This window comes from Phyllostomus hastatus, unplaced genomic scaffold, assembly GCF_019186645.2.
Source record: "Phyllostomus hastatus isolate PE091 unplaced genomic scaffold, TTU_PhHast_1.1 phas_scaffold_55, whole genome shotgun sequence".
Classification (NCBI taxonomy): Eukaryota; Metazoa; Chordata; class Mammalia; order Chiroptera; family Phyllostomidae; genus Phyllostomus; species Phyllostomus hastatus.
Window position 1 is genome coordinate 1,295,964 of NW_025334035.1, and position 281,119 is coordinate 1,577,082.

Below are 281,119 nucleotides of genomic sequence, written 5' to 3' on the forward strand. Positions count from 1 at the left end.
CTGAAAGCGCTCGGCCTGAGCAGGACTGCAGCTTTGCCTCCTCTGCGATAGCGGAAGAGCGCCGGGACGCGCTGAGTAGAGGGCTCGCGCGCGAGGAGAGGTCCCGTTGCCCAGAGACACACGGACGCTTCGGGGAGGCCAGGGAGACGCGGAAAAGGGAGGCCTGTTGTGGGGAGGGGAGGGACACGGTCATCACCTCTGCTAGAGACCCCTCCGAGGGGTGGGTGCGAAGGACAGAAGTAATAGGTGAAAAGGAGAGAGAGACTGGGAAGATTTAGATCTGAGAGACCCCAGGGCACGCGGAGACTTTCACCTGGGACCCCTGCAGCGCGCAGGAAGGATAGGTGAGGACTGACAAGGGGGTGCCACACGCCAAAGCTGGAAGAATGAATGACCGATCACATGCCGCTGGGCAGCCCAGGGGCGCGCCTCTGTCCAGGGCAGCACTGGAAAGACTTGGAGAGTGCCCGGGCCCTGGCCACTTCTGGATGGCGGGTCCGAAGCGCTGCAGTCCGCAGGAGCCTCCAGCCGCCGCGGGGTGGCAGAGTTGGGGGCAGGCGGGCCCCACCGACCCTGCGGGGTAGCCCCGCCCCCCGGCCTTGCGGAGGCCCCACCGTGGGGGGCGGAGTTGCCTCCCTCCGCTTCCCCCGGGACTGTGGCCCCTTCTTAAGCCCGCGGAGCCTCTGGCTGCCCCTCACAAGCCTCTCCCGTCCATCTCCCTTCAGCACGATGGCTTCGGCACTGAGCTATGTCTTCAAGTTCAAGTCCTTCGTGATCTTGTTCCTCACCCCAATACTGCTGCTGCCACTCATCATTCTGATACCCGCCAAGGTCAGTTGCATCTCCTGGCAGTCCCGCGGACTCCAAGCACCCGGTCCCAGCAACGGGTTCTGAACCCGGGGGCACTGAGGTGGAGCGCATGGATTTCTGGGTGGGCACAGTTCCCCACCCTCCACGGGGGCTCGCGAACTCGGGAGGTACTGGTGCCAGATGGGAGGTGTCCTGTAAAGAATTCCAAGGGGCACGGAAATGCCGGGGAACACCAACCTAGGGGTTCATAGATCCCAGGACACAAGAACAGTCCCAACAAGCACAGAAACCTAGACGTTAGCACAGATCTTGGCCCCATAGCCCATCCATAGGCTCAGTTGGGAGCAGAATCTCCCCAGAGTGCATAACCTTATTCCTTCCCCACCCCCAACCCCCATTCCAACGGTGCTGATAGGGAGCCTGGGAGCTTGGCCTTCCTTCTCTCTCCTCTTCCCTTAATGAATGGGGTCTTCCCAGCTCCAGGTGGCTTCCCAGGTCAGTCAGGGACCTAAGTGGACCCTGAATATTGTCTTCGCCACTCTCTGGCCCTCTTTGAGCCTCAGTTTCCCTATTTATGATCCACATTTCTTTCCAACTCTGAACCCCTGGAGGTCACAGCTGAGTGAAAATCCTTGTCCTGGCTGAAAGGAAGGTCAGGGTTGTTCCGCTTTGCTCACTGCCTGCTGTGGCTGTGGCAGGAGGCGGACATGTTCCCAGAGCTCACGCCTTGGGTGGCACGACCCAGGGTTGCAGGGAAGCTGCATCCCATGCCCTGGCCTCCTAGCGCTCCTGGGAAGGAGGCAGAGAATGAATGGCCTTGGCCACAGGGTGAGGGTGGTGCTGGGAGCCCTGGCCCAGGCTGCGCTGGGCTGTGCGAAGCCTGTTTGGCAGAGGCCCGAGCCCTTTGAAGCCTTTTGTGGCTGCTGGCTGCTCCTTCCTCATTCCCTCTTTCAGCCCTTTCACTCTCAGCCCAGACAGGAAACCCCCAGCTGCCTGTCCCTCCCAGGCAGGTTTGGGAAACAGAGGAGTTCTTTAGGGGATACTCTGGGGGCAGTGCTGGACGACTGGGGGTGAAGTGGGGTATCTATCAGGAAGCCAACTCTACAAGAGAACCGACTTCCTCCATTCACCCTTCTTTGTGATTTTAGAGAAGCCTCTCTGTTTTCTGGGCCTTGGTATTTTCATCCTTACAGTGGGGCCAGGTGGCTTGGTTTTGACACTTCATGGCTTTGGGTGCCCAAAGGGATTCTGCCAGTTCCTAGGATGGGGGAGGAGGAGGTTGAGAACAACCCATGAGTGGGCTGAGCACCGGCTGGGGTGGGCCAGGACACCAGATCCAACTGGGATGGCCCTTCAGTTGCCACACCAACTGTGAGGGGCCACATTTCCTCTGTAGAAAGAGATTTGGGCTGTTACCATCCGTGGGAGGAAAGCAGGCAGGAGAGCTGTGATTTTGGTTCTGCTGGCAGGGAGTGATGTTCCCTGGAATACTTATACAGCTTGGCTGAGTGTGACTGAGACCCCTCTCCTACTCTGCTACTCACACACACGCCACACTTCCCTGAGCTGGGACCTTCCCCAACTCGGAGTGTGCCCGATTGTCATGAATTGGCTTTGGGAGTGAGGATCAGTGCGGGAAGAGGAGACATCTGTGAAAGTCCTTCCCAAGGCTGCCTCCACATGCTGTTCCTCCTGGAGGGACAGGTGGCTGGGAGTCTGGGCTTCTGCCCTGGTGTTTTCTCCCCTTGTGCCTCTATTTAGTCACCACCAAAGAGCTCCCTGCCCCTACCCACCATGGCCGCCCCATTGTGCAAGGGTACGTGGGGCCGCCCCAAGGTACTGGAATGGAACAGAGTGGCTGGGAGGCCAGTGAGAACTTGGCCAAGTGGGGAGGTGACTCTGAAGGCACGCTGCCCTCCAGCCCGAGCCCAGCCTCTCTGCTGAGACCTTCCTTCTTTCCTTGCTCTCCTCCACCTTGCCTCCTGCCTGGCCTCCTCTCTGCTCCACTCTTTCTGCCCTCTCTCTGGGTCCCTTTAAAAAAAATGTAAAAAATAGCTTTTTAATAAAATCAATTATATGTTTATTATAAGCATTGATTTTATTAAAATTGCAAAAAACCTTATTTTTTAAAGCCTGTAAGATGTAAAATAAAAATGAAAAATACCCTCAAAACTCATAACTTACTAATATTTTGATAACCATCGCAGCCTTATTTGTTAATAATTATACATGGTTTTATTTATTTGTGCTCTTACTGTGTATTTATTGAGCCCCATTATGTGCTAGGCACTGTGCTGGGTGCTGACTTTTCAATCCACCTCTCACTTTGATCTCAGCTTTAAGTGCTCTTCCAGCCGCATTCCAGCTTCAGGGACCTGCTCTGAGCTCACCCACAGGGAGCTGAGCTCTTCTCTGCAGGGAGAGTCCCTCTCCTTCTGCGTGGGGGCCACCCCCTGCTCTGTCTGGTCTGGCATGGCCCTTCCCAGCTGCCCTCTCCACTGACGCTGGGGGAGCGTTCTAGACCAGGAGATGGCCCTGCCTCTGGGGTGGCACATCTCTTGGGCCTCTTGATAGTGGGGTGGAGGTGGGGAGCCAGTTAGCTCCATGTGTTTTTTGTTGGTTATATTTGGTGCCTCCAGGAACTATGCTGTGGAAATTGGTTAAAGGTGCTGATAAGTTTAGATAATAAAAATCCACTGAGCAATCCCTGTGTTTCCTACGTTAAAAATGACTACTCTTAACTCCTCAGTGTCCAGGTGAGGACGTGAAATGGGCAGGGAGAGGGGCTGGGGTTGGGAGCCAGATGAGTCTTTCATCAATGATGTTGTTGAGTGACTGCTGAGAGCCAGACAAGGGCAGAGAGGGGACAGTGATCAGGTCTGCCTGGGGTCTCCCTGGGCTGCTACCCACACTGCTGTCCTGCCTTGCGTTCAGTGGCTTCCATCAGCATTGCTACCTGCAGCCTCCCGAGCAGGGGCATCTGGCAGAGCCTGGGGACACTTTTATTGTCACAACTGGTGAGAGTATTACTGGCATCTAGTGGGGTGGAGGCCAAGGACACTGCCAAACATCCTACAATGCACAGGACACCCCGCCCCTCAACAAAGAACCATCCAGCCAAAAATGTCCATAGTGGAAAGGCTGAGAAACCCTGCATTAGACAGGAGGGAAGTGTCCTGAGGTTCTCACGGGATGCTGAAGAAAGATTTATTTTTTTATGACTGACAACACAATCCAGACAAAGAATTTCTGAGTCTCCATGCATTGCCTCATGCCTTGGCTGCGTGCTCTTTGGGGTGATGATAAACAGTGATGGTGTACAGGTCCCTTTCCAGCAGTGTTGTTGTAGCTTGTGCTGTGCCCGTCCCTTCCTCTAACACTCGTTTGCTGAGCATCTCCTGGGTGTGAGGCCTGTGCTGGTGCTGAGGACAGAGTGAATCCACCAGCGCTGGTTCTGCCCTCGGGGTGCTCACTGTTCCTTGGTGGTGGGGAGGGCAGACAGTTGAGGAAACGAACAATGGCAAGCCCATGGGTGAACTGCTGGGGCTGGAGGAGGAGACAGAGAGACTGGGGCACAGACCCAGACTGTTGGGAGGGGGTGGGGAAGACGTGCCTAAGGAGACACACTAAGGCAAGTGAACACTCACTCTGCCACGGGGCTGGGGTGTGTGAGAGAAGGGGGCTCAGGAACCTCTGGTACTCGGGGTGCGAGTGGGCAGGGAGACGGTGCTGGAAGGGTCTGCAGCACCTGTTCCATCGCTGAGGGCCTCCTAAGTCATGCTAAGGCTTTTGGGTTTTGTCTTGAAGGCAAGAGAAGGCCTTTAAAAGGGATGATATGATCAGATTTGCAGAAGAGAAAGAGGGCACCCCAGTGTGGAGTGATACGAGTAGAAAGGTCCTATAGAAGAGAGTTGCAGCCACCCAGGCAGGAGGAAATGTGGCCTGAAGAAAGGCAGTGACCGAGGGGTCAAGGCGCGAGGAGAAAGAGGCCAGAGAATAACGGACTGAAAGCTGCAGGTCTTGATGGCTGATACAGCCGGCTGGGTTGGGACGGGGTGGGGAGGGGGTGCAGAGTCTGGGTGGGTAACGAAGGTTGTCATAAAGGTGCTGATGACACACGGAATGACTGAGGGAGGCGGATGTTGCCCCCCACGTCTCACCAGGAGGGGGTGAGACCAAGGGTGGCAGCAGCATGCTGAGGCCTCAGGGCTGTCTCTTCAGTTTGTCAGGTGTGCCTACGTCATCATCCTCATGGCCATTTACTGGTGCACAGAAGTCATCCCTCTGGCAGTAACCGCCCTCATGCCTGTCCTGCTTTTCCCACTCTTCAAGATTCTGGACTCCAAGCAGGTGAGCAGACCCAGGGAATCCTGGTGGCCTTCTGCTTCTTCCACTGGCTCCTTCTCGAAGCTGCTCTCTGAGCTGCCCAGGCCCTGGGGGACCAGAGGAGCCCACTGTGGATTCTTTTTGGCATGGAGGCTACCACTTGACCCTTCAACCCACTCCCAACTGTCCCTGGAGTCAGCATCTGGTCTGCCCGCCTGTCTCTGGGGACGTGGGTGGCCCTGGGCCTAAGCAATATGTGGCCAGGAGGCAACCCTGATGGGGACTCCATGCCACCACCTTCCAGGTGTGTATGCAGTACATGAAGGACACTAATATGCTGTTCCTGGGTGGCCTCGTCATGGCTGTGGCTGTGGAGCGCTGGAACCTGCACAAGAGGATCGCCCTACGCACTCTCCTCTGGGTGGGGACCAAGCCCGCACAGTAATTACGCCTTCTCTTCCTTGCCACAGGCTCCCTGTGGGCCCCAGGGCTGGGGAGAAGCTGCAGCACTGGCCAGATCACCCACAGGCAGGGCTGCCCATGGGCTTACCTGGGCCGGGCAGGCAGGTGGACTTCTGGATGGGGCACATGACAAATGTGACAATTTTAGCTGGGGACACCAGATGCATGGGCAATGGTTGGGGGCCTGTGGTGAGCAGCAGTGGGTGAGGGTTCTCTGCATCCAGAGGATACTGGCCAACAAGGGTCCCTGCATGTTCAGAGGACTTTCTGGAGGAGGGGCTGTGGGGTTCCAAGGTGGGTGGAGGCTGGATCAAGCCATGCCTGATAGGGGAATTTGTGGGGAAAGCAGGCCAGGGGTGGCTCAACCACCCCTCTCAGGAGGAAGCAGAAAGGTCATCCTTCCATAGCTGGCACATCTCTTCCCTCTGTAAAGAAGCTTCTTTCCTTATCTTCCCTCATGTCACTTAGAATCTCAAGCTTCTCTGCCTCTCCAAGATCTTCCCCCACCAATCGCAGGCAATTTCTAACCCTCCCATGGAGTTGATGTAATCAGAATCACCTGGCTACACTGAGCATCGACAAGGACTTAGGCAAGATGCTGGGAGCTCATTTATCCCCTCATTTAACTCTCACCACAGCCCTGAGAGTTGGGTGTCATTCCTACCACCCACGTTCTCTAGAGGAGGAAGTTGAGACAGAGAGGGGATAAATGATTGGCTGTCTGACGAGGCTTTTCCCACTGGCCACCGCCAAGTAGAGAGCTCAGGATGCACCTTTCTTTTGAAGCAATGTGTTCCCTGAATGAAGCTGTGGCTCAGCCCAGCCCTGAGAAGGCAGTGGATGGTTAGTTCACAGCCAATCCCTCCTGAGATGTCCACGTGTCAGGGACTGTGCTGGGCCCTAAGCACACAGAGCCTGGTCCATCCTCCAGGAGATGATGCCTAGCTCCCTGGGCCCCTCAGGTTGCCGTGCGCAGGGAGCTCTGTGACTCCGATCTCTGTTGTTACCCTTCATGGCATTGATCTCCTCCAGTGATTGGTTTACAGGGTCAAATCAAAAGCCATTGCATTTTCTAGCAATGCAAGGCCTCAATGGTCACAGAGTTCTTGCTTTCAGGATCCTTTGAGTGGCCAGCTTTTCTCCATCAGTAGGTGGACCTCATTCTGAGAGTGCCGAAGAGCTTTTGTTCCCAGATCTGAGAATTTTGCATGGGCTTCTGTGCTCCTTCCTGTCACCTGGCTTCCCCTCTGAGCTGTCCATGGCACTGCCTGCCAGGGGGGTGACCTTTATGTTGAGGCCCACTTGGTGCCTTGAAGCATCATGTTGAAGTCTCATTCATGAAAACTCTGAGCCTCCTTCCAGCCTAGATCCCAGCCTTTGTTCTTGTGGGTCCGTAAAATCCACCTGCATGGACTCCAGCTTGGACCTCCGTGCAGTGCAGCACCTAGATCCCTGCTTCAGGTGAATGAGTGGTCTTAGGGAGAAGCCTGGCTACCGAGGGACATGGAGGCCAGGAGCAGTTTTGTTCCATTTAGCCATCCCTCCCTGAGCCTCTTCTGTTTCTGGCCCTGTGCCAGAGTACATGGATGCCATGGAGAAGAATCAGACCCTTCCCCTGCTCACCATCCAAGGACAGAGCAGGCAGGGAAACAGGCCCTCTGAATCCTGCCAGTGAGGAGTGTTGGAGGGGGCTGGGGGAGGGTGTTCACCCCACCTGGTGTGTACTGGGAGTGAGGCTGCAGAGGAGCGACATTATCTAACAGGTTTGGAAGGACCATGAGGAATGTTCTAGGCAGGCAGAGGTGGGACAGAGGTGGAAGACAGGTGGTGTAAATGAAGGGAACATGCCTTCTGAATACTGTTTGTTTGATCTGGTCCATTGCTGAATGGAGATGTGTGTGTGTGCAGAGAGAGGCGATCGAGGGTCAGACATTATGGAGGTCCCACTGTCCCAGGATCACCCCGCCCCCGCCAATGGCCAAAGGCTAACTCTGTGCAGACCTCCTGAACTTAGGAGAGGGGAAGCAGAGTCTGGGGTGGGTGGGAATCTTCTAGATAGAAGTGGGGTGTTGGGGCTACTTGCACATAGGGCTGTTCCGGCACGCCCTTAGGATGTGCTAGGGCCAACTGTTCCCACTGGGTTGGCACCATCTGGTTGCTTGTGCTGGCTCAGCTGGACAGGAGCTCCTTAGAACCACAACTGGGTCTGAGAAAGGCCTCCTGGCACCCCTGCAGCCAGCAGAGTAGGAATCAGTAGTGTTTGCGGGAGAGAGGGAGGAAAGAAGGAAGAGAGAGACAGAGGGAAGGACTTAAGCTCCAGCCCTCCCCCAGACAACCCTGTTTTAAATTGGCCTCAGCACCCTGGCCTGGATGCCTGGCATCTTGGCAGGAGGGCCCAACCCCTGTTGCTCCCTAAAGGCTTGGGGCCGTGGGGGTGGGAATTCTCTGTCTTCCCTCCTTGCTGCTCCTCTGCAGGCTGATGCTGGGCTTCATGGTCATCACAGCCTTTCTCTCCATGTGGATCAGCAACACGGCCACCACAGCCATGATGGTGCCCATCGTGGAGGCCGTGCTGCAGCAGATGGAAGCCACAGGCGCCACTGCCGAGGCCAACCTGGGCTCCCTGGAGCTGGTGGACAAGGGCAAGACCTGCGAGCTGCCAGGTGAGCCCTGGGCTGGGTTGCTGCTGGGGTCCACTTCTAAACAGGCCTCCAGGGAAATACTTAGAAAGTGCTGTTTTCATAAGTTTTAGGAATGTAATTAGCACATGAAAGTTAAGTCCTTTAATACTGTTCATAGCAAGTTCCAACCCCCGGTTCCCACCCATCACAGAAATCAATAGGTATTCATTTGATTCCCTGTTTGGGCATCTTTTGAGCACCTGCAGGGTGCCCATCACCCTTTGCTCCTTCTACTCATCCTCAGAGAGGCCTGCCCTGAACAGGTCAGACCTCCCGTCCGCTCTCTGCTCCCACAGGCATTGGGGTGGTTGTCCAATGTTGCTTCCCCGCTAGGTGTGGAGCTCGGGGAAGTCAGATGGTGCCTGTTTCATTGTCTGCATTGTCTGTACCCCATCCCCAGGGCCCAGCACAGAACTCAGGGCCCATTCTTCTGATGGCCTGATCGCCAGGTCCTGGGGCTGCTGAGATGAAGCAGATGCACCCATACTTTGGGCTGAAGGAGCCCAATGGGGTGGGGTAGTGAGGCCCCTTGCCCAGTTCCTCTGACTTGTGGGAAGCCACCGGGTGCCATAAGCCAGACACCAGAGGAGCCCAGACAAAGGAGAGGCCTTACTGGGAGGAAAGGACAGCCAAGGTGGATTTGGACACCCCCCTTAAAGGGAGGGACCAACTGGAGCAACAGCAAGGAGGCAAAGAAGGGTGTGTGCCTGAAGTTGCTGAATTTGCACTGGGCAAAGAGGAGCCTGGGGGAAGCAGTGGGAAGTGACTGCGGGAGGCAGAGAGGGAGGCTGAGGAAAACCTGAGGAGGGAGCCAGCCGAGTCAGCCTGTCCCCATCCTCAGGTCAGTGGCAGAGTGAGGAGCGGGGCTGAGCAGGCGGTCCCCGGGCCTGGCTCTGCTTACAGAGGCGTGTCACTGCAGGGAGCCAAGCGCGGTCTGAAGGCCCTGTGATGGGGCCACAGGAGAACCGTGGCAAGAAGAGCATATGCAAGGCCATGAACCTGTGTGTGTGCTACGCGGCCAGCATCGGAGGCACTGCCACCCTGACTGGGACAGGACCCAACGTGGTGCTCCTGGGCCAGATGCATGAGTGAGTCACTGGCTATGCCTCCTGAGGACAATGATGTGGGCCCCAGGGTCGGACCTACTCATGTTCCTCCTTCCCAGTGGGGCCCTGGAGCTGGGCCCAGCTGGGGTGGGAGGGTGTGTCCTCACCAGCCTCTGTTGCACCTGCTCGGGACTCCTCGAGGTGGGAGCTGGTGACAGTCCCCAGACCTGGTTGCTTTCTGTCCTGGGCGATTCCCACTTTTCTTCCTGGGGCTCAGCATTTTCACTCACACAAGTCATATGACTGAACTCTGAGCTGAAGTTGTGGAGGGTGACAACATAGTCCTAGATGCCGGGTCCTGCTTTAAAACTGGCAGAAAACAGGTGCCCACCCCCCCAGATGTTCTCCTCGAAACTGGTCTGCTGGCCTGGCTTGTGAATAGTAATGGTCCCGTGATAGCGGGACTCTCGAGATGGCATACAGGGTCAGAGGTCAGGTCACTCACTGCTTCACCAGCTCATTCGCTGTAGTTCCTCTAATTGCTCTTGAAGTGACCATGTCCTTGTGAGTTCCCAGGTGGACCACAGGGGTGGTCTGGAACTTTCCTTGGCCACAGATAGGCATAGGCCATGAGGCCTCTGTTCCTGGCCTTGTGCTGGGTAGGGCTGGAATCACAGAAGTGAGAAACCTGGGCCCTGTCTGTGGGTTACTCGTGGCCTGCTGAGGGTAGCGGATGACTGGACAGTTCTGGGTGGGTCGTGTAAATGCCCTCGTGGAGGAAGGTACAAACTGCAGTGAGCCGGGGGAAGGAGCAGGAGTGCGATGGTGCTGTCCTATGCAGACAAGGGCCCTGGACGGGAGCTAGGAGGTGGGAAGGATAGGCCTGGAGCCTGGCCGAGCAGATGCTTGCGAGCCAACAAGCGGACTATTCTGATCCTGTGAGCGTTTTCTGTAATGATAGCTTTCAGTTCTCCCTGGAGAGATTCTGGCTGAGTGCAGCAAGTGCTGTGTCTACTTTGACACCCTTGGGCTAAAGTGAGCAACGCCTGGGGGGAGGAGGGGAGCCTAGAGTGAAAGCGACCATTTTCCAGCTCCTGGAACTGTCATCTGCCCCCACCCTGGGAAGCTTTTGAGATTTGTTTTTCTAGGGGAGGGCGGGAGCCCACCTTGCAGAAGCCTACAGGGTGAGGGTTCTGGGCTGTCTGTGGACTGCCTGATGCTATTGGCCAAGTTATACATGTACAAAGGCATATTTTTCTGGAGCGAAGGGACATATCCTTCACGAGATTCTCAGCAGGGTGCAGACCCCCAGGAGGGTCAGTTGGTTATTCCTCAGGCTCGTACTGTGCCAGGCTGGGTCCTGAGGCCCAAGCCTGACCGGGGTAACACTGGGTGGGGGACTCAGATGGCTGGGCCTCAGGTGGATGAGACCTCCTTTCCAGACCATCTCTCAGGGCACCTCTCCAGCCGCTGCCCGCACTGTACCCACAGGGACTAGCCTGCTTGTTCTCTGGCTCAGCATCAGGTAGAGCTGTGGCCTGGTATTTCTCCCTTCAGGTTGTTTCCTGGCAGCAAAGACACTGTGAACTTTGCCTCTTGGTTTGGATTTGCCTTCCCCAACATGCTGATCATGCTGGTGCTCACCTGGTTGTGGCTTCAGTATTTCTATATGGGATTCAAGTAAGTTTGAGCTGCTTCGGGATGGAGTCTCATCTGTCATGCCCCTGCAGAGGAGCCAGTAGGCGGGTCCACAGAGTTCTTCCTGTCTGGCTCTTTTCTCCAGCCCCACCATCTGCCAGTCTGCCCTCCCATTTTGGCCATTTCAGGCTGCTCACCATGCCTTTGCACAGGCTGTTCCCTCTTCCTGGAATGCCATTCTCTGTCTTCCTCCCTTTCAAGCTCCTCAGCCTTCAAGGCCAGTTCAAATTCTGCTTCCTTAGGGACACCTTTTCTGACCCTCTCACCCCCTGCCACTCCATCATAGAAGACTCCTGTGCTTGCTCCTCTGGGCTCCCCTGAGCACCACATGGCCCTGTCCCTCAGTACCTGTAGTCACGTTCCAGTGCTGCCCTTGACCCCTAGCTTGAGCTCCTCTGAGGCCTGTGGTAAGTGCTCTCTGTCCCTGGCACCCTGCCCAGCTCCCATCCCAGGGAGAAAGCCCAGCGAGCCATCAACATGAGTCAAAGCAATAAAAAGAAGGGTATCTTGTCCCTGTGAGCAAATCAATACCGCTGGCTAACTTCCACTTGGCTGCACGTGTCCATGCGGTGAGGTCACAGCATACCACCTGATAATGTCCAAACAGTTGAAACCCAAACTTTTACTGAACGCTTACACGTTCCCAGCGGCATGCGGAAAGTTCTGCCAAGTTCACCTTCCTCTTCCCAGCACACAGCAAGTTCACCAAGAGTCATCCTTGTCAGCAGCCAGACTTTGGACAGAAACCATAATGTGTGGCCGACAAATACTTTGTAAATGCTCTTGTGACTTTAAGAGACACAGATTTATCTGTGGAGCAAAGGTGACCCTCTCGCATTGGTATGGAAGGTACTCAGCTGTGAGCCAGGCGCTCTGTGCCTTAAACCGCAGGCAGCCACAGCCAGAAATGGGCCTGTGTGGCCCGAGGGAGGGGCTCTAAGAGCTGAGAGGCCAAAGTGCCCCCCAAAACCTGTGAGTTAACTGGGGAAAGAAGGGCAGTTTTGTAAGTTTTCTCCTAAAGGAAAAAACTTTTGAAAATCGCCATTAAAAATATATCTGCACATAGCGTGGTCACAGCATCAGCACAATAGCTGCAGAGGCCCCCCACCCACCCACTGCCCCCACATGCCGGCCTCAGGAGGGCGAAGCTGCTCCGTGCGCACTTGGGGCGCAGCCTGGTTCTGAATGAAGCCCTTTGCCCTGCTTTTCACACCTGCTGCAGGACCCAAGTCCTCACACCTGTTCAGTGGGCCACAGGAGACCTGCCCCACACCTGTTGCAGGCTGCACGTGGCGATAGTAATAATGTCAACCAATACCTGTTAAGAGCTTTTTAAATTCCAGGCACAATTTTAATTACTCTTACATATGCTAACTAATCTTCACATCAACGTGTGAGGTGCATACTCTTATTATCCCCAGTTTACAGATAAGGCACCTGAGGCACAGAGAGGATAAATGGCCTACACCGGGGTGTGTGACTTGGAAGTCATGGGGCTGAGATTTGAACCCAGGCAGTTTGGTCCTGGAGCCTGGTCCCACTACCCTTCATCCTTGTCTCAGTCAGCTCAGCTGGCATCACCAAATGCCACAGACTGGGTGGCTTCCACCTCAGACATTTATTTCTCACAGTTCTGGAGGCTGCAAGTTCAAGATGAAGGTGCCGGCCGATCTGGTTCCTGGTGAGAACCCTCTTCCTGGCTTGCAGAAGGCCACGTTCTCAGCTGTGTCCTCACAGAGAGAGTGCTCTGGTGCCTTCCTCAGAAGAGGAAGGCACTACATGATCTTGTCTAAACCTAATACCATCAGATACGAATTTAGGGGGCACAATTGAGTCCCTCACAGTCCCCTCTTGGGGAGGCGGAAGGTTGCAGCCCTTGGCTGCCTTGAGGCCTAGGTGCAGCCTGGTGTCGGGTACCAGTTTCAGCCTCCCCTCAGCTTGGGGTGGGGGAGGGGCCCGGAGCCCTAAGGGCTACCAAGCTCCCCAGCAGAGCAAGCCAAGGGAGCTGGCCTGGCCCCACAACCACAAGGACACTGCCGGCCTCTAGAGGTGGACACTGGGCTCTTGGGAGCTCACCTGTGCTGCGTGCGGGGCACTTCACCCAGCCTGAGGTGGCCTCCGCTGGTGCTTCTTGACTGGCAGGGAGCCTGGAGCTTCTGCAGTCCACCTGTGGCTGGGTTGGGGGCTGCCCCCGATACCCACCTTCCCGGCATGTGGCTCCAGCTCAGGGGCCTCACCACCCAGGCTTGGAGTGTGGTGGGTAGGGGTGGGGGTGGCTCACAGGAAGCCTCGTTTGGGCAGCTCTTTATACTCAGCTTGAATGATGGGACAGTAGGGCACATCCTCCAGCCCGGCCGTATGCTGCCATGCACCAGGACCTGCCTCCGGGCCTCCGGGACCACCTCACCAGAGGCAGGGCAACACCTGTCTTGGCTGTGGGAAGCATCGCTGCTGTGCCTTCACGTGACTCTCATCTGGATGGTCATGCAGAGCAAGGTTGGGGCATCGCCGTTGGCCTAATCCAGAAAAATTAATTTTTTTGATTTATGAGTGACCTCCTTGGCCATTGACAACCAAGTGGACCACGGAACCCCTGCCCCAAGACAGCCCAGGACCGCTGCGGCACTACTGCTGGCCCAGCCCCAGCTTTCCTGCCCGGGCTGACCCCAGTCAGGGAATGAGGGCTTTTCTGGACCCCTGCCATGGCAGAGGCACTCAGGGACTCAGGGGTCCCTTCACTCTCTCCTCAGCTCTATACCAGTTCATCCTCAGTGTTCTGAAGACCATTCTACTATAGAAGGACACTTTGTACCCATCCTGCCCCGTGGGCTCTGCAGGCAGCCTGGGTCCACTTGTCTGTACCTTGTGCCAGCCCAGTGGTCAGAGGACAGGACAGGATTGACCCAGAGATGAGGGTGAAACTGATTAGCCTAAGAGGCTCCTGAAGGCTTGGCAGCACCATGGCGTGGGGCTGGGAGCCGGGGAGCAGCACTGGACAAGTGCAGATGCCGTGCAGCCCCCAGGGCCTACAGTCATGCAATGTCAGCACAAGTCACCAGCAGCCAGGAGTGCCAGAGTCAGCCCTCATCCTGGAAACCTGAAGCCTCTGGCCAAGTCCTACAGTCCCGAGAATGACAGTTGGCAGCAGATCGGTTCTTGGTCAAAACAGACTTCCACACCAGGAGGGTGAGAGGCTACCGTCCACACCAGCAGTCTGCTGTGCTGGATGGCGTAAGGGTGTCCTGGCAGGTGACTCTCTGGATGTCCAGACTTGCCCCCTTGCCAGTGCAGAGATTGTGGCAGGCTGTGCAGACATGAGACCCCATCACTGCCTCTTGCTTTCCCAACTCTTGAGCACCCATATCCCAGCCGTCTTGTGTCCTGTGCTTCAGGCTGTGTCCCCTCGCCAGCATGGCCCTTGCAGGCAGCTCACGTCCAGCCTTGGCTTCAGAAATTGGCATCTTGGTCCCGAATCCAGGACCTTCTGCCCTCCTATGAAGGCTGTCCTAGGGCCTCGGGAGGGACGTCCATAGGGAGGGCTCTCCAGGGACATCCTTTTGGCTGGGCCCACCACCTTCAGGCTGACAGGCTGGAAAGTGTGCATGGATCCTTCAGAGAATTCCTCAAGGCCTGGATTCTGGGTCCCAGGGGCCCTGTTAACCCCTCCCCATGGCTGAGGTACCCTCCATACCTCTTCCAAGAACCCTCCTCCTCCTTGCCTCCTGCCAGCACCTCCCTAAAGGAGGTCCTGCAGTGCATCCTGGGCAGGTCATATTGGACAATGGGCACTGGGCCCTAAGGAACCCATCCAAGACCGGGGCTCAGGCTGGCTTCCTTCCTGCCATGGTCATGCCTGCTGCTAGCCCCAGGCTCCTGGATCCCGAGTCCTGCACTTCCAGCTCCTCGGAAGACAAGCACCCACCCCGGTCCTGCCTGGCCTAGTCTCCTTGTTCTTTGTGTCTTTTGAGCTACCCTGCTGATGGGGCCTGGCATCCTGGAATCACTGGATGTGGCTCCAGGCCACTGTGGGAGGAGGAAGACTTGGGGGGCATATGAGGGAGCCCTGGCTCCACCTTGAACTGGCTCCCGAACTTCTCGTGGCCCTTCCCCAGAGGACACATGAAAGGAACAGCTGGTCTCCAGATGACTGAGCACCTGCCAGGTCCCCCAGCCAGTGGCAGCCTCAGTTCTGCTTATTTCCACCTGCGATACTTCTGCCTGCCTCCACCACCTGTTCTTCTCAGCCTCCCACCCTGTTAACCACCCCCTCTTTTCCTGCCTCCATTGCCCCTATGGCCTGGTCCATATGGGCTGCCCATCTGTGCCTTCTCAGGCCTCTCTGCCAGGGTCGCTGCCAACGCTCAGGCTTCCTTACGACCAGCCCCCGAGCCAACCAATCTGCCCCACCGTCCTCTTGTCTTTGCATCCTCTAGTTTTAAGTCCTGGGGCTGTGGACTGGAGAGAAGGAATAAGGAAAAGGCTGCCCACGAGGTGCTGAGTGAGGAGTACAGGAACCTGGGGCCCATCTCCTTCGCCGAGGTCAATGTCCTGTTCTGCTTCTTCCTGCTGATCGGCCTGTGGTTCTCCCGGGACCCCGGCTTCATGCCTGGCTGGCTATCAGTTGCCTGGACGGAGGGCGAGACAAAGTAAGTTGTTGGCTCTGAAGCACCCTCCAGGGCACCCCTTTGTTCTGTAGATGAGTTCTGAAGCACTCTGTTGGTGTCTGGACTCATGTTTTCTCACCAGTCTTCGGACAAGCCCACAGATATGTCCCTGTGGCCCCTCCTTCCCCAACAGGCTGAGCAGAAAGTACTTGGCCAGGCCAGGGCTGTGGTGGAGAGAGATCTGTGGGGCTCCGGTGGAGCTCTGGAGCTCTGGCTTCTGAATCTCTACTCTGTCACCTTTATTTTCTCATCTTTCTTCAGAGCTGAGCAAGTCCATCTGAAGACAAGGATCCAGAATCTTCTTTAGGCAGAAATTTGGCAAAAGGGGGTATATGTAGTTTCTTTCCTGCTTAAGACGATAGGGAGTCAGCTGGAAGAAAGGCCGAGAAACATGCATGTCCTAGAAGAGGCAGGAGATGCAGGTTGGGACAGAGCTGCCTACTGCTGCTCCCTCCACTTTGAAGGTCTGTTCGTGGCCACCTGGTGAACCCAGAATTCTAGAAAATCTGACTGCGAAGAGGTCACAAGTCTCCCCCAGGAAGCAAATAAGTGTGAGAGGGAAGAGAGCTGCCTGAGGGTCACCCAGTGCTGGTGGCAGAGCCAGGCCAGGAGTGGGAGAGTCTTGGTTTCCAGCCAGGATTCACTTCTCCTGACCTTGGCCTCCGGGATTCCAGTTTTCATACCCAGCTAAGCCTGTTTCTCCATGCAGGGATGTTTAGATGCGGTCTAGGTTTCTTGCGTGACTTCCACTGCGGCTGAGTTGGCTCATCCTGTGTGCTCTTGTCCCCCCAGGTACGCCTCCGACACCACGGTGGCCATCTTGGTGGCCATGTTGCTCTTCATTCTGCCTTCGCAGAAGCCTAAGTTCAACTTCTGCAGTCAGACTGAGGAGGGTAAGTCTCCTGTCCCAGCCTCCCATTCATCACGGTTGGTGTCCTGGGCTTAGGAAGGAGAAAAGCCTACTCTATCAAAGAGGACTGGCAAGATTACAAAGTCTGGACAGAGGGTGTTTCTCAAGCCTTCCCTGGGTAGTGTTTAGTGTAAAATTTTTCTTTTGCTTTTTCAACATTTGAAATCATATTACTATTACAACAAGAACAGAAAATATGTCTTGAATTTTTCTTTTTAAAATATTTTATTTATTTTTAGAGAGAAGGGAAAGGAGGGAGAAAGTGAGGGAGGGAAACATCAATGTGTGGTTGCCTATCACATGCCCCCTACTGGGGACCGGCCCACAACCCAGGCATGTGCCCTGACTGGGAATCAAACCAGTGACCCTTTGGTTTGCAGGCAGGTGCTCAATCCACTGAGCCACACCAGCCAGGGCCAAATTTTTCACAATGCTATCAGTATTTTAGGGTTTCTCTCTCTCCCAGTCTTTATTAACAGGCACATGTATTATATGACTATAAATAAAACACACAATTTAAATCCAGTTGCTTCATTGTTTCTGTTTTCATATTTTTGCTTGAGGTTACTCTGTAAACATTTCCTGCTATTGCCATAGTCTTCAAATTTATCTTCTCTAATAACGGCATTATATTGCTTGGAGGGGATGTAACCATTCTCTTGTTATGGAACATTCTAGCTGTCTTGAATTTTTCATTATTATAAAGTAATGTGTTCATGTATCTAGCTTTTCTCTGAGGATGTTTCTCCTTCAGGAATCATTTCTAGGAGTGATGATGCTGGGGGATATATATCTTAGTGGCTCTTAAATGCATTGCTGCGTTGCTTCTCAAAAGGACTATACCAACTTGTAGTGCTGCCAGGAGTGTGCAGTAGCTTTGCCATACTCTCACCAGCAATGGGTATAGTAATTATTGTAAATTTTAGCTAATGTATAAATGTAAGATGGTACTCATTGTCCTTATAGACTTTTGTTCCTCTTGATTAGATTTTTGTTTTCACTTCATAAGTTTGCTCTGGGCTCTGTATGTGTGTGTTTATTGTTTCTTTGCAGAAAGGAAAGCTCAGTTTTATCCCCCTGCACTGCTGGATTGGAAGGTGACCCAGGAGAAAGTTCCCTGGGGCATCGTGCTGCTGCTGGGGGGCGGATTTGCTCTGGCTAAAGGATGTGAGGTAACTTCTCCAGCTGTGTGCAGCCCAGGGCACCCGCCTTCCCCCACTCTGCCCCCCTGGGTTGGTGCTGCATGGTGCCCTCCACTAACTGCACATTTCTTGAGGACAAGGACTCTCTTGTGATCTAGGAGCCCTGCACCATGAATGGTGCCTGGAGTAGAGAAAGTGCTCTTTGAGTGATTGCAGAAATGAGTGAATTTAAGTGACCCTGGGTTACCCCAGAGAGGCAGAGGATGCTGTGAGGTCTCCTTTGGGATTTGGTAATAAGGGTCTTTACTCTGATTCACTCTAGGGAAATCTGCAATTTTTCATGGAGATTTCCACCATTACCTTTGGTTTTTCTCCTTGTCGAACTCTTTGTTGATGTGGTTGCCATTTAAAAATTTTTCTCTAATAAGTGTGTAGAAGGAGAAAGAGCTTTTGGGAGAAAAACACCCCCAAAGTATAACTTTCTTACCTCTCCCCCTGCCCTGATAGGGAAGAAATGAGCCAGAGGGAGGGGTGAGCCAGCTTGATGCTGCTTGCTGTCCTCCATGCATCCGCCCATGTGTCCGTCCATCCACGAAGAGAATGTAATAGATACACTGAATCTGTCTTGTTATTTTCTTATCCTGTTTTCTGCAGCATCTAGAACAGAGCCTGGTGCATGATTGGTGCATAAATAGTTTTGGGTGAACAAATCCATCCATCTAGTCACTTCTCTACCCAGTCATCCAGCCATCTATCATTCATTCACTCACCAGACACTTCTCTTATGTCCTCGTTAACCCAGACATGGGAATTACAGAAGAGATTGAAATATGGTCCTTGTTCGTGAGCACTTCACGGACTAGAGAGGGGGACATATCTGGAAGAGCATTCCAGGAAGGAGTGGCATGTCAGTAAAGGAATAAGTATGTGGTACCTAGCTGAGGAACAGGTGAGGCTGCTGAGCCTAGCAGGGGCCACTCCACAAGGGTCTTGAATCCAAGGTAGGGAGTGTGGACTTGATTCTGCAGGCAGTGGGCAGCCACTGGAGGGCTGAGGCCAGAGAGTGACTTGGACAGACCTGCCCTTGGGGAAAATCACCCTGACATCTGGGTGGAGGCCTGGGCAGGGCCTGCGATGAGGGAGGCCCAGCAGACACTCTGCAGCTTTCATCGAACTCAGCCTCAGAGTGCTGGACGCCAGGACCACACTCTCCTCCTTCCGTCCCCAAGTAACCAGTCTCTCCTGGTTTCCTTCCAGCTCTAACTATTCTTTCTCATTCTCCTTTGCTGAATTTTCTTCTGGTGTCCCCTAAATGCGAGTGTTCCTCCAGGCTCTGTCCTTGGCATCTTCCCTGTTCACTTGCATGCTCTCCCCTGGACGATCTCTTCTCAGCCCAAAGCACCAAATCCAGATCCCCAGGTTCTGGCTCAAATTTCTCTCTTCAGTTACAAGAACTGTGGGGAACTGAGAGGAGACAATGGACATGAGAAGCTTCGGGTGACTTGGTGACTGATTGGGTGGAAGGAATGAGGGGGACAGAGGTTCCCCAGGGCGACTCCTGGTCTTCTAGGTTGGACAGCAGGTGGACAGTGAGTCCATTCCCTGAGCTGCGAAGCCCAGGGGGGAACAGTAGACTCTGGGCTAGAGAGGAGGAATGCAGGTAGGGACATGTTGAGTCTGACTTGCTCATGAGACATCTGGGTGGAAACTTGTGGAAGGAGTATAGATGTAAGTCTGGACAGCAAACCAGCTGGGCTAGAAACACAGATCCTGGAGACAGCAGAATGAGGATGGAGAGTGAAATTGTGGGCATGGATGAGGTCACCCCTGGAATGTATGCAGAGAGAGTAAGAGGTAGAGGATGGGCTGAGCTCCCTGGGGAAGGGTGAGGGTCCCTTCTGGCCTATAGGAACTGTAAGCCAGCTGCCCTTTGGTGCCTGCCCTCCGGGTGTTTCCCAGGTCTCAGGGCTGTCCGAGTGGATGGGGAAGCAGATGGAGCCCTTGCACGCCGTGCCCCCAGCAGCCATCACCTTGATCTTGTCCTCGGTCATTGCTGTATGCACTGAGTGCACAAGCAACGTGGCCACCACCACCCTGTTCCTGCCCATCTTTGCCTCCATGGTAAGTAACCGTGCTGGGTTTTGAGGGCCCTTAACCATTATTTCATAGGAAGCTGCCAACCCAGAACTATGTCCTAAGTCCCTAGAGAGGCAGGGAAATCAGGGCCCAGAGCCTGACCAGGCTTTCCAGACCACATCTGGCCCTGGCTCTGATAGGACTGGTGAGCCCTTGATGAGCCTGGGCCTGCCCTCGGTGCTCTGCTGGTTCTTTTTTGTATTCCCACTGCTGGCAAAGTGCTAAGAATAAACCAGGTGCTCAACAGTTATTTGTCAATGTAACTGACTATTTCTCAAGATGGGGATGCAGGGCTCGTGCCCAGGGGGAGTGGACCAGTGCTGTGAGGGAAGGCCTGAGGGTCTCTGAGAATGTAGTGCAGGTGTGAGAATACAGAGCTGGGAACACAGAGGTCTCGGGGAAGGTTGGGCTTGGGAGTGGCTGGGGGGAGGGGCTGTCCTGGGAAGATGGAGAGCCCAGGTAAAGGAAATGGGGAGTGTGACTGAAGATTCCCAGAAGCCTTGTGTGGTGCACCCGGGGGTCAGGCATCAGTGTGCTATGGGAGAGCATGTTCTTGAGCTGGCACTTAAAGCAGAGCTTATAGGAAAATTGGCTGTGATCTTTTTGTGCATTTTCTTCTGTCACTCAACACATGGCACTGCCAACCTCCAGGTGGCACAGGAAGAGGCCTGGGCGTGGGGTCAGAAGACCTGAGTTCAAGTCTTGGAATCCTTGAACTTGTCCCTTAAGTTCTTCCCTCCTACACTTGACGGTCAAGTAAGGCGAGGGCTATGAAGATCCCCCGTAGACTGCAGAACGAGCCTGGGAGACACGGTGGCTGCCCTTCTGGGGTTGGGAGACACATTTACAAAAACCTGAACACGGGATTGCAGTTGGTGAATTTCTGTTTGGCCTCCAAGGTGTCCATGTGTATAAAAAGCAAACCCAAGCAGTTTTCTCCTTTCAATCCAAGTGAAGATGACAGTGTTAGGAATAGCAAGGTGGCTGCCCCAGCTCTCCCTCCCATAAGCAGGCTGCCCAGATGTACACCAAGGAGCATCTTTCGATGCTGGGCATGGGGTGGTGAGGCCTTCCCTCCTCTGGCAAAGGTTTGGCTTTGTCACCTCCAACCCCAGCCGTGAGCCCCGTAGGCCCCAAGCCAGGCAAACTGAGCTCTGAACCCAAGGGGGTGGCCAGGCCTTTCCAAACAAGGTTTTCTAGAACCAGAAGTCCCAGGAAGATTTCTCACAGTGACCTCCAAGCCCACTCACACTCCTGCCTCAGGACCCAGCTCTGGCAAAGGAAAAGGCAGTAATACCCCAGCCTCACCACAGAGTCACATACACCATGTGTACCCAAGGCCAGGACAAATGGAGGCACCAGGAAATAGACTGGGCCTCTGACTGGGACCTCTCAGGTTCTCCCGGGGGCAGTGTGACTTGGTGCAGCCTGTCTGCCCATAGGAACCCTAACCTGAAACCTGCTCCCATGCCCCAACTCAGCCGTTTGTGGTTGTGAGTGTTTTAGGGAGTCACTGGAGATACTGACAAGCACGCACAGTTGACTCAAACACCACAGGGGTCAGGGGCACAGCCTCCCTGTGCAGTCAAAATTCCATGTGTAACCTGTGGCCCCCACAGAACTTAAGTGTGGTACCTCAGTATCCACAGGGGCTGGTTCTGGGACCTCCCTCAGGTGTCCCAATTGGCGGATGTCAAGTTCCTTACATAAAGTGGCATAGAGCAGTGTGTGCAGCTGACTCTGCACATGGCAGGCTCCTGTCCGAGCTGCAGCTGGCTGGCTCTGCAGCTGGGAACCTGGGCGTACAGAGGGCTGAGTGTACGTTTGCTGAGAAGAGCCCACGTGTAAGCAGACCCGTACTGTCCAGCCCCGTGTTGTTCAAGGGTCGACTGTGTTACAAAGGTGCACTTTGTAGAATCATTTATTATAAAATATTTCCATGATAGTAGGGGACTGATGAAATAAGTTATATATTCATAAGTGTAATATTATCAAATGAAATATAAAATGCAATATTGCAATTTTTAAAAAATCAGAGTTTTGAAGGACATTTAGTAAAATGGGAGCATGTATAATTTTTTAAGTTGAAAATGTAATACATATACATGACTTACGAATGTCAAATAATACCAAAGAGTATAGGCCCTAACTCTCTAGCTTCCTCCTAGAGACAACTTCTGTTATCAGTTTCTTAGGTATCTTTCTGGATGTATTGCACGCACACTCTCTCTTGCAAACAAATGGTATCAACAAATGGTCTATGGTCTTGTCCTGCACCTTAAATTTTAAAAAATCTAACTATAGATCTTAGAGATCTTTCCATGTTAGCACATAAAACCTATTTAGTTCTTTACAGCTTCAAACTACCCATTGTCTGTACGTACATGTTTTATTTGGCCACCCTGCCGTGGATGGCTGTTGAGTCTGTTTCCCACGTGCTCTGCTGTTGTAATACCGTAATGAACATCCTTGCATATGTGTCTGCTCTCATGTGCACGTCAGTCTGCACACCAGGTTATTAATTTTGGTAGATATTGGCAGATATTATGAATGTATTATGATATCATTCACTCATTCAACAGATATTTAACGAGTGTCTGTCTGTGAGGAACTATTACATGTGGCTGAATTTTAAGCTGTAGAGTAAAAAAGATTGATACTGAATTCTGTACTCAAACTGATCCCAAGTGTGTACAAAAACACACATGTACACAGATGTATCTGTTGGCGAGAAGCTGTGCTCCCCCCTGCCCTCTGGGCTGTCTCAGTGTGCAGCAGGACAGACAGACATGTGCATGTGTGGGCTGCAGGAACACTTCAAGGCTCAGTGTGGTCTAAGTGGCCGGCAGGGTCTTTGGCACATAGTAGGTGGCCAAGAAATATATGTTGAATGAATTGAGGGGGTTCAGAAAGGGCTCCGGGGGGGAGGGCTCAGAGCTCAGCCTTTGGAGTCCAGCAGAGTTATCGCCCAGAGGCGTGGCAAAGGGCAGAGGACCCAGGGCACAGAGATGCAGAGGTGGGAATGTGCACTGCACTGGGGAGATGCTTTCCAGAGTGCTGGCCCCAGGAGCTTTTGTTTCCCATGTCTGTGACACTATAGTGCTGTGTTTCCCCCCAGTCACGCATCATTGGCCTCAACCCGCTGTACGTCATGCTCCCCTGCACCCTGAGTTCGTCCTTTGCCTTCATGCTGCCCGTGGCCACGCCGCCTAATGCCATCGTGTTTGCCTACGGACACCTCAATGTTTCTGACATGGTAATGCAGCCGCTTTTGTTTACTCCTATCAGCTCCGATGCTTTTATTGCCAGGGATGCCCTGTTTGTAAATGACCCGTGATGTCACATGATTTGGGAATAGCACCAAAAGTCTCAGTCTCCCCTCATTATTTGCACTTATATGCAGCTTGTCTTCTTTTTTGAAATTATCTTACATTTCATACTGTTCTGAATCCCAAAGCTGAGAGGTGGGTTATAGAATCTCCCACCCGGAGGGGCCTGAGCAGTCACCAGGGAGCCCTCGCTGAACACTCAGAATAGCTGAAGGTGGGCCCCACACAGCCATGGGGCACTTCACACACTAGCAGAAGCTGTGAGGACAGTCAAGAGGGACATGACTGAGATGGGGGGCGGGGGCAGATGGACACTAATGACAGCCAGAGAGGTTGACAGAGGTGTCTGCAGACATGAAGTATGGGCAGGGAGCGAGAGACCACGGCCTGGGAGCAGAGGACACTCGGAAACAAGTGCAGCCAGAGGAGGGACTCTTCGCTTCTGCTTTGGCTTTATCGCCCCTGACAGGAGAAGGCGGGCAGCTCTGAGAGGAGGCAGGCCAGAAAGGGAGGTCCCTACCCCAACACAGTTGGGGGTGAGTTGTCACAGAGCCTCTGCTGGGTGTCTTCGACTCTGTAGAGCATTTTTGAAAGGAAGGGGTAGTCCAGAAGCCGTGGACTACAACCTCAGCTCCAGCCCCCAGTAAAAAGTCTACATGGGCTTGAAAGCAGTGGTTAGCGAGCCTAAAGAAAGAGCTGGCATCAGAGGGAGCCACGGGGGGCTCTTGGGGAGCCAACAGGTGCCAGTGCGATGGTGAAGGGCTGGGGGCAGCACGGGACCTGGAGTCAGACCTGGCCTCCTCCAGTAATTCCCTGAGTGGCCTGGGGTGTGGCCTCATATCACTTCCCTGAGGCCCAGTTTTGCAAATGTCCAGATAGGCAGAGAACCCGAAATCATGCCTGTTTCCTGGGGATGCTCTGAGCACCGATAATACTTGCTAGGTGTGAAACTGCTTTGTCTGAGGGTGGGGTGGACACAGAGCATGGCCCAGGGACGGGAGCCCAGCACACCAGCCCTTGTCCCCTTCTCCAAGCACTGGCTCCCAGCCTCCCTTTCCCCTCGGTTCTGACGCCCTGCATGACCCTGGGGTGCTGACTCTGGTCCTGTTTTTTCCAGGTGAAAACAGGACTAATGATGAACATAATTGGAGTCTTCTCTGTATTTCTGGCGGTGAACACTTGGGGACGGGTCATATTTGACCTGGATCATTTCCCTGACTGGGCTAATGTGACACATATCAAGACTTAGGAAGAGCCACGAGACCATAACACAGGCCCTGCCATCCTGAGGACTCCCGAACCTTCCAGCATGCCTTCCAGCTGAACTTTGGGTTTCACACCCCAAAGACCCTGTGATGCCCACACCCCACAGGGTCATAGCCAGGGTGGGGTGGCTGGAGGGCAGGTTCAGACGTGAAGGGAGCCTCCCAAGAGGCAGCCGGCACCCGTCTTTCCTGGGGGCCTGCTGTCATCTCTGGGACAGGCAGGCTGCACAGGGACTAGGACGCCGGCTCCTGCCCCAGCTCAGCCTCGTGCTGGCCTCACGCTGGGCTCTGATGTCCACTTGCTTGGTCCCAGGATCCTCTAAATGGGAATCAGATCCCAGCTTGGGAAGTGAAAACACTACCTTCCAGAGTCCATGCCTCTTGCTGCTGACTTTGGGCTGCCTCAGGTCACTCCTGTCACTTGGAAGGGACAACCCAGCCCAGGGACAGAATGTCTGGTCCTGGGAAGCTTCCTGCTGCTGGAGTGAGAGTGGGAAGCAGAGCCTCCTGGAACCACAAGTGTAGTGCCACCAGCAAAGGACGAGGAATTTGAGTTGACTTCCAGACGACGTCACCCACGGTACGCCATTGGCGAACCAGCTCCCCTCCGTTCCTCACTCCATCTTACCTGACAAATGGACCCCTTCCCCACCTTCCCACTGCACCGCCTTCAACTCCTGCACCTCTTGCTTTCTGGGCCCACATTCACTGGGCTGGGGCCCTCCTGCACCCCCTTTTCTTCCAGGCAGGTCAGCTTGGCTCTTCTGGGAGATGCTCTTCCTGCCACCCACACAGCTGGGATCACACTCCAAGTATGGGCAATGATGGCACTTTTGGGGTCACAGTCAGTGTCTAGGTCCTCCCTCGCATGCAGGCCCAGAGTGGATGCAGCTGTTAATTGCCAAGAGCAGGTTCCCTTCAGAGTTGGTCTGTCCTGCCAGGGTCTGAGCACCCCCGGGGGGAGCCTTGACTTTGCTGACTGGCCTTTGCGGCCATGCCTGGTGGTGACAGAGCATCATGGAGAATGAGCACTACTTGGTAGTCCCTGAGCAGATGGCCCCTGCCCATGAGTGGATCTACCGGAGGTTGCTGGAGCAAAGACCCCGAATGGCTGTGGGAACCCTCAGAACCCCTGTGATGGAATGTGAGTGACACCCACCCTCTTTCCCAGTAACCCCATTTTCTTTCCTCCTGCCACTGCTCTGGAAGGGAGGCAGGGGCAGACACACGAGGTCCAACAATGGCCCTTTTCAGGGCAGGAGAAAGTATGGGAACCCAAGGAAACCCCCTCAGGGACCGAGTGTGTACCTGGTTCCTTGGGTGGGAAAGTTCTTGACCACCCCATCTGCCCCCCAGGGGAAGGTGCGCTGTGCTGTCTCTGGTGCTTTGCTGTGTGTGGACGGTGGGGCAGGCAGATGCATGGACAGCCGCTGCCCACCTCCTGTATGCCAGGCCTCCCTGTGGCTGGTGCATCCACCACTTTGCTTGTTTGACATTCGCAGCAGCCCTGTGGCACAGGCAGGTATTATTATCTGTGTTTGTCTTCCAAGAATGCTGGGCTCAGAGAAACAAGCAAGCCATGTGTCCCATCACACATCGAGGTAGTGGCACTTGGATCTTCAGCCTCCATGTCCACTGCTCCTTCCTCTAGTCATTGAGGGTCTTGGCCTTACAAGGCCTGCAGGGAAAAGTGGGCAGCCAAGAGCAAGTCCACCCCAAGGCCCTGCCTGCTCAGGGAAGATCATGGAACAAGAGCCCTTTCTGCCACCACCTCTTGAGACAGGCTCAGGACAGTGTTGGGACAGACAGGGCTGAGCATTGCCTGAAGAAGCAAAGCATTTGGAGAGAGAAGCATGGAAGTGGCTACCTGCTCCCGCACTGGGCTGAAACTGATCCACCGCCTAGTATTGCTCTCTGTGCCACTGCTGTGGGCTTATCTGCCAGCCAGTCTGTGGGCTCCTGGAGGACTTACCCTGCCCACTGGGTCCAGTGCCAGCACCGTGACAGACTCCGAGCAGGCCACCATAAGTGTGATTGGTAAATAAACAAGTGATCAGAGTGGTCAGTGAGATGCATGCCTTATGGTAGTGGGCAAGGTCCGTGAAGGCCATCCAAGGTGGGCACTGAAAGATGAGTAGGACTGGCCAGGCTGATGAGGGGGGGTGTGGTGAGGTGGGTGGAGGACTCTACCAGATTCCACCTGCCTGAGGGTTGACAAGAAAGCTGGGTGGGGGCCTGAGGAAGCTGATCAAAGGTTATTTCTATTCAGCGTCTCTTGAAGTTGGCTGGAGTTGCTAACAGTTTTGGCCAGTGCCAATCAGGATTGCTTTGGGCTACGAGCAAGAGAAAAAAACCCCAGCTGATAGTAGCTTATACCCTAAGGACGCTTAATGTCTGCTTAACAAGAAGTCTGGAGGTAGAGAGGTGCTGATAATGGTCCAGCAGCTCGCCTGGGCCACTGAGGACTTGGGCTCCACCATCCTAAGGGCATCCTGCCTTTCTTAACTCCACGCCTGACCCTTGTGCTACAAACACATCTGTATTGAAGGCGGGAAGAAAGAGATGTGGGGTGAGGGCCTGACAGTGCCTGTTTCATCTTTCCTTTTTCTTAGGAAAGCAAAAACTTTCTCAGAAGCCCTTACTGACTTCCCTTTATGTCTTATTAGCCAGTACGAGGTCATATGGTCATCCTTAGGCCAATCATTGACAGTGGATACTTGGAATATCATGAGACCAATTAGAACCCATCTCTTGGGCTTGGGGAGCTGGCCTATGCTTCCTGTAATGGTGAAGTTTCCATCCACCACAAAATCTGGGTTCTGGCAGGAAAAAAGTGGGGAGATCTTGGGTAGGTGATGAGCAGGATCTGGCGTTATGACCCTTTCAGAGGGCTGCCCTCACTGCAGCCTGCTTGAGTGGCTGCCATGGAATTCAGTAGAAACATATTCCTAGGTGGTAAGAATGGTAAGAGAGTACGTAGTGGTCTGGTCAAGGGCTTCGGCTCTGCTTATAGTTCCCAAAGGCCAGGACTCCAGGAGACCCACTGGACGGGGAGGCTAGAGTGCAAGTCCTGACTGAGCTCAGCCCTGACACCTGACACAAGTCAGTCCACTCTCTGGGCCTCAGTTTCTCCCAGGGAGAGGCCGGACTAGAGGATCTGCAAGGGCCTGTCTCCCCCTACCCCATCTGATCCTTCATCTGCTCAGGCCAAATGCAGTCCTGCCCCTAGTCCCCACACTGCCTCAGACCCCACACTTGCACACAGCTGGCTCCCTGTGCCCATCTGGGTCTTAACCATTTGCTGAAAGCCCTTTCAGACCTTCTCCTCATCCATATTTTGCCTCTTACATTTCGTGAAGGGGTTCTACCCAAGACCCTTCAGTTCTCTCTAAGGCATCTGGATCAGACTTTTGGACTTCTCTCAACCGTTTTGCCAGGAGTTTACAAGGATTCTATGCATTCCAAAGGTCAGGACCCTGGGTTCCTTACCCTCTGATACCACAGTTGGGCTCCCTTCCTGTCCCTCAGAGCAGAGAACTCCCTTTGGGAAAGAGCTGGGCCGCCTCCTCTGGCAGGACCACTGAGCAGGGCATCTTCTGGGACGAGTGAAGTTCTCTCTCCTCCCTCGAACACTAACAAGGAGAATGGACAGTGAGGCCTTTGATCTGGGTGCCGAGCAGGGAATCGTGACAGTAGCACAGAATGCAGCTCTCAGAATCAGTACAGACATTCTTGGGTAAGGTCCTCGATGGCATATTCTTGTTTGTGGAAAAAAGACCAAAAGCTGATTGATTAAAAACTATACCTATTCTTAGCTCAGTCAGTCCTATTCTTAGCTCAGGACTCTCCTCCAGGACTCTCTCCCCCTAGTCCCATAGCCTCTTACAAACTTTGTCTCCCAACCCACCAAAGAAGCTTCTTTTCATATTAAAAAAAATGCATCAAGATGAATCTTAAATAGGGTGCGTTTTTACATTCCTTAACAGAAAGCTATCACTTCAGGCTGAAAGCCAGGCCATCCGATAGTCAGTTTATTCCCTCCAGTGTCCTGAGCCAGGGCTTCCATTCCCACTTCCCCGCCCAAGGAATGTCTTCCAGCGCTTCCTGGATCTGCTTGTCCGCACGCCCACCCCAGCCTTGGAGACACAGCTGTCCGCCGCCAGCCGCAGGCAGTCCCAGGGCAGCATCCACGTACCTGCTTCCAGCCACCAAGGGTAGAGCGATACTAAAATTCAGGCTCAATTTAGAAACTTCAACTCAGTTTTATATTTAAAAACATATGAACACAGAAGAAATTTCAACAGTACGAAAAGTGCTAAGACATGCCCCGCCCAATGCAGAGACCTCCATCCCTCTCCAGAAATACACTGTGAGCAGCGAGCAGCTCCTCACACGTTCCCCTGGAGATGAAGCGTACGCACGAGCTTACGTCATAGATGCAGGTCCTCTGTGTGCCATCTGGGCGCACACCAGCACGTTTTCCTCCCTTGTTGCCACCCCCCAACTCCGTTGCCCTCCCCGCAACCCTGGTAAATTTATTTAGAGATCATTCCATTTCAGGACATATTAAGTTTGACTAGGCTGTTTTCTTTTTAATTCAATAATTTTTGATTCTACATTGAGGCAAAATTAAATTCAGTGAATCGCACCGATCTAAGTGTTCAGTTGGGTGACGCAGACACGTTGTGCCAGCAACACCCACTTCCGTCTCCTTGCACACGGAAGTTCTCCTGCTCCTTCCGGTAATCCGTGCCCTCCCAGGACCAGCGCCGCTCTGCCTTGTTTCGAGGTGTTTGCTTTTCCTGTAAATGATGTGAAAAGGGAACCCTATTATACATACTCTTTTGTGTCTGATTTATTTTTTTAGCATTGTGCTTTTGGAATTCATTCTTATTGTGTGTACCCATTCATTCCTTTTGTATTGTTTCCAAGGAGTGTTCCATTGTACGAATATGCCGCAATTTGTTTATTCTCCTTTGATGGACGTTTGGGTTGTTCCACTTTGGGGCTATTATGAATAAAGCTGTTATTAAATCCTCTGAATAAATCTCTTTGTGGTCATGTGTTTTCATTGCTCTTGGATGTGTGCCTATGAGTGAGCCTCCATCTTTTTAAGAGCTGATAGGGTTCCCTTGCACAATCAGCATATACTGCATGATAGACAAGTTCCCTACTAGTGGGCATTTGGGCCATTTCCAGTTTTTTGCTAACACTGTAATAAACAGGTCTGTACTTGCATCTTTGTGTATCTACGGGAGGAGAATACTTGCCTGGAATGAAGTGCTGGATCAAGGAGTACATGTATTTAAGTATGTGACACACTGCCAAATTGCTTTCCAAAGAGGCAGTGCCAATGTATATTCTCGAGAACTATGCATGAGGCCTCACTCTAATACACCCTTGGCAACTGCACAAACTTCTCAGTCTTTGCTAATCTGCTTGTTGAAAAATGCTCTCTCATGGTTTTCATTTTTATTACTTTAAATTGCAAGCAACATTGAATGTTTTTCACATATTTATAAGCCATTTGTGTATTTTTTGTCAATTCCCTGTTTCTCTTCTCATTTTTTGAGTGTTTTAAAAAGCCTCTTCTTATTTATTTGCAAGAACTCTTTATATATTGAGGGATCAGTCATTTGTCTAATTAGGACTTTATCATGCATGTTAAGATCTGGTGAAGCTACTGTTTATTCCTTTTAATTTACTCCCCCTAGCTATCCTCACATATTTTTCCATAAGCATTTCTGAATCAGCTTCTCTAGTTCCAAGAAAAACCTGCTTGGCATTTACCCCTCTGGCTCTCTCTCCTGCTACTGTTTCTTTCTCTCTCCAGGGTTTCTTGACCTCAGCTCTACTGGCATTTGGACCAAATCATTCTTTTGTGTAGGGAGCAGTTCTGTGCACTGTGGGATACTAAACAGCATCTTGGCTTGTGTTCACCAGATGCCAATAGCAACCGTGCACCTCCCAGCCCTGGCTGTGACAATGAAAAATGTTTGCAGGCATTGCCAAGTGTCTCAGACAGACTCACTCTGAGCTCGCTACACTGTCCTCCTTCATGTTCCTAGAGCAGCGATTTTCAGCCGCTGTGCCATGGCATACCAGTGTGCCACAAGAATCATTAAAACACTCAATGCCTGACTATTTAGTCTGGGGCACGGACCTCTTTTCCCTTAGGTTGTCAAATGAAAAAATGATAAGAACCAACATAAAATCATACCTAATTTTTCATCAGATCGGCAAAAATACATTTTTTTGGTGTGATGCAGAATTTTAGTAATCAGTTTATGTGTGCCATGAGGTGGAAAGGTTGGAAGTCATGGTCCTAGAGCATGCAAAGAACATTCCTGCTCCCTCCCCTCCCTTGAACCTCTGCTCAAATGTTACTTTTCAGCCTATTTTAGACTATAATCCCCCCACCTGTCCTACACTTTGTACTGTTCCTGATTTTTCTTTGTTGTACCTTTCATCTTCTACTATACTATGTAACTTACTCCTTTAGTTCTTCTTTATTTTGTCCAGCAGGGATTTTTATCTGATTTGTTCTCTCTTGTTTCCCTTGTGCCTAGAATACACCTGGTACACAGTAGGTGCTCAATAAATATTGAGTGAATGACTGAATCAGAACAGATTTGTGGATTGCCTTAGGTGTGAGATGACAATACTGAATCATCCTACACAATAAAATGATGTTTTTCTACATAGTGAGGCTTTCTTTTATATCCTCCTGTACAGTCTTAAAAGTTTCTTACAAATAAGAAATTCTAAATGTTTTATAGTAAACATTTGCCCAGCCTGTTTTTCACTTTTCCTCTTGATGGACTTGGGAAGTGAAAATGCCTGACTTATGTGGGTGGGCGAGGCTGCCTGCAGGGGACCAGGCCCCAGCCACTGCCCTTGCAGGGGGACCCAGGGGCCTGCAGTGATGCCAGAGGCCCCTTGCTCCTCATCGCCCAGCCCAGAGCTCTTCTTCACAATCTCCTGGGAGGACCTCTGCCTTGGTTGGCAGTGCTTCCGAGGCATCCAGCCCCATCCTTCTCCCTGAGAGGGCTCTGGCCCAGAGAGATGGATGGGACATTGCTCCAGACAGTCCCTCTGTGTGGGGCCTCTGCAGAGACCCAAGGGCTCATCTCTGAGCTCTCCTGCAGGGCAGGTGACACAAGCAAAGGGTGACCTTACCTTTCCTGGCCAGTGCCCTAGTCAGGTGGGAGGGGCCTGAGATAGGGGGCAGTCTGTTCAGTGGAGTAGGTATTAGAGGAGACACCTTTCCTTGGCCAGCTCTGAGAGGGCAGAGAATGAGGGGTCTTCCTTCCCTGGCTCTGTCTCCCCAGACCTTTGCACAGGGGCCCCTGCTCCTGGCCTGGCACTGCGCTCTGGGCCAGGCCTGAACTAGGGGAGAAGTGGGGAGAACCAGGCACAGGCCATTCCTGTGAAATGGGCGCCACGACCCTTTGGAGGTTCTGAGAGCTGTGAGCTGGCCCTGCACCGGGCACTTTGTGAAGGGGCTGCTCTCATTTGGTCAGCTGTGCATGCCACTCCTGGGTCTCCTTTCCGGCGGTACCTATGAGGATGACTGTCAGAGCCATGTGAGCCCCAGGTCCACCCCAAGGTCACCCTGACTGTGCTCGAGGAAACCTCCAGGAGGGTCTGAAACTGCGGTTCAGTGCCACCCAGGGCAGGAATAAGACCTTTAGAAGCATTAAGCTCCAAAAAGATTATGGGGCTCCCTCCTCTTGGATAACATAAAACAAGAGGTGCTCATGAGGTGCAAGCAGAGGCCCCGACTATTGGTGTACAAAGTGCTGTGTAGTGTCCTGCCAACCCTCTGCCCCGGACCTCCATTGGGGCTCCCAAGGCCCTGCTCAGAGCTGAGTTGGGAGGCCAGCAGGCAGGTCTGGGCTGTTGGGGAGGCTTGGCCTGGGCCCTGTGGCTTGCAGGGAGGCTGGGAGGCAGGCCTCTGGGGGACTGCAGCAGTGTCCTGTGGTGTGCCACTTCACATTTATAGTTACAGTGCTTCTCAGTTTACTGTCCCTGTGGCGGGAGGCCTGGCTCTCTGGAAACCGCAGCTGCGGCTGGTGGGGGGCCTGCCTGAGGCTGTGCAAGGCCGGGGCCCCACCTCATCTTGGGTTGTCCTGGTCCCTTCCCAGAGCAAGGTTTCAGGCCGGATGGAGCTGGCAGATATGGAGGCCCCCCCCACCCCCCAGTACCTATGTCCTAGTTGGCCTCTGTGAGGAGCAAGGGCCTTGCTAGAGAGCCAGGTGCTCCTTCAGGCCCAGGGGTCTCTGGGACAAGGGAGCGGAGTGCGGCTCTCTGCTGTGCATTCCTTACCCTGTGGGGTTTCCCACACAGTCCCACCACCAAAGTGGCTGGCCCTGGCCTTCCCTGCCTCATGGTGTGACCCTCACGGTGATGGGAGTAACAAGATGGTGCACGCAAAACAGATTAGCACAGCAGATGTGTCTGTTTAGCCAGGGAGGGTCTGAGGTGGGGGGAGTTTAGGGAGGTAGGTGAGCTAAATGCTGGCAGCCTTGGTGGAACCAGAACCAGAACTGTGAGCTGCTCTCTTCATTGTGCCAAGTGGACCCCGAGATTCAACTCACCTAGGCAGCAGGGTCCTGCTGGTTTTTCAGAGAACTGGATGGAGCAGGGTCTGGCTCCTGTGCACCCAGTGTGGATCTGCCCTGCTCTGGCTCAGCCAGGGGGTGGCCCAGTCACAGACTGACTCCCTGCTCTCCCCAACCGGGGCCCATGGGCCCTGGCTCTGGCCTGCTCTTTAGAAACTCTGGGATTAGAACAGCAGGTCTGGGAGGGAGGGAGGGAGTCTGGGGCATGAGACAGGCCTCTGGGGCGTCTGGAAGCTCACACCCTGCAATCGAGGGAAACCCCGGAGAGCAAACAGGGGAGGGGATGGGGCAGGTAGGGCCATGATTACTGGGTGGGGTGTAAGGGGACCCATGGGACAGCTGGGCCCACCTTGGGGAGGTGAGGCAGGAGGGCAGATACCTAAAAACAGAGCTGATTTTCACATAAATAGAATACCTATTGGGTGTGTTTCCTTTTTAAAGTTAGGAGTTATTTCAGTTCCCTTCCTCAGCAAAACCCTTGGCATGCCAGTTTGTGGCGGTTTTAGCCTGGTGAACCGGTCACGGTGCCCTTATTCTGGGTCTCCGAAGCAAAGAGCAACTCAGTTCTACATTTCCTCCCCGATGCTGGGTGCCTGGTCTGTGCCAGGGAATGGGGCCACAGGGAAGAAGCAGGTCCTGTCCCTGCCCTGGGGGGTGTGAAGGGTCCTCCCACACATTGTATAGGAGGGGCCAGGGTCAACTCAGTCTGTGCCAGTCAGCAAAGGCTTCCCGGGATCTAGACTAAGCAGTTTCGGAGAATGCATGTGAGTTTTCCAGACTCTTTTTTCTTGCAACAAACAGCAAGCAACTATTGTGTGCTGGGTGTTAAAGTAGTAACAGACAGGACACAGGCCCTGCTCTGAGAAGTCTAGGAGGAGAGCATGTGAGTGGTGACAGCAACGCCTTAAATGTTAGAAGTGTGTGTAAGATGCATCAGAGGCCAGAAGAGGGGACCATCCACTCTCTGAGGGGACATAAGAACCAGGGTCTGCACAGGGCACTGTCTGGCTTGTCCCAGCACTCGGCTGAGGCGGGGGGCCATGTGCAGCAGGAGAGTAGTGCTAAGAATATATACTGGGATTGGGCTTTCTTAAGCCCAAGTGCTTGCTTAATGCATTGCCCAGGGCCATGGAACCACCAAGCAGCAACCGGGAGTGGAATTGGTGGTTTCAGGCTGGTTATCTGTGTGCTTTGGGGACTTTGGACAACAGGGCTGCAGCTCCACTCCATATACGAGCTGGGTGGCCTTGAGCCCCACACTTCACCTCCTGGAGCTCCATTCACTCATGCCTAAAGCGGGGGTCATGGAAACAGCAGTCACACCTACTTGGCAGTGGTGATGGGAGTGAAAAAGGTGGTGCACGCACAGGGCCTACTGCAGATGATCGATAAACAGGAGCTGTTCTGTCTCCTCCACAGGCTACCGGGAGGCAGGACTGGTGGTGGGAGGGCCGAGTGGAGGAAGGGGCAGTGGTGTTCTGGTCTGTGAGCAGGGACCCAACCCAACTCTTGCTCTGTCAGGGCTGTCTTCATGGGGCTGAGAGGCGGTGTTCTTTGGTGGGGCCCAAGATAGGGAGAGGTGCAGTCCCCTGGGAGGGGTGCCTACAGTGGCCCAGGCCTGCATGCTCCTTTGCCTTGCTCTTTTTTGAACTAGGCCCCTTGGGGCAATGTCAGCCCATCTGTGAACACTGTGCCCAACATCCAGGGCTTGGTTCATTGGACCCCCAGACCCTGGCTGGCTGGGGAGAGCAGCATTCATGCATCTTCTAGAGCGCAGAGGCTCTGAGATCGGCTGACCGAGGGAGGCTGGCCTGCTCTGAAGATGGTGCTTCTCTCAGCTCTCTGGACCCCCGGCTCAGGAGGGCGAAGCTGCAGCATCCTAGTTACTTACAAGCCTCAGTGGTCTTCTCAAAAGCCTGGTGCTGACTTGCCTGGCCTTTATGCAGGCTGCTCCAGGAGGGCCCAACAAGACGGGCCTTGTGAAAGGCCCGTTACCTGCCAGCGCTCGGCATCCAAAATAGAATCTGGAGCAGCAAAGCCTTTAATTCCATGTGTCCCAACAGCAGGTCGGTGTGGGGATAACTATGATCTGACTGGTCTTGAGCTATAATTATGGAGTCAGAATAAAAAATTACAGGCATTGTGTGGGCTTGTTTTAAATATAACGTAATCCATACCGTCCTCTCTCTTATTTGCTAGATTTGAGGTGGAGTCCTTGGCGGTTGGCACAGGTTTTGCCTGACGTGTAGCAGATAAAAATGGCCTTTGCACAGTGACACAGCAGGAGGCCTCCCTAGCCCCCCTCGTGTTCCTGGCTGCCCGTGGCCCGCGGCCCACATGCGTCCGGGCAGCCTCTGAGTTGTTCACATCATCTGCAGGTTGAGTCCCCGCAGCGGCCTGTCTCCGCCTCCCCCTGCCAGTCCCCCAGAAACATCCCTGTAAAATAGTCTTGATGCTTAAGAGCCCATTAATGGTGCCCCTCTGTTTACAGGGTAAATCCAGACTCCGAGTTCCTTCATCTCTTGGCCCCAAACCACCGTTCAACATCTGTCTGGGAACAGCAGTGAGAGAACAGAGGTGAAGGGCAAGGGCTCTGGGGTCCAACCACGAGCAGTCGCCCAGGGCTCCCCTTCTTAGTGGACAAGCATGAGATGGGGCAGGTTCCCCCTCCCTATACGTTGGCCCCTCCCCCACGACCGTGGGCTGTTGTGAGGGTGGCATGAGGTGACACTCCTAGAGTGCCCCAGCTATGTCCCCTTTCCTCGCCATGTGTCAGTTCACCTATTGAAAGGATCAAGAGTCTCACTGTCTCTCAAGTCAGTAAATGTTTTTAAAATGGTATTTCTTGGTGTAGTTGTGTAGTAAGGTGGGCATGCATTAGTGCACCCTTCTGGAAAGCAAAATAGAAATACATATGCAAAGTCCTAAAACATGTTTACACCCTAGGATTAGGAATCTAACCCAAGGGGAAATCAAACCGTGGACAAAGGTTTATATTTAAAAGTTGTTTACTTCAATGTGTTTTTATGCTCTTGAAAAACTTAAAAATAAAATGCCCAACATTTAGGTAACAGTAAATATTTATGGTGTGTCCACTCAAAAACACTCCTATGCAGTCACTAGAAGTGTTTATGAAGAACATTTTATTATGTTGACAATGCTTATAATTTAATTTTAAGTGAATAAAACAGATACAAATTATATATACTATATGATCTCAATGATTATATTTTCTCCTTAATTGATTTCTGTATTTTCCCAATATTTTAGAATAGGTGTGCACTACTTTTTAGTAATTTTTAAAAGAGCTGAGTGTTAAAAATGGTATAAATAAGACAAGAGCATAGAACTCGATGTCTGAGTTTCTCTCTGGCTTTTAACAACTGAGGGGCCCAAGAGGTGACAGCAGAGACTCCTGCCCCAGCAACGAGCCACAGCAGGTGCAGCACGTGGAAGCAGAGACTGCCACCTACAGGGCACCCCCAGTGCATCTGCAAAGACTTCCCTTGAGGAGAGCTGCCTTCACAAGTGCCTAAGAACCGTCAATGCTGTTGGAAGTGGGGCAGTGTGCCAGCCCTGTGCTGTCCCTGCCACACCATGGAGTGCTGGCAGCTGCCCATCCACCTGGGTTGACTGGATTTTCTGCCTGAGAGGTGAGCTCTTCCTGCCACCTCAGGCAGGGGGCAGGAAGAGAGGCTGAGCTGCTGTCATCACTGTGGGTCCCTCTGCTGTCCACGTGTCTGGACTTTGGGGACCTCTGCATCCCCAACTGCCAGGACACGCAGGTCCACGTGGCAGGTCCACTTGTTCTGAGGGCGGAGAGCCTGAACGCTTCACTGGAGAGGTCACTGAGGGACAGCAAGGTCACTCCCAGCCATTTCTTGGGAAATCGGCCCAGATGAGGTTACCTGGAGAAATAAAAAGAAGTTCTTGAAGGGTCCCTGGTGGAAAGAAGGGCCCACATGAGTTCAGTGTGGGAGAGAGGCCTTAGAGGCCCGTGGCTAGGGTGTCCAGGTCCAGCCAGCCCATGTCAGGGCCTGTCCAGGACTCCCATGAACCAGCAATGTGCCTGCCCAGTGAGAAACCAGAGGAAGTCGGGAATCAGAAGCGGAAAGACCACAATAGATGACATACTGAACAAGGCAGGGAGGTGGAAAGGGAGGCAGACTGAGACCCAGGTCTGCCCGGCAGGGAGGCCACTGCCAAGGGCACGCTCCTAGGAGGAGATCAACACCGAGGACACGTTCCTCTTGGCTGTCATCAGGGAAACGCACATTAGAGCAGCCGGAGGTGCCCGTGCACCTGCTGAATTAGCACACATCCGAAAAGTGATAACATCTACCACGGCTGAGGTTGTGGGAGCACCAGCTTAAACACACTGCCTGGGGCCCTGTCAATTAGCACAGCCTTCTTGGGGAGAATTTGGGCAACACAGCTCCAATGCTATTAAAACATCCATCTCTTTTTACACAGTAATTCCCTTCCTGGGAACGTGCTGCAGGGAAAAATGGCAAGTCTGTAGGTAAAACATCATGTGTGCGGTGCTATCCCTGTGTCCAAAGTGCTAAGGTGTGGTGCTGTGAATATTTTAAAATAGGAAATATGAAGACTCAACAATAACATTTATGAGTACTGATGATACACGTAAATAAGCAGAAAATAAAACTATCTGTATGAAAATTAATAATTACATACATCAGCTGCTGGGAGGCCAGGCAGCCCCACTCATGCAGGTCCTTGGTTCCCAGCTGGCCACACAGACACTGCTGTCCTCCCCAGGGACCTGCCCTGCTGCTGCCGTCTGAAGCTCTCTGACCAAGAAGCCTAATCCACAGACCTCAGACTGGTGGGGAGACAGCCTCAGCGAGCCTGCCCACCTCGGCAGCTCACGCTGGTGGCCTGGGGAGTATGGGTGATGCCCGCTGGGTCACTTCAATGTCACACCTCAAGGAGCTACACCAGAACAGATATGGGTGGTGGGGAGTTAGGGCCTCACTTAAGGAAAGGGATAAAGTGATTTTCCAGGCTTTGAAATATCTTGGTATTTGCAAGCAAAGAAATCTGCTTAAGCCAGCTGGAGTCTGGACTTCCAGCTGGAGCATCATGGGAGGAAAGCAACTTAGAACAGACTGGAGGCAAAGGCAGGCAGAACTGCAGGGTCACCCCTCGTGGCCTGCCCCCACAGGAGGCACAGATTGGATCCTGAACTTGAATCATCCCGTTCTCCATCTTTCCCTCGCTCCTAGCGGCCATCAGAGAGGCCGGCAGCAAGTGAGAACCCAGTAAGTTGTGAGCGATGAGAAGAACGGGAAAGGACCACACAGTCTATGAACGAGCATGTGTCACCAAACAATCTGCCTTTATTCAAAGCCTGTCTGGTTTTCTAAACGTGCCCTTAATGTGCCTCAGAGAAACCGTGTCCCTTGTGCCTGCCCTGCTTGCTGCCGGGGGACGCCCTGCCTTACGGGGCTGAGAACGTTCAGTGACCATGCCTGTGTCCAGACAGACCTGACCTTGTTCGTTCAGCCCTGCACCATTACTGAGCACAAAGAGGCTTTATCATAGCCCCTGCCTTGATGTGCTTTCAGTCTCGTGGGCGAGACAGGAGTAAACAAGGAGGAATAACTCAAAGAGCAATCACACGGGTGCTGTGAAGAGAGGTCTCAGCAGTAGGGAGTGAGAACACCCAGGAAGTGGGCTCAAGATGGGGTGCAGGACCCGGCAAGGCTCCTTGGGGAGGTAGAAATGGAATGGAGCCTTGAAGACAGGAAGGATTTTACCTGGCAGAAGAACATCGGAGGGCGGGGCATGTGCACGAGTCCACCCCAGCCTCCCCCAGCTCCCACCCCCTCGAACCTGCCACTCACGGCGGCTCAGCACCGCTGGCCTGCCCAGGCGGATGGAGACAGTGCTGGTGCAGCCTCGGCGTGAGCTCTAACTGCTGAGGGTCTGAGGCTCCCCTTCACCATTCCCTCACTCCTTAGTGTGCTCGTATCAGAAACACTCATCACAGACCTGCTCCGGCCTAGGTACTGTCATAGGTTTGGGGGGCAAACCAGTCAAGTACTGTGCCCTTCCACTGGGGAAAACAGACAACAAACAAGGGACTGGAGAGATATAAAATAAGGGTTAGGGGATAAGAGTGATGAACGATGGGGGAGAAGGAAGAGGTATTTAATCCTTAAAATCAGTACCTGGTTTACCGTATTTTGATGTGTATAACGTGCACTTTTTTGCCCAAATTTTTGAGGGAAAAATAAGGATGCACATTACACATGTCTCTAATGATTACATAACCCCATGTATAATGTGCACAAAAACACAGCAAAATTACAACACGCGTTACACACAGCAAAATACGGTAATATCGTATTGATGTGAAGAGGCAAACCATTACAGAACATCTGGGGAAGAGCATTTTAGTCAGCATACATGGAAAGTGCAAAGGCCATAAGGCAGAAACAAACTTGGCCTATTAAGGATTAACACGAAGGCCAGCAAGGTGGAAAAGAACAGGGGAGGGGCAGGGCGGGGATGTGGTAGGAGAGGAGATCTGAGAGGTGGTGGGAAGCTCGGGAAAATTATAGCAGGTCTTACATCACAGCCAGGCTCCTGCCTTGAATGTCAGGGCTGGACCCAGGCCCCACACACTCCTCGTGCCACACCCTCATCCAGAAGTGCCCGTGGGTTAGACAAGCACAATGGACAAGCCACCGCTGGTATGCCATCCTCCCAGACCACCGATCCTGCCGCTTCTTTGGCTTTGCCCATGCCCACTGCTACGCTCTCCTCCTCCTGCTCCTCTGGGCAGCAGGGTTGGAGTACTGGCATAACCTGAAACCAGGTCATGGAAAGTGTGCGTTCCCGAGTGAGCCCAAGCAGGATGTGGCTGGAGCACTGACTGCCTAGAGGGCTCTGGTGGCAGGTGATGCCAGAGAATTGAAAGCCAACCTACCTGTAATGTAGGAGGCACAGAAGCACTGCAAATGCTCGAGGAAGCGGGGAGGAAAGAGTGAAATGTTTGAGGAACAGAACTATAGTAGCATTTTGGAGACAGGTTGGAAGAGAGGAAAGGAGACCAGGCAGAGAGAGAGTGCGACTCTGAACCAGGGCAATGCCTATGGGCTTGTTTCGAGAGACAGAGCAGACAGACCCACTCGACTGATGCGTACGGGGGGGTGGGTGGCAATTGTGAGAAAGAAGTCTAAGGTAACGGTGGTTTCTATCAGGCAACTGGGCAGACAGCACTACTCACTGAGGAAAAGCGGGCAGAGGTGTGTAGGAACATGGCCAGGGTCATGGTGGGGAGCAGAGGGCAGGAGGCAGATGGGCCGGTTCTGGATACTTGGAGTGGAAAGTGAATCTAGGCCATTGAGGAATGTCAGCATTCAGGTAGCAGCTGGCACTGTGAGTGCTGGGGCAGGTGTGCAAAGTGAAGAGGAGGCTGGGAAAGAATTCTGGGGGCCACTGACACTGGAGGGCTTGGGGTGGGGGGGAGGACATGGGGAAAGGAGACTGGGCACAGAGTACAGGCTCACGGAAACCAACGAGGAAAAGATTTCGAGGAGGGGATGGTCACCAGTTTCAAATGCTGCAGAAGGGTCAGAGAGGATGGGGACTGTGAAGGGGCTGCTGGATTTAACACCAGGAGTAGCAGGAAGAGACCCCGGGGAAGGACAGATTTGGTGCAGCTAGGCTGCAGGGGTCGGAAAAGACTATCAGGAAGGGGAAGTTTAAGCAGCAAGTGCAGACAGCTCTTTGAGGAAGCCTGAGAGAGAATAAAATAAGATGAACCGTGGCTCAGGACTGGAGTGGGGTGGGATGGGGAAGAGGGTGTCTGGTTTGGGAATAGGGGAGACGTGACATCTTTTGTTCACTTGGGCAAGGGAGCAGGAGAGGGAGAGGTGTCTCATGGACTTCCCACTTCTTTCTCTCCCCACCCCAAACCTCAGGCTTCCTGGGACCCCGGTGCCCAGGGGTCTCGGGAAGAGATGTCCTGCCTGACAGGCATCTCTTCCCAAGTGGCTGTCTGGCCTCCCTCTGTCCTTGCTCAAGGGCACAGAGCTCACTGCTGTGTGGCAGGCAGGCAGGCAGCCCCATCCACCAGGGGACCAGCTCAGCTGCTGGAAAAGCTTTTCATGGAGATCTGACACAGATGTGACATTGTCTTGGGACTTTAAAGGGGCTGAGCTTTCTGGGTTTGTCTATAGATCTTATAATAAATGTTTAAAATGCTTCCTTCTGTTGAGCCCAAATGCATTTCCTTGTAGCTTTTTACCCTTTGATTCCTGCTCTGCTCTCGAGGCCTCTGACAAAGGCAGCCCTTTAGGCAGCAGAAGGAAGTGGTACCCACCTTGTCTTCCTGTCCTGGGCCTGAACATCCCCTGCTCTTCTGACGGCCCCCAGGAGTTCTTGGGAACACACTGGAGCCACACTGCCCTTTGAAACAGATACATCACTAGAGGAATAGATATCTGTTTCACTAGCAGAAGCTAGTGGTTAAGAGCCAGCCTGGGTTTGAATCCTGGCTCTGCTTCTTTCTAGCTGCTAAGTCTCTTCCTGGGTAAGTCACTTAGCTTCTCTCTACCCCAAGGTCCTGTCTAGGAGGTAGCAGCTGCTATCTGAGGTAGCAAGGTCCTGCCCTCCCTCAGCAAGCTGTGAGGCTCGCATGAGTTAGAACACACAGAGTGCTTCGAACAGTGTCAAGGGGAAAGTCGGTGCTCAGTGTGTGTTTACTGCTCTCAGATATCGAAGCTCCTTTTGGAAGGGAATATAAAACACAAGAATCCTCCCTGAGTCAACGTGGGCATGATTTTCTGAGATGAACCTGGCTCAGGCCCAATGCTGAATCACAGGACCTTCGCCTGAGAAAAACAAGACCCCTGAAGCCTCCCCAGGGCATTTGGACAGTTCAGAGACCAGAATCCAGTCCGGGGACAAAGCATGGAAAGCGGCCGCAGCAAAGCCATCCAGAGAGTGCCTCTCAGGACCTGGCACCCCTGCAGGCAGATGGGCTGGTTCTGTTAACAACTGTCACCTCAGGCCTCTGTCCTGCTTGGCGCCGGGCCTAGGTTTCTGCTCCTCCAAGTCTCGGCCTCTGCTGCTGTGTGAGGGCTGCCTGACCTCTGCTGTCCGCTGTCTGTCATGGCACAAACTCAGAGACGGCCACAGGCCGGGGGCACTAGAAAGGGAAGAGACCTCAGAGGTACACCTTTGTCCAACTTTGTAAACAGCAATTCCCAACATTAATGTATTTCACATGTGACTGTACACGAAGGTTTTGCAAGGCAAGTCTTCCCGTCAGTGTGTATGAGCACTCTGGTGTGTCCTGTGTTTTTCTGTTTCATTTCAGGAATAAGAAACGTGCTAACTGCAATCCACTGCAATTCACTCCACCAAACTAGTGCTGCGCTCTCCCCAGCTTCAGTCAGTGTGCACCACGCCACTGCCAAACTTTTGGCCACTTTAAAGGCTCACTGTGATTTTTTTTTTACCTTTAAATCAACTCACTGAAACATTTTTAAATACCCATCATAGCTTAAGCAAAATATTAGTGAAATTACAAGCTGAAGGGCTAGCTGCATTGCTTTCCCAATAAACACTGAATAAACACTAAGCCATCAAAATAAAATACGCTTCCATACCCCCTAAAACCGTCTTGCACACTAGCAGTGTCTGCATTTCTGACTTCGGGAATCGCAGGTCTGGAGATTAGTTCAAACATCTCCTGTTATAGTGGGGGCAGTGAGGCTCAGAGAGTTGAATTCACTTATCTGAGGTCTAATCAGTCAGTCAATGGGAAGAAATGTGTTATCTGGTCACAGGAGAGAAAAAAGGACATTTATCTCTAGGCTGCCCCTGGCCGAAGGCGGTGCTGGGTCTCCAGTCTGACGGTCCTACCGCTTTTGGAGGGAAGCCCCAGCCCAGCTCTCACCAGAGCCAGGCTGTCAGTTCACAGTGAGCCTGGCGGAGCCACCATAAGACCTTCGGAGGGCTGAGACACCCTCATTTTTTGAGGTCCTGATCCATGTCATATAAATATGACAATTTGTCCACACTGGTGCTTACTAATTTCAATTTGTTTTTTAAAAAATGTTTGTGTTTTGAAGCAGATGAATTTGCTAAGCTTCGACCGCTTTTATAAACCTTACATAGTTCGAAGGCCCTTGGGTTACAGCCTGCAGTGCGCTACGGACGAATGACGTGAACCCGGTAAAGGAACCTGATCTATGAAGGCGAGCTGAAGGGCGATTGCACACGCACACCCTCCCCCTGGTCTCTGGTGGGGAATGTGTTCGGGCCCCAGACAACTACAGGCATGACCTTCCAGCGTGGAATGCTGCTGCTCTGCAGACTGCTGGGGGCGGGGCCATGTCAGGTCCACTGCAGGCCGTGTGGCTGACAAGGTCCTCTCACTCTGGGCCTCTGTTTTCTCATTAAGTAAAATGAAGGTATATATTAGAATAGATTGATGATTTTCAAAGATTTTATTTTAGCATCAGGGCCCTTTTGCAAATGAAATCTCGTTATTAGGCCCAAAGCAGACCTGCTCTGCAATGGACAAAGCTCTGACCAGCCCCGAGAACCTAACTGATGTGCAGGTAAGGACGTGAAGACACTCAGGAGAAGGTCCCCTAGGCATCTGCCAAGAGAGAGTGGTCTCCTGCCGACAAGGGTGGGTCCTGAGGTCCCTGATATTCTCCAGACCGTGACCAGACCTGAGCTGTAAGGAATAGCACAGTAATTTTCAAACCTCTGTGGTAGCTGCACACAGTCAAAAACAAAGTTCACGTCAAGACAGAGTACACAGGTACTGAAATGTAAGTGCTCACGAACCAGACCTTTGTACTGTAAAGGAAAATACTGTCCAATACTTGGGCTGGTCAGAGATGCTTTGGGAATGTAATCCACCAACCTCTTCTTGGGAATCAAATATATTTCTGATAAAATGCTTCAGCAATTTTCTGATGAATTTTAGTGGGAATAAGACCTCTGAGAAACCACTTACATATGCATTCAGCTAATGTCAACTCTGGGAGGGACCCAATGGCCTTTAGCTATCTTTTAATAAACCTAGTAATTGTGAACAGAACTCTTTTCTGGTACCCAGTCTGACAATGGCTATATAACCATTCTCTTTTCCTACATGATGTCCTTACCAATAGATACTTGTTGAATTGTCCAGGGAGAAGCCATTTTCCTTGTTGTGAGACTGTAATGAAAACTCTGACATGGAGTTGTAAATTGCCTGAAGCTTTTTCCCTTCCTCCTCCCATTCACTACCTTAATGGTGTGATGCACTCTGACATTTTCTGTTCTATTTTATTTAAAAAAAATGCTAAGTGTGACCCACTAAATTAATTTCATCAGTTTTTCATGGTTTTGACTGGAAGCTTAAAAACCACTGGGTGGGGCAGCAGCCTATTAAGACAGAAGGACATTGCTGCCGTTATGAAATGAAACCAGAGGAGGAAACCAGGTAAGGCGAAGGCCACAGAGCACTTACTTTTCCTGAGTACCTGGTACATACCAGGAGTTCAGTAACTGTCTTCTGAAACTTAAAAAACAATAATATTTTAAAAAGGGAGCAAGCCACAAACTAAATATGTTTGCAATGCAAGTGAGAATTTGTGTTCAGAACATTTAAAGGACTCAAACATCAAGAAAAAGACAAGAAAGAAGAAAAAAGTGCAAAGGGTATGAATCGGCAATTTCTGAAAAGCATACAGAGAGCGGCTCTGCTTCACAGGAAAGACAGGAAAAGGAGCAGAATGGAATTACTAACACTGAGAAACTGAGAGGAGGAGCCCCCTTGGAGATGGAACGCAGACCTCTGAGAAGGGCACCAGCCAGCCGGTCCTGGTGTTTAGGAGTGGGGCGCAGCGAAGAAGCTGGTTCTTTGAGGAATGCACATACCCCTTACAAATAAGAACTCCCCTCAGAATAGGGAGCGTCTGAACGCTAAGAAAATAACAGTATTCCTATATAAAAACCAGACCAGATGGGAGATTCTGGATTCAGGACATGTTGGACTTTTCAACCTGATTTCCTTTTATTAGTCTAGAAAAACCTTAGGCAAGGGTGAGGTGTTGCTGGTGGGATACTCACATAAACCACGAGGCAAGAAGCCCACAGAGCGCAGACAGGAAGGAGTCCCATCCCCTCCTCCAGCTGGGAGGGCTCCCTCCTGGGCCCCTTCTTGGCAGATTGCCACAGGGATCCAGGTGGCAATGAGGAAATGTGTCTTGTGGAGCCACGGCCTCTGCCACAAAGTGGAGTATATGAGACATGGGACAAAAGCATAACTGCCATGGCCTGCCACACTGGCTAATTAAATTCCACAGCAAAAGAAGAACAAAGTTGTTTCTAACACAATGCAACTATTCTACACAGAAAGGTGCTATTACTCTCTTGCCAAGAAAGGGGCACAACATCCCAAGAGTCACTGTGTGCTTCTCTGAGAGAGAGTCACACTACCCACTTCTGAGCTGTGACATAATTCATCTCCATATTCTGTTATCTAAAGACTAAATTGTAAAGTTAACATCCAATGAAACATATTAACTAATATGTTAGTTATTAGGCAGCTTCCTGCCAGGGTAGAGTAACAGAGACCAAATTTACCCTCCTGGCTGAGCTAACTAAAGTAACAGACAAAGGTGAGCCCTACAGTTACCCCTGCTTACTGGAGGGAGCTTTGAGGTTACAGTGTAGGAAGGGGGAACTCGGGCAGAGCCCAGAATCTTCCTGAGTTCAGGTGACAGTGCTAGGGGTCCAGTGAGTACCAGGCAGCTGGAACTGGCAGGGCAGCGTACGAAACTGAGAAGGCTGTGCAGAGAGAGAGAGCTGGAGGTGAGCAGAGGTTGCCTTGAGTATTCAGCAGAGTGCTGATTGTCACCTGAATGTGAGGGCAGGAAAAGAAAAACCTGAAAGGAGGAAGAACAATTTCCAAAGCTCACATAATGCTGAATGCTGGGTCTATTCCCACCAGTCAAGGTACAAGAAACATGAAGAAGACTACGCAAAGGTTCATCATAATCCAATTGCTTAAAACTAATGATAAGCAGACATAGTAAAAGGAATCATACAGAAGCCTTTGTACATAGGGACAAAGATTAGGATAGAGCAAGATCTCTTATTGGAAGTAATGTAAGTCAGTAAGCAATGAAATGAACAGTTTTAAAGTATGGGAAGTAAAACAATATAAAAATTCTTTACCAGAAAAAAAATATATCAGAAATGATGGCAAAATCAAGACTTCATTGAACATAAAAAAAATTGAAAGAATTCATCACCAGCAAACCTGCACAAGAAAAAATGATTAGAAAGTCTTTTAAAGCCCTGGCTGGTGTAGCTCAGTAGATTGAGTGTGGGCTGCGAACCAAAGCATCACAGGTTCGATTCCCAGCCAGGGCACATGCCTGGGTTGCAGGCCACGGCCCCCAGCAACCGCACATTGATGTTTCTCTCTCTCTCTTTCTCCCTCCCTTCCCTCTCTAAAAAAAAAAAAAGTAAATAAACCTGAAAAAAAAACTTAAAAACAAAACAGAGGATTTTCTAGATTCTTTAAAAAAAAAAAAAAGAAAGGAAGTCTTTTAAGCCCTGCTGGTGTGGCTCAGTGGATTGAGTGCCGACCTGTGAACCAAAGGGTCGCTGGTTCAATTCCCAGTCAGGGCACATGCCTGAGTTATGGGGCAAGGTCCCCAGCAGTGGGCGTGTGAGAGGCAACCACACATTGATGTTTCTCTCCTTCTCTTTATCCTTTTCCGTTCTAAAAATAAATAAATAAAACCTTAAAAATAAAATAAAATAAAGAAAGTCTTTTAAGCAGAAGGAAAATGCTACCAGATAAAAATCTGGATTTATACAAAGAGATGAAGAGTACAAAATTGCTAACTATGTGAATACATATATATGTATCTCATATATATGTGAATACATAGAAAGGGCTTTTTAAAAGTTATTTAAATTTCTTTAAAAACTAATCAACTATTTAGAGCAAATATGCTAACAGTGTACTGAGGGGTTTATAACATATGAATAAGTGATTGAATAATTATGTTGATACATCATACAACATGTAAGTATCAATTATATGACAACAGCAGCAGAAAGGCCAGGAAAAACGGGATTGTGCTCTTGTAAGGTTTTTATACTTTATGTCAAGTAGTATCACATCAAGTGAAGGTAGAACAGGGTAAGTTAAAAATGTATACTATAAACTTTAGTGAAACTACTAAAAAACACAGAAAGAGTAAAGAAGCCAACAAAGATGAAATAAATAATTAAAAATATTAAGTTAATACAAAAGAAAAAAGGAAAAAAGGGAACACTGACCAGAGGGAACAAACAGAAAACAAACAGCTGGATGGCAGGTGTGAGCTCAGCCATATCAGTAAGTACGGAAAATATAAACTGTCTAGACATTCCCATATTAGCAGAAACTATTAGGTTGGATTTAAAAAACACCAAGATCCAACTATAAAAAGCAACACATCTGTTTTACATAGAAAGATACAAATAAGTTGAACATAAAAGGGTAGGAAAAGGAATACCATCCTAACAATAGTAAAAAAGCTGAAGAAGCTGTATTAATATCAAATAGAACAGATCTCAGAGCAAAGAATATTACTGGGGATAAGGAAACTCATTTCATGATAAAGAGGCCAATTTATCAAGCAGACATGATGATGCTACATGTTTATGCACCTAATAGCAGAGCTTCAAAACAGCAATGAGATGTTTGGAGCCTCACAGGAGTTCCATACAAATGTTCCTTCTTTCATTTTTTCTTTTTAGTATTATCTATTATGCTCACTGAAATTTAAACTTGAGGACACCACACCTACCTTCATGTGGTTATCAGAAGGAATAGTCCTGGGAGGAAGCAAATAGTGGTGGCAAGTTGCTTTGGCTTCTACGGACTTCAGTTTTTCCATCTGTACCATGGTCATCTGTTTTGAAAAACAAAACAAAACAAAACAGTTTTTAAACAGTGAATTTTTTCTCCAGGCCAATGGCATGTGGAACCCATGTAAGCATGTAGAGCCACAGAGGCTGGGTCAGTGTGCAGGGCTTGGGCACTTGTACCAGCTACGCTGGACCAGAGCAGCAGCAAGGACAGAGGACCAGGAATCCTGGGAAGTCTCAATGAAAACTTGAGCCAAACACCTCGCTGGTTGAGCTCTTAATTCTTCCCTTGGCTTGTGTGAGAATACTCTTCCCTACGGAAAGAGTATTCTATTAGAGACATTCTTTTACTTTAAGTATTTTCAACAACTGATGACAAATATATGAGATTTTGTAACCTACCCTCAGCTTACATGTAAATGAATGGATTGCGAGGAGAAGGGCAACAAGTGAAGGCCGGTCACAGCTATTTCCTAGCTCAACAAATCAAACGGGTAGTAGATGGAGCCATGAGAGGCCTTCCTGGCTGGCAATGGAGGGGACAACATCGCTCTCTGCTCTTTCTCGCGTGCGAGTGCTCAGCATCATAGACCACGTCACAGGTGCAACAGCACTGTGCTCCCTGGAAGCCTCCCAGAGCAGACGATGTAGGAGAGAGGTGCTGACACATGATGTGGGCAGTGTGCATTTACAATATGCAGCAGCTACATTAAACGTTATGATAGCTATAAGCTTCTTTAATACACAGGGTCATTTTAAAGCTGTGGAATCTGATGTGTAAAACAGTACGTATGGCAAATATCCTGTCAACATCCTTTTTTTCATGTCTGCCTTTTTGACACTTTCCTGCCCTGTGTATGCCCCTTTGGATTTCAGCTTTGAAATGTGGATAAATGAATTAGGAGGAAGAAACCTCGGTAAAACCCTTCTTATGAAACAAAATTAACAAAAAGAAAGAAGGGACCACAATTCTGTATCCTCCCAAGAGAATCAGTTATCTCAAAAACAAGTGCCTGGTTTTTTCACAGTAACCTTCCAACCAGTTTTGTGGGTACCACCAAGATGGGGACCAAAGCAGTTAATATGGAAAAGTCTAGAAGGATAAACTCTGAGTTGCTGACACTATTTGCAGAGGATGAGAATGGAAAGGAATGATGACAAATTATTAATTTTTCTTTACACACCTTTGAATTACTTCACTTGTTACATTAAGCACATATCCCTTTTGTAATAGACACTAATAAAGAACACTGATAAGAAGAGCAACTACCTTATTCACTTAAAAAACAATGATTAAGAGAGTGTTTGTATACAATGCATATGGTGTCATGTTAAAAGCAATTAGTAAGCTCACCAAAGATTAAGATTCCAAAGTTTATCAGTTTACAGCAGAAGTTGTTATGAGGCAGAGGCATGAGGGTAACCTCTGGGGTTTATGGCACTCCTCTGGCTCGGGCCCCTAGTCTACTGGGCAGCCCGGTGCCCTCCCCTGCAATTAAATGACATAACGTGGGCACTGACTTAGAACAGCATCTGGGAACAACAAGGGATGCCACTCACAAAAAGGTCCCACAGATTCAAGGTCATCTACATCCTGTGCAATGGGACCAACTTTCCTCCTGGGGTAAATATCACGTAAGTTATTGAAAACAGAGCTGTAAGGTCCCCTCAAAGAGCAGCATATCCCTCAACTCTGAAAGCCCCTGCCCTGACATTGGACCCTGGTCACTGCCTCTAAGCCTCTCCCACAGCATAATCCTATGATTAGTGGGGTGCTTCCTCCAATGGATCATGCTTTAGCTTTCTAAGCTGCTAGAATCTTCAGGGTTTTTCACCCTTGGTACTGTTGGCATCTCGGGCCCAGTGATTCTTTGTTGTCAGCGGCTGCTGGGTTGGGGATAACCTGTGCATGGTAGGGTGTTTAGTGACACACACCATACACCAAACTGCTCAAGCCAAGCTTCACCCACTAGATGCCAGCAGCATCCAACCCCCGCAGTTGTGACAAAAACGCCAGGTGCCCCGGGGGGGCAAACTTTCTCCCAGTTTAGAACCACTGTTACGGATCAGTTCAGCTGTTCCTCAACCATCCCATAAGACCCTGGGGCCGGGGCTACTCGTTAATATCCACATACCCCACCTGCCACAAAACCCCAAACTTGAACTTTTGAACTTTAAGACCTTCCCAGGAGCCATGTAATGTTACCTGTGGAAGTCAAGTTTTCTGAAACACTTGTCTAACATTTTAATGCAAATTCTCACTTACTGGTGGCTGCCAACAAACTATAGGCAAGAAAAAACTAGGTAGGTCAAGTCGGGCCCTGAGGGGATGAGAGGGAGGGAAAGGGTGTTCAGCCAGTTGGTGCTCTCTGAAGAGCAAGATCTCACATTCATTTTGTGCAGCATAAAATGAGTGAGATAGACTGGCAGGTGATACTCACTTACTCATATGGCTTTAAATATGACTTTAAAATGACCCCGTATTTTATATTCCCAATTCTCAACCTCTCCGTTTCGGTATTGTTCAAGAATCTCAAACTCAGCATGGCCAAAACTGAACTGATTTGTCCTCCTAAACCTCATCTTTCGCTAGTATTTCTCAAAAATGGCCATACCACCATACACCAAGTTTCTCAAGCCAAGTTCAAAGTCATCCTTGATTCTTTTATTCCTCTCCATATCCACCAGGCCTGTCAGCTCTGCCACAGCCAGCACTAACCTGCCTTCTCTCTAGCTCCACTTCTGCCACCCTAGTATGAGCCACTACCATTTCTTACTGGACCATGGCATTAGCTCCCTAACTAGTTCTTGTTTCCCCTCGTGTCCCCCACATCAGGTTTTCTCAATACCACACCACTGACATTTTGGGATAGGAAATTCTTTGGTGTGTGTGGTGGGGAGGGCTGTCTCAGGGACTGTACAATGTTCAGCAGCATCCGTTGTCTCCAACTACCAGATGCCAGCAGTAAAACTACCCCCCCCGCCAAATTCTGACAAATGAAAATGTCTCTAGACATTTCCAGGGGACAGAACCACCCACAGCGGAGAACCACTGCCTAACAACCTACACATAGAAGCCATATATTTTATGCTAAAAATATAAATTGCATCATTTCACTCCCCTGCTGAAAACCCTCCAATATGTCCCTATGGACCTTAGAATAAAACCCAAGCTCCTTGCCCGTGGCTTATAAGACCTCTGTGATTGGGCTCTTGCCTACCTCTCTAACATCCTCTCTTCCATACGATGGCTCTCCCTCATTCGAGTCCAGCCACACGGGTCTTCTCTCTGCTTCTTACACATTCCAAGTGTGCTCCCATCCACTCTTTGCACTTACTGTTCCCTCTGCCTGGAATGCACTCTTTCCAGATCTTTGCATGGCTCACTGTTCATGCACACACACATCTCAGCTCAAACGACGCTCATGCAGCAAGGCCCTCCCTGACCACCCCTTACCCTCATTCTCTATCATATTACCTTCATGGTGCTAACCACAATAGAAAACTGTCTTTTCATTTGTTGTCTGCCTCTTCACCAGAGTGTAAACTCCTCAAGAGCGGGGCCCTGTCTTCCTTGTTCACTGCTGTAGCCCAAGTGCTAGAATCCCATCTGGAATAGAGTGGTGCTCAAAAATTCCTCCCCTCCACCTCCTCAAATATCAGGTCAGGTTTCCCTTCTAAGATCCCCTCTTGATTGTTGGTGGTGCTGACTTTCATTTTAAACTACAATGACCTATGTTAAAAAGTGTGTGGCTGGGGGTACCATGTACAGAACTTAGTATAAAGAAAATAACTGCTTATTTTGAAACATAAACAAAGGCTAATTAATTAATTAATTAATGAAAATCTGTTCCTTGCCCCTCAGATTTTTAGCAGGCATATAATCATACCACTGGTCATCCTTTCAGTTTGCTACCTGCCCCTAAGCAGTGAAGGGATTATGAATCTCAAACTCACCTGGCTCAGAGGTTCAAACAGCCTATTTGTCCATCAACTCAAATTATACAGTATCATGGACCTGAAGACCTTTTGTGCTTGTGCTGGCGTCAAGTTCAAATAGTTGCCTGGGTCGAAGGCAGGATGATCCAGGGTGCAGCATGGTCAATAAGTGTTGGCTGAGTCCCCAAACCATTGCTTGGTTGTTTCTTACATTGATTTACCATGAAATCAAAGATGATTGGTCCACCTGGCAGCTGGGTGGCTGCAAACTGGAGGCAATGTCATCCTGGCTGGGGGCCATGGCCCTTTTGTAGCCTCTGGAAAGCATTTCATTGAGCCATTTTTACATTCTGGCCGGTTGCCGGCTTGTCCCTCCGGGGAGGGCTCTCTACGCGGTGCAGAGACGTCTCCACCCGCAGGGTTGACGCCTTGACGTGGCGGGAGGACGTTTCTGTGCGCTGCGAGGAGGTTTCCACGTGCTGGGAGGACACCTCTAGGACGCGAGGGAGCCGCTTCCCAGAGGGGGAATGGGAGAGCCCCTCACTATGGCGCTGGGAGGTCTCCACCTGCCGGGAAGTAGTGCGCACCAACCGGGAGGAGGTCTCCACTCGGTGAGACGAGGTCTCCACGTGGACTGTCGACGTCTCCTTGTAGCGAACGGTCTCCACTCGAGGCGAAGGGGGCTTCCCCCGAAGGGGTGAAGCCATTCTACGGATGTAACGGGGTCAAAGAGGCCTTAGGAGGCCCCACAGCCCAACAGCCCCCGATAGTCTAGCCTCCGGGTTACATCACAGGGGAAGGAATGATGTCACAAATGGCGTGTTATGTCACCGCAGGCACAAGGGTGGACAAACGTGCCCGGACACGATGACGTCCAGGCACCAAGGCCCCATGGGGACTTTTTTTCTCCCTTGCAAATACCGGATCTGTCACCCAGCTCCGTGGGCTCTGCACCACGCCCTCGCTTTTTGAAAGCCAGGGAGGGCGGAGAAAGGGGGCAGCCCAGGCTGGCCAGGGATGGGCGGAGCCTCCCGCCTCCACGCCCGGCTGTGCCCGCCCTCGCATCCCACACTGCCTCGCGACAGGAAGGCGGAGCCCCGGCTTCCGGAACTTTGTCTACCCCTCCCGGTAGTTACAGTGTAGGGGCTGGTGGCGTCTTGGCTTTTTCGCTGGTGATGGCCGCCTCTGTCGCTATGGAGACAGGTCAGTGGCGCTCGGAGCCGCGAGTCTTGGCAGACAGACTGGTTCGCGGGCCCAGACACCTCCTCCCGCTCCCCGGCCAGAACTTACAGCAGACCTAACTCCGCGCGGTTAGAGTTTGGACCGGGAGGCGCGAGGGCTCTTGTAGCGTCTGGAAAGGTGGAGGTAGTTTGGCCTTTTCAGAGTCTGATTTGGCCGCAGATCTTTTTTCCTCCCTTGCTAGTCAGACACTGACGCCGTGGGTTTCCTGGTGTGGGCGAAATTAACTGAGAGGAGTTCGACTTGTTTTGTGCGTCTCACATGAACTTGAATAAGTTTGAAATGCCGTCGACATACTTGTGTATTTTCTTGCCACTGACACTTCGTACAGGCACACGCTCCCAGATCCTGCAGATCCCTCTCTTTTCCAACTTGACTTCTTTTTTCTCATTGATTTAGCTCAGCATTTGCTTAATCACGTTAACATTTCAAGTCATTATTGAAACGGGGAGGCATAGTTATTGCCACTTACCCTAGTCATCACTTTCAAAATTCCTACGTGGTGTTTCTTAAGTGATAAATGTCCTGCCGCCTGCGTGTTCCCTCTTTTACTTTGATGACTTCTCATTAATTTGAGAGAAAATTTTAACTTAATCATTTTAATCAGGGCTTTGCTTTTCTTACCCTTGTGAGGAAGGTTTATCTCCTTTCACATCTAGTTTAGAAAAACCATCACCTGCCGTTTATGTAGAAATGTATCTCAGCATTAGGTTTTTTTACTACTGTTTTCTTTTTACAAATCAATAATATATAAGTGACCTTTATTTTGGATGGTTTTTGCTATCTTCTTTCCTAGATGATGCTGGAAATCGACTTCGGTTTCAATTGGAGTTGGAATTTGTGCAGTGTTTAGCTAACCCAAATTACCTTAATTGTAAGTTGTTGAGCATTTTATTGAATTAATGATTTCTGACAGACGAGTTGCAATTCATAATAGTGTCTGCTTTTATACTTTCTCAATTGAGCAGAATTACTGCTACACACACATATATATATTTATACTGTTATATATATATATTTGAGCAAACTAGGACATGTTTTTTGAAAATGTGTGTTGGTGGTGGGGATGTTATATAAGTAAATTCTTTATGGTAGGAGTCACAAATCAGTAGTTAAAGGATTGGCTTGCTCTACAGATTTTTTTTTTTTATGCCTTTCAGTTCTTGCCCAAAGAGGTTACTTCAAAGACAAAGCTTTTGTTAATTATCTTAAGTACTTGCTTTACTGGAAAGAACCAGAATATGCCAAGTATCTAAAGTAAGTTTAATTTTTATAGTCCTAAATATGTGTATATTTTATTTTACTTCAAAAGATTGATATTTAACAGATTTCTTAGTTTCACATTGAAAAAAGTATATTTTGAATCTTTCCACTTTTAGCTGCCACCACTTTACAAGACACACTCCACTCCAACTTGGATTATTGCAATAATCTCACTGGTTATCTCTGCTTCCACTCTTACCTGTGCCCCTTCCCCTCCCAGCCAAACAAAGCAAAACAGTTGTTTACACAGAAATGAAGCTGATCTCTTAAAAATGTAAATCACACCATGTTACTTTATTGCTTAGAACCTTTCAATGGCCTTCCATTGCATGAAGAATAAAATTCAGTCTCATTTCTTGAGCAAAAATTAATATGATCTGGCTCTACCTGATCTTTATCTGTACCATTCACCCTATTTCACTGATTTTCTGACTCCAGGGAACCCACAACGTACAAATGCAGGGCCATAGCCATAGGCTAAAAATTTAACAGAGAAAGGGGTATTTTAAGGAAGGTTTTCTGGAGGAGGTAACTTTTCCTGAGTCTTAACAGCTACTGTCTGTTTTAGGCCCTCCTATGTGTCAAGTACTGTACTAATTAAAAAACATACCTAGATCTATAGCTATAGATGTAAAATTTAAGTTGTGTAGAAGATGCTGTCATTTTAAGAGTTACTAAATTACAAGAAGCATATTATAATCACAAACCTTTTTACTTTTTAATTGTAAAAAAATAAACTTTGAATTCATACCTCTGCTTTCTCTTAACTAGGTTGTCGAAAAGCAATACAGAAACTTTTTGTATTTTTTTTCTGAACACAAGATTGAGAGGAAAATGTTTCTTGTCCTTTATCCAGGTTACTTTTCTGATCTGTGTCTAACAGTGATTCATTCACAAAGCTGCCTGCAGGACCCTTTATACCATTACTGGCTCTTTATAAACAACCATGTATTTATTTAATAGTCCAGAGAAAATAATTTTTTATTAGATTGAAACATGTAAGTACATAGACTTAGAGGCTCAGTAATGGACACTTAGTCTCAGACACCATGAAGTTCAGTTTCACCACAATGTTACTGAGATGGACATCTACACTGTGGCCAGAGGTTTCCATTGAGCAAATATTGCTCCATTCAAGGACAGCCAGTGCCAACAACTAGATGCTACAAAGTTCTTTGTATTGTGATATTATATACCTCTATGTAACTTCCGTCCATGTTTCCAGTTTTGTCCCTGAATTAATCCAGAACCAGCCTATACTTTACTGAGGCAAGGGCCCTTCAATATTTAAGTTCAAGAGAGGTTGCAAATTAACCCCTGTGGGCATATTGTTCATTCTGCACATGGTTTTTGTTATTTTAATAGTTGCCAACATTTAAAGATGGGAAAGTTTCATATAATCAGAGTTCTGGCTGCTCTTTGAAATCTGGGAGATCTGGTAGCTCCAGGCCTTCATTCTCCCAAATCAACAGTTGAGTAGAGCTGAGGAGCAGCTGCCTCTTCTAGACACTTTCTACCTTTGACCTGCAACTATGTTTATTTTACATTTATTTTTCTCGACTACCTTCAGCCATTTCTCATGTGTCCGTCCTCCTTTGGATATTTTGCAATTGTGCCTTATCTTATTCAGCCAAGAACTAAACACAGGTCTTCAGCTGTAAGGGTACAGTGGACCAAATAACACTTTATTTCTTCATATGGACGTTGTACTTTTATTAGTTTCACCTTAAGTTTACACTAGCTTGGGAGGATTGGGGTGGGGGAAGATTCACATTGTTGACTTCCTGGGAGCTTTATGTCAACTAAAATTCTTTAGTTCTTATTTTCATTAATGCTACGGAGTTCTTCACGTATGTCTTATTTACTTTTTAAAAATATAAATGCATAACTTTTCTTTTGTACCTCTTCTATTTCATCTTGTTGGTTAATGCTATAATTTCTTATTGTGTCATTTAATATATTCTGAGCATTGTCTTCTCCAGCTTGGATAAATGATCACTTTGTGTCTAAATTCCAGTTATTTACTTGTAAATGCTATTTGAAATCATTCTCTTGGTTGTCATATTATTTTACAGATGAAGAAACTAAACCTTAGAGAGGTTAAGTACCTTGTTCAAGGCCACCTAGTTGGTGAATTGCAGAGCTAGTATATGGACCTAGGTCTTTTAAACTACCAATGCCTAGGTGATAAATAAATAGCTAGGGTAGGTGAGAGGGCATTCTAGGCTCAGCTATCAGCAATTACAAGCAACTGTGTGTCTCTGGAGTGTAGACAGCAAACCTGTATTACCTTGGAAGGACAACATAGTATTGGGCCTTGCTACTCAGTGTGGTCCTCAGACCAGCAGTGTTCCCATCACTTTGGACTTGTTAGAAGTGCAGAGCTTCAGCCCCACCCCAGACCTGCTAAATCAGTCTGCATTTCCTGAAGTGATTCATGTGCATATTAAAATTTGAGAAGCCCTGCTGTACTGTTTTCCAAACTTCAGTCATTTGTACCACTTGTACAGTTTTGGCTCTGTGTACTCCCTATATGACTTAATGTTTTTTTAAATTTACTCATTTAAATTTTATGTCTTTTCTCTTTGAAATAATTTCACTTACAAAACAGCTTGGGAAAATTAAGAGAATACCTACATATTCTTCACCCATATATTCTCAATTCTAAATGTTAACATCTTATATGAAACTACAGTACAATGATCAAAATCAGAACATTAACATTAATATACTATCCAGCCTGCTGACTTCTGAGTTTGTAGGCTGTCTTACTAATATCCTGTGTCTGGTGGAGTACCCAAGTCTAGGCTCATCTGCTGCATTTTGTCATCGTGTCTTCTTAGTCGTCTTCTCCCCCGTGATTGTGACACCGAAATGACATTCTGTCCTTCTAGGTGTATCAGGAGTCACAGGAAGTTGATTTACCCATTTACTAGTGCTGTTAATTTTGATCACTCAGTTGAGGTGATGGCTGCCAGTTTTCTCCATATCATTACTATTTTTTCTTTTATATTTAATATCTTGTGAGGAGACACTTTGAAACTGTGTAATCTTGTTTCATACCATACTTTTACCCACTAATTTTAGTATCTATTGAAGATACTTGCATTAAATAATTTTTACTGTGGTGATTTTCTAATTCCGAAATTCTTTCCACATTAGTTGTTAGTTATTCTGTTGTAAGGAATATTCCCTTGTCCCTCTTACGTATTCATTTAAAAAGGTTACATCAGTATGGAGTCTTGGAACCCTGTTTTTGTTTTGTGGATTGTAATTACATATTTTCTTGCTCTGGTGATTCCAGATACAGCCTTTAGGAGCCCCTTCACATTTTCTCCTGAGTACTTTTGACATTTCCCTATAATTTTTTTAGCACTTTTCTTCGGTACTACATAATATTCCAGGCCCATCTCATATTTTTCCCCGCGTGAGCCATTTCTCCAAGGAACCCTGGAAAATGTTATATAAAACCCACGAATTGGACACCAAGTGTGCCTGTCAATACCAGTGTTACTGCTCCTAGGCCCTCCCAGCACACAAACTAAGAACATGTATCTATGTTTATTTTTATATGACTATATATAAAAAGTCAGGAGTTCACACTATTTTCAATTCTAACTCAATGATGGTTTTCATTCTTGCCTCTCCCCCTTTTCTATCTATCTCTTCATTGATAGCCAGCAAGTTGGCTCATTATCCACAGTAAATTAACTTAAGTCTTTGCTCAGTCTTAGAGTATGCGTAATTTCAGAACTCCATATCCCCATGGAATACTGGAGTATGTTTGTGCACAGTACTTTTTGAAATCGACTCACTTTTAAAATAAAAGTTGTCTTTTTATCATTATTGATAGAAAACTGAGTTACCAGTTAAGTACCTAATTGCTAAAATTAAAAGTGAGCGTGATTTGACCCCAAACATTGACTCTGCTTATCAGGTGTTGTGTGGTCTTGGGCAAGTAATCTTTCTGGACTTAAGTTTTCTCACTTTTGAAAATTTTGCTTAACGCCGACTTTAGACTGTAGCTTCTTTGCCTAAGCAGGAAAAAAACTCTATGCTACTAAAGTGTACTAAGTTAATGTTACCAATGGTGGTTGCTGATTGTGGGCTACAAGATCATTTTTGAGTAACTGAGTTAGAGCTTGACGTTATTGACTTCAATTATGCTGATCATTAATTTATAAACTTAAACCCAGGTACCCTCAATGTTTACACATGTTAGAACTACTCCAATATGAACACTTCCGCAAGGAGCTGGTGAATGCTCAGTGCGCGAAATTTATTGATGAGCAGCAAATTCTGCACTGGCAGCACTATTCCCGGAAGCGGATGCGCCTTCAGCAAGCTCTGGCAGAGCAGCAACAGCAAAATAACACATCAGGAAAATGAAAAGCTGGATCCAGACCAGACTCCTAAGACTGTATATATTGCTTTTGTACAATGAAGACAAAGACTCATCCTACCTACTTTTATTGTGTTAGCACCTAGTACCTTTAGTGTGCTATTTAATCCATCTGACTTTTTATTAATAGATTTGTTAAACCAAACTGTGCTTTGATTTCCCTCTGAATTTGTAAGTTTTTATTAGTATTTAACACAATCAGCTGGGTAAGAACAGAAACATTAGATGCTTTAGACCAATTTAAGGAGGCAGTAGGGATGGAGCAAGGGGAGAGCCATCAAACATCCCGAACTCAGCCTAGCTCTGTTCCTGATGTAGTGCTGCCTGGGGCGAGTCCATCTCCTGGAACCATACTGTTCCTCAGATCAGATACCCTACCCTTTCTATCTACGGAATGAGGAATAGAGTCAATCACCTGTTTACATCACAGGACAAGAATGGCATAGTTTTTTTTAAATTCTGTGGGACAGGAGGACATGCCTGTATTAGTACTTGCTTTGCAAGAGATCATTTTCGAATAATCATTGGTATCTCACTGACCTAGAGATGGCAGGGAGATTGATAGTCAACCAATTGGACTCTTAACCTTAGACTAGAACTAAGATGAACCTCAAATGCTTGTGCTCAATTTGGTAATACTAACATTTATCTGGCAGATACCACAAACTAGGCATTATGTAAAGTGCTTAGCTGCATTTCATTTTATTTTCAGAACAATCTTTGTTCAAAAGGAGACTGAGGTTTAGATGGGTTAAGTAATTTGCCTATGGTTACATAGCTAGTAGGGGGCATTCAGTGTGACCCACTCACAGTTTGGAGTCCTTCCTACAGCTAGGTTGTATAGGCTCTGCCGTCTCTGCCACCCGCCTCATCCCAAGTAGTGAAGCACATTCAGACAGCCGTAAAACAGATCTGCCTGCATGAAGTGGGGGCTGGATTAGATGTGCTATGTTTTCCTTCAGTGGTTAAGTCTAAATTCTAAAACCAAAGAAGATATTTTAAGAATAACAGTTCTCTGTAAATGCATGGAATTTAAGGTAAAAGACCCTAACTCATTTAGAGATTTGAAAGCTGTCTACTCACTATTAGGGGCTTTCATATATTTCTATTACCTGCAATAATACATTCTTTTGTGCTATTACTACCACTCCTGAAGATTTATTTTACTTCGGATCTTAAAGATACCCATGCATTACAAACTGAGGGTTCATGAGCATTTTATACCACTCTGTTGTTTGGTGCACCAGTTTTTATGTCATCATTATTTATTTATGGCTAACATGAATTCAAAGCAAGCATGCAAATCAGGACATCAGAAGACACAATTGTCATCATCAAATGTTAGTCTTCAGAGAACAACATCTCCACGAGGTTGGCCTGAAGACATTCCGATTCTACCAGCTTTTGAGGCTGCAAGAGAATAACAGTCAAATTGTAACCCACAGTTACAAAAATGCTAGGAAAGGATCGAGTTGTTCAGTCTTGAATGACATAAATCTTGGAACAGAGAAAGTGTGCCATTCAGAAACTATCGACTGGTGGTAACAAGTTTTATAAAATAGTTAAGATACTTGCTTTAAGATGAATCATTAAAATAATTGGGTCTAAACTTGACTAAAACCAGAGACAGGTAGCTCAGTGCCATCCCCTCCCGCCGCAGCTTTTATTCAGAATCCCAGGGCCATGGCCAGAGGTGCCCTTTTCAACTAATTATGGATTGAATGGAAAACCACTGTTGATGCCAATATTTAAAAAATCATATGTAGACCAGCTTTCTTGAGCACTGTTTATAGAATTGTAAAATAACAGCTTTTGAAAAGCATGAAAAAGCCCTGACAGGTGTGGCTCAATTGGTTGGGTGTCATCTTGCAAGGCGAAAAGCAGCCCATTCAGTTCCCCATCCCAGGCGTATGCCTAAATTGTGGGTTCAGTCCCCAGTCACGATGCCTCCCTCCCTTCCTGTATCTCTAAATAAGTAAATAAAAATAATAAAAGCATGAAAAATATGTAACATTTAGATATTTACGTTATTAATAGTTTACTGGGACTGGCCACAGGGAATGGACTGAACAATGTGGTGTTTGGGATGAAATGTCCAGACCTTTCCTCATGGGAAACCAGAACAGGTTAAAAGAGTTGACAGGGTGAAGTGTAGCCCCAACACAGTTGAAGAAAGATACTCACTGTTCCATATTTAAGTAGTGTAGGCACTGCAGTTACTTTCAGTTTTTTTCTGAAGTCATTATTTGGATCTTTCCAACTTTTTGGAAAAAAAAAGTGATCATGAAAAACATTAACCTGTTTTCTTACATTTTGTTTAATACTTAATATATCCTTACGTTTAATTCTTTAGTAATCATTGTTTTCGTTGTAAACATTTAAAAAAACCCTGAGGACTGTGACCTATTCCCCTGTGTAAAAGTTTTCATTTAAAGTGTAACTAAGCTATAAAATAAATGTAAAGACAATTAAGTTCCAAACTAACACCAGGCCAAATTCATTTCATTATCCTTATCTCTAATATTCATACAAGCGGGTGAACATTCAAGTTTCTAATTTGTATTTAATAATCTTGTAATTGTTTCACTTATCCCACTGTATCTCAGACACAGAATCCAAGTCCCGAGGCCCTTTCGCCTGTTTGCAAGAGTCCAATGTATGCCTGAGAAATAGACTGTATATTACCACTTACTAAGGTTTTTCTCCTACTTGGCAATAGATGAACACACATCCTTCACAAATATGCTTCAGCCCCTCTCGTACGACTGGTTCAGCTTTAAAAAAAAAAGTTGATATAAAGTAATCACATCAACTCCACAATCAGGCACTGAAAATGTCCCTCTCCCCTCCCCTCAGTGTTGGCTAAGGACTCAGACTTTAACCTGCAGTTAACTGAGGAGGTGTTCTAGATCAGGTGTCCTCTGGTTTGAGAGGCACTTTTAAGATAACTCAGTCCCAGTCCTGATTTGCCCGTCACGCCTCAGCTCCCAGAAAGAAAAGCAGAAACGCTGACCTACCCAAAACAGATCAACTCACCTCTCCAGTAAGACACTAATCTCGCTGGGGAAGCGAAAAGCTTGAAAGAACTAGATTTCAATACTACATGGGTCGAATGGTATCAAGAGCACTCTTGGGGCGGGGATGGACTTAACTGGAGAGAAGGGAACAGGGAGGAAAAGGAAGCAAGACGACAACTCAGCCCAGCGAGTCTTGAGACTCCCTTCGCCTCTTTTCAATGTTGCCTAGGCCTTCTTGCCACTTCCTTAAGGCAGCAGCCCCGAATCCCCGCCTCACCCTGCACGCAGTCGGGGCACCAGCTTTTCCCTTCGGCGTCCTTAGAACCGGTAAAGTAGGCGAAAATGGTCTTGCCTTTGTGCTGCTCCACAGCCCGGCTGAAATCCTCGAAGCCGGACACACTCACCTCCTCGTAAGGCGCCATCGGGAGAGCACACCAGGAACCACAGTGGGAATCCTTGGGCCGCACCGCTTAGAGGCGGGGCTCCACGTGGGGCGGGGCGAACCTGTTTCCGGGCGGGCTGGGAGTACCGCGGTGCCTAAGCAGCCACAAGGCTTAGGGGGCTACGGGGACCTCTGAGGGCCAAAACGCATCCGTGCCGCCTTTCTGCTCTCGCTTCTCCGATCTTTCGGTTCTGGCTCCATCCCGAAACCTAGGCTGCTGCCCTAATCTGGTTTTAGCCCCCAGCTCCTTGTACAGTGGCTGTAAACCCTACCGCCTTGCAGCCATTGGGCCTTTAGGTGGCTCGGGAGCCCTAACGGCTCCCAAGCAGCCCTGCGCCTGTTGCTATGGCGACCAGGCGAGCGGCCGGAAACGAGGCCTAATTGAGCTCCCCCCTCCTGCTTCCCAGTAGCCGCGCCTCGCCACCCCAGGCCGGTTGGGCTCTGGCGGAGTTGGGGGGATTCTGGGAAGCTGCGTTAGGAGTCATGGACCTGGGGGAGAGGAGACCTTGACCCGGGGCAGATCCTGCTGCTCGGCGCCCCTAATTACCTATTCTCCTGCCTAGGCTTTAGGGTGGGGCCGGGACTGGGGAAAGGGGGTGCGGGACGGGGCTGGGGTGGGTGGGGGGCAGGGAGGAAGTAAGGCTGCGAGGTTGGAGTTGTTTGTGTGTGTGTGTGTGTGTGCGCGCGCGGGCGCACGTGTGGAGAAGCCTTGGGAGCAAGGTGCCCTGGGTCTGCGTTCGGACAGACGAGAATAGCCCTCGAGCTATGAGCTGGCCGACTGGCCGTGGGCTCTTGCCCAGGCTGCGCAGGGGCGAGCGAGCCGCAGAGATGCCACGCCGCTGCATGCGGCTCAGCAGTTCTGGGCGCGGACTTCGCAGGCCAAGGGGGAAGGGATGGGTTGCAAGGACGTCCCGCGGCCGAAGAGTAAGGCGCCGAGTGAGGTCCTTGGTGTGGGAGATGCGCCGTGTCATTGCAGAGAGGCTGCAGCAGTGTCGGCAGCCACGGGGGAGAAGACAAGCGGCCGAGGTGGCCGCGGGGGCCAACGAGGCTTCGAGGACTCCTGGCACTGCAGACTCGATTGAGGCTGCAGGGGACCCTGGGGCTGTGTGGGTGAACGGAGCTGTGGGGGAACCCCAGGTGGTGGGGCCTGCGGGGTCTGTGTGGGTGACGGACACTGTGGAGGAGGAGCTGGGAGTTCATAGGAGTCCCCGGGGCTGTGAGAGGAAAGGTCGTCCTGGATCTATGGGGCATGAGAGCATTTTGGAGCTGTGGCTGAAGGTGCAGGCTATGAGGGCCGCTTCAGGATGTGGGGAAGGAAGCAGAGTCGAGCTCCATCCTGTACCTCTGGGAGAGGGGCCAGTTGAGAGGGGTGTACCTGGCCGAGCTTCGTGGGTAGAGACCAGCCGGGGTGGTCTTACAGGACCGTGGGTGGAAGGACAGGTCAGGACAGCCCCCCAGGCCTCAGGACTATCTACAGGCCTAGGAGCAGGTTGTGAGAGACTCTCAGGCTTGTGTGGGCCTGGACAGGCTTTGAGGGACCCACCTGTGGGTATGCCTGGGGCTGTAGAGATGAGTTCTGGGTTGGTCCCACCCCTGCTGGGGGGAGGACAAGCTGTGGGGGTACCTGGGACAGTGGAGGAGACAGGCTATGGCCTTGCCCCAGGCCCTTGGGGGAAAGGACCGACTATGGGGGTGCCTGGGCCCATGGGGTGGCCTGAAGCTGTGGAGGTACCCAGAGCTGTAGAGGCAGAGGTAGGCTGTAGGGGTGCTCCAGGTATGTGGGAGAGAGGGCAATCAGTGCAGGTGTCGGGGGCTCTGGTACAAGAGACAGTCTGTGGGGCCACCCCAGGCTTATGGGGAAGGGAACAGGCTGTGGGGGTACCCAGCACTGTAGAGGAAGAAGCTACCTCCATGGGTGCTCCAGGCGTATGGCGGAGGAGACCTCTGGAGGAGGTAGGCCCTGGGGGCATCCCTGACCTGTGGGGTACCAGAGAGCCTGTAGGGGTACCTTGTGCTATTGAAGAGGAAACTAGATGTGGTGGTGACCCAGGGTTCAGGGATAGGGGACAGGCTGTGTGGGCAGAGACAGGCTCTGCAGGTGACTCAGGATCATGGGAAGCTGACCAGACGGCAGAGGTATCTGGTTCTGATGGGCAGCAGGCAGGTCCTCTGGGTGCTCCAGGCCTGTGGAGTGTGGGACAGGTTATGGGAGAACCTAGAGCTTTGGGGAAGGAGGTGGGCTGTGCGAATGTCCCAGGTCTGTGGGGGACAGACCAGGCTGTGGGTGTGTCCCAGGCTGGGGTGGTGCCAGGAGCCATCGGAGAGCAGACATGTTATGGAGGTATCCCAGGCCTGTGGGACAGGCAGCAGGCTCTGGGGGTGCCCCTGGCTGACTCAGTGCCGGGGGTGGTTGGGCAGGAGCCATGCTGTGAGCATGTCTTGAATCTGTGGGAAAGGAGGCAGGCTGTAGGGGAGCAAGAGGCTCTGGTGCCTACGGCTTTAGGGGTACCTGGTTGTGTGGATCAAGAGACTGGCTATAGGGATGTTGCATGTCCGTGCAGGAGGATAGAACAAAGGAGGGAACAGGCTGTGGGCTTCTCTGAGACAATAGGGATGTCCGAGGCATCAGGCATGCCCAAGCACAGGTGTGCCTCAGCAGGGGTGCCCACAGCCACAGGCATACCTGCATCTGGAAGGGTGCCTGCTGCTGTGTGGGTGTCTGGCCCTATGTGCCCAGAAGTCAGCTCTAGAGATGGCTTGAACCTGTGGGAAAGAGTTCACTCTACTAGAATACCCATGGCTTCAGGGGTAGCTGTGGCTTCTGAGGAACTGCTTCCTGTGAGAGAGAACGCTGGTTCTGTGGCTTTCCCAGGATTATGGGGAGGGAGGCAGGTTATTGGGGTTCCTGAGACTGATAGGGTTTCTGTGGCCCCAGAGGTACCTGGCCTTGTTGGGGAGGAGACTGGCTCTGGGGGTGTCCCAAGATCTTGGGGAAGGAGACAGAGTGCCAGGGTTCCTGTGGCTGCTGTTGAGGTGCCCAGGGCTCCTGGGGTGCCTTGTCCTCTAGGGATGGAGACTGGTCCTGGGGGTTTCTCACATTTGCCAGGAAGGAGACAGATTGCAGGAATACCCATGACTGCAGGAGTGTCCACAGCTGGTGGGGTGCCTAGGCCCGTGCAGGAGGAGCCTGGTTCTGGAGGTGTCTCAGGCTCGTGCGGGGAGAGAGAGACAGTGCAAGGACCTGCAGATGCCAAGGGCCCCACAGGGATGGTGATGCCCGCCACTGCCCGGATGCCTGGGCCCATGGGGGAAAAGGTGGGCCCTGGGAGCATCTCAGACGTTTCTAGAGGGAGACAGACTGCAGGGGTGTCCGTGGCTGTGGGGCTGTGCACAGACCCAGGGGTGCCTGGGCCTGTAGGAGAGACACTCTCTGGGGGTCTCTTGGGCTTATCAGGAAGAAGACAGGCTTCGGAGAAGCCTGTGGCTGCTAGAGTTTCCATGGCTGTGGGAGTGCCTGCAGCTACTGGGGTCCCTGGGCCGACGGTGGGTGACACTAGCTCTGAGGATGTCTCAGGTGTGTGGGGAAGGAGACTGGCAACTGAGAGGCCCACTGCTGCCAGGGCTCCCGGACCTGGGGATGGGGAGACTGGCTCTGAAGGTGTGTCAGGTCTGTGGAGACAGAGACCCAATGGTCAGGACCCTGGGGCTGTGAGGGCACCCCCGTCTTTGGGTGTGCTTGCAGCTGTAGGAGTTCCTGTGGTGGGGCGCATTCCTGCTGCCGTGTGGGTCACTGGGTCTGCAGGAGAAGAAAGGAATGCTGCTGTCGCAGGCCTCACAGTGTCAAGGAGACAATCTGCAGAGGGACCTGGGGCTTCAGGGGAGGAGACAGGAGGTAGGAGTGTCCTGGGGCTGGTGGGGAGGGGCCCAGCAGCGGGAGTGTCTTACACCCACGGGCAAGGGACCAAGTTATGTAGCTGCCCAGGGTCTGTGGGGTCAGAAACAGGCTGTGAGAAAGTGCAAGGAGCATCAGACACAAGAAGGGCTATGGGGGTGAGCGAAGCTGTGGATGTGTCCCCAGTTTCAAGGGAGGAAACAGGCACTGGCCGTTTCAGGAACCACCTACAGCAGAGAGGGAGGAGACAGGCTGGACGAGTGTCTCGAATCAGAGTGAGAGGGGACAGTTTGCGAGAAAATTGTGTGGGGGAGGATAGACTGAGGGGGGCATTCCGGTAGTATGTGTAGGGAACAAATTGGGGGATCCTGGGACTCTGGGAGGGAACAGTTTGGGGGGAGATTTGTTTTGGGTTGTGGGTGAAGGCACAGGCTCTAGGGGTGTCTCAGGGTTGGGGAGAGAGATACTTTGTGGAGGAGACCCCTGGTATGTGGGGTCACACTGGGTGGTTTCCTGGAGCAGCTGGAAAGGCACAGGTTGTAAAGGCAGAGGTGTCCCAGGACTTTGTACAGGGGAACAGTTTGGGGGTGGGTGTCCCCGGACTCTGTGTGTGTGTGTGTGTGTGTGTGTGTGTGTGGCACATCACTTGAGCTCTCCTGGAACTGTGGGGATCACGTTGTGATTTTCCTGGTAGAGAATGGATTATTAGGCCTCTGGCACCCTGGGGGAAGGTGTTGAGCATATAAAAGTTGCGGTTGACCTGGCCCCAGTTCTGCAGACGCCCCTGAACTGTGGTGTTAGCAAGCCACTTGGGATTGCCTTGCTCATGTGCCTCCTCCCGTCTTCGTTTTGATCATGACTCTACAGCCTTAGAAATAAGGAATCTTGGACAGCTGCCTTTATATTCCTTCAGATGTGTCTGTCTTTAAGCAAATCCAGCCTACAAATGTTGGGTTTATTTAGAAACTTAAATTAGGAATTTTTTAAAAACCTGATTTTCCCGATTGATTTTCTGTGGGATTCCTGGAGAGAACAAATTCCCCCCAGTACACCTAACACTAGTCAGTTTATGGGAAATCAACTTAATTCAGCAAATGTTGAGTTAAATTGTCTACTATGCTCAAAGCACTGTGTTGTGGGAACTATCAGAGAAGAGCAAGACAAGGCCCTTACCCTCAAGGAACCTTGTCTAGCTGGGAAGATGAGACATATGCCTGTGAAATAGGTAAATAACAACCTGAGACAAATGTGTGATAAGCACGTGATTAGTGTAGGGATAATAAAGTGTCCAGAAGGAGGCCTGCAGAACAGGGAGAGACTGATAATGAGTGTAGCCCGTAACAGCTTACAGAACACTCATATCTTGTATCTCCACTGTGTGTGCACAGGGTGAGGGGGAGGTGGGGGAAATTGGAGGTTTGGAGAAGTCATTCAGTTAATGGCAGATCCTGGCCTAAATTTAGGTATTCTGATGCTGCAGGTTTATTTAGAATCCTTCAGTTCTGTCCTGAGCTACCGAGTAGGGTGAAGCCTAACTACTTTCTGACTAATGGTTAGGATTTATTAATGTGGAATGTGTGTCCATAAAATGCCCTGCCGGGAAGTGTTTGTTGACCACAGCAGAGCTCTGTTTTTAGAATAATGTCTTCCTAGAGACCCCTGAGATTTGAAATTTGGAATGAAAAGGGCTCAAGAGATTGTCAGCAAAGTAGTGTCCCCTTGTTCTCTTGGAAAGTAGAATTTCAAAAGTGTACTTGCTTTTGTAAATGGAAGGAACAATCGTATACCTATCTTTAAGCATGCGCTCTTTAGTGTGAGGTTGCTATGGACTACTTCTAGAATATTGTATGAGTATGGTATTGTCTTTTACTTATTCTTTTCCTTTGTTTGAAGACTCTTGGTCTGAAAGTAACTGTCTTTCATTTCAGACAATGTTTTCGGGAAGAACTGGTGGCTGATAACTGAGCCTTCATTGTTGTTCTGCACTCTCTGACATGATGGGACCGGCTTCAGTCTGTGTTCATCTGGCATCTGGTGTCCAGCTGGATGGGCGGAGTGATTCCTGGACACTTCAGGCCCAGGTAGGTTTTTATTCCTTCATATTTTCGTTATGAAACATTTCAAACATAAAAGTTGAAAGAAGAGGATAAGAACACTTTTTTAATTTTCTATTTCAACAGTTGTAACAATTTGTCCTGTTTTTCTGTCCACCCTTCTCTCAAGTTATTTCAAACCATTCAAAATGAGTTGCAGCTATCATGACACTTCTGAATATTTGAGAATACTGTTCCTAAAAATAAAGTCTTCTGCTTAGCTGTAATGCCATTCACTAAGAAATGGACAAAAGGTTTTCCTAATATTATCTAGTAATCAGTCTATTGTATTGAACTTCACCCAGTTGTACCCAAAGTGCCTTCTTTGTATTATGAAAACCTCCAAACATACAGCAAAGTCAGATTTCATAGTGAACACCTAGATATCATTGCTGTTTCACTGTATTTGTTTAATTGCATATCTGTCCTTCAGTCCATCTCTCTAGAATCCATTCATCAGTCCGTCATACTTTTTTGACATATACCAAAGTAAATTTCGGACACAAGTACCCTAACTACTTCAGCATGCATATCATATACTAGAATTTACCATTTCTTTTGATGTAAATTTTACACCTGAAATGAATACATTGAAATATATTTGTTGAGTATTGAGATTTTATTTATTTATTTTTAGAGGGAAGGGAAACATATTTTTTCACTGTTCCAGTCCTAGAATTGGCCATTTATTCAAAGAGCATTTGTCACTTTAATGGAGAATGGAATCTAGAAATCAGTATCTGGACACTGGATGTGCTCATTGATTCTCGGGTGTCATTGTTCCTAGGCCCTGTCAGGGGACGTGACTGGGGAGTAGATGGATATACTCGTGTGGCCGTACATGCGTATGTTCATATGTACACTCCCATCTGTATCCCTCTCACTCCTTCCCTTTCTCGCTCTCTCTCTCTCTCTGTCTGTATTTTTCCCCTTTCGGTGTATATGTCTGCTTGCCTATCTATATTAAAACCTATGACTTCACACAGATATCTCCAATTCCAGTGCAGCACTCTCCATATTTGTAATTCCGTTATTCAACAATGTGAAACCTTACTCCAGTTATTCACAATCTATCTACTTATTTGCTCAATCCTAGAATGTACAAAAATATTTCAGAATTTTAATCCATGCCCCTGCAAAAAGAGAAGCCTACAAATTAAAAATTTCATTATTTTTAGAGTACTTTGTATTTTTAGTTTTAGGTCATATGGTCCAAATGCTATGTTCAAAAGTTCATTGGGTTAATTTTTTTTTTAAACCTCACTTTTTAGTGTGGTTATGTTATTCATTGGAAATTCATTTTGTTTCATTGGTTGGTATTCATTTTTAGGGCTTTCCTTCATCCTTATTAATTTTACTTACTCCCTTCCTTCTCTCCCTTCTTTCCTGTCTCTCTAGTATCTGTGAAACCTCAACAAGGTTCCAAATATACTTGTACAAAAAATTATATTTGGGGAGTTGTTATTGCATCTTCATTCCTCTATCCTTTCTGTTACGGGACAAGGAGTCTGGCCCTGAGCCAGTAGTATGTGGGTTCTTGACTTTGTGTAGGAAAGATTTCACAGCATGAGTCCAGGTGACTATGAGACTGCATTGATTAACGCTGGGGACTGTGAGACAAGGAAGGGCTCAGCATGGAAGAAGCAACAGGAGAGACCAGGTTCAGCTGCCTTAACTCACTGGGAAGTCAGAGAAAGGGGGGCATTGGGGACAGGTTCAAGGGGTTAGCCTGGCTTGAGCCACCACTGCCTATTGCTTATCTGATTTCAAGTCTTTTGGGACCCTTAGAGTTTAGGGGATGCGTGTCTGTTGGGGAAGAAGAGAGGGGAGAAGGGAGGAAGGGAATGGAGCCAGCTGCTCCCCAGAGGGAAAATGTTCATACACCTGGGTCCTTTGTATTGAGGGTTGTATCTTTCTTGCAGTCAGGAATTGGAGGGGAGTTTTCAGGGGAGGCTTTCAGCAGAATATTCATCAGTTTTCTAGGTGTGCCCCTTTGGGGTCATGGTCTCCTCTGCTCCATCAAAACAGAACAGGGCAGGGGATCTTTATTCACTGCAGCTGGTCCTGCCATCACTCACCTGATTTTGCTGCTTTTCTGGGTCTGGAGCTAAAATACAGCTGTGGCCTAGATGCTATCCCTAGGGAGGTGACCTTCTGCATCTGGCTCTCAGTTGCTCTGCCAGTTTGTACAGCTGTCTGTCTCAGTCTCCCTACTTGTCCTGGCCTATTGGCCTGACTCATTTCCACCCAATTCCTGCCCATACCCTATAGATACCTAATCTTAATAGTGTCTGATTTTTCTTTCATGTGCTTCTTTTTGTCCAAATGATCAGACATGTATATATTTTCTCATATTTTCCCCCTTTTTTGAAGATATTACAGGTACTCTTTGGCACTTTGCTCTTTTCCCTGAACAGTGTATCTGAGAAGTCCCTCCACATCAGTTCACAGAGATCTTCCTCATTCATTTTTACATTTTTATAGTACTCCTTTGGGTGGATATAGCATAACTTATTCAGCTGTTCTCCTACATAGCATTTAGGTTGATTCCAGTACTTTGCAATCACAAACAATACAGTGGTGAGTAACCCTTTGCATCTAGATGTATTGGGGGTGTATCTTCAGGGTAAATGGCTATAAGTCAGGCTTCTGGATCAGAAAGTAAGCACAGGTAATTTTGTTAGATTTTGCCAAATCCCACCCCTGAGGATTGTACCAATTTGTGTTTCCCACCCACAGTCTGTGAGAGCGTCTGTGTTTTCACGGCCGCACCCACAGCATGCATTGTCATTCCTTTCACGTTTCTGCTAATCTGTTGCTGTTCCAGTATTTTCTTAGTTTGTATGTTTATGAGATCGACCAGTTTTTTATGTTTAAGGGCCATTTTTATATATAATTTTGGTAAGTTGTCTGTTCAAGTGTTTTTCTCATTTTCAGTTGAGTTTAGGTATTTTCTTAATATTTAAGATTTCTTTATAAAGATTTATATATAGGGAGCCCTCTGTACTTACAAATATTAGTTCTTCTTTGAATTTTTATGGCCTTTTTAAATAATAAAAACAGGTAGAAGTTGTTCTTAAAGTTTTTATTTTAGTGTAATGAAATTTTGTCACTCTCTCCTTTATTGCATATGGATTTTGAGTTAGAAAGTCTTTCCCTACACCCAGGTCAACGAGGAATTCACCCATAATTTTTTCCTAGTACTTACATTAAATCCCCCAGGCACTTTAGGTTGTTTTCACTTTGGGGGAAAGACTTTGTCCATATTAAGGCTGTAAGTTTCAAGTACTGTTTATCATTATGTGTGTACCTTCCATACTGTTTTTCTTCCTTTTAATTTCTGGTGAGGTTTATAACTGCTCGGCTTTTTTCAAAATACTGACTTGAATGTTATAACTGTGGGTTTATGTTAAACTGACTCCTCACACACGTGAGTGCATGAGCACGCTTCACCGTGGAAGCCTGGGAGGCCGGCCCCTGGACAGAGGCCTTGCAGCACGGGCTTCACGGAGTGTGTTGTTGACATGCCCAGAGCTGTGGAGTTGTTTGCTGCCTCTGGCCTGGTAACCCCAGAATAGATCATTTGTCCTAAGGAAGTAGTCAGAAAAGATGAAAAAAATTAAATGTATGGAAAAGATGCAATAATCTAAATGTTTAATAATAAAGTTATAATTAGGTTAATTGGATTTTGGAAATGCGACCATGAAGAATAATGAAAACTGTGAGAATATGGAAACATGACTATGTTAACTGAAAAACAAAATCAAGTTTGTATACGTTATGATTAAAACTGACAAAAACTTAAGCCTGCATAAGAAGGTGTAAGTGGCCTGTTCAGAGCAGCATGGACTTAGGTGCAGAATAAGAGGTGTGGCCCAGCCACCAGAGGAAAACCTCAGGAAGGCCTGAAGAGATGGGGTCGAATGGCTTGAGTCCGATGTGGCTCTGTGCTGTGTCTGGCAGCAGTTTTGGGGAACGCTCATAATGGATTGTGTTGGATTATTTAGAAACAGGACAGACGTCGTTAACTGGAGAGTTGAGCTTGCTGGTTGCTGCTTGAAGCATTTTGGGTTGAAGTTTAGGGGAGGGTCCTGGTGTACTGTTAGTAAACTGAAGGGTAGGCTTGGTGGGGAGTTAGGGGGTGTTAGAGTGGCTGATTCTATCAGTACAAAATAAAAATACCTTTTAGCACTAATAATTGTATGGGTAAATTTTTAGAAACTTGACTACACACATATACCAACTATACAAAATGCTATTTCTCTAATGAGTGCTTACTTTTATTTATTTAACTTTTTAAAGAACCAGCTGCAGTTCAATAAGAATGTTCCTACACATTCAAGCAACTTGGCAATCCGGTATTCTCCTCCACATGCCATTAAAATCGAGAAACTGAAGCACTTGCACAGCGAGTCCGACTGTTGTAAAGACTTGGATTTTAGACACGGTCCTGACCAAAGCAGTTCTGTTTCCTTTTCTGTCATATCAGAAGAGAGACTTAGCCATGCTGTCCACCTCGCCAAAAGAGATATGAAACGAAGACAATTTGAAGAACATGTAAGACATCATCTCAGAAGTCAGCCCCAAGTTTCTCAGAAACACGGATACACCAAGCATAAAATGTCTGACCTTGGTGTGGACAGGAAGGAATTGAAGAATCAAGAGGTTTTTCATTGCAGCCACCAGCCGCCCAAAGCAGATGTTTCCAGCTCAGGTGCCAGGGTATACATCTACACATCTCATCCAGGACAGTCGGATCTGACCGTGCCAAATTCACCACCCACCCATGATCCAGGACTTCAGCCACGTGCCAGGGTAGGTGACCACAAAAGCCTGTGTGAACACAGAAGCCTGCTAGAAGTTCAGCGACTCCAGAAAATATTGAACAATTGTATCCATAAAATTGAAGAAGTAACTAAAGAAGGTGAGAAAAACTGGTGAGAGTGGGGTAGCTCAGATGCATTTCTTCCTTTGGGACCCCCGCCCTATCAGGTTCCACTCCCTCTTCTGTCCCTAGAGCAAGCACTCGTGACCAGACAGGTGGACTTTGAGTTTGCCCAGTGTCTTTTTCTGAAGAGTTTTCCCCGCCCCACAGCTCCTTTCCTGAAGCTGCACTTGATGATCGGCTGACCAAGGGCCCAGCCCAGAAGGGCCTGGGGCACTTGCTGTCTGAACCTTAGGTCTTCTGGCACCAGGGTGAAAATCATCCTGTAAAGTGGTGCTTCTGTACCCAGAAATTCTTCAGAAAAATTATTTTTAATTTGTTTGAAAAAGAGCATAGCGTATGTGCATTGTAAATTAAACCAGGTTTAATGTAGACAAGTGTTTAGATGAGTACACAGCAGTGACAAGGAAAGTGGCGGATGTATATGGAAAATATCTGACCATAGGGTAGAAAGGAAGTTGTATGGTCACCACATTACTGTTTTCTACAGTTCTTCAGTATTCTCCAGACCCTTGTGTTTCCCTGGGGAACAGAGTGTTGATTCCACGTGGAGACATTACAGTTACCATAGCCAATGAGGAGGAGAATCGGGCCCAGGTCAGACTTCAGGGTGTAGGGAGTTGAGCATCACATATTGTGTTAGGATACTACATAAGTCTATGATGATCTCTGGCATTTAAAAATTAATTTATATATGCATATGTATAGATATGCATATTATATCAGGAATTTAAGGTACCTTAGAAAAATACCTGTGGTTGAACAACATAGAACAAAACACATTAATGAGGATATTGTAGCACATGAAAAAAATGAGGAAAGGAAAAACAAGATATATTCAGGATGGGTTACAAATTGGTTTCTGAGCTTCCTAGCATCCAGCTAAAGAGAAAAGTGTGACCAGTTGCAGAATTTACAAAGTCTAAAATAGAAAAAGCAGTTGTGTGAGGAAAAGAATTATTGCACATATGAAGACCAGAAAAAAATGTCTTCTGTGGGTCTTCATAAAGAGTGTGTTGTGTAATATGATGAAGAATTAAAACCATTCCTATATCACGCTAACAGGAGTGTTAAGATTTGTTTCTTGTAGCGTTGCTCAGTGTCAGCCTGTGGCAGGTCCCCGTGGCATACTGGGGTAGGAGCCACGCTGCTGGGGGAGAGAAGCCAAGAGGCCCACTGCTCTGCTGATGTGGCTTAATACAGGGGACCTTCGGAGCAGAGCTTTTCAAACTCTGTGGGGAAGGACTGGGTTGAAGGGGCTTTGTTTTTTGTTTTTTGTTTTTTTGTTTTTTAGTTAAAAATGTCAATTACAAATCAAAACTTTCTAAATTAGAATAAAAATGTCGTGACAATGGCGCATTACTATAAAAATGTGTAAGTGCACACTTCTGGTTTCTGCACTTACCTTGTCATGGACTGGTAGTAGTTTTCAACAGCCCCTGTCTGTAGTCCACCCTTTCAGGTGGGCCCTAAAATGCCCGGTTGTGCTTCCCAAGTGCTGCTCTGCACACTAGTTGCATCAGAATCACCTGCAAAGGGGGTAAATGGTGATGAAGGAGACTTGACTTGGACTGATGAACACACAGTACAGTATACAGATGATGTATTATAGAACTGTATACCTGAAACCTGTAAAACTTCATTAACCAATGTCACCCCAATAAATTCAGTAAAAAAGACCAAAAAAGGAATCATCTAGAAGATGAGCAGTTAAAAACCCCGCCCGAGCCAGTTGCCCTGACAGCAAGTACGTGAGTCCAGAGTCTTTCCACGCAGTGCAGGCCAACAAGAGACAGAAGCAGTTTGGCTTGTAGGCTTCTCTGAGGCTGCATCTGTGCCCACACCTCCTTGATTTCAAATTTTGATTTCTTCAAAAAGATTTTCATTAGTTGACTTTGTAATGAGTAAATATTAAATATTTGAATTTATAAAATGTACTTTATTAGTGGAGTTTTGCTTAAGGATATGTGTTGCATAAATGTACTTGAAAGCCACCAACTGGACAGAATGGACAGGTTGCACACTCCTCAGGCAGTGTTCCAGAGACGATTTCTTTGAACTTACCTTTTGAAAATGTGGAACACCATTATATATGGGGAACACCATTGTATATTATATATAATCCTTCCTGACAAGTATATGAAGGCTTTGGACATTCATACACTCTTCATGTGTTGGGGAAAGGATTTCTCTTCCGGATTCCAGGAAAGAAAGTGTAAAAGAAATCTTGTTAAAAAGTAGGCCAGTAAAGGGTTTCTGAAAAACGATAGAAAGCATTACAGATTTTGGCCCAGTGTAAAGAATTTTAAAATAGTAGGAGGAGCTTCCCATGGAGTAGGCAGTGCAGTGTAGTTGGGATCAGGAGATCCCGCACCGAGGGGAGCCTGACCTGGTGCGTCCTCGTGGCCCTGCTGATTCAGCATATCACCCTTCCTTCTGATCTCATGGTCAGTGAGAAATGGCATTTGTTGTTGTGACTGCCCCGTTTTTCTTTGTAAAGTAGAGCCCTTCAACTTACATTATCTTTTGAGCAGTTGTATTTTTGTGAGTTTTTATATTTGGTTTATAACTCACTTGGGGGGAATATTTTCAGAGAGAATGGAAGAAGCCTTGGACCCCGACGAAGAGCGGCGGATCCGGGTCAGGAGGCAGGAGCAAGCCGTCCGTTCTGCCCGCACGCTCTACGGCCTCCAGCAGCAGGTGCAGGCGCAGGGAGCGGTGGGGCCCTTGGCCTTGTGTGTGACCTAAGAGATGTGTTTTCCTTTTGCCTCAGAAATGTTAGCACCATGGTTTACTCTGTGAACTCTCATTATGTTTGTGAAGCTAAATTTCCTGAACATGCGGACAAATAATTTCTTTCTCTTTCTGGCATCTGCCTTTATGTGTGTGTATTGTCTATGTAGCCAAGCTCCTTAAATAGTGGTTTTTGACTTTTTAGTGTCAGAGACTCTTGAGAATCTGCTAAAAGCCATGGGTCCTTTCCCCATTTAAAAAATTGCTTATACAGCACATTTTCCCAGACAAAGTCAAGGGGATTAGTTACCCTAAAACCCTTTGTCTGCACTTATGAATCTTCATCTTAGCCAGAAAGGGACCATTTTAGTTTCCCATCTGTCTCATGTTTACAAGGTGCTAGAAACAGTAGTAGTAAATAATTTGATCATCTTTATTGAATAGTAAAAAGTAAAGACTATGTTAAGTGTCTTTTAGGACACATTTAGTGGCTGAAAAAGGAGCATTTACATTGTTCATGGGTAACTTTTAAAAAAATATTTGTTTTACCTTTAAGGGTTTACTCATTAATAGGTTTTTAATTCATTTCTGGTCTTATTTATTGAACCCAAAACTGGACCTTTTTATTTTAAAGAATATGTCTGAGATTTTGTTCCTTATTTGGGGGGTGGGTTCTATTTCAGTCCTTACTCTATATTGTTGCCATAGAGATTGTTTTAAAACACAAATTTTCCATGACAGACCTCTGCTTAAAAGACTTCAGTGGCCCTCTGTAACACAGGGTGGAAGCTAAATCTTTTAGCATGGCACTGAGACTTTCTGACCTGGCCCTCCTAGCTTTCGAGGGTCCCCTCCCCCTTCTCTCCTTCGTGCTCAGTTCCTGTCACCCTGGGGACCATGGGACGGAAGGTGGACCCTGTGCTCTAGTCACTGTCTTGAACTGGAAATCAGTAACTGTTTTGGGGGCGCAGGAATGAAGAGCCTTGTCTTATTTTCAAGTGACTTGAATTAAGAATAGTTAAATTTGGATAAGACAAGCTGTGTCCTCTTCTACAAAAAAGATCAGTGGAAAGGTACGAAGTTTTCATGTTTTTCCCTTTATAAAACAGGTTAAAGAAATCCAGGAAGAATTGGATAAATTGAGTCCACATAAAACTAAGCACACTAAGAAGGTATGATGCAATTAAATTCTGATTAATACTTATCATTTATAAGTTAGATTTCCAATGTGTTAGCATCAGGTATGTATAAGTTAGATTTCCAGTTTGTTAGCATCAGGTGTGTTCTCTGCACCAATACTATTTTCAGGGCTTGTAGAAACCTATTAGCGAGGGCATGAACACCTTAAATATTCTGAACTTGGGGTTGTCTTCCAAATTCTCGAAATAGATATTTGCTGCTGCTGTAAGAAACTGAGAATTGGAAGGAAAAGACTTTGTCACTAGAAAGTCTTTAAACTTCATAATTCCCTAAACTATGAAAAAGTTTTCACAATGGAAATAGCTCAGTATAGACAGAAGATAAACTGTACGTATTCTTAAGGATGGGGTTAATGTCAAGACGTTCTGAATATTGAAGTAACTTCTCACATTTCATTTATTGCCAGTCATGGGCAATGTCCAGGCTGGCAGCTGCCCATCGAGGAGCCATTCGGGCCTTACAGACATTTGTCACTCTGTTCACTGACCGAGGGGAGCACCCCGTTCCTGCTCAGTATAGGGAACTGGGCAGTCTCATTCGCCAGTTGTCACTCTGTTCTGCCAAGTTGGATGCTGACTCATCTGTTGCTGATGTGGTTATAAATATCCTGCATCAAATTGAGGTATGAAATTGACTCTAATTTTTGTCAAAAGTGTGTTGTTTCTAAGCAAGGAGGTAATGTTTACTGCCACCAAGTGTCACTGAGATTCATGGAGAATACAAGACAGAACGTCTACACCTTGTAAATTAAAGCTTTACTGAGGGCAGAAAAAAGACTTCATTTTTATTTTATTGTTTTTATGATCTAGTCTATAATACTGTATTTTTACTTCTTGGAGAATGGTGGCTTGAGTCTAGAATATATATTACCTCTTAACCAGGTCCATTAATTAAAAAAGAATTTTCCATTTCCTGACTGTGCCAGTTAATAAAGGATTTTCTACCATAGAAAAAGAAAACAGTAACGCATTCTTAGATTAGTGCTTTAATTAGAATATCAGTGTATAATCTAGAGAGACTTTTGGAAAGGAGACATTTTAAGATCTAGGGAAGCAGAGCCTTAAGTCTTGTGATATGGGTAGAGACTTCTGGAAATCACGACTGGAATGTACTAGTCAGGAATAAATAGTGTTCTTTGTTTTTATTGGTGACAAAGACGGCAAGGACAATATGGTCTTAAATCTTGATATTTCTATGAGGTTCGCAGAGTGCTACCACAGAATTTGGCATTTTATCTACTGCAGTGCTGTGACTTGCAGTAGATTTATTACTACAATTTTACAGATAAAATTTTTAAAAAGCAAAGGTCAGAGACATGACACAGTTACTTCTCTTGAGAGCTGGGAATCAAATATCCCATCTTCCGCTCCCACGCCACTGTTACTTCCACTGCACTGCACGTTTTCATCCACAAGTAAGACGACCCCTCTGTTAGTGTGAGTTGGAAAGCCGTGGCTGTAGAGGAAGGTGCTGTAGTGGGGACAGTCGCTGGCTAATGACATACTAGTTTTACCATCAACTAGCCCTGGTGTTCTGTAAGGCCCCTTCTACCTGCACAGTTCCATTAGGCAGGAGACATGTTTGTGAGTGCATTGGTTACGCCATGGGTGTAGACTCTCCATCGGGAATGTTGGTGCCAAATGCAGACCCTCAGACAGCATGTCAAGTCGGGTGGTGCTTTTTAAACTTATCCATAGGAAACATTTATTGGTCAAAATGATTTCCTTTAGAGGATGTATCTTTATGATCCTAAAAAGCATCTCAAGAGATTATCTAATCCCTTTCCCAAGTGTTGAGCAAAAGTGAGTACTTTAACATGATGTTTCTTAAACAGAATGTTTCTCTCTCCTAAACTGAAAGTATTCAGTCGTGCAAGCAGTTCATTCTGTCTTGTTGATTACTGCACCATCCATGGCTTATTTTTTCTTACTGTCCTCTGCACAGAATCTCCCTGGCCATGTTCAGTGGTCCTCAGTTTGTACTGACCGCATGGAGCCTGGGCCCTCACTGCCTGGCAGTGAGTGGGTGGTACATTATTGGAGGACATGCCTCTTTTAGAAGAGAAGGGACACAGATCTCCTTCCATTGTGGTGGAGGAGTGACGAAAGCCACTGGAGACAGTGTTTCCTTTTGTTTATGAAAGTGTACATTAAATATAATCTATTTACTCTCAAAATTATTTGAATTTATGAGGTTTTTATTGAGAATTAAAATGCCTTTAAAGCATATAGGATTATATTCTAAAAACTAGGGTTAGGTTCTCAAATGGTAACCCTTAATTTTAGGATTTGAGTACTTTCAAATACTCATATACTTTATCTTTTTGCTGTTGGGTTTAGTAAGCTTAACATTTAAAAAAACATGCAGAATTTGATGTCTTAAATAATAAGGTTTTAAAATTAAGTTAAACAACATTTTTTAGTCTTTAGAGACAGCCCTTTAATGACATATTTCTCCAGAGTCCTTATTTTGTGATTAAAAGTCAGACTTTTTTAAATCACTGAGAGATAAACTAAGAGAATAATGGTTTTATGGCAGGCTTTGGAATCCCTACTGGAAAATAAACTGTCACCCAAAAAGATGAAGAAAAGTGTCACTGAAATTAGGAGCAGATTTCCAGTTGGTAGCCAGCGGTCCTTAGAGAGGTGGCAAAGTACATTTCCAAAGAGCGAGAGGAGACCCTTTGTGACAAAGAAGATATTTCCACAGGAAATGAGACAGCTTTCAGTGGCAAAGAAGGCTCTTGCTGGTATGTGTCTTAAAATGTTCATTGCAAGGTATTTTATTCTTTGGAATTGTCTGGACTGTGACAGTTGCTACACTGAGGGGCAAATTAGGATTGAAAACATAGTCCACAATAGGTGTACTTGAACTAAGACAAGTGAATTGCAACCAAGATGCTTCTTTAGGCTGCAGGCTGGAGTATTCTTCCTTAGAGGAGGGTGGAAGAGTGAAATTCCCTTTTCCACATCATAGTATTTGGGCTACCCACAGTAAATTTCTGCATATCTGGAAGTTAGAGCCCTACTTTTAATTTTCATTTTAATGATAGGGAAAGAGGCAGACAGATGCATATATACATGCGCATTAGATATATATGTATCTTTTTACATAGGTGGTGAATTCTTGTTATTCCAACAAATGGAATTGCTAGCTTATGTGGTGTGCACATTTAGACTGCCAGCTTGCCTTTGAAAATGGGCATACAATTATGTTTGGGCTAGCAGTGATTGTCAATATACATTTCCCCATATCCTTGCCAAGTACTTTATGTAATGAAATTAAAAATTTTTTTCAGTCTCTCAGGGGAAAAATGGTATCTTACTATTTTATATTGCGTCTCCCTGGTTCATAGCATGTTCCTTAGTCACGTTTATTTCCTCTTCTGTGATTTGTCTGTCCTTTGCCATCTACGGGCTGGGTTCTGTGGCTTTTGTTTATGGACATATAGAAGTTTGTTATATATTCTGGGTCTTCCTCTTTTTGTGGTATACATATATTACAGATATTTTCTCTTAGTCACTTGCTTTGTGAAATTTGTTTATGATGTCTTTACTGACACAGAAAGTCTTAATTTTGTAGTCAAAATCAACATTTTTTTCTTACATATTTTAATATTTCATGAGGCAACTCTTTCCTCTTTGTTCTTCTTTTTCAAAATTTTGCTGATGGTGCCCTGGCTGGCATAGCTCAGTGGATTGAGCGCGGGCTGCGAACCAAAGTGTTGCAGGTTCGATTCCCAGTCAGGGTACATGCCTGGGTTGCAGGCCATGACCCCCAGCAACCGTACATTGATGTTTCTCTCTCTCTCTCCCCCCCCTTCCCTCTCTAAAAATAAATAAAATCTTTAAAAAAATTTGTGCTGATAGTGATTGATTGCTTGTTTTCAGAGAAATTTAAAATGAGCTTGTCATGTTCCGTGAAACATGATGTCCAGATTTGACTGGTATCACCCTGAGTTCATAGATTACATTGGAGAGTAGTGACGTCGTTACAGTATGAAGGCGGCCCCTCAGTTTCTTCATGTCCTTTTTCCATCCCTTCAGTTGAATTTTATGATTTTCTGCATATAAGAATTCCTGAGACGGGAATGCTTAGGAAGCTTAAATTCCTTGTTAGGTTTATTTCCAGTTATTATTGTTACGGTGAATGGGATCTTTTTACTACATTTTGAAATTGGTTATTGCTACTTACAGGAAAGCTGTCAGATTTGTATGTTGCTCTTATATCTGGCACCTGGCTGAAATCTTTAATTTGCTGTGATAAGATATATATTTGAACATTTCTGAAATTGGTATACATTCTTATTGATGCTATCTTATAATTAATTGGCAATACTTTAAAATTTGTTATTGATGCATACAATAATGATGTCTTACACTATAGATTTGAAACAATATGAGATTTTGTTCTTTTGCATTTTCCCAGAAAGATGAGATCACCTGCAAGTAAGTTTTGCCTTTCTCTTTGTAGTTTTATACCTTTTCTGTTTCCTCTTTCTGCTTTTTGAGTAGTTTTCATTCAGAATAATACTGAATAATAGTTACAGTGGTGGACATCATTTCTCTCCCAGATTTAATGGGACTGCTTCTCCTGTTTTTTACTTTGTACGCTACATTTAATTTAATTTTAGCATACACCTGTTTATGTTCTGTTGAATATTATTGCTTATTTACTATAATCCTCAACACACAGATTTTAAAGACCAAAATTGCATACACTGTACTTGCACAATTGATTAACATTTATGCTGTCTTGGAGATTAAGGGATAAAAGTCATTTTAGCACTTTAATGAACATGATTGTTCTCTGTATTTTTTTCTTAAGATTCTATTTCGGTGCTTTTTAAATTTCATTTTTCTTTTTTTTTTAAGATTTTATTTATTTATTTTTAGAGAGGGAAGGGAAAGAGATAGAGAGAGAGAGAGAGAAACATCAGTGTGCGGTTGCTGGGGGTCATGGCCTGCAATCCAGGCATGTACCCTGACTGGGAATCGAACCTGCGACACTGGTACTCAGCCTGCGCTCAATTCACTGAGCTATGCCAGCCAGGGCCTTAAATTTCATTTTTCAATTACAGTTAATATTCAGTATTATTTTGTATTAGTTTTAGGTGTACAACATAGTGGTTTGATAGTTGTACACTTTTCAGAGGGTTCCCCTGATATCACAGTACCTACCTGGCACCATTAATGATGAATAGTTATCACAATATTGGCTATATTCCCTACGCTGTACTTCACATTCACATAACTGTTTTGTGTCATTTTGCACCCAGGCCCCCAACCCCCTCTCCTCTGGCAACCATCAGTCTGTTCTCTGTATCTATGAGTTTATTTCACTTTAGTTTGTCCCTTTATTTTGTTCTTTGGATTCCACTTGTACATTAAATCATATGCTATTTGTCTTTCTCTCATCCATTCTGTTGCAAATGGCATAACATTTTATTCTTTTTTATAGCTGAGTAATATTCCATCGTATATATGTACCACCCCTTTTCATCCACTCCTCTGTTGATGGGCATTTGGATTGCTTTCATTTCTTGGTTATTGTAAGTAACGTTGCAGTGAACATTGGGGTGCATATATTCTTCTGAATTGTGTTTTGGGTGTCTTCAGATAATATACCCAGAAATGGAATCTCTGGGTCATAAGGCAGCTTCATTTTTAATTTTTTGAGGAATCTCCACACTGTTTTCTATAGTGGCTACTCCAATCTGCATTCCCACCAACAGTGCACTAGGGTTCCTTTTTCTCCACATCCTCCCTGATACTTGTTTGTTGATTCATTGATGATAGCTATTCTGACAGGTGTGAGGTGGTATCTTGTGGGTTTAATTTGCATTTCTCACCTGATTGGTGACATTGAACATCTTTTCATATGTCTATGGACCATCTGTATGTTCTCTTTGAAGTGTCTGTTTAGGTCCTCTATTTTTAATTGGATTGTTTGTTTGTTTTTGATGTTGAGTTGTATGAGTTCTTTATAAATTTTGGATATAACTCCTCATAGGGGATGTCATTGGTGAATGTCTTCATCCATTCAGTAGATTGTTTTTTAAACTATTTTGTTGATGGTTTCCCTTGCTGTGCAAAAACTTTTTAGTTTGCTATAGTTCTGTTTCTTTATTTTTTCTTTTGTTGCCCTTGCTTGAGGAGATACTATCAGAATATTGCCAAAAGAAATGTCAGAGATTTTACAGCCTATGTTTTCTTCTAGGAGTTTTATGGTTTTGAGTCTTATATTTAAGTATTTAATTCATTTTGAGTTTATTCTTGTATATGGTGTAGAAAGTTGGTCTGATTTCATTTTTTTGCATGTATCTCTCCAATTTTTCCAACACCATTTATTGAATAAACTGTCTTGCCTTCTTTATCAAATATCAATTGACTATATAGTATGGGTTTATTTCTGGGCTCTCTCTGTTCTGTCCCATTGATCTGCACATCTGTTTTTGTGCCAGTACCATGCTGTTTTGATTGCCATGGTCTTATAGTATAGTTTGATATCAAGTAGCCTGACACATCCAACTTTGTTCTTTTTTTCTCAAGATAGCTGTGGCTATTTGGGGTCTTTTGTGGTTCCATATAAATTTTTGGATTATTTGTTTTAATTATGTGAAAAACACCATTGGTATTTTAATAGGAATGGTGTTGGAACTATAGATTGCTTTGGGTAGTGTGCACATTTTAATGACGTTAATTCTGTCATCCAAGTACTGACCAGGCCTGACCCTGCTTAGCTTCCGAGCTCATATGAGATGGGGTGTGTTGAGGGTGGTGCAGCCGCAGACCAACGATGTCAGTTCTTCCTATCTGTGAGCATGGTATATACTTCCATTTATCTGTATCTTCTTCATTTCCTTTCTTTAGCGTCTTCTGACCAATTTTTTGAATACAGGTCTTTTACCTCCTTGGTTAAATTTATTCTTAGGAATTTTTTTTATGCACTTGTAAACAGGATTGTTTTCTTAGCCTCCCTTTCTGATAGTTCATTATTGGTATACAAAATGCAACTGATTTCTGAATATTTATTTTGGATTCTGCTACTTTAACTGAATTCATTTATCATTTCTAGGTGTTTTTTTTTGTGTGTGAATCCTTAGGGTTCTCTATATACAGTATCATGTCATTCACAAATAATGACAGTTTTACTTCTTCCTTTCCAACTTAGATTCCTTTTATTTCTTCTTGTCTGATTGCTGAGACTAGGACTTCAGTACTATGTTAAATAAGAGTAGTGAAAGTGGACATCCCTGTCTTGTTCCTGATCTTAAGGGAAACGCTCTTAATTTTTCCTGGTTGAGTATGATGTTAACTCTGTGTGTGTCATATATGGCCTTTATTATGTTGAGGTATGTTCACACTGTTCCCACTCTGCTGAGAGTTTTTATCGTAAATGGTGCTGGATTTTTCAAATGTTTTTCTGCCTCTATTGATATTATTATACTATTATTATCCTTCATTTTGTTTTTGTGATGTATCTCGTTGCTTGATCTGCAGATAGTATACCAACCTTTCATTTCAGGAATAAATTCCACTTGATCATGGTGTATGATCTTTTTAATGTGTTGCTGAATTTGGTTTGCTAATATTTTGTTGATTTTTGTGTCTATGTATATCAGGGATTTTGGCCGATAATTTTATTTCTCCATAGTGCAAAATGAGCTTGGGAGTCTTTTCTCGTTATGAATTTCTTGGAGTTGTTTGAGCAGGGTAGATGTTAGTCTTTCTTTCAGTGTGTGGCAGAATTTACCTATGAAGCCATCTGGTCCAGGACTTTTGTTTGTTGGGAGTTTCTTGATTCCTGCTTCAATATCATTGGTTGTAATTTGTCTGTTCATATCTTCTGTTCCTTCTTGATTCAGTTTTGGAAGATTTTGTGTTTCTAGGAATTTATCCATTTCTTCCAGATTATCTGACTTGTTGGCATATAGTTGTTCATAATATTTTCTTACAATCCTTTGTATTTTTGTGGTGCCAGTTGTTACTTCTCTTTCATTTCTGATTTTATTTATTTGGGTCCTCTCTCTCATTTTCTTGATGAGACTAGTTAAAGGTTTATTGATCTTTTTTTGTCTTTTCAGAGAATTAGCTCTTGACTTAATTGATCTGTAGTATTTTTTAGACTCTATTTTGTTTATTTTTGCTTTGATAGTTATTCCTTTGATACTTCTTCTTATGTTGGGCTTTGATTGTTACTCTTTTTCTAGTTGCTTTAAGTGTAAGGTTAGATTGTTTTGTCTTGTTTTAGGTTTTTCTCGTTTCCTGAGGTAGACCTGCACTGCTGTGAATTTCCCTTTTGGGACTGCTTTCTCTGTGCCCCATAGATTTTGGGTTGTTGTGTTCTCATTTTCATTTGTCTCAAGGTATCTTTGAATCTTCCTTGATCTCATTGTTAACCTGTTCATTGTTTAGTAACATGTTATTTAGTTTCAATGTCTTTGTGTGTTTTTAACGTTTTTTTTTTTTCTTACAATTGGTTTGTGGTCTGATACCATTGTGGTCAGAGAAGGTGCTTGATATGATTTCAGTCTTCTTAAATTTATTGAGATGTGGTTTGTGTCCTAACATATCTATCCTGGAAAATCTTCCAAGTGCTCTTGAAAAGAATGTATATTCTGCTGCTTTGGGGTGAAATGCTGTGAAAATATCAATTAAATCCATCTGGTTGAGTGAATCCTTTAAGGCTGCTGTTTCCTTGTTGATTTTCTGTCTGGAAGATTTATCCACTGATGTCCATGTGGTGTTAAAATCCCTTACTGTGATGGTACTACTGTCAGTCTCTCCCTTTATGTCCATCAGTATGTACTTTATATATTTAGGCGCTCATGTGTTGGGTGCATAAATGTTTACAAGGGCTGCATCCTCTTGTTGGATGGATCCCCTTATAGTTATGTAATGTCCTTCTTTGTCTCTTATGCTATCCTTTGTTGTAAAGTCTAGTTTGTCTGATAATAAGTATTGCTTCTCCAGCTTTTTTTGTTTGTTTCTATTTGCATGAAGTATCTTTTTCCACCCCCTTTACTTTCAGTCTGTGTGTGCCTTTTGTTCTCAGGTGGGTCTCTTGTAGACAGCATATATATAGGACTTGTTTTCTTATACATTCAGCTACCCTATGTCTTCTGAATGGAACATTTATTCCATTTACATTTAAAGTATTTATTGATAGGTATGTATTTATTGCCATTTTATTCTTTGTAATTGTGTTCCTATTCTTACAGAAGTTCCTTTCCTTTAACATTTCTCGTAATACTGGTTTGTTGTTAATGAACTCCTTAAAGCTTTTTCTTATCTGGGAAACTCTTTTTTCTCCTTCAATTATAAATGATTCCCCTGCTGAGTAGAGTCATCTTGGGTATAGTTCCTTATTTTTCATCACTTTGAATATTTTGTGCTAATCCTTTCTGGCAGGAAATAGATACGTTGAGAAATCAGCTGACAGTCTTATAGGAGTTCCCTTGTGGGTAACAAACTTTCTCTGTCTGTTGCTTTTAAGATTCTTTGACTTTAACATTTGGTATTTTAATTATGATGTGTCTTGGTGTGGGTGGGCCTCTTTGGGTTCATTTTGTTTGGGACACTCTGTGCTTTCTGAACTTGTATGTCTGTTCCCTACACCAGTCATTATTTCTTCAGATGGGTTCTCAGTCTCTCCCTCTCTCTCTCCCTCTCTCCCTCCCCCCCATTATAGTAACCCTATAATGTTGATGTTGTTACATTTGATATTGTCTTAGAGGTCCCATAGACTCTCCCCATTTATTAAAATTCTTTTTTCTTTTTGCTGCTCTGATTGGGTATTTTCTGCTACCTTGTCTTCCAAATTGTTGATTTGATCCTCTGCTTTACCTAGCCTGCTATTGATTCCTTCCAGTGTTTTATTCATTTCAGATACTGTATTCTTCATTTCTGACTGGTTCTTTTTTATGCTTACTGTTTTATGCTTTCTGTGTCCTTTTTTATGCTCGCTGTTTCTTTGTTGAGGTTCTCACTGAGTTCATGCATTCTTCCCCTCAGTTCCCTGAGCATCCTTGTAACCATTTTGTACTCTGTATCTGGTAGATTGCTTGCCTCCATTTCATTTAGTTTTTCGTTTTCAGGGGATTTTTCTTTCTCTTCTGTTTGGGGCATGTTTCTTTGTCTCCCCATTTTGGCTGCCTTTCTGTATTTGTTTCTGTATATTAGGTAGATCTACTATGTCTCCCAGTCTTGATATGGTGGTGTTATGGAGTAGGTGTCCTGTGGGGCTCAGTGGTGTAGCACAGTCTCCCTGATCACCTGAGCTGGGTGGTCCAGGAATGCCCCTTTCATGGGCTATGTGAACATTCCTATTATAGTTAAGTCTTGATTGCTGTTGGGTTGTCTGTGGGTGGGGCTGACCCTCAGGCTGGCTGACTGTGAGGATTGATGTCAAAGACAGTGTACAAGCTGCTGTTCGGGGGCTGACTCCCCCAGCAGGGTCTGGTGCCTGCCAAAATCTCCCTTTGAGTGTGGCACCTGTGGAGCTAATTGGGTCATAATCTGATCTGGTCTGAAGCCTGCCACCCGGCATGTTGGTTGGGGCCTCTTGGGAGGGACTCTGCTGCAGGTCAGTGTTGGATGCTCTCTGTGACCAGCCCTGGGCAACCTGTTTAGAGCCACAATGTGACCCACAGTTGTGGCTGCCTCTACTGGGCCTGGGTGCATTTGGGAGGGGCCAAGCTGTGCACTGTGGCCAGCTTCCCTCAGCACCAAGCCAGCAGGCAGGTCAGCAAAAGGCCCAAGGCAACCCAAGAGCTTCCTCTGACTGCCTGTTAGGCTGAGTCGCTGAAAGAGCCTCTAGTGGTAGGTGGTTGCACGAGGTAGGTTTTCAGTTAGTCACTAGGTTGGGGTGAGTGGTGTTCACCAGGTTGATACAGAGTCAAATGCAGTGCCATTGCTGGGTCTGAGGCCTTTAGCAAGAGTAAGCTGATGACCACCTGGGGCCTATGGGCCTTTGTGGTGGAGTCCCAGGGAGTCGTCAGGGTGAGGTCAGCAGAGTTCACGAAGCTAAAACAGATCAAGATGTGGCCGCGTGGAGGGAGGGTTACGCACAGGAAAGGGGTGCTGGTCATGTGTGTGAGGGAAAAGGGGCCCTCACCCTAGAGCCACACAACTCAGTCTCTCTCTTTGTGTCTCTTCTACCCCCGGGTCTGCTTGGACCTCCTTAAGAGCCCCTCAAGAAAGTCCACACCCTTGGCCAGGCTGTCTGCCCGAAGCCAGTTGTCTCCTCCAGAAGGCTTGAGCTCAGTAGGTGGGGCCACAGGTAGGGTGGGGCTAGTGCATTCCCCCACCATAGGCTGAAGCTGTATGGAAGGGAGTGCTCAACTCAGGAAAGATGGCATCTGTGGGCAGCGTGGAGAGGGACTCTGCCCTGGGACTTTGGAAGCTAGCCCTTCAACTCTCTCACTGAAGCCACACAACTCAGTATGCCTTTGTACAACCTTAGCTCCTTCTAATCTGCCCTCCCTTCACCAGAGCCCAGGGTGAGTGGCCACGAATGCAATTGTCTGCTGGCCCTTTAAGAGGGTGCCTGAGTTTCTTGCAGATTCCTGTCTCTCCCTGGCTGATGGAATCCCCACTGATTTTCACAGGCAGATGTTAATGTGGGCTCCTCTTCCCAACTGGTGCTCTGGGCTCTGGAGCCCAGTGTGGGGTTAAGACCCCTCACCCCTCATGAGACTTTAGCAGCTGAGATACTGGTCCAGATCCTCAACTGCTGCATACACGTGGGTGCCAGGCCAGCCTTTTTACGGCCTTACCCTTCCTGCCAGGCTCAGTGTGGCTTCTTCCGTAAATCCTTGGTTATAGGACTTTCTGTTCAGCTAGTCTTCAGTTGGTTATTCAGGCTGATTGTTCTCTAAGTTAGTTGTAATTCTGTTTGGTCCTGGGGGAGGTGAGTGTAGGTTCCACCTGCGCTGCTGCCATCTTGGGTGCTCTTGGAATTCTTCATACATGAGCTTACCTTCAGGTTTTGGCCGATCTGCATGTGAAGTTAAGGGAATTTTCTTCTCTTCCTATTTTGCTAAGAGATTTTTCTTTTTTTTTTTTTCTTAAACTGATAGGTATATATGTTCATAGTGTTTTAAAATAGTTTAAAAATATTAATACTTGATTCTTTAATCTGCTATCTAGATCAAAGTATGGACAAATCCAGTAAACTAGTTTTCATTTTTTTATTTAAAGCAGAATACACACACAGAAGAATATACACAATGTAAATTCACAACTACATTAATTATTGGAAAACAAATGTCAGTAATCACTATAGGAGTCAAAAACCAAAACATTACGAGCACTGAGAAATTCCCCAGTGCCCTCCTCTTCTAGTCTCTATCCTCTGCCTCCTTCCCCAAATTAACTTTTATTCTGATTTTTAATGCCGTGCTTTGGTTTTGCCTGACTTAGAACTTTATAAAAATAGAATTATATAATAGGTATTCCCGAGGGACTGGCTTCTTTCACCGAACACTTTGTGAGATTCATCCAACCAGTTTGTGTAGCTCTAATTTGTTTATGATCATTGCTCTATTCCATTATATGACTATATCACCATTTTGAAATGTATTCTGTTGTTTTAATTATTGAGTTTTTCCAGGTTTGGATGGTTATAAAGAAAGGTACTGTGACTGTGCTCACATGTCTCAGTGTGTGTGGGCATGTGTTTCTCTTGGGTGTGTTCTCAGGAGTGTGAATTTTACATTATAGGTTATATATTTATTCAACTCTAGTAGATAAACATTTTTTAAAGTAGTTTTATCCTTGTATATTCCAACCGACTGTGTATGAGAACAGTTCTACACACCCTTGTCTGCACTTGTTTTTAATGAGTTTTTTTTTTAAATTTTAGTTGCCTGGTTGATGTGTAAGGCTATCATTGTGGTTTTAATTCACATTTTCTGGACGAGTAATGGTGTGACTTCTTTATCATATATTTATAGGCCATGTATGTGTCTTCTGTGAGATTCAAGTTCAAGTCTCTTGCCCACAGCTGCCTCCCTGTCGTCCTCTTTCACTTTCTGCTTTTTTCTTCCTTCCCTCCTCTCTCTCCTTTCTTGTTTGTTGATTTATAGGAGTGCTTTGTAGGAGTATTTGAATATGGAGCCTTTCTCAGTTATCTGTATTGTAAATATACTCATAGAAATAAGATGTGTTTTGTCTTTAAATGTTGCAGTGGTGACTTTTGATGAACAGGATTCTTAATTTCACTGTAGTCTAATGTTAGACTCTTTTCCTGTATTTTTGTATCTGTATCTTTATTTTGTATCCTGTTTAAGAAGTTTTTCCCCATGCCAAAGTTAAGACACTTTCTATGTTAATTCCTAGAAAAAAGTTTCATTTTCTTCTTGTTGGATACCCAGTTGAGCTAGCATTATTGTTGAAAGGATTGGTTTCCCCCTGCAGCGGCACATAGTGCCACTTTGGTCATAAAGTAACTGTCGACATGTGTATGGGCCCGTTTCTCAGCCCCTGTTCTCTTCCACTGGTCTCACATTGGTTCTTCCGCTAGTGTACTGCTACCTTAATTATTCTAGGTCTTGATAGCCAGTAGAATAGCTTTGCCTCCTGCTCTTCTTTAGAATGTCTTGGCTTATCTTGACCTTTGGTATTTCCTTATCAACCTTATTTTTTTAATGTTTATCAATTTTAGAGAGAGGATGGTGGAGAGAGAGGGACACTGATGTGAGACAGAATATCCATTTATGCCAAACTAGGGATCGAACCCACAACCTAACTATGTGCCCTGACTGGGAATCAAACCCCTAACCTTTTGATTATGGGATGATGCTCCAACCAACTGAACCACAAAATTTTAGAGTCCGAATTTGAAAATTTCCACCAACCCACCCTCCCCCATTCCCCTGGAAACAGCAATAAAGACCAACCAACCTATGGGATTTTGATGAGGAATTGGTATCTTCATAATATTGAATTTCCCAACCCACAAGCAGGATACATCTCTACATTTATTTAGGTTGCCTTTAAATACTCTCAGTAATTTATTGTGTGGTTTTGTTCATCTTTTATTAGATTTCTTCCCTGATATTGCTGTTTTCAATTCTCCTGTGAATGATACCTTTTTAAAATTGTAATGTGTAATATGTATTGCTGATATACAGACACATAATTGATTATCTGTGTTGCTCTTGTATCCAGCACCCTGCTAAGGCTAATTTACTTCTAGTAATTTAGATGTAGATTATTTGTGTTTTGCTCTGTATATACTCATATTATCTATGAATAACTGTTGGTTTATTTCCTCCTTTTCCATCTTTATTTCTTTTTCTTCTTTAGTTTTCTGGTTTTATTTACTGATCTGTAGATGACTGATATAAAGGTATGTTAAAGTCTCTTGTCACATGAGACTTCCTTAATTTCTTATTGTATTTTTATTCATTTTTGTTTTATGTACTTTGAAATTGTTCAGTTAGATGCATAAGACTTCCTGGCTGTTGAAATCTTTTTGGTTGATTTCATATGTTGTCACTATTAAACATTTCTCTTTGTCCTTTGTAATGTCATTCACTTTGGGTTCTGTTTTGTTTGGTGTTAATATTGTTTCGTGTGCCTGACTTGCCTGGCATTTACGTGGAATAACATTTTCCATTCCTTTATGTTCCGTCTTCCTTTGATGTTTTATTTTAGGAAAGTTCCTTGTAAATAGTTTATTGTTGGTGTTTTTAACTCTGTTGTATATTTCTATGTTTAACCTACTTATATTTACTGAGACTAATTCTATATTTGAACTTTCTTCTGCCTTATTTTATGTTTTTCATTTGCTAGCGTTTTCTTTTTTCCTTTGTTGTAATTTATTGTATTAATAAAGTTTTTCTTGTTTCATTTTGTTTTTTTCTACTGATTTGAAAGTTATATATTAGTTTGGTTTTCATTTGACTTATTTCTCAATCTGCCACTAATTCCGTGGAATCTTGGTAGCTTAATACACCATCTCTAACATGAATGTAACACAAACTAATTTACTGGATTACTATTAGATATTTGTTCACTATAATGTGATATTCTCTTCATTGGTAGGCAGTTGGAGCTAATACAGCATCTGCCTTTGCCGGCTTTTCCCCTCAGGACAAGTATCGTGTCTGTTTGCCATCATGTCCTTTATGGTCAGCCCAGTGTCCGACACACAGGCCCTTCAGCAGGAGACTCAGTGAAGAAGCGTAATTGAGTAAGAAGCGCTTCTGAGCAGCAAACCACAGTAGCTTGAGTTTGGGTGTTGTGGGCTCACTTGTGGTACTCTGGAGGAAATGTAGAGAACTTTCCAGACCTGCACACAGAAATGTGTTTCCCGAATGAGTTAAAAGATTAGAGGTGCCCATAACTGATTAGTGAAAAAGTAGGACCAGCTTCAGAAAGAGAAGTTGGAAAACCTGCTGATCCAAAACTCACCATAGGAGCAGATGTGGGGAAGCTGGGAGACTGACAACCATGGGAAAATGTCGACAAAAAAGACCTCTCTTCTAGTCCCAGGTCTGTCACTTTGTGACCCTGGGTTGATGACTTCATCTCTTGGAACCTCACTTTTCTCACCTGTAAAATGGGGATAATAGTCCTTATCCTATGTGACTTAATTGTTCTAAGTAACAAATTACATCATTACTAAATGCTATAAAAATTTAAGGTATTGTTTTTAGTTCATAATAATAATCTCAAGAAAAGGTTAGATTTTGTTAGGCATATTCTAAAAGGAAGCAATGTTTGGTAGCCATTTAAAAAATGAGAGTTTGTTGGTTTTTAAAATGATTAAGCTAAGTGGTCATAAAGAAGTAAGCAAGTTTCAGTTACCTGGAGAATGGATTTGTATGGAACAGTTCCACACTCCCTGATCGGGCAGAACGAATGCTCCTAGCCCTGGACCGCAAACTTTGTGACCTTGAATAAAAACACTTAGCTGTTACTTCACCTGAAAAAGGTGGTGATCGTCGTCCTGCCTGCCCTGTGTGTCACGGCGAGGCTCACTGTGAGTTATGTTGTCAGTGAAAAAGTGTTGTGCAGCCCTGGCTGGTGTAGCTCAGTGGATTGAGTGCAGGCTGTGAGCCAAAGGGGTCACCGGTTTGATTCCCAGCCAGGGCACATGCCTGGGTTGCAGGCCAGGTCCTCTGTGAGGGCCACATGAGAGGCAACCACACACTGATGTTTCTTTCCCTCCCTTTCTCCTTCCCTTTCTGTCTTGCTAAAAATAAATAAATAAATAAATAAATAAATAAATAAATAAATAAATAAATAAATAAATAGAATCTTTTAAAAAAAAGTGTTGTGCAGATGTAAGAGAGAACGGTAACCGTTGCTATCATCCATAATACAAATTGAGGTGTGGTTAAAGTTAGCCACTTCACAAATTTAATACATTTGCTCATGGGGAGGGTGTGGTAGCCCTCTTATTTTTATTTTGTGTTTTCTTCTTGCCCTTGTGATCTGGATTTCAGAAGGTTACATTTTCTGCTTGTTTTAGATGTCACTAAATTTCCTTCATTCTGACTTCCTAGTAATATCCTCTCTTCCTCACCCCTCACCCTTAGAAAGTCATAGGGAACTACTTGGGCGGAAAACCCTCTTCTGCCCTTTTCATCTGGGGTATACTGGTATGTGAGTCTGATTAAATCCTGTGATGCAGATAATTGTTGCCTGGTGCATTTCTTTAGTGGCTTCTGAGATGTTATTGCAATGGCTGATTGCATTAGTGTAACTTACCAGATACAAGGATGATGCTCCCGCCCCACTACCAGCCCCACTACCAACCCCATCCTTCCTCAAATTCAGCTGTCCCAGGAACTGTTACTGTATTTATTTACATGTTGATTTATGCAGATCGTAATTGAAAAGGCCTCTGGACTGAGGGGTCTGAGTTCCTTTGCTGTGTGTAAACTTGAAGGTTAATTATAAATTATAGGCCAAGGATTTAATCGCAGCATCCTTTCCTTCCAGTTTTTATTTCCTGGCTGTGTAACTTCCATGGCTTTAAAAACTATCAGATTAAAGAAGTGACACAGTTGCTGGGGCAGGGATCTGGCTCTTGACCTACTTGTGTTAATTCGAATATAGTTTTCCCTTTATTATGAACTATTTAAAACGTACAGGAAAAGAGTGGAAATAGTAAATACCTGTGTATCCATTACCCAAATTTTAACAGATTTGAACCATTTTGCTTTATTTGCTTCTGAATTTTTTTAGAAAGTAAATATGGCAGGTACAGTTGTTTCTTTTATATTCTTCTCCTCATTCTGTAGCCCTCCCTCCCTCACCAGAGGTTAGTCGCGTTATTGTTATTATAATATGGACCTGTTCTGTTTGTATACTTGTTTTGCTATATATCTCTCCATAAGCAGTACATAGTTTCGTATGTTATACATTTCATGGGAATGGAGTTCTATAGTAAGCATCACTCTGCAGTTTGCTTTTCCCCACCTGTGTGTGAATGACTCGTTCATGTTGATAGGTGAATTCTGTTTCATTAATATAGCTGTTGCATGGGTTTCCCTTGTATGAATAAGCCGTAGTTTATTTTCAGCTCCTATTGACGGGTACATGGGTTGTTTCCAGTTTTTTGCTTTTCTAAACAGTGGTGAAGTGTATGTCCTTGCTCATGTCTTTGTGCACACACGTGTGAGTTCCTCCAGGCTGAGTTTGTGCGGAGAAGTGACACTGCTGGGTTGCAGAGCAGGCGATCTTCCGCTTCACTGGAGCGATCAAGTCACTCCCCCAGCAGCCCGGCCGGTTCGCTCCTGCACTAGCAGCTTGTTGAGGGCACTTGTTTTCTTCATCCTTGTTCATGTTTGGTGTTTCATGGTAAAACTTTCCCTACAATCTGGTGAGTGTGAAATGGCATCTCATTGTTTTAATTGGGGTTTCTCTGATTACTGGTGATCATCTTTTCATATTTCTGTTGACATTCAGCTTTTTTCTCTAAATTGCTAGTTTCTGTCCTTTGTCTATTTCTCTGTTGGGTTGTTTATTTTCCTTTCAGATTCGTGGATGTTCTTTATATTAATCCTGTGTTAATATTTGTATTGCAGATCTCTACTTCCAGACTCTGGCTTGTCTGTTGACTTTATGGTGGTTTTTTTTTTTTTTTTGTCAAAAAGAAAGTTGCAGCTTAGTATAATTAAATTTAAATATATTAATATTAGATTTGAGTTTAGGAAAGCCTTTTCTGATATTGTAATCATATTCTTCCTGTATTTTCTTCTAAAAGCTTTAAAGTTTTCCTTAACATTTAGGTCTTCGCTCCATTTAGAATTTAAGTGTTCTTCCCTGGCTGGTGTAGCTCAGTGGATTGAGTGCAGGCTGCAAACCAAAGTGTCGCAGGTTCGATTCCCAGTCAGGGCACATGCCTGGGTTGCAGGCCAAGGCCCCCAGCAACTGCACATTGATGTTTTTCTCTCTCTCTCTTTCTCCCTCCCTTCCCTCTCTAAAAAATAAATGAATAAAAATCTTAAAAAAAAGAAGAATTTAAGTGTTCTTCAGTGTGAGGCAAGGATCCTGTCTCATTTTGTTACTTGTGGGTATGAATAGTCTCAGCACCATGGAACTCAGTTCAGACTCACTGACTTTTATGCTGCCTTTGTCACGCCCACTTTGCTTTGTTGGTTTCCTCCCGTTCCTGCTTCCCTCCCACACTGCCTTGGTTGTTACAGCTTTATCGTGAACACTGTGTCTCTGATGGAATAGGACTCCCACTCCCGCCCCACTCCACACTTTGTTATTACTCTTCACAGTTTTTCGGGTTCTCATGGGATTTTACTCTTCATGAGAATATTGGGGTCAGCCTGTTAAGATCCACACAAAAAAATCTGTTGGGATTTTAATTGAATTTACAGTGAAAATTATAGATTACTTTAGGGAGAATTGACATCTTTACAGTATTCTTTTCATTTATAAAAATAATTTCCTTATACATTCTTCCATGTCCTTTAAAAATACCTTTGAATTTTTTCTGTAAAAGTCTTATATATCTTTCGTTAGATTTATTCCTAAGTGCCTTATACTTTTTGTTGCCACTGTTAATAGGTTTTTTTCTGTTATCTTTTCTCTAGTTATTTTGATGTGTGGGAGTGATACTGATTTTTTGTATGTTTTTCTTTTTTAATCCAGAAACCTTGCTGAACTCTCTTCTTAATTGTAATTGCTTGTCTGTAGAGTCTCTTGATTTTCTATATAAAAAGCATTATATCATCTTCAAAAAGAGGCAGTTTGATTTCCTTTCCCATTGCAGTTTGAATGTTATGTACAGAGTTCAGACTCTATTCTGTATCAAATTAGGAGCCATCACAGGTTTTGAGAAATGACATTTAAATATTTACATTTTATAAAAAATAATTTTGGTAGCCAGGTATAGGCGTGATTGAAGATGAAGAAGGGGTCAGCTGGGAGATGCTATTATTACAGTCACAAGGGTTTACAAGCCTGACCTTGGGTGGTCACAGAGGGAAGGAAGGGCAGAGAAGAGTACAAGAGAGATTTTACAATTGGGGTCAAAGGGACCAGGTGGAGGAGTAAATGTGGGAGGGGAGATTTGGGGAGCCAGCCATGACACTTGGGTTCCTTCTGGTAGAAGTGCAGTAGGAGTGATAGGATGAGGAGTAACTCTGGCTTCAAAACACCTCAGTTTTTAACAGGGCTGGGATAGGTATTTGGAGCTTATCTGTCTGTAATCACTCTTTCCCACTTGATTCGAAGAACATTTTTCTCAGTTTGTCCTCTTGAAATCTTCCATATAGATAAGTTCCAGTCTGATAAAGAGCTTCCAGTGACCCAGAGGCTGGAGAATGAGCTTGATGTGGTCGATGCAGATATCCTTCCAGGAGAAGCTCCATCTATTCCAGACCAAAATGCAAGCTTCAAAGATGAGGCATTAGCCCTGGCAAAAACCAAAGCAGTGTGGCAAAAGCCTGTGACGGAAAATGCACCCCTTAGGAAGAAAGACGGTCTGCCACCGGCAAGACTACAGCAAGTATGACGTCACTGCTCTCGTCCGGCCCCTCCATGTTAACCTGGCCTTGCCCGACCTCGCAGGCTGCTAAGAGGTGGAGTCAGGATTTGGGTTCTCAGACATCTGAGTGCCAGAGCACTGGATCCCACCTGTCTAAATTGCTGACTTAGCTTAGCTTCAGGTTGTTTCTATTTTTCAACAAAAATAGCAATTTTTAATATTGTTTCTAGGACAGGGCATTCTCATCCTGGTTTGCTAAAATCCTAACTTATTTGATACCATGATCCTAATCAGGCAGGCCACTTTAAAATTCAGGGTTTTTTTTTCTGTTTCTGGTTTGAAAATATGAAATTTGAGGGGATTAAAATTTGGTAATAAATAATAACTACTCAATAATAAAGGTATCCTAGGGCGAGTACTTTCTAATATGGCTTTGGAGGTCAGCTTACTTGGAACTATATTATATTTTAAGCTTTTGTTTAAAATTTAACTTAAGGCCCTACCCAGGGAGAACTGGTGAGAAGACTGCCTCCTAGTCTAAATACCCTCGATGCGGGGTACTGCCATTTAATGGTGCTATCCTGAGGCTTCCGTCGCAAACCTGTGTGTTAGCAGGTGGCCCCAGAAACAGGAGTCAGCAGGTACCACCAGTTACCAATAGAGCATGGATTTGGGGTGCATCTTTGTTCCTTGCCAAACCGACTCTCGGGGATCCCTGGGAAGTCAGAACTGAGCCTGTAAGGTTCAGCTTGGTGCTCTTCTTCAGAGATAGCCTCACCTTCCACAGCATTTTGGTACAGCCCCAATCATTTGTTTAGATGGCATATGCCTTTCCACCCTCATCATCATACGCTTCCTATATCGGCCCATTTAATCTGGAAACTTGTGAATAACTTCTCTCCCATTTTACATGAAAAAGCTGAGGATCAGAGAAGTTAAATATTTTAACCAGGAATATTTTAAAGATTAGCCCTGCCTGGCGTAGCTCAGTGAATTGAGCACGGGCTGCGAACCAAAGCATCACAGGTTCGATTCTCAATCAGGGCACACACCTGGGTTGCAGGCCACGGCCCCCAGCAACCGCACATGATGTTTCTCTCTCTTTCTCCCTCCCTTCCCTCTCTAAAAATAAAGACATAAAATCTTTAAAAAAAGAATATTTTAAAGATTAATCTCCCTTTTTTGTTTGTTTAATTAGGAAAACATATAAACATTTATTTTATATATAATATATACAGCATAGCAAAGCGAAGGATTCCAGTTTTACAGCTCCCTCCCCTTCATTACCGGCGTTATTTTAGTGCCACTTACACCCTCCCCCAGGTGCCACCTCAGTGTCTCTGGTTGAGTTTGTGCATGAACGGGGTAGGGGCATTTGAAGCTTCCTAGACAGAGTTTCTGTGATACCCATGTGGCTTTGTAATTCGTATTTATCTCTTACAGGGACTTCACAAAGCTGGCAAAAGTAGATCAGCCCAATCTCACAGCAAAAGCAGGTTGCAACAGACAACAGTTTCATCCAGATTAAAAATAAACCAACAGCCTGTGAAAGACAGTAGAGCTCCCTGGATACCTCCAAACCCAACGTCCCCCCCAGCGTCTCCTAAATGGTATGTCAAAATTCAAGGGACCTTTTGGGTATGTCATTTTACCTTTCCTGTATAGGTCAAAGGCGACCTGTTGTTTAGAGCAAACAAAGCAGCAGCCTTAGTTCCCACTAAGAAGAAAAGCTTATTAGGGTGAGTAATACGTAAGAAATTTTTATCTAAAAGTCTGTTGTTGGTTCCTTTTTCCTACCTGCATATGGGTGATGGAACCTCCACGGGCCACCCAGCACTTTGTGGACGTGTGTCCTTGTGTGGAGGGCCGGCCGCAGGCCCTCCTCACTTGACTCTCCACCCAGTAGATTTTAGTTATTTAAGGCCGGGAGCTGCGCCTTCCCTACATCTGGGTGTCGATGCCGAGCACAGTGTCTGACACTTAGTAAACCCTAGTAGGCACTCAGTAAATCTTTGCTGAATAAGTGAATATATTAAACTAATTCTAATTTGATTTAATTATGAATTATACAACCAAACAAATCTCAGACACTGTTCTGACTGCAGGGGACAGTTAGGGTAAGCTGACATTGTTGCTGTGTCACCCTCGTTCATAGCACCTGGAGAACGAGGAGCCACCATTCCGCAGAACGAGAGAGAATGTATTGACCTCCAGGGGCATTGGGGTCCAGTTGGGAGGAAATAGTCTTCGGGGAATTGAATGGGAAGGACCAGAAGGTCAGTAAATGGAAGGCAGCAAAAAGCAGTAGTGTGGGGAGCAGACGAGGGAGAAGTTAAGGGACTCTCGGCGCCTGCCTTTGGGAGGCTGGCAGGTACAGGGTAAGAAGCCGGTAGAATGGATTCCCCTTATGACTTTGGATGATTCTGAATAAATGGTTTTGCTTTACCCATCAACTCATAATTTAAAGTCGAAGAAACAATGTCTAGAGAATGTAATGCTTGCTCATGTAGCAGAGCTGGGACTGATGACAGGTCTTCCGCTCTCATAATGGGCTTTTCCATTTTTATTTCCTCTGAATTCTCTATTTTTATACATGCTAGTGTAGAGGCGTGGATTCAGTTGGTAAGCACCAATTAGCTGAAGTTTATATTGCAACCAGATATGCAGCGGACTGTCTGCTAGAGTGTGTGTGTGGTGGGTGAGGCTTCCAGGTTCAAGGTGCTGTGTTAGGCCTGATAAAGGTACGGAGTTGCTTTGTAACGTGGAATGTAATTAGTGACCCAAATCTGTATATTATAACAGGGTTTTGTTGAAGTTTATCCATTATTCTGTAATCGACTTTTGTTTTCCCATTTGAATTAGTGATTGCTTCTATGAAACAAAAGAAGAACTTCTCTCCTTTAACACTAAGCCCAAATCCTGGAGGGATCTCCCTCTTCTTTACATTCAGCTTCCACTTTAGGGCCCCGTGGGCTGGAGATGAACACTGGTTTAGTGCTTTCATCATCCCTGAGCTGGCACCTTTCAGTGAGTCATTGGGTGTAGAGCGAATGATTACAGAGATGTACTTTTCCATCTCTTGCAGTGCTGCATGGCTAAAGGTGAAATCTAGCCCCAAAGATGCCACAAAAGAGCAGCCTGTCCAGCAGGAAAGTACTCAAGAGGAAAGTAAAGTGACAGGTGCTATTGGGCACGAAGCAACTAGGTTTGTGCTGGGTTTTCATATCTTTGAAAATGTGAGGGCCCCTTTCGCATAGATTCTGAATTGAACGTTCTTTTCTTTCCTGTGTATAGAGTTAGTTATTTAAAATGTAAATTATTAACATTTTCTGTCAAACTATGCAGCTTAGACAGTGGTCCTCTTTTCTATTCCTTCTTATTTTATTCATTCAAAAATTATATGTGTGTGTGTCAAGTGCTTTACATATATTCACTCTCTTAATCATTATAACCCTGTGAAGTAGATACTGTTGTTATCGCCCCCATATTTCAAAGGAAGCACCTGGAGCAAAAGATGTTAAGTAATTGACCCATGAGCACACTATTAGTCAGTGACCAAAGCTGGGATTTGAACCCAGGCAGTCTGCCCCTGGTGGTATGTTATTCTGGTTGCTAAGCAGCAGGTATTTTAAGATCTAAGATTGAAGTTGGAGGAAAAAAGATTAGCAGAGGTACATTTTAGAGTCATCTTTGAGGCAGTGTTTGAATTAGTCATGCAGGTAGGTGAGGTTTATAAGGGAGTGAGTATGAAACAGAATTTAGTTGTGGGTCAAGGGCTGAGCTTTGAGTTAGCTCCCTAGAGTAGGGAGCAAGAATAGGAGTGGAACTAACAGAAGAGCATTAGACAAGAAGAAAAAGCAGAACAACATAATATTATGAGTAAGCTTTAACAAGAGAGGGCTCGAGCAAGGACTTCACACTTATTGAATGAGTTTTTAAGCTTGTTTATGCCGTGGGCTTCTTTGGCAGTTTGGTGGTACCTTTGGATTTTGTCTAACAATATTTGTAAATGCATACATAAAATACACAATTATCACAATATTTTTTAAAAAGTGTAAGTGTGCCAGTTGTGTACCAGTCACTTGTTTTGTATATGGTACAGTTGTGAGCGCTCTGGAGACTTAAAAATGGTCAAAACAGATCCCAGCTTATCCACGGCCAGTAGGAAGGACCTGCTGTGAGCTGTAGCTGCAGACAGAGCGTGACGTGGACCCTAGAGACTAAAGGGTTAAGAACAGAGATTTTAGACAGGGGACAGGATACTTCTTGCTGCAAAAACATAGGCTTCATGGAGAGAGATGAAAAATAAACTAGGACCTAACGAACAGACCTAAAGTACAGGCCTTAAGTAGGGGGTGAAAAGGTGAGAACATCCCCTGAGAGGACAGCAGTGAAAACAGGTCTAAACTTTGCATTTATTAGGCTGAAGGTGTTCTTGAAATTATGGGAAAGTAAAAATGAACATGGGCCATTAAACAATTTGATGATGTTTACATATCCTGAACTGAGAGAACCAAAGCCCGTCGGTACGCAGTGAAGGTGTTCAGGGTTAGCTTTCCCTTTCTCTCTGTATCTGACCTCACTGTGCCTGTAAGGCTGTCCTGAGGGTCCATATCTTTGTCTAAACTTGTAGCTACTGCAGCAGCTTTATTTTGTGGTCAAACAAGAAACCCTAAGTCTAGTGATGGCTAGTTTTCCAAAGAATACTCATTGGGCCATTTTTTGTTACTCTGCTCACCAGCTAGGAGAGCTTTAGCACAGAAGGGTCTTTTCACTGGGAACATTGCTTGGGGAGCCTTGTGGGGCCAGGGAGATGGAGTCGCCTCCTGAGTCCTCGTGGAGCCAGGCCTGGCACTCTGGAGGGCCCTGGTGCCTGCCTGTTTCTGGGGTGTGCACGTCTTGCAGGTCCAGGCGGAACTGGTCTAACTCTTTTTGCCCTGTCTGCTAGACTTGCTTGGCTTGATGCAGAAACTTCTAAAAGATTGAAGGAACTTGAAGAATTAAAAGCTGAGGAAGTGGACAAAGCGCAAAAACAGAGGTAAATAGGTATTTGTGAGGTAGAGAAAGATAAAGCAAGCCTGTTCTCCATCATCTAGCTATTTTAACAACTAGTTGAATTTGTTTAAAGGTGTGGTCACACTTTTTATGTTTATTGGCTATCTGCCTGCTTAAAAGATTTTGAAATCATGTAAGAAGCCTCCGTTAGAGCCCAGGTAGGAGACCAGGTCTCCCATCTGGCTGCTTTGAGACCTGGCTGCTTGGAGGAGAGTTGCAGTGACTGTTTTGTACCATCCTCTAGACTCTCTGGGCTTAATGCTGAAAGGGTTATTGAACTTGAGCTTTAGTGTCATCTGGGTGGATCTTTTGCTAAGGACCGTCATGCTGGTCTTTGGGTTGCTCCTTTTGAGGGGTAGGAGGAGGTCAGGCTGTTCAGACAAGAGTCTTCTGACTTTCCAGCTGGAGGGTAAGGATCTAGATGCCAGCATCCTAAGAGCTGAGTCGGGGAGGAGGGTTGTGAGTCTTAGCCCTTGGCAGTCAGCATGCATACATGACCCCTCTTTTTGGTGGGGTACCTATAGCCTCAGCTATGTTTGGCATCCCTTAGTCAAGAGACCCTTCCAGAGATTGAGTAGCCAGACTTCTCACAGAGTTAGAGAGAGTCTCACTTCTCAAGCATCCTTTGATGATGCTTGTCTTTCCCCTCCCAGCTCACCTTCAGGCCTAAGCGTACCTGGTACTCCCAGCCTTGTGCCGGTGTAAGTCAGGGGTGTGAGTGGTGTGGATTTTCAGTTTTCCCCATCACTGACTAAGGATCTAGCTTTCTCAGGTCAGCCTGGTTGTTACTGCCTTTGGCTTTCTGCTCTCCGGCACCACTTTTTCCTTGTCTTTGTGGGTTTGTGTTTAACCCTGTACTTTGGAGTTTGGGGAGGGAACACAGTTAGTTTTATTTGTCTTCTACCCTCTTTAGTTATTTAAAGGTGGTCGTTACTCTTTTAAAATGTACCGAGAGCCTGACGTACTTCTCCAGGTGTTTTGATCCAGGACCAGCAGTGTTGCATCTACCTGGGAGCTTGTTGGAAATGCAGAATCTCAAGCCTCAGTCAGACCAGCCGAAGCAGATCTGCATTTTAACATGATCCCTGGAGGGGGGCTCATATGGCATGAAAATTGGGGAAGCATTATGGCTTTATAATCATTTGTTTTTTTCCTTCACCTGCGGGGGGGTGTTGAATAAATATTCGAAATAGGATATTTTCTTGCTTTTGATTTTAACTTTCTGTTTTATTTCTAAATAGTGTTTCTGCCACCCAGTTAGCAGACAAGGTAGAGAAGGAAGTCCTGGAGCGTCTGAAGCCTCTGCTGGTCAAGGCCCAGGTGATCTAGTTCGTCTCATTTACTTGCCTTTCGGAAGTTCTAGATTAAACAGTTGCCACTGCGGAGATCCCACTGACCCTCTCTGCAGGGCCGAGTGTCTGGCAGCTGGGCCCTCGGTGCTGAACTGTGCTGCATGGTGTGGGTGCACCGCTGTGAGGGCCCCTGGTGGACACCCACAGACCACCACACACTGTTGAGGTGGGCTAGGGACAAAGGCAAGAGGAAGAGAGAAAAGCCCCACTTTGTAGAGAGGTGAGACTTCAGTTTGGGGGATGAGTTCAGATCACACTTCCCACTCTTAATCAAATAGACCTACCGGTGGTGGTGTGTGTAATTAACTGCCCCACTTGAATCCTGTGCTCTTTCACTTCGGGGTTTGGAATGATTGGCTCTGTTTTTCCAAAGGAGAGGGATGTTAGCACGACTTCTGTGCATAAACTGGGACTTTCTTGCAGAGGAGATTAAATACAGCATCATCAGCAGGTTGTGCCATCCTCTAAGCAGGAAGCTGAAGGTTATGGCCAGACCCTGTGGATGCATCTATAAATAGGAACAGCCTGTTTGTGTGGATAGACGAGGCCATGGAAGAGTATTATCCTCTTAAAGGGACAAATGGCATTCCGGGTCCCTGAAAAGGCCATGAGTTTCTGTAGCTGTTGTTGAAGAAATGTTGAATTATTTTTAGAGTCTGTGGAAATCTCAGGAATATAGAACTGAGAGGGCTCCTCCAGACCAAATTGTCCAACCTCCTTATTGTGGAACAGAGAAGTGGAGTAATTGCATAAAAACACACAGCTACTCCGACAATGTTTACAAAGTTGAAGGAGGAAAGGGGGCAGAAGGCCAAGATGAACACATGGCATTTATTTTCATGAAGACAGAGTGCTTTTAATCACTGCAGAAAGCCTAATGTAGCTAAAGCTGATGAATGGTTCCTCACAAAAGTTATTCTGTTACAGAATTCATTTGTATTAATACGGGTTATAATTTGTATAATTCATGAACGCACTTGTCTGTTTTAATAGAGAGTCAATTCTTCTCTGGAAGCGGATACTCATTTGAAGGATTGGCCGTCAGTAAGCCCAGCGACAGCCCAGCCTGCAGAGCAGGTATGTGTGGTGTTATTGTGCAGCAGTGTTGCCGGTTGTAAGGAAAATGATGCACACATTACTTTGCAAACACTAGATTATCCTACTCAGAAAGTGCAAGTTCTTTTTCACATTTGGCACGTTAATTCTTGCAGTGTGTATTTAGCATTGTGAGTTAGATCTGCCTTGCAAACAGCTCACAGAAATCTCTAGGGCCACAGGTTTTTGTTAGCGGCTCCTTTCCCCTCCTCCTGATGACAGTGTGTGGATGCACTGTGCAACCCTGAATGTTGGTGGCCTTCAGCAGAAGGATGGCTGTCCTCATTTCCTTTCATTCAGCCTAGTTTTGCTCGTTACTGGCCTAATTTCCTTTATACTTAGGGCCTAATAGTTACTGTTAGGCCAGCGTGTTTAGAGTGCCCAATAATGACCAGTATTGGCCTATCAGAGACAAAAGGTAGCCCAAGAAAAAATGATAACATTTGAGGGGGAAAAAACAATGTATTTTGTGGTTGTCCAGCCTCTGGAGGACTTGTGGGAATAGAGTTCCTACCTGCCCAGGGCTGTGAGTGGAAGGTGCTGATTGCGTCCACCGAGTCTTTGTGGAAGGCGGAAAGAAGTTACTGCTTTATGTGCTCAGAGCCCATGGGAAGGTTCCAGAGTTAGAGGGAAGTTGGAATGAAGCTCTGCCCAGCCTAGTGACCTTAAGAGCAGGAAGAAGGGAATAGATTTTGAGAATATATCTCCAGTATAATTATTAATCAGTATTTTAGCTGCAGCATATTTTCATAATCTTTGTGATTATAAGTTTATTGTACCAAAATTTTGTGAAAGAATCTCATGTGAGGTGAGGCTTCTAAAACTGGAAACGGAAAGCCTGCATTTAGCTCTTACGACTCGGGTATGCTGTGGCTTAGGGTTTTGTGCAGCACAGCCACCAAGTGGTACTTTTCTCTCCCAGCAAAATAACGAGGCTAACATCTAATCTAAGAAGGCAACTCCATATGGCATTTAATAAGAAAGAAAATGAAGTGATTATAAGTGCTGCCTGTGAGGTGAGCATGGCAACAAACTCATAACTATCAACAACTGAACCTAAAAAACAAAGAAACAAAAAAACAAACTAAGCAAACAACTAGAACAGGAACAGAATCACAGAACTGGAGATCGCATGGAGGGTTATCAGCAGGGAGGGAGAGGATGGGAATAGGGGAAAAGGTACAGGGAATGAGAAGCATAATTGGTAGGTACAAAATAGACGGGGAGGCTAAGAATAGTATGGGAAATGGAGAAGCCAAAGAACTTACGTGGTAGGACCTGTGGTCCTGAACTAAGGCGAAGTGGTGGGGGGGTGGGAGGGTGGGTAATACTGGTGCGGGGGATGCAGGGCGGAGTGGGGGAAGGGGGAGGAAAAAAATGGGACAACTATAGTAGCATAATCAAAAAAATATATTTTAAAAAAGAATAACCAGCCCTCTATGTAAGGATTACACTGTAGGCATTAAATGGTCTTTAATACAATTTACTGAAAAAGAAAAGTAACTCTATCAGCATTTATCACTCCGGGCTGCTGGTGGGCATTGGGACTGTTGCAGGCAGTTTCCGAGGCGGCACCATCAAGAGCTGGTGTTTATAAATGACTGAGCAAAGACAAACCAAAAAAGCTCTTTCCAGTTGGCATGATGAAGTAAAATTTATTTTGCTGTATGAACTTTAAAAAAGACTGTGGGACCTTGGACACAAATTTTCAGAAGTCTTATTTCTGAAATGGAGAGGATATCTGCTGCATTTCATAAGTAACATACAACTTTCAGTAGATTTACTCATAGACAAGATGATCTCTGACACCAAAACGAAGCTCCTGGAAGGGCACCAGTATAGCATATTCATCTGTTGCTGCTGCCATTGCCATTAACTGAACTTGCACACGAACTATATATTTTCCCCAAATGTACAAGCTTTTTTAAACTTTAAAGTTGTATGTGCACATGGCTACAAATCAAACAATTCAAAGTTAAACCTCCCCGCAAAGGGGTGCCATGTGCTGGTTCAGTGCCCAGCTAGCTGCTTTCTTATTTTGGTGACCTTTCCGTATCCGCACGCTAGACCTTGTCTTTTTTGACAGCCAATAAAGATATGAAGAAACAACCAATCTTAACCAAAGTTAAAGAAATAAAAATTAGTTGAATAACCAATACAGAAAAATTTAGAAACAGCTATACCTATAATATTGGTCTAGGTAATTGACATACATATATTTTTATGTGTAAAATGGAATGTCAAGAATACCATGTGCCATTTCTTCTGTGAACTGTTAAAAGTTTTTTAAAATTGGCTGTGGCAGTGGCCGTCTTCACTGAGTGTCTTACTTGTGTCCGCCACTGTGCTGTGTCCCAGCACACAAGTGCTGGTACATCCCTTACAAGTCTGATATATGAGATTATTGTTTCCATGTTGCAGATGAGAGGGTTGAGGCCCAGAGAGGTTCAGTAAACTTGCCCACCATTGCAGATGTATCAGTGAGTAGACCCAGGATTTAATCCCAGGAAAGTCTCATTCCAAAGCCTGGTGGTAACATGTCCCCAGCAGACATTCTTTGCAAAGCCTCTTTCAGAGCGGATTATAGACACACAAGATAGACTCATGTGTCAGGGTCATATATAGACATATATTAGAATAAAAATATACAACTCATGTAAAAATGCTTTGCAAATCATAAAGTGCTTTGTGAATGTCAAGAATATAAGCTCAAGAAAGGCTGGTCAAGCTTTCCCACTTGTAGGTAGAAAGTCTCAAGCAAAGAAAAGAACCATGAACTTTGGTGATGTCATGAGCCAAAAGAGAATAGATACATCCTCTGGCATATGTGATGTGTAAGACACTGGATATTCTTCCGAGTACGGCACAAGGAAGATTCTTGCTTTACCAGCTGGCAAAACAGGTAATGGTAATTTACACAGACAATACTAGTGTCACTTGGTTTAACACCACTGTTTAAATGGCTGTGGTAAAAAGTGTGCTGATGTTCCTGATTCTGGTATTTACTGACATAAGGAGAGGGCTAATGTAGCATAGAAACTGTACCAGTTGGCTCACATGCAGTTGGCTCGTGATCAGCACTTCTCTGTAAGTCCCTCTGTTGTTTTTGTGTGACCTCTTTATCCCCCTCCCTCGTTTCGCAGGCTAGTTCTGTTGACGGTGCACCCAACAACAGTTGTCAGCTGGATGGCGTGCTGGAAGATACCACTCCTGAGCTCTGTGCTAGGGCTCGTCCTAAGATCTTGGAGCCTGACTCCTTAGCCACCTTGGACGACAGCACGTACCTGGAGACCATGATGCTCCGAATGGAGGAAATGGAAGTAAGTTCTAGGGCTGCAGGCTCTCATGCCCACTGGGGGCTGTCCCCTGCTAAGTGTGGGTCCTCCTCACATTTCTGTAGCTTAGGACTTCAGGATCATACCACTGGTTTTATGAGGGGGAACCCCCCCCCAAACTGGAATTATCCTCTGGCTCCCTTATAGTAAGTCTTGCCCCTGTAGGTGAGTGTTCTGGGGACCCGTCTGTATCAGCGTACCAGCTGGCATTCTTGTGAGGGGCTGCCTTCAGCTTCCGTGAATTTTTTTTGAAGACTCTCTGAATGTGTTTGCTCATTTCATGATGAGTGATTTAGGAGTGCACCTGCCCACACTGTGCTGATTGTCCAGCAGTGTTTGACCAAAAATGGCATGACTACCATGCCCACCCTCCTATTCACCCAAACCTTGAGCAACGTGTTTGTTTTCCCCCGGATGAAAAAAGTCCTCCAAGGGAAACGTGCCAATGTGGAAGAGGTGAAACAAAAACTGACAGAAGCAGTAAAAGCTATCAAAATAGATGAGTTTAAAAGCTGTTCTGAGCAGTGGAAAAAGTGTCTCGATAGGTGCATAGCATCAAATGGAGAGTGCTTTAAAGGTGACTGAAGTTTGAACATGTAAGAATAAGTACACAGTTTTTAATGAAGAAATTCCGGGGGGTGGGGGTTGAGGTCCCCCTTGTAAATCCTAGCTTAACTGCCAACCAAGTGTAAGGTCTCGATAAGGTCTCTTACCCTCTCCAATAGGTAGGGTATCATTGTGCCTGTAGCAGCTGACTGCCTGGCACAAGCTCAGGAAGTGATCATTGTCAGTTTCTCCTGATGTCATTGATATGTGATTCAAAAAAACGCCAGGACCCTGGGCTTCTCCATCCCTGAGCGTGTACATGCTGTTCATTTGCCTCTTCCACCTGCTAGTGCGTGATCCTGACACCACAGATAAGTTTACCTTCACCTCCACGGTACTCCTTTAGAGTGCTTTTGTCAGAACTTTCAATCTCAGACATTACCCAACACAACTGGAGCATTGTTCAGAGTAGGAAATTGAGACACAGTGAGGAAGTAAGTGATGTGGCTAAGGTCTCAAAAAGACTCCCCCCAGAGCTAGGATGCGCTCTTGTTCTAAGATCCTGCTGTTTTCTTCAGAACTGCACTGTGGTGAAATCTCATTTTAGCTTTGCTGCTAAATAGAAACATTACGGGAAAGATGATTTTTTTGTTGTTGCTTTTTGAAAATTTAAAGATGTGTAGTTTATCATAGACTTGCAACCAGTTTCCTAGTCTTGGGGGAAACTGTCTAGACCGAAAGTGTCCAATATGGTAGTTTGTAGCTAAATGTGGCTATTTAAATGTAAATTAATTAATATTAAACACACTACTCATGTTTTTAAGTGGCCAAAGTGGTCAGTCGTTTGTGGTTACTATATTGGACATATTTCCACCATCACAGCAAACTCTGGTCTAGATTAGATTAATTAGATTAATTGCTTCATTTTATTTTAGACCTCACTTCATAAACTAACCACTTCCTGGTCTGGCAGATGCTCATTTCTGGCAATGTGTCAATATCAAATATATCTGCTGAACTGTGACATTCTCATCAGCTCTGGTTTGTAATGAAACTAACTTATTCACTTTTTTTTTTTTAAGAAATACCAGGAGACAGTTCGCCAAAGATATAATAAAATTGTATATACTGATCCTCATCTGTGGATGCAGGAAGGAAAAAATGGTGAGTGTTCCCCTTACTTTTTCCCCCAACATTATATCCTGAAAATTTTCAAACATACAGAAAAGTTGGGCGAATTCTACAGTGAACACTCATATGTCCATCTTGTAGATGCAGTGAATGTGTTGCCTTATTGGCTTTCTCCATCCTCTCTCCACCCATTAGCTGGTCCCATTTTGCATGCGTTTCAGAGTGAGTTGCGGACATCAGTGCATGTCACCCTGAACGTTGCAACATATGCGTCAGCAACAAGAGTTTATTATTTGTGGCTCTTTTCCTTTCAAGGTAAAATTTACATATAATAAAATTAACTGTGTCATTTCATGGGTTTTGATAAATGGATAATTGCACTTTTTTCCCCCACTGTAGTTTTGCCTGTTCTAGAATCTTATATAAATCGAATCATACTTGTGTATATTCTTTGTCTAAGACTTCTTCCATTCAGCATGATGGTTTATAGATTTATCTATGTTACTTGTTTCCTATTGCTAAGTTTGTAACCAGTTAAAGCACAGATTCAGTGATTTACAACACAGATTTACTCTCTTACACGTCTGGAGGTCAGAAGTCAGAATCGAGACTTAAAGGGCTAAAATCAAGGTGTCGGCGTCGCCTGAGTCTGCCTGCATTCCTTGGCTCATGGCCGCACTGCTCCAGGCCTGCTCCTGTTGTCACACCTCCTTCTCTCCTGTGGGAAAATCTCCCCAGGACTGCCTGTTAGAAGGACACTTTGGTTACATTTAGGGTGGACCCTGATAATCTAGAATACTCTCCCTATCTCAAGATTCTTAATTTAAAGTTCTTCTTGCCATGGAGGAGAATATTCACAGGTTCCAGTGATTGGAATGCGGACACCTTGCAAAGCCATTATTCCACCTACCACACTTACATCAGTAGTACATTCCTTTTCATTGCCGAGTAGTATTCCCTTCGATGCATGTGCCACATCTAGTTTGTCCATTTGCTTGTGGATCTACATGTGGTTGTTTCTAGTTTTGAGTTATTAGAACTAAATCTACTATGAATATATTCATGTATAGTCTGTATGGACATACACTTTTATTTTTCTTGGATAAACACCTAAGAGTAAACTTGCCAGGTTGTGGGATGGCTATGTGCCAAACCTTTCCCCAAAGTGGCTGTACCATTTTACACTCCCATCCACAGTGAGTTTCTGTTGCTGGATGTCCTCACTAACCCTTGATGTTGTCAGCCTTTAATTACAGCCATGCTGGTGGGCGTGTAGTGATATCTCATTGTGGCCTGCATTTCATTTCTGTGATCAGTAGTGAGGTTTAGAAAATTTTCAAGTGATTATTAGCCATTTATGTATCTTCCCTTGTGAAGTATTCAGATCTTTTGTACATTTTTCTAATGAGTTACCTATCTGCCTACTCATTTATTTATTTATTATAATCCACTTGTAGAGTGGGATATTTATTATAAACTTGCTCAGTAAAAGAATAAGAGTCCAACAACTTGTCAATAGAAGATGACAAAACACACGAGAAGCTTAACCATTCAGACATATACTGGACCCTGAGCCCCCCTAACACCAAAGAAATATGCAGTATTTTGAAACACACAGGAGACAATTTTTTTAAAACTGGCCATAAACTAGGTTGATCATTTAGCATTTAACTGAGTTATAAAAAAATCTATCCTAACATGCCTTGTTAATCCAGCTGGGTGTTTGCTTCATTAATAAGTTTAAAAGTACAGACTGTTGCAGCTGTGGACACCCACAAATATGCCAATGGGGAATGAACAGTCTCACATTTTGAGGGTTGTGTTACTGGGACCGGGACCTTCATGCCAATGATCCTGAAGTCACTGATGTAAACTCAGGGAGTGTTGTCCAGTTTGTGGAGAGCGACAGGGAGCGAGAGTAGAGGGAGCCTGACCACTGTTCAGGGTCCACACCAGAAGTTCTGTCCTCCTGGCCAGGGCTCTCCACTGTCCCACCCTCAGTGAGGAGAGGAACTGGGAAATGCGTCTAAGCAGATTAAATGGTGCTATCTGGAAAAGTGAGCCTGTGGCACCTGAAGAAAGAAGCCTAAAAGCATGGGTGTGGCTGGGCAGTGGGCAGGAGCCAGACACTGAGGCCAAAATGAAAGTCAGAACACGAACCCCCGTTGGCGTCATGAAGACCACACACTTGGACCACAGAGCAGTCAAATCCTGACCAGGAACGACAGCAGGAAAAAAAATGACAAAAATGGCGTTATAGAGAGAGTACATTAACCCACATCTAAGTTACATGTGGTTTCAGAAGGGCTCTGTGTTGGCAAGACCACGTGTGTGTAAGAGAATCGTGACGAAGCTACTGCCTCCCTGTATCAGAATCCATGTGGCAGAGCTGAAGGGGCACGCAGAGGGACATTTGTCATTTTGCAGGGTTTTATTAGAATGGAAAAACTGGAAAGTAATAAATTTGGGTTCCAGCTGAAGGATGGGGCAGGACTGGCCCAGTCATGGCATCTGCCGTGGTGTTTCCTAGTATGCACTCATTTGAGCCCCTTGAGTCGTGAGCTGGAACTGAAGCCTTCTCACATCTGTTAGTGTCTCAGGTGTGGTCTCCTGTGTAACCTAAGATGCAAGTGTTTAGCCCTGGCTGGTGTGGCTCAGTGGATTGAGCACCGGCCTGCGAACCAAAAGGTCGCCAGTTTGATTCCCAGTCGGGGCACATGCCTGGGTTGTGGGCCCAGATCCCCAGTCAGCAGCCACACAGTGATGTTCCTCTCTTTCTTTCTCCCTTCCTTCTCCTCTGTCTAAAATAAATAAATAAATAAAATCCTTTAAAAGGGGAGAAAAAGGATACGAGTATTTAAAGAGGTCTTCCCCACGGTCCTTACTCCAGGGTTTCTCTGCGGTGTTGGTTCTTAGAGGGACTCTTGTTTGAGACAACACTGAAGGCTTTCCATTGTCCTTAGATTCATAAGATTTCTCTCTCGTGTAAGAATAAATGTCCACTAGAGATGAACGAAGGTTACAAGCTTTCCACTGGCCTTATCTTCACAGGCCTTCTTTCTGGTGTGAATTTTCCCATTTCTGTGTGAGGTAAGAGTTCAAGGAAGACTTCCCTGTACGTCGAATCGGCCTATTGAGCTCACCCTGCCAACATGGCCTTTTCATGCATTCGGTGTTTTGAGAAAAAGGAAGCTTTCTCCACATTCCTTTCATTCTGAGGGCCTTTCTCACCTGTGCTGCTTTAGATGGCTTTTAAGTCCTGGATTATTAGGGCAGCCTCTTCTGCATTCCTGTCACTTACAGGGCCTCTCTGCAGTGTGGGTCCTTGTGTGTACGGCATGTTTTGAGGGCTTACAGAGGGCTTTCCCACACTCCTTACATTTATGGACTTCTCTGCAATGTGCCATAGTAAATCTTTATTAAGGTGAAGGAATATTGAAAGACTTTCCCGGTTTGTTGCACTCAGAGGGTTTCTTCTCTCCGCTGTGGGTTCTCATGTGTTTCATAAGGATTGAATGAGCACAGGACTTCCTGCAGTCCTCACGCTTCCTTACGGTTCCCTCCGCAGCCCCAGTGCTCCTGTGTGGCTCTTCAGAATGTGTGGGTTGTGGGAATTCTTCATGCATTCTGGGTGCACATTTTTTGTCCCCAGGCTTTTTAAGTACTTCGTCTTTTTAAGTAACCGCTTTATTAAGGTATAATTCACATACCATAAAATTCCCCCTTGTACACTGTACTGTGGTATGCGAATTTTTAGTGTATTTATGGAGTTGTGCAGACATCACTGCCATCTACTTCCAGAACATTTTCATCACCTGAACAGAAGCCCTGCCTCCACTTGGCAGTCCGCACACACGGTTTCCCCTCACCTAATTATCTTTATCAAATGTGTTTCATTACGGCAGACACTTAATTTTTATGAAGTCGAACTTCGAATTTTTCTCCGGTCATTTTCGCTTTCTTTGATCTAAGAAACCTTTGCCTACTCCCAATTTGAAATGAGTCTCTTGTTTTCTCCTAGGGACTTTTATGGTTTTTGCTTTTATGTGTAGGTCTGTGATTCATCTTGAATAAAAGTTTGCCTATGGTTTGAAGTAGAGGTTACAGCTCATTTTTTCCCCCTTAATGGATATCTGTTTGGTCTCATACCATTTGTGGGAAAGACTTTCACTTTTCTCTTCCACTTGTAAAAATTCATACATACGCATTTTGGCTGCAGTTGCTAGGCTACAATCACAATTTTGGCTGGGAAGTGTTACTCAAATTCTGTTTGACTCAGGCTTATCGGTAATTCCCTTCCTCAGTGAAAGGAGGTGAGTGAAGTGCGGTTAAACATTACCTCTGAAGAAATCTCAGTACGAGGAGTACTAAGGCATGTAAAGGAAATGTAGGTATAGGTGATTTACAGCAGTGGCCTGTGTCACGGATACTTCTTTTAAAATCCTGTGTCGGGTATTGTCTCAGAAAAAGTGTTCTCTGTGTCCAATTTTCCCAGAAGATTGAGCCTTCTAAACACAATACTGATCCATTCCTTTCTTGTTCTCTGTGACTTTCAAACACTGTATTCTTCACTCATAGTGTTCACTCTTTCCCCCAACCTTGATCCCAGTCCATTTTCATCTTTAAAACACTAGCCAGAACCCTTCTCCAGGGCCTGGCTCGTGTGACCCTGTGTGTTCTGTGCCTGCAGTGCTCTTCTTGGCTTTCCTGTCCTGGAACTTGGCTCCCTTCCTCGCCCGCGAACTCCCCTAGACTTCTGGCATATCCTGTATGTGAGGAGCTTGGCCACAGATTCTTTGAGGCCAGAGAGTTTGTCATATCCACTTGCATTTCCCACTGCACCTAGCATGGGCTGGCGTGGGTGAATCAGGGGGCATTTTAGCATCATTTTGTATGGAAGCAGAGCAAAGGGGCGTGCTGAAAGGCAGCTCGCTCCACTGATGGTTTGGCCACTGCTCACAATGTTAGGGTGCATCACACAAAAGATAGTCTCACCTAGGACTCAGTGTTCTCTTTTTTCAAGGGCAAGTTGAATGATTAGTCACCATCTGTGACAGTGCAGAAAGTCTAAGTATACATTGAAAAAAAAAAAGCCCTTTAGAGCACTAGGTACTAAAATGAATTTTTGGACACTTCAGTTCCAGAGTCATGAAATCCTAGTAAGAATCCTATGTTTCTAGTTGTTCAGATGGTATGTTCAATTGCCTCACAAAACCCCATTTAAAGTGATTTTTGAATTGTGCAGGTTCTAATCTGTATATCCTCTCTTTCTGTGAACAGTTGAAAATTGATTGTACTCAGCAATATTTTTACAGAAACTGACTTAGGTTGTATTTCTAACAGTAAGAAATCACAAGCATATAAATGAGTAGAGAAAGTTATTTGATTTAAAGATTCTCCTTGCCTAAGAGAAGGACAAGTCTTCCCACACTTGAAGTGCACTTAAAATTATAAATAACCTGGAACTCAAAAGACCTGTCAAGCCTGCAAGATACAGTTAATAAGTTAATGTTTTGACTATCGTCATGCAGATTCTCCAGCAATGCCCGTCGACAAATTAAATCAGCTAATTAAGTGTTCAGGTGTAAGTGGTTTTTTTCTTTCTCCCTAATCAAACCATTTAAAGGTTAAAAAACAGACTCAGCTGCTTATGATTCCTTGAATGGGTGGCTGGATCCTAATGGAGCCTGCACAGCCTGGGGCTTCACACACGCTTCCTCAGAGCTAGTGCAGGCTTAAAAGGAGTTCATTTCTTAAAAGTGACACATCATTGGCTTGTGTCTTTGTAACTTTTAAATTCACCTTCTCAAGAAAAACCGAAACTTTTTTCATTGCACCGCTGACTAAACCCATCGTGCTTAAGAGGTGTGCCTGCGACTTCCTCACTGGTTGTGGGCCACGGGACAGCTCTGGTAGGTGCGTTGGCTTCTCTTTGTGGACGGTCACGTTGTGCTCCTCCCTTTCTAGACCAGACATTCCCGGCAGTCAGTGCAAGTCCCCTTTCTCCTCATCCAATCAGGATCACAAAGACGGCAGCCGGCAGAGACTCAGACGTGAACATCGTGTTAGAAAGGCCCTGGAATGGCAAGTAAGGAGCCACAAGACTCTGATTTCACTGTAGTTGTTGCCTTTGATGCTGTTGAGTTTCATATTCTTTCAATTGGCACAAGACAGAGAAATTCTTTTGAGCAAGATCTTGCCAAACGCCAGGATGGCTCAGTAAAGCAGCATGTTTATAAGGTGGGTAGGGAGTGTATAGCATCTTAAGGAGCCTGGTTTTTATTGTTGGAAGCATCACATGGGCACTTGTGGTTATACTGATAACTACTGCAAGATTTGCATTCAGAATTCTTTCGTCTGTGAGCTCCACGGAGCTCCTGCCCTGTGGAGGGTCAGTCCAGCAAGATGGGGAAACGAGTGCTGATGGCCTGAGTTTTGTAAGCCTTCGGTTAGCAAGCCGTTGGGTGAATGGACCAAGTACCTTGCTTACAGGTGATTTTGAATGTTGTCATTTTTGTTGCTCTTAGTTCCCTGGATGAAAGTGTGGGAACAGAGAAGCTGGAGAAAAGAGAGCCTCCCCTTGTCGCCGTTCCAGAAGATTCCGAACCGAGAAAGGGTCAAGCTGCACTCTTTGTCCCAGCTGGTATGCGGCGCCGCATCGGGGACTACTGCAGCCGGTACGAGCGGTACCTCCGGATGGTCTCTCACGAGGCTGTGGGCTCCTTCAATCCGTGGCTGATTGCCGAAAGGTCAGTGAAATGTCCTGTGCCTCTGAGTAGGAACAAGCGCCAAGTGTTCCCAGAGGGCGGCCTGGCCAAGGCCTCGCGCCGTGCTGTCAGGCCTTGGAGTTCCGGTGGTTGCTCTCGGCCTGTGGCCAGGTTTCTCTGCTGACAGCCTTTCTTCAGCCAGAAGAGACTGTAAAACAGCCTGGGTGCTGGCACCCAGAGGGACGTCCGGCACCCCCTCCTCAGCAGAGACACGCTGTGCAAGTCAGGGAGGATGTCCTGTTGCTTGTAGTGAGGGCTGCGTCCGTCAGAGGACACCGGATTGTGTGGGGTCAGATGAAGTTGTGACTGTGACAGCTCCACAGCCAGGACAGACTTGCACACAGGAGTGGGCCTGTGGACTTGGCCAGGCTTTGTTCAGCCCCGCTCCTGCCGAGGGTCCCCTCCCCTGGGCAAGGCTGTTTGTGCGGTCCCGAAACACAGTCTTGCTGCTACTAACTTTTGGAAGAATGGGCAACCTTTTTATGTAAGTAGTTCATTGAAGCATGTGTGTAGCCCCAACTGGTGCAGCTCAGTTGGTTGGGGGAAGGGGATCCCCACAAAGCAAAAAGTCGCCAGTTTGATTCCCAGTCAGGACACATGCCTGGGTCGCAGGTTCAGTTTCTGCCTGGTTGGGTAAGAGAGGCAATGGATCAATGCCTCTCTCCCTCCATTCCCCTCTCTCTTTAAAAAAAAAAGGGAAGGTATAAATTCGTTTTATATTGGGCCCAAGTTTAAATTCCTCGTGGGCATCACTTTATTATAAACATGCAACTACTTTTTTCATCATTGAGCCATATTGTATACTGTGATTCCATTTTTCTCTCAACCAAGTTTTAAACATATCCCAGGAGTTAATGATTACCTCTTTTTATTTGCTTATTCTTTCATAGTTACTAATTTTGCCCACACACTAGCCAGCATCTCAGTGCAGTTTTGCCTCTGTCTCTCACCCCCAACCCCCACTCCTCTCCGTGAGACCCTCTTTCCCCCCCGCACCTGCCTGGCTGGGCAGCTTGCCGCATCTGCCTCAGCTCTCACTCTGGGACCCCCTTCTTCCCCGCCCTGGGTCTTAGATGGCTTCCCTCCCATGTCAGAGTCTTTGTTTTCTGCTGTCCTCACCTTCCTCTTTCTTGATTCACTCTGATTTTGATGGAGCATATCCTGTTTTGTGTATTGGAGGAAATTTTTTGAGATTTACGTATTGCAAAGTATCTTTATTCTGTCTTCATATTTGATGGATGATTTGGCTGAGTTTAAAATTACGGGTTTATTTTTTACAAAGAATATACACCTCCCTTCATTTGTGGGGGTGAAGAAGCAGTTGTCACTTAGCTGCCAGGAGCAGGGGTGGAGACCTATCCATCTCGCTGCTCGTTCTGCAGATGTTCAGCCTGTGCCCTCGTTTTCTACCCAGACCTCACCCCACCTTCGGGATGCTCAGGCGCTCTTGCGTCCCAAATTTTGTGAGACACATCAGCTTGCTTTCCTCGGCTTCTCCCTTGACAGACTCCTAGGTTCCAGCTTCCTTTGGACCTCTCTGTGCTGCTGAAGCAGCTATGATTCTTCTGTGTGCACTTTACTTTCTGAAAATCCTGGACATTTCTCATCTACCATTGTCTTATTTTTCTCCTTGTAGATTCATGTACTTGTTGGTCTGTTTCCTTTAATTTTAGTGGAGTTCTGGGTGGGATTGGAGATAACCACTTATATTTAATCCCTCAGGCTTAACCTGAAGTCCTAAAACTTCTCTTTGGAAGTGGAGTAGCCTTCAAAGAGATGCACCTTTCCTTTGTGGGGGAGGAGCGTAGGGGAGCGAGGCTTGCTTCTGTGTGTGAACACGCGGTCCTGCAGGACGCCGCTCGCTGTCCCCGCACCTGTCTGGGTGGTCAGGCCAACTGGGACATGTCAGGAGGGATAGAGTGTTCGTTCCTTGTGTGTTGTCACCACTCCGTAAGTGGTACACTGTGTTCGTAGTTGTTTTGTTGATGGAGGGAAAGCTCTCTCTGCGTATGAAGAATAATAGGTTGAAGTGTAGAGGGCAGAGCTGTTAAAATATGCCTGGACTGTTACAGATGTTCTCTGCTCTGCTTTGGCCCTCGCCTGGCAGTGCATCTGAATTCTCTAGCTATTTTGGATGTCTCTCATTCTCGTTTCTGATTGGAGTGTTACAGACGAGAGCTGTGTTGATCACATCTTGAAAAATCCTGAAACAGTTGATTTCACTTCATAGCATTTTGTGTGAGGGAGAACTTAGATGCTTTTTTTCTATAATGCCTCCATTTCTCTTTACATCTTAAGAAAAGCACTGTTTCAGTGAGTGAGGGGAGAAAATGCTATAAACTGGATGTAAATAAAAGAGTGGTTGTGAAAAGAAAAACTTAAGGTGATGCTTTCGATAAAAGCAAAATTAAGGACTCCTGGTTTGAAAAACAAATCAAGAGACTTCTGGTTGAAAAAGACAAATTGAACATATATATTTATCTTTATCTCCTTTGTCTTTCCCCAACTGTATGTCACTAAAAGAATAAATAAAAGGCATGAACCTATAAATGACAGCAAACAAGAAATAATAATAAAATTTTGGAAGCCATTAAACAGGTAGGCAAATAAATAGCAAACGACTTTGCAGACCAGAGAGACAAGTGCCTGATGCGGGGAAACCAAGAGCCACGCTGATTTATGCAGAACCTTGTAAAACTGAGGGATGAGAAGCAGCAACCGCCTGTAAGGCACAGGTACAGTGAAGTCGGAACACGGGGCTCGGCCGACACTCTCCTCCTGGAGCAGAGCAGATAGGGCAGGCGACCAGGCGTTTGGTGAAAGCCCTGGGAGACGCGGAGCCTCTTACACAGGTGAAAAGATCTCAGAGGAAGCCCAGACAATGCAGGAAGAGAATAAAACATTAAAAACAAGTTAAAATTAATATTCTCAGAGAACTATGTGAATTTATTACATCAGGAAGCAATAACGGGATATTGTAAAAATGAACTTTCAAAGAATAAAACAAGAGTTCTTAGAAATTAAAATATGGCTGAAATAAATTTACTAGAAGAGTTTAGAGAAAAAGAGATCTCAGGAAGTAGAATTTAAAAAAAAAACAAGCAAGGATAGGTAATACTGAAGAAAAGATTTTAAAAATTAGAGGATTATTCTAAGAGATCCAGTGTCTTAGCTCAGGCTGCCGTAACAAACACCCTAGGCTGGGCGGCTTAAAGGACACCCGCTCCCTGCAGTTCGAAGGCTGGGAGATCAGGGGCCTGTGTCGTGTTCTGCAGACAGATGTTTTTGTGCTCTCACGTGTCAGAGAGAGAGAGAGAGAGACGCTTTCTCGGTCTCTTTTCTAAGGGCACTGATCCCATTCATGCCCTCTTCACCTCCTGAAGGTGCTGCTCCCAGACACCATCGGCTTTGGAACTGGGCTTTAGGCCTACAGTTTCGGTTTATACTGTCTGACATCTAAATAATAGGAGTTCCAGAGTGTGAGAACAGGGAAAATGGAGGGATGGGGAATAGGCAGTTACCAAAGAAACACTAAGAAATTTTTCCAGAAGATTGTTGGTCTCTAGATTGGAAGAGTTCATCACTGTCCACTGCAAGTCAGTGAGGGAATAAATACATGAATAAGCAGACAGAACAGAGCTCACCATGGCGCATCACTTTGAAAAGGGACTTCAGACATTCCTGTGCAAGGAAAACATGTGAAGAGCCCCAGAGAGTTACAACGGGGCATGTGCCAGTCAGAAAGGAGAACGGCAAATTGTTTTCAGTAGCAACACCGCTCAGCGGTATTAGAGCATATTGCCAAAATTTAACCTAGAATTCTGTGCCCAGCTAAATTATTAATCGAATATGAGAGTAAAATGAAGACATCTTTAGGTGTGCAAAGTGTCCAAAAACCGAGTTCCCATGCACTTCCTCAGCCAGCTGCAGGAGGATGCGCTGGCAGTGAGGGAGGTGCAGCTCAGAAGGGGCGGGGGGCGGGGGGGGCCCCAGCGCGGCACTGCAGGGGAAGGGCCAGAGCTGTTTCCAAGAGAAGAGCTTTCCTGTGAGCACAGAGCGCAGCTAGTCCAGATTGGAGTAGGAGGACAGAGAGAGCGCTCCAGGAGGGACGGTTTCCAGGGAGGGGAGGCAGGGTGAGGAAGGTTAAAAGGAAGGATAAAAGCAGATACGTCGCTTAATGAATGTTTTTGACTGTATTAGGAGTGCTTTGGCATTTCATAGTGTGATGATTTCATAATATAGAAGAATTAGTGATGGATATGGAAAACAAAGCAAATGCAAAAACAAGGTAATCACTTGATGACGCACATAGTAATTGGGACCACTGTTCCCACTGAGGGTAACTCTTAATAGAAAAGCTAGATCAAAAATAAAACACACGCTGGAAGGCGTCAGGCAGTTAACTAGGTAAGGAAGAATAACTGGGGCAGGATCCTGGAGAAGACAGCCCCAGGGAGGTTAGCCCCTCGCTGGGCACTGGAGTGTCAGTTCTGTGGTGTTTTCAAATTAGAGGACAGAGGTGGGAGCTCAGGCTTGCCGGGGCCGGGGATTGCCCTGGTGAGCTTGCATCACTTTTGACTGGGGCCCTGCAGGAAGGGTGGCCTGGATGCCAGCAGGCCCCCTCAGGGACTCCACTCAGCTCCAGGTTCTCCTAGCCCTCAGACTGGATTGAGGCAATCCTAGATTACTCCCCCCAGCCCCAGGCAGAAGCTAGCATACATTTTGTCTGAGGGATAGAACGTCGTCTTAGGACTTAACTTATTTTTAGAATTTGTAAATACAGTGTCTGGTATGCAGCACACAATAACCAGGCAGAGAGAGAGAGGACAATAGCGAGCACAGACCCACAGCGGCCCCAGATGCTGGGCCTGTCAGTCACAGACATTGGAATAACAAGGGCGTCAAGCCGTAGATCCAGGAAGCTCTAAAATTAGGCCCAAGCAAGAAAAATAAAAATGAATCTATATATAGACATAGTGTAGTAATGTTGAAAAATCAAAGATAAAGAGGAAAAGATTTTAAAAATCAGCTGGAGGAAGAAAAGAAGAGAAACAGTAGAAGGTGGAAGATCTAGCATATCTTTTAATGTTCTGAAAGAAAGAAGCTCGAATCCGGACTTCTAAGCCCAGTGAAATACATTCCAAGAAGGAAGATGAGAGGCTCCAAACAAAACTGAGAAAATTTATTTTCAGTAGACCTTTATGATAGGGAATATTAAAAGGATATTTTTTAGCCAGAGCAAACACAGTCACAGATGAAGGTCAAGAAATATTGGAAGGTGTGAATTTTTAAAAGGTCAGTATGTAGGTAAATGAATATTGACTGTGTAAGACGATAAACTGATGTCTTCTGGGTGTGTGTGTACATTTAAAATAGACAATAACAGTAGCCTATAAGCCAGGGAGATGATAGAGTTAGTAGTGTTCTAAGGTTTTTGCATTTTCTGGGAAAGTGGCAAGAATGCCAAATAATGTTAGACTTTAAGTCAGGGATTCTCAGTACAATCTAGGGTGGCCCGCTTAGAGAATAGTGAGAGTATCATATCCAAGTTAATGGTGAGAAAAGAATGTAATGAAAAATTACAAATCCAAAGAGGGCAAGAGAGAAGAGAGAACAAAGAGACGAATAGGAAATATTTAGTGATTTAGTAGCAGAAGCTCAAATACATCAGAATTACATTAAACAAAAGAGAACTAAACATGCCAAATAAAAGACAGAAGATTGCCAGGAGACCCCGACCACCGACCGACCACCGATCGACCGCTGGGACGAGAATGGGGGAAGGGCAGGAGAGGAGGGTGTGGGCTGGGCAATCGCAAAATCGCACTAAGGGAAGCGGGGACAGATGCAGAGTACTCTAAGTAACTTTTGGACGTGGTATTTTGACTCTGTGCCCTCCAGCTAAAGATGAAAAAGTCTTTAAACTCATACTGGATTCTAGGGAGTAGGTTTCTTTTACACAGTGGCATGGGAACGATGCTAAAACTACGTTGTCTACACTGTAGGATTGGTCAAGTAAGGAGATTGTGGATAACGACAGCCAGGTTTCTGGGGAAGGCTGGAATGAGTCATCTGTTGAGTCGGGGTGGAGGCATTAGGACTTTATAGTTGTGGGCAGCTGGAGACATGTCACGTGGAACGTGTGCAGCATGGGTCTGTCTGCGTCCCCCCGACAGTGGCACCAGGGGCGTGAGCACGCTGAGCACCCAGGTCTTTGTTTCTAAGTTCTGTTTTCCCTGAAGAAGTACCAGGGCTCCCCGGAGCAATGGCTGGTTCCGAGACCAGGGCTGGGAACATGTGAGATGAGCCAGAAGCAGCATGTGGTGGTGCCCAGAAGGATGCGTTCGGGGAAGGATGGGGACGTGTCCGGGGTCCTGTGGGCCAGCTGGAAGGGGCTCCTCCTGGTCAGTCTGGGGCGTTTCGAGTGTCAAAATAAGTAATAATAGTAATGAATTACAAACTATTGAATGCAGAAAGAATCCACCAGGCCAGGCCTGTATGAGTGGATGAGTGAGTGGATGAGTGAGTGAATGAGTACACAAACGGTGAAGGGAAGGGGCTTTGTCCTGGCAGAGTGCCACCTGTGAGATGGGGAAGGAGTGGGGGGTGGCGTTAGAGTGTCAGTGTTGACGAGGATGGTGGTGTGGGGATTGCCAGGGGCAGGGTTGGGGGGCGCAGAGGGGGAAAAGCAAGGGCAACTGTAACAGCATAAACAATACTGTACAATTAAAAAATCCACCCACGTTGGCAACCCTGTGATAATGGACTCAGGTAAGTTTGGTGAGAAATCAGATGTTGGCACAGTCATACGGCGCCTCCCCACAGCATTCGTACTAAGGACGAGGGGAAACAGTAACTTCACACTGGAGAAACGTGGCCGGCGTCGCTGTGGGCACGGGACAGAAGTGAACCCTCCCCAGGAATAAGATAAATAGAAGCGCCCAGGAGACACAACATCCCTTCTGTGGCATCTGTTCCCCCCAAGTGTAACCTCAGTCTGACCACAAGGAAACATCAGGCAAACCCCAGTCGGGGGACCTGCTGCAGAAAAGGCCTTTATTCTTTAAAAAGTCAGGTCCTTCAGAACAAAAGCTGAAGTATGGTTTCAGATCAAAGGACGCTAAAGGGACCTGACGACCCCATTCCACACGGGACCCTGGGCTGAATCCTGGACTAGCAAAGTTTTCTTAAAGGGACGTCATTTGGGCAGTGGGCAAGCCGTGAACAACGTCTGTAGATAAGATTAGATAATAGTATTGCATCAGTGTTAATGCGGTGGTTTTTATAATTAGGGTTTGTAAGAGGACCTCCTTGTTTTTAGGAAGTGTAAACTGAAGCACTTGAGGGATATCAAGTCTTCAACTTAGTGTCACACAGTGTGGAAAAAAGTTTTGCATGCAAGAGTGTGTGCATGTGTGTAAAGAAAGAACACAAATTTGGGGTCTCCTGACCCCTGTCCCACAGGGAGGGCACGCACCCATCTCTGTCGGGCAGTCAGGCAGTGTCAGTGGTGGCTCTGGGTGGGCCTGGGGTGCAGCTAGCAGCTAGTTAGTTTCTGGTCACCGCTGGTCTCAGCCGTCTCCTGTGGGGGTCCATCCGGGAAGCACTGCCGCCCATCCCTCTGTCCCTGTAGCCGGACCTTGGGATCTAAGTGACACCTTCTAAACATCCAGGAAAGCAAGGCCCCTCACCTGATTGTCCTTCAGAGGTGCCTTGGCTATTCTTGGCCTTTTGAATTTCCTGTGTTGAAATCTTAGAACTAACTTGGTGAGCTCCCCAGGCCCCCACATTCGGCTCTGTGCCTTCAGCTGTGTGGTTTTCTTGCAGTTTTTCAGAAGAGCTGCTAGATGAAGCTCTGGGGTCCGTGACTGCTGAACTTCAGGATGTGTGTGAAGATTACGCAGAAGCTGTGTTCACCTCAGAATTCTTGGAGGCTGCTGCATAAAGGCTCCCGACACAGGGGCCCTCGTGTCACACTGGAGAAGTGACGGCACCACCTTGGTTTTGGGCCACAGCAAATCTTTATCCTCAGCTGTGGACCCAGGCCCAGAGTTGCTGCCCGCGGACGGGAAGGATGTGCCAGTGAGTTCATCCTCGCTGCCCCTTCCCACTGTTACTGCAGTGGTTCGGTCAGTGGTTTGCGTTGGGATGTGGTCTGTTTATTAGTGCCCAGGAGACATGAATTGATTATGACAATATAATATTTTCTGGATGTATACTTTTCCTATTGACTGATGTATTACATTCACCCATTGGCTCAGTGTGGTAATGAGAATGTTTCGAAAAGTAACTGATAGGTATATTTCACACATGGACTTATGGGTGGCATCCATGCCAGCAAAAGTGCAGTTGCTGTCTGGTCCCATCACCTGGCTCAGGTTTCCGTCTGTGGCCATTTCTCACAGGACACCTGTGCCCACTGGGTCATGGGTGGGGGCGAGCCCAGGGCTAGGTCAGAGGCCAGACCTCTGCTCTGCGGCAGCTCACTAGGGAGAGAGCCGCCAGTTACCCGTGCACAACAGCAAACACGTTCCTCCGATGTTAGCTGCGCAGGTCATTTTCACACTTCAGTTCCCTGAGTCTCTTGTTCCCAGACGGCACACTCTGATATACGAACTTTCTCTGAATTCAGAGTGGGCTGGCCTTCCCTTGTGCCCGGTCGAAGGTGCAGTGCTCACTCCCATCCTTGGTGAAGGCAGGCATTCCTACATCCCCAGAGCGCCCAGGGGCCTTGTGCGGCGGAGAGAACAGGCGTGGTTGGTGCGAGGACCTCTGGGTCTCCAGAGAAAGGAAGAGACTGCAGAGCCATAACAGCTTGGTCCTCGAACACCTTCTCAGTTACATTTTACCAAGAGAAAAAGCCTCTGTTTTCTAAAACTCTGAGTCCAGAAAAAGGAATGTGTAAAAAAAAAATAAGGCCACTGCTCGGGAAAAGGTTCCCTCCATTCTTTTTGCCCGAGGCGCGGAGCGAGGACTGTGAAGAGGGCGAGGTGGGTCTGCACTGCACGTGTGCAGCGCTGTCTTCGGGGTTTTCTCTGAAGCACTCGGGTTCCAGGTGATAGTGTGAGCTGCTTGATCCCACTTGTTTGTACAGAATTGATTTTTGTTTAATGTTAATGTTTTCTTGATTAATCTTACAAGTAACCTCAGAATTAAAAAGGCTTCAAGGGAAATGAAAGGTTTTTAATTTGAGGAATTACATGTGTACATTTGAATTGATAGCTTAAAGTTATTTGTGTGGCAGTTTTTACTGTGCTGATTTTTTAAATAAACTCAATTATTTTAAAGTACGTGGGTGTCTATTTTGAAATAATTTACATCTTTTTTCCACAGGCAAAGTGAAAGGTGATACATAAAAACCACTGAGAATGCATTTACATCTGATAGGAGCCCCCCAGAAAGGAAGAAATGATCACAAAAGCTAACACTTTGCGAGCACACGCCATGGGCCAGGGGCTGCTCTGAGGGCTTCCTGTGTGTTATTTAACCTCCTGTCAGGGAGCAGGTGCCATTATTGTTCTCGTTTTGCAGATGAATAAAACGAAGCACCAGAGAGGAAATAATGTGGCCCAACAAGCCTGCTGCCAGTGATGCCGTGGCCACGGAGTCACTTGTTCTGCAAGATAGTTGTTGCAGTTTCAAGAGTTCCCATGAGTGCGTTCTCCCGCCCTTGTCCCCACGCAGCTCGCCTGGACGCTATTGGCGGGGGCAGTCCCTTCCCAAACACTCACGTCCACTGGAGGGTCAAGTCCAGACTCCTTCACTCTGTTTCAGGATCTCTCCCGTCTCTCCCGTCTCTCCCGCCCCTCCCAGCGGATGGCCTCCCCATCTCTGACGCAGTGTGGCCTAGGCCGACGCCTGCCTCCACGTTGGGGTCTACTTTGTAGCCCCAGAGATGCAGGAAGTCGAACCCCTCAAATACAGACACCGCCGGGTGTGCCTGGCACTGGCCCCGGCCTCTGGAACACCAGCTCTCCGCGAGCAGAGGCTGTGTGTGCGGGTCGTTCCCCAGCCCCCCTCTGTCGTCTCGTGACCTGGTCTGTCATGTTTTCGGAAACGGGCGTGCACGAGTGTGGCTGCCCCTATTTACAGAGATGTTGAAGTCAATGTTTTTCTCACTCCCCACCCTGACCTGTCCAGCCTCACAGCCCAGTCCTGTGGGGTTTAACGTGTTCGTGTGTTCGCCTCTGGTCTGTTGAGCTCCTCGAGGGCAGGGTCTCTGCCTGCCTAACATGCAGCTGGTGCCCAGTACATCCTTTCGAGTTAGAGACAAAACAAGGCACGCTTTTTCTTGGGGTGGGTTTAGGATGGGCCCGTCACAGCTCTGCGTGACCTGGAAAAATCTGTTCCTGCCTTCTGTGGCCCGATGTGGGACGCCACCCATGAGGACCCGCAGACCCCGTCTCGGAGGTGCTGGTGAGGTGGGACTCACGCCCAGCACCTCAGGACCTTGCCTCCCTCCTAAACAAAAGGGTGCGCCTGGGGCCCTGGGCTGCTCCTGGCCCTGAGTGCCTTGGTCAGCGCACTGCAGCGTGGGCGCAGGGACCATCGAGGCTTGGGGCGGCCCGGGACTTGAGAGAGAAGAGGACAGAAGTGAATGGGACTGCAGTGTGGTCCGTTCCCTCTCTGCCTGTCGGTGCATCAGGCAGGGAGGCAGGCATTGGGCTCAGAGGAGAGATGGTGATGGGAGCCTCTCCCTCAGCTCCCCTCCTTGCTCGCAGCTCCTGCAGCCCTGAAGGTAAGGGAGGTGAGTGCCTGGAGGGCCAGGGGCTGCTGCACCGGGCGAGGCTGGGTCTGCAAGGCAGGCGTGTGGCCTGGGTGAAGTCCCTGGGCTGGCAGGAAAGGAAGGGGTTCCACACACAGCCAGAAAGTTTCCAGTTGTCTCTGTAGCACAGTGTAAGCTTCTTCAGCTCAGGCGTGTTTCTGAGAGAAAGTCTTATTTTAGCAGCTTGAGAGAGTGATGCGAGTTCCCTGCAAACCTGTAAACCATGGGTGCCTGCGCCACATTGCCACGCTGACACTGTCACCTTTGGAAGGGCTGGCTGCTGAGAGAGCTCGTGGTTCTCCAGGCTCTTGAGAAACAGCAGAAAGACAGTGAGTGGTCTGTCTGCCTTCTTACCAAACACCAGCCTTCCTGTTTGGCTCTGCTGGTTCAGAAGCAGAGCCCTGGGATCTGTTTCAACACGGGCGTGTTTACTCTGTGGCTGAGCCCAATAGCGTGGGCTGGGTTGGAGGGCTTCCTACCACTCTTCAGTAGGGCCCCAGGAAGTCCCAGAGTGGGACCCCTGGGCCCACCCACCGTCAAGCCCAGGTGGACTCAGTCACTGGGCATCGTGTGGGTCCCACTCTGACCCAGGGCCATACCCAATTATTCCAGGCTGTCAGTGGTCCTTCCGCTCTCACCATGGCTGCAATCCAGGTCCCTCTCCTGCCGGCCTGCCCAGGGTCCTGCAGCACTGGGCCCTGCTCGCTCATACCAGTCTTCACAGGGCCTGAGGCCTGGCTGCTCACCCGTGGTTGCATGGGGCCCCAGAACTGCACCCACCCTCCTCTGCGAACCCCTTCATCTGCTGCTCTTCCTGGTGGTAACCCTCACCCATTTTTCTTGAACCAAGCCTGTGACCTCTCCCCAGTTTTTCTGGCTGGCTTTCCACTTATGACCTGGCTTTGCTGTGGCCTGCAGCTGAGTCCGTTCAACCATTCTTGCCACCCTGTCTGCCCCCGGGCCAGCACCCAGAGGGTGTGTCCTATGGGTGGGCTCCGCCCCTTCCTGCTGCCTTGAAATTAATAAGCACCTTTGCTTCCACCCTTCCCCGAGGCCTGGGCCCCCCCGAGTGTGCCACGCCTCACACACACACACTCCTCTGTGCAGCCAGGAGAAGCCATTCCTCTCTCCTTGCTCCCACTGTCTCTTCCTGACCACTGTGGACCCCTGGGTCTCTCCCCCAGCCCATTCCCCAAACCTTAAAATCCTTTGTAGAAAACCTTAAAAAGTCTAGTAGTTTCTGGAACTGTTACCCCAAAAGCTGCTTGCTTAATCCCCCCCATCTCAGCGCCTAACCACAAGCTTCAGCCCTTCGCTGTCCTTGCAACCCCCACCCCTGCCCTCTTCTCTCCCTCTCTTGTCTAGCTTTCCTCCCTCACTGCCTGCCTCCTGGGGCCTAGTCAGCATCACTGCTCCGCCCGGCTCCCTACAGTCTCCCGCCCGGGGGCTGCAGAGCCCTGCAGAAGGTGGCTGTGCCTGTGCCGAGAAGCCAGTGCCCCTTGCTGCCACCCACTGGGGGCCCTCAGGGCCGGAGTCTGACTCTTCCCAGGCTTGGCAACCCTTTTGGGAATGACAGAAGTCCAGGGAGCCTTCTGGCTCTGAAGTGCTGTGATCAAGAGCAGCTGGAGCATCGAGGTCCCGGGTGTGTGAGCTCTGCCATCTACCCCACAGCCCCAGGGTTCCCTAAGCCTGGGCTGTGTCTGAGTTGGGAAGCCCCAGCCAGCAGACCCTGGTCCTCAGAGGTGCACAGGAGGACAGGTCTGGAGCTGGGAGTGAAGCTGACCACTGGCACCAGTGCAGCCGCTGTCATCTGCAGCCCCTAGAGACCTTCTGGGAGAGGGTCCAACCACCAGGGCCAGGCCTGGGAGGAGGGTGGTTCCCATAACCCCAGCTGTTCAACACACCGTTTTTGGAGAGTTACCTTGAGAGTGAAAGAGGCTAGGTAATGACACCACCCCACACGTCATCAGCACGTCACAATTCAGAAATGCCTTTCAATGTATTCTCTTTTAGGTCCCCTTAACCACCCTGCTTTGGGTACTAGTGGTGACTTGGGCTAATAAAGAACGTGAGCCACGAGTTAAAATCCTACGTGACCTCCATGCCTCAGTTTCCTAACCTGTGACAGGAGTAATACCAGAAGTGCCCACGCAGGGTTACTGTGAGGGCTAAGGGAAATAATCCACTCGAACACCTAGACTACACCTGGCACATAGTATGTGCTCAATAAACGCCAACTAGGAGGTTTGTCACTGAGAACCTCGTCAGAAGGAACCTCGTGGCTCATTCTCACAGCCTTAGTTCCCAAGTGCTAGTTTCCTGTCTTCTTGCTGTGTTCTCTCCTACCCATAATCCCATCTCTCCTTGCCTTGCCCTTCAAACCAAGCACTTGGCAACCCGTTTCCTAGCCATGCCATTTGGCTGCCCTGCCAACAAAACACACCGGGCTGTCTACTGCATCCAGCCTTCCCGGTCCTCCTTGGATGAATGCAGGGGGGCAGTGCTCCTGCGAACTTGCTCTGGGGTCGCCAGGACTTTCTGAACTGGACCACATCCTATGGGGTAGGCAGGCAAAGTATTAACAGCCCCATTTTACAGGTGAAGAAATTGAGGCCTACAGAAATTAAGAGATTTGTTCTGGGTCATGGACACAGTGATGGAATCAGTCTCCATCTTTTGACTTCAAGCCTAGCATCCTTTCTGTTCCGTGACACAGTTTTGTCTCCTAGATGGCCTAGAAAACCTTAGCAGGTGTCAAGTGTGAGTCCAATCTGCATTTTTAAATATTTGCTGTGGTCCTGCTCTATGCCAAGCACTGTGCTTTGCTCTGGGGCATACAAAGACGAGTAAGATGCATTTTCTACCTTTCTAGCAGAGCCCAGCACAGCGGCCCAGTGGCCCAGAGCCGAGCCGCCGCCGCGGTTCCCGAGCACTGCCCTCATCTGCCGCCCATATCCCCTGCTCTCCGGCCAGGGCCGGGCCCAGCCCAGAACCCAGCCCACAGAAGCACGTAATTGTCATCCACTGCTTGAGCCCTGACTGAGTGCTTTACTCACGTGATCTCACCTGATTCATATACTAACACCGAGATAGAGATCATTAGCCCATTGTAAAGATGAAACTGAAGTCAAGTGCGATGGGATCACCCCCATTTAGAAAGTGGTTGTCACCATGTCCGACGACATATTTTGCCCTTCCCAGTGTACCGCAGCGGCTGCCCTGGGCCTGGCATCCACCCTGCTGTGGCCCGGCTCTTCCTCCCAGAGCCTGCCGGGGGAGCTGGGCTCACCTGTGTCCTCGCTTCCTGGGCCAGGGCCGCGTGCTGAACTGGATGGACATGCTCGTACCAGCCCTGGTTCAGGCGGTGCCTGGGCTTGCTGGGCCTGCCCAGCCCCGTTTTGCAGCTGGCCTCTGCGCCATGCAGGCCAGCCTCGGTGGTAAAGCCAGTGCCCTGGTCCTGCAGTCTGGTTTCCTCCTGTCTCCTACAGGCACTGTTCTCTGGCAGCCCCTCCCCACCTGGTGGCCCGCTGGGCCCAGCAGCCCCGGCCTGACAGCTTGACATTCCACAGCCACAGCAGAGAGAAGCCCCTCACTCCCAGGAGGATCAGCCAGTGCCACTGGGTTGCCGTTGGTTGCTCTTATTGGCCCAATTCAGGCAACAGGCCTGGCCCAGACCTAATCCCTGTGCTCTGACTGGTCAGACCTGAGACACATGCCCACTTCTGATACACAGGTTAGATCAGTAGCATTTAACCTGACTGGACAGAACACAGAAACTCAGGCCAGGTTACCTGGAACTGGGAGTGAATGCTGGACAGGCAAAACCGCTGGTGTGCGCTGTACAAAGCAGCTCATCTCCTTGAGACTGGGTAATCAGACATATTTTAATTTGCACTAGTATTCGTTTAAGGTTCACTGCGTGCTATGACAATGCAGAAACAGTTAAGTAATAGACCCTCCTAAGGCAGAATGAAAACAAAGGTGAAATAGAGCAAAAAGCAACCACATTTTTACTGAGGGAGGGTTGCAATTTTGGCAGTCTTCCTGGAGGAGGTGGCATTTGAATTACACCTTGGAAGATAATTGAAACTCTGCTAATTGAAGAAGAGGGAGGAGGACCCTCTAGGCAGAGGGCACAGCACAGACAAGGCTAGAGGTCTTGAACGGGGAAGGCATGTGTATGAACATAGGGTGCTGGAGGGGTTTAGCCAAAGCTGAGACAACCTCCCCATCATCTCAGTCCCGGGGCAGGTGAGAAGGAGAGTATGTGTGCCTGCCGGAGACCGAGTGTGTCTGGGGTGGTGAGGTGGCTCTCTGCAGCTCACTGCCCCTCCCGACACGGGACCTTTGTCCCGCTTTGAGAAGACACCCCTGAATGGGAATAAGCTGATTTTTCCCTCACCACGTCCACCCTCCCTTCCCTTGAAAGAATGATTTGCCCCAGATTGCCCTGCTCAGGCTTCCTAATCTTTATTCTGTTTCTAAATGGGGGAGTCTGTGGGGAGCCCCAGGTCCCTGCCAAGCGCTCCATCTGTAATCAATCCCACCTCTGAAATCCAATCCGTCAAAAATCCCAGCCTCACAGTAAATGGTAAATGTGCCGAGCGGTCTGCAGGGACAAGCTTTTAGAGTGAATGAGAAGCAGCGTCGCTGCCCAAACTATTGAAATGAGAACAATGGGAACCGGAGGGAGGGGCTCACAAGAGGGGCAGATCCCGAGGCCGGAGCAGCTGCGGTGGGGCTGCGCTTCCTGCCAGCACCTGGCCTGAGCAGCCCTCTCAGCCAGTGGTCTTGGTCCCCAGCCTGGCCCCCGTGCCTTTATTAGCTCTTGGTAATGGATTTTATATCAGCTCAGTGTGACGGAGGAGTCCTGGCAATCTTCAAAGACCTGCAGAATCTCCTCCGAGCCTGCCAATGGGAAGCCAGCAGCCTTCGTCAGCCGAGTAGGTGGCTCTCCAGCCAGCACTTACTTTAACGTGAAAAAGAAACCCCAGGCGTGTCTGAAACAGCTGTGCAGCCCACTGCGCAGTGGGGTCTTCAGGAGGACGATCTGAGCTGGTCCTGGTGTCCAGGCCTGGCAGACCAGCCCCTCGCTCCGTGCTGGGGCCCGAGACTCATGTGGAGCACAGCTGCAGCCCTGTGACCTGTGGCATGTGTGACAGAAGGCCACCTGCCCGCGGGAGGGGACAGGGATGCTGGCTTGGCTCTGCCAACGCGTTTAATTAACTCAGATAATCATTCACAGCTTTCGACACCAACAAGCCCCAGACTCTCCACACTCACTTAGGGGGCCTGTTTCCCGTCCACACACAGGGATGGACTAAAATAGCAGTTCTTGCTATTTTGAAGGGTCAAGATCTCTTTAAAAATCTGAAAAAAGCTGTGGATCCTTTCCCCAGTACACACACTCGTGTGCACACAGCCACATACACATGTGCACATGTGTGTGATTCACAGGTATATGGACACACATAACACACACATCTGCATGCACACACACGGGCACACAGGCACACACTTGGAGCTCCACACCCCACTGCGGGAGCCTCACAGTTCTCAGGCCCAGCAGGCCCGGACACCAGGGGAAGGAGCCCTGACCCGAAGGGCTCCGCTGCCCGGCTGGGCCCGGCCCCTGCCATGCTCCCTGAAGTTGCCTGTGCACACAGCAGTGTCCCCACCACGAAGCACCACCCAATCCCTTACTCTGGGGACTAAGAGGAAGAGTGTTACCCCCTTGTCCACAGATGAGAATGACACAGGACATCCAGCAGAAACCAAAGTGGGTCTAGACCCTAGGGCCTCTCCGGCCCCGTCTGGGGCTCATCGACTCCATCGCTGTTCCTTCTCCCTTTTCTTAGGCCAGGCACCCTTTTGTTGCATGAAAAAAATCTTATTTCCTTCACCCCAGGAATTTCTAATAGCTCACCTTGGTGAGGAGAGCAGAAATGTACCTCCTAAGCTGGGGTTCCTGTATCAGAGGCCAAGAAGGCTTTGGTTACATTTTATTTTCTATAGCTTGAAATATAATTTGAACTCTGAAAATTGTAGTTGTTCTTATTTCCCAAATATGAAATAATATAGTGTTGAAACACCGCAAACTGCATGGCCTGTGTCAGCCCCAGCTAAAATGCTTCCTCAGGCAGCGCGGCTGTCGATCTAGCCCCTTGCAGAAGTTGCCTGTGGCGGGTGCCCCAGGACCCTCACACACCGAGGAGCACCCACCACAGAGGCACTCAGAAGTGCCTCGTCCACACACCCCGAAACAGTGGACCGTGGCACTTTCCCAGAGGTTTCTGGAGCCTTGACTTTGGCAGAGACTCAGGAGTGAACTTTGCGGGGCGGGGGAGGGAGTTGCAGGGTCTGTCAGATGACACAGCTCCCAGATCTAAGTAATTTGCAATTCCACGACCCAGCCAGTCATGAAAATTGTCCATCCCTCAGAAGTGTCTAAGGCTCCCAGTGCCCTGAGAATGTCGTCCTGTGGGTTCAGGAGCCCACGTCCTACAGCACGATCCTCCAAGGCTCCTCACTGGCCCCTCGCTGGCTCCCGGAAGCTGGGGCATGCCCACGCGACCCAGGTGTGGCCCACTGGGACTGGCTGGAATGACTGGTGCAAAGACGAGCTTCCCCTAGAATCCATTCCGTGGTGGGGGTGTCGTGGTGAAGAGAGGGGCGATCAGGCCAGTCCTGCTACCAGATAGCTGTTGCACTTTATGGTTCTTGGCCTTGAGCCGCCTCAGGTCTTGTCTGCTCTGCACATCTGTCCTTGCAGCCTCCTCAGGGTTTCTGAGACCCCCGATCGCCTGCCAGTAAACTCCCTTTTTGCTTAATAGAGCCCACATCTGTGCTTGTTACAACAGGAAGCATCCTTATTGCATGCACGGCATCCGAACCTTGTTTCATTTCTGTGAGCCGGTGCTGCCCAGGGCCCACAACGCTCACTGCTTCTTGGGGCAGCGAGGGGGGAGGGCCAAGGAGAGAGTAGAAGAGACTCTTTGCCACGAGCCACCCCCCATGGGAGGGTGCCACGAGACAGCCCTAGCTAGGAGCCTGGAGATCCCCCTTCAGCATATTCTGTGCCACCAACATCCTATTTTTGATTCCAGGACCTGGGGCCCCACCTCCCTATCTATCTATAGAGTGAGGTGCTGGGTCCACTGAGCTGGAGCTGCATCTTGCCAACCCCAGCAGATCCCCAGCCTGTGTACACTTCTAATTATTTAACTTCCTCGTTGGCCTACAGAAGCGCCCACCCACGTGGAAGACAATCCCCAGGGGCTCAGCCTGAAAACAAAGAGCCGCCTGTGCCCCTGGCCCAGCATCCTTTCTGTCACATTCTCAGCGCTGCTCCCGGCGGCGGCGTGCCTGCCCCTCCCTTTCTCAGCCATTTCAGGACTGAAGACAAGGCTTCCCAGGAATGCTGTCCTCAAATCCTTTGCCTTCCCGTCTTTGGAAATGGATTTACATAAAATAACCGGAGGGGATTTCTAGAGCTGCCTCGTTATTCGCCCGCAGCCCTTCTGGGCCAGGATGTTTTCTTGACGGACTGCGAGCAGCCGGTAATTTAATTGGCCCCTGCCTGGTGAAATGTCCCCCACCGCGGCTCACTGGGAGCCACTCCGAAAGGGATGTTTCTGTCTTCGTGAAAGGCTGCAATGCCTGGAGTCCCCAGAGTGTCCTTACACTCAATGAATAATCTAGCATATCTTTAATAAGTGGAGTAAATTCACTTTCGAAACCCTTGTAAAATTCAGTCTTTTAGTTATTCTGACCAGAAGCATGCAAATTCCAGTATGAACAGATAGCCAGAGCAGAGCAGGAGAGCTGCCTGGGGGTGGGGTGGGGTGGGGTCGGGGGTTGGGTTGGCAGTCTCGGAGGAGGGAGGCATGCATAGCCCCAGGGGGCCTATCGGGGATGAAAGCTGAAGCATCTGTGCCCCCAGAGAATCCTGCTGACTCAGCTGTCTACCTGCCAGGGCACTTTGGGAACCTGAGGTTGGAGCCAAGCTGCAGAAGCTTTGGGCAACTTGCAAGTCTCTTGCAGCCAAGACAGCACAGAGTCGGGGTAGATGGTGGGTCAGAGGTTGCACCTGGGGATAGTGGTAGAGCCTCAGCTTTGAGTTTCCAGTTGTTGTTTTTTTTTTTTTTAACTTATTTGCACAGAGTGGGGAGAAAGAGACGGAAAGAAACATCAATGCGTGGTTGCCTCTCACATGCCCCCAACTGGAGACCTGGCCCACAACTCAGGCTTGTGCTTTGACTGGGGACTTAACCAGCGACCCTTTGGTTCGCAGGCTGGTGCTCAATCCACTGAGCCACAGCAGCCAGGGCTCCTGTGTCTTCTTTTTGTTGTATTTTTCTTGTCTTCTTCCCTCTGTTAGTTGAGGAGGAATCCTGTGCATCAGAACACTTGGGTTGGCATACTCGTTTCATCACATATTGGCTATGTAACCTATAGAAAGATACCTAGCCTCTCTGACCCTCAGTTACTTGTCTGTAAAAATGGAATGGCCAGAATAACGCCTCCTTCCTTATGTTGCTTTAAGTATTAAATGAGGTAACATATGAAAAGCACTTAAAGCACTTCTGGGCACACAGCAGATATCTATTACTGTTATGAATATTGTGTTGTTATTGCCGTAGGAGAGACTAGAGCAGGCACAGGAAGAGCTCCCCAGCTAGCCTCTCTTGTCAAGGTCTTAGCAAAGCCTGGAGTCAGGAGACTGGAATGAACAATGCTTCCTTAGGGGTTCCCTCCCCCCAGTGACTCGGTCTTGGCATTTATTCAGCAGCCGCCTGAGCCGGGAGCAGTGTGGGGTCCTTGCTGGGGAATCAAGACTAACATGCTGTGTAGAGCTGAGCAGGAGGAGGGGGAGGGGGGGTTGTAGCTGAGCTTCCATCACACGCGGGCCATGGGGCTGCCAAGGCTCATCCCTGTGGTTGCACAGGGGGGCCTTTCCACACTGACTCCCGGGTCAGGCCTCCTACCTCCTCTGCTCTCTGCTGCCCCCTGGGAAAGTCTGTGGTGGGTACCTCCACAACTCAGTGGGGGGAGAGAGAAAACATGTATCACAGGCCGAGGTTCCGTCACCAAGGCGGCAGCCACAGGGCTGACTCCACAGGAGACTGCCAGGAGCCCCAGGAAAGGCGGTGGAATGTTCTGAGTGAGCAGATTCCTGGCTGGAAGTCAGAACACTCAGCTTCTGAACTAGGGCAAAGTCACTGCCCTGCGTGGGCCTCAGTCTCACCATAGTCACTCAGGGCACGGACAGCACGACCCTCTCAAGAGCAATTTGGCAATGTGGTGTCTAGGGGAAGGTGCAGTGCCGACAGCTCTGGGGTCCAGTGCGGAGTGAGCCCCAGGGAATCCCTCCCGTGGGAATACAGGGAGCACCGGGGTGTGTGTTGCAGCTGCGCTCCGAGCAACGAGGAGCTGTGAGCCCGGAAGGGCCATGGAGAGGGACTAGGAAGAAAAGATGAGGGGTTGCCACCCTACATGACTGCCCAGGTCTGTGGGAGATGTCAAGGAGTGAGGACTAGGACAGTAACACCTATGATACACATCTCTGGTTAAAACAAAATAAATAAGAAGATTTAGGTCTAGAGCAGGGGTGCCAAACGCATTTTCATCGCAGGCCACAGCAGCCTCATGGTTGCCTTCAAAGGGCTGAATGTAATTTTAAGACTGTATGAATGTAACTACTCCTTAACAGTGAAGCGAGAGCTCAGTGCTGCCGCTGGGTGGAAACAAGGTGCCGGGTGGATAAAACAAGGTGGAGGGCTGGATTCGGCCCATGGGCCTTGTGTTTGCCACCTGTGGTCTAGAGCATCCTCAGGACCTTCCAACTCTGCCATCCTGTGTTTCCATGGTACCCAGCCGGCATGGCCAGAGCTGGAAGCTTGGTGGTGTCTAGAGCAAGGACTCTGCCTGAGCAGGAAGCACCTGGGGGGAAGGCTGGCTGTACCTGAGGCAAGGTGTGCAGGAGCCATCACGGGTGCAACTTGTACACTAGGTGCAGATTGAGCCACTGGTTAAGACATAATCTGCTTACATAATCGGAACAGGATTTCCTGCTGTTGTCAATACCGTTGCATTCCTAATCAGGATCACAGGCGATTTTGCCTGCAGATCTGTTGCTTTTTTAGTGCCGTATCATCTACAACTGTTTGGTTTTCTAAGTTCTGGCATCTGCCCTAAATGAACAGTGCTGTGGGGGGGGGGGGGGCAGGAAGCAGGGCCGGGGAGGCTGACTCCTTCGCACGCGCTCCTTCCTGGCCCCCGGCGCTGACCGGGTCTTACAGACGGCAAGGGCTACTTTTGCCTGGACTTTCAGATTTTCACCTAGTTTCTAACTTGTATTTGGTTTAAGTATAACTTGAAGACAACTGAGCTTGCTTGGGGCCAATCTCAATAGTCTTGACATCAAACAAACACAAAACACAGCTCCTACAGCAGAAGCTGAAGCCGGAGGAGGCGGGAAGTTGTGGCAGCCGGCCGTGGGCAGTGGGGGGCCAGCAGCTCACTCCCTGTTACGCGGCATGAACCACTGCACAGCCTCCCTCTTTGACCAGCTCCTTCTTCTGCACGGCTCCCCTGCTTAGGGCAGCTGCGCCGTCACTCTGCCTCCACCCAGCCACCCCTCAGCCTCTCCAGACCCTCCCTCCCAAATCCCTCCTGTAAGACAGAGAAGTCAGCAAAACAGCAATTGATGACAAGAAATCTGGGCGCGGGGCTCAGTGCACCTGAGCACTCAAGCAAAAATCTGATGAGACCCGTTTAACAGGTTCTGCAAGGTGTCCTAAATAGCTTTTGAAAACACTGAGCACACACACACACACACACACACACACACACACACACACGTGAGCGTTGCCTGGATTCCACAGCCTGCCCTGGCGGCACAGAGGGCAAACGTAGTTTGTGTCGAGCAGAGCGGGCGGCTTGGTCAGCTGGGGGGTGGTCTGTCTTGGCTGGGGGTCCTTACACATGGGGGCCTGGGGATCCCCTTAAGGATCATTCGTTGATCTTAAGGGAGCCTCCCTTCCTCTATAGGAGACCACAAATGAGTGCCCCCTTTATTGCACCTGCTGTGAGCCTGAATGAGGCCATGGTTGTCCAAATAACTGCCAAGAAGGGGCTCTTGCCAGGGGGGATGAGGACGGGCAGGGTCCTAACCCTTCTTGGGGTTGAAGGTGGAGCACAGGCTAGATTAGCCACAGACTCCAGTCAGGAGGAGAAGAAACGCGGTGCCCAGGGAACGGCCCGTTCCACCCAGTGTCCTGGCTGGTGGGCAGAACTAGGCGCAGCCTGGGGCAGGAAGGCAGCAGTGAGAACACACCAGGCACTCTCAGAGCTATTCTGCAAGGCTCCAAATAACAGCATCTGTTTCTGGGGCTGCTTTTGTGATTGGAGGTGGGCCCCCTGGTAGTGCACAACAACCAAGGGACATTAAAGTGTGGGAACCAGTGAGGGGGGTGCAGAGAAGGGTAAAAAGCCAGGCCAGGGACACTGCAGGGAGGGAGGGTACCTCCAGTGGCTCAGGGGAGGGGTGACGCTGGTGGAGGCCTTGGGACTTCTCTGTCGACGCATCTTTTGCTGAAGTGCTTGAGTTGGTTGGCCCAAGTCCTGCCCAGGCCCCCTTCCATCAGCAGTGGACAGGACAAGTCCCTTGACCCCCCAGTTGTCCTATTCCTGACTCCCATGCTGTTCAGAGAGTCACTACCAGAAAGCTGGGCAGCAGCCATGCAAGGCCTAGCAGGCAGGGCGATTCCTAACCCTGCCAGTCGTAATGTGTCCAAAGAGAAAGTGCGTGCGGCCTGGCATGGTCAGCTTTCCATGGGGCCATGTTGGCTGCTGCAGACTGTCACTTCCCTTTCCAAATGCTTGGGCACCACCTGTCCAGGATCGATATCCCGGCCTCGGGTCTGTTGCACTGAGGAGTCATCCCAGCCAGCGCCTGCTACCTGCCTGGAGCTCTCCCATCTGCCCACATCTGTGCGCACACTCTCCCAGATAATAGGCACCTCGGGCCTGTGCACATTTTTCCCCGAGTGCTCCGGGTTGTAATGCTTGGCTGGGCCTGGGAGCAGCTGGCCACCTGGAGGGAGAGACAGCACAGACTGTGGTCGAGGAAAGGGCCTGGGCTGCCGGTCCCAGAGAAAACGTTGTGTCTGGAACCCTGACACCGTCACTTTCGCCACAGAGCTGGGAGGCCCAAGAAACACCTGCTGGCTCCTGCTTCTCTCTCCTGCAGGCAGCCGAGGTCAGCATCTCGAAATTGCTAGTTATTCTTTTCTTCAATTAAGGGCGATTCTACTGACGCAGGAAGTTAACTCCCGCCGGTTAATCTAATGGCTTGAGTCCTGACGTGTTTGCTGTCTGAAGGCAGGGCCCGACTTCCCCGGCAGCGGCAGCGGGTGACAGCACATTCGGGAGCTGCCTTGTGGGGAGTGGGGGTCAGGGCCCCACATCTCTGTCAGACTCTAGATCCACACAAGGCGACTGCGTTTCAAACCAGGCTGGGGGGGGGGGTGGTAAGCGGAGGGGAAGCGTGGTGGAGCCTGGAGTCCCGTCTGTCTGGCCCACTGTCTTCCCATCTGAGAGATGAGGGTGTGGAAGGGGTCTGGCTAGATGGGAACTCTGCAGTTCCCACCACCTCACACCTCCCCTGGACGGCCCCCACCCTCTCCCAAGGGTTTGTTGTGACGGAACTGAGTGGAGGGGAGGGGTCTCCTTGCCCCCCTCAGGGTTCATCTTCCCCGAACAGGATGTGTTTACCTGTGTGTGTGGGTGTGAATACGCGTGTGTGTGTGCACACACCACACACACAGAGGTGCCAAGAAATAGCAGGGCCCGGGCCAGACTGTGGCCACTGTTGCTGCCATGAGCCACAGGCCCGGGGAGGTGCCCGGACCTGGGTGTGTCCCCTGTGAAATGGTATATTGCTCCTCTGTGGCCACTCATACCCACAGCTCAGTGGCCAAACCTGGGCATATTCCAGGTAGTTGGGCCTCTGAGCCCCACCTGCAGGGAAGGGTGAGGGCAGGACTCAAAATCTAACGCTGCATGTCCACAAGCGCCAGACTTTCCCGGCCTCCACTTCCTTACGTGTAAACTGGGGGTGATACAATAGACCTCGAGAGTACCTGAGGGTTGAATGACAGGACCTGTGTATAGCCCCGAGCACCCTGCCTGTCCAACAGCCATGCATTGCTATTCCCATCCCCGCCTCGCCCAGTCCTGGGAAAGGCTGCAGGGACCCATTCCCCTCTCCCAGCTGGTGACCAAGGGCACACACTGGAGAACAGCTCTGGCTTCACAACCCCAGACCCCCTGAGATTCCGTCTACTGGAGTCAGCACTGCCATCCAGAGTTCTTGGGGCTGAAGGGTTTCCCGGCATGTGGGACTTCCAGTGTTTAAGCCAGCACAGTTTCTGGCACCCCGGGATGGTTAATGAAGCCACACTAGGGATTTGGGACAGGGCCCTGGGGAGCCTTGGATTTGTTGGGTGAGGCATAAGAAGGACTCACTGGTGGGTCACTAACAGACAGAATTCAGCTCAAATGAGGGGAGACATGCTCAGAGTGAGCACCATCTGAAGATGGAAGAACTCTTGCTTGAGTTGCTGAGCTCCTTGTCCTTGGATGTAATCAGCCAAGAACTGAAGGGCCACTGGGTGGGAATTCTGTGGGTGGTGGGCTCAGAGCCCTAGAGGGGGTGCCGGACTAAATGCCCATCGAGGCTCCTTTTTTGCCCAGTTTCCGCAGAGGCCTGACGGAACCCTGGAATCAGGACCGTGGCTAGCCCCAGGACGAGACCACCTGACAGACCTTTGCCTGGGAAAGTTGAGATGGGACAGGGTGGCTGGGATCACTGGCTGCAGATTGTAACTGGGCGTTACCCCTTACCAATTCTTCAGAAGGAAGCAGAGGGCACCTTCTTGGGGGAGGGCTTGGTGAAAAGTTATTTTAGGAGTAGCTACCCTCTCCCCCTTTTCTGGCTTGGGGTGTGTTGGGAGCTGCCAAAGGCTGGTTAGATATCTATCTGTAGGGCCCCCAGACCTGGCATGGCCCTGACTAGGGAGAGGACTGCTCTCCCCTGGGGCCTCTACCTGGCTACCACCCATGCAACACCAGAACAGCCTGCCATCTGTTGCCCCTGCTGGGGCTGGACTGTGGATCCCTGGCTGCAGAAGCCACAACCCAAGACGCCCCAGCCTCCCCCAGGACTGTTCACCAAAGCGGCGGCATCCCAGGTTTGGGAGGTGGAGGGGGTACTGCTCACAGCTAGGCTCCTGGCCTCCCCCAACTCTGCTCCAGGCTGGAGTCCCCCGGGGGATTTGCATACGTTGTATGTGTTTCTTCAGAGTTGAGGGCATAGACATCTCTTCCCCGCTGAGCCTAGGTCAGGCCCTAGAAATGACCTAGAGTTCTGGGGGAGGGCCTGATGAAGGGGTCCATCTCTTTTCTCTCATCTCTGGAGCCACCTCCTTCTTGGCTTCGTGGGAACCTCCCTGTGTCCCTTCTTCCTCCCCTCTCCTCATCTCTGCCTGCTCGGTTACTCTGCCGGTGCCCTGCTCTGCGTTTCTAGTCTCTGAATTTTTATCTCCGAATTTCTCTCCCGCTGGTGGTTCAGCCCCAGGAGGGTATCTCTAGCGCTGTGTCTTAGTGTCTCTACACCCCTGACTCCCGGTTCCCGTCCCCATCTCTGTCTGGACCGCAGTATCTCGTGTCTCTGCGTGGTCTCGCTCGTCTCTGCCCCCGGCCAGGTCTCGGTCGCGGTCGCGGTCGCGCGCTGCGGTGGCCGCAAGGGCCGGAGCGGGCTGGAGCGGCGGCTGCGGCCCGGGCGGGGTGCGGGCCCGCGGGGGCGGGTTGGGCGCCTTCCTCCGTCAGTCCCTCCCCAGCGGCGGGGGGGGCCCGGCGCGGCCGCCGCTCGGCGCCTTTAAGGGAGCGGGAGGGAGCGGTGAGGCGGCGGCTGCGGTGGCGGCTGGCGAGCGCGCGGGGTGGGGGCGCGGGGCGCGGCGCTCGGAGTCCACTCGGGCCGGAGGCGGCTCGGAACCGGGGTCGAGCCCGGGAGCCGCGAGGAGCCGGGCAGCTCAGCCGGAGCCCGCCGCCCGGGACATGGCCAAGGCGGGCCGTGCAGGTGAGGGAGGGCGGGCGCCGGGAGGGCAGGGCCGGTGGCTCGAGGGAGGCACCCGCAGTGCTCCAGGAGGGGCTGCTGGCCCAGGTGAGCCCCTCGCGCAGGTGGGCGGAGGTTCCCGGAGGGCTGCAGTGGGCGGTGTTGAGGCCGGACCCCCGGCGCGTGCAGAGAGGGTTCCGCGCGCCCGGCGTCCTTCCTGTGCCCACAGTCACCTCGTGGGACACCGCTTCCCCTCCCCGTGGCCCCGCTGGAAAGGGCCAGGGCTGTGGCTCCCCTGACCAGTCAGGTTGTGGGAGCTCTCACCACCCTCTGGAGGCCCTGGGCAGACCCAGGTACGGAGACCGAAGGGGCTGTCCCGCGGCTGCCGCTGCATCCCACGCCCCCTAGCCAGGACGCGCCTCCTGGTCCTGCCACTTGCTCTATCCAGGACGCAACAATCCCCCGCCCTCGGGTCAGTGAGGCGACCGAGATCTCTTCTTGGCAAGGAGGGGTCCTCTACACCCCACCCGTTAGTGACCGTTCCGCCTCCTCCCCCGACCTGGACCCGGAGAGAGAGCCTCAGGTTCTGAGGTCTGAAGGTGCGACCTCTTCTGGGGTCCCTCAGACTCAGGCGGTGTAGCCTTGGGTGTGAGGAAGTGGGCGTTAGTCATCCGCTCATTCATTCAGCCAGACGTTCATTCACCAACATCTGCTCTGTGCCAGGTCCTGAGCTGGGCACTGGGGACCAGGATGTGGACCAGACTCTGCCCTGTTTGCACACTGTGGGCCTGCTGGTTCCTTGAGGGGCACGGGTGGAGGAAAGCCCCAAGGGCTGACCATACAGTGGGGGAGCAAGCCTGGTGTCAGCAGGGCTGGCTTGTGAGGCTGGCACGTGTAAATAAATCTGCCATGAACTCATATCCAACATGTGACGTTGGCAGGTGCCATGCCATCCCCTGGGACTAGGCATTGGCTTGACACAAACTCCACCCACCACTCTACCCATAAGCGATGAAAGTGATGGAATGAATGTGAATTCACGTGTACACACACTGGGCATGAATACCCTGGGCTGTGTGGGAATACACTGCCACCCGACAAATGCTGCCCTGGACCCTGAACTGGGTTCAGACCCCCCTGTATAGGACCATGATTCTATAGGTGCCTACAAATATATTTCCATTCTGACCCTGAGGATCCTTTTGGGGTGGGGCTGGTTGTGTGAGACACAGCAAGCACCGGAACACATCCAAACACCCCCTTTCTCACTTCCCTCCCTTCTCCCCTCCTGGGGGAGGCACAGTGACATGACACCATTGAGGCTGAAAAAGAATCTCTCTCTCCTTCCCTGACTGAGCTGGGTCCTTGCTCACCTCCACTCCTCCCAAAGAGCACAAGACAGGATGTGTGTCCGCCTGCTGCCCCCGCCCTATGTGGGCACGTGTGTGTGTGTGTGTGTGTGTGTGTGTGTGTGTGCATGCCCACCCTGGGCACGGATTGCCTTCCGGGCACTGCCATGGCAATAGCAGTGAACACTTACTGCTTGTGCTGTGCACCAGGCAACGTGCACAAGGACCCTGGGAAATAGGAAATGTGACTCCCCCTTTAAAACATCTGGACACAGACACTCAAGAAATAGCTCCCTCAAGGTGGCCCAGAGGGTCGGGCAGAGCCAGCTCTGCTGGCCTCTCCCAGCTCCAGTGGTGGGATTTCTCCATCGCTGCCCTGACAGGTCACCCCTCTCCTGGAATGGGGGCGCTGGCTCGTCCCTCGGCCTTGGCTTGTGGGTCCCTTGGTCCCTAGGCTGAGACTCGTGGGAATTTGTTCCCGTGGCAGGTGAAAACACTGCCCTGCTTCCAGCTCCAAACAGCCTGTCTTTCGTGCTGCAATTTCACGCTTGGCCCTTCCCCTCGGGGCTGCGCCGACTCCCCTCCTCGTGCATGGAACTGGTCTTGCTCTGCTCTCCCACTCTCAGCTGCCACCCCAAGGAGCCCTAGGGACTGACCCCAGCAAAACCAGATTACTCCTTTTCTCAGCTCTTCCAGGCTACTTTGCATCTTGCCAATATCCTTCCTCTTTAGGCTTCTAAAGCCACTGAATCAAAACCAGCCTGCAGTGTGTATGGGAGTCACACCTCCCCACTGGCTGGGTCTCCATAGGGCAGATTGGAGAGCAGAGGGGGTCCTTGGGGATGGGAGCCCACATCCCTCTCTTTACAGCTAGAGAAACTGAGGTCCAAGGAAGGGATGTAACAGAGAGGGGTGGCCATTCAGGGCCATCTGCCTCGCCTGGACAGACTGATGGTCAGAAAAGATCAGGCCTTCACCCTGGGGACCAAGGTGTGCTGAGGGCCAGGGGCGGAGACAGTGAGAGCCTGGCCGGTGAGTGAGGGGTCTGCTTCATGGTACTTTGTGAGGTGTTCCCTCTAAAAACTGGCAAGGGACCACCTGCTAAGGGAAGATAGAAGGGTTTGAAGAGCACCATGGTGCATGATGTAGGGCCACCCCACTGCAGTCTAGTGGGTGGCAGCCTTGGGCTTGTGCCCCAGCAGCCAGGAGCCAAAGGGAGGCAGCGAGAGCACTTGTACGTTGCCCAGAGACCCCAGGTACAAGTGAATGTGTAATCAGGTCCCAGAAAGTATTGGCTGGATCGTGTAGGGTGGGGTCCCAAATGGCTGCCACCAGTGTCCATCTCGGGGGAGATTTCTGTCACACAGACCAGGGTCATGATGGGAAGGAGAGCTCTTGCTGTGGCCCCGAGGGAGTGCTTGGTCTGGCAGACAAAGGGGGAGACAGGGCCTGCCTCTGGGATGAAAGGCAGCTGTCGGGACCCGGGGGCCGGTGGAGAAGGATCCAGGAGGTCCACTGTACAGTGGTCACTTGCAAGGAGAGCTAAGCAAGGGCAGGCCTTGGTGCAGTACAGACACAGAGGAGGCCAGTGGTGGCTTGAATGGAGAAGGCTAGATTTCTCTAGGAATTGGGTCTCAAAGACTAGCAGGGTTTAGACAGGAAGGTCGGGGAGGGCAGGCTTCCAGGTGGGGCTAGAACAAAGACTAGGGGGTTGGAACAGTCCCTTGGTCTGCACTGCTGCTGGCTAGGGATGAGGTGGGTGGGCAGGAGGTGCCCAGGGGTGCGGAAATCTGGCTGACATGGAGGCTTCTTAGCGGGGTGCAGAGGGTTGAAAGGAACTCGGGAGAGCATCACAGACGGAAGAGACATGGAAGGTTTGGGTGTTTCAACAGGTCCCTTTGACGGCTTCTGGGAGGGTGGAGAGAAGAGGCCTTGTCAGGCTGGGAAAGGTTTGTCCTGGTTCCTGACAGCCGCCGCCCTGCCCCTCCCTTCCTCTCCATGCCCTTGGGCTCACTCCCCTACACCCAACAGGCTGGCTGGGGTGTCTGCCAGCTGCAGGGCAGTGTACATGGGAGGCCCCCCAGCCAAGTAGGAATAGAGGGAGAGTCCAAGAGGGTCTTGGAGCCTCTCAGGCTGGGGCAGAACCACCTGGAGAGGCGGGCTGGGGCTCCAAGGCTGGGTCTTCCAGGCTGGAGGAACCAGTTTATTTGCTCCCAGGTGTTGGCCTCTGTTCTGAGGGGAGGAGCCAGCAGCCTGGAGTATATCAAACCTAGTAATTTGGGTTAATAAAATACTGATCCCACAGGGACAGAGCTGGAGGATGCTCCCAGATACCCATTTGCAGAGCCCTTGTCAGCAGGAGACCACTGGAACCTGGGGAGGGGAGGTGCTCGCCCAAGGCCGCAGAAGACCGTGGTGGCAGAGCTGAGCCTGAAACCTGCCTTTCCAGAGCCTGTCTGAACCTTGCTCAGCTGAGTCAGCTGCCGCCTCACTGTCCCAAAGCCAGACCTCCTCCCGGGCCCCCTGCTCCTTGGCTTCCAGAGCTGGGGACAGTGGCCCCATCTCAGAGGAGGGGATGCTTGGAAGTGAGGGAAAGGGACCAGCATTGGGATTCTCAGCACTCTGGGTAGGTGCCAGGGGATTTGGGGCAGGACTCTTGAGAATCCCCCAGGCCCAGGGCATCAGAATTGCTTTGAGACGTATGCTGGGTAGGCCACCCTGTTCTGCCAGAAGGTTGCAAATTCACCTTGTCAGGTGCTCAGGGGAAAGGCTGAGGCCCAATCAGATGCCCATGTGCGCACTCAAGAACTTCCTAAAACTCTGCCTCCAGGAAGCCTTCTGGACGTCCTTGCAGCCTGGGAAGTGCTAGAGCTCTGGTAGGGCTCTTGTTCCTCGGCCCAGTTACCTGTCCCAGCAGACCTGGCAGGCCACAACAGGCCCCGGCGTGGGACCCTGTACTGCCTCTTAGCCCCAACTGTGGTGCGGTTACCTGAGTTAAAGACAGTGCAGGTCCCGCAGAAGCCCCACCTCAAACACATGACCCTGAGCCCAGAATCCTGTCCCCGCTGGAGTCCCGTGACCCGGCTGATGTTTGGAAGTCCAGTGGTGGATGCAGAGAGCTAGACCACCACTCCCCACCTTGTCGGAGCACTGTCTGTGTTGCATTGGCCAGGTGTGAGTTTTTCTTGTATACTTTAGTATATTGTGATAGTTCATGGCTGAGAGAGGCTCAGAGGTCCTCCAATTCATCATACAGAGTGGGAGACTGAGGCCAGAAGGGCAAAGCCTTCTTCTCCGAGGTTGGTGCCTTCAAGGACAGAGGCTGTGAACCACCAGAGACCAGTGAGACTCAGGACCATGGACTTCCTGGTAGGACCTGCTGCCTCCTGGGCATTCTCTGGGATTCCGGGCTTGTGAGAGGGGGTGCCAGGTCAGGGATGAACGTCCTGAGAACCATCTGGCTCATTTTTCTATAGCAGTCCTCAACATGCTTCCCTGTCCAATGGATCGATGCCATCTCTTTGGGGTAGGGCCAGCGCTGTTCCATTTGACGGGTAAGAGAGCCGAGGCCCAGGCAGGTGAAGGGTCTGGCCTCGAGTCACACATGAAGTGAGAGGCAGAGCTGGACTCAGCACTTGGGTCTCTTCTACTCCTGGAGGCAGCTTTTCTGAGTTAAATGGTGTAACAAAGAAGAAGCCTGGCTCTGTCACTGGCTGACTTTGAGCCGCTTCTCTGGGCCTCAGTCGGCTCATCTGTAGAAGGGGAAGGGAAGGGGGAGGGCAGGGGTCAGACTGAGCTTTAAGTCAGCTCCAGCTCTCACCCTGCTCCCCTCCCCTCCCTGCTGGCTTTACTGTGTCTTGAGGGATCTCACTTCCTCCCATCTCTTACCCCACGAGGACCCTCCCAGAAGGGTGGCAGGGATGGGGGAACAGTTGGGGCGCTGAGGACTGGGATGTAGAGAACACCTGCCTCCTGGTGGTCCCGGGCCCCAGACCATCACCAGATCTCCAGCCAGGAGCCATGTGGAAGGGGCAGCCAGAGCCCCCAGGGGAAGGGCTGGGTGGAGGAGGGGCAAGAGAGATGTGTAACAAATGAGTTTGGAAATCAAGTGAGGTCTGAACTCCCTACCCAACCCCTCGGATCTCTCTACACTCTTGCTTTTAAAATTCTTGTCTTCTAAGGAGGAAGAAAATGCTTAATTGCACCCCCTTTCACAAAGGAATGGGAGCCTTAGTGAGTCACTCCGGAGGTGAATGCCACCTCCAGGGCCCCACGTCTGCCTGCGAGGCCTGCACAGCTGGGTGGCCCTCTGCCCCCGTGGAGATCGTATGTGGAGAGGGAGGCTGGGTGGAGGACCCTCCTGCCTGTCAGTGGTTCAGGGGTGGGGGAGCTGGGCCCTCATAGGGGGGCCCCGCCCTGCTTCTTCCAGGCTCTCTCCAAGGCTGCATTTGTGAGGTTCACTTGGGAATGGGGCCAGGGCTCAGGCTGGGGCTAGGCTGAGAGCCTGTGTGGCCAGCCCAGGGCTTGGTTCAAGACTGGGGGTGGTGTGGAGGGGCTTGGGTTGTAGCCTGTCTGTGGGGTGAATTCAGGACACTGGGTGAAGGCTTTGTGGCAGTGGGGAGTGAGGTCAGTGTGTGTGGCCAGGGCTGGCAGGGAGCAGGTGTCTTTGCATCTGGAAACCAGAGTTCTCGGGGGTCAAGCTGTTCTCTCCAAGTGTCTTAGCTGAGGCTCCTCTCCAGGGCTGGTGGTCAGGCGTGCTTGGAGCTGAGGCTCTGCCAGGGAAAGGTACCTGGTGTGGGGGTGTTGGGAGCCTTTTCTTCTGTGAGGGTCAGCCTGTTTATTTGCAAGCATGGGGCAGGGGACACCAGTGGGGAGGTGTCTCTCCTCCCCGGACAACCTGTTATCCGGAGGGAAGGGACGCAGTTGACAGTTAGCTGGGGATGCCGAACAAGGGCTGACAGCAAAAATAGAAACGCGTCGGGCTCTGCCTGGGAGGGGCGCCGAGTTCTGGTGGATCGAGAGGCCTCTTCTGAGCCGCTTGTGGCTGATGCCGTGTTTGCTTGGCTCTCAGTGTTTGCGGAGTGCCTCACGCCCTGTGCTCCTGACCTCCTCCCCGGAAGAGGGACCTAGGTGCGCGGGATGCAAACCCGAGCTCTCAGGAGCTGCAGCTGGCCTGGGAGCCTGCCTGGGAGAGCTCTGGAGCGTCTGGGGCCGCCCATCACTCACACACCTCTGACCTTTTCTGGACTACTCCAGAAGGTTCGGATCACTATCCTCCTAACCAGAGCTCCCCTGGGCCTCCGCTAGCCTGTGGCTTCCTTCTCCTTTCCCCACCCCCACTTCCCGCCTCCTGCCTCCCTCGAGGCTGGTCCCAGCTGAGCAACCCTGGAATCATCCCTAGGGGTAAAAAAAAAAAGCTATTTTCAGCTTTCCCATTGCTGCCCAGTGTGGGGGGAGGTGGTGGTGTTTACCCCTTGCTGCCTGTTCGTTTCTGTCAAGTGCAGCGTGGTCTGAGGCAGCCGGGAGAGCATCGTGGAGCCCTGTCATTGGGGGCCCCACTGGCTGCTGATTCTTGGTGCTGGGGTCCAGTACAAATGGGGAGCCTGTGGGCAGAGGCAATCTGGGCCCCATCTTTGTTTCGTAGCAGCCCGGAATGGCAGGTGGTGGAAGGGTCCATGGCAAGTCCTCTAAGACCTTGCTGGGGGAGGGGATGCTCTCCTGATGCTTGCTTACCAGAGAGCTGGCCCAGTCACTGAGGTAGGGAGTCTCTGGAAGTGCCCCCAGCATCCTCCATTAAATCTGTGACCCCAACTGGGCCTCCCTGTTGGGTATGTGGGTCCCTAACCTTTGGTCTGCACTTCCCACAGGAGGTCCTAGAATGATCAGAAGGGGTGCCTTCCTGTGGATGCTGAGGTGCCCTCTGTCTCCTCTTTTGGGGCTCCCCCTGCCCCCAGCTGCCCCTCTGAGGAGCCTGCAGGTGGCAGAGCTATCCGTGGCAGACTCTATGGGAGCTCCCTTTGGAGGGAGGAGAAGTTTTCTCCCTTATGGAGCAAGAGTCTGGAGGGAAGAGGGGACATCTGGGGCTCGGGAGAATTGTTCCAAGCAACTCAGAACTATTGGGAGCCAAGTTGGCAGAGCAAATGAAAGTACAATAGATAGACAAAGCTATTAATCACTAATTAGTTCCTAAATCAGGGAAATAATGGATATTTAAATGCCATATTTATGAGATACCAGCAGGTCTTCAAAAAGCACATCTTTTCCAAAGCAACTGATTTGGCCAACTGTGTCCCACTGGGAGACCAGGATTCTAATCCCACTCAGCCTCTGCCCCCCTCCCCCACCCCCCAGCCAAGGGGCCTGAGAGTGGGCAGGTCAGCCTCCTCCCCTAAGCTTCCCTTTTCTCACCTGCAACCAGGGACCAGGGCCCTTCTGTCCTGACCTCACTGGGCTGTTGTGAAGACAGGGAGAAGTGAAGGCCGTGTGAATCCCTGGCAGTGGTGGGAAATGCTGCACGGAATTGAGTGATAGCCCTGAAAACATCCTTGAAGTGATGGGATTCAGCCCCTTGATGGTGCCCAGTGCAGTTTGCAGCCAGGGCCAGGCGGAAGCTGGGGCTGGAGCCCTCGCTGGGCAGGTCGAGGGGTTTGCACTGGGGCTGTGCCTGGGTAAAGGCTCAGTCTGTGGCTTGGTCTGCGATTAGCACCCTAGCTTGTTTTGAGATTGGGGTGGTCGCCCGGGCTGCAGCTGGGTCTCAGCTGGTTTGGTGATCGTGGCTGTGACTGGATCTATGGCAAGCTCAAGGTTCAGGCCATGACTGAGGTCAAGGTTGGGGCTGTGGCTAACCTCAGGATAATTGGCAGCTTGGAGACACAACCTCAGTCCTGGAGTCCAGCCCTGGACTGACGGAGCTGCCTGGTCGCTTCAGAAGCTGTGTTCCTGTTGAGCCCTTCTGGATCTGGGCTCCGGGTGCTGGGAACCCCAGCAGACAGGCCCTTCTGGGACTCCTGGCATGTCCGCTGAAACAGCCTAGCGCACAAGCTCATCAGTGGCGCATACACCAGTTTGGGAGATAGTTAGGACGTGTTTCTATAGCAACCAACCCCCAACCAGCACTGGTTTCCTTCAATAATGCCTTTTTCTGGAAGCGGTGTCTCCTGGCCTCTCTGCCCTCTCTGGGCTAGCCCCACAGCCCCCTGAAACCTGAGCATGGGCGGGTTGGCCTGGGTTGTTCTGGCCCCCACGCTCATCCCGACCCAGGGAGGGGGCCCCGGGACTTGCTCTGTGGGACACTTCCCCGACGGGGCCCTCCTGAGATCTGCCCTGTGTGTGCGGGGCCATGCTGAACATAACGAGAGCTCTCCCTGTGCCCCTCCCCGGACCCGACAAGGCTCTGGGTCTGCAGACGATCCCTGCCAGGTGCCTGCTGGCCTTGGTGGGGGGCCTGCAGCCCAGTGGGGTTGGCGCTCTGGTGAGCACAAGAAAAGGGTGTTTGGCGGCACAGCTCCAGGTTTGGGGGGCACCCAGGACACGGCCCCAGGAGGCTATGCAGGGAAAGAGGAGAGGAGGACTGACTGGCCTCACACTGGGAGCAGCCGGGAGCCTCAGGGGACAGACACTCCCAGCCGCAGGGAGAGGAGGGCGGCTCCAGTGTTGCCCTCTGGGCTCCCATTCCAGGGGCCTGAGGAGGAAAGGGGCTCACCCTTGGGAGCTTCCACATAGGGAAGGACCAAGGAAAGGCCTATGGGTAATCATGATAATTTGTGTTATTTAACAAAGCCCCTTATAGCCTGAGTGCCAGGCAATATGCTAAACCTTTTTCAAATATTCATTCATTTAATCCTCATAGCAACCCTATGTAAGGACTGTGATTACTCCCATTTTACAGAGGAGAAAACTGAGGCACAGGGTGGTATAGAATGACATTTACTGTGATCATCAGTTGATAAGTGGCAGAGCTGGGATCTGAACTAGCTGCAGGCTGGGGTGGGAGTGGGACAGTGGCCCACATGAGAGAGGAGGCAGGCCAGGCTCTTGGAGGAGCGGCGGAGAGGAGGAGGGCCTTGGGGTCGCCCTGCCCTCGGGAGCCTCACAAGATGCCACACAGCTCACGGCCCACATCCTGCGCGTGGGCCACTTGAGAAGCAGTGAGGTGTGATCTGAATGTGCTCTGTGAGGCTGCATGTAAATGTGTGTGTCTGTGTGTGAGGCTGTATGTGTGGCTGTGTGTGTGAGGCTGTATATGTCTGTGTGAGAGGCTGTGTGTGCGTGTGTGTGCGTGTGTCGCTGTGTGTGGCAGAGTCAGAGAGGGGAGGAGCTGTGGGGCCCACCTGGATGGGGCTGCATGCGAGCAGCCCTGAGCTCTTCGCCCTCCCAGCCTTGGTCCTCCTCTGAGGCACGCATCACCTGAACCCAGCGGGCCTTGGGCCTTGGTTTCAGACAGGGCCTCAGGCAGGGCCCGGCACGGAAGCTGTGGCCACCATCACAGGGGGCAGGCCCAGTGTGGGACACCTAGCCATGGCCCCTTCAGAGGCACCTAGTGGTGCCTGGAGGTCTGGGAATTGGCGGGCGTTACTGGAACCCCTCAGGGCTGTGGCTGTCACAGCAGACACCCCTGTTGCTTCCCTTGCTCTGGTGGGCCAGACTTCTTACTTTATTCTCCTGGAAGTAGCCTGATTGCTTTGACCTGTGTTTGTCCTCACTTCTACACTGCCCCAGCCTGGCCAACCCTGTTCATCCTTTCTTTGAAGCTCAGCTCGCCCCCTCCCCTGCCTTCTTGCTGGCAGGGCGTCTGCCCCCTTGCCTGTGAGGTGCAGGGCATGTGTGCCTTTGAGCCCAGGGGCCAGGCCGCCTGCTTCTCGTCTGTCCTGTGCTCTGTGCAGGGGTGGCCCAGGACTGGGCCCCAAGGCTGGCGCCCCAGGGGCAGGGACTGATTCAGTTCAGCTCTGTCCACAACTCCTTCCTCTCGCACCATCTGGCCTGAGGTCTGGCCCAGGAAGAGCCGGCCAATCCCTGCGTCCCCCACTCTGCTGTGCCAGGGCCTTTCTCACTGTGCCGGAGCGTTCCCCTCAGACTGGACTCCTGCAAGCAGGCTGGTGGCCTCCTTCTGCTGGGGCTCTGGCCCTTAGGCTGGGGCTGCTTGGGGTCCTGGTATAGGGCACAGCAGCCACCGCAGGCTCCTGTCCAAGTGGCCCACCTGCCTGTTCTTGTGTGCCTGGGTGCCGGGGCTGAGGTGGGGAAGGTGGGCACATGCGTGTGGTAGAGGGCCTGAGTCAGGACCTCTGGCTGCCTCCACTGCCGGGAGACCTAGGCCTGTGACCAGGTCCAGGAGACCACACTGGACCTGCAGGTGGTGCGTGCATGGGCCAGGAGAGAGAAGGCAGGCTCCAGCTTGGAGCTTTATGGGAGGTTGGAGCACTGTGGGCTGGGAAGGGTCACTTGTTTCTCTATGGACTGCTGGGCAGGGTTGGGATAGTCCTCTGTCTCTTCTATTCTGATTTCAAGTTTTAAAAAAGTGTGGTAGAGAAGGTGGGACAGAAGAACAGTCTGCCAGAGGGTGTGGCTGGGCCTCTGAAGATACAGAAGGAACTGTTGCTGTGGGGAAGCCCCATGGGCTCAGGGGGCTGCCAGAGCCCTGCTTAAACCTTGATCCTGCAGCTGGTGAGGCTGCCACCTCCCGAGTGCCAGGCAGTGCTGCCCACTTAAATCTCCTAACGGTGAGGTGAGAATTATGATACCTACTTTACAGATGAGAAAAGCAAGGCACAGAGAGGTTAATTTCCTTTGGGTCATAGACTAGTAAGCCGTAGCCTTAAACCCAGGTCTGTGTTGCTCCAAAGCCCAGGTCCTCATTTTTCTGCTAAATTTTCACCCATGGCCAGGATCTGATTTGTGTGTGTGTGTGTGTGTGTGTGTGTGTGTGTGTGTGTGTGTGTGTGGAAGAGGGGGGACGTGTGCATGCGCGTGTCTCAGGGGTAGGCTTTGGAAGGGGGAGGGGTGGGTTGAGGAGGCTCACGCTCACTAAGGAATGTGGACACACATCTAGAGTTTCACACAGATGCAAGGATACTCAGACACTGATTTGCAGACGTGCTGGGTGGATGGTTCTAGAACTGGGACAGCTGCCTCCCAGGGCTAGGGCCCCAGAGAACAGCCAGGGGCAGACCTCCGGCCCCTTGCCCAGCTGGCCAGCAGCAGGGGGGAGGGTTGGTTTGGCCAGCAGAGGGGAGGATAGCTGAGACTCCTGTCCCGAGTGGTGACACAGAGCACCCAGCACGGCAGTCCTGAGCACAGACCCTGCAGTCAGGTGGATCTGGGTTCAGATCCTGCCTCCATCACTGACTAGCTTTATGATGTTGAGCAAAAGACTTCCTGTCTGTGAGGCTTTGTCTCCTTAGGTGTGAGATGGGGATTCGTGATATCCACTCCACAGGGCTTGGTTGGGATACCTGTGAAGCAACTGGCAGAGTGTATTTACCCAGCAGATCATTTTTATTAATTTGCTTGTCTGCCAAAAACTATTCTCGGCCCTATTCTTCCTGGGGCTGCAAAATGGACACAGAAAATGCAGAGAGGTGTAGGGCAGGGGCCCGCCTTAAGGGGACTGAGCTTCTGGCCTTTCTCTTGCTGCTTTGGGATCGTGGTGCCCATCTTTTCTGACGCTCAAGACTGTGTGTGGCCTTTAGCACACCTGACCTTGTCCCCTGCCCCTCAGGAGACTTCCTGACCCTCTGGGAATCTGTGCAGCATTTCCCACCACTGCCAGGGATTCACACGGCCTTCACTTCTCCCTGTCTTCACAACAGCCCAGTGAGGTCAGGACAGAAGGGCCCTGGTCCCTGGTTGCAGGTGAGAAAAGGGAAGCTCAGGGGAGGAGGCTGACCTGCCCACTCTCAGGCCCCTTGGCTGGGGGTGGGGAGGGGGCAGAGGCTGAGTGGGATTAGAATCCTGGTCTCCCAGTGGGACACAGTTGGCCAAATCAGTTGCTTTGGAAAAGATGTGCTTTTTGAAGACCTGCTGGTATCTCATAAATATGGCATTTAAATATCCATTATTTCCCTGATTTAGGAACTAATTAGTGATTAATAGCTTTGTCTATCTATTGTACTTTCATTTGCTCTGCCAACTTGGCTCCCAATAGTTCTGAGTTGCTTGGAACAATTCTCCCGAGCCCCAGATGTCCCCTCTTCCCTCCAGACTCTTGCTCCATAAGGGAGAAAACTTCTCCCCTGCTGAGCTATCTCAGAAAGGTATGGTGGCCAAAATGAAACCACGGCTGTGGGAGGGCTCTGGGGGGGAGGGGTTGAGCGCCAGAAGGAAGAGGACAGGGATGTGCAGGACACTGACTGACCCTTGGTCCAGGGGCCGTCTTGTTTTACCTCCTTTATGCAGGGACGCAGTCTCAGGCTTGGTTAACAGATGTGTTCCCTCTGGCAGGTGGCCCTACCCCGGGCGGCGGTGCCCCCTGGCACCTTCGAAATGTCCTCAGTGACTCCGTGGAGAGCTCGGACGATGAATTCTTTGATGCTAGAGGTGAGTGAACCCCATCTTCCCATCATTGGCTGGCTGATCTTTCTGGAAGCCCCAAGAAAGAATCCCCCCTGGGGGTCATCACATCTCCCTGCTCAGACACTATAGTTCCACTCTTCATGCTGACTCAGGCTGTGGGCTCCCCGGGGGCTGGGGCTCAGCGTGCGCTCCCACCTGCTCTGAGGTGTTTGCTGAGCCCCCAGTGTGTTCCAGGAGCTCTGCGAGGCTCACCCAGTGCTGCAGTAAGCTGGTAGGCATGCTTACCACCCTCATCCAGCTTGTAGTTGAAGCGAAGAGGCAAACATTAAACAGGTACCCAAAGGGAGATGCAATCACGAAGGGGGAACGATGCCACCGAGTGACAAGTACCAGCTGTTTGTAGAAAGACTGAGGCCCGGGCACCTACATGTGGTTTGGGTGGGGACATTGTCAATATCCTCTCTGCAGAATGGACGGAAGGAGTTGGCTAGGCGAGGAGTGGGAGACAGAGCCTCCTAGACAGGAAGCAGGCATGATGGCGCTGGAGCAGGAAAGATGGGGGTGTCCCAGGAACTGAAGGAGGCCGAGTGGCAAGGGGGAGAGGAGCAGTGAGGCTGCCTGGGATCCAGTAGGCGACTTCAAAGGTGAACTGCGAAGGAGGTGGGGAGCAGTTAGACAGGCTGTCACAGCTGCTCAGTGAGAGATGATGGTGGGCAGGATGTCAGCTCTGCGCCCGGGGCTGAGTCATGGCCGGCACACAGGACTTACCCAGGGGCACTCTTTAAGTGGCTATGGAAGAACAAGAAGCGTTGTGGAAATTGGATACGAGGGCCCCAGATGGGGTGGGCATTTCAGGCAGAGCGACCAGCCTGAGCTGGGCTCTGAGGGGAGGATGTGAGGGGCGGGGAGTGGGGCTGAGTCTGTGTGGAATTCAGCAGAGAGGACCCTCATGCTGTGTCCCTGGGCTCTGTGGGAGTGGGAAACACGAACAAGGGCATCCTCTCTGACCCAGGAGGGTCCCCAGTTCTTACTTGGCTGGCTTGGCCACACTCTGGGAAGTCACCCTCTTTGGGAGGTTAACTTGCTTCCGAGACAGGGCCAACTTTGAAATGCCTGGCAAAATGGGGTCTTGAAAGAGAAACAGACTGTACTGGGGAGATGTCTGGACACAGAGCAGCATGGTGGGGACACGGGCTCATCCATGCCATTGACTTGTTTGTGATCTTGGGCAAGTCTTTTTACCTTCTCTGGGCCTCAGTTTCCCTGTTAGCTCTGTGCCTCCAGAAATGGAGAATACCCAGTTCAGGTGATTTTTGGGAAGCACAGCTGGGTGGTAGGATGCTGTCTGGCTCCAGCCTCCCTCATTCCTGGCTCTGGGCAGAGAAGCCCCTCCCCGATGCCAACCCTGAACCAGCCCACTGGGGCTCATTTCCTGTCTCCCACTGGAGGCTGCCAGGGCCAAGTTCCTCCATAGCAACTAAGCCACAGTGTGACAACAATGGCTCCAATATTTTGATGCTTCGAGCATATTTATTTAAAATGTTTGTGCAGTTCATCAAGACTCCGCATTCCCAGATGATGGAGATGGCTCGCTGCGGGAGGCCTATGTGGGTGGCCCTGGTCAGCCCTGTCTCCATCCCTGGGGCTCTGCTCACCTGCGTTCCTTGTGAGCAGCTGCGGACACACACGCCTGCCCTCCTCTCTCCATCCGTCCTCCCCTCCTCGAGTGACCTCACTGCTCAGCCTGTGGTCCCCAGTTGACCTCGTCCCTCACTCCTCTCTTGTTGGAGGCCCACCATCTCCTTCCCTTTATTACACCTCCCCCGCCCCGCCCCAGCTCCAGCTTTCCTTCTCTTCACGGTTCCAGGATTCCAGGCTCCCTGACTCTTTCCCCTCGGCACTCTCCGCCAGCCTCGAGTCTCTGCTCCCTCCTCCCATCTCACCTCTTCTGGAGCATCTCCAGCCACAGGAGCTGCTCCACAGGCTGCTGGAGTCCTCGTTCCTTCCGAGTTGCCAACTCCAGACCCCTGCCTGTTTGTTCCATGTGGTCTCCCTGTTCCAGGCGTTTGTGTGTTTCCTTGGACCAAGGCAGTAAGAGGTGAAGAAGCCATCCTCCTCTCTGCTCCCAGGAGCTGGTGCAGGCTCCACCCTCTCTCAGCTTCTGGACTGGCCCATGGCTATCTAGCTTCCCGGGCATTCCTTGAAGGGCCACCTCCCTGGCCTCTTTTCTCTGGCCAGGCTGAGCCCCGACCCTGACCTGGGGGGTGGTCTCTGTCCCCTCTGACCCCACCTGAGCAGGCCCTGCATCTTGTGGCCTCTGCAATTCTGACTCCTGCTGTGATGGAGCTGCCCTGTTAGGTGTCAGCCCTGAACAGGTCCTGGAATGGTATGTCCTCCTCCTCCTCAGTGCCCTGCTGGGGAAACTGAGGCCAGGACATTGAAGGGACTTCCCAAGATCACACATCAGGGTGGAAATGAAAAAGCTGGAACCCGGGACTTGAATGTTCAGGTCTTATTACTGAAAGAAAGACCTTCTTCCTTTCCTTTCTCCCTTAAGTTCCAGCCTGTTGGCCCAGCACTGGGTTTACCTGGTGAAATGAAAGACCCTCATGGCTCATGATCTGGCAGCAGAGGGAGGCTCCTCAGCTCTGGGGCTCTGGTTGTGTATGTAAGGCAGAGGCAGGGTAGGGGTTAGTCAGGCAGGACCATGGAGCCATCTGCTCGATCACAACCCCGAGCAGCATGCTGGCTCCTGAGGCCAAGGCAGCAGGCCTGGGGCCTCAGGGTGGCTGATGCCCCTGGTTGGGTGCTGCAGGGTGGGCAATGGGGTCCAGAGTCTAGACTCTGAAGAGGTGTCACTCCCCCTCCTGTCAATGTAGTGAAAGGACATCTGGGGAGCCATGCCCTGGTCTACAGAGGTTGGGGGCAGAGGGAGGGCATGTGCCTCAAATCCAGACCATGTCAGAGCTGGGGGGCCCTCAGGTTTTTAAGTTCAACACCCCATCCCATTTACAGGCTGGGAAACCAGGGCCAGAGAACTGGGAAACTCGCTCAGGGTCACACAGAGTCAGAGGGAGCAGGGGCTAGAGTTCGGACTCTGTCACTCACTCTCTCAGGTGTTTGCTGTGTATCTGCCCAGCAAGCATCAGGCAGCATTCTGGGGGTTGGAGGTCCAGGGTGGACGTCTCCTGTCCCAGCCCTCACAGGGCCTGCAGTTCAGTGTTGACGGGTGGTGGGTGGTAAGATAATACCCAAGCATGTAAATTATGTTAATAATTACCACAAATAAAATAACATAGAGGAACAGACATCTCGTCAGAGAAGATCTATGAATAACAAAAAAATCAAAATAAACTCAACATCATTAGTCATTAAATGCAAATTAAATGCAATTAAAACCACAGTAAGCTACCACTACACACCTATGGAACAGCTAATTAAGATAACGAATCAGGATATGGAGGAATGGAACTTTCAAACTCTGTGGATGAGAATGCACAATGGTACAACCATTTTAGAAGGTTGACTTTAGCTTCTTAAAAAGTTAATCAAAGTTGCCCAGGCCAGGTGGATCAGTTGGTTCACCCCGTTCACCCAAAAGGTCATGGGTTCAATTCCTGGTCAGGGAACATACTAGATTGTGGGTTCACTCCCTGGTCAGGGTGAATATGGGAGGAAACTAATTGATGTCTCTCTCTTTCTCTAAAAGATTAATAAATTATATTTTCAGGTGAGGATTAAAGAAAAAGTTAATCAAAGTTAAGTAACACATCAGCCAGCCCTTCCACTCCTAGGAAATTTACCCAAGAAGAAAGAAAGCATTTCATTTAAGACATGTCCATGAATGCTTACATAGCAGCTCTATTCAATATAGCCCCAAACCTAAAACAACTCAAATGTAATCAAGAGGTGAACAGATAAACAAATTGTGTTATACGTTCATGCAATAAAATACTATTTGGCAATAAGAAGGAATGAACTACTGATACATGCTCCATGTGGACGAATCTGAAAATAAGCAAGCTGGGTAAAGGAGTCAGGTGGAAAAAGAGTACATGTTGTGTGACTCCATTTATGTACAGCTCTAGAAAATGCCAATGAATCTGTAGTGACAGGTACAGGTCAGTGTGGCCTGGGGGCAGGAAGGGGGCAGGAAGGGGACAGGAAGAGACAGGAGAGAACTTCCGAGGGTCATGGACACACGTTCCCTGTCTTAACTGGGGTGATTGTTTCACACATGTGTACATATGTCAAAACTTACCAAACTGTACATTATATATTTTATTTTATTTTTTAAATTTGAATATCTAATTGGCTTTATTGAACAACTCATGAATTGGGCAGCTTCCCATCTAGTAAATAGCAGAGAAGTGTTCCCTCAAACTGTGCATTTTAAATGTGTATACTTTATTGAATGTCAATCGTATCTCAGTAATGCTGTTTAAAAAATGGAGGAACTCCTTCTAGTGTAACACAAGGGAATGTGATAGACTGACTGGTGACTGTAGGAGGCCCCCAGATGTGACCTTGAGCAGAGAGCTGAATAACAAGAAATGAAGCATGTGAGCACCTGGGGGAACAGTGTTCTGGACAGTGGGAACAGCCAGTGCAAAGCTTTCACCAGAGGAATGAACAGGAAAGCGGATGTGCTAAGAGTGAGCAAGGGGATGCCCACTTAGCGCTGTTGGCCCGCCGCCCCAGTAGCGGGACGGAGAGCAGGCCCGGCCCACTGGCCTCAGGACATGCTTTCCTGCCCAGGCTCAGGGGTGGCCCTGGGTACCCCTGCCCTGCAGAAGGCCAGAGACTCCAAGCTCAGGATGGCTGTTGCAGGGTGGGCCTGCACAATGGTAGCAGACCTGAGCCTTGAGGAGCTGTGTTCTTGTTGTGGGTGATGAAGATTGCTGGGTGACAGGTGGTCTGGCCAGAAACTGGGGAAGAAGGGTGCATAGGCCGAGGAGGGATAGCCCAGGTGGCATACGGTTCCTGGCCGTGAAATGCGGAGTTCCAGAGAGAAAATGAAAATGTCCTTAAATATAAAGATTTTATTTATTTAATTTTAGAGAGAGGGGAAAGGAGAGAGAAAGAGAGGGAGAGAAACATTGGCCAGCTGCTTCTCACAGGCCTCTGAGAACCTGTCCCATAACCCAGGCATGTGCTCTGACTGGGAACTGAACCCGTGACCTTTCAGTTTACAGGCCAGTGTCCAACCCACAGAGCCAAACCCGGCAGGACCCTCCCCCCCACCCTTGTTTTAAGATAGTAGTTCCAAGTTTTTCAAATATGAAGCAATTCATTTAAAAGTTTTTAAATTCTTGACATTACAGAACTAAACCGGAATTTATTAACATTCCACTCTTACATTTCTTATTTTTTAAAGATTTTATTTATTTATTTTTAGAGAAAGAGGAAGGGAGGAAGAAAGAGAGGGAGAGAAACATGAGTGTGAGGTTGCCTCCCATGTGCCCCCTACTGGGGGACCTGGCGGGCAATCCAGGCGTGTGCCCTGACTGGGGATTGAACTGGCTCAGTTTGGTTCGCAGGCCTGTGCTCAATCCACTGAGCACACCAGACGGGCCTCCACTCTTACATTTCTTATCGACGAACAGAAATAGAATTCATGAGCCAAAACCCACAATAAAACTAAAAACAGAGAAAAGCTTATAAAAGTAAATATGGATCTTAGCATTAACAGCTAAACAGAGAATGTGATTTTTAAATTCTTGGTAGATGATAAAGTTGTGTAGAAACTGAACACTTACAAATTATTTAAAACTGGAATCCCTGACCAGAAATTATGCAGTTGGATCATGGGAAAATAGCAGAAGGTGTTATGAGTGGGCCTACTGTGTTCTAGTTACACTCTATGCCCTTCCCCTGTGGAGTCACCGTCCCTATGAGCGAGCAGGATGAGGCTAAAATGACAACTGTGGCATCAGATGTGTGGACGGGGGCTGTGGTTGGGTATGTCAAGCATGAGTCACTCATGACCTGTTTCTATAGCAATGTGTATGTCTTATGCAGAAAATATCAGGTGAACCCTTAACTTTAACCTTTTACTTAGATGCAATGAATAGTTCAGTTAGAGAAATCTTGAAAGTCACCAAGCATCTGAGTTCAAACAAAGGATCTGATTTACCATGAACTCAGCTGGTGGAAGGTAGTATCAGTGGGAAATGCCTCAAGCTAGCAGGCTGGAGACCTGAATTCTTGTGACCCAGGTCATCTGTCAAATGAGGATGCCGGACTTTACCTTGAGGGCTCCTTTCAGCTCTAAACATTCCAGGAGGCTCCTATTGGCGTTATAAGGCCCTGTTGGCAATAATGCCCAGGACAGTTCCCTCTGGTTCATGGGAAACACTTGTTTTCTGCATCTAAACAACAACCGCTGGGAATATACACAAGCAGGCCAGGATCTGATGAGGGGGTGGGGGTGCGGGTGGGGGGAGGGGGGATGGGGAGGTGGGGGAGAATGTTGGCAGGGCTGGGGTTGAGAATAGGGCTGAGGAAGGAGTGAGGGGGCACCAGGGTTTATTTTCAGGGCACATCTGGCCCTGGACAGCTTGACAGAGAGCAAAGCATGGGCTCCCTCCCTTGGCAGGGGAGGGGAGTCCTACTGGGTGAGAAACTGGAACTTTTTGGCTGTCCTGTCCTCTATGTCCTTTGTTCTCTTGCTCCTTCCAAGCTCACCCGGCAGGAGGCTGGGGCCCAGGAGCTGGTCTCTGTCTCACAGAGACTTTGCTTCTTGCTCCAACTCTCCAGTTGCTCACAGCAGCCAAGAGAGGACCAGGCATCCCAGTTTACAAAGGCGCTGAGGCAGGGCTGGCCTCTGAAAGAATGAGGGCTCATCCCAGCTTTCCTCCTTGGGTCTGGGCTTTTACTGTGATAACACGGCTTCTGGAGCTCAATGGGCAGGGGAGAGCAGGGGAAAGCAGTGCAGGTCGGGAAGGTCAGAGGATCCAGGTTTTCATCGGGGTTGGGCTAACTGGGCGCTGTCTGCCCTCAGGCAAGTCTTGAGTCTCTGGGCCCCAGGGTTCCTTCCACACAACCTGGGGTAGGGTTTTTTCTCTCATGGGTGGAGTGGGAGGATGTCCCTGTGGGAAGCTGGGCATAGGAACCCTCACTGAAGCTAACCACAGGTGTGACCCTGCTCCTGGCGCTCCCTCTCATTGAAGGTGGGGAGTGGAAACCAATGGCATGGAGCAGCCCCAAAGGTTTCTGGGAGTGGGCTGAGTGGGGATCCTCCACTGTGTGGGGGCCAAAGAATATTAATACTTGCCTCCCATCTTCTAAGTTCTTCTGGGCTGGACTAATAACCAAAGTAATCCATGTGCATGGGGAATTTACAAAGGTGTGATCACCCCATGAAAATTCCAAAGACAGTGAGGCAACACCGGGTACAGAAGACACTTTGGACAAAGGAAAAAGGGGGGTGGGAACAGGGTATTGAATTCAGAAGCGAGAATGGTCACATGTGCAGGTCGTTGAGGGGGAGTGGAGCACACGGGACAGGTGATTCCTTGCTAGCGGCTCAGGAACAATGGGACACTGGGTGTCTGGCTAACAGGCACCTGTCTGAAGCCCTTGTTTATCATACTTAATTCAAATTAGGCTAAGGTGACATCCTAAACTCTCCTCCTAAAGCAGGTTTGTCTGTCTGAATCTCTTAGGCAGAAAAGGTGGGTAGGTCAAAGGTTCTGTCTGAATTTTGTTTAACAGTTTAGAATCAATACTCCAAACAGCAGCTTCATTCACAGTGGCAGCACATTGGTCCTTCTCCTGCAACGAGAGAGAGTGGTAGTGGTGGCTGTTGTGGGGGGATGGGCCAGTGTTAAACAGTACCAGGGAGGGTTGGCATCCTTGTCTCCCAGAGGCCCCAGAGCTAAGCTCATCCAGGTCCTTGGAAAAACTGGTGTCATGAGCTGGATGCCAAGGGTGATGTGCGGCATTGGATCCGCTGACTGCAGAAGGAGCCGTGCTCTCAGCTCCATGGGCTGGAGGTGGAGTCTTCCTGATACAGGACAAGGAGGTTCCCTGCTCTGAAGCAGAAACAGAGGCCTGGGGTAGGAAGAGAAACTTTCCCTAAGGCACTGGAGGTCATGCTTAAAGGGGTGTATCCAGGCTTTGGTTAGGGTTGGAGTCAGTCTGGGGTCAAGGCCAGGGTTGTGGTGCTTCTGGGTGGGGTTCAGCCTGACACCTAGCCTGGGCAGGGACTGGGGCTCAATTGGGGTGACATAAATGCAAAAACTGTCCACACCAGAGGTCTCAGGGGATGAGAATTAGCATGCAGGAAACAGTCACCAGAAGCTGAAAAGCAGAATCAATAACCAGGACATTTATCCAAAGAAGCCTTTTGTGGCCTCTGTGGGCCCTGATGGGAGGCACGCACCACCGTGAGGGGAAATTGAGCGGAGAGCAAAAGTCTGGTTTGCCTGAATGACTCCAAAGGGGCAAGTGTGTGTGTGTGTGTGTGTGTGTGTGTGTGTGTGTGTGTTGCCAGAGTGAGAATCTGGAGGCTGAATGTTGAGAGCGGGGGCAGAGGAGAGGCCCTTAGAAAGCATGTCTGAGAGGTGGGGGTGGGGAGTAGCTGGAGAGATAAGGATGTGGTGGAGCAGCAGGGAGTGCAAGGATGTCAGGGAGAAGGTGAGAAAGCAGAGGCAGGGAGAGCAAGAGAGATCCAGAGAGAATGGGAGAGAGGGACATGTACACACACCCAACAGAGAGCCAGAGAAAGTTGAGAGATGGTGAGCCAGGAGAGAGAGAAGCCCAGAGAAAGTAAGAAAGACCTGTGTGGGTAGAGGGGTCTTGAGGGGCAGGATCCAGAGAAAGAAAGAGAAACCCAGGGAGTGGAAGAGGTCAAGAAAGGGACATCTACCCAGAGAGAGGAGAGACACAGATGCTGGGATGATGAGAGAGGGAGAGCAAGAGTGTGGAAGTGTGACTGAGACCCACCCAGACAGAGGGACAGATGTGCCTGGGAGGCTGAGAGACACGAGAAATACAAGGACCAGGAGGGACAGAGATCAACGGAAAGGGATCTGGCGAGATCAGATCTGAGTGGAAACGGTCAATGTCAAGCACAGAGGAACATGATAGGAGTCACAGAGGAAAATACATTTACTAGAAAGAGAGACAAAAGACCAAAAGAGGAAGATGGAGGAGGGCCATGCCCAAAACTAGGAAGAGAGGAAAAGGCCAAAGATGGTGCAGAAGTAGACGCGCTCAGACCTCAGAGCCTTGGGAGGACCCTCGGGGCTCTGATAGCCTCACACACAGGGCTTACGCATTGTAGAAAAAACGGGAACTAGGATGTGTAAGCATCTGTTGAGCACCTGCTGCATACTGGGCACTGGGCCAGAAGCCCCTGCACACTCATTTTCCTGCGTCAGAGTTGTTTACAGTTGTGTTTTTTCACAAAACTGTATTCCCTGAGGATAGAGGTCGCGTCTCACACTGCACACAGTAAGTCCTCAGAAATCCATTCATTGCAGAATGAATGTTTGAATGAACAAGTGCAGAGCTGACTGCTTGTGCAGCTGAGCCAGCAGACACAGGCACTCAAAAGTGGGCCACAGGCTGACCCTGACTACCCCGCTCTGGGGCAGGGCCAGAGTGTTGTGGGGGCAGACCAAAGCATTAGTGGTGGGGGCTGGGGCTCGGTTGGTGGGGTGATGATGGGCCATCACCTGCATGTGCTGTTTTCCACTTCTGTGATCTTATTGGGTGCTAGTCGTGCTTGCAAACACTTCACCTTCATTGCCTCGCAGCAATCCTGTGACATAGCAATACTATGATATCATTTTATAGAGGAGGAAAATGAGGCTCAGAAAGCATAAGTTACTGTCAAAGGTCAGATATCTAGCAGGACTGAAGAGTCAACATAACACCAGAACTGAGCTCTTATGTGATCCTCTTTCCCAGAGTAATCGTACCTGGTTCATGGCATTTTGGATGCTGTAGCTTTTGCAAATGTAGCATATCGTTGTCCTCCTGACAGCTTGCTAGAAAGAGTTGTAGAACCAGACCTGTTATTCCCATTTAAGAGATTAAAAAACAGGAAGAATGGAGGGATGTTTGTAAAGCACATGCTCACATGTAGCAGACTCTGGACTGGAACCTGGTCAGGGCTCTGCCTAGAACACAGTGCTGATAAGAGATGTCCACTAGTGTCTGGAGGGAGCACACCTCACTGAGAAAGTTGTCTGGGGGTGAGTGGTGCCTGGCTGGAGCCAAACAGGGTGCCCAGGGCAGGCCATCAGGAGGACAGATTTCAGGACTCTTGAAAGAGTGTGTGTGAGTTTAAATACTGGCTCTAGACATTGACGTTGGGCAAATTACTGAACTACTCCCTGTGTAAAGTAGAGATAATAATAATTGTACCTTTTTAGTATTTTATGAGAATTAAATGAATTAGTATTTTTAAACCACTTATAACAATCTCACTGCATAGTAAGAATTTGATGTGTTGTTAAATATAAGTCAAATAAATAAATAAAATAAGGCAGGAATGAGGATGATGATCATCATCATTATCCAGAACCTATCCAGGAATGGGTGTCCTGAATTACTGAGCTCTGGAGGAAATCAGAACTCTGGACAGCTCCCCAAGCTTCAGCTCAGTGGATTGGTTCTACCTGTTGTCAAGTTCTTTGGCAGGGAAATGGATCCCCTCCCTTTACTTCCGGTTATCATAAGCTTGAGGATTCTCCTCACCATTCTTTCATGTCTATTCTATGAGGGAGGACACAAAGCTCTACAGGAAGTCCCTTCAAAGAGAGAGGAGGTCTCTTTCCTGGGGGGTTGTTTTTGAGGAAATGCCCCTTTCTGGGATGAGGGATGTCACCAGATGTGTGGGACCCAGGGGCTTGTATTCAGTGTGGCTAGGCAGTGTGGCTGGCCCCATCCATTTCTCTCAGAGCAATCACTAAACTCAGACTGGGAAAGAGCCGGGGTGGAGAGAGGGTTGCGGGGTAGGGGTTAGAGGAGGGGGATGAAGGCATTGATAAGTTCATAAGATTGTGATGTGGGCTAAGGGTCCCACACAGCTCAGGGCTTGCTTAGAACCAGAAGTCTTCTGCTCTTCTAGTTTCTCTAGTGCTGCCCCTGCCCCACCCAAATCCTGGTCCGCTCAATACTGATGGCGACTCCCCTCTTATGTGAAGGAATAACCATGCTGTCTCTCATTTATGCTGTCTCTCTGTGCACCAAGACCATCATACCCATTATTTCTTTTAGTCCTCACAGCTCTGTGAGTGAGACATTTCCAGTCCTATTTTGCTGATAGAAAGACTGAAGCTCAGAAGTCAAGTAACTTACTCAAAGAAACACTGCTAGCAGTGGAAAAGATTCCCCCTGCCCAAAACATACTTCCTTTCAAGAAATACTGTTCTTAAGGCTAACAGTGGAGACTTCTATGGGTTTTTAGCCTCTCTCATGACTTTACTACAGTGAAAAATTCCTGAATGTCTTAAACCTGTCATATCTACTGACACTTAAACTCAAAAGAAGAAATAAGTACTTTCTCAGATATAAGCTCCTGTCAGGGCTTCCTGTACCCAGCTCTCCCTGTTCACGCCCATCTCTGCTCCTTCCCCCAGAGGAGGTGGCTGAAGGGAAGAACGCCATCCTCATCGGGATGAGCCAGTGGAATTCGAATGACCTGGTGGAGCAGATGGAGACCATGGGCAAACTGGAGGAGCACCAAGGTGAGGTTCTGCTTCTCTCATGGCCAGGCTGTGTACACGTGTGCATTGCAGGGTGGGTTGAAGGGCTGGCCATTTGGTGCTAGGACTTGGGTCTTCTGTGAAGAGTCATTTGTTTCTCTGGGCACCTCCCCTCCTTAAGCCTGTGACCCCTGAATTCTGCGACTTGCAAGAACCCTCATGGGGACTTCTGTGGGGTTTTCTGTGGCAGAACAATTCCAGGGTACTTCAACAGAACATCCTTTGTCCCCAGGAGCACGAGTAACTAAGGGCAGGTGGCAGGATCTAAGCCCTGCCAGGCCGATGGTGTTGGAATCCTTACTGAAGTGAGGTGGCAACTGGAGGAGCCTTTGAGAGCGGACAGGGGAGGGAGGCAGCAGTGGGGGTTGTGGCTTTTGGGGCTGAGTTGTTGAAGGAGTATGTGGCTGGGAATTAATCCCAGAGGCTTTTTATGGAGAGGAGTTTTGACCAGGAGATTAATCAGCAGACAAAGCAGGCATATCCTTTGAGGCACCCATCCATCTGTCCATTTGCCCACACTGCATCACTAACAGAATGTCTGTTCGGCATCTACTGGGTATAGAGTGCTTGTAGGAGGGACCAAGGGTGACTCAGCCAAGGCCTCTGACATGTGATGTGTCTCACAGTGTAAGTTAAGACGTAAGGGAGTCGGGCTTCAGCTGAGGGTTGTTAGACCCAGAGGGGAGAGGAAGGAATTTTGGAATGAGGGAGGAGAGGGGGACTCAAGGAAGAGCTCCTGACAGTGAAGTCATGGACAAGGCTTTGAAAGGTAAGTGGGGGATGTAGCTGAGGTGACATATGGGGAAACCGAGGCTTGGAGAGGAGCTGTACATGATTAGTGCACCTTGAGTGAGGCACAGAGCTGGGGCTAGAACCTCTCAGTATCTAGGGTGCTAACCTCTATATGTGCTATCCCAAGGCCAGTTTTTTCTCTCCCTCCTTCTCACCCCGTATATTACTCCTCTCATTTCCCATCCTCCTCATCTCCCCTTTTATTCCCCTCCTGGCCCTGTAATTCCTCAGTCACGGTCTGGGCCAGAGCTGCTGGTCTGGGCAAGGCCAGTCTATCAGGAGCTGTTCAGTGAGATGGTCCAGGCCCAGCGCAACAGAGAGACACATCTTGATGCTGGCCTTCCTGGTTGCTGGCTGTCTTACCTGTAGGCTCTGTTCCTTTCCTCACCCCCATCCTGCCTCCTTGGTTTTCAGCCCTCCCCATGCCAAAGTGCCCACGCTGAGAAATGGACAGGGCGGGGATGACGGTTCCATTTTACAAATGAAGAAACCCAAGGCTCAGAAAAACTCTGTCTGGCCCAAGGTCCTCCAGGTTGGTGGCAGCACCATGCTCAGATCCCTCGTCTCTTGATTCTCAGACCAGGGCTTCCCCTCCCAAACTGCACTGAGGCCAGACACAGTCCTGGGCCCCTGCAGAATCAGATCCAAGAAACCCAGAGTCTTAAAGGAAACTCTCCGCAACCCCCAACAACCGTCACATTCAAAGGGAGGGCAGGCTCTGAGTCTGGTCATCAAGGCCAGTCCAGGGACAACTGCCCAGTCTTCACAGGCACACGTTTGTAGAGGGACCCTTGTCTGCTCTTTCCCTCACCCCAGGATCCCTGGAAGGGGCCCAGAAGGGGTCGTGAGTTCCAGGTGCTTCCCCAGGGCTGTGCCTGGTAGCCATGAAAAGACAAACCCAGACTTGTACTCAGCACCCATCTGGTCATCCATTTCCCACCACCACCCTCACTTGTCTGCCAAAAAATGTCTGACTCAGACACAGTGTGAGCTAAGGAGTGGGTGATCGAGAGGCACTGTGACTGGGAGGGCAGGGGAGAAGGAGGCAGAGGGAGACTGTGGGAGAGGTTGAACAATGGCAGCTTTGGAATCAAAGAGGTCTGGGTTTGGAGGCTGACCCTGCCAGTCTGTGGCTTTGGGGCCAGGGAAAGTCACAACACCTCCTGGAGCCTCAGTGTCTTCATCTGCAGAGTGGGGCTAGTACAAAAGCTGTGAGGATTTGAAGAGCTAAACTTGCAAAGTGCATTCGATAGCAGGTCGTTAGAATGCTGGAGGAGGGAGAGAAGAGTGGACGATGGTGCACAAGTACAATTCTAGTAGATGCTTCCTGATCCTCAGGAGAAGTTAAGTTAGGGGCCTCATTCTCCTGAGTCAAGAATTGCTGATGTTTCCTCCCAGCACAGAATGGGGAGCAGGAGGGAGAGAGAGGAGAGCAGGAGAGGAAGAGGGAACCAGAAGTGTTTTCAGCTCCTTCTGAGTCTCATTCCCTGGGGCATTCATAATGTGAATTCCCACAACACGACAGAACACACACATTAATTTCATTCATTTCAACAGTCATTTATGGAGTCACGACAGAGGCTCAGCCCTGTGCTGGAAATGGAGTGGGGGAGAATAAACAGGAGCAGGCTGGCATTGGCACTCTTTCAGGAGCTCACAGCAGAGAGGAAGACGATGCAATCAGACAGGCTGAGGAAGGGGCCCAAGGAGAGGCTGGGGGGCTATTTGGGGGAGAGGAAAGTCTGCAAACACTTAGTGGGAAAGGCTAAAATCAAAACTGGTGGTGTAGATAGAGCTCTACCCCTGCCTCCTTCAAGTTTCCTTCCCTGAAGCATGGGGCTTGACACACTTTTATGGCTCATGCTCTGGCCCATCACAGCCCCTTGCCGGCACTGGCTTCCAAGACCATCTCCCGCTAAGACCTCTCTCCTGTGCCCTGGATTTAGATTTCCAGGATCTTCCCACTTACCTTTACCTGGGTGTCCCAAGGACTCTTCATGTTCTACAAATTCCTGCTAAACCTTAATTATGTTTTAGTCCCTCTTTTATCTCCTCAGCCATTTAAAGCCTATGTTACTTTGGCACTTTGAGACTGTTCTGCTTTCTCCAGTTTTGGAGGGTACTAATCCTGGCTGTTTGTGTATGTGTGTGTGTGTGAGTGCATGCTAACTGTGTGTCTTGGATTTTGTTTCATTTTTTATTGCGAGCTCACCTTGGTCCCTCCTTTTTTTGCAGGAGTCTCATGTGGCCTAGGTTGTGAACACGTCCTTCTAAAAGACTGGCCTTGTGTGTGTATGCTGCGCCGAGTGTCTCACTGACTTTGGACATGCTATGTGCTCAATTTACGGTTTAGTGTTTCCGTTCTAGAGGAGTGGTGTAGATTTAGACCCCACACCCATATGTGGCAGAAGCTTAGGGTTTTGATTACTCATGTGTGATGTTTTTCTTTTTCGCCGTCTGTGAGAGGTTTCTTTGCTGCGTCCCCAAAGGAGTGGTGTTTTTCTGAACTGCCTTTATGGATGGAGCAGACCTTCAGCAATCCCTGCAGTACTGCGGGCTGCACTTGAGCTCCTCGCTACCTCCCACAGGCTGAGGCCCAGCCTGTGGAGTTAACAGTGTGGGTTTCAGCTTCTAGTCCTGGAGCCTCTGTCCATCTGGGTCTTCCATGGGTCTCCTCCAGGTCAGCTCCTGCCTTCTTCCTGGGCTGCAGTTCCCTCGTTGCTTCCGGCTCTTGTGTATGCTCCATTTCCTATTTGGAGCTTGGTTATGTATTTACATTTTGGGGTAATATGTTGCCCAGTGTATATGTAGTTTAATGAAGGGGGTCCTTTAGCATCAGTTCAGTTCACTTTATTTATTATTTTACAATCGCATGTGTTGTTATTTTTATTTAACGTTTTTTAATTTGGTAAAATATGCACAATATAAAACTTACCTCTTTAACATTTCCAAGTGTGTAGTTTAGGGACATTAAGTATATCCATCTTGTTGTGCAACTATAAATCATCCATTCCCAGAACTTTCTCACCATCCCAAACTGAAACCCTGCACCACCAAACGTGAGCCCTCTGTTCCCTACTCTTCCCGAGCCCGTGGTTCCTGCCCTTCTACGGTCTGTCCCTGTTGATTTTACTGACCCAGGGACCTCGTGTAAGTGGAACCATACAGTGTTTGTCCTTTGATGTCTGGTCTGTTTCACTCAGCGCAATGTCCTCCAAGTTCACCCGTGTTGTAGCATGTGCCAGAATTTCCTTCCTCTTTAAGACTGAATAATATTGCATTGTGTGTATCTGCCATAATTTGTTTATCTAGTCACTTAATGGGGGACATGTTTCTGCCTCTAGCTATTGTGAACAATGGTGCTATATATGTACACACTAGTGCACAAATAATCACCTTATTTTTTGAATGCATCCTCGCTGCAAACAAACAGTCTCCCTTCTCTACTTTCCATTTCAGACCTTACTGCCGAGTTTATCAATGTGGTGGGTGTCTCTATAGCAATAAATCGTGTTATGTGTTATTGCTGCTGCTTGGCTTTTATTTTTTCATTTAATAGCAGATTTTGGAGAGCTTTTCCTATGGATATACATAGATTCAACTCATTCTTTTTTTACCTGTGCCATAGTATCTTCTATAATAGATGGACCATAATTTATTTAACCATTCTGTAGTGATAGACATTGGAATTTTTCATTACTTAAAAAAAGCTTCATGGGTTGAAAGCATAAGCATTGACAATTGTAACAGATACTGCCAAAAAGCTTTCCCTAGAGACTGCGCAAATTTATATTCACACCAGCCGTGGATCAGGTTAGCCATTTCTCCACAGTGTTACCACACTTGATCTCATCACACTCAAACATTTTACCTGATTGATGGGTGAAGATACTTTTCTGTTGTTTTATTTTGTCTTAATTTGATTGCTAGTGAGATTGATGATCTTTTCATAAGTGTATTGAGCAAACCCATTTTCTCTTTTCTGAATTTCTTAAACATGCTTTTTTGCTCATCTTCTGTTGGATTATGTCTTTTTCTCATTGCTTTTTTAGGAGTTCTTCACATATCTTCTGGATATAAATTATGTGTCTGCTATATATTTGAAATATTTGTCTCTTAAGTCATGCCACTTGGCTGAATTTTTCTTATTAGGGCTAATACTTTGTCAGTTGACTCTCTTGAGTTTTCTGTGTTGTATCGTTCTCAAATGTTAACAGCTCTACCCTTGCCAATACATGCTGTGCTTGCTTATTTTTCTTGTTAGATTACATTGCACAGGATCTCCAGACAGATGCTGAGTAGCAGGAACGACAGCAGGCTTTCTCGTTTGGTCTTGATTGTAATGCTGCCATCCCCTCCTCCTTCCCCTCCTCCTCATTCTTCTGTGAAGCATACTGAGGTATATGAGTTACATTCCATAACAGTTGCCATTTTTAGTGCATAGTTCTCACTGCTGCTTCTTAAATTCCATGACCTCCTCTTGGATTTACATCCTCTTGTACTAGACTATCTCTTTTCAGATATTCTTCCAGACAGGAACTGTGAGAGTAACTTTTCAAGTCCTTGCATTTCTAAGCATATCTATATTTTGCTTTCTCATTTGAATGCAAATTTGCCTGTGTTCATAGTCATGTTCCTAACTGTCTTTAAAATTTCTCATGGCCCTGGCTGGGTAGCTCAGTAGGTTAGAGCGTCATCCCCATATGCCATGTTTGTGGGTTTGATCCCCGATCAGGGCACATATAAGAATCAACCGATGAATAGGTAAATAAGTGGAACAACAAATAGATCCCTCTCACTCTGTCTGTCTCTCCCTCTCCCCTCTTCTTGTCTGTCTCTAAAGTCAATAAATGCAAATTTTAAAAAAGATATTCCTCCTGGCCTTCTTGTGTTTATTGTTGTTGAGAAGTCTGAGGTAAATTTGTGGGTAAACTGATTTTTTCTCTTCTTGAAGCTTTGCATTTTGAAATAATTATTCTTTTTCTGAAGTCACAAACAATGTCTGCAGGTGCAGTTTCATAGTTTGTGACGCCTGTATTTGGTGGGCTCTTCCTTTCTGTTTCTTCCCGTGCTTCTGTCTGTGCCCTCCTTCCAGAGCTGACCTCAGTTGGACGCTGGAAGCATGTCTCCCCTTGCCCTGACTATTCTTCTTTCTCGTCCTTGCCGGGTTCTGGAACTATTCCTCTGTTCTAACCTAACAAACTGCTCATCAATTTTCTCCTCTTCAGCTGTTTCCATTCTTCTGCTCAGCTCTTCTGGGGAGGGTTTTGTTTTTTTAAAACAACCTTTTGCATGTGGGTAACCAGTTATACTAGCACCATTTATTGAAAGACTATTCTTTCATGCATTGAATTGTCTTGGCAATCTTGTCAAAAATCAATTGATCATAAACATATGGGTTTATATTTGGACTCTCAGTTATATAATCAGTTCTATGCCACTGATTTTATATATATGTATGTATCTGTGTATATATGCACATATATACACATATATATGTACTGGCAGAAGGAGATAGATATAAATATTAATATATTATATAATATATTAATATTTAATTATATAATATTATATATAATATTATATTATATATTTAATATATATTATACATTTAATTATATATAATATTACATTATAATATAAAAGAATATTATATTATATATAATATAAATATATATTATATATAAATATTATATGTGTGTGTGTATACACACATGTATAAATATAATATCCATATATATATATATCTCCTCCTGCCAGTACCACATAGTCTAGATTAGGCCATACATATAGTAGGTTTAAAATCCAGAAGTGGGAATCCACTAATTTTGTTTTTCTTTTGCAAGTTTGTTTTAGCTATTCTGCATTCCTTCCATTTCCATATGAATTTTAGAATCAGCTTGTCAACTTCTGCAAAAAATCTATCTGGGATTTTGGTAGGGATTGTGCTGAACTTGTAGATCAATTTCAACAGTATTGCCATGTAAACAGTATTAATCTTCCAATCCATGAACATTGGATGTCTTTTCATTTATTCAGGTCTTCTTCAATTTCTTTCAATGATGTTTTATAGTTTTCATGTATAAATCTTCTACCTGTTTTGTTAAATTTATTCTTTAAAAAAAGATTTTATTTATTTCTTTTTAGACAGAGGGGAAGGGAGGGAAAAAGAGGAAGAGAGAAACATCAATATATGGTTGCCTCTCGTGCGCCCCCAGACGGGGACCCAGCCCACAACCTAGGCATGTGCCATGACTGGGAATCAAACTGGCAACCCTTTGGTTCACAGGCCCATGCTCAATCCACTGAGCTACACCAGCCAAGGCTAAATTTATTCTTAAGTATTTTATTTTTCTTGATGCTATTGTGATTTGAATTATTTTCTTAATTTTATTTATGGATTGTTAATTACAAGTATATAGAAATACAAGTTTCTATATACAAAATACAAAATAAAGTTATTACAGCATACAAAATAAAGATTTTGTATGTTGATTTTGTACTCTGAAACCTTGTTGAACTCATTTATTCATTTTTTGGGGTGATTCCTTAGGATTTTTTGTATGTAAGAGCCTGTCATCACCCTGGTTAGTGTGGCACAGTGAATTGAGTGCTGGTCTGCGAACCAAATGATTGCTGGTTCTATTCCCACTCAGGGAACATGCCTGGGTTGTAGGCCAGGTCCCCAGTAGAGGGCATGCGAGAGGCAACCACACATTGATGTTTGTCTCCATTTCTTTCTCCTTGCCTTCCTCTCTAAAAAGAAAAGTAAATAAAAAAATCTTTAAAAAAAGAGCCTGTCATCTCCAAATATAGGTAGTTTTACTTCTTCCCTTTCAATCTGGGTGCCTTTTATTTCCCTTATTCACCTACTGGCTAGATCATTTGGTATAATGTTGAGTAGAGTGAGGAAAGCCAATATCTTGGCTTATTTCTGATTTAAGGGGAAATGTTTTTAGTTTTTCACCTTTAAATACTCTGTGAGCTGTTAGTTTTTATAGTTGTCTTCCATCTAGTTGAGGAAGTTCCCCCTTATTACAAGATTGTTGAGTGCTTTTTTTTTCAGTCCTCACCTGAGGATATACTTACTGATTTGAGAGAGAGAGAGAGAGAGAGAGAGAAGATGGACACAGAGATATTGATTGGTTGCTTCCTGTATACACCCCGACTGGGGATTGAACCTGAAACCTAGGTATGTGCCCCGACTGGGGATTGAACCTGTAACATTTTGGTGTATGTTATGACACACCAACAAACTGAGCCACCTGGTCAGGGCTGTGGAGTGCTTTTATCATGAAAGGGTGTTGGATTTTTCCAGGTGCTTTTTCTGCATCAGTTGAGATGATTATGTGGTTTTTGTCCCTTACTCTATTAATATGATATATTGCACTGATTGATTTTGATATGTTGAACAACCTTGCATTCCTGGAATAAATTCCACTTGTTCTTTGCCATGTCACTAATCTTTTATGCCCAGGTTTACATATCTCTTCCAGAATAATTTATACTCACAGCCTATGAGCTGTCATTTATGGGACTATTTACAATCAGGGCTCTTGTTGTTTTTGAAACAAACAGTCAAGGCCACATTGTCATTGAGAAGGAAGCAGCCACTGCCTAGGTGTCCCTGATCATTTCCTCTGACTTCAGCTTTCCAGAGAGCTTTTTTCCCTACAATTCAGCCCCTGACTCTAGTTTATGGCCTTGTATCTAGATACGTGGTTCTCAAGCAGTGGTCCCTGGATTGACAGCATTCGTGTCAGTCAGAAACTTGTCAGGAATCTAGACTTTGAAGTCCCACCCCAGACTTAGTGAATTAGAAACTCCATGAGCACAGCTCTGAATCTGTGTCTTACTCAGCCCTTTAGGTGGTTCTAGTGCTTGCTAAAACTTGCCAATCATTAATTATTATGACACTAAGTTGATTCAAGGAATCCACAGGTCCATTTCTCTGTGCTCCCTTCAGTCATTGAGTTTGATATCTTCCTTCCACAGTGTGGGTTTTCCTTTGATATTTAGCAATATTTGGATGTGTATTCTACTGTTTATTTTTAGTTCCTTCTTAGTCTATCTCTGAGTGATGTGATATGTCTGTTCACTGCAACCTGCTACTATCTAATTATTGGGGAGGGTAAAACAATTATTGGGGAAGGTAGAAAATGCTGCTGGGTGAATTGAGCCATTAGCTTCTGCTTTGTTCCTCTTGGTTATGTTCAGCCTTCCAGGGTGTCCTGTCTCTCAAACGTTCATCCTTTCTCACACCTGGGGACACATGCCTCTACCTAGCACAAGCAAGGGTTGGGGGACGGACTGCAGCACCTGGATCCTCTTACAGTAGAAGCCCAGACAGTTTCGAAAGCTTCCTTTGCTGCTGTATGTTCTACCTATGAGCCTGCTATTCCTTCTGAGCAATGCACACCTTTGGGTACACACCTTCCTTTGCAGGGTTGAGGCTATGGTTTTCTCTCTCTTGAGTTGGCTTTATGGGCACTTGACTTTGGCAGTCACACAAGGCTCCATGCTTCATAGGGTCTCACACTTGCATTTATGTTCTGCCATATTAAATTTTTAAAATAATTTTCAACAAGGGCCCCACAGTTTCATTTTTTATGGACCCTGCAAATTATGTAGCCAGTTCTACCTTCCTCTACCATATCTCTCTGCCTTCTGCCTTTTGGGGATGCCTTACAATTTCTGATCTGCTAAGGACACCCCTTTTATTTTACAGTGCTACAAAAGATTAATTCATAGAAAATGTATAATGTCATTTTCTAGGGATTTGGGGCAGGAGAAAATGGCTGGATCAGGTTGTCAGTTTACCGTCTTTATCCAACCCCACTGGAATGCTTCTAAAATGTAAATCTAGTCATATCATTCTGCTACGGAGTTGGTAACTAGGTCTTGATTGCTTACAGAATGAAGTAAAAGTCCCCAGCCTGGCATGAACCCCATCACAATGGCTCTTTCTTTTAATAATTACAACTGCCCAGGGACAATTATAAATTAAGTTTGCTATCACTACAAGACTCAAACAGCCCTGGAACGGCTACCTAGGGGATATTATCAAGGGTCTGTCCAATCATTGCTGAATCCAGTGATCCCAAGGTTATCTCCGACCTGGTATTCATGACTTCTGGCCCATACTTCTCCTCCTCTTCAGTTCACCCTGCGTTCCAGATGAATGCCCAGGGGCTGCTTGCTAATCCTTGAGCCCACCTGAGCTATTCTGTTTCCTGCCTTCACCCTGCTTTTCTCTAGCTCTTGCAATCCTATGCACTTCCTCAGGGAGCTCCCTGATCCTGTAGCCTCTTCCAGACCAGCTCCTCCATGCCCAGCACTGCTTAGTTGGGCTGTCTTCTGTAGTGGCAACCTACCTGCTTACAGTTGTGTCTTCCTGGGTGTGTGCTTTGCCTCTCTTTCTGAACCTGAAGAGGTAAGGGGCTCATGGTGCGTACCATGCATTCTCTCCCTCAATTATGCATTCGGTGCACACGTGCTGCTGCTTACTCTGTGTCAGGCCCTCTGCCAGTCCATGTTAGGGACACATCGATGACTCAGAAATAGACTCAGAATTGACCAACTCCCAGACTCGGGGGTGGGACAGACGGCCCAGTGAGCAAAGTGTTCTAACAAGAGTGGAAACAAAGGGCAGAGGGATCAAAGAGGATGTGGAGCTTGAGCCGAGACATGAGTTAAGAGGCTTTCTGGGTCTCCAGAAAGACCCATGAGGGTGCAGCAGGCAGCAAGAGCAGCAGGTGCAGTGATGGAGAGGGAGATACTAGAAGGTAGGGGAGTTTGGGGAACCACACAGAGTTCATTTTGACTGAAGTTGGGGTACAAGGTGTTGTTTGGGGGTTGGTGAAAAAGGGGTGGGGAGGTCAGGGAGATGAGGAAGAGTGGGAAAGCTGAAGGTGAAGGCCTTGAATATCAGGCAGAGGAGATGGGGTCTTCTCAGAGTACCCCTAGGAATCCACGGGACAGTGCAAGCAGGGGAATGCCCAGCAATTTTTTTATTTTTATGTTCAAAAAGATTTTATTTACTTATTTTTAGAGAGAAGGGAAGGGAGAGAGAAAGAGAGGAAGAAAAACATCGATGTTCAAGAGAAACATCCAACTGGGGACCTGACCCACAACCCAGGCATGTGCCCTGACTAGGAATCGAACCAATGACCTTTCAGTTTGTAGGATGGTGCCCAACCCATTCAGCCACACCATTCAAGGCCAAGCCAGTTTTTAGAAAGATTATTGTGGAAGCCAGTGTAGAAGATCATAGCAGGGGCCAGGGAATGAGTGTAGAGGGGGTTGTGATGGGCTGGGTGAGAGGCAAGGAGGGTGAACCTTGACCCTGCAACTCAGCAGGGGCCCAGTCTGAGCAGGGAGGAGTTGGGGGTCTTCCCTTGTGAGCCTTACTCCATCAACTGAGCTATCAGGCTGGGCCACAGCCTGGCTGGGCTCCCGGGGGCCTGCAAATCACGGGTTCCACTACTCCCATCCTGCCAGGCACTTGAGTATCTGGAGTATCGGGGGAGGATTCCCAATTTCTCCTTTCTGAATTGCTGCCCCAGCAGCCCCCCAACCCTCCCCTTGGAGGCAGGAAGATGCCTCTGTTTCAGGTGTTTGGTGAAAATGCTTCTGATCTTAGCTGCGTGTTTTGCCTCTCGGGTAGCTCCGATTGTTGGAAGGGTACTGGGAAGAGGAAACATAAAATCGCCCAGGAAACCACTAGAGGAGATGATGAGGCTCAGAGGCACAGGGCTGTGGGAGTTTGGGACGTGAAGGATTAGCGGGCTGAGCCTGGGGCAGCCGACCAGGGCCCTGCCCCCATTCCCAGCCTTCTCTGTGTAGCTGTCCTGGAAGCTTTAGCCTATGAAGAAAGCTCCAGCTGAGGCGAGGCTGTGGGGCCCAGAGGCCCTGGAAAGTTCCAGATCAAGTGGGGTCTCATTTAGGTGGTGGCTGAGCCAGTTGCACATTTGGTTAATCACCCTCGTCCTGGGAGCCTGCTAATCAGAAAGCCGGTTCAGAGCTGACTCCTCTGCTCACTCCCTCACTCCACTCAATTGCTGGCTGGCAGCTGGAGGGAAGCTGGGGCTGGAGGCAGCGCTGGGGCTGGGGCTGAAGCTGGGCAGGGAGGCAGCTTCCTGCTGTGCTGGCTCCACACTCACTTTGTCAGCCAGCAAGTTCCTTCCTGCCCAGTTGGTGGCCTCAACAGACCCCTGCCATCTGGATGCCTGGCCCGGGCTTCACAGCAGCAGAGACGGAGCCTGAGGAAACACCGGCCAGTCACAGCCTCAGGACGCAGCTCATCAGCACCCCTTGCAAGCACCCCCATTTCACACCCCTGCTCCCCACTCCTCAGGCCCTGACTTGTGTCAGCCCTCATCGGCCTCAGTGACTCCCCAGTTCAGGAAGCATGGCCCAAGCTGCCTGGGCCATCCCAGGAAGCCCTTGCTTTAGAAAGCTCCGCACCCCCGCCCCGCCAAATAGGGGCAGAGGTGGGGTCATGGGAAGAGCCCTCAGCAGAGTTGGGGTGTCACAAGGGACTAGATCTAAACAGTGGGTAAGTGATTTTGTCCTACTGAGCCTCTGTTTCCTTACCTGTAAAGGGGCCTCTTCTGCACAGGTGTGAAATCACAGTGACCCAATGATAGGAAGCTCAGGGCAACTTAAAGCTCCCCCACGCCCAGGGACAGCCTTGCCCACTCACACTGCTGCGCCCAGCTCCTGGGCCAGCACCCACCCCCCTTTCTAACATGGTCCCTTCTATCTGTGTAGATGCCCGTGTGAATCCTGCACACTGACCTCGCACTGGCACTCCCTCCTAGCTCTTTCCTCAGAGAACTGGGGTCCTTGGAGAAGCTACAGTTACCTACATGTTTTAGGGAAACTCAAAATTGCTGAGGAAGCTGGGGAGGCCCGACCTGGTATCTGTGGGTTCTTCAGAAGACATGGTCTTTTCAGGCAGGGAGATTTTATTTGTTTTTAGTGAGGGGGGGAAGGAGGGAGAAAGAGAGGGAGAGGAACATCGATTGGTTGCCTCTCATACATGCCCTGACCGGGGACCAAACCCACAACTTGGTGACCTTTTGCTTTGTAGGATGATGCCCAACCCACTGAGCCACTCTGGTCAGGGCTGAAAGTGAGTTTCCAGGCTGGGGCATGGCCTCTACATTGCTTACCCACATCCCAGACCCCAGTCTGGTCACTTGGGTGTCATCCTCCAGGCCCAGGACACCTCACCCTTGGAAGCAGGAAAAGCAGAGCTGGAGGGCCTTTCAGCGTGGCAGAGTGCAACCTTCCATTGGACAGATGTGCATATTCAAGGCCCCAAACATGCAGTGCACTGAGACAAGGCCAGGACTCCTGATGCCAAGGGCTCCTTCAGGCTGCCGAACCTCGTGGGGCTCTGACAGAGCTGCTGACTGGCCAGGCTCCCAGTGGCTGGGGTCTAGTGAGGGGAGCTGGGGCCTCAAGTCCTCAGATTCCAGCCTCACTGTGGACACAGGGAGCTTTCTAGTTCTTAGAGGTTTGGGCTTAGGTCCCTTTCTTAGGTTCCCAGTCGGGTGGGGTGAGCACCAGGAGGGCATTTGAAAGGGAAGGAAGCTGGCCTTCACTGAACCTGACCCTGTGCTAGGCCTTGGGACCCAGAACTGACTTTTGAGGACAGGGGTCCTTAATATTGAGGTTCCCAGGGAAGAATTAAAACCTCATGGAAGGGGTGGCCCCAGGGTTGGTTCTGAGCCCAGCCTGCAGGATACAGTGAGTTTGAAAGAGGAGAGTGGAAGGAAGAACAGGTAAAGGTGGGCAGGCTGTGCTGTGAGTGCAGATCGAGACATGAGCAGGGCCACTGCATGGGAAGGCTTGATTGTCAGGCTGAGAATTTAATGCTGGGGCTGCACTGGAATGCTAGGTGTAGAAAGGTTGAACGGGTGAAGCCAGAAGCAGAGAAATTCAACAGGCTAAAGTAAATGCCAGGGAGGTGAGTATCTGTAAATTATAGCACTGATCTTTTGCTGCGGTGGGTGTGCAAATTGGAAGGTATACTTCAAAGAAAGCGATCAGGCAGTCACATCAAGAGCCTTGAAGGCTCCTGTCCTTTGATACAGAATTCTCCTTCTGTGGATGTATTTTAAGGAAATAATAGAAAATGCGGAAAGAGCCCCAACCACAAAGATGTTCATTGAAGCAGTAATTACAATGGTGCAATTTAGAAACTTTCCACCAGTGGATAATTTTAAAGTCAACAACCCTGCCTTGTATAGCCCAGTGGCTTGGGCATTGTCCTGCAGACCAAAAGGTCACCAGTTTGATTCCTGATCAGGGTACATGCCTGGGTTGCAGGCCAGGTCCCCAGTTGGGGCACATATGCGAGACAACCAATTGATGTTTCTCTCCCCCTCTTTCTCCCTCCCTTCCTTTTTCTTTAAAAATAAATAAATAAATAAAATATGTTTTAAAACTTTTAAAGTCAACCATGATGTAGCCACTCCATAGCAGATTATATAGCCACTGGAATGATGTGTAAAAGGTTTTGTAACTTAATTGGGGAACCATTTATGCTTCAACTTGAAGTACAAAATGTGTATTTTGTGATTCTTCATTGTGGTCCATGAGTCAGCCGTTGATCTGTTTTTTGGAAATGCGGACATAAATGACATAGTTCCTGCCTGCAAAAAGCTGATATGACCTCAATAGGCCCCAGAGTGCATATGGAGAGAAGACGAAGGAATGACAGAAAGTGGGATCAGTGGTGGGATTATAATGGATCTTCCTTATTAATGTTTATTAGTGTTTTCCAAATTTTCATTATGAAGCTTATATTGCTTCATAATTATAGGGGGAAAAAGCTTCCCATTAAAAGGAAGAAGCTATTCTGATATTCCAAGGAGGTAGGATGGAGTTCTGTATTTGGGTAGTATGCCACTGTGTATTGGGGTGTGTGTATGTGTTTCATTCACTTATCCATTCAACGAATATTGAGAAGCACTGTTCTAGGCCCAGGACACACCCGTGAACAACACAGAAATACCTTCCACTGTGCAGTCTGTATCTTGGGAAGAGGGAGGGAATGTTGAGGAAAGAAGTAGGCAGACCCCACAGCACTCTGACTGATTACATGGGGGAGCAAAAAAGGGAAAGGACTGTGGCCAGCTCCTAAGCAGGGGTGGGGTGGGGTGGGAGGTGGGAGTGGTGCCTTCATTGAGGTGGGGCCTGGGGTAGAGGGCAGCTCCGGACCCCCCCTAGGTGCATGGTGAGAGTGAGCTACCTGGAAGTGTCCAGAGCTGATGCCCAGGAGGCAGTGGGGGGTTTGGATCAAAAACTTAGATCCAAGAGGGCGGGATTAAAGACGGAGATTTGGCTGTTGTCTGCATGGTTGTGGTGTTCAGTGCTGCCCATTATGGGGAGAGTAAGTGTGCAGAGGGCAACACCAGGTAGGCAGCTGCTTCATGAAGGTGGGAAGGGAGGAGGTGCCAGAGAAGGCCGAGGAGGAGGGCGGCCAGTCCCCACCTCCCCAGGCAATGGGGTCAAGGTGCTATGCTTTGTCTTGCATGAAGAACCAAGAGCTTGCCCTGGCCGGTGTGGCTCTGGTGGTTGGAGTGCCGACCTGTAACCAAAGGGTTGCAGGTTTGATTCCAGGTCAGGACACAGACCTGGGGTTTGGGTTTGATTCCCCATCTGGGTGAGTATAATCCTGGTCTCTGCATGTAGAGGAGGCAACCAATCGATGTTTCTCTCTCTCCCTTCCTCTCTAAAAGCAATGAAAAAAAAATGAGGATTTAAAAAAGAAGAAGAACCAAGAGCTAAGTGTGGTGGGTGGGGCAGTGTATGAGAGGGTGGGAGAGACATTGCCCACCTCCAGCTCGGGGAGTGGGGAAGCTGAATGAAGGGGCAGAGGCAGCCAAAATTAGCCTCCTAAGTGTCTGGCCAACAGACAGTGGTGGGGGTGTTTGCTCACGTTTCTTCCTTTTTCTGCAGGAGAAGGGAGTGTGCCGTGCACGTCCAGCATCCTCCAGGAAAAGCAGAGTGAGTTAAACCCGTCCCCCACCCCAGGCGTCTTGTCTTCCCCTTGGATGGATCCTAGCTCCATGGGCCTGGGGCCTCTCTGTCCACTGAGATCCCAGGGGGTGGTAGGATCTTCACCACTGGGCCTGCAGGCAGGATTGGAGGGCCTGGGGCCTCTCTCTGCCCCAGGAGCTGAGCCCAGTGGAAAACTACCCACACACTAGGCATCTCTGCGGCGGAGCCAGAGTGAAGGCCTGAGGCCGGTGGCTGGAGACTGAGCCCAGCAGAGCAGATGGGACCACGGAAAGCCTCATGTGTTGTTGACATGGGGGTAGAGAGAGGGGAGGACGGGAGCGGAGAGCAAGCCCTCCTGAGCCTTTGATGCTGTCTCCTTCGGGTGACACAACTACCAGACACCACAGACGGCAGCACTGTGGTGACTGAGGTCAGAGGCCCCTCATTCGAGGGTTATGCCAGGGTGTGGTGCTTGCATCCATCACTCAGGGGCCAGGCCTGCAGAGGCTGGGGCCCTCCCAAGGCCTTGTCATCCTTCACATCAGACAGATTCTCCAGGTTCCTCCCGCCTGTTTTCTCAGGGTGACTAGTACAGTATTCATCCAGGAAAGACTTGGTGAAGATGTCTGTTGGCTGGCACAGTAAACTCAGGGCATAGTTCCTGGAGGTTTGGAATGAACTTGGTGGGCACCGAGTCAAATGTCTTTGTTCTGGGCAGAACTGAGTTTCACGTGAAGCTAGGAGAGGGGTCCGTGTGTGTGTTTGGGAGGAGGGTGTAGGCTCAGAGCTTCCCTTACTTTTCTTTCCTATTTTGATCTGTGGTTGTAGCTTTGGGGGTATAGGGGAGGAAAAGTAGTTTCCTTTCTGCCCTTGTCAGTTCTTCCAGCTGGACTAATTATGAAATTGACACGAAACAGATGAAAAAGTAAAACTGACCAAATTTATTACATATGTACTCACAGGGGATCCCTAAGAATATGGGACCCCAGGACACATTGGGCCGTTGAGGCTTATGTGCTATTTTGGACTAAGGAGAGGGAGGTGGGACTTTAAAGGGGAGGTAGGCAATTCTCCAGGTAGATGAGAATGAGCACAGTGTGGTGAACAAATTCTTGAATTCTTGCTGGACCACATGGAACAGGGGGGCCCAGGGACTTTGCTGGCTCCTCCCTGCCTCCCACGCTGAGTTCACACTGCTGAGGTGATGGCTCTCTTCCTTTAGGCAGGTTTTCTATCTAAATTCCTTTAGGCAGGTAAGTGGGAAGTAAAAGCCTCTTTCTGAGTTTTTGTTCCTTAAAAATAACCAGCTTAAAATAATCAATATCCCAAAAGGCATATTTTGGGGTGGTAAACTCTGCTTGTTCTCAGGGGAGCTCAGCCCACTCTGCCCGCCCTCTCCCCCAGGTGCAAGCCTTCCCGGAGGCCTTCCTCCAAGCTCTCTGCCCCTCTGGTGCAGGAGGGCTACCTGCCACGCCAGCCTCCCTGGGCCCGGCCCCAGCACTGAGTAGGCGCTCGGGCCTCCTGAGGAGCTTTCTCTGTGTCTAAGGTCCAGTGGTGACTCAAGACAAAGTCCCTCAGGGGCTGGAAGGCAGGGGTGTCAGTGTCAGGGGCACCCCCCGGGTGCAGGCTGCAAGCGTGCTGTGTCCTCGTGGAATGTAAGGGACGGAGCTCAGCAGGGTCGGGGGAGCTGTGTTCAAATGTGCAGTGCCCTGGGATTTTCATCCATAGAGGTGACTGAGTGGCAAATTGCAGAGATCAATGCCATTGAAGAAATTTATTATGTACAGTTCCCAAGTGGACATGCCCTGCCGTGCAGGGCCCTGGGGAAGCACGAGGTGTGGTCAGGAGACAGAAGGAGTGAGGGGAAAACCAGAACCTTTAGTGTGCTTTCCGAGGGAAAGGAAGGCAGGGGAGAGGAAACTGCTGGGCACTGGCTGGTTGGCATCGTGTCTGAGGCTCTGGCCTGCAGGGTGGTGGTCCCTAATTGTCAGATGCCCAGCTCTGGGGTGACTTAGGGCGGGGGCTTGGCCTGGGAGAGTTAGATAAAGGAGGTGGATTGGTTGGTTTGCATATGAAAGGTGAAGTCCAAGTTTACTGCCTCTAGGAAATAGCATGCCCTGGGAGGGGCAGGCTCCCCTCGGCCAGCCTGGTGTCCCCAGGATGCCCAAACAACATAAAATAAAAACGTGGTTAATACAGGAATGCCAGGAAAGGAGCCCAGATCTTCCCTCTGGGCCTCTGGGAGCTGCAGCCTCAGCAGGGAAACAGCCGCCTGTCCCCACAGAGCCGAGCCACGACTCCGTTTGCCACAGACACGGGTGAACTTGACCAGATGTCTGGTGTCTTCTGGAGCTGGCTGGAAAAAAAAAGCGTGTTTAAGTAGAGGCAAACTGTTTGTGTTTTTTTCACCATGGTTACCGATTTTAGTTAGGATTATGTTGCTTAAAGATATTCTTATTTAGTAAAGAGTAACAGTAGGAGCATGGAGGAATTCCGGAGCCGTGGTGCTCATTGGACTTAGCGATTCCCAGGATAGACCCATTTTCGGCAGTGAAAAGCCAGCAACACTGTTACACGTTTTTCTGTAATGCTGAGTGCGCTCGTCTGGGAGGGCTGCTTTTTATTCTGCTGGTGCGTCCCGTCTGCAAACTGGTGCATTCGAATATTGTCTTTTATGAAACGATGGTGGTAATTGATGGTGATTTGTTTATTTTTATTCCAAAATTGGTAAAATAAAATTCTGTAACCCCTAATAAAAACAGAATAACAGCTATGCCTGATGTTAATAATGTGATTTACTATTTATAATCACATCCCTGTATATCATCATAATATTCCCACTTGGTTTTCAAAACCTCACTAAAAACAAGGTAGGAGGTGATACAAATTGCCCTGGAGGAGTCGGAAAATGCTGGGACTGGATAAAATCCTATAGCATTAAATCCTGTGGCATCTGAGCTTTGCAGGTTAGGCTTGGGGTTGAGGCCCGTTCCTTCATTTACTTGCTGTTCCACTTTGGGCAAGTTACCTCTTGTCTCTGAGCCTCAGTCTACTCCACGGTGGAAAGATGACCGTGATGGCTACTTCCTAGATTGGTGGAGGGTGCAGAGATCATGCATGTGGTGCCAAGATTTGCACCTCTCACGGAGGAGACATTTAATAGTCTCACTTATCTTTGGCTTTTGGATGAGACTTGGCAACTGGAACTCCAGGCTCAGGCTGGGGGTGAATCTCATCGCCTCACGGAGCTCGGTCTTTCCTACACTTGGCTGCTGCTGTGGCTGTCTCCGGGGTCACTGTCAGAGATGCTTCTTCAGGAGTCTGAGTCCCCAGGGAGCCCTTCTGAGCTGGCCACAGGCGGGAAGTGCCGGGAAGGAGGCCTTCCCCCGGGCCATCCGCGGTGGCCTTGGTGGGGGAACGTCCTAGGATCCTCCCTCCTTTGTGGCTGCCAGGTAGTCCCAGCTTTCATCTTGCAGTTGCTTGTGCTTTCTGTTTGGATCAGAGTGGAGAAAGTCTGGGGAGCTATTGTGTGGAGGGGGCTGGGTAGAGGGCAAAGGAGAGAAAGAGCCAGGTGGACCTGGAGACCTGGGTCCCTCCCACTGACTTGCTGTGCAGCCTCAGCTCCTGCCTGTCGCCCACCCCTGTCTGGCTTGTACTTGCAGTCCCTTCTAGCTGCTCTGGTTTTCCCGTGCTACCTCTTTGTCTCCTGCTTTCCTCGGTCTGCATGTCTTTCTGTCCAGCTCTGATGCTGCTCCACAGCACAGTGAACATTTATAGAGCATTTCTTCTAGCATACTGCTGCAGTGCTGAGCGCTGCCACAGTGCTGGGTGCTGCCACGGTGCTGAGCGCGGGCATTGGAGGAACTCAGCACCTGCTTCTTGAACCTCACTCCTGTTCCTATGTCCAAAGCAAATGGTACCATTTTCCACAAAGTCAAACTGGAAATGTGGGGTTGTACTAGACTTCTCCATCTCCATCACCTTCCAGAATCAGATCAGACCCCTGAGAGTATCCACTGTACCTCCTACTGATATCAGCGCCTCCACCACTCTCTGTCTCTGTCCCTCCTCCAGTTGAGGCCACTGTCTTCTCTCTCCCAGATGGGTTGAATGCTGGCCTCTCTGCCTCCAGTGTCTTCCACTCCAGTCCTTCCTCAGAGTGTTGGAGAGACCTTCACAGGAGTCAGATTTGTCCTCGTGGTCTCCAGCTGCCGCCCTGCGATTGCTCTCCAGTCAAGGATGAGCCTGACCCACCTGTTCCCTAGTCCACCGCCTCTCCCCCTTGCTGTCCACACCGGCTTCCAGAAGGAGCATGGAGACTCTATGCACCATTTTCTCATCAGCTAGTTGGGAAGCTTGAGCATTCCGTCTATTCCTGTGGAGGGGACCCATGCAGCCCCCTTTGTGGCACATTGTAGGAAGGACTTGGGGTTCCAGGATGATTCCTTGGGACCCAGCACGGTGGGCCTCGCCCTCTCTGTTCCATTCACTGCTGCCCTGGTGGGAAACTGGGCCCTCCCCTCCCAGCTCACTCCTGCGCATCTCCCAGGAGGCTGAGGGCGGAGCCGTTGCTCAGTGGTGCAGTAGCTCTCCTTCCTCGGCCCCCCAGGCCCATCTCCAGGGAAGAGCATGACTCTCCCGGGAGGCACGTGGCTGCCTCACTCTCCTCTTCCTGTCACAGCAGCACTATGGTGTAGAGGCCCCTCTGACCTCCACAGTGACCTGGGAGCTGGGAAGGGCTGCAGCCATCACAAGCATGTTATGAGGAGAAAAGGAAGACTCGGAGTAAGCAACCTCCTGGGGAAGGTGCTCCCGGTCTCTTCACTCTTCCATCTCCAGACCCTGGTCCCATGCTGGTCTGAGCTGCCATTTTCCTGCAGTTTCTCCTTTCCTTGGCCACCCAGGTGCCTGGGGAGGTGCCCCTTTGTCCCCTGAGTCATGCAGGTGCCCAGCTCCACTCCACCCTCAAACACCCTAGGGTCCAGGATGTGTACAGGAAAGTAAGAACTGAAGGGGCTTCTCCTGTCTCACCCCCACCTGGTGGGGGAGCTTGCAGGAGAGGGGGACTTACTTTGGGCCGGCCCAGACAGTGTGGAGTGTGTGACCTGACACAGGGAATGCACCCTCGTGCCTGCCAAATGGCTTTCCCAGGGCCAGTGCCTGACTTGGGGGCAGGTGGGGTAGGGTGGAGACAGCACGTGGCTGCCCCAAGTGTGGGAAAGGTTGGCCCATGGCCAAGGCTACTCATTAGAGTGGGGTGTTCAGTGGGACTCTGAACTCTTGTCCCCAGACCAAGACCCGACAATGGTGTGGACTGAGTCCTGATGGTCCCAGACTGAGCCTGGATCTCCATCCCCACCGAGTGGCTCCCCTAGCCACCAGTGGGACCCTGATTTGTCCCAGGCTGTGTCCTGACTCCAGTCCCTGGCCCTGGACTGAGCTCTGCTGCTTGACCAAATTAACTTTTAGACGACCATGTGTGGTTGTTCCCAAGGGAAACAGAGAAGATGGAGGTGCTCAGCATCATCTACCCCGCTGTGGGGATGTGATTCGACCCCTGGCCCACTGCCTTCGGTCAATGACCAGGGCTTGTGGGTGTCCAGCCACCAGCAGGCTTCCTTTCTGCACACCCTCAGCCCTGTGCCTCCCTAGCTGCCCCCACAGGGGCAGTGCATGAAGCCCCTTGCCCACAGCTGGTCTCCCCACTCCTCTGCCTGGTAACTGGTGTCTTTTCCTGGCCTGTGTGGGCAGCTTGCTGAGCACAGCTGCAGACGAGCTATATTTAGCTGGCTTTAATGAGCTCAGGATGGCAGACGTCCGCCTTGGGAGCACTTTTCTTGCGTGTGTGTGTGCGTATGTCTATGCTTGGCTCAGCCCATTCTAGTGTGTGTGTGCGTGTGTGCCTGTGCATTTGTGTATGTGCGTTGGCGTGTATGTCAATGCCTCTTGGTGCATGCATGTATGTGAAGGTACATGTGTGTCTATGTGAGTCTACCTGTGCAGTGCCTGTGCTCTGCTGGGGACATGTACAGTTTCTGATGCTCACAGGGGTGCAGAATGGAAACACATTATTTGTTCATTTATCCATTTGTTTGAAAAGTGTTTAATGAGTATCTTTTATATGCCAGCACCTTGACAGGCTCTGGGAATAAAATGCAGCTCAAAGAGCTGCGGCCTTCAGCAGTCAGCTCCCTGGCGACCCGGCAGGGAGGGAGCCTCACACTCCCAGGTTCTCCTTGGGGTGCCTCCCCCACGCCAAGCCCAGCCCAAAGCAGGGGAGTCTCTACCGCACGCCCTCACCAGGCTGAGAGGTGCAAGAGGGTCTGGAGAGGCAAATGGAGATCGTCCTGCACAATCCACTGCTCACCCATGAAGGACCTTTCCTTCATTTTTCTAGACTCCAATTTATAATTTCTCTATGGTTACCCATGCAGCTGTGTGGGTAGAACTCCCCACCTGTGATCCCAGAGGCTTCTCAGGGCCCCCGGGTTCTTCCCCAGCACCTGCAGGGGGTGAGTGTGTACGCTGGTACAGGGGTGTGGCCTCGTGAGCACCGAGCATCTGGGCCCCAGCCTGGTGGTCCCTTCTGCCCTGGTTTGCAGCTCTGGGGACAGAGGGTGGCCAGCCGAAGTTGTCCATCCTCCTGGAGTTGCGAGGGCGCCCCAAGTTGGGAGGGTGCCCGGCACTGGTCTCTGTCTTCCTCTCAGTCTGGGGTGGAGCTAGGGATTTCTTTTCAGCTTGAGAGAACCCCTATTTCCTCAAATCTTTTTCTTCTGGGAATAAAGGTGCTTTTGGAAACAAAGACCAGCGAGCTATGCCCCAAACCTCCCCAGAGGCCAAGAATCCAGAGCCAGGAGGAAATGGAAATTGATACCTCAGGGAAAAAAATCACCCTGCTACATGTGCATTGAAAAAGTTCTGAATTTTAATCTGTCGTTTGGGTAGGTGACACACGTGCATGGCATAAAACACTAAAGGAACAAAGGGTGACAGGTATGCCCTCTCCTCCCGTCCTCCAGCTCCCCCTGCCGCTCTCCCTGGAAGGAAAGGTTATGACGAGCTTCTTATAGACCATTCCAGAAATAGTCTCAGCATACGTGAACATCTCCATAAATATTCATTTGTCTGTATTTTTATATATACCCCACACAGATGGGAGCATACGGTGCATTCCACCTTGCTTTCGTCAGATGAAAAATATGGGGATTGTCTTGCTGTCTCAGTGCACTTAGAGGCTCATGCCTCTGCAATGGTGTCAAGTCTCGCTGCCGCGCAGTGTGTCCCAGCGGTCCCCCGTGGGCGAGCACATGGGCCTGCTTTGCGTCTTTTGTCTGTATTATCAGTATGGGGTGACCATGGTTAGCACGGTACATGTGTCGTTATGCACGTGGACTTGGACTTGCTGTGTCACGGGCAGTTGGTATTCTGAATGGCATCGTCAACTTGCCCTCCCCGGAGGTTGGACTTGTTCTCACTCTCACCCGCAATGAATGAGGAGGGTTGTTTTCTCACACCCTGGGCAGCGTGGGTTTGATCATCGCTAGTCTGAGAAGTGAAAAAAAGGTGTTTTAGAGTAATTTCCGTGAGCATTCCTCTAGTCAAGGGTTCCAAGATTGAGTACATCTTTCTGTATGTTTAAGAGCCATTCCCAGCCCTTCTTCTGGAGCCCACATTCATTTTGAGGGGGTTACCAGGGTGAGAGGGAACGTGTGGGTTGGAGCAGATTATTGCATTTCTTCGTTTTTGCTCCAGCTTCTAAGCAGAGCCAGGGTGGGCTTGACAGGGGTCCCCTAGGGGGCAGGCCAAGAGGTCTGAGCAGGTTCATGTTCCTAATAACAGCCTCTCTCCCTCTGTCCTTCCTACCACTCTGCAGGGCAGGCGGTTGTGTGGGAGCATTCGAAAGAGTGCTGAGAGCACCCTTGTCTAATACCTCATCTTTGTGGGCAATGCTGCGGGAGGATGAAAGAGCCCTGGCCTAGTGATCTGGTTCAAATCCCTCTTCCTTGCCTACATATAGAAATAAATCACTTAACCTCCCCAAGCCTCAGTTTTCTCATCTGTAAAATGGGGAGAGCACTCTGGCCTCTCAGGACGAATGTGAAGATTGCTGGAGACACTGGATGATGATTAGAAACTCAAGACGGGTCTTCGGAGGGCTGCCTTTATTACAGAAGAGTCACCAGGACAGGAGGAGCCAAGCCCTCGTGGCGTCCCAGTGCAGCGAGGGAGGGCATTTTCCTGCAGCTGAATCAAATCTCTGGACCCTTCAGTGGGCCTGATGGGAGGTGGCGCCTTTCCTGATCTGAGCTGGAGTCTGGGGGAATTCACTCCCTGGAGCTCTCCTGTTGCTCGCCGGGGGTGGCTGGCAGGTTTTCAAGAGGCAGGATCCAGGACTCAAACCCTGGCAAGGGTCAGGCCTTAGTCTGGACTAGTGTCTCTACAGAGGGCTCATTGACTCACTGGGGTTTTGGCCTCTTAGCAGGGTGAGTCCAGGCTGACCTGACTGGATGCTGACACTGAAAGGGTTAAGGAGCCAGAGGAGGGGCCTCAGCCTCTAGATCCCCAAGCCCGGTTGGAAATTCCTGCCTTAGCCTCCCTGCTGAGTGGCAACTTACATAACTTGCTTGTATAACCTGGTGAAGGAGCACTCCCTGTCTTCTCCAGGCCAGCATGGGTCATTTTTAAGCTGTTGTAAACATCTCCTAGGTTGTGCTAAAACTTGGGACTTTCCAGAAACCACCTCACACCCATTTATCCTGGCTGTGCTCTCTGCTCCTGTGGCCCAAGCAAAGCTCTGCAGGGATCTGCAGGCAGCTACCATGGCCCCTGGAGCCTGCTTTTCTCCAGGCTGGGCCCCCTTCCACACCTTCCTGCCTCATTACTGGTCTCCACACGCACCCTCGAAGTGGTCTGGGATGCAGCGCAGAGCAGGAATGTCCCCTCCGTATTCCAAACAAAAGTCTCTAGTGCACGCAGCCTTAGAGGCTGAGAGGTACCTCTGGCAGCCCTATTACCTTGGTTTAGGCTATCAGCAGCCTTTGGTCACGTGACCTATGTGTTTGTCACGTGACTTGACCTTGATCATGTGACCTGAGGCACCTCCTGAGGATCCTTGAGGTCATGTGCTGTATCTGAGTCATCTTGGTATTTTCAGCCCTGACACTAATTTGGGCAATAATCAATAGAGTAGGAATTGGCAAGTGATAATTGAGATTTTTTTTTTGCAGGATGATAAGTTACTCAGTGTGTTTCACGTGTATTTGTTCCTCACACAAGCCTTTCTCTTCCTTTTCACATTCCCTCATTAGCCTGTCAGTTCGAGAGGGCAGGAAACATTTTACTTGTAGTGTTAACATGCATTAAAGTATAGGTTTTGGCTTGTTTAAAAATGTTCTTATCATCACTGTGACATATGCTTGTGTTGTGTACTCAGTAGATACATTCATAAAGAGTTTTAAACTCTGTATGACTGCGGGCTTACTGGAGAAAATTTGGAAAACAGAGACAAGTAGAAAGGTAAAAAAAATATCTCTCATGGTCCTACCATTTAGAGAAAACTACTCAGTGAATGTTTGGTGTGTTTCCTTCAAGTACACAGGCCCAGCCCCCCACCTCTCCACCTAGCTTGCTGGTTTTCGCCAGGGTGGCCCACCGTGGAGAAGGGTGGTGAACAAGGTGACGGCGTTTCAGTTGTATCTGGCGGGGACTGCTCAGGGGTGGGGTGGGTGGAGTGGGAAAGTGGGGCTCTGGGCCCCCAACCTGCTTCAGCCAGAGGCGGTCCACTTTCATCCGACTTGCAGATTGGGCTCCTAAAGAACATTTCACAGGCTCAAAGATTTTCCTGTTTTTAAAAAGTTTTAAAACAGTCAGCCGAGGGCCTGTCCTTCCCCTACTTCAGGCCATGCTACCCACATCCCGCTGGCGATCATTAACCCGCACCCCCAAGCTGCTGTGAGGGCTGTGGGTCCCCTCCTAGTCTGTCATTTTGCTGGTGTCTGCCTCCTCCACAGGTGCCCTGAGCCCTTGGCGCTACCTCAGGTTCCCAGGCCAGTGACCCTACTCAACATGCACTGAAGTGGGGCTGGCTAGGTACGCTGCAGGTGAAACTATCAGAGCTCACTCCTTTCTTTGCCAAGGGCTCCCCAAACCTGTGTTTGTTAATTTGCAACAGGACTTGCATGGACATTGATGCCAGGCTCCCTGGTTGGAACTAACTGCTTTGAAATCCAGGTACCTTTGCCACCTGAAGTTTCCCGGATCATCCTTCTTTCTCCACAGCCCTCAGAGCGACTTGCAGGTCTGTGCAGGCCCTAGGGATGGTGCTGCTGGGCACGGATGCCGGAACTCACCCAGGGCACGGTCTCTTCCTGCCTGGATCCGAGAATCTCCGACTGCCCGACTCAAAGAGGGAATGTAGGCCAAGCCCTTACTCTGCGGTGGTGTGGAGAGGCCGTCCAAGGTCCCCTCTGCCTAGGGTCTTCATTCCCCACCATGGCCCACCTCCTCCAGTGTGTGTGCCCCTCTCTGTATGGGTTTACATGGGGCTCTGAGACCCCTGCTCACTGCTGAGTGAGGCTCTAGGTCTTCCCAGATCTTCCCAGATCTGTCTCTCACTTCCCACCTCACAGCAACACAGCAGAGCTGTTGGGTTCAAGCACAACACGTGCGTCTGCACCAGGCCTGTGCTTCCACCTGCTCCCAGAGGATCGGACACTGCTGTCGGTCCGGCTCAGGACATGCCCCATGGCCTCGAGCTGGGCCCAGCTCTGCCCGGTTGACCCTGGGGGCGACGAATGGAGGTGGGGGGCACTGCAGGGGCTGGTAGAGTGGAGGGTGACACAGAGTGGTCAGTTTCAGCTAGGGGTTACCCCCGCATCCACACCCCTCCCGGGTCCTGGCCACAGCTGGCAACACAGAATGGAGACCGCCACTGAGTGGGGTGACTCCGCTGAGAGTGTGTGGGCGATGACCTTGGCTTTTGTCTCCAGAGCAGTGTGGCACATCAGTAATTAGGAGGGATGATCACGATTTCTGCCTTTCCAAGGTGGTGATTAAGCAAAAATAGCCTCCATTCTTCAGCTGCCAGGAGGAGCCATGGCGTGCTGGGTGGGCCACCCGTGTCCGTGCCGGGACTGGCAGGGGCGCTGGAAGCAGGCACTGTGGTAGTTGGCCTGCCTCAAAGGCTGTCACAAAACATTGTCACAAAAACAGCTGTGGGCTGCCATCCCGTATCTGGGCGCGGCAGGGACCGGCCTGAATAGGGTCATGCGGGCAGAAATGAACAGGAAGTGGGCCTGGCATGTGGCTCCCCGCCAACCAGGGCCCTTGCTGGCCGATCCTGTCACCAGAGGCTCCCGGGGAGCCTCTAGCTGCGGAGCCACCAAGTGCAGGCCACGCCTCTCCAGAATTCCCAGAGGTTCCCCGATATGGTTTCCCTGGGGACTTCTAAGAGACGTGCTTCCCAAGGATGAGGCTCCCCTGAACCCCTTCTCCTGGGGCATTGGCCGCAGAGAGCTGTCTCACGGTCTGTGAGCCCTGGATCTTCATGTGCAGTAAATTTCCATCAAAACACCACACAAAGCCCCAACAGCCGATACACCCTGCTCCCAGGGGGCCCACAGTCTGATGGGGAAATAGACAAGTCACCTCCCAGCAGTAAGCCAGGCCCTGCCCAGCATGCTGTGGCATAACCGTCTCTGCTGAAGTAGATCTGAGAAGGCTTTCCAGAGGTGGTGACAACAGAGCAGGGTTTTGAAGGACAGGTGAGAATTTGCCGGTCTGCAAGGGGAGGAAGGGCTTAGCAGGCCGAAGGCTCAGGACGAGCAGGGGCACGGAGCAGTGGAGGAGTTGTGTCTCGTGGATGAGTCAGAGTCCGTAGCCTCAGTCGTTGGGGTGGTGACGTCTGGTGCTTGGGAGAGCAGGGCCCTCGTGGGCATGGTGCCGGCAGGGGCCCCCTAGGCTGCCTCTCTGCTTGTCTATGGAGGGTCCTGCTAAGACCAGAGAGTACCTCTCAGTGGGGCAACTTGGTCCTCTTAGTTACTCTCTAGGGGCCAGAATCTGGATCTGGCAGACTAGGGCTCCCCTCTTCCCTTTCCCAAAGCAAAACATCTCTGGCTTTTGTTCACTGAAAGGAAGCAAGGCTCCACCCCAAACAGCACAGGAGGCCAGACCCTTCCCTCTGCTAGGGAAGGGGTGAAGGGTGCTAAGGACACCCTGCCAGTCTCCCATCCCCACCGAGCCAGGAGCTGCTTCAGCATCACTTGCGGCCAGGACACAGCCCTTGTTCCCTGATTTGATGCCCAGAGCATCAAGCAGGCCCCTGGGAAATTGGCCGCAGGTGGATCAAGGATGTGGGGGCTCCTTGGTCTGTGTAATCAGAGAGGGTGCAGGACACGGCCCCCACCTAACAGAGGGCTTGGTGCCCGGGAGATGGTGAGACCTGCATGTCTTCCCTTGGACTTATTTATAGCCTTGCTGTGGTAATCTGTAGCAATCACAGTATTTAATCCTGTAATCATGCTGTGAACAGGCTCCCTGGTGCAAGCAAGCAGGCACCCAGCCCAGAGAGGCCGGGAGACTGCCAGGGCTGAGGGAGGACTTAGGGACAGGGCCGGAGAGTGTGGAGGCGGCAATGTCCCTACTGGCCTTGGGTCAAATATTATCATCTGTGGACCTGTGCCCCTCAGTGCACCCTGGATGATGATGATGAGGACATGAGGAGGAGGTGGAGGGTGAAGATAATACTTATATAGTGTTTACTAGGTTCCAGGTCCCATTCTAAGCCCTCCCTATATATGAACTAATTTATTCTCATCACCATTCCAAGCAGTAGCTGCTGTTGTTATCCCTGTATTCCAGATGAGGAAACAAAGCTGCAGGTCACACAGCTGATAAGAGCCATGATTTGAACTCAGGCATTCTGGCTCCAAAGTCCATGGTTCCCACTGGGTCCCTCCCAGCCCCAGAAGTCAGGGGCCTCCCCAGCTCCAGGTCCACAGACATGGCCCTGCAAGCTCTGGGTTCTCCTGGCCCACCAGCCCGGCAGCAGCACGCAAAAAGCCATGTCCGGCTTCCCTCCTGCTCCCTCACCTTCCTGCTTGTCACCTGGTCTCCATGGGAGACCTGAACTTCAGTCTACTGGATGTCATTTATCAATCTGTCCTCCTGTTTCTTCTGTAGAATGGGGGTTTTTGTGTCCAGCTCCCCGGGAAGCTGTGGAGGTTGGGTGGATAAGGGAGCACTTTGTCAAGCATTGTCTTCTGCTGAGTGTGGGGCACTCTTACCTGGTCCACGTGCCAGCTCACCAGTCTTCTCATCTGTGTTGCCTGGGCCTAGTGACTTAGGTTGTGTGGGCCTCAGTTTACTCATCTGTAAAATGAGGCTAGTAATAAGAGGACCAAAACTCAGAGGCTACTTGTGGAGACCAGATGAGATGACACCTGTGCAGCACACAGTGCCTGGAACATGTGTGTTCAGTAAAACGGAGCCATCTACTGTCATTTATTTGGATCCTGCCCTGAGGGCAGGGCCCAGGCCTCTTCTACCCATGTCCAGGGCAAGGCCTACAGGATGTCAGAAGCAAGGCAGCGAGTCTGGGCTGCTGGAAGGAGCACTGGGAAGTGCTGGGCAGAGTCAGGCCTCAGAACAAGTTTTCCCTCTTCCTCCTCCAAGCCGGAGTCCTCCATCACTTAGGAAATGATTTCCTGTCTGTGTGGGAAGTAGCTCCGAGCTCATAAAGCAGTTGTCCTTAGACCAGGGCTGTGTCTGTGAGGACAGACGGTTTCAGAGATGCACTCCCCTGCCCAGGAAAGCTTCTCATTTGGAATTCCTTGCAGATGCACCCTCCCCTGGGGCCAGCAGTGGCAGGGGCCTGTTGACTCAGGCACCTGTTGGCCAGGGCTCCCACCCACACCTACTGCAGGGTTGCCTGCAATGCCCCTTGGGAGAACCTTCCCCAAATGGGCTTCCCAGCAGGGTGTAGTGAGCTCCTGGTGGGGCAGGTGTGAAGTGAGAAGGAAAGGGCCATCCTTGCCTGGAACCGGCTGCTTTAGGAGATGAGTTCCCTGTCACTGCAGGCAAACAAGTGTTTTGCAGTGTAGCTCTGAGGTTCAGCCACACAGAGAAAGTGGTATCCTTCTCAGGGGCAAAGAGGAGAGAAGGCAAGATCAGCTGGATAGAAGGAAGGGTTCCTCACTTTCTCATGGTGGCAGCATCATTGGGTAGGCAGTGGGGGGCCGTTGGGTGTCTTTGGGGTCTTTCTCTACCCAAGAGTCCAAAGCCAACTTGCATCACCTGGTCCGAGTTTAAGTCCTGAGCTGTTGCCTGACCTAGGTCCCCAGCTGCTGCTGGGGCTGCCAGGTCCCAGAGAGGGAGCCCCTGGCCATAGGTCGTCAGTGGTGGGAGAAGACTCACCATCATTATGGACCAGATATTAGACCAGGGGTCAACAAGCTTTTCTTTAAAGGGCCAGATAGTAAATATTTTAGGCTTTGTGGGCTATAAAAAGTCTCTGTGATGCATAAGCAGCCACAGATAATGCGTAAACGAATGGGCATGGCTGTGTTCCAATAAAACTTTATTTACAGAAATGGGCAGTGGGCCAGATCTGGTCCATGATTGTAGTGTCTGTGTTGAAAGAATGTGAGCTCAGGGAGGGTTGGATGCCAAGAAGCACTTCCTGGAGGTGGAGGCGGCGAGCCCAGGCAGCTGAGAGAAGCAAGAAGAGCATTTCTGGCAGCCGGCTGGCTTCGCCCCAGGGCTCGAGGGCGATGAGTTATGAGGAGTGTGGTCCAAACGCCAGCGGTACCTCTGAGGCTCACCTTCCTCTGAATGGGGTGCCCATGATTCAAGGCTTTGCTGTCTCTCTGATGTCTCTCAAACATATTGAGTGATTTTTTAAAAATCTGGCAGCTGTAGTTTGTTGGATGCTTAGCCCAAATTTCTGCCCATTACTGGAGGTGGAAGCGTTCCGACGACCCTTGTACTGTGGTCGTTGTGGAAGGGAAGCAGGACCGGTCCTTTCTAGGATGCCCCTGCTGACCACCGGGACAGCATCCCTGGTGGCCTCATCCTGCACGCCTTCTTACTTGAGGCGGAGAAAGGGTTGCACGTTGTGTTGAGTCTGGAGGCGAGGGCCCGGCAGGGTGCCTCCGTAGCTCTGGACGCTGTCGTTTTGTGGGCCGTGCTTCGCGCCAGCAGAGTCCCCCTCTGTTCCCACCACAGGAGAGCTGTACCGGGTTTCCTTGAGAAGACAGAAGTTCCCAGCCCAGGGCAGCATCGAGATCCACGAGGACAATGAGGTAAGCCGGCTGTCTGGGGTCATCTGGGCCCCTGCTGTGCTCAGGGTTTTAGGAAGAGCCCTAGGTGGACAGGCTGTCTAGTTTCCATCCAGCTGCTCATTTGACTTGCTATGTGACCCTGGGCAGCATCCTGTCCTGCTCTGGGCTTCTGGCTCCCATAGGAACAAGAAGGACCCCTTGGGACCCCTCCTACTGGGACATTGAGGGGCTTCCCTCCTGGCAACCTGTGCCCCTCACTCTAAATGCACAGGAGGACCCATCCCATGGGGGGCTGGAGAGGTCCCCGACTTGGAGCTGAGACAGGCCGGGCACGGTGCCTGCTTCTCTGGCCACAGCACGTGTGTGTGCGAGTGGGTGTGTGCGTGTGCACGCATGTGTGCATGTGATTCATTGTACTGCCCCTCCCCCACCCTATCTCCTTGCTGCCTGTGTCTCTCTGTCCCCACTGTGTCCCTTTCAGGAAGTCGGCCCACAGCGCTCCTGCAAGACGCACGTCCTGCTGCTGGTGCTGCACGGAGGGAACATCCTGGACACAGGCTCGGGGGACCCATCCTGCAAGGCGGCCGACATCCACACCTTCAGCTCCGTGCTGGAGAAGGTCACGCGTGCCCACTTCCCTGCGGCCCTGGGCCACATCCTCATCAAGTTTGTCCCCTGTCCTGCCATCTGCTCTGAGGCTTTCTCGCTGGTCTCCAAGTGAGTCCCTTTCTGCCTGTTGGGACTGGATGGCACTGGTGGTCGGAGGAGGAAGCAGAGGGGCTGTCCCTGCCATGTGGGTACCTGCTGGGCAGGGGGGTACCTGCCCGGACTCTCTGACCATGAGTGTCACTAGCGGGAAGTGGTTAGCAAGACGTCATTAGCACTGTGCCCTGAGTCCTCCCCAGCCTGGGACCAGGCGGTGCCCAGCCCCTGTTGCAGCTCAGATCCACTTCCAGGGCTCAGCGGGCCCTGGTCTTGTTGGCCCAAGTGAGGGGGCTGAGGCCCTGAGAGGTGAGATAGTGCAGTTTTCTGCAGGGTTGCCCAGCGACGGGAGCCGGGGGTCACACCCAGGCTGCCTCACTCCCAGGCCATGTAATTATGGCCCAGGAGGCAAGTGTGCTCCCGTGGAGGTGGCTCAGGGTGCCGAGGACACTCAGGAAGAGGGCCAGGAGGCTTCCCGGAGGAGTGACTCAGTGTGTGCTGTGAAAGCAGCATAGTAAGGTTAAGTGTGTGGTCAGCCTGGATCTGAGTTCTGGCCGTGCACCCTGGGGGCAGCTGTTCAGTCTCTCCCTTTCTGTTTCCTCATCCGTATAGTGGGGATGCTCAGGTCCTCAGGAGGATAACCGCCTCCTAGAGGGTTTTTTTTTTGTTTCTTTTTTTTTTTTTGAGGATTCTGGGTGCTGGCCTATGGGAAGCACCTGGCACGGCGTGGGGCACAGGGAAAGCACATGGTGGGGATCCGCTGTGACACCGCATTGTGCTCCCAGGGGAGAAGGAGCCCTCTCCACTGGGGGACGGGGCTGGGGAGGGAAGCGTTCCTGACTCCCCGCAGAGAACCTGGATGGCAGGGGGAAGGCAGCATGCTCACCAGGTCCAGGTTCTCCATCCAAACCTGCCCTGGTCCCCGTGGGGGGTTAACAGGGAGACCAGGGGCCCCACCAGTACCTGGGGGCCCATGGGAGACCCCACCCACTGCTCCAGGATCAGGGGGCTCTGTGCTCCCCAGGTTCCCAACCTCTTGAAATAGCTGGGAGCTGGAGGTGGATGCCAGGAGCCAGGGGGAGCCCTGGCTGCTCACAGGTAACATGGGCGTAGACCGTGGGGACTGGAAGCCTGGAATTTTCTGCAGTGAGGGAGGAAAGGGAGGCCAGAGACACCCCTGTCCTGCCCCTCACTCTCTTTCATGTCAACGTTGCCAGAATCTTGAGGCTTCGAAGAGAGGAGCCCTTACCCAGGTAGTTCTTGGGGCAGGGTGGACGGAGCATCCCAGGGGTGGCCCTGAACAGGGCTCGGCAGTGCTGCGGGGGGCAGGAGGCCCGTTCCTAGCTTTCTGCTTGGTGGGAGAGCTCAAGTGGAGGGCCTGCCAGGCCTCACTTACTTTTCTAGTCTATGAAAGGAAGGGCTGCCTCTGCCCAGGGAGCAGAGACCTGCCTGTGGTTTATCTGTGCCCCAGACCACAGGCAGGACAGATTTCAATCAGATTTGGAAGCAAGGAAGGAGATTAGTCAGTAGGTCCCCAGCCTGGCTAAGGGCCCAAATGCTGGTGGGATTCTTGTTAAACCATAGGGCTGCAGGCCTCACCGCTAGGGTGTCTGAATTGGGCAGGGCAGTCTATGGCCGTACCACCCTGAACACCCCATTTCGTCTGAACTGGGCAGGGCCGGCAGAGCCCTGGAATCTGCTTCGTAACCGATCGATCTGCCTCGTGTGTCTGCCCCGCAGCAGGATTTGGGGAACTGAGCTGGTGGCGGCTCCAGTCCCTTCACACTCCAACAGTCGGAGTTAATTGGGCTCATTCATAATCTATCTCAGGATCCCCCTAGCCCCTCGCCCCCAGGGACATCTGACCACCCCCCACCCCGCCACCACTGCCCCAGCTGGGGCACCCAGTCCAGGCCTGATCTCCAGGAAGATGGATGGCCTGACCACTGAAGGGGACAGCGAGGGGACAGCGAGGGGACAGTGGGAAGGGGCGTACTTCTCCCCCAGGCAGAGCCTTGCCAGGCCATCCATCAACCCTAATCACTGCTGGGAGGGAGCTTTTTCTCAGCTAATTAAAACCTCTTGGCGGCAATCGAGGCCTGTTTCCTCTAATTTGTGTTCTTTGGAGATGAGGAATGGCTGCTGGGCCCGCCTTGCACACCATGAGGTCTCTGTTACCTGCCCAGGGCCCCTGAGCCCTGTCACCTGAACTTAGGCTATGGGGAAAGGGCAGGCTCTGGGTAGAGGTTGGGCAGTCTGTCTCCCTGTGGTCCCTCCTGGCCAGCAGGGTCTGATGCCCCAGGGGGCAGAGGCAGGACAGGTAAGGTGGGGAAAGGGGCAGGCACCTGGGAGCTGGGCCCTGGTGGGTCTGAACCCCCAGTGGGGAGGCAGGGACGTGAGGGTGGGGGGCGAGTGCAGGGGCTGGACAATCTACTGGTGGTGGGAATGCGACAGCCAGACTCTCCTGCCCTTTCCCGAGTCACAGATCTTCCCGCAAATCCCCTGGAGGCTCTAGGTCCTTGTCCCAGGAAGGCGGACACGATACCAAGCCTACAGCTACACGCACACCCCAGACTGTGACATGCCTGGCACACCCTCTCTCCTCCTTTCCGCTTTCCCCAGAGCCTTCCTCAAGGCCTAGTTCAAACCCCACCTCCTCTAGGAAGTCCGTTATGAGTCCACATCCCCTCCCCAGTCCACACCAGGGCTTCTCCCACAGTCAGGTGTTCTTCGGTGCCATGCAGAGCAGGGCAGGAGAGCACCGCTGTCACAAGGCACCCCAGAGCCTGCACTGTGGGCCAGTGGGAGGTGGACACAGGAGAGTCAGCACTGGCTTGACTCGCCCCCCACCCCCACCCCACTCCTGCCCCAGCACCTGTGCTTGGTTTCCTGCCTGGGTCCTCGGGAAGGGCCCGGAGTGGACAGCCCAGCTCCTGGCCAGTACACGCTCCCTTCTGCCCAGCCCGAAGCCCCAAACCCACCGCTGCGCTGACCCCAGCGGGGCTCACCTTGGTCCCCTGTCTGCAGCCTGAACCCCTACAGCCACGATGAGGGCTGTCTCAGCAACAGCCAGGACCACGTCCCTCTGGCCGCGCTGCCCCTGCTGGCCATCTCCTCCCCACAGTACCAGGATGCGGTTGTCACCGTCATCGAGCGAGCCAACCAGGCCTATGCAGAGTTCCTCAAGTCCCCTGATGGCATTGGCTTCAGTGGGCAGGTAGGACAGCCTGCCCCCTCCACCTCGTCTTGGCCCCACCTGGAGAGGGGCTTGGGTCTGCCCAAAGGATCTAGAACAGGCTGTTCAGGACCCACAGTTTTGGAGGCCCAAGGAGGCTGTGGAGAAGATCTTTGGGTGTGTCCTCATTTTACAGATAGGAAAATGGAGGTCAATATCTCCATTCTGACTGTGAGCCCATGCTGATCCCTGGCCCTAGTCTGACCCCTGACCCCAGCCTGGCTCCTGTCCTCAGGTTGACCCTGGCCCTAGTCTGACCCCTGACCTTAGTGTGATTCCTATCCTCAAGCTGACTCTAGCCCAGTCTGACCCCTGACTCTAGCCTAGTCCTGTCCTTAGGCTGGCCCTGGCCCCAGAGTAAGTCCCCTGCCCCCTGGGCGGGCTCTCTCAGGCCTCCCTGGGACAGGTTCCTTGTTCTCTAGGTGACCTGTGCTCTGGATGGGTGTGGGGGTGAGGGGTCAGCAGAGGCCAGGCCCGTAGTCCCAGCTGTGCCTTCTCCAGGTGTGTCTCATCGGGGACTGTGTGGGGGGCCTCCTGGCCTTTGATGCCATCTGCTACAGTGCGGGGCCCTCAGGCGACAGCCCAGGCAGCAGCAGCCGGAAGGGGAGCATCAGCAGCACTCAGGTGCGGCCAGAGGAGGGTGGGAATGGTGGAGGGGTCCGTCCTTGGGAGCAGGGGCCTCTCGGAGGGCGGTTAGTGTTAACCGTTAATGTTGGCACCGTGAAATCCAGGTTGCAAAGTGTTGTATCACAATCTTACACGAGTAGCAAGAGATTACTGCCACAGGTGAGGAAAGTGAGGCCCAGAGTGGGCTAATTTGGGGTTGGGTCCCCAGACAGCTGCCCAGGGCCCCACTAAAGTCGCCGATCGCTAGGGATGCAGGAGACAGCCCTGCAACTAACCTCGCACTGCGACTGTGTTGTGGCTGTCATGCTTCTTTTGGAAGAGGTGTCACCTCTCACATCTAGAAGAAAGGGTCACTTGTGCCTGGGGGAGGAGGCAGGGCCCAGAGTCTCCAGTGACTGCAGTGCCGCCCTGCTCTCTCCTCGGCCCCAAAGGACAGCCCAGTTGTGGGGGAGGAGGAGTGCAGTCTGGCCGGCAGCAAGCGGCTCAGCAAGAGCAACATTGATGTGTCCACCGTGTTGGAGGACGAGGAGCCCAAGGGGCCGTTGCCACGGAAACAGAGCGATTCCTCTACCTATGACTGCGAGGCCATCACCCAGCATCACGCCTTCCTATCAAGGTAACCACTCCCTGTGCCCCACCTTCCTTCCAGCACAGCGTCTAGAGCAGAGAGCACCTTGGCTTAGAGTCACGTGGGTGGCTTAGGACCAGCCCTGTGTCCGTGTCCTTCCATTGTGGCCCCTAGGCAAGTGCTGAGACCGAGGCCACGCCCCATGGCCGCTGGGCTGAGACCCAGGACCCTGCACTCTGTCTCTGCTCGCCCAACTTTCAGAGAGAGGGGACAGTCAGTCTCGCATCCCTGAGCCTCAGCTTCATCTGCAAAATGGTAAATGCTGCCCAGCCTACTTCACTGCTGGTTTTGAGAACCTAGTGAAGGAATAGATACAGGGTAAGCGTGTCTGTGAGCTGCTCCAGGAATGTGTTCCTACTATTTCTCCGAGGAGGCAATGCAGGCGAGCCAAGTCAGGGCCCTTCCTGGGGCCACACAGCCAGAGCTGGGGCCACACACACACACTTTTACTCGAAGCCCAGGCGGGGCCCTCCACGGAATGTCCACTCTTCAGCCTCCTAGAGGAGACATGCTCACTGACATGAGCTAGCTAAATTATCAGCACATTTGCCCAGGGTGCACAGGGGCATTGGGCCTAGACCAGGACCGGAAGGGGCACCTCTGCTTCCGTTCTTCCCCGTTCTGTCCCCTCCTTTCTCACCCCGGAGGTGAGCGCCATGAGGTCAGTTCTGCATGTGGAAAATAGACCATCAGTATATGTATTTTTACATGGTTTGCATTTAGTTTTGCTTTAAAAAAACCCTTATATGGTGATCATTTCCCCATATAATTAAAAATACTTGGTAGATATTCTTAACAATATTTTGTCGAGTAAATGGAGAACATTTGGACACTTTGGCTGTTTCCCGTTCTTCAGAACTATAAATAGCACTCTGGTGGCCGTCTCCATGCACAGACACGCACGCATGTGCCAGGGCTGTTTTGTTTGCATGGATTTCCGGAGGAGGAATCATTAGGTCAAGGGCTCTGCTTTGTTAGATCTCTGGCTACGGGAAGCCCCTCTGACAGAGTGTTCTTTTGAAAATCGGTCACATTTCAAGTCTGGGGTGCAAGGTGAGATCTCCACATTGCTGGTTCGTCCTTGAAAAACCCTTTAAGAAAGCCCCAGATTCGGGGACTGACAAGAAGTTGGAGGCTTTCAGTGGCGGGTCCAACACAGCCAGCTTTCCCTCTGGTGAAGGGACAGATGGCTGTTTCTTTGGCAATTAAATAGTTGGCGTGTGTTTGGGGACCAGGCTGTACATGAAGTATGTATTGTTCAACACCAGAGTCATCACCCTCATGGGAAGATGCTCACACTGCAAGGGGCAGAGGGGGTGGGATTCAAGACCCTCGCTCACACACCGTTTCGATGGTGATTTCTACTGTTCCCTTTCTGCTCCAACTGGAGTGTGTTAGTTGGATTTGCTTTTAGTTGATTCATAAATTGTGCAGTCCTGCCCTGGCTGGTGTGGCTCAGTGGGTTGGGTGACAGCCTGCAAACCAAAAGGTTGCCAGTTCCCTTCCCAGTCAGGGCACATGCCTGGGTGGTGGACCAGGTCCCTGGTTGGGGGCATGTGAGAGGCAATTGCTCCATGTGTCTCTCACACATTGATGTTTCTCTCCCTCTTTCTGCTTCCCTCCCCCTCTCTCTAAAAATAAAGAAATAAAATCTTTTTAAAAATCATGTAATCCTACTGGATTGTCTTAAATTCAGATGCCAGCTGGAAGGTCAGGGAGGTCCCCAGCTTTTCTGCCCATCCTGGGTGGCCCATTCCCGGCCTGTGGCTGAACATCAGCTTGAACTCTCTGGGGTGACGGGTGCCTGGGATGCGAATGACCGGAGCTCGTGTCTCGTCATTCTCTCTCTAAGCTCTGCTTCATCTGGAGGCTGGTGGGGAGGGGAGACGGAGCTGTTCGCATCTGTGCCTGCGGGTGGCCCGGAACATCAGTTACAACGAAAGGCCTAATCCTGGCAAGACTGACATCGCCCAGCTGGTCTGTGTACTGGCCAGCTGGGCTTCTGTGGTAGATAGTGCAGGAATCCCCAGTGCGGCCATCACAAACCCGGCACGATGGGGCAGGCCTGACAGTGTGGAGGACGCTTGGGTGTTCTCGGGTTCTCAGCCGGTTTTAGCAAATTAAGCTTTACTGACCACAGGTAGTTGTTTAAGTATCACCTGTGGCCGCTTGCGTGCTACACAGCAGACTTAAGTAGATGTGATGGACCTCAAAGTCTAAAATATTTACCTCCCGGTCCTTTATGGAAAACGTTGGCTGCCGACCCCTGCCTTAGCCAAACGTTGGCCAGGCCTTGGTGGCTGGTGCTGAGATGGTTGCCAACTTGTGTGATGGTGTCTGGTGATGGACTCTGACTCTGGCCCTGCCCAGAGAGGGAGGGCTGGGCTCTCCGCACCCAGACTTGAGGCTCCCTGCTAGGTGAATACTTCACATCCGTGGTCCTTCCCTAACACACCCCCGTGTCCTCCCTGCTCCCGCAGCATCCACTCCAGCATGCTGAAGGACGAGGCCGAGCCCCCTGCGGCAGGGGCGCCCCAGCTCCCTGAGGTCAGCCTGGGCCGCTTGGACTTCGACGTGTCTGACTTCTTCCTCTTTGGCTCGCCCCTCGGCCTGGTCCTGGCCATGAGGAGGACGGTGCTGCCCGGGCTGGACGGTGGGTGCGGCTGGGCCTGGGGTCTAAGGAGCCTTGTGTCCTAGGCCTCTTCATGAGCACCTCAAATCAGGGGGAGTGGGGGAGGGGGCAGGTGCGGGGAGGGTCCCAGAGTTGGGGTAGGTGGACAGAGAGAAGAAGCAGGGGGAGGGAGAGGAGGAAGAATGGGGTAGTTCCCCCAGATGGAACGGACCTGAGGTAGCCTCGGGTGGATTTCACCGTGCACGTCACGTGTCCCCGGATGGTTTGTGGCCCTCTTCTCCAGCTGCCATGTTCTATGGGAAGAGGAACTATCAATATTTACCCTGTTGTACCCACCCCTGTGTCCCCAGTGTCCAGGCAGGCTCACGGCAGGCGCATTGCAGCCCGGCCCACCTTAGTGACCCCGCACACAGCCAGGCCTGCGCCGTGCCTCTGCCTGGGCAGTGCCCGCAGCCCTGAGTGCCATCCTCCATCCTCTAAAATGCACATGGAGGCGATTTGCATCAGCAGGCTGTTAAGCAATGATTCTGAGGATGCAAGAGTCTGAAGGCACCTTGGAGATGAGCAGGCCAGGGCTTCTCGAACTTGTACCGCAGTTTACCTGCGGCTTACAATACAGAACAGAGAAACAGGGAGGGCCTCTGCTTGAAGTAGGGAGAGGAGGCAAAACCTCGCTGCTGCCCTCATGTCACTAGGGAGCCCTAGGTCCCCCTGGATGCTGGACAGTCCAGTCCCCAGACGCAGAGGAACAGGGAGACGCACTGGTGAGGAGGAGGCCTCAGTGGAGACACCTGCTGGTCTGTGAGAGAAGTGTACTGCCGACTCAGGCAATCCGAGGCCTCTACCTTGGGCCTAGGAATTGTGTGGGGGCTGGAGGAAGGGGCAGCTGATCCTGACGGAAAGACCTGCAGTAGGCTTCAGAGATCAGATAGCAACTAAGTGAAAGCTGGAAGAATGTATAGGAGTTTGAGCAGTGGAGAGAGTGGAAGAAGGGCCCGATAGAAGGAGGGGCAGTTTGAGCAAAGGCACAGGGAAGGGAACACAGTGAGACGGTGAGGGAGTGTCGAGGGTCGCCATGGCGGCAGAGCTGGGTGCCTACAGCTGCACTCTCACATGGGGCAGGGTGGCAAGGCCGGGAATGCCGAACTGAATCTGATGGCTTCGATCCTGTTGGTAGCAGGGAGCCATGGCATTTCTTGAGCAGAGGAGTAGGCCACTTGGAACTGCACTCGGGGAAGCCTTCTAAGGCGAAAGGAGCAGGTACCAGCAAGGGGCTTCCCCTATGTATTCTCCCAGGAATCCAGGTGCGTCCTGCCTGCAGCCAGGTCTACAGCTTCTTCCACTGCGCAGACCCCTCCGCCTCACGGCTTGAGCCACTACTGGAGCCCAAGTTCCATCTGGTGCCTCCTGTCAGCGTGCCCCGCTACCAGAGGTTCCCATTGGGCGATGGACAGTCCCTCCTCCTTGGTAGGCTCCCAGGGATGAGAGCTCATGCTGAGCTGGAGTCTGGGTCCCAGCCAGGTGGCACTGCAGGACCACCATCTCTGGTCTAGCCTTTCCAAGCTGTTAGCTGATGGGCTGGCTAGACCCAACTGAACAGGGACTGTGTGCTCTTGAGGGCTAGAGCAGGCAAACAGCTCACTCACCTGCTTTCCGAGCAGCACACCTGTGTGAGCACCTGCTCTGTAGGGGGCATCTTGGGGCTCAGAGACCTAGGCTCTGACCCCAATAAGCTCCTGGCTAACCTCTTGGCCAGCATAATACTCGAGCTGTCGGACCTGATTGAGAGCCAAGGGGTTCCGCTGAGTGCTATTGCCCAGTGGCTAGCCTGGACTCTGGAGGTGCCAGAGCAGGGAGTATCTCATCCTGGTGGGCTTCAAGGAAGAGGGGGCTTTTGACCAAAGCATTTGGACAGGTGTGAAGAGCTAGAGGGTGGGGGTTGGGGAAGATCTTCTAGGTGGAGGGAACAGCAGAAGCAAGAGCAGGTGGGTTTGGGGGATGGCCAGTGGCCTCCGTGGCTCAAGTGGGGTGAGCTGGGCATAAACTGGGGTGAGGTAAGGGCAGGCCTCTAACAGATAGTCAGGGCTTGGAGGTGAAAGCCTTGGCTCCATACCCCAGAGCCCGTTCAGAGGTTTGGGGCCAGATTGTTGGCAGGGGTGGGGTGGGGGATGTTGCTCATTCAGTATTAAAAACCAGCCCCAGCACATTGCAATGAAAACCTAATTTCCAAAGTCCTGCTTTGTCAGAAGCTTCCACAGATAGAAGAGGCTTTAAAGCCTCCCTACCCCATCCTAAAATGGGCCCCTCTTTGCTCAGGGCACTCCTCTGCTCCCAGAGAGCATCCTGGCTCCCATGGGGAGTCCCCATTCGCTTCTGGGCTCAGCCACAGTCCTTTGTGGTACAGGAGGGAAGTTCGATACAAGAGCACATGGTTAGGGGCCACCCCATGGCCTCAGCTGGGCCTTGAGGACACCCTCCCAGAGGCCCCTCTGCAGCTGTATTAGGGGTAGGAGTGATGGTGGGGACCCAGATTTGTGCCTGCATAACCCACAACATAGAGGACGTGAATCCCAACAATGCACTGTGGTGGGTTCCAGGGGTGGGGTGAGAAGGGGAGGTTGCCTGTTGGGCAGGTGAGTGAGCAGGGCCAGGGGCGGGCCGTCTCTGAGTGCCCAGCCTCCTGCCCAGCATGGGGCTGGCACAGCATGGGTTGGGGGGAGAGGGATGGCTCCATTGGAGGCGTGCTATTCAGTCCTGACCATGAGATTCCCCTTCCAGCTGATGCCCTGCACACCCACAGCTCCCTCTTCCTGGAGGGCAGCTCCCAGGAAAGCCCTCGGATTGTGGACGCCCCTGCCTCACCCCCTCAGGCCCCGAGGTCCCAGCGCCCGGGGCGGAGGATGAGCCAGGGCAGCTCCCACAGTGATAGTTCGGAGTCCTCGGACAGCCTGGCCCCTGCTGGAGCCTCCCGCAGTGAGTGAGAGTCTTCTGGGGCCTTCCTTGGGACCCTCCTTTGGGTGGCTACTGGTCCACTGCCAGAGCTGCTGAGTGGAAATCCAGATTGAACTCTGACCTCAGAGTGAACTTTGACCTCTGACTGAGGACTGAGCCATGACCTCTCCAGGCATAAACCGAGCTCTGACCTCAGCCAGAGCCCTGGTCCCAATATTCAGGTTTCCCACTGGGAACCCTGGCTGACCAGCTGCTCTGGGGTGAGACTGTGGGTGCCTCCGTGGGTCTCCATTCCCAGGGACCAGTTGACAGCACATGTCCTAGAGGAGGGGTGGGCAGGAGGTGGGAAGGGAAGCAACTTAGGTCCCAGAGCTCATTTTGACCTGGGTGCTCAAACTCGTGCACCGAGCGGGACACCCACCACTGTGTCTGCACGAGAGGGTCCCGCACTGCCCCTTGGGTACAGGCCCCAGGCCAGCTGCTCTGTCCTCACCTCCCTCTCGGCCTCGCAGTCACGGCCAGGTGGTGGGGCACCAAGCGCATCGACTATGCCCTGTACTGCCCTGAGGTCCTCACAGCCTTCCCCACCGTGGCGCTGCCCCACCTCTTCCACGCCAGCTACTGGGAGTCCACGGATGTGGTGGCCTTCATCCTGAGACAGGTACTCTGCCCCTTCTTGGGCTCCGCCTGCAGGGCCCCTCTGCAGGGCCCCGTCCTTCTGTGTCTGGAGGAGAGTCTTGCTCTGCAGGTCACGTTGGCCATTGGGAAGTCATGGGAGCCCTCCACCAAGTGTGTGTGTTGGGGGTGGGCTGGCACAGTCAGACAATGGGTTTTATAAAGAGCACTGGCTTCCAGCTAATGGCCTGGTACTTTCTAGAACATTAAATAGAAACTACCTAGGAGAATGTACCCATGTTTCAACTTGGAGACTGGAGTAATAAATGCCTGCTCCCCTGTGAGCCTCACTGTCCTCTGCTGTGAAAGAGGGGCCAGTGCCCGAGGCAGAGCCCGGGGGAAGAGGTGGAGAGGCGGAGAGGTGGTGCGGTGTGGGTCATGTGCAGCCTCCATGGACAAGGTCAGGAGTTTGATGTTATGCTGGGTCCAATCAGAAGCTGTTGCAGGATTTTGAGCAAGGAACAGATATCAGCTTTCATGGATTTTTACAAGGAAGGCCCACTGCCATTTGGGGGAGAGACATGAAGGCAAGCATAGAAGCCCAAGTTCAAGATGGTGGCATGCGCTGTCGTGCTGGCAGTGGAGGTCTGAGGAGCTGGAGCGGAGCGAGATTTGTGTGGTGGTGACAGGACTCACTGGTGTCTGAGCTGCAAGGGAGAGGGGGGGCCAGCGGGTCCAGTTACACTTGAATATTTGTGGCAGTGCCATTCCTCAGGGTGGGGGAGAGCAGGGCTGGGGTGGGCATAGACCCAGGAAGGTGAGACGCCTGCTAGGTGTTGAGAAGGAAGGTGAGTAGAAACGCTGGAGCTTAGGGGAGACTCCAGGCTTACAGATAAGAAAGTGGGGTTGTCAGTGCTTGGATCACATTTAAAGCCAGCGATGGGCACGATGCTCTGGGTTTGACACCAGTTCCAAGGCGTGGTCTCTCCCCCACACCGTGCAGTGCAGCACCCCCAGCCAGGTGTCATCCAGTTCAACTCCAATCCCACAGGGTAGCGGTCCAGACCCACAAGTGGGCCCCCATCCCCTCAGGTGGAAACTGCAAGTCCAGGCTGTCAGCCTGGGCTTCTGACTAATCAGAGGTTCCGAGGCACCCCCACCTTGGGCTTGATAAATTTGCTAGAACTCTGTGAGCTGCTCTAGCAAATCAGGAGAATAAGGAGAAACATTTTCCTTGTTAGATTACTGGTTTATTATAAAAGGGTGCAGCTCAGGAACAGCCAGATGGAAGAGAGGCCTAGGGCGAGGTGTGGGGAAATGCCGACCTCTCTAGGGATTCTTCTCTTCCCAAATCTCATGTGCTCACCAGGCCAGAAGCTCTGTGAACCCCCTTTTTGGAGGGTTATTTTTGAGACTTTATTATGTAAGCACGATTGATAAAATCACTGGCCACGGGCGGTGGGTGCAACCTTCAGCTGCTCTCCCCTCTCTGGAGGTTAGTGGTTGGGACTGAAAGTTCAAACCCTCTCTTCACCTGGTTGGGTCCCTTGGCAACCAGCCCCCCAAAATTACCTCACTAACATACCAGGAGACACTTCTGTTGCTCTAATCACTTAGGAAATTACAAGGGTTTTAGGAGCTCTGTGCCATAAATGGGGAAAAAACCCCCAAATATGTATTTCTTATGATGACCCTAACACCACACCTAATGCGGGAATTCCCATGAGATGGGGAAGATCAAGGGTGAGCCCTGCAGCTTCACAGGGAGAGAGGAGAAGCGACAGAGGGCGACGTCAGTCCCCCAAAGTCGGGGAAGAGCGAGGGAGAGGGGGATGGGAGTTGACCTTTGAGCTGGGTGGGGTGGAGTCGTGGGCGGGGCTTTGGCAAGAATGGCTTCAGTGGGGCCATGGGGACAAAAGCCCGACTGGAGTGGGAAGTCGGGGAGAGGCAGGAAGGGAGGGGGCTACAGCTAAGGGAGACCAGAGAGGGGTAGTGGTCACTGGAGAGGCACCACGGGTCCTAGGGACGGTTTTCTTTTTTAAGGTGAGCACGATCACTGCGTATTTTTATGCAAAAGAGAATGGTCCGGTGGCAAGGGACTAACCTGTCCCTTTGAGGGAGAGGGTGTGCTGCAGGAGCGAGGATCTGGAGTGGGCGGGAACTGGGGTCAGGGCTTCAGCTGGCCTTAGGTGGGGTCACCTCAGGTCTTGGGAGGGAAGGCGGAGAATGGGTACTGACTCAGGTAGCTGTTACATCTGGGTGCCCAGGCCAGAGAGCGTTTGTGGGACTGTGCTCTGGCCCTGGCTGTCAGGACACGCGGGCAGGGACATGGGTCCTGGGGCCTCTCCAGCCCCCTGGGATGTGGGGAGGCTCAGAGGAGGGCCTTCTGGTCACAGGAAGGTGGGCCCGACACCCTGGGAAGGAGGGGGAGGGGCTGAGGTGGCCTGACCTGGAGCCCTGCCCCCCTTGGTCAGGTGATGCGCTACGAGAGCGCGAACGTCCAGGAGAGCGCTGGCTTGGATCACGCCGCGCTGAGCCCCGCGAACCCCCGAGAGAAGTGGCTTCGTAAGAGGACCCAGGTCAAGCTGCGGGTATGTGCTGGCCGGAGTCACCCACTGGTTGTGAGTGGGCTCGGGGAGATGGGGCTGCCCCTGGGGCTGGCGCATCTGCACGGCAGGCGAGGCCTTGGGTTTGCCGCTCAGAGCGGAGTGTCTTGCATGCTGGGTTTCCTGCTTCCACGAGGCCCGTGGCTCTGCAGCGGGGTTGGGGCGGCGGGGTGGGGGGGGAGGCGTCACACGTGAGACGGGAGAGCTGGTTCCAGGTGGCCTGACTCCACAGGAACCCCGAGAATGGGGGTCCTGGGCCCCGGGGCCGGTGAGATGCCAATTCTGGAGCAACTGCTCTGTGCTGGGCCTCTGTAGATGTGGATGTGAGTCTCGAAGAGTCCCGTTCCTGACCACGGGGTTGATGGTCTGATTCGCCACGTGTGGCCTGGAGACATGCTGGTCCTGACAGAGGGGGCAGGGGTCAGGTAGAGGGCGGAGAGAGGAGCCTCTGGGCCCCCCCCATCCTGTGCAGGGCTTCCCGGTGGGGCCGCCTCTGAAGGGGCTGAGGTGTAAGCAGGAGTGTGGTGGGTGCATTTGTTTGCTTAATCAGGAGACGATCTCCAGGCCCACTGAGGCCCAGGCTCTCTTCCAGAGGGAGAGTGGAGAGCGGGGATCTACAGCCGCTGCCCTGGGGGCACCACAGGTCTGGTGGGAGGGCAGCCGTGGGCGCCGCAGACAGCCCTGGAGGGGAGAAGGGGATCGGTGCCCTGTGAACTGACTCTTCTTTTTGGACATATATACTGAGATGTAACTTGGGTATTAATTATACAATTCGCCCATTTAAAATTCAGTGGACTTCAGTGTATTCACAGATACGCACCCTTGCATGTACAGTCAACTTTAAAGGTTTTCATTACCTCGAAAGGAAACTCCTTACCCTTTAGCTATCATCCCCTCCCCCACCCCATCCCTAAGCAACCAGTCGTCCACTTTCTGTCACAGCAGATTTGCCTGTTCTGGACGTTTCACGTGAACGGGACAACACCACATCATCTCCCATTCACCCCAGCAGTGCACGAGGGTCTGATTTCTCCACAGCCTTGCCCGCACTCACTGCCGTTTCTGATGCTAGTCACCCCAGGGGGCCTGAAAAGGCATGGCATATGATTTTGGCTGGCATTGCCCTGATGACTGGTTAGGTCAAGCACCTTTCCACGGGTTTGCTTCCATGAATGAGCCCCTCCCGCTCCATGTTCCTGTAAGGGGGCCCGTGTCCCACCCTGGACAGTGTCTCCAGGGCCAGGTCAGTGGCTGGTTCCTCTGTGTCCACAAAGCCCAGCAAAGGGACCTGTGCGGTGAGGTGACTGCAGATGCTTGTTGACTTGCTCTAAAATACCATGGAGTGGAGAGGAGGTAGCGGCCACCTTTGGGGAGCCTGAGCAGTGTTTCTGGGAGGGACAAAGCTGAGCCAGCTCCCAGGGGAGGGGCTGAGTATCAGCGCAGGAGGCCAGTGATGGCATGTGCCGTGGGGGACTGGCGTGAGCCAAGGCCTGGATGCCACCACTGAGCCGGCCTGCAAGGACTGGAGGGGCCCGAAGGGGAGCAGCGGAACGAAGACCGAAAAGGTCGCTGGGCACGGCTGTGGTGCTGAGCTCGGGGTTTGAGCTCCATCCGGAGGGTGCTGGATGTCAACTGCCTTGTGCTTTATAGAGACGACGGGTCTGCCTTGGGGTCCTCCTTGGGGTCTGCTTTTGAATAAGGAGCTTCAGTGAGAAGCTATGAGCAGAGTGCAGGCGGGAGGTCACCCAGGTGTCGGGAGAGATGCCAGGTGGGCGGTTCTGTGAAGGAAGGGCCAGCGGAGGCCTTCGAGCTGCAGGATGAACTGAAGCCAGAAGGGAAGAGGGGCGAGGTGCTGGGATGGTTACAAGTAACATGAGGCGACGTCTGGAATGTGGGATGGCTCCAGAATCACCCGGGGGCGGGGCTGGCGAGGGGCCTCAGCAGGGGCAGGACGCCGGCGTGGCCGTGAGTGGGTGAGCGGAGGGGCTGGTGTCGGGCACAGGAGACCTGGTTACACTGTTCCCTCTACTCATGTACATTTGAAACCTTCCGCTAAGAGCAGATGGGTGGCAAATGGCCGTGGGACGTGAGTAGGGGTGTGGAGGGATGAGGCGAGGGTGACTGCCAGTGTCCGGCCTAGGGAACAGGAGGATGACCCGCTGTGCAGACCAGAGGCTCCTCAGGGCCGTGGGGGAGGATGGGGAGCAGAGAATGCTCATCTCCAGGACCCCAGCGCTCCTTGGGGACAGCATGAGGGTCTAAGCGTCTGTTTTTCTCCTGGGTTCCATGGGAACTGACAGTCCTCGCCTCTTCCCTTCACACCCCTACTCACGTCCCATGGCCATTTGCCACCCATCTGCTCTTAGCGGAAGGCTTCAAAAACTTGCATGACGAGGCAGGTCCGTGTCCCTCCAGCCAGTCCTGAGGACAATGTAATGAAAATGCAAGGCGCAGCCCCATTTGCCAAAGCTGAGCTGGGTTCTGTGCTTCCAGAACGTCACCGCTAACCACCGGGCCAACGACGTGATCGCTGCCGAAGACGGCCCCCAGGTCCTGGTAGGACGGTTCATGTACGGGCCCCTCGATATGGTGGCTCTGACAGGAGAGAAGGTACAGAGGCTGGGCCGTCCCCTCCTTGACCGGCCACAGGTGCACCAGGTGCCTCGTGGTACCACACGGCATGGGGCTGAGGACTCTGGGATGGCTGAGCTGGGAGACACTCGCCCGGCCGGCGGGGTGGGGGGCGGGGGCGGCGGCCAGGGAGCGTGAGCTGGGAGCCACAGCTCGGAGGACGGGATGAACTTGGTGCAGGTGGGAGGCCACTGTGGCTGCAGTGGAAGGAGAGAGGATGGGCGGAGCCAGGGAATGTCAGGCAGGACCCCACGCTCCAGCCCAGGGTCCGTCCCCTGGCCGAGCCCCTAAGCCAAGCGCACAGCCATCCACTGCCCCCAGCCGTCAGTGAGTCCCCTGGCCCCCTCGCTGCCTCCAGGTGGACATCCTGGTGATGGCGGAGCCGTCCTCGGGCCGCTGGGTGCACCTGGACACGGAGATCACCAACAGCAGTGGCCGCATCACATACAGCGTGCCGCGGCCCCGGCGCCTGGGTGTGGGCGTCTACCCCGTCAAGATGGTCGTCAGGTGAGACCCGGCACACCTCTCGTGGTGGTCCCACCCGTTTCCGTGGCCCTCCCAGCCCAGCCTATCCACAGGACGGCGTCCTCGGTGCTCTCTGTGGGGCCTCATCCTGTCCGTGGGCAGAGAGAAATGACAAGGTCATCACCAGGTTCTCTTTGACCCTGGACCCCAGCGGAGCTCCGTCCGTCCCCAGTGGTGCTGACCTCTGGCCTCAGGCCAACTCCTGACCCCAGGCGGTGCCTTCCAGGGGTGACCAGACCTGCGCGATGAGCTACCTCACGGTGCTGCCCCGCGGCATGGAGTGCGTGGTGTTCAGCATCGACGGGTCCTTTGCAGCCAGTGTGTCCATCATGGGAAGTGACCCTAAGGTCCGGCCAGGGGCAGTGGACGTTGTCCGGTGAGTGCTACCCCCCTGCAAGGGACGTGTGCCCCCTGAGCAGGAGCCAGCAGACCCAGGGGGCATGGGTGTGTTTCCTCTGGTTTCCTCTAGGAATCCCACTGGCTTCTGGGCCAGGAGCGGCAAGTCCTGGCTTCACCTCCAATGTTAATTTACTGAGTGTCCTTGAGGTCCTCCCGGCCGCTTTCTAGGCCCCGGCTCCTCATTTATTCTAACACCATCCCAGCTCTCTCCACAGTGAGCCGGCCCTGGTCTCGCACATTCTGACCCCAGTCAAAATGAAATTGGCCTGTTCTGATGATCTCTTGCTGTGTAACAAATGGCTCCAAACTTAGTAACTTAACATAATAATTTATTATTCTGTCTCACAGTTCTGCAGATTGACTGGGTTCTTTGGAAAGGTTCTCCTGTGGGGTCTCTTTAGCAACTTCAGTCAGAAGGGGGTCCGGGCTGGTGGTCAGCTGGGCTCCACTCAGCTGGGTGGGTGTTCAAGAGGCCTGGCGTCTGAACGCGTCTGTAGCTCCTCTGGGTCACTCTGTCTCTCCACACGGCTGCTCCCTGGGCCTAGCCTGGGAGCTCTTAGACTATTCCAACTTTGTACAGCGTGCTGGCTTCCCCTGGCTCCCAGACACCCGAGTGGGAGCTGCAAGCCCTCTTGTGACCCACCCTCGGGAGTCACAGTGCCCTGTCTACTGCGTTCCATTGGTTATAAGCTAGTCACAGGATCAGCCCAGATTCAAGGGCAAGGGGCCACATACAGGTATGAATACAGGGACCCTTGGCTCACTGAGGGGCCATCATTTGACACTAGCTAATGTGCAGGGCTAATTGAGACATGGAAGCTATTCCAGTTAGTTGGAGAAAGCAGAGCAGGCTTCCTGGGAGAGGTAGCATTTGAGATAGCCCCTGAAGGAAGGATATATATGTATGTATTTCCAATCATGCCATTGTACAAATATGAGCAAATGGAGAAAGGTGAAAAGAAGAATATCTACTGATTTAGACAGGCCAAGAAGGAGGACACAAGGTGACGAGCTCAGGGAAGAGCAGAGCATGCATGGAGAGCAGGTGGGACAAGCTCAGGGAGGTTGGATTTTGGAGAACAATTTAGGACAGGGCAGGAGTGTGGCTGGAAACACCTCCTCCCAGGGCTAGTGCATTGCTGAGAGGGGGAGGGGTGCAGAAGGTTTTCCCAATAGAAAAGCAAGAAGCACCCGCTTTAGTTCCTCCCACCCTCCTCGCCCCCTCCACCCCTGCCTCCATCTACCCTTTCCTGAGCCAGGCTCTGCTGGGCACTGGTGCAGAGAGAGATCCCAGCAGGAGGACTCTCATGGTGCTGTGGGGAAAGCAGTCACAGGCATGGGGAACTGATCCAGGACTCCAGGTGATCAGAAACCCCAAAATGGTAGAGGTCCTGGGTCCTGGGGGCTCCTGGTGCTGGGTAGGGGCGGTCCTGCCTCACCCAGCAGCGGTGATCACTCTGGGGCAGGAGGATGAGCCTGGCCAGGGGCTCTGAGGAGGCTGCTGACCTCACGAGGCCCAGTAGCCCTGTGGGGACAGGTCACAGACAAGCTCAATCTCATCTCGGGTGTCAACTTCCCCCTTGTAGTCTGGGCTGTTTATTCCCATTACAACATCTTCTCCCAACTCCTCCCGAGTCAGCACCCCACAGCCGGGAAGGCAGGCTGTGGTTGGCCCTTCCTCTCTGGGGACCCTTCCAGTGCCCTTGCCTCCTTCCCATGGGCTCCTGGGGACCCTGTGGTGCTCTGCAAACCATGCTGCTCCTCAGAAGCTGCTTTTTGTCACCACAGATCACTGGACCCCAGGGTGACACCTGGGCCTCCCCCACAGATCACTGGACCCCAAGGTGACACCTGGGGAAACTTCCCCAAATCTCTCAGGTCATTTTCCAGATTTGGAAGCACCCACTCTATAGTAGCCAGTTGGTGGCTAGTGCCACAAGCTCCCAAACAGGTCTGGGCTTATCTGACTTCTTGTACCCAGGATGCTGCATGACGTCAGCAGAGAGCACTTGCAGCTGTGCTGTAAGAACACAGAAAAGAGAGGCTGAGTCTGCTTGGGAAGAAGGGAAGGCTTCCTGGAGGAGGGGGCCTGGAAAGATGGGAGGATGGGAACGTAGGAGACAGAGCCATGAAGGCTGTCTAGGGGAGGGTTGTGCAGCAGGAGTTGCACCACTATGCAGCTTCCTGTGACTGGGTTGGGGGTCAGGTTCAGGGGCATAGCATGGAGGGCCACAAGTGAGGAGAGAGTTCATGATTTCAGGGCACTAGAGAGCCAGGGATAGCTTTAGGCAAAGAAATAATCAGGTTAGATTTGTGATATACAAACATCACCATGGAAACAGTACAGAGGATAATAGTAAAGCAACTGAAGAGAGCACAGCATGCCAGGAACATTTGGGATTAATTCATTTCATTCTTAGGATGACCTGCGTGGTGGTTGCTAGTATTATTCCCACTTTGTAGAGGGGAAACTGGAACCCTGAGGGTTGAGTAACCTGCCAAAGGTTGCAGGCCCCAGGTTGGGTTGCAGTGGAGGGAGTAGAGGCCAAGGGGCCTGCCAGGAGGCTCCTGTAATGGCCCAGATGAGGTTCAGACCCTGAGCCCCAAAGGGATTAAAGTGAGCCTACAATGAGCCAGTGTGGAGGGCAGGGTAACGATCCTGATGGGGGAGGGATGAGGAGGAATCAGAGGCACTCGTCTCTGGTTCCGGGAATTTGAATTACATCGGCTGCATCACAGAGAAGGGGGCAGGACAGAGTGCTCAGGAGTCAGGGTCAGGTGGCTGTGAGCACGCGGTGCCTGTGGGCCATCCAAGAGAAATGTCTAGGACCCACAGGGCTCACCCGGGAGTGTGGATTTGGGGGTCCCTCTGGTTGTCCCTGGTGCTCCTTGGAGCAGCCCCTCCAGCTTCTCAGGGAGGCAGCCGGTGGGGCAGGCCGCTGGGCAGTGGGCGGCTGGCACCGGGCTGGGGCTGGGCTGGACGCTGCAGTGCCCTCTCACCAGGCACTGGCAGGACCTGGGCTACATGATCCTCTACATCACGGGCCGGCCGGACATGCAGAAGCAGCGGGTGGTGTCGTGGCTGTCCCAGCACAACTTCCCACAGGGCATGATCTTCTTCTCGGATGGGCTGGTGCACGACCCACTGCGGCAGAAGGCCATCTTCCTCCGCAACCTCGTGCAGGAGGTCAGTGTCCGGCCCTGGGAGGGGGCTTCTGCCTGGGAGGGTGTGCGACCTCCAGGACCCCCTCCTCATTCCTTCCCTCCTCCCACAACCCCAGTGGGCCCTCATCCGTTTTCCCACCACCTCCCATCGTGCAGCGGTGGCCAGTGTGCAAAGCACGTTCAGCAGATCTCAGTGGGCCCTTGATGACCCTCAGGGACAGGTGGGAAAGGTGAGGCTCGCAACTCACACAGGATCTCAGAGTCGGACTTTCATCCTGTATTTCCCGACCCTGAAACCTGCACTCGTGTCTCTGTGCTTGGTTGTTTGTTCAGCAGACACCTGAGTGCCTGTTGTGCTTTACACCCTGTCCTCAGAGATGAACAGAACAAGGGACGTGTTCTTTGGAGCTCTGACCTAGAGCTGTGGTGTGGTTCTCACACTGTGTCCTCAGGACCTGAAGCCCAGCACCCCTGGGAGCTCATTAGAAATGCAGATTCTCTGCCTTCCCTCAGATCCACTCAATCCAAACCTCTGGGGAGGGGCCCAGCAATCTGTGTTTCATGAAGCCCTCCAGGGGATTCTGATGCTCACAACGTTTTGAGGGCCACCAAGCTAGAGCAGGGGCTGACAAACTCTGGCCCAGGGGCTGACCCTGGCCTGTAGCCTAATTTATATGACCCTCAAACTACAAGTGGCTTTTATACTTTTAAATGGTTGGGGGGAAAACCAAGTGAAGAATAGTATTTCCTGACATGTGAAAGAAAAGATGACACTGACCTTTCAGTCCATAAATAAAGCCTCATTCCAGCACAGCCACACCCATTCACTGTGTGTTGCTCATGGTTGCTTTTGAGCTGCAGTGGAACAGTGGAGTATCTGCAGCAGAGTGCTGAGTCTAAGACATTTATTGTACCATCTGGTCTTTCACATGAAAAGTCTCTCAATCCCTGATCTAGAGGAAGAAGGACCTGTAAATCCAGTGTAATTAGAAAAGGCCCTAAGGGCAAACAGGAAAAAGGACCTAGCTTTGCCTGGGGAGAGCAGGGAAGGCTTCTAGGAGGTGGGAACTTTTGAGCTGAGTGTTCAAGCATGAGTATGAGTTTGTCAGGTGGCCAAAGAAACAGCATGTGCAAAGGCCCTGAGGTAGGAGGAGCCCAGGATGTTCTCAGAGCTGCAGGATGAGGTGCAGGGTCAGACCCAGGCCACTTGCGGGCTGAGCCCCAGAGGTCTTCAGGGACTGAGGTTGGCAGGTCTTGAAAACCTTAGAAGCCAGGCCCAGATCGTGAACACTCTGCTGAAGGGCAACAGGTGGCCGTGGAAGGGCTTACAGCCCCGGAAGAGCTTAAAGTGGCAGTGTCTCATTCGGGCTGTAGAAAGATCCCTCTGGCAGCTGTGCAGAGACCAGACTGGTGGAAAGAGCAGAGGCGGGGAGGTCAGTTAGGCAGCCTCTGCCCAGAAAAGAGAGTGTCTGGGCGGTAGCCGTGGAATGGAGAGGAAGGCGTGGGCAGGTCCGGAGGTAGAATCGTCAGGACTCCGTGGTGGTTTCATGGAGGGAGTGAGGAGCTCTCTGCCTCTGTCTGGAGTGACCAGGAGTTGTCGAGGTGCTGCTAACCCCACTGACCGTAGTCTCCATGGAGGCAGAGCTGGTGTCTGTTTTGCCACCAGTACATTGCCAGCATCTGGGGCAACGATGACACAGGATGGGCAGCCAAAATATAATGAATGAAATGAAAGGGAACCAGGCTGGAGGCAGATGGCCTCGTTTGTGGACATGCTGAGGCTTGCATGGCCACTGGGCTCGAGCTGCGCAGGCCACAGCTGAAGCAAGTCAGTGGAGCCCTGGGGGGGCGGGCGGTGAGGAGGGGCTGCCTTGGGCCCCCAGGGAGCTGGAGGCAGAGCTGCACGGGAACCACAGCTGGGTGAGGGGAGGCCAGGAGGGAGCAGCTTCTGGGTATCAGGGAGGAGGAGGAGGTGCGGTTTGGTGAAAAGTGGTCTCAGGATGAAGACTGGACGCTGATGACCTCAGTGAAGAAGGGTCCCCTGAGGGGGCTGAGGGGGCAGAAGCAGTGGGGGGAGGAGCAGAGCAGGTGGGGCGCAGGGGGCAGTGTGGTTGGGGATGGCCTCGCAGGATGGAAGTGGCAGGAGTGAGCTGGGGCGAATCAGGAGGTGGGACAGGGAAGCTGCGCCTTCCTTTGGGCTGCAGGCAGTTGGGGATGACCCAGCTAATGGGAGATGGCCGGTGGGCCAAGGAAGCCCTCTCTTAGCCTTGACATCCAGGGTTGGGTAGCAGCTCAGGGAGGGAAGTAAAAGTCAGGAGGAGTTTCTTCGGAGGGCTGGGAGCAGAAAGAATGTGTGGGGCCAGAGCCATGTGGTTCTCCAGAAGCTCTTCGCAACCAGCTTATAGAAATGGAGAAGGTGGGTGTGGAGGAGTCCCAGGCTGGGGTGGGAGGAGGAGAGGGGCTGGAGAACGCAAGTGGAGGACAGGGAGCACAGGAAGGCTGCAGGGAGGCCAGGCAGGGTGAGGAGGGGTGGGGCAGGAGAGGTGTGCAGAGAACGCAGGGATGGATACGGCTAGAGAGGCTGAAAGAGACACTGGAGGGAAGGAGCAGGGTCAGTGTGGGAAAGCAACCATTCAGAGGGGGTGGTTCCGGGTTCAGTCTGGGAGGTGACAGTTCCTGCGGACCTTAAAAAAGGTATCCCAGTGACGGTGGGACTTAGGAGGAAGCAAAGCTGTGACCTGGGGCCAGAAGTCTCCAGTGAACTTGGGGGGAGAGTGGGTGGGAGAGAAGAAGACGACATTGATGGGGGCTCACAGTGAGGAGCCCGAGATGGTGAGCGCTTCAAGGGAGGTGGGTTTCACCCTGAGGGTCTGGAGGTGCCCCTGGAATGCCGGGCAGTTCTCTGAACCGGAGCGAGGCTTCTGGGGAGGCACCAGGCTGGTGCAGTGTGCACAGCGCAGCGTTCGGGGCCAGACAGAGTGGCTGTGGCCCTGGCCCTTGATGTGTAACCCTGGCACCCAGGTTCCTGGTCCACAAAGGAATGCTTCCCCCCATGGTTACCTGACCTACGATATTCGACATCCATGCTGCTCAGCTAACGGTGTGGGCTGGGGTGCAGGCTGGGGTGAAGAGGGCAGCCACTGCAGGCTAGGCCCCCGGCTTGGGTTCTCCAGTGTGTGGATGCAGGGTCTCCCAGTGGGAGTTTCTCGCAGGGCAGCCTAGGAACCCTCTGGGGGTGGTTTGACGGCCTGCCTGTCCCTCCACGAGCTGCCCTCTGTTCTAGTGCTTCATCAAAATCAGCGCTGCCTATGGCTCCACGAAGGACATCTCCGTCTACAGCGTGCTGGGGCTGCCCCCCTCGCAGATCTTCATTGTGGGCCGGCCCACCAAGAAGTACCAGACTCAGTGCCAGGTGGGTGGAGGCTGGCCTGGGGCTGGGAGCTGGGCACTGGGGGCCAGGGAGAGGGTAAGGGGTAGTAGGTGGTTATTCCTTTATTTGTTCATTCCTTCATCTGCTTCATTCATTCACTCATTCATTCATTCATCATTCAACAAATACTACCAGGCACCTGCCTTGAAGTGGGTCCTGTACTGGGAGCAGGGGAGAGTCCCTGGTGGAACTGGATGTCATGTCATCCAGTCTAGTAGGGAGATGGAAGGATCTGCAGACAATGACAGCACAGTGTGGCAAGAGCCATAATGTGACGGGGGAGCACAGAGGACTGTGGGGCCCCAGGCAGGAGCGGCTCAGCTGGACTCGGGGCAAGGCTTGTTTCCAGGAGTGTGAAGGAATTGTCCTAGAAGGGCCTGAGGTTGGAGAAGCATTTATGACAGCGGCAGCAGAAAAAGCAAAGGTCAGGAGGTGACAGAGAACATGTATATTCTGAGAACTGCAAGTGACAGCTTGTCTGTGTGTGATGTGGGAGGGTGTGGGGGGGGGCTGGACAGCACTGAGCTCAATTGGGGCTCTAAGTCTTTGAGATTCAGAGAGGCCCTCAGGCTGCAGAGGGGAGGGGTGGGAGGAAGTGGCAGGGCAGTGGAAGGGAAGAGAGAAGTCGGAGGTCTACGGTGCATTTTCAGGCAGGATGGACCGGCTTTGGTCACTAACGGGTCAGGTGTGCAGGACGAGGGGATGAAAAGGCAAGGGTGGCACCCTGTTGCTGGCTTGGTGACCTGGTGCCATTGTGGGCATTGAGAAGCAGCTTGAAGGAGCAGATGGAAGGGAAGGTGATGATCTTTGGGGGCTTGTTGAGCGTGGACTCTGGGAGTGACCAGCAGGTGAGGATCAGAAGATGGAAGGAGCCCAGCGTGGGGATCCTGCAACAGCGCTGACCTCACACTTGAAATGCGCTTGGTGGTGGATTGTGTGGGATCTTGTTTAAATGCAGATCCCGAGTCTCTAGGTCTGTGGTGAGGCCTGAGAGTCTGCCTAGCGATGGTCCAGGCCCCCACTTCCAGCAGCATCCGAGCGCCCAGTGGGGAGGCTGGGCAAGCAGGGTGGCGGTGGGGGCCAGGAGATGGCTAAGTGCCATGGGGTGCAAGGTGGATGCTGGACGGGAGAGACTTCCATTTTGGGATTGCCGTGAAAGTGACAAGGATGGGAATTTCACTCCCGTCTACAATCAGAGAGTTCTGGAACAACCCACAGGTACAGACAGAAGTGCTCAGTTGTCCAAAGCAGGAGGGGGAGGCTCGAATGCTTAGTGACCTTCCAGTTTCCTGGGGGTGCCACGGAGAAGCTGGAGACCCCAGGGTAGCGCGCGTTGCCGAGAAAAGGTGATGTTGGGCTGTGGGCGGCCGGCCCAGGGGCCTGTCCCAGCCCTGCTGGCCTGACTCCCGTTCCCTCCACAGTTCCTGAGCGAGGGCTATGCTGCCCACCTGGCCGCGCTGGAAGCCAGCCACCGATCGCGCCCCAAGAAGAACAACTCGCGGATGATCCTGCGCAAGGGCAGCTTCGGTCTGCATGCGCAGCCGGACTTCCTGCGGAAGCGCAACCACCTGCGCAGGACCATGTCCGTGCAGCAACCAGACCCGCCCGCCAACCCCAAGCCTGAGCGGGCCCAGAGCCAGCCGGAGTCCGACAAGGACCACGAGCGGCCCCTGCCAGCGCTCAGCTGGGCTCGCGGGCCCCCGAAGTTTGAGTCGGTGCCCTGAGGGCCGGGCTGTGCGCAGAGCAGGGGGGCCCTACCAGGCTGCTTGCGGGGGACCAGAAGGGCTGCCTTCTCCCCGGCACAGGCCTTTTCCTGCTTTTTCCCTCCCGTGTCTGTCCAGCAGTGTCTGACCTCAGTGGGGAGGGACCCTACCCGGCCTTTGGGGGCTCCTTAGGCTGCAAGGGGATGAGATATCCGGGGTCTCAGTGCAGCCACTGCTGCCTCCCTCGTGCCTGCGACTTCGAGCCCAAGTCAGGGCTGATGTCAGTGTGATCTGGGGTGCAGGCCTGCCAGGAGGTTTGACAAAGTCAGCCTCCTTTCTGAGCTCTGCGGGCTTCTGCAGTAACGGCAGGCAGGCCCTCAAGGGAGAGGCCCCAGACCAGGGATCCACGGCGGCTGGCTTCTTGGCAGACAGGTGGAGAGGCGAGTGATGTCTGTGCCTGCCCTCCCTGTGACGTCCTGAGTCACCATCTTGGGCCTGGCTCTCCTGCGGCAAAGTGGCCACTTTCTGGGAGCGCGGGGACGCCCCCTGGGCTCGCCCTGCGTTCAGGCGTCTGTCCGCAGCCCAGAGCGGGGCGGGTCTGGTGCTGACAGCCCGTCCTCCCGAAGTCGTTCATGCCTCGCCTTCCTGTCCTCAGAATCTTCACCATTCTCCCGTGGCCCTGGAGGACTGCTGTGCTTCTTTCCGGAGTCCTGCCTGGTGCCCTCCCCCATGAGGCTGTGGCCTCGGGCTCCGGTCTAGCTCGGGAGCCCCCTGAGCCCATTGCTTGCTCTCTCTGGGCCCTGCCTTCCTTATGTCATCCAGGGGTCTCCCCGGCTGAAATCAGGTTGGTGCGAGTTTCTCACTCCTAGGCTGTCTGCCCCTGGAGGTTTTTCAGGCCGAAGAGCTCCTTGGAGAGCCCCGTGAGCTCTATTCCCCCGCAGTCAGAGAGGAGCGCTCCGGGTGGGCGGGGGGAGCAGCGATTGTCCCCCCAACCTCCAAGGAAGCCCCTGGAGATGTGGGGCAGGGGCCCTGCTCCGTGGACAGGTTTATGTTCACTGATGCCCAAACCCAGTGTCCCAGGGATAGAGACGTCCTCCCAGAGGGCATCGATCGGCTCCTTCTCCCCAGCTCCACCCAGACCTGTTTCTCCCTTTGGGCACCTGGAAGACATAGAGCTGAGGTCCTGGAGTTCTGGGGGTGCGTGTAGTTTTGGCTCAAACTGTTGTATTCTCTTTCCTCCCCTCCGCCACTCAGCTTGGTTTGGTGCCCATAACTTCGTCCCGGGCCATCCCTTGAGGTTGGCGGGGCTTAGCTCTCCTGGGACCCCTCAAAGCCTTTCCCGTAGCCTGGGCTTTGGTCTCCTGCAGCCCAGGCCAGCCTTGGAGCCCCACCCCCACCCCCCACCCCTGAGGCGGCCCAGTTCTTTCAGCTCCAGCTCTGTGTCATGGGCCAGCCCGCCCTGGGGCACAGACATCTGTATACACAGCAGGCACCTGTGTCAGCTCAGTGTCGCTTCTGCTCAATGTCTACCTCTTGCAGTCCCCATGTGACCAGTGTCCTCCTCCATGGCAGCTGCTGGTGGGGGCGGATGGCACCGCTGGTGAATGGGGCACCCTGCCGGGGCCGGAGGGGTTCGGGCTCCCAGCCCCAGCCCTGCTCTCTCTACTAGAAATGTGTCTTCTCCAGTCTGCCCGCTCCTGCCACGTCTGCCTGGCAGACCGGTCTGCCCGTCTCTGCTTCACTTTCGGTCCCGTATCTGCATTACAGCAGCACCCAGGGCTGGCAGCTCCGCTGGGGAGGGCGATCACCTGGCCTCCTCTCTGGTCCTTCCTCCTGGCAGTTCAGTCTTTCTCGGCTCTCCATAAGGCACTGCTCGTGTGGCATAGCCACCTCACCCTGAATTCTTCCCGTCCTTTCCAAAATATACCCAGGATTACACCTGGGCAGACTTAATCTGATTCTCAGAAACTCCACCATCTCCTTTTTGCAGAAGCCACTCATGTGTTACTCTCAAATGCTGAAATAATTAGCCCGAGATACTTCTCTCCTTGTCTGATCCCCTCTGCTTTTCCTGAGAACCCCAGGCTTGGAGCAGGAGTGAGAGAGAGAAAGAGAGAGAGCGCACACCAGGACCCTGGGGAGTTCTGAGTCCATGTGAGCAGAATTCTGTGGTTGTGGGGGTTGGAGCTGGGGTGCAGGGCCTAGCGGGGGGCCACACCCCTTCCTTTTTGGAGCCCTGCCCTGGAGCTCTGCAGACTCACACCTGCGAGGCTGCAGGTGCGCAGTGAGACACTGCGAACGGTCGCTGCAGGAGCGTCAGGGGGCGCGTGAGTGCACCTGTGCAGCTCTGTGCGGGGACTGGACTCGGAGCAGGTTTCAGCTCTGCTTTCATGGCAACTGCAACCAACATGCACTTTCTCTGCTACTGGTTTGTTCAGTTTTGTGCGTCCAGTTGTGTTGGATAAAAACACAGTCGTGTTGTTTACTGGAGGGGCTGCTGCCTGTCTCCAGGCGGTTCTGTGACCCTGACTGGCTGTCTTCCAGAGAGCCCTTCCGTAGGAGCTGGAACACAGACCTCCCCGCCTGACCAAAGCGCCCTGTTTCTCACTTGGCATGTTTGTTGTTCCCAGCCTGGTGGCTGTCCTGCCAGAGGGCCTGCCTGCCGCCTCCCTCTCTGTTCGTCCTGTTGGGGGTCAGGGTGCACCCGCAGCCAGGTCCTGCTCTTCTGGCATCCTGGGTTTATCCGGCACAGCTTGACTTCTCCCTTAGGCTCCACAAAATGTTAAAAGTGAAAAAGGAGACTTTTCATGTATTTGGGTGAATGGTCCTCCTGCCTGGTTACTGGGCCGGAGAGAACAAACGTGTTAGGGCCCCAGCATCCAGAAATTATGGGGAGTGTGAAAGAGGGAAGGCACAGTCTCCTGGCTTTTTAACTCCTTTTCCCACCTGGAGCCCATGCCCATGCCCATGCTCAGAAGTGTCCTGCAGACCAAAGGTGGTATCAACGTTTAATGACAGCTGGGCCAGGGGCAGAGTCCAGCTGTGGTTTGGTTTTGCACAGATGCTCTCGGGCCCTGCCCCACCCCCAACTAACTGCGAAGGAGCCTCACGGCTGACCCCGCCTTAAACAACCAACTTTCCTGCCCAGCCCTGGGGGTTTGGGTGCCAAGTGCGCTGGAAACCTCTTCTCTTTAGCTCAGCCACCAGAAGTCACCTCCCTCCTTCCGCTCCCTCTGGGCTTGTGGGGGACTTTCTTAAAAATTATACTTAGGATTATGTGCAAGCAGCAAGGCCTGGTCTGGGTCCTGCTTTCTTTTCTAAGAAACCAAGAGAATGGTTGGGAGAAATATCAGTTGAACCCCACTCTTGTGGGGACAAGGAATGGCAGGCGACACCAAGGAGGTACAGGACAGGAGGGTGGTTCACTCATGGGGACCCCTGCCCTTGGACCCCATGTCTTTTCTTTGTTTACTCAGTGGTGGCAGCCTGTCCAGTCTTGTCCGTGGTCTGACTGTTCCTAAGTGTGTAACTCTCAGTATTATCTGTGGTGGCTGGTTCTGTGGTGAAAAAGGTTTATTATATTCTTCATGGCTGCCTTGTACAAAATCCGTTTGAAATGAAAACGTAAAATATCAGATTTCTAACAAGACAAAAAACAGCATTATGGAGTTCAAAAGATTTTTACAACTGGTCTTGATTTTGATGTGAGCTGGTTTTTAACTCTTAAACGTCACCGAAATAAAAACCTTATTTGCCTTTAAAATGTGCTTTGCTCTGAATGAAGCTGAGAAAACTTTCCTGTTACTCCTGTTCTCCCGGAGCTGGGGGCTGGTTGCCTTGGGGGGTGGGTGGGTGAGGGGAACAAGGCCCCAAACCGTAGACCTTGACCGGAGCGTGGGGGGCAGTGGTGATAGAGAAGAGGTGTCAAATGCAGAGAGAGAGTCTTTATTATGAAAAGCAATGTTATGGAGGAAAGTTACACACTGCTTTCTTTCTACTAAAATGACAAAGCAGATTTCTTAAATAACTTACAAAGGGCAGAAGTTGCTGATGAGCAGAGCTGCTCTCCCTGCCACCCACAGAGCTGAGAACACAAATAGGTCCCTGTGGGCCCTCGGGTCTCAGAGCCGGAGAATCTCTCCAATCCCTTCTTTTGGTGCAGGGACGGGAGCTGGTTCCCAATAGCCTGGGACACAGGTGAAACACGGTGACTCCTGGCAGACCCCATTCCCGGGTACACAGCTCAGCGTGCTCAAACACCTTTATAGCCTACACTTCATGTTGGAAAAGAGACAACCACAAGGCCCAAGTGTGGGGTGCATCTCAAAGCCCAAAAGGGGAGCAGGGTGATCAATCCCCCTACCCCTCTGGGGTCTCCCCTAGCCACTCTTGGACTGGGGCAGGTGGTCACTCTGGGCTCAGACGTGGCCCAGGGGGCATGGCTAAGTCCTGGGGGCTTCCACCAGGAACTCAAGGGGAGCATGGACCCTAGGTGTGGGGACGTGGGGGTGAGATATGGCTTGCTTCCTGCAAGACAGAGCTCCGTTCATGCCCCTCACTGTGCTCAGGACAGGGGAACTGAGGACACTTCCCCCCAGATGAGGGGCTAGAAGGTGGCGGGTTGGTAAGGTGAGCAACTCCAGCTCCGAGCTGGCAGGAAGACTGAGCACTTCCAGCTCTGCTGGCCATAAGCTCTGTGGGTTTTTCCAGAAGACTCGGTTCTTTAACGTGCCTCCAAATACACGTATGTGCCCATGTAGGAGGAGGACAGGAGGAAGCAGAGGACGCTGAGAAAGATGCTCGGGAGGAGGGCATGACCTGAAGGCACTGTCCTCAGTCACGGATGAGAGAAACGGTCATGTCACCGCTAGAGATGGGAAAGCAGGAGAGACAGATGCCATTGGGTGCTGTAGGCTCTGAGGGACCCTCTCAACTCGGGCCAGACAAGACCACACCCGGCAGCATGGTGGGAACTTAGCACACTCGCATATAGTCAAAGCCAACAGGGCCCGCCTAAGAGCCCATCACGGCCATGTACACATGGCTCTAGGATATGGCAGCCCCAGACCCAGGCTCTGCCCTCGGGATGGGGTCCTGAGCAGACAGACCAGGAGCTGCAAGCAGCCATGCAGCTTTTGCCAATTCCATGGATGGGCAGGGCACAAGGGAGCCATGGGAAGCGTTCGAGGCAGGGCAGGTCCTTTGGGAAGCAGGTACCCAGCCTGGCGAAGTTCCACTGAAGCACAAATGGGGGGGTGGCCCAAAGCCCAGAGGGCCATGCGTATCTAGGGTGTATCCTAACCACGACCCCAATCTGGGTCTTTTGTGCCATCTCGTGTTGCAGATGAAGAGACTGAGGCTCACAGAAAGGGTGGGACTAGCCAGGGCTGCACAGTGGGCAGAAGCCAGAGGCCTGTCTGACAAAAGGAGGACCCTCCCACCATTTCGCTCTGAAGCATGGGAGACAGCTTACCTCTCTTCAGCCACAATGGCCATATCCAGCTCTTGAGACAGCTTCTGGAGATGCTGGATTCCTGCCCCCACAGGCTCCAGGTCACTGTCAGACTCACTGAGCAGAAGAAAAAAGCCACAGGCACCAGTGACCAGTTGGAAATCTGTGGCAGGAGCCCCTTCCAACCCAGCACTGCAGCCTGGGGTCTGTGGGGGCAGGTTACCACCCCATAGCCTCTCTCCAGGAAGTGACATCAGAGCAACTTGGAGCAGCTGGTGGAGAACAGATGGATCAAGGCTCATGAGGTGAAGGTCAAGGACAGGTGATCTTGCAAAAAAGTGAGCTCTGCTGTTCCCCACTTGAGTCTCAGCCTCAAGATGGCTTCCAAATGGCTTTTAGGCTCACTAGGAGGCTTGGGAGGGTGTGATATAGCAGAGCTAAGCCCACCTCTCCCTTTTATAGATGGGGAAACTGAGGCCAGAAGGACTTCCCCAGGTCCCTGACTAGCGGGGGACAGAGCTGGGACAGTACATGGATGTGACTCAGCTCAGGGTGCTCCTGGCTCCAGGCAGCCCCAGGAGATGCTCAGAAACCCCTGTGGCCTGTTAGTGCTTTGGGGGCAAGGTGCTCTTCCGCTTACCTGGGGGAGCAGAGGGGCTCTGTAGAGGAGTAGGGGCTCCGGAAGGCAGCCTCCCTCCTGGACCTCCGCAGCGGGAGGGCACGTGGGCCCATCTGGGTGGAGAGGCGGTGATACTCCCTCTCCCAGGGGCCAGGAGTTGAGCGACCGAGGGTGGGTCCAGATAGTCGGGTGCTCCTCTGGCTTAGGCTGCGACCTGGAGGGCTGCTGCCCTTCTGTGTCTCTCTCTTCCTCCTCCTGCCTTTCCCCTGGGTTCCCACCAGCCACTTGGTGCCACTTTGGCAGGACTCCTGAATTCTCTGAGACAGGTATATGGGAATGTGAGCACAGACAAGCCAAGGGCGAGGCCCCCTAGTCTCCAAGCCATCCCTCGGACCCTCCACCTGTCAGCTGTTCTACACACACAAGCAGCTTTTAGTTTCCAGGGTGAGGGGTATGTGTGATGCCATGTGACATGGGCCCACTGCAGGGACCCCGTTCAGAGCCCCAGGGTATGAGTGCAGGGGTCAGCAGCCGAACCACTCTGGCTCATAGACCCTCCCTTTGCCTAAATCCAAACCCTCTTCTGGGACACAGACTGACCCAGAGACTCAAGGGCAAAGCCTACCCCCCAGGATACTGTGAGATAGGTTGTCCCCCGCTTCTGGTCTTACTCTATCCCATCCCCCACACTGATCAGAGATCCTTCTCAGGGGCTGTTCTGATCATGACAGTCAGCTGCCCAATGCCTGTCTATGGTTGCTCATCGCTCACAGGATTAAGCCCTAGCTCTTGAGCCTTTCACAGCAGCAGGGGATGGCTGTGAAGGTTCTTCCTCAGCGAGGCTCTCTTTGCATTGGCAAACCAGAGTCCAGAGTCATTACAGCAAGACCCAAGTTATGTTGGGTGAATTTTGCGACCTTGGACAGGCGACCCCGTCTCATCTCTAAAATAGTCATAGGTCCTTCTGGACAAGGGCTAACATTTGGCTCAGGGGCCAGAAACATCTCCCTTCTCACATTACTTCAGATTCCCAATCAGACACCAAGGAGAACCCGCCTCCTGCCCCCAGTTCTCTCCTTGGAGGTCTCCTCACTCTCATGGCCTCTATCCTTTCTAGGTGACACCTCCATACATCTCCAACTCCAGGTTTGAAGACAACCACTTGGAAGTCCGCTGGGCACCTCACACCCAACCTAAGTGATAGCTCTCTGCCCACATGTCTCATCTGACACCAACCCCCACTCCCTGCCCCAATCTACACTCTGAGCAGCTCTTGAAGTTGCTCGCTCCTCTGTAGTCCAGGCCCCCAAGCCCCACTCAGGGGAGAATCTGCTTCTAACTCTTTTTCTATCAAGTGGCTAAAGAACAAGGTCTGATATGCTAATTAGACCTGATTCCTACCCAGTTGTAAGTTCTCCCACTGGCTCCCAAGACTACCAGTATCTCTTGGGAGTGTCTTAGCACCTTGGGCACATGGACCCCCTCTCACTGCCCGACCTTGCTCTCTGGCCACTCCAAAACTAAGCTCTAGCCCGCACTCTTCAGTTTCTTACTCTCCCTCCGCTCTGAGTCTGGACTCACACTATTCCACCTGTCTTATATGCTCCTCATTCCTCCCCTTTCTAGAGTGAGTTCTGTGGAATCACCTCATCCGGGAAGGTTCACTGGCTGTACTTGTTTTTGGGCCCCTCCCATCATTGGGTACCTGCTTGCGATTTCATCTGGGGATGATTTCTCCATGATACTGTTTTCATTCACTCACTCATTGATTTGCTGAGTGCCTACTAAGTGCTAGGAACTATTCGTGGTGCTGGGGACACAGCACTGAACGAATAAAGCCCTTGTCTTTATGGAGTCTATGTGCTTGGGGGCTCCTTAGGGCAGCACTTGTCCAGCAGTTGACCTGGACGTGGTCAGCGTTACCTGGGAGACGGCACCCAAAGCGTTCTTAGCTGAGCGAGCTGCAGCTTGGAGGCCCTGCTGCCCTGGCTCTGGGGCTTCTAGGCGTTTCCAGGAGGGGCCTGCCCCCAGGTTGAGGCTGACTGTTCTCAGGGGCAGCCTCCTTTGAAACTGCCTGCAGAGGGAGCCCAGGGCTCCCCTGGGGGTCTCCAGACGGCCAGTCGCAGGCTGCACCTCATCCTCCTCCAGCTGCTCCTGGTCCTGCAGAGATCTCCTGCGAATGGAGGCCCCCACGCTTGGCCACCGAGAGGCCATCTGCCTGGCCAACAGTCTGTTCTGTCGGCCAGACCCTGGGGAGGAGGCCAAAAGGCAGGTCAGCAAGGCATTCTCCACCCTTTTCCCAAGCTCCACAGAGACCCTGTGTACAGGGGAAACAGGATGGGGTGTGCACTTGGCAACTGTGGGTATGGGAAGGAGGGTGCTTCCTGAAAGGTGGGGACAGTCAGTGAGACCCAGAAGAGGGCAGAGGCTGAACGAGGCTAGTAGGCATTTTCTAGGGTGCCTTGCTGTGTCTAAAACAGCTGTCTCTTCATCTCAGCCTCCTCTCCAGCTTCGCCTCAGGCGCGGAGGGAGGCAGAGTCTGGAGCGCCCCTCTTCAAGCCTCAGCAGTGGGCCCAGCGAAGGATCAGCGTCTCTTTCACAGCTCGTCCTGACCCAGCGCGCTCCCGCCTAGACCCTGGCCGGCTGGCCAGAGCCCCCGATTTCCCCTTTGCAATACCCAGACGCCCCACATGCATGCCTGTCTTAACTAGACACCCCTCGCCCCCGTGTCCCAGGTCTCTTCTGAAGAGAAGCTGCACTATGCCCAGGCCTGCACTCACCCAAAAGCTCCCACGTTCACCAGACACCAAGCACAGATGCGCCTTTCCCACCCCAGCGGATTTTTGAAACTCCGCGCGGATCCCTCCCCTGGCTCTGTCCTCACAGCTGATTGGCTCCGTCCCTGCCTCGCTGTCACACCAGGGATCCCATTGGCTCTCTGCTCTTGCTGCTGTGAATCCTGCTCTCAGATTTGCCCGGTCGTTCCCATTCATCCCTTGCCTTAAAGGAAGTCCGCGAGGCTGGGTGTCGCGTGACAACGCCTGCCGCTCAGTGTCCCCGGGTCCCGCCCGCACCACCGGAATCCACGGCTGCCCTCAAGCCTGGCCCTAGCGCCACCTCCCGGACGCCTAGCCTTAGGCCGCCGGGGACCCTCCTTGAACTGCAGAAGGGTCAGGCTGGTCTTACTGGGCAGGGCGGAGGGTGGGGGAGGGGTCCGGGGCGTCTAGGGACCCCCTCCCATCCTGCCTGAAGGTCTCAGTGGTTTTGTCACAAAGAACTTGGGGGCCTGAGTTCCCGGGGAGGTTTTGTTTCAAACTTCCCTTTTGACCCTCTGCCTTCCTGAGACAGAGCTTTGTGCTTCTGTGTTCCCCATACACGCCACCCACGTCCTGCCCCCTAAAAACCCGTCCTGGAAGAGTGGATGGATGGTAGTAGACCTCCGCTTCCTCCTCCAATTAAGCATCTACCCCCTCCCCCAGCTTACTGATCCTTTCCCTCTCTCCAGTCGAATGCCTTTCTCTCTTCCCTTGGCATCCAGGCGAGCTAAAAAATATGCCATTTAGAAAGCTCCTCCCTCCCTGTCCCTCCTTTGTGGAACCTCAGAGCCAACCTCAGAGCCGCACTGGCTGCTCCTCCCCTCGGTGGCCTCGCGGCCATCTTCATCTGGTTCCCCCTCTCCCCTCTCTGGCCAGTCTTTTGCAGATGGGCTCTTTGAAGCTGTGTCAGTGGCCTCTTCTTTATCTCCGGGTGATCACACCCACTTCTCTGGCCTCGGTTACCCCCATCCCCAACATACCCTGGATGGTGAGAATCATGAACATATATGGGGCAGTTACTATGCACCAAGTGCCTGTGTTGAACACTTCATATCATGAACTCCTCTGATCCTCCTTGCAGCCTATCACTGGATAAGGAGACTCAGGTGCAGAGAGTTAGGTTTGTTCCCAGTTTCCCTCAGTCAGTGAGTTAGTATGTACTACAACCTGCCACTGTGGGGTGGGTCTGTGTGTCTCACCACCGCACCCCACTGCCCTTCCCAGCCTGCACCTCTCCCAGACAGGTGTGTTTCACCTCCTGCTGGACACCCAGCTCCTCCTGGGCTCTGCATTACCTTAAACCAACACCCCAACAAGCATCACCCTGGGGTCTCTCCCAGGTCCCCGTCCTTCCCTTGTCCCTGCCCTCAGGTCTTTCCAAACACCTCCCGGTGGCAGACAGATTAAACACTGTGGTAAAAACAGGCCACTGAAGTCAACAGAATGGGTGCATCCTTCCTGTCACGGTGCGCAAACCCAGTGTGTGGGGAGAGATGGGTGTCGATGGGTCAAGTCACAAATAATCAAAGAAAATTATGAAACTAGAATTGTCACTTAAAGCTGAGCCTGAGAAAATGAATTAACCAAGCAAAGGGTGTATACATTTGAGTGTATTTGTATCTGAGTAGGTGGGGGGGGGGTGCCCCCGGCACAGGGATGTCATGTTCCAGGAGACCCGTGCCCAGTAAGACACCCAACATACACATGTGTGCGCAGGCACACACACACACACACTTGCGTATGTAATGGAAACCATTACATACGCAACAACACTCAACTACGTGTAATATCCTTGATATTTTATCTATTTTATTAAAAAAATTACTGGTGGCAACCTACCACATTGATTTTGCAATGGCTCACCGCTCCAGTTTGCCCGTTTCACCTCTGTCCCCTAGTCGAGTGGTTTGTTTCCCGTGCGTTAGCAGTGTTTGTTCCCAAGCCTGTTCACGCCAGCAGTGTTTGTTCTTGCAGTGAGGGAATTTAATTCATGGTCTTTACCAATGAAATAGGAGGGGCAGAGAGCAAGGGTTGTTATTTTAAGGAAAACTGAATTGAAAGTGGGGTAAAGACTAGGGAAAGGGAAACACTAGAGCAAGTGAAAGACGAGGGAAAGCGAAACAAGTCTCTCAAATTAGATTGTCTTGCCACAATTGTCTCTCAGTACCTGTTGAATGCCTGGCACTTCACGTTCATCAACACAACAGCTTATACTGTCCGGCCCTTATGATGCATGTGCTAAGTGTATGGATTTATTCTTCTTTCCTCCTCAAGGCAACTCTGTGAAGTGGACGCTATTTTTATCCCCCTTTCAGATGACAACACTCAGAGACCGATGGGTAAAGTGTCTTGCTCAGGATGGAAGGAAGAGTCAGAGCAGAAACCTAAGGCCTGGATGTCTGACTCTAACACCTGAATTCTTTTACTATTTTTTTTATCAATTTTAAAATTTTTTACCCTCAGCTGAGGACAATGAAGGGAGAGAGAGAGAGATGGAGAGAAACGCTGATGGGGGAGAGAAACATCGATCAGTTGCCTCTTGCGTGCATGCCAACCTGAGACTGAACCTGCAACCTAGGCATGTGCCCTGACTGGGAATCAAACCTGCTCCAACCAACTGAGCCACACTGGCCAGAGCTAACACCTGAACTCTCAACCCTTGGTTACGTGGTCTCATCAAGCATCAGGAAGGAATGAGTGAATGCCCTCCCTGCTTGTGGCTTTTCACCCCCTTCCTTAAGAACCATAATTGACAGGCTAGGTGAAGGAAGAGCCGTTTCCATGGCAATGAGAAAAAGGAGGAAGGAAAATTTTCTGCTTAATGAAAAGGCTCTCTCCTTCTGCCTTTGCATGGAGTAGTGAAGCTGTGTGTGTGTAGGGGGTGTGGGGGACATGCTGAGGTGAGCAGGCTCCTAGCTGAGGGGTGGAGGGTGCAGGGGCTCCTGCTCCCTTTTGTAAGGAGGAAAGCCAATCAGTTGTTCTGAGCTGAGGCTTTCTGGGGTCCAGCTGCAGCCCTGCCCTGCCCCGGGGGCTCCATGTCCAACGGTAAAGCTTCCACCAGTTTCCTTGTCCTCATGCATCTGTCAGTCTGAGGGAAGCAGCAGACATCACACTGTGTGTAGTGTCACGAATGCGCAGAGCTAAGGGGTGGCCCTGGGATAAAAGGGGTTGGGGGACCGCACCTGAGCTGGGGTCGGAGCAGGCTGCCTTTAGCTAAGGAGCTCGGGGGACAAAGCGAGGGAATGAGGCCGATGCTGGGAGGTCAGGGCACTGCCAGGTTCCAGGACTAGAGAAGGCTGAGCCGGACAGAGAGGACAGGGGCCTGGCTGGCAAGAGCCAGGAGCTGCAGGGCTCCTTGGCAGGAAAGGAGCTTAGAATTCATCCCAAAAGCAGTGGGAAGCCTTGGCTGAATTTGGAGAGGGGGGTGGGGTTATTAGAGCTGCGTTTTAATGAAGTCCATTAGGAGGTTGGTTTGGGGGCCAAATGGTGGTGGGGATGAGGGTATGGGGAGGGGGTTCTGTACGGGGGCTGCGGCCAAGCACCTCATTCTTCTCAGCAGTGAAACTGAACCCACTGACATCAGCTTAACACCCCCTTCCCCTCATGCCCCACACCTCCTACCCCTGCCACCTAGGGGATTAGTGTATCATTTCTACCTCCTCTCAATAACTCTGCAATCCCTGTGTGTGCCCTTTGACCTTTCTACCAAGGGAAGCAATTGAAACAATGGGAGAGTTTTCAGTGTAAGATGTGATTAGATCTTCCTCTTCCACTGTGAATTATATCACAGACAGAAAAATACTTAAAACATGGAGCTTAGTGAATGGATACTTGCAGAGCGAACAGCCGTGGAGCCCTCCATCGCCTGGGCGAGGAAACAGAATGTAGCCAGGACACCAGAAGCAGCCCCACCCTCTGATGTGTGTCTCCCCTCCCTGGACTTTGTGGTAATCACATTTATTTTTCTTTGTAGTTGTTCATCTAGGGATTCATCTTACCTCCTATGCATGCAGACAGCTCTAGGTCGCTGTGTGGCTAGAGAAAGGCTGGGACAGAACAGGATCTCCCCGCCGATTCCCTGTCCCCAGAGAGCCACGGGGCTGGGCTCTTCTGAGGGAAGAGGCATGGAATGGATCCCCTCCCCTCAGAGAAGAATGAGCACTCAGGGAGGGGCCCAGGAGGGGTCCGATTTGCTGCCCCAGCCTGGGTTCTCCGGGCCCAGACCAGTTGGCCCAGATCAGTTGGCCCAGACGGGGCCTCCTTTATGCCAACAGCAACTTAAGGGAGACTTGCGGGGGTGCTGGGTTTCAAGGTGCAATTCACTGCTCAAGAGGGGCCTCTCAACTTCCAGGAGAGGGAGGCAGGAAATACTGATTTTCCCATTTCAGCTGGGAAGATGGAGTTAGGGACGGGTCAGGAAATGAGGTGGGTCAGCCTTTGAATGCAGCTCTATCTGGCTTCTCCAGTATTCTCATCTCTCCCTGGGGCAGGATCTGGGTTCCCTCTGTAGGAAACAAGGCAATCCTGGGTGAAGAAGAGAAAGGTTTTGTGTTGTTCAGAATCCTCATCACCCTCAGGAGCTTGGAAAGCCCAGGCACAAAAAAATCTGAACTTGCCACAAGGTGGCGCCAAACCCCAAGTCCTCACATGATTTTTCTCTACAGACCAGAAAGGGGATTTCTGAGGCTCAATAGCTCCCCTGGAGTCCCAGGGCAGAGGGCAGACCCTCCAAGGGGGATGGGAGAGCCCCGGCTGCTCTCAGCTAGACCTTGTAGGGGAGGCAGGATTGAGGCTGCGGAAGAGCTCCTCAACTTTCTCCAAGCCTGTCCCCTTCTCATATCCCGTTTTAGTATTCTCCCAAGCAAGAAACTGGTAATCTTCCTTCCCTCCACAATGTCACATCCTCTTGTGGGTGGATAGAGTTTGAGGAGGAGGAGGGGAGGAGGAAATAGGAAAGAGGGAAGGCAGGGATCCCGAAGGCCACAGGGCCCCAGCCTGGAGTTCAAAGGCACTAAAGGTTTGAGACCTGGGCTGGCACCAGGGCCCAGGCGGGCAGAGTGGCTTTGGGTCTCTTCTCGGGCAGCCTGAGGCTTCTGTACTGCCCACTGCTGGCTCTCTCTCCCATCTCCTTTAACAAAGCTCCGGCTGACTTCCTGTCTTCTTGAGGTGAGACCAAACCAAAGCTGATGCAATAATGTCAGTCAGGGCCTTGCCTACTGGTGAGAAGCAGTGGACAGGCAGGAAAAAAACTCTGGCCCTGGCTAGGTTGCTGGGAGTGGCCCTGACAGCAGCCTGGGGCCAGCTCGGGGCACTGTCCTGCCTTTTGCCTCTAATTCACAGCCCTCCCCCACCCCCGCAGGGCAAATCCCTGTCTGGGCCTGAGTGCCTTCCTCCCAGTGAGATTATCTCAGCCCCTGCTGGACATCTGCCTGCACCAGAGCCATGGACGCCGCTCTGCTCCTGAACGTGGAAGGGGTCAAGAAGACCATTCTGCATGGGGGCGTAGGGGAGCTCCCCACCTTCATCACTGGATCTCGAGTGAGTGGGGCTGCCCCCAGACCAAAGAGAGGCCCTCCAGGGCAGCCTCTGCATTACCCTGGGCCACAGGGCACCGAAGGCAGGTTTCGGCTTTGCCAAAACACAGTTGGGCAGGTGCTTCCTGGAACTGTCAATGCTGAGGCTTCCGGGCAACTCTAAATGGGTGTCCTGTCACCGGGCAGTTTTGATACTTCGCAAATTAAACTGCAGCATAGGATGGGGGAAGGGCTTTGGGAATTTTCTGGAGCCCCAAATGTTGTGTGAGAAGGAAGGGCCCTCAGGGGTCACAGTGTTTGGCCACACACCTCTGGTGGGCTTCCCAGGGGTATGGAGTGGCTGTGTCTGTGGTCTCAGGTCTAGGGCTTATTTATGGAAGGACATCCCGACCCACGGAGCTGTGGGAAGAGTGGGAAGGGTCCTATGGGAAGGAATGGGTTCCTCGTCCCCGGGGGAGTGCAGGCTGGGTGGGCGTGGTCAGGTGGTCTGGGGCACCTGATTGGAGGTGGGTGAGCCGACCTCGAGGACAGCCCTGAGAGTCGGTGACAGTGGGGTGGCTCTGCTGGGCCTCAGGAGGTGTGTCTAGACCAGGGTGCACTCTCTTGGCGAGCAGGTGACCTTTCATTTCCGTACCATGAAGTGCGATGAGGAGCGGACGGTGATAGATGACAGCAGGCAGGTGGGCCAGCCCATGCACATCATCATTGGGAACATGTTCAAGCTGGAGGTCTGGGAGATCCTGCTGACGTCCATGCGGCTCAGCGAGGTGGCTGAGTTCTGGTGCGACACCATCGTAAGTAGGCCCTGCCGGCCCAGGCCCTAGCTTTGCTTCCTACAGAGCCCACCGCCCACACTGCAGTGCTGCTGTGTTTCAGGAAAGTCTAGAGAAAGCAAAACTCTGTCCCCGGCTGGTGTGGCTCAGTGGATTGAGTGCCAGCCTGTGAACCAAAGGGTCACCAGTTCCATTACTAGTCAGGGCACATGCCTGGGTTGTAGGCCAGGTGGCCCAGTTGAGGGCATGTGAAAGGCAACCACACAGTAACGTTTCTCTCCCTCTCTTTCTCCCTCCCTTTCCCTCTGTCTAAAAATAAATAAATAAATAAAATCTTAAAACAAAACCAAACCAAACCCCAACTCTGCGAGGCAAATCCCACATCCTCACTTCCAGCCACTGTAAAGATGGAGAGGGGTTCGCCCAGAAGAGCAGGCCCTGAAGTGACAGTCAGTGCCCTGGCTGGCCGGCGGACGTGGGAGCACGGAGCGAGCCGGCCCACCCGCAGCCCTCGCTTTTGTGCAGGGCTGGTACAGCATAGAGGCTTTTGGCCATTGGTGCCCCCCCGCTTCTACCAACACTGCAAAATCGCTCTCACATTGACGGCACTCTTACACATCCCCGCACAGGTCAGCCTTCTCGTTCTGTGGCTCAGGTAGAAATGGCAAAACTCACCCATCTTTAAGCAAACATTTCTTATGGAAACTTTCAAACACAGAGAAGTTGACAAAAGGATCCTGAGCTTGCAACAGTCCATCACCCAATGCCAGCCACCGGCACCCCGAGGCCACTCGTGTTTCGGTGTCTCGGCCTCCCTGTCCACTTCCCCTCCTCACCCCACGCGGGTAAACATTCCAGCCGCCACACCCTTTCTTCTGTAGACACTAAAACTTGTATCTCCAGAGAAAATGCAGCGAAAAAACGTGACCTCAGTACCATTGTTACACATGTTAAAACCCCAGTAATTCCGTAATGCCAACCACTGTCCAGTCCCTGTTCGACTGTCCCCAGCTGTGGCCTCGCTTCCTCTCTGTGGGTGGTTTGTTCACATCGGGGTCCCGAGTCCACGCGCAGAGGGTTGTTGGTGTGTCTCTCGGGTCTCTTTACCTTGGATTCTGTTCCACTTTTCCCCTTGACATGGGTTTGTTGGAGGAACTGGGTCACTCCTCAGAAGTTCTCATATTCTGATTTTGCTGGTTGCTTCACTGTGGAATAATCATCTAACATGTTCCTCTACATTCATGTATTTTCTAGAAATTGTGCCGTGTGCTTCCTATTGGGAGGGGCTCCACGTCCGCTCACCTCTCTTCTTGTGACAGCGGGACCGATGGAGGGGCTCAGAGGTCAGCAGCCTGACCCAGCTGCTGCAGAGCTCCCCCTGATTGTCACTGGGTGGATTTAGCAGCCATTGTTGGTGGATACCCAGACTCATTATTTCACCAGGGCCACTTATCTTTCAAAAAGCATTTAGGGGAATGGGGGGAGGGAAGGGGGTAGAGAGAGAGAGAAATAGACAACTGAGTTTGAACTCTGCTCTGTCTTTATTAGTGATGTGACCCTGGGGAAGTCCTCTGTCCCTTCCAGAAATCCAATTTCTCATTTATAAATAAACAAATCCCTAAGTTAGGGCGCTGTGTAGGGATTACAAGATATGATGTCTACCAGGGCTCATCATGGAATGGGGCAATTGAAAAGTAGGAACTATTATATTGAACTAGAAGATTTTTAGAGACTAGCATCCTCATTTTACTGATGAAGAGAAGGCTCAGAGAAGGAAAGTGACTTGATCTGGGTGGAACATTTAAGGGGTAGAAACAGGGTGGGGGGCCTGGTCTCTTCACTCCTTACCTCTGGTGTTTCTTCTTATGTCTAATAGAGCCTGATTGCAGTGCCATCCTCTGCCACTAGGGGATCCCACCCAGTGCCTTATCTATTTCTTCACTGAGCAGATATTAGCATTTTTCCTCTGTACCAATCGCTGTTATTCTTCATCTTGATGTTTAATTTTTTTTTAAATTTTATTTTAATCATTGTTCAAGTACAGTTTTCTCCCTTTTACTCCCATTCCAGCCCACTCACCCAACCCTCCCCACTTCCCTCCCATTATAAAATTTTTAAAAGATATTTTATTTTTAACAAGTCAAGCCTTCAGAAAATTGGCTCCTTTGTGATTTCAGTTAGTTTATTTTTTATTTTTATTATTTTTTATTTTAATCGTTGTTCAGTTTCAGTTAGTTTAAAATGCTATCTGTTGACTTAGCTGACAATGAGGAGCTCCTGCACTTTCCCCACCCACACGCACCTGTACACTAGGCCAAATGTAAGAGGCCTGGTCATCATGAGGGCCCCTTCCCGATACACATAGTTGGTGCCACAGGACTGCTGATTAGCTGATTCATTTGTTGTTTATAAAGCCATAAGCGGCTGCTCTTCCCACATGTGGGCATGACTCTTAGTTCTGTGGTGGCTGTGTTCTTTCGGCCACATCAGCAGTCACAGGAAGGCACGGGCATCTCACAGGCTGGTAACTATTTTTATGCCACACTGACCGTTGGCTTTGCCAGTACCCCCACCTCTCCTCTACACCTACGGCTCCCGTGATTGTGCCGGTGTGCACATGCACACCCCTCCCTTCCTGAGTCATCTACCTTCTTACTCACCCACCGTTTATCCACCCTGCTGTGCATCCACGCACCCAGGTTCCCATTCACCCATCCCTTCTTTCAATCCACATTACTCACAATTCAGTCTTCCATCATTAAGCATCTATCTATCAATCTAACTGTTTATCTATCTATCAAATATTCACTGAGCCCTGGGTTTGTCCTGTTCTGGGTGTCAGGAATAAAACAGGTAAAATCCTTGGCCTTCAAGGAGCTCTAATTCTGGAGGAGGAGCAGACATCTCAGCGAGCACAGTGAAGGACAGCCAGGGCCATGGCGTGATTAAGGGCAGAGTGCTTTGGGGCCACAGGAGAGGAGCACTAACTGCTTTGGGGTCCTGGGGAGACTTCTTCAAGAAGATGACATTGAACTGGGTCTTGAAGGATGAATAGGAGTTCACTGGGTCTAGACAGGGGGCAAGGGGAGTGTCCAGGCCAGGAAGTGTGAAACAGCTTGCCAGCTCTCACTTCGTCGGCCCCTCTCTTTATGGGGCATCTCTTCGCTTCAGATCTGAGCCTTGCAGAGGCTAAGCAATCCATGGGGCAGGCACACAGACCTCTGGGACAAAGGACCTGGGAGGTCTGGTCTCCCTCGGCAGTTGCTGCTTGTCACCCCCTCTAGAGTACTCTGCTTGCACAGTCCTCACAGGGTCACCCGGAAGTTCAGGTCTCTGCAGGAGCAGGGGCCTTCCCCCTCTCTCCCCACCCCCCAGACCAGACGACAGACTGAGCCAGGGGCTTTGGGAGCTTCTGCCCTGAAGTACACTGTCCCTGTTCCCTCCCCACCCCCCACCCCTAAAGGAAGACACTGGTCTCTATGTGGGAATTTTTGCTGGTGCCATTTTATGAGGCCAGGGTTGCAAACTAAACTTCCACAAGAGGCCTGAACCCTGGTTCACTGGAGGTCATCTGCCCCTCAGCTCCCACTGGCTCGTGGCCATGTGACAGAGGCAGGCCCACTGGTGTTTGAGACAAGCCAGAAGTCTTCATTAGCATGTAAAATCTCTCAGTGTTTAAATGCTGGCTGCTAATTAAGAAAAGCCCTCACAATACGAGGGATGAAACGTGGCAGTTTGGGAGCTGAATGAGGCCAGTAGCATGCCAGTTTGCAACCTCTGGTACAGATACCAGCCTCTCAGACAGAACCAGGCTCTGTCCTCAAAGTCCCAGAGAGGGACAACGGTTATGGGTGTTCCCTGACCTAATCACAGCCACGTGGGCTGAGGGAGGCCCATGGGCTGGAGTGGAGCTGCAGGGAGACTCTGCTGTGACTGGCTGCCCTGCTGGTCTGCAGCGGGGCGAGTGAGTGGGGCCACAGAGGGGGCACAGAGCTGAGCCCTCCACCCTCCTTCCTGCCTCTGAGGTGCTGCTCAGGATTGGGTGGGATTCTGGGATTCTGCCTGTTCTCTGACCTTTACCTTCCTTCCTGAGATTTCCTCCCCACTCCTGGTGGCATCCCACAGCCCGCCACGCAGACCAGGCCCTGGCAGTGTGTCCAGGCTCGGGCAGCAGGTGCCCAGCGGCATGAGGCCTTTGAGGTCATGGCCAAATGCTGCCTGACCTTGGGGTCCAGAGCTCACAGGTGATTTGCCTCTTCTCTGTAGCCAGCTGACCCTGGGGCCTCTCCCTCCCGTAGTCCAGCCCTAATCCCAATAGGCTTAACTGCCATCTGGTCACTGTCTCCCAAAGAAGCTGAGGGCATTAGGGGCTCATCCTGGCTGCTGGGGGCAGGGAGAGGTTTACCTTCATCCTCATGCTGGTGACTTGGAGCCACGCTGAACCACTTCTGCCCCTGTACTTCCTAATAGTGTGTCTTAAAAAAAACCCACAAAAACCTCACCGAAGGATATGTTTATTCATTTTAGAGATAGAGGAAGAGAGAGAAGGAGGGAGAAAGAGAGGGAGAGAGAGACAGAGAGAAACATCAATATGAGAGAGAAACATTGATTGGTTGCCTTCCATATGTGTCCCGATGGGGGACTGAACCCACAATCCAGCCATGTGCAATGCTCCCACCAACTGAGCCACACCAGCCAGGACCCAGTAGCATGTCTTTACTGGAGTTGCCACTCAGGAGCCTGAGATGGGCCATGTCAGGACCCAGCCCAGGGAGAGGGTCTCTCAGAGACCAGCCTGTGGAGTTTTCCGGCTCACAGATGGGGCAGCGGAGCCCAGCCCAGCACAGGCCTGGCCCAAGGCTGGGTTTCCTGGGTTTCCTCTGCCTTGAGGGTGGCGATCCCAGCTCTCTGAGCTGGCTGAGGCTGTGGTGAGCTGCACCTATGTCTGCACCATCTTCTTTAACCCTGCAACAGTCCTGCTACTGGACAGAAGCAATGAGGGGCAGGGGCTGGAGCTCACAGGGCAGGGGGACCTGGGCTCCTGCTAATCAGCAGCACTGTCGGGAAGCCAGCCCGGCCCTCTCGGGGCCCAGCCCTCTCCTCCACTGCTCTCCTTCCACACCTCCTTCCCTGCAAGTCACAGGCCTGGCACAGTCTCCTGGGGAGAGAAAGCATTCGAGTTGGCTCCCAGGGCCAGCAAAGGGCAGCCTGGCATGGCGCTGTGACCAGAGTGTGGCTTCTGCAGCTGGGTTTGAACCCTGGCTCTGTCATTTCCTAGCTGTATGACCTTAAGCAACTTACTTAACCTTTCTGGGCTCCAGTTTCCTCATCTGTAAAAGGGTCTTAATAGTAGTGTCTCCCTTGTTGGGTCATATAAATCTCATATTAATCAGAGGTCCCCAAACCTGGGGCCCCCGGCCTGTTAAAAACCAGGCCACACAGCAGGAGGTGAGCGGTGAGTGAGTGAGCAAAGCTTCGCTCACAGCACCACTTGAGCTCCGCCTCCTGTCTCCCCATCCCATCCTCAGTCTGTGGAAAAATTGTCTTCCATGAAAGCGGTCCCTGGTGCCAAAAAGTTGGGGACCACTGATCTTAGGGGCTGACCCTCTCTGCTAACAGACATGGACTGCTTTGCCCGGCACAGTTACGTGCAGCTCTTAGCAGGGGTGTGTTGGGGACAATAGGTGGTCACAGCCATGGGGCAGGTGTGGAGGGGCAGCAGGGTGCTGCTGGGGGCTCTTTGAACCCCAGCGAGCTCTGGGTGCCATCGCCACCTTTCCCACAGCACACGGGCGTCTACCCCATCCTGTCCCGGAGCCTGCGGCAGATGGCGGAGGGCAAGGACCCCGCCGAGTGGCATGTGCACACGTGCGGGCTGGCCAACATGTTCGCCTACCACACGCTGGGCTACGAGGACCTGGACGAGCTGCAGAAGGAGCCGCAGCCTCTGGTCTTCGTGATCGAGCTGCTGCAGGTGGGGCCCTGGGGCAGGGGTGGGGGGGAGGATGGCAGGGAGCAGGCTGCCTCAGCATCAGGGGGCATCACGGAAGCAGGGCCGCACTGGTACCTGGCCACAGCCCAGAAAGGTCCCTACACCGCAGGAGGGTTGGAATCTGAACGCTCTCCTGCCTCCCCACAAAAGGCACTTTGCCTTTTCTAAGGGCAAAGCCCCCTTGGCACCAGTTTTTAAAAAATGTTACTCATTGTTATTTTGGAGACGTTTTACTTCTACTGGTTCTCTACTTCTGTTTCTGTCTTTGAAAGGTTAGAATGACATCCTCACCCCCAGTCCCTGTGGTGCGTGGGTCAGGCCTGATTCTGCAATGCCAGGAGGGGGGGTCGCCCCTCCCCCGCAGTGACTGATGGCCGGGTTTATAGGGTGGCGGGAGAGGGTCAGGCCCCGGTCAGGACTCAACGGAGGGAGGGCAGCCTGGGAGAGCACAGATGAGAGCTGCGCACGGCCCAGGGCGTCGCCTCTGAGGTGCTTGGCGCAGATGTCGTGTGTCTGTGCTTGTGTGGTGGCAGTTCGCCAGCAGAGGGCAGCACCACGTCTTGTTCTAACACCTGAGGACCATGGAAACTTTCTGAATCTTGGAAGGAAAGTGTGTTGACAAAGAGGTGCCTTTTAAAGCGCTGGTTTAGGGTTGGGCCCCTGGGGTCTTGTTGCCTCCTTCCCCGTGTCTATATCTTTGATCAGCAAGCGTGGTTTTGCCTGCGGAACCTCATGGTGAAGACTGCAGAGCTGACCTCAGTGACTTGTGCTGGGGCCCCTACCCACCAGGGTGCAGGCACCGGGGCCCCACCTCACTGACCTGCTGCTCCTGGGCCAGGTGGAGGCCCCGAGCGAGTACCAGAGGGAGACCTGGAACCTGAGCAACACGGAGAAGATGCAGGCGGTGCCCGTCCTCCACGGAGAAGGAAACCGGCTCTTCAAGCTGGGCCGCTACGAGGAGGCCTCCACCAAGTACCAGGAAGCCATCGTCTGCCTGAGGAACCTGCAGACCAAGGTGGGAGGCGGCCGCCTTCGGGGATCAGCTCTGCCGGGGGCGGGGCCGGGGCCTTGGGGGAGGGGTCAGGCAGCAGCCTGAGCGAGAACAGCAGCCCTTTCTCCGCCCGCAGGAGAAGCCCTGGGAAGTGCAGTGGCTGAAGCTGGAGAAGATGATCAACACCCTGGTCCTCAACTACTGCCAGTGCCTGCTGAGGAGGGGGGAGTACTACGAGGTGCTGGAGCACACCGGTGACATCCTCCGCCACCACCCAGGTGGGTGCGGGAGGGTGCGGTGAGGGCCGGGGCTGGCCCAGGGCTGCAGACCTCGCACAGCCCTCGCGCACGCTTCCGCTGCCCTCTCGGCGCCTGCACTTGCCGCGGCCCAGCAGTTTCCCAAGCCTGTGCCCGTGTCACGGGTGATGGGCGAGCAGTGCTTGTTGTAGAGGCATTCTACTTTAATGTGCATTAGGGCGAATCCACAAGTAGCTCGCCCAAGCTGTGACTGTGTGGAGCAGTAAACAGAATTGTTAGGAAAGGGGCCACCGTCACAGAGAACACGATGAAGTCAATAGGTGCGGGTATCTGTGATGCCCAGGTGGGTCAGCACCGCAGCGGTGCGTGTGAAGGGGGCGCTCGCGTTAGTCGGAGCAACATCGAACCCTCGCGTGCGCCAGGCACCGAATTCTCTGCATTCGTCATGTCACTCCTCCGTGTGATCGCTGTGCGGGATAGGTGCGGGGACAGAGCCTCCTTTAAGAAAAAGAATAGAAAGTGATGAATATAAGAACAGTTACGAGGCCTTGGAAGGGTCTACACGAAGGTGGGGAGTTGCAACTGCTGTTATCATCCCCGTTTTATAGTCAAAGACACGAGATCGGGAGGTACAGAGTAGTTAAGGTTCATGGTCAAGGTTATGGGTTCTGTAAGCTGGGAAGGACCAGCTGGTGGTGGGGCTGCCTGTGGGCCTGGGTGGTGCGTCCAGTCAGATCCTTTCTGGCAGGCATCGTGAAGGCCTACTACCTGCGGGCCCGGGCTCATGCGGAGGTGTGGAATGAGGCAGAGGCCAAGGCGGACCTGGAGAAGGTGCTGGAGCTGGAGCCGGCCATGCGGAAGGCGGTGCAGAGAGAGCTGAGGCTGCTGGAGAGCCGCCTGGAGGAGAAGCGGGAGGAGGAGCGGCTGCGCTGCCGGCACATGCTGGGCTAGGGCGGGGCCTCGCGGCCTCCCACCAGGGCTCCCACCGGACCGCGGACACCGGGCGCCCGCAGATGGCCTGGCCCCTTCTGGTTCAACTGGCCAGGGGTTTGGTGTCACATTTTACAATTTAAAATAAAAATAACATATAGTTGTAAAAATAAAAGCCTGGAAGGGCTTATGAATAAAAGCGAAGTTTCCCGCCATGTTTCCCATTTCCCAGCCCGGAGCGGCAGTTTGACCCCGTTCGTTCCTCGCGGTCGCCTTCTCTCTCTCCAGGTGACCGTTTACAGCACAGCTGACCCGCGAACCCAGTACCCGAGCCCGTGAAAAATGAGAATTTAATGCTTTGATGCTTTTCCTTCCTCCTTCCCCCCTCCCAGTGTGGGATAGTTCTATTTTCGGTTCTTTGCTTTGTTATTTTTGCAACTTTTCCCACTTCCTGCAGAACTCTCTGTCGAATCCTGCCGACTCTCTTCTCTGCAGGTGGAGGTGGCGGCCACTGCCCTCCCCGTTTCCCTCCGCCTCCTGCCTCACAGCCAGTGCCCCTTTCCTTTCCATCCTCCTCGCTGTTAACATCTGTGCTCTGCCTGTGTCCCAAACCCAGGCTTCTGTGCTTTGTCCAAAGGCTGACTCTAAGGTTTGAAAGTCAGTGACCAGCAGTACAAGAAGCAGGCCTGTGAGGTGGTTTCCCTGCAGGGCCTGGTGGGGCTGTGATCGCATTTCTTTTTCTGTGGTTTCAAAGTCATGACCCTCTGGGCCACAGACTGGGGATATTCTTGGCATCAGAAGTACAGCAGGTACTTTAATGGGGTATGCTTTAATTTTTGTTGTCTTCCCTGCTTTGGCCACACTAGGAGGTTTTTAGTGTAAACCCTCCTCTCCCACCATGGACGTGAGAGGGGTCGTGTTCGGTTGATTCCGGCCCTGTGTTAATGGACTATCCAGGCGTGTTGAGACAGAACCCAGGGGAGGTTTTAGAGGTGGTCAAAGGAAGGGGGCACTACCTGTGACCTGCAGAAGCAGGAAGAGAGGAGGGTCCTGGGGCCTTTGCTTGGGAGTGGCCAGCAGGGGGCGGCAGGAGACATCCCCCTGCTCCTCACTGTCCTTCCAGGGGTGAGCCACGCTAGGCTCGCCCTGGCTCAGAAGGAGATAAACAACCTGGCAAAGGACCAGGAACTATGGCCTGCAGACTCTGCAGCTCCACCGTCCTGTCCATGCTTTGTCTGCAGTATTCCCACCGGCCACCCCTTTTTTGGGGACAGCAAGGCTGTTACTCCATCTGTGGTCCCTCCAGCAGCACTGATGCCTGGATGTGTCCCGGGCCCCTGCTTGGTCCCGTCCAACTCATCCTGTGGGCAAGTCTCTGCTCCTGGTGCCACAGGACACTTGTGAGCCCAAGACTAAAGAGGGGCAGGGGCCGCACCCCTGCGGAGCGTGGTGGCACAAGGACTTGAGGAGGTGTTGTAACACCTGGAGACCCCTTTCCCTGTCCCTAACTGGGGCAATGGTTAGGGACATTTCTGTTTCACAAAAAGCCACAGGAATCCCTTCGCACATGCCATCCAGGGAATTGGAATGAAGCCACATTTTGGTTCGGGACTCCCTGGGCCAGCTCTGCCCCAGCCTCACCTGGCCCCGAATTTCTGATCGCCCGTCTGTCTTTTCGGTGGATGCACAGGACACGAGCCTTCACCAGCCCCCAGCTTCCTCGTGGCCCTGCACAGTCTCTCTACTCGTCCCGGAGGCGGCCCTCTGGAGTCTCGCCAGTGGACTTCTCGCGGGCAATTTCTGCCTTGTCAAGCGCGCTTCTTCCTTATTCAGGTGCTTCTCTTCCAGAAATGTGTGTGTGTCTGTGTGAGACAGAGAACAGGGGCACCTCATCTGGTCATTACTATCACCCAAAGGCAGAGAACGGGATGAGCCAGGGTGTTCCACGCCCCATCGGAGCCCATTTCGCTAGTGCAGAGGAGGTGGATGCCGGAGTGCAGAGCCCCAGGGCCCCAGCAGGCAGCCTCCCTTCCAGGCCTCTGGTCCCTGTCCTGGTTTCCTTGTGGGCTCTGAAAACAGTCTCAAAGGAGGTCTTGGCTGACCAGGTTGGGCAGGTGGATGCAGGAGGTTGCAAGGGGCATCTCCTGAAGGTCCCTATCAACCACTTCCAAAGGATCTAGCTGGAAGCCTTTGTTTTCTGTGTGTCCAGCAGGGGGCAGCAGAGAATAAGCAGACTGTGGCCCCTGGCCCAGGAGCTGGGGGTCAGCTGGACCTCCCTGAAAAAGCTTTAGGCTCTGGAGGTGGTGGCTCTCCATGAACCCTGGACACCCCTCTTCCAACAGGGTAGCCTGGCTGGAGACAGGGAAGGAGGCGGTTGGAACTCTGGAGTCAGAATGCTGGTAGGCTAGGCCCTCAGTCCCATCCCCTTGTGCAGAGGGCAGAGCCGAGGCTCAGGGAGGTCACTAACGTCCTAGATCCTACTTGGAAGCTGAGGTAAAACCAGGGTTAGTATCTGGGTTCCGAGACTTGTGGGCCGAGGCTGTCTGTCCTGCACTGCGGCACTGTGATGCCTCCCTCCCCAGACAGTCCCTGCATGGGCATACCATGTTGCCAAAAATAAATACACAAGTACACAAAAGGAAGGAGCAAAACAGCAGCCTTCCAGCAGGGAGCTGCTTAGTGCACGTCCGCAGCCTTTGTCCGAGAGCTGTCGCTGGTTAGCCAGGCATTTGCCCCAGGCCGGGGACACTCTTCTGACCTCTGTCTAGCTGGAGTTGACAGGGACCTGAAGATTGTAGAGGAGCTGGGTGGCCGGAGGGATCCCCCTGGGAATCATGCAGGCGTCTTAGTTTCCTAGGGCTGCTAAGGAATCGCCACACACTCAATGGCTTAAAACAGCAGGGCTTTATTCTCTTACAGTTCCAGAGGCTGTAGGGGAGAGTCCATTCCTTACCTCTCCAACTGCTAGAGGCCGCTTGCATCCCTTGGCTTGTGGCAATGTCCCATCTTCAGGGCCAGCAGTGTGGCACCTTCCAGCATCTCCCGGGTCCCCCTGCTTCTGTCTGCACATTTCCTCTGAGTGTCTGGGACCCTCGGCCTCCCTCCTATAAGCCCCTGTGACTGCACTGGGCCCATGGGGTAAGCCAGGGTCGCCTCCCATCCCAAGACCCTTCATGGAACCACATGTGCAAAGTCTCTTCTGCCACGAAGGTAATCTACTTGCAGGTTCTGGAGATCAGGACGTGGCTCCTTTGGGGGCCATTACAGAGCCTACCACAGCCAGCGAGTGTCCCTCATCCCCGGTCTGTTCTCTGGACTGCCCTGACCCCTGAGAGGTGCCACATGTGCTGTTCCCCCGGGTCCCTGGCCCCGGGCCTGCTGCTGGGGTAGGTGGCAGAAGGCTCCAGCAGGAGATCTGTGCGGAGGGCGAGGCCAGGCTGAGGCTTTGCTGGGTTTGTGCTCTTTGACCACTCGTCACACAGGTGTCAGGCAGCCCTCCCAGGCCGCAGCCTGTGGAGCAGCAGGGCCTCCTCGGGCCCCTGAGGGCTGGGCGTGGCAATGGTTCCTGAGTGCGTCCCATTCCTCACTGGTCCCCTCGGTCCCACCTGCACCTTCATTCAGCTCTCTCCACAGCCATCCCTTTGAGTGGGTCCTGCTTTCTGTTGATCAGATGTCAGGTCTCCTCCAGGCTGCAGGGAGGAAAGGAAAACAGAGATTGACGAACACGGGCAAGGTCTTCCAGCTCGTCAGTGGCAGGGGCAGGGGCAGAATTTGAATTCAGGCCTAGATGCCACAAACAGGGACCAGAGTCAGCATTTTTTTCTGCCCCGTTGGGGCACGGCCCCCTCTCGGAGGTGAGGATACCCTCAGGTCCAGGCTTCGAGAAGGGCTGAGCCGGAAGTGACGTCTGAGCGTCCAGCGTGCATCCAGAGGCCGGCACCGCGGCAAATACCTGCTTGTCCACAAGAAACGGCCAACAACCTCAGTCGGACGCGTTCAGCCAACAGTTCGACCTTCTGCAGTACACGATCTGTAGGAGGCCGGCCTGGTGTAAGCCCCAAGTTCTAACAGGCACCTCCTTTTTGAGCACCCCCTCCCCACCACCCGCTTCACCAGTGGGCAGTGCTAGCGCCACTTGGCAGAGGAGGGTCAGCTGGGGGTGGGGGTGGAAATGCAGCTGCCCCGGTCACACAGCTGTGGGTGGCTGAGCCCCGAATGGACAAATGCGGTTTGGATCCGGAGCTCAGGACCCTTTCGCCCGACGCCCAGTGCTCACTGAGTGGCCGTGGTGAGGACGAGCCCAACTACACAGAGGAGAGCCGGCGCTTCTTTTCAGCTCCTGCGGAGCCCTGGGAGAGGGGGTGGGGTGGGGTGGGGAGAGCTGGGGTGTGCGGAGCACCCGGTCCTTCTCCAGCTCCCAGTTTCCCACAAGCCTGCATCCTCCGTGGGAGGGCTGGATCCTGGCCTCACCATGGCAACTGCGGGGTGATGGCCACATGGCGGTACAGGTGTGCGGCTTCCCACACATCTGCTTGGTTGCCCTGCCAGGTTTCCTACCTGAGACTTAGCCTTGAATTTCACCTTGACTGAGTGGTCCATGAGTGAGGGGCTGTCCTGACCACCTGCGAGTACCTGCTATTTGGGAAGGGGCTGCTCCCAGCTCTGCCCCTTTCCCCGCCCCTGCCGGGTCTCAGGGCTTTGATGGAAAGGTTAGGTTAAGCCCCCTTCCATTTATGGTGGTTTCGAGCATGTAGTTCCTGGCCTAATTACAACTGGTCCATTACTTCAGGTATTCTCATTAATGTGGGAATCTGATGAACAAAGAATCTCGCCTTTCCTCTTGCCACCAATAAAAATGTCATTTGAACACATAGAGGAGCATTAGTCTCTCCCCAGCAGTCTTGAGGCTGGCAGCTGTTACTGAGGGTGACAATTCCTCCATTCTGTTCACTGAGGCGTCCCCAGCAGGTAGACCAATGCCTGATCTGGACCAGGGGCTCGGAAAGCTTGGCTAAACACATCATTTCTTTATGACGAACATCTCAATTCTTACATGTGCAGGCGCCCTCAGAAATCATCTAGTCTGACACCTTCTCTTGCAGATGGAGAAACTGAGGCTCAGAGACAAGAAGGGACACGCCCACAGTCACAACACTGAGTCACCGACGGACCCAGGGCTGGGACGGGTTGTTGACTCCTACCCAGGGTTTCACTCGAAGTCTGCAGCTCTGTTTGCACCACAACTTTTTCTTTCTGCCACACCCATTGTTCCTCCTGCCCACCAGGAGCATGGTAGCACTGCCCCCTGTTTCTAAACTTCCACCCACGCTCTGGTCTTCTCCCACATTTCACATGAGGCTCCTCACCCACCTGCTGGCCAGCCCTGGCCCCCAGCTGAGGCTGCCCGTTGTCTGGGCCTCCCTAGCCCCTTAAGAAGGACAAGAGGGGGGCCCACGCTCTGGCATAGCTGGTCAGCGTGAGGCGGGACATGACCATGGACAGGCCTACCCACTCCTTCTTGAGGACTCGGGGGAGAGATGCCCAGAGACAGAGGCAGGGCGAGCTCGCCCAGGTGGGAACGTGGGAGCAGCACGACTGGGGGGTGGTCGGCCGCCGTCTTCCCCCTAGAGGTGTGAGGGAGGACTAAGGGAGCTGTGCAGAGGGGAGAGGGAGGGAGGGAGATGAACAGGAGGAAGGAAGAAGAGGTGGCAGAGAGGAAAAGGGAGATAACAGGGAGAGGAAGAGGGAAAGAGAAGGAGTAGAGAGGAGTTTCCCCACATGCGACACCTTTGCATCCTAAGTCAAACCTTCGTCCCGACTAAGTTCTCCTTCAGAGAGTTGCTGGAGCAGCTAGGGGGCCGGTGTCCAGTCCGTGAGGATCTAATGCAGGATGACCTTGAGCCCAAAGCCAAGGTGCCAGGCAGGAAGGGCCAAGAGCGGCGCTGTCCCGTGGGAGCCTGGGACAAACTGCAGAGGTAACTGAAAAATTTTCCAAAAGCAACGTTAAAAAATAAAAACGAAGTAGGGGGAATAACTTTAAACCAATAGGGCAAAAACACGGTCACTTCGTCATGTGATGAGTTTGAGCCCTATTCATGACATGCGCTGGACTCTGTGTCTCACACGAACCAGAGCAGCCACACTCCGAGGGCTCCGCGGTCATGCGAGGTTGGTGGCCGCTGCGGTGACAGCACTGTCCTCGAACAAGCACGCACCCCACCGCGCTCCGACCCCAGGCCGCTGTGCACTGGGTTTACTCACTCTAGAGCTCCTTACCAACGTAATGGGACCGCCCATTCCTTCCGTGCGCTGGCGAGGCAATAGGTCGGAAGCCCAGGGTGTTCATCCAGAGGCGTGTCCCCCGTGGTCTCGGCAGGGAGGCATTGACGATAGTTTTCGTGGTGGCAGGAGACACAGACAACAAGCCAAAACAGCCCACCTGTCATCACCATCGTTCTAGTTGTGTTGAGGGCCCCATGCAAGGCTTTGGTGGCCGCCCAGTTCCAGGGGACCCCTGTGGGCCTCCTTGTCATCTTAGATGACTGTAGTTACTACAAATTGCCAGTAGGTGGCAGGAGAGCTTCTTGAGGACAGGAACCTTTCCCTAACTCACCCCGGTGCGCACTGGCTGGTACCCAGCTGTGTGTATTTCGGCCAAGTTGCCGGTGAATGTTGGTTTCCAAGGGCAGGGTCTGAGGATGTCCACCTCTGTCTGACACTGGGCAGTATCAGCTGGCCAGAGCCGAGCCAGGAGTGCCAGCCAGCCTGGCGGATGCCTGGGACCTGGGCGTTTCTCCCACCCAGCAGAAACTCATCCTTGAATGGTGTGGCAATGAGGGAGGGGTGGCCAGGTTGGCACTGGCACTGGCAGGTACGGCAGGGTGAGGGCGGTGGCACTGGGGAGGATAACCTGGCAGACTACCCGAGGGGTGGCTGCCAGGGTGTTGGTGGACCCACATCCCAGGGAGCTCTGGCAGGATTTCCACCCTCTGAGCCCCAGATGTGAGTCTGTCTTCCTGGGGTTTTGCTCTGAGGGGGGTGGGTCTCATTTTCCGGCGGGAAGGCAGGCATCCTGCTCCTTCTCCCGACTCTCACACAGCCCCACAGGTGAGCCAGCACGGAGCCGCTCCAGCTCGCCCTACTGCGCCGGGCTCTAGGGTCTGCCTGCGGCTCCGCCCCCTACCCCTCCTCCCGCGCTCCGCCCCCTACCCCCTCCTCCCGCGCAGCGCCCCAGAGCTGACCTGCACGGACCAGCCCTGGCTCCCTCGGCTTCTTCTCATCGGGCTCTTCCTACAGAAGCCCCAGCAGGACACTGGGGGCTGGTAGAAAGTGGGGGTTCTGTTCCCTCAGCTTTCTTTCTTGGGGGTCCCCGGGCCTGACTGACTGAAGGCCACAGCCCCTTGACCCCCGCTTTCGCTGTTAGTTTCCTGTGGCTGCTGTTCGGAAATCACCACAAATTTGGTGGCTTGAAACAACACCCGTGTGCCACCTTCCAGCTCTGGAGGCAGGAAGTCTGAAATGAGTCTTACGGCACAAAAAGGAAGGTGTCGGCAGGGCTGTGCTCCCTCTGGAGGCCCCAGGGGAGAATTCGTTCCTCACCCCTTCCTGCCTCTGGGGCACCCGCATCCCGGCCCAGGCTACACGTGGCTCCTGTGTCTGGACATCACAGCTGCTCCAGTTCCCCGCCCACCTCCCCCTGGTACGGACCCTGTGATCACACTGGCCCCGCCCCCGACAACCCAGGGTCACCTTCCCATCGCAAAGTCCCTCTGTCTTGGAAGGTAACTCCTTGAGAGGTCCAGGGAGGAGGACACGGACCTTTCTGGAGGGCCATTAATCTGCGGGGCACCCTTGATTTCAGGGTTCTGCTGGCCGCATTCTTCCCTTTCTCCTGCGGGTGGATGTGGTCCAGGCTGTCACTAGTCAGGGGTGTGGCGCCATTAGGGTTTTCTGTACCATGCCCTTGACTTTGTGCAGTCCACCGTGAAAACCTTCCTCAAACCACCCAGAATGGGGCTGCTTTTGGGTTCCTGTCGAACTGCGGCCCAGACACCTGGCCAGGTAACGGTCAATTTTCCAACAACTTTGAAGTGGATTTTCCACTTTCCCTACCCCCACCCCCTTTTTTCTGTGAGGACTTTGAGGTCTGGAGAGCTGGTCCGAGGTCACCAGGCGAGGGCGTGGCCAGATGGGGATCTGGGCCCGAGTTCACTCTCTGACCCCCCACCGAGCAGAGCTCTCCTCCTGCCGCCACCAATCTGGAGCCAGGCCCGGAGGGGTCCGGTCCGCCAGGGGTCCCACACGCCCACCGCCGGAGGGTGACATCACAGCGGTGTTCAGGGGACTGTTCCTCAGTGGCCCTCTTGGCTGCCCTCTTGCATAGGACATTGGGGCCATTGCTGCCCTCGGTTTGGTTGTCACCCTAAAGCTGACCGTGGCTGTCATCCATTTGGTATAACAGCTCCCCAGAGCCCCTCAGAGATCATCTCAGTGACAGGCGCTGGCTCCAAGGCCACACCAGAGGTTGGCATAGAATAGCGATTATGGACAAGAACTCTGGAACTGCACAGGCTTGGATTCCCAGCCCAGCTCGGCCACTGACCAGCTGTGTGATGTTGTGCATGTCGCTTAACCTATCTGAGCTGTGGTCCCTCAGTTGTACCATGGAGGTTATGAGGGCTATTACCTACTTGGGTGGTTGGGAGGATTAAATTAGTTGATGTACACACAACCTTGGGAAGGCCGACCATGAGCGCGCAGCACCCACCAGCTGCTTTCACGGTTGTGAGCCCCGTGTGCGCTGCCATCCCAGAGTCACTGCCGCACATGCCTGGCTGCACCCAGCAGCCCCAGCCTCCCGTTTGCCTTCTGCCGCCCTGGGCTCTGGGGTCCTCTGTTTTCTGGCAGAAACGGGCTCCCAGCGGCTCTGGGTGAGAGTGGGTTTTCGCAGCCTTCTTGCAGCTCCAGCCACCGCGGGAGTGAGAGATGTGCAGCCCCCGGGAGCCCGCTGCCTGTTTTGCGCCAAAGTGAACAACGCAACCTTTCGTGGTGTCTCTTTTTTGTAATGAATCTCACAAACGCCTGACACCAGTCTTCAGCTCTTTCACGGCTACTTTTCAGGACCCCTTTGGGGACTTCTGAGCAAGAAAAGTGACACCGATCTCAAAACTTCCAATCTATCCTGCTGACAATTTTGCATCTGTCTTTTTAGAGATGACTTTTCTCTCCCCAGGACTGGCCTGGCTGGCTGGCCCCTCAGGGCCGCTCTGTCAGTTCTCGGCCTGCATCAGCAGCCTTGTCTCCGGGGCTCGTGCGTGGCCAGAGTTCAGATCTGAGGGAGGAACAGGAGAGACACCTTTTATCCACCAGAGGGGGGAGGCTCAGTGGTGGGCTAGCAGCAGCAAAGAGGCGTCCTCTGATTCAGTGAAGCCATCGGCTGCCTCCCCAAATGCTCCTTCCCCTCCCTGTCTTGTTTTGGTTAATTTAAGAACAGCTGCCCTCAGTGGGGGCCGTTCCTGGCAGTGTGCGGGAGCCAGCTTCCCAGGAGAGCTGCTGGGATGGGAACAGTGGTTAGTGGCGGGTGGGTGGGCTGGGAGTGGGGAGTGGGGTTGGGGGGTGCAGTGGGGGCAGAGTGGGGCTCCCCGAAAGGGGGTGGGCACTGTGATGCTTCCTCCCCTCCGTGAGGAGCCTCCACCATGCAGGATGAGCAAATGAACTTGGTTGTTTCTGGGGAGAGTTAAAAGCAGCAAGAGAATGGATACCTGTGGTGGAAGAACCTGTGACGGAGAAAAGGGACAGTCACCGAACCATGCCCTTGCATCCCCGGGCACACACAGTGGTCTGCCTCCCACCCACCCCGGCAGTCAGAGGGGCGTGCGTACCTGAGCTGTGGCCGGTAGAATTTGGGTGCAGTGACGGGTGACACTTCTGGGCTTGGCCTCGGTCACCTTCCTGCCTGCAGACTGACGATGCCCAAGTGTCCCTGAGGACAGCGGGGTGACAATGTGAGACCCTCGCACGGAGGGAGTTGGGCCATGGAGAGCGACCTGTGAAACTGTGACATGCGTCAGGAAGGAGCCTGGGCTGTTTTCAACAACCTTTTGGGATCTCCGGAGAAGTTTTAGAGTAGTTGGCGCGGCCTGGTGACCACAGGTGCTCACGGTCAGCGGGTGCAAGTCTGTCATTGGAAGATGTGGGGGGACAGGCGCAGAGGTGACCCTCGGGGACTGAGTCCGGCAGCAGGAAGAATCACTTGGGCTGGTGACACGCCTGTACGGATGACGGGCGCCCCCAGGGTCAGACGCGTCACAGCACTCGGAGGCCAGGGCCACGACTCGCAGGGTCAGAGTCATGTTCAAGGACGAAGATGCTTCCCTTACGTGGAACCAGACGGTGGTGACCCTGGAGACACGGACCCCCTCTGGAGTCAGATGGACTTGCTTTTGGGTCATTCGGGATGAAACCAGCTGTGGCCTCTGCAGGTGGAGGGAACAGTCCGCAGTCCAGAACCTGCTGTCTCACTGCAGTTTGCAGGAACCCACCTCTGCACTTGCTGGAACCACTTAGGAATTGCTGACTTCCTTCCTGACCTGAGGCCACGAGGCTTTTCCCTGGGCCTGAACACCAGTGCTGCCCTGGGCTGGGGCCGGAGGCGCCTTCCCTCCACCCAGGCCCCCTCCCATCACTTTCTGGGGCCGTGATCTGGCTGACACGGCCCGAGGTCCTCCTCTGGTGAACTCAAGCCCCCTGCCCCCCCGGTGGGTGGAACTCCTGCAGAACTGAGCAGGCAGGCTGCTACCCTTGGGGTCCTCAGGGAAAGGTAGGGGGTGAAGCCCCATGGTCAAGGTCCCTGGCAGCACGGAGCAGGTCCTATTATTCCCGGCCCTTTCTTACAGCGTCACCTCCCCACACGAATGAGTCATTCACTGAAAGGACTCGGGCCAGCAGGTCTCGGTGGGGATCTCACAGGGCTGCCTGCTCAGTGATCACCTGGTTCTCCTCGCCGGAACGTGGGGGAGCGTCGCCAGCATCTCGCCCACCTGAGGGGGCTGGAGTGGGACCTCAGCATGTAAGCCATGGGCAGTGGGGGATTGATTAATGGGGTCATTGTTTCTTTGTTTGTATTGGGCATTATTCAAAGCCCGCACTGTTCTAGGTTCTCAGGCTCTGAGCACGTGGAGTTGAGTGAGAGGCAGATTGTCTCCTGACTGCACAAGAGTTTGTAACCCAGCGGGGGCTTGTTAAGCCTAATGCCCAGGGTGGAGAAGGGGCCTCCTGCCAAATCAGGCATGTGGAGCGGCTAGGGAGAATGAGAACTACAAGGCCACTGGTGGCGTCTGCGTGATCAGTAGCTCAGTTTCAGACTGGTGGTAAGCTTAGGAGATGGAATGCAAACACGGATCTGTGAGAAAGGGGGCCAGGGGTCAGAGGGGCTCACCAGCGAAGAGGGAGGGAGGGCTGGCCATGGGGGTTCCTCGTGGGGTGCAGCACGTACACCCTTGTTTGCAGCCGGGAAAGTGGGGAAGGACGAAGACATGTGTTGGCGGGGGAAGAAGAGAGAGGGAGAGAGGAGGGAGAACTGGTAAGTAGAGGGATGAGCCCTTTGGAAGCAGGAGACCTCCCTGAAGCATGTAGCTGCTGCTGTCCCCTCACAGCACCAGGGGGCGTCATTATTATCCCAGTTTTCAGATGTGACAAGAAAACCAAGGCTCTCATCGGTTAGGACAATTAAATCAGTGACTAGAATAAACATAGTGAATTGTGCAAATACACTGGACCTTCCAACCAGTTGGTTTGCCTTGTTAGTAGGGGAATCGGCAGTTAGCCTGGTATTACCAGACAATACTCTCCCCTCACATGGGTGTGGACACTGAGGCTCAGAGAGTTAAAATAAGAGCATAAATATGTGTCTGATGTTTTATTCCTGACTATGAGAGACAAGGTATTGAAAGAAGGGAAGGCAGCTTTGGGGCAGTTTAAATCCCTCTTCTGCATTTACTCTCTTAATGCATTTATCATTTTTAAAACACTGATTTGAGAGAGAGAAAAGAAGGGAGAGAGAGAAACATCAATTTGTTGTTCTACCTACTTATGTATTCCTTGGTTGCATATTGTAGGTGCCCTGACTGGGGATCAAACCCAGAACCTTGGTGTCTTGGGATGATGCTCTAACCAGCTGAGTTACCTGGCCAGGGCCCTGACTTGCTTTTCTGTTTTTGTGGTGAATTCCATGGGTTCAGGGCTTGTGGGACAGTGTTTTCTGTCCTAGAAGCAGCTCTAGGACTGGCCACCAGAAATCTTCTCCAGCTCAACACCTGGCTCAGCTACCTCCTTGGGGGCCCAGCCCCTGTTGCTGAGTGAAATTGCCAGGGAGGGATGCCCCCTGCAACATGTCCATGTCCTAACCCCCAGAACCTGTGACTGTGTGAGGTCACATGGCAAAGGAGAATTAAATTCGCAAATGGAATTAGGTTTGCAAATCAGCTGACCTTAAAATAAGGAGATTTTTCTGGATTACCTGAATGTGGGCAGTATAATCACAAGGGTCCTTAAAGGTGAAAGAGGGAGGGGAGGACCAGGGAGAGGACTTGGCTTGGTGTCGCTAGCTTTGAAGACAGAGGAAGGGGCCACAAGCCAAGGAATGTGGGTGTCCCTCTATAGGCCAGAAAAGGCAAGGAAATGGGTTCACCTGTAGAATTTCCCGGTGGGGGCCGAGCCCTGCCGGCATCTTGACTTGAGGCCACTGGACCCATTTTGGATTCCTGAACTCCAGAACTGTACGATAATGTATTCTGAGTTGCTTTAAGCCACTAAGTCTGTGGAACTTTGTTACAGCAGCCGTGGAGAATTGGTGCAGTTGAGTAGTGCACACAAAGGTTATGGTCAGTTTCAGGAATGCGAGGGCAGATTTCAGATGCAGAGAAACGCCACTGAACTCAAGACAGCTCCGCTCCCACATCGGCTACAGCCTCTGGAGGCCAGAGACACCAGGGCCAAATCAGGGCAGAGGGTGTGGCCTGAGCTTCATCCCCTGACGAATTTCTCATCTGGCCCAGTTCCTGCAGGGACCACATAACCAGCATGCTGCAGTTCACCTGATGTCTTTGTCTCCGTCTCTCAGCCTTCCTACACTTTCATCTTCCTTCTTATCCTTCCATTTCTCAATTGTCTCCCATAAAATATCTTACCCTTTTGGTATGAGACTGCTGACTTTCAAACTCTTCAAGATGACACCATCTGGGGAGTCCATCTGTTCCCACCCACACTGCCAAGAACTGGAATAGCGAAGCCAATGGCATCCCAGAGGGGGACCCGTGCCCCTAGGATGGAGAGGTACGGGTGCCACTGGTCTTGGTAAATTAGGGGTAACCTGCTGGTAACACTGCCTTTCCGCTGCCGTTCCAGGAAGTCCCTTGATAATGTGAAAAAATAATTCCTGGTCATCTTCGCTAGCACCCAGAATGTTTGCAGTCAAGAAACAGAAGCGCAGCCGCTTAGTACTTCTCAGTAAGTTCCACCGCGTTCTGAGCATAAGAGCTTGAGTTCGTGGGACGAGCGCCCCCATGCCCGTACCCCAACTTCACATTTTGTGGGGCTTCCCCTTGCAGCTCTCCATGAGGAAAGCAACGTTCCGTAATGATAGTCAAATCTGTCAATTAGAATTCTTCCCGCTAGAACTGAGATAGTTCTGTAAGCGAATCTCCGACAGGGAGCTGCAGCTAATTAGAGTCACGATAGTGCTGCCCAGCTTGCTCCCACACGGCACTGTATTATTCCAATCATTTTCATTCTTGCGTTAAGCTGCCAATTTAAAAAATGCGTTCGTTCGAAAGGTACACAGAGATTAGCTTTCAATTTTCTATTTCAGCCTCAACCTTAGTTTCATGGAGCATCTCTCACTGGTGGTTTTTTGTTTTTGTCCCTGCAATCTTTGGCAGCTGCGTTAAAATCTCCTTGTAGAAGCAACACCCATCCTGGTTTCAAGTAAAGAAAAAGTAAAATTACTAAATAAAGCAGAAACTACTTAGAGAGACATGTGAAGGTGGAAAACAGCAATGAATGAGTCGGCTTATCACCTGTTCATTATCAGTGCGGATTTGCTGGGTCACAGGTCTGTCTCCTATGGAAAAAAAACCCATCCAATAAATGGTTTACAATAATAAAACCCGAAACCACATATCTCCTTTCATCGTAGTGAGGGTCCAATTCATAATAGCATTTCATATCAGATAATTTTGAAGGTTCTTTTTTCCTTCTGAAGAACCATTTTTTAGCTGAAACATTGTAGCCTTAAAAAAGCACAGAATTACAGGAGAATTTGTACATCTTTCTGCAGTGAGCTTCCTGGCAATCAGCATGTAATAGAAGAGCATGTTTTACATGAAAGCATTTTTAAAACACATAGTCCAACCTTAATTCCAACTTCCTTGTTTAAACTGCATGTCCAGTAATGACATCAGGCCGTGGAGCAGACACAAGGCATTTCCAGAAATGCACCACTTACCAGCTGGGAGCTGTCCCGCCTCCCCCGCACCCCCCGGGCCTGGCCACACGGGGTCTGAACAGGGCCGCGGTGGGGGAGGGGAGGGCCGTTGCTTTCTTAGAGCAATTTCCAGTCTACGCGGACCCAGGAATCATATACTACTAAGTCCGGACTTAGAGATTTCATACATTGTCTGCATATTTCCTATTGTGAATCTTGAGCTTGAATACTCTTAAAGCCAATTTAAGTCTTAAATCTTCCCATCACAGTTAGATCGTAATTTTGGCTGAATTAATATTCAGTGTTTGTATTATTGTGACGAGATAAATGCATCTACTGCCCAGCTGACGCCGGGCAGGTACCAGGCTTCCTTTCCTGTCCTCGTCTGGGGTTTTGCTTTCACTGTATGTCATCCCGTCTCACCCCATCTCCGTGATTTCAGTATCGGGAATGTACTGATGGCTGCCCATTCTGATCTTTAGTCCAGACCTCTACCTTGAACTCCAGACCTCTGCACCCAGTCTCCTTCTCAACACCTCCTCTTGGATGTCCAATAGCTCTCAACCTTAAGGTCTAAAACACAATTTCTTAGGCCACCTTCCCCACCTCCACATTCACTGCACTGTTTCCTGTGCCAGTTACCAGCCACTCACCCTACCCTGCCAACTGCTTAGTTACCCTAAGAACTCGGGGGGCTTTCAGAGGCTCCACATCCAAACTCAGCAAATTCTGTTACCTCTGCCTGGAAGATACGAGGTCTGTCCAGAAAGTATCCATCCATATAACATGAAAAATAGAGACATTTATTGAAGAAGATACAAGATACAAGAAACATTGTACACAGGGCAATGATGTCTCAGTCCCCTTCAAAGCAGACATCCTGGGACCTCACACAATTAGCCCAGCATCTCCTCCACTGTTCAAAACACTGCAAAATCCTTTGCTGGAATCTCCATCAGCTTCCCTGGTATATTTTCCTGAATCTCATTGAAGGTCTTGAAATCTCTTCCCCTTCAAGGTGATTTTAGTTTGGGGAAAAGCCAGAAGTCGCAGGGCACCAAAGCTGGGCCGTAGGGGGGCTGAGGCACCTGGGTGATTTGATGTTGAGCCAAAAAACTCTGCACGAGACGTGACGCATGACTGAGCATGTTGTCGTGATGAAGCTGCCAATCACCAGTCGCCCATAGCTGCGGCCGTTTTCATTGTATTACATCTGTCAACTGAAAAAGAACACTGAGGTAGTACTCCTTATTAATTGTTTGGACTGGAGGGGTGTACTCGTGAGGGACAACACCTTCACAATCAAAGAACACAGTTAACATGGTCTTGATCTTGCTGCTACTTTGCCGCACCTTCTTCAGGTGTGGAGGAGAACCAGGCGACTTCCATTGGGACGACTGGGCCTTCGTTTCTGGATCATAGCTGTAGACCCACCATTAATCTCTGGTTATGACCTTCTTAAGGAAATCTGGTTCATCGGTAGCAATTTGAATCAAGTCATTAGCAATTGCAGTGCGATGTTTCTTCTGCTCTGGTAGCAGAAGCCATGGAATAAATTTTGCCGTGACATGTTTCATGCCAAGATTCTGCGTCAAAATCTTGGACACAGTACTTTTTGAAATCCCCAGATCAGCTTCTAGTTCTCGCACCGTCAGTCACTGATCTTTGTTCACTGCAGCCCATACACGTTCAGCATTCTCAGGTTTCTTCTCATTGCAGACCTTCCAGAATGTGGATCACTGTCAACAGGTTCTCAATCATATTTGAAGTGTTTGTCCCACACTTTCATTTGCCCTGAACTCCTTGCATCATCCCTGAAAGCCTTCTGAATCATCCGAATAGTTTCCACAGAGGAATGTTCAAACCTAAGGCAAAATCTGATGCAGATTCTTTGCTCTACTTGCTCAGTCATTTTCAATGTGACAGCCACACAGTACACATGCTCACTCAACAGCGTCTACCACCCCCACTGACTAGTACAGTGAAGTCGTCATTGTTCACACGTGTGCATTCCAGTCCACTCTGCTTGACTGTCAGGTTACATCGTGTCCCACAAACTCTTCTGGTTATATTAATAATGGCTGCACTTTTTTCTGGACAGACCTTGTATACCCAGAATCTGTTTCTTGCCACCTCTCTCTGCCATCGCCATCATTAGCCCTCATCCGATGCCTGCAACATGGCCCATCATTGGTCTCCCTGCTTCCATCATTGTTCCCTGACAGTCACTTTCAACACAGCAGCTGGGGGGATTCCTTTAAAAGGTAAATTAGATCATGTTGCTCCCCCCACCCCCACACCCTGCCGTGTGAATCTCCGTCCTGGGTTCAGGCCACTCCAGCCTCACAAGCCTGGTCAGCAGTCCTTGAACATGCTGGGGCGCTCCCTTCACGGAGGCTTTGCACTAACTTTGCTCCCGACTCCCCCAGATTGCCACGTGGCTTCCCCCCTCATCTCTTTCTGGTCTGTTACCTGAAAGTCAGGGCTCCCTGCCTGGTCTCTCCAGAGCTGGCCCTCCAGCTCCCCGGGGCCTGCCCATTTCCGCTTCATTTCTCCCCACAGTGCTGTCCCCGTTTGAGACTAAGTGACAGACCTAGTTTCTCTGTGGCTTAACACCACATATCTCAGGTGGCTTACTTAATAGTCATTTCCTTTGTGAATGCATTATTGTTTTATTTTAGTATATTTTTCTAAGGATCTGTTTCTCCCTGGACCTGTAGAGATTGCCCTGAACCAGGCTGATCAAATGCCAGGCAGCTGTGGGAGGAGAGAACTCCGGGCTCAGGGGAGAAGGAAGCTGGAGCCCTGGAAACCACAGACAAAAGCCCAAAGATTGCAACAGAAACAACACCGACCTGCCAGCGAGGCCACAGCCAGTGAGACAAGCTGAGGCCCTGGCCCTGGCCCCGGCACTGGCGTTCCTCTCTCTGGAGGCTCCTGGGGCGCAGAGAGAACAGCCTGGCAATGCAACCAGGACCGGTGTCTTTCAGCCCAGCTGCCTCTGAGTCCCCACCACTGCCTGCCCCTGCCAGGCACCTGTCTCCAAATCCAGCCGATTCCTTCTGCCAGGGGTGAAGTGGTGGCAAAAGCATGGGCTTGGGGATTAGTTGGGTCTGAGTCTCAGGCTTGGTTCTTCTCCTTCTAGTTGTGTGATCTTGGCCTTCATCTCCCCAGGCTGCGGTCTGCTCATCTGCAGAGCAGAGATAATAACAATGCCTGCTGCAGATGTGGGGAGGATTCGAGGAGGTCACGCATGAGCACAGCGTGGGACACACGGCAGCTGCTCCATTCACCAGCTGTCGGTGCCATTCCTCTGCGGGTGAGAGGGAGCCCTGAGGGCCACACCTCCATAAATGTTGGATTTGATTAAAATTCATGCCATTATCCACTGTTGTTTTCATTCTTCTTTCAGCAGCCTGAACCCAGGTCTTCGTGGGCTTTTTACCACTGGCTGCTAAGATGGCCCTGTGACTGAGTGCCTATATCCAGCCAGTGGTGGGAGGAGCTCCTCGTCTCTGGAAGTGTGCAAGAAGCTCCCTGATGAATTCTTGCTGTGCTTCAGGGCCTGGGCTGGAGGAGTGATGCAAAGTGGTCAGCCTGGGCACCCCCATCAGTTACGGAGGAGGGGTTTTCATTCTGTGAAATGGCGAGCCTGGGACTCCGTGTGTGAGCGTGCTGCCTGGCAATTAAAATCAGGGGAGTTTAATCTGGAGAGAGTTCCAGCTCTGTTGTTTGCCCTTTTAATCTTGTCTGTTGCCATGGGAACGGCAAGTGATTGCAATCACCACTGTTTGTATTGTGAGCTCGCTCCCATCGATGTGGCTTTTGAAAAATAAGAAATACGAATCTTGACTTCGACATGCCACTCATTGCTATTCAGAGCAAACCCCGGAGAAGTTCTGCCCACCGCTTGCTGCCCCGCTCACGGGCGAGTTTGGAAATGCCCAGCAGCCCAGCTCTGGGCCTGCGTCCCTCCGCCCCTCTCAGCCGCCCCTCTCAGCCCCGTGCCTCGTGCCTCGGCGGAGGGTACGCTCAGAGCCTCGCTGCTTCCCTCACAGGCCGGCAGCACTCCATTTTAAGCTCGTTATTATTACGTTAATGGCTCATAATCACAATAATGATCACTTTCTGAAGATGAAGGGAGAGATGCTGGCGGGGTCTGCGGCCCTGCCGAGGGGTAGGCTGGGAGAGCAGCCCCCTGCACCTGCTGCGTCTGAGGGCCCTAGGAGACGTCCTTGAGGGCTCTGCGGCTCCCAACCTGCCTTCCAGGGTCCCCGGCTCTCTCTGGGGACGCCCCCATCCAGAGGCTGCCTGGACGGCCAGCCCCGAGCTTTGCCAAATGCTTTTGAATAAATCTGAAATGCCTTTGCCTCCCCCTTAGCTTACAGACTGGGTTATCGAGAGAATGTGAAAATGTTGGCCTAATGCCCGGATATAATTGATTAGAGCATTTTTCTTTGAGTAGGAAAAGAATCCGGAGAACATCTGATCCCACCCGCTGTGTAACAACTCTGAATAAACTCCTGAGTGAGGCCTGGCTTGCCAGAGGTCACCTAATAAGAGACTGCCTCCAGCCCCTGTCTCCGGGTTTTCTGTAAATCTGATCTCATTCGTGAGATGCGCCTGAGGGCACCTCATTTTGTAAACCTTCCACAATTAAAACTATTTCATAGTTGAAATACACACACGCCTTAGATGACTTTTCTTTAGGTAAGATGCAAGCTGGTCTACAATTTTTAAAAAATGAGTTCAATTACAGAAATCGGACTATGTTCTCTAGTCAGAGCCTCAGGCCAGGAGAAGAAATAGGCCCTCACTGATTTCAGAATCAGCCCTGACCTCCAGGGCGTGGGATTGTCCAGCCGTGTGGTGCTGGGGGACCCGCCTCATGTCTTGGGCCCTCAGCAGCCTCTTCTATAAAATGGACAGAATGGGGCTTGCCTTGTCCACCTCCTGTCAGTTATGAGGTTATGGATATGGATGTGTTTTATAAAGTATAGAAATTGTACCTGATTAAATTATGGTTATTGTTGTTACAGACTCTTGGACGTAGGTCTTCTGGCTCCAGATAGGACTGGAATTCCTCTTCTAGACCAAAGAAAGGTGCATGACAGACCTAAGATTTTACTCTTTTTATTTGGATGGAACTATTTCCTCTTTGATATTTTGACACTGCACTAATCTAAGATTCTCCAGTTTAGATTACAGACCAATCAAGTATGAGAAGTACACCCAGCACTAAACCCCCAGCCTCTAGCTCAACAGATGAGCCAGGGACCCATTCATTTATGCAAGTCCTGGCCTCCCCCTCCCCCCTCGCAGGTCAGGCCCTGAGCTGAGCTCAGGGATGCAACAGGAAGTAAACAAAGGTGGTTCTGGCCTGGCAGAGCCTCCATGAGTTCTCTGCCTCTTTCATCAGCATCTTGGTAGGACCATGGGGCACCTGTTTGAAAATCAAAAGCCTCAGAAAGGAAGCTGAAGTTGTATCTTTAAAAAAACAAACTAACTGTGTTTTTAGTTTAAAGTAAACTTTGATTCTCCTAGTGAGGGAGGTGAGGGAGGGTGATAAGGAGCTGGGCAGGGCGGGTCCCCGCTGGTCCAAGCCTCAGGCCAATCCCACGGGAGGCAGCACCGAGGCACCAGAGGGTCCCACCCCCTCCCCCACCCCTGGACACAAGGGCACAGGCTCTCCAGACCCCGGTGCTGGCCACACATGGGCTGCAGGCAGCAGAACTTCCATAGCGAGGAGACTGCTGGCTGGCAGTTCTTTAGAGCAGGATGTTCCGTGTACAGGACCAGGAGGCATATGTTTTATGCTTTATGGACCACGCAGTCTCTGCTGCAACCGCTCCACTCTGCTGTCCTGGTGCAAACACAGCCACAGACAACACGTAGATGAACGGACATGGCTGTGTTCCCATCAAACTTCATTTGCAAAGACAGGTGGCTCTGGAGAATGTGGTGCTGTGAGCCGTTAGTAGACAGCTCTTGCAGCACTGGCTTGGAAGGGGATCGAGAAGGTACAAACAACCTCTATGTCTTCACCAGCTAAATGGGAGAAACTCCCACACTAGCTTCTGGAAAGCTTGAGGCTTTGGCTGGGTCCTGCCAGCTGGGTGGGAGCCCCTGCTGTGCACACTTGGGAGGGGTGGATACCACCTTCCCTCCGAATGACAGGTGCACGGCAGGTAGACTGAGCTGTAGGAGACATGGCTTCCCAGAGCAGCCCTCAGCATCCTGAGCGAGAGAACCAGGGGGGCAGGCAGGATAAGTTAAGGAGCCCCAACTCCGACCATCCAGGCACTGTGGGCTGAGTGGGGAAGAGCACGCAGCGGCTCCGAGGGTGCTGGGAAGCAGGTGCCGCCGCCCGGCCTGGGGGAGGGACGGGACTGCGGCCTCAGCCTCTCTTTCCAAGGCAGCACGGCACCTTCCTCGCTGTTAATCTCAGAGTTGTACGTGCCTAGAAGAAGGCCAGGGAGACAATTTGTTGTCAAAATGACCAAGTTCACTTTGGGCATATTGAAGAAAAAAAAGCTATTTTCTAGTGTCTAAATCTCATTAAAAAAGCAATTTTGCAATCAATTACAATGCAATTTAGCTACTAACTGTTTAATTATATATATAAAGGGAGAGATGAAGGGGCAGCAGAAGTGAGTTTGTTCTTCCTGTCCTCATATTTCTGAGCCAGGCCGAAAGAGCCTGTCTCCGAGGACGCTCCGGAGCAGGATGAGTGGCCGGCGTGGCCCAATTACATTACAAGTTAAACTTTCCAAGTCAATACATCACGGTAGCCCGCGGAGGTCGCCTGGCTCGGAGCGCACCGGAGTGGGAGAGATTCATTTTTCTGCGAGAGCTCGGACCTTTCTTACTCTGTCATGCACTATAAAAACTGTATCATTCTATGTGGATTTTATTAAGGGAAGATTATTTCTATAAACTATTTTTTAATGCTGTGGAAGAATTTGCCTTCTGGAACCACCTCCGTAGGAGTACTGGGGGATAAAAAGAGACTGGAGTCTACAGAGCACTGGGGACTCGGCCTGGGAGCGAGCGGAGGAGGAGGCTGAGCATGGGTGGCCGTCCCCAGAGAGAAGGGCGTGGAGGGAGGACAGGGTGCCTGGAGCCACGTGGTGGGGAGGACACCGATGCATTCCTCACCCGGAGGCTGGGTGGGGGGCGGGAGGGGAAGCTCGCCCCGGGGCCGTGTCCACTGTTCCTTCCGCCCTGGCTCCCATCATGGCCGAAGAACATGGAGAATCCAAGGCAGAGATGCCGCCCTGGCCTGTCCTCTTCTGAACACCCCTCCTCAGGCCCATTCTGGCCCACAGACCATGGCTCCTTTCTTTGCCGCTGGCCCACGTTCCACTGCCCTTTCCTCCCGGTGAATGCTTGCCAGTCGACGTGCCACGGCCACCGGAACCACGATTCCACCTTTTCGACCCACTTGGCTCCCTTCTTGCCAGGGAGGGGTATTGGCTTCAGAGAGCCCAAATAGCCAGGTCTTTGGAAACATTCAAAGGAGGCTTATTTTTGCTTTTCTTCTACCTGTTTGGAATCATGAGGGTCAGGGGTATGCCTGTTGAGGGTTTTTGGGGGGCATCATGTGCTGGGCAGAACGTGCTGGCTGCGAAAGATAAATCACTAGTGTTGGTGCTCTTGTTTAAAGAAATGACTGCATTAATGTTGCATGTGGGCTGGAAGCTGCATTAAAGTCCTGAACTAAATAGTATGTTTCTGCCCTTAGCACATCATGGCGTGGTTAAAGCCCAAAGCCCACAAAGCTTCAGCCATGGGTTATGTTCACAGAAATCTTTAAGCTTCACATCGAGAAATCGGTTTCTTGTCCTCAGGCTGAGTTTCCACTGTGGCCCCATGAGAGCCCTGGTTCTGGCTGTGGGCCAAGGACTGATCTCAGCTATCGTTTGAATTCTGGCTCCATTTCCAGACTGAGCTCTAGTGCTGGCCGGAGACCGAGGTCCAGATGCTAGCCCCCGACTGAGCGTGGGCCTTTGCCTGGTCTTAGCCGTGAGCCAGCTACAGCCAAGGCTGAGCCCTTCGTGTACAAACAAACGGCGTTGTAGCAGGGAAGTCCCCCAAAGAGCACAGGCTTCCTCCCACCGAGAGATGACACAGCCAGGTCCTGCACCCGTGAGGCCTGGAGACTCCCAAGGAGCAGGGAGGCTGGCTGAAGTTCCTCAGACTGTAAGTGCGGCTGCTGCTGTACCTGTGTGGAGGGAGGCCTGGAGAAGATGAAGAAAGCGAGCATTTTATCCAAACACCAGCTGGGCTTGGTACCCGCTCAGCAACTGTGCACATTAGAGATGCCACAGCCTTTTCTAATGTCCCCCCTGCCATGGACCGAATGTTATGTCCCTCACCCCAAATTCATTTGTTGGAACTGTAATCCCTAATGTGATGGCATTTGGAGGTGGGGCCTTGGGAAGTAATTTGAGGTAGATAAGGTCAGGTGGGTGGGACCCTCGCAGTGGAATTAGTGTCCTTACAGAAAGAGGAAGAGACTCCAGGTCTCTCCTTTTCCACCACATGGGAACATAGTAAGAAGGTGGCCATATGCGAACCATGTAGAAAGCTCTCCCCAGACACCCAATCTACTGGCCCCTTGATCTTGGAATTCCAGCCTCCAGAACTGTGAGACATAAATGCTTAAGCCACCTGGTCTCTATAGTATTTTGTTGTGGCAGCCCATGAGCCCTCTGCTCCACCCCATCTCAGTCCTGCAGGCTCTTCATTCAACTTAGCCCACTAGGCACTATCTCTGGGACAGAACAAATGATGATGATGAGGGCTAGTACTTACTCAGTGCCTACTATGTGCCAGGCTTTGTGTTCATGTTCTGTCCACATGACTTCATAGAACCCTCATAAACAACCCTGTAAGACCAATATTCTTATCTGTCCAATTCACAGAGGGGGCCAGTGATGTGTGACTCAGACAAGACGCGACCTCGGCCTTCTCTGACTTCACAGAGGATGCCTATAACCCTCGTGGTGCTAAAGGATAACTTTAAGCAGAGAAATGACAGGTCGTATTTGCACAGGTAGATCATTTGGATTGCTGAGGCCATGGGGTTAGATTTGAGAGAGAAGACATGGGGGCCTGGATGTGGAGCTCCGGCTGGGGAGGCTGCTGCAGAGTCCAGCCCTCTGAAGACACAGCAGCAGAATCTCCACAGTGAGAAGCCAAGGAGCCACCGCCTCCGGTTCTGCCTGTTTGAACTTGTCCCAGGACATGGCAGCTTCAAGTGGAAAGGTTGGGAGACCCAAGAAGTTGCCACTACTTCAAAGCCTGATGGCTGGACCTTGGACAGCTCCTTCCTCTCCGCCAGGGTGCCTTCCCTTGCCTGCTTGGCAGCCTTGACCACTCAGTTTCCACTTTATCTAATTCCCAATCAGCCTGGCTGTGCGCCATGCTGCGTAGACAGAGCGCATAATTACGTATTGATTTCTCCCAAAGACACATAGCCTGGAGTTAAGGTGGCACTTTTGTGGCCCTGCATAAACACAACCTGAGGAGAAAAGAGGATTTGATTTGGGGAGGGTGTCAGAGGAGCCCGACTCCCCAGTGAGTGGGGAGGGCCTGTTGTGTGACCCAGGAGTGGGAACTCCCCTCGCCCGAGCTTTGGGGCTGGAGGAGGCCCCGCTGCAGCCTCTTTGGGACTCAGAGGCTGCCGGAGGCGGGATGTGGGGATTGGCTACCGTGGGGGGAACAGAAACCTTCTCTCCACCTCGGTCCCTGGTGAAGTGAGTGGGGGTTCGGCGTGTCAGTTTGTCCATCTATGCAGTCCTCCATCAGTGCAGTTTTCTGCAAATTCCCTCAGGTGATTAGGTTTCATAGTGCTTTGCCAGATGGCACATTCTCTCACTTTGCCAGTCCTCCAGGGACTGTCTGAAACACAGGCCAAGCACTCTTACCTCAAAATTATATTAAGGAGTTTAATTAACAGAAATGACTCCATAACTCATAGATCACACTGGGAATGGGTGTGCTCCATGCAGATGCAGACAGACTCCTGGCCGACTCCCTTTGTGTCTGGGGGCCCGGCCACAAACTCCACAGCTATCAAGTCAAACTCTGACCTTCCCTCCTTCCTCAGGAAAAGCTTCGGTGGGGAACACTAAGTCTTGAGGTATCTGTCTGCCCCAGGACCCTCCCCTCCCCTGAGGCACCAGATTTGTTCCTTTGTAAAGTCCTACCGAAGGGAGTTCTCAGGGCCGGCTCCAGATGTTGAGGGGGGTAGACAATGGCCAGTCTGCCACCTTCACACCCTCAGTCTGGGGTCATGGGCCACAAGGGCACCCATACCCTCAGGTGGGCTGCCTGGCCTGTCCTCTTTCTAAGGGCCACATCAGTGAGTCTCTTGTGATTCAGATGTGGGCAGGAAACACAGAGCACTCACTTCATGACCTGCTGGGAGGCTTACCTGCTTTTTTTTTTATCACCCCTCCCTGGGCACCTCCTCCTTTTCTTCCTTTTGTTTCAGAATCTCACAGGTGGTTCTCCAGGGTGCTTTTTTATGTCTCTGAAGGTGCCCAGGGGCCTGTCCATTCATGCCTGTCTGGTTCATATCCCTGCTATCACAGCCCCCAATAAGATGGCTTTCAGCCAGCAGAACGGATCCCGGGGGCAAGTCAAACTCTGCTGTGTGGTTTTGGTCGGACCAAAGATGGAGGGTGTGCTTAGTTGTCCTATAATGTTCTCAACAAATTATCCCCTGTCTTCCTGGACTTTGCATGTCCAGCCAGACATTCTTGTAGGTGCCAAACTTGATCACATGCACGGGAGCCTATAACATAAATACTTCTCTGCTCAGCTTTTAACCTACACCAAGTAGTCCAGGAATGTAACTATGATATAAATCTAAGCAGTTTTGTAGTGTGTGTTGCTCTGAATGCTACCAACAGTTGTTCACTACTTTGGAAGTCATTAGTAATGGTAATGATGCTCATAATATCTGAGTCACCAATATAACACTCCTGTATGACTCTGCATGCACAGATCTGCATATAAATATAAGAGGCTGATTAGTTCATTATGTTTTCTAGTGCAATTATGCCCAAGCATTTACTTATGGAAATATGGATTGTGTTATTATCCTTTATTTTCTTTCTCTACCTCCTTTATTTTATGGGTAGTGAATTATTTTGAGTTTTTAAAAAATTTAGTATAGGTTGGTTCTATTTTCTATGCTTTCATTTTAAGGATGGTGAAGGGTGCTAAGCTACGTTGGCATCTAAGTGTTCATGTCCCTTTGCAATGTGACATTGCCACTCCTCCAGTTCACAAGTGAAGATTATTTCTTTGCTCCTTGAACCTGGACTGGCCTTTCAACTTGCTTTGATCAACAGATTATGGCAGATATTGTATGACTTTCAAGGCTGTAAAATGATTTGCAGTTTCTGGTTTCTCCTCCTTAGAAGACCACCCAGAGACCACCAGGCCAGGAAGCTGGCCGAGCCTACAGGAGTGCGGAGCAGAGCCGAGGAGCACTGGCTGATGGCCAGACCACGGGACATGTGAGCAAAGGCATCTTGGGTATTCCAGCCTGGCCTGCCTGTCAGCTAATGCAGGCTCATGAATAAGCCCGCTAGACAAACATTCCAGCCAACCCACAGGAACATGAGAAATAATACATAGTTGTGCCATTAAACTACTAAGTTTTGGAGCAGTTTGTAATATGCCGATAATTGACTGATACGATGCTTAAGGATTGAGGACCACTGGCCTGATCAAACCGACATGGGCTGAGCACCTGCTCCACGCGGGATGGAGCAGGTCCAGTCAGGTTCCTGAGGCAGAGACTGGCCGGCGTGGTTTGACGTTTGGACCCAAGGGGAGAAGGTGGGGACCCTGCTGCTGGAACCGACAACTCACACTGAAGGCCGGGTGTCGGGATGAGACAGAAGCCATTAACTGAGCAGTTGATCAGGTCTGTGCCAGCAGCACGAGAATCCACGGCTGGGTGAGAGTGGGCCTCCTTCCATCTCGCTGGACTCAAATCAGAATGTCCATCAGAGTCTGGAGGCCTTGAGTTGAGGAGGGAGGAGAGGCAGAGGCAGAATCTGTTCTTCGGGGGACCAAAGACAGACAAACTCACAATAACTTCCCTTATGAAAGTTAGAGTACAAACCCTAAAACAAGTGCAAACAAGTCCAGTAAAGATTTGATGTTTCCCATAGCTACCTTTATTCTCTTTTAAAAGAAATATAAGAGATATCAATTATAAAATAAAAAATTATGTGGGACTGTCTCCAGTTTTGGTCACTGTGGGACGGCTTCTATCAGAGTACCTCTCCTACAGGCAACGGTGATAAGTCCAGGCAAGTGTGGAAGGCAGCTCCTCGAAGACACTGCAGAGTGGCACCGAATGGATAGACGATGGAGGGCACTGTGCCCTTGAAAGAAAGGAACTGCACTAGGTAAGAGGTACATTTCCATGGCTCTCCCTAGCGGCATTCCCCAGTCTGGGCTGCCTGGGGCTTTGGCAGAGGGCCACAGTCATACTGGTTTAGCGTTCAGAGCGTTCAGAGTGGATAGAGGTTGAAGGCATGAAGGTTGAATGGGAAAGATGTCATAGAGGGGTCTCTGAATCTGCACATAGCCCCCTGAAATCCTTGGCTAATCTCCGAAATACACACGTGAAGTGGAGATATCAAGGGCCTCTCAAAAGGCAATAGCTACCAGGCTAAAGAACTGAACACAGATTTTAGGGGAGACAGAGTTTAAGTTTTGAATCCTATCAGGTTGGAGAGGCTTGATGGACCCTTGGGTTTCCCACTGGAATCCCAGAAGGGCCACATACCAGAGGGGAGATTGTGTCCCAAAACCAGGGGTTTGCTCTAGGCCTAAGGGCATAACCGAAACAGAACTGCTTTAATGGCATATAAAATGAAGACTGCAAGAGTTCAAGGTGATCAGCTAGTAATCAATACTCATCATGAATGAAAATACAGAATTCAGAGTCTCTGCAATGCATTGTACACAATGACTAGTAGAAAAACATTGAAAATTTGCTAGATACAAAAAACCCCCAGGAAAATGTGATCAATAGTCAAAAGAAAAAACAGCAGAAATAGATTCTGAAGTGACCCAGATGTTGGAATTAGCTAACAAGTCTTTAAAAAAGAAGCTATTAAAATATACAAAGACTTGTTCATAGTGACGAGCAAATGGGAGAAAGAAGATAAAGATAAGAACCAAACAGAAATTCTAGAATTGAGAAGTAAAATATCTGAAAAGAAAAATCTATAATGGGCTCAATAACCAGTTGGAGGTGAAAGAATAAAGGGTAAGTGAAATTGAATATAGATCAAAAAAGATCCCATCTGAAGAACAGAGAACAAAGATTAATTGACATAAAATTGAACACAGTCTCAGTGTCCTGTGAGGGGCAGCATCAAGTGGTCTGTCCTGTGCGCACCTGGAGTCACCGGGGACGAGGAGGAGGGCTGGGTGGGAAAATATGGGTGAAAAACAATGTCCTAGAGTTCCCCAAATTTTAGAAAAATATAAACTTCTGGATTCAAGAAACTAAGCGAACCCCACAGCTGGATAAACACAAAGAAAACTGAACTGTGTCTGTCACTATAAAACCACTAAGAGCCAATGAAAGGGAGAACCTCGGGAGCAGACGCAAAAGCACTGCAGACGGGGAACAAGAGCCACGAGACAACGGGCTGCCCACACGGAGCAGTGGCGGTCCTGAGATGATGGGACGGCGTTTTAACGCACCGAAGGGAAAAATAGTCAACTCAACATTCTATATCCAGTGAACAACACTCTTTTTTCTTTCCTTTTTTTTGAACAATATTCTTTTCACAGGAAAATGAAGGCAAGAGAAAGACCTTTTCAGCTAAACAAACGCTGAGGAGACCTGCCCTTCACAAAAGCTAAAGGAAGTTCTTCAAGATAAAGGAAAATGGCACCAGATGGAAAAACTGAGATGTTAAAAAAAGGCTGAAATGTGGCTAAATATAAGAAACAGTATTTTTCCTGTTTTGTTGTTAGAGGCAAATGACTGCCTCAAGGAAAAATTATAGCATTGCATTGTGAGGTTTATAATGTATGAAAATGGAAAATATGTGATGAGAACAGCAGAAATTACAAGGGTAGGTGAATGTAATTAGACTGCTTAATGTTCTAATATTAAAAAAAATACTTTGAGGACCCCAGGTGTGCTGGGGTCCCAGGTGTGCACTTAGTCTGAGTGATGGGGACCAGCACAGGCCAGGTGGCCCCAGCGGTGGAGGGAGGTAGGAGAGAGGGGAGGGGAAGGGAGCCAGGGGGCCCAGAAGCCCCCACAGCTGATGTTCTGCTTGGGATCAAAGTGGTCCTCAGGGTAGACCTTTGGGGTCACTAAGATGATAGGGGCTCAGGGCAGGAGCCACATGGCCACCAGGAGAAGCTGAAGTCTTGAGCTTTTAGAGCTGAGGGGAAACTTTGAAACGAGAATCTTCTCCCTTCCTTGGATCTTCCAGATGAAGAAACTGGGGCGGGAATGGTGACCCAGCTCTGTGTGAAGAACTGGCTAGCATATTCGGGACTGGAGCCCACGCCTTGGCTTCCGGTCCTGAACTCTGCTCTCCACCCACACCTACTTCCCTGAGCTTTTCTGGTGCAGCCTGGGGTGTGAGGGGGTGAGGGGAGTGTGTGGGCCACTCCCGAGGTGCTTTAGGATTACCTCTGAATCCTCAGAGGAGAGACTGCAGGATTTGTGATCTACTGCCCAGGGGAGCAAATGACGAGCTACCCTTCACGGAGGAAAGCATTCCCCAGGGCTCCAAAGCAAGTGTGGAGCCCTTATCTTGTTTCCATCAGCAGAGGCCGGTGGAACAGGAAATTAAGCTTCTCCCCTGCACCTTATCACTAATAGGATCAGTTGAGTCAGCAGGGTGTGGGAGGTGCAGCGAGGTGTGTGTGTGTGTGTGTGTGTGTGTGTGTGTGTGTGGTGGGGGGGGATGGTGCACTCAGCGAGGCAGGAAAGATGCTGTTACAGTGGCTGCGGCTCATCCGGCTGCCGCTACCCATCTGGCCTGCAGAGAAGCAGCTTTGCTGGTCAGTAGGTCCGGAGGGGAGAATCGTTGGTGGTCACTGTCCTCTGAGACAGGCCCCTTCCCAGCAGCTGCCTGGAGGGGAGAGGGGAGCGGGCCCCACTTGTAATCTTAGGTTTCAACTAACTGGGGAAGGTCGTGTGATCAGAGCCATTCAGAGGCCCCTCACAGGGGCTTTCACCGCCTTACTTCTAGAAGCTTCTCCCATCACACATATCACTTACATGAAATACAGAAATTTTTACTGTAAACAAATTGGAAGGATATTTATAATTTCACTTTTGATATCACTTGGTCACAGGTAACTAATCTCATTCAGTGTTGGCCAGGCTTTCTCAGACACCCTTGGGAACATGCAGGCATTCTTGCCAGGTGACAAAACCTCACCTCTACATTGCTTTCGAATGCAAGGAAATGTTCTACACATTCTGAATTTAGCCATTAATGAAGCCAATCTCCACACTCTGTTTTGGAAACTTTCAAAATTTTATTTAATTGGATTTTGTAGTTTTCGTGTTTGGAACCAGTAATTCCTTTTCACGCCTGAAGTGTTTTGCTAGGTGCTAGGCCCTCTCTCTCCATCACACCTAATGGAGAAAATGGCCTCATCTGCAGAGGGGAGCAGCCTGGACACCTGGGGCTCCATCTCAGTCCCGCCACCTGGGAGCCGTGTCCTCCTGGGCAGGGGTCCGGCCCCTCCTGAGCTTTCGTTCCCTCAGTGGGACGGGGAGGAGCAGGAGGAAGCACCCTGGATGGCAAACGCAGGCAACCCTGGCAAGTCTAAATCTTGGACAGCCCAGGAGTGGTGGCTGGATTCCCCTGCCTGACAGGTGACAGGTTACTTGGGTGGGACCCAAGCCCAGAGCTGAGAAACAGGCGCCTCCTCTGTGCTGGGACTCAGATGGACGTGGGCTCTGTGAGTGGGCTCTGGGCCCGGTCCACTCCCTCCCTGCCTGTGACGCAGGGAGTGACGCTGGCCGGCAGTCCAGGTCACAGCACAACTTGGCCAGCCTCCTGGGGTGGAGGGACTGCCTCCAGCCTGGCTTTTGTGTCTGTGCCCTGGGAAGTGACTGCCCCGACGACTCCTCATGCTGGGATGGTGCCAGGGGGAGGGTGCCAGCTGCTGAGTGCTCCCAGGGCTGCAGCTCCTGGGGATGAAGGGTGGGAACACTGGCAGGGGCTGTCAGAGCCAGAGCCACCCTCAGACCTTTCCAGTTTTCTCCCGGTTTGCAGGATGTAGCCCCCACCCCTTAGCCTGGTCACAGCCCCTGGGAATCTCCACCACCCAGGCTCCCTCCCCAAACACTCTATGCTCAGCTAGGCAGAACTTAACAGTTCTGTAACATCTACTATCCTGTTCCCATGCTTGTGTTTACACCAGTCCCTCCTGCTTTATTCTCCTGGGACTGGACTTTCGAACATACCCCCTCCTGCAGGAAGCGCCCCTCCCTTCTTTGCCCCAAGTGCCCATGCTCAGCCCTCTGCCCCAAGCCTTACCTCCTATCTTGTTGTGAACTTTGCTCAGCCCTGTCTTATCTCCCTTGCAGGGGGTCTTTAGAAACTCTCTGGGTCACAGACAGTGGAGCGTATTGCTGTTCATCAGAACTAATTTTCTTCTTCTTCCAGGACATGCAGCTGGACTACATTTTCCAACTTCCTTTGCGATTGGATTGCCCTTATAATGATTTTTTTAAACCACTGGAGTGTGAACAGAAGTTATGTGTGCATGTTCTGGACTAAGACTTCCTTTCTTTTCTTTTTAAAAAAATCAATGTTATCGAGGTATAATTTAAATACAATGAAAAACACTCTTTAAAAGTGTACAGTTTGATGTATGTCCCTATAACCAGATTGATGTACATCACCACCACAGTCAAATTATAGGGCATTTCCATCATCCCAAAGGATTTTCTCATGATCCTTTGCAACAAGCCCCTCCCACCCCCAGGCAACCACTGATCTTTATGTTGCCATTGACTGGTTTTGCATATTCTCAGATCATGTACATGGACTCCTGCAACTTGAAGTCATCCGGGCTGGCTGCTTTGCTTACCATAAGGCTCTGAAATCCATCCATGTTGCTGTGTGTATCAGTAGTTTGTTCCTTTTATGCTAAGTAGGGTTCCCTTCCATGAACATGCCACACTTCTTTACCCATTCACCATTGGTGAACATTGGTTTGTCTGTAGTTTGGGCTGTTAGAGAAAAGGCTGAAATGCACATTTGTTTCCAGTCTCCATGTGAACGTGCATTTTCTATTCTTTTGATTACATGCCTAGCAGTGGAATTTCTGAGTCGTATGAGTGCGTGTTTGCAAGAAACTGCCAAAATGTTTCCACAGTGGCTGTACCATTCTACAGCAATATATGAGCATCTCTTATTCAACACCCTCACCAACACCTGATACTGTCAGTCTATTTAATTTTAAACATTTGGGTGAGTGTGTCCTGGTATCTCATTGTATGTAGTTTTAATTTGTATTTTCTTAACAACTGCTGATATCAAGCATCTTTGATGTACTTCTTGGTCACTTGTATAGTTTCTTTTCTGAATGTTTTAAAAACTTTGCCCATTTAGAAAGTATTTTTGTCATCTTATTGAGTTTTAAGAGTTCTTTTTATGTTCTGGATGCCAGTCCTTTATCAGATGTATGGATTACAAAAATGATCTCTTGTGGCTTGTCTTTTCATTTTGTTAATGGTGCCTTTTGAAAAGGACACATTTTTTCATTTTGATGCAGTCCAATTAATTGGTTTGTCAATTTTTTCATTGGTGGTTTGTTCTTTTTGAGTCCTAAGAAATCTTTTTTCCAAGGTCTCTGGGCCAAAAACTTAAAAAAAAAGAAAGGATATGTCTTTCCTGCCTCCTCCTTCCTCTTCCCCGGGCTGGAAGCAGGTGACAGCAGGCCCGAGGGGATAGAGAGGTCATAAGGTGACAGGCTCTGGGATCTGGTCTCTGCATGAAGCAGTCACCAGCCGGGATCACCTCCCTCACACTGGGAGCAGGAGGTGGAAATGAATGCCTGCTGTGTTCGTGCATTAACACTGTGAAGCTCAGCCTGCCTGGAACCTCTGTTTTCTCAGCTGTGCAGACTCTGTGCTTTACCCGGGCACCTCTGGGAAGGGACTGCCAACAATCACAGGGCAACCGCCAGCCAGAGCTCCTCTTCGTTCCTGCACTCCCACAGTGACCTTCTCCAAACAGGCTGGCCATGAACTCAGAGGAAGATATGCGCCTATTTTCATCCAAGTACTAAGATGTGGTATCTGCCTAGCTGGTGTAGCTTAGTGGACTGAGCGCAGGCTGCAAACTAAAGGGTCGCTGGTTTGATTCCCAGTCAGGGCACATGCCTTGGTTGCAGACCAGGTCCCTAGTGGGGGCTACTTGAGAGGCAACCACACATTGATATTTCTCTCCCTCTCTTTCTTTCCCCCTTCCCCTCTCTCTAAAAAAATAAATAAATAAAATCTTTAAAAAATGTGGTATCTAAGCATTGAGCTGAATGAGGTTGGGAGAAGTGAGATGCAGTGTTCCCTTCCTCCCTGTTCCACCCGCGGGAGAGAGGCCTAGGCTTGCAGCCAACCCATTGTTCCCCTCCTCGCTGTCTGTTTCCCCGCTGCCCTCAGTCCTTCCTGTGGCCACCCGTTGGCCTTCATCTCTGGGGGCTGTCTTCCAACTCTGCCTTTGGTGCTGTTGCCCAGCTCTTTCTGTGAGATTCCTCTTACTGCACCAACTGCCCGGGTGGTTTGTTACTGGGCCCCATGTTCTTATCAGGTCCACCCCAATCTCTTTGAAGATGTCCTTCATTTATTTGAAGTTATTTTTATTAACTGTAGGGTAGAAACAAAATAACATTCATTAACTGTATGAGGGGGACCCCCCAAAACCTGGAATTTATTTATAAAGATTATGTGTTTATTCTTACATGTTTAAACTTCAGGCACCTTCAAAGTACTTTTACCTATTAAGACTCTTTTCCCCACTTCTAGAAATACTTTTTGAATGTGTCAATTTTGATGTCTTTTAGTGTTTCTCATTTTTTTTGTTTCACCTCTTCCACATCAGTAAAACATTTCCCTTTGAGGACTTCTTTTCATCTGGGAAACAAACAAAAAAACCTCACTCCTGGTGAGATTGGTTGACTAGGGAGAGTGGGGCACAGGGATCAGGCTGTTTTTGGTCCAAACTGCTGGACACTCAGCACAGTGCTGACACAGTGGGCTCTTGTGGCTGCCCCCCGACACAGGGGAGACGAGTACAATAGATTTGAGGTTCCCCCTTGGCCTTCATCACTTTCCTGTCCCTCACTCCCCTCTTGGAGGTAATTTACTTATGAATTTTATGTTTATTGTTTTCTAGCTTTTTAAACAATTTCACCACATGATTATGTCTTTAAATT

General features: G+C 50.7%; 8 protein-coding genes across 18 annotated transcripts; 5 read left to right on the top strand and 3 right to left on the bottom strand.

Moving 5' to 3' along the window:
• Positions 1-547: 547 nt before the first annotated feature.
• Positions 548-29,516, top strand: SLC13A5 (solute carrier family 13 member 5). 2 transcript variants are annotated; one of them, XM_045824195.1, is made up of 12 exons: positions 548-831; positions 5,032-5,160; positions 5,441-5,577; positions 8,125-8,261; positions 9,199-9,367; positions 10,883-11,005; positions 15,457-15,669; positions 16,480-16,580; positions 17,651-17,769; positions 19,699-19,860; positions 22,994-23,131; positions 24,322-29,516. In XM_045824195.1, the coding sequence occupies exons 1-12, from the start codon at positions 730-732 to the stop codon at positions 24,451-24,453; spliced, it is 1,662 nt and encodes a 553-aa protein (XP_045680151.1). In that variant the 5' UTR covers positions 548-729; the 3' UTR covers positions 24,454-29,516. The 2 variants fall into 2 exon arrangements, with proteins under 2 accessions (XP_045680151.1, XP_045680150.1); XM_045824194.1 differs by having other exon boundaries at positions 552-831; positions 8,074-8,261.
• A 6,639-nt stretch (positions 29,517-36,155) lies between these two features.
• Positions 36,156-52,860, bottom strand: CUNH17orf100 (chromosome unknown C17orf100 homolog). Its single transcript, XM_045824502.1, has 3 exons — positions 51,961-52,860; positions 47,943-48,047; positions 36,156-37,001 (listed from the first exon to the last, which is right to left on the bottom strand). The coding sequence occupies exon 1, from the start codon at positions 52,647-52,649 to the stop codon at positions 52,272-52,274; it is 378 nt and encodes a 125-aa protein (XP_045680458.1). The 5' UTR covers positions 52,650-52,860; the 3' UTR covers positions 36,156-37,001; positions 47,943-48,047; positions 51,961-52,271.
• A 172-nt stretch (positions 52,861-53,032) lies between these two features.
• Positions 53,033-58,991, top strand: MED31 (mediator complex subunit 31). The gene is made up of 4 exons (XM_045824534.1): positions 53,033-53,145; positions 53,978-54,055; positions 54,342-54,438; positions 58,641-58,991. The coding sequence occupies exons 1-4, from the start codon at positions 53,118-53,120 to the stop codon at positions 58,831-58,833; spliced, it is 396 nt and encodes a 131-aa protein (XP_045680490.1). The 5' UTR covers positions 53,033-53,117; the 3' UTR covers positions 58,834-58,991.
• Positions 58,992-60,080: 1,089 nt separating this feature from the next.
• On the bottom strand, positions 60,081-62,357 carry TXNDC17 (thioredoxin domain containing 17). Its single transcript, XM_045824535.1, has 4 exons — positions 62,141-62,357; positions 61,539-61,620; positions 61,031-61,106; positions 60,081-60,256 (listed from the first exon to the last, which is right to left on the bottom strand). Exons 1-4 carry the CDS (start codon positions 62,283-62,285, stop codon positions 60,188-60,190), a joined length of 372 nt encoding a protein of 123 aa, XP_045680491.1. The 5' UTR covers positions 62,286-62,357; the 3' UTR covers positions 60,081-60,187.
• A 145-nt stretch (positions 62,358-62,502) lies between these two features.
• On the top strand, positions 62,503-125,358 carry KIAA0753 (KIAA0753 ortholog). Of its 10 annotated transcripts, XM_045824527.1 has the most exons (20): positions 62,503-62,876; positions 67,324-67,422; positions 68,126-68,278; positions 72,593-73,214; positions 75,829-75,935; positions 77,078-77,140; positions 77,575-77,790; positions 79,707-79,917; positions 96,919-97,151; positions 98,574-98,740; positions 100,216-100,335; positions 102,079-102,168; positions 103,427-103,505; positions 104,531-104,614; positions 107,776-107,952; positions 109,596-109,677; positions 109,786-109,959; positions 115,612-115,732; positions 116,172-116,393; positions 124,239-125,358. In XM_045824527.1, exons 3-20 carry the CDS (start codon positions 68,192-68,194, stop codon positions 124,354-124,356), a joined length of 2,973 nt encoding a protein of 990 aa, XP_045680483.1. In that variant the 5' UTR covers positions 62,503-62,876; positions 67,324-67,422; positions 68,126-68,191; the 3' UTR covers positions 124,357-125,358. The 10 variants fall into 10 exon arrangements, 8 of the variants coding, with proteins under 8 accessions (XP_045680483.1, XP_045680484.1, XP_045680482.1 ...); XM_045824528.1 differs by lacking the exon at positions 67,324-67,422; XM_045824526.1 differs by lacking the exon at positions 62,503-62,876 and having other exon boundaries at positions 66,554-67,422.
• Positions 125,359-142,137: 16,779 nt separating this feature from the next.
• Positions 142,138-227,569, top strand: PITPNM3 (PITPNM family member 3). The gene is made up of 20 exons (XM_045824442.1): positions 142,138-142,318; positions 155,080-155,175; positions 166,746-166,853; positions 182,637-182,684; positions 197,901-197,977; positions 198,438-198,673; positions 201,686-201,875; positions 202,395-202,517; positions 202,952-203,136; positions 205,629-205,801; positions 207,077-207,247; positions 208,559-208,753; positions 209,245-209,393; positions 211,822-211,938; positions 214,447-214,563; positions 214,943-215,091; positions 215,336-215,485; positions 218,512-218,695; positions 221,957-222,085; positions 223,525-227,569. Exons 1-20 carry the CDS (start codon positions 142,297-142,299, stop codon positions 223,825-223,827), a joined length of 2,922 nt encoding a protein of 973 aa, XP_045680398.1. The 5' UTR covers positions 142,138-142,296; the 3' UTR covers positions 223,828-227,569.
• Positions 227,570-227,735: 166 nt separating this feature from the next.
• Positions 227,736-232,730, bottom strand: PIMREG (PICALM interacting mitotic regulator). The gene is made up of 5 exons (XM_045824480.1): positions 232,658-232,730; positions 231,801-232,126; positions 229,899-230,194; positions 229,280-229,375; positions 227,736-228,673 (listed from the first exon to the last, which is right to left on the bottom strand). Exons 2-5 carry the CDS (start codon positions 232,089-232,091, stop codon positions 228,640-228,642), a joined length of 717 nt encoding a protein of 238 aa, XP_045680436.1. The 5' UTR covers positions 232,092-232,126; positions 232,658-232,730; the 3' UTR covers positions 227,736-228,639.
• Positions 232,731-238,079: 5,349 nt separating this feature from the next.
• On the top strand, positions 238,080-247,380 carry AIPL1 (aryl hydrocarbon receptor interacting protein like 1). The gene is made up of 6 exons (XM_045824433.1): positions 238,080-238,231; positions 238,842-239,021; positions 244,786-244,974; positions 245,831-246,007; positions 246,120-246,261; positions 246,989-247,380. The coding sequence occupies exons 1-6, from the start codon at positions 238,136-238,138 to the stop codon at positions 247,189-247,191; spliced, it is 987 nt and encodes a 328-aa protein (XP_045680389.1). The 5' UTR covers positions 238,080-238,135; the 3' UTR covers positions 247,192-247,380.
• The last annotated feature ends 33,739 nt before the right edge of the window (positions 247,381-281,119 follow it).

Coding starts and splice junctions, on each gene's coding strand:
- SLC13A5 (XM_045824194.1), top strand. CDS start 730: ATGGCTTCGGCACTGAGCTATGTCTTCAAGTTCAAGTCCTTCGTGATC. Junction 5,161..5,440: donor AGATTCTGGACTCCAAGCAG/GTGAGCAGACCC, acceptor ACCACCTTCCAG/GTGTGTATGCAGTACATGAA. Junction 19,861..22,993: donor TGCCCATCTTTGCCTCCATG/GTAAGTAACCGT, acceptor GTTTCCCCCCAG/TCACGCATCATTGGCCTCAA.
- CUNH17orf100 (XM_045824502.1), bottom strand. CDS start 52,649: ATGGCTTCACCCCTTCGGGGGAAGCCCCCTTCGCCTCGAGTGGAGACC.
- MED31 (XM_045824534.1), top strand. CDS start 53,118: ATGGCCGCCTCTGTCGCTATGGAGACAG. Junction 53,146..53,977: donor CTCTGTCGCTATGGAGACAG/GTCAGTGGCGCT, acceptor CTTCTTTCCTAG/ATGATGCTGGAAATCGACTT. Junction 54,056..54,341: donor TAACCCAAATTACCTTAATT/GTAAGTTGTTGA, acceptor TATGCCTTTCAG/TTCTTGCCCAAAGAGGTTAC.
- TXNDC17 (XM_045824535.1), bottom strand. CDS start 62,285: ATGGCGCCTTACGAGGAGGTGAGTGTGTCCGGCTTCGAGGATTTCAGC. Junction 61,107..61,538: donor CAAGTAGGAGAAAAACCTTA/GTAAGTGGTAAT, acceptor TTTTCCAAAAAG/TTGGAAAGATCCAAATAATG. Junction 60,257..61,030: donor CACTACTTAAATATGGAACA/GTGAGTATCTTT, acceptor ATTCTCTTGCAG/CCTCAAAAGCTGGTAGAATC.
- KIAA0753 (XM_045824527.1), top strand. CDS start 68,192: ATGATGGGACCGGCTTCAGTCTGTGTTCATCTGGCATCTGGTGTCCAG. Junction 73,215..75,828: donor TGAAGAAGTAACTAAAGAAG/GTGAGAAAAACT, acceptor GAATATTTTCAG/AGAGAATGGAAGAAGCCTTG. Junction 77,791..79,706: donor ATATCCTGCATCAAATTGAG/GTATGAAATTGA, acceptor GTTTTATGGCAG/GCTTTGGAATCCCTACTGGA.
- PITPNM3 (XM_045824442.1), top strand. CDS start 142,297: ATGGCCAAGGCGGGCCGTGCAG. Junction 198,674..201,685: donor GCTTTCTCGCTGGTCTCCAA/GTGAGTCCCTTT, acceptor CCCTGTCTGCAG/CCTGAACCCCTACAGCCACG. Junction 201,876..202,394: donor GCATTGGCTTCAGTGGGCAG/GTAGGACAGCCT, acceptor TGCCTTCTCCAG/GTGTGTCTCATCGGGGACTG.
- PIMREG (XM_045824480.1), bottom strand. CDS start 232,091: ATGGCCTCTCGGTGGCCAAGCGTGGGGGCCTCCATTCGCAGGAGATCT. Junction 230,195..231,800: donor CTTTGGGTGCCGTCTCCCAG/GTAACGCTGACC, acceptor TACCTGTCTCAG/AGAATTCAGGAGTCCTGCCA. Junction 228,674..229,279: donor GCCATTGTGGCTGAAGAGAG/GTAAGCTGTCTC, acceptor TCCCATCTCTAG/CGGTGACATGACCGTTTCTC.
- AIPL1 (XM_045824433.1), top strand. CDS start 238,136: ATGGACGCCGCTCTGCTCCTGAACGTGGAAGGGGTCAAGAAGACCATT. Junction 238,232..238,841: donor CCTTCATCACTGGATCTCGA/GTGAGTGGGGCT, acceptor CTTGGCGAGCAG/GTGACCTTTCATTTCCGTAC. Junction 239,022..244,785: donor AGTTCTGGTGCGACACCATC/GTAAGTAGGCCC, acceptor CCTTTCCCACAG/CACACGGGCGTCTACCCCAT.